Raw genomic sequence first — 243,793 nt, forward strand, 5'->3', positions numbered from 1 at the left:
CATGCGCTGTAGTTGAGTTTGACTGGCAAGCAAGAACCAGGTAAATCTAACCCACCTGTAGGTAAAAGACAAGTAGGAAACAGAGTAAGTTTGTAGAGTAAATTTAACCCTGTACAGTCAGCAGCCCAGAGTCAGCCAATAAAATAGAGGAGAGGATTCAAAATTTCTAATTTTATGATTACAAGGTAAAATTTAAAAAAAAGATAGTTGAAAATCGGTGCAGCATGTCCTACCCCATGCCATGCGGCCCAGCTTCAGCTAGGAGCTGGACAGGCTGGTTTACAAAAAGGTAGCCTCAGAAAACTGCAGCTTCAGGACAATTAAAAATAAGCAGGTTAAATATGCTTCTTTTCTGTTTCACAAATTTTTGCTTTTTTTGTCAAAAATCTGCTGTTTGTAGGCATGTAAATTTGTGTCCAAGGTGGATTAATATCAGTTCCTTTGATTCTCAAATCTGTTTTCAATACTGTGCCTCTGCAGTAAAGTTTAAAGTCAGAGATTGTGTTGCATTCAAAAGTTCCTTGATTGTTCAGGATTTTAGGATTGTTTAGGCTAAATTGAGTTTATGTTTTCTTTATAAAGTTGAGGATTGTTCTTTCAAAGTCTGTGAAGAATTTTGCTATAATTTTAATGGGCATTTACATTAAATCTGTAGACTGATTTCAGTAAGATTTGTCATTTTTGCTATGTTGTTTCTATCTTCTCAACAAAATAGGAGATCTTTCTGTTTTCTGATGTCTTCATTTTCTTCAAAGATTTAAAGTTCTTGTCATAAAGGTTTTCCCACTTGTTTGGTTAAAGTTATTCCAAACTATTTTATGGTATTTATGGCTATTGTAAAGGATGATGTCTCTCATTTATCATATGTGTAGAAGAGGTGCATTTTGAGTTGTTTTCAGATTATGTCTGACAAAATAACTCTGCTGTGAACATAGTTGAGCACATGTCCTTATGGTATAGTTGAGCATCTTTTTTTGTATAGGCCCAAAACTGGTATTGCTGAGTTTTAAGGTAGATTGTTGCGTAATTTTCAGGAAAAATCACCATACTAGAATAGAAAGTGGCTGTGCCAGTTTGTACTTCCACCAACATTGGAGGAAAACAACATCAGTCTACAATTTTTTTTTAAAAAAAGGTCTTTATACAGCCAAAGTTGGATTTGAAGTCACTATGTAGCTAGGTTTACCTCCAACTCTTTATCTACCTGCCTCAGCTTTCCAAGTACTGTGTTTCAGGCATGCACTACAACACCCAAGCTTAAAATGTAATCTTAATAATACAGCTCTAAATACCCAACATACAAAAAAATATGATGAAGGAAATTAACAATTTTTGAATTTAGGTAAAAACACAGAAGTGTGTTTTTGATTCTTCCAACTTTTTCATATGAATGAAAAAGTTTCACACATGTATTTTTGTAAAAGGTTTTGATTTTGCTATTTTTGTTAATGTTTTATGGGTAGTCCAAAAGAAAAGACCACTCAGACAGAGTTTTATAGGCAACTGAAAGTCTTTATTCCAGTTAGCTGGGACTACACTCAGGTATTTGGAAACCAAGTGTACTCCAAAGCATTTAAAGCAAGGAGCTGTTAAAAGCAAAAGCCACGTTCTTTTATATTGCTCAGCAGCTCAGGGGGAAGCTTTTGCTAAAACAGGCATTTTATTTTATTTATTTATTTTTTATTGAGAAAAAAAAATTTCCGCCTCCTCCCAGCCTCCCACTCCTCCCCCCTCCCCCCACTCCTCTCCCCGTCCCCCCACTCCTCTCCTCCTCCCTCTCAAGTCTGAAGAACAGTCAGGGTTCCCTACCCTGTGGAAAGTCCAAAGTCCCCCCCCACACACCTCCATCCTGGTCTAGGAAGGTGAACATCCAAACTGGCTAGGCTCCCACAAAGCCAGAACATGAAGTAGGATCAAAACCCCATGCCATTGTCCTTGGCTTCTCAGCAGCCCTCATTGTCCACCATATTCAGAGAGTCCGGTTTTATCCCATGCTTTTTCAGTCACAGTCCAGCTGGCCTTGGTGAGCTCCCAATAGATCAGCCCCACTGTCTCCGTGGGTGGGTGCACCCCTCTTGGTCCTGACTTCGTTGCTCATGTTCTCCCTCCTTCTGCTCCTCATTGGGACTTTGGGAGCTCAGTCCAATGCTCCAGTGTGGGTCTCTGTCTCTATCTCCATCCATCGCCAGATGAAGGTTCTATGGTGATATGCAAAATATTCATCAGTATGGCTATAGGATAGGATCATTTCAGGTTCCCTATCCTCAGCTGCCCCAGGAAGTAACTGGGGACCTCGCCTTGGGCACCTGGAAGCCCCTCTAGGTCCAAGTCTCTTCCCAACCCTAAGATGGCTCCCTTAATTAAGATATGTGCTTCCCTGCTCCCCTATCCAACCTTCCTTTATCCCAATCATCCCGTTGCTCCAAGTTCTCCCCATCCTACCCTTCTCACTTTTCTCTCCCCATCTCCCCTTACCCCCTCCCACCCCACCCTTAAGATCCCGATTTTTTGCCTGGCAATCTTGTCTACTTCCCCTACACAGGAGGATAGCTATATGTTTTTCTTTGGGTTCACCTTCTTATTTAGCTTCTTTAGGATATCAAATTATAGACTCACCGACCTTTATTTATGGCTAGAAACCAATTATGAGTGAGTACATCCCATGTTCATCTTTTTGGGTCTGGGTTACCTCACTCAGGATAGTGTTTTCTATTTCCATCCATTTGCATGCAAAATTCGAGAAGTCATTGTTTTTTACCGCAGCGTAGTACTCTAATGTGTAGATATTCCACACTTTCTTCATCCATTCTTCCATTGAAGGACATCTAGGTTGTTTCCAGGTTCTGGCTATTACAAATAATGCTGCTATGAACATAGTTGAACAAATGCCCTTGTCATATGATCGGGCATCTCTTGGGTATATTCCCAAGAGTGGTATTGCTGGGTCCAGGGGTAGGTTGATCCCGAATTTCCTGAGAAACCGAAACACTGCTTTCCAAAGTGGTTGCACAAGTTTGCATTCCCACCAGCAATGGATGAAGGAACCCCTTCCTCCACAACCTCTCCAGCAGAGGCTATCATTGGTGTTTTTGATTTTAGCCAATCTGACGGGTGTAAGATGATATCTCAAAGTTGTTTTGATTTGCATTTCCCTGATCGCTAAGGAGGTTGAGCATGACCTTAAGTGTCTTTTGGCCATTTGAACTTCTTCTGTTGAGAATTCTCTGTTCAGATCAGTGCCCCATTTTTTAATTGGGTTAATTAGCATTTTAAAGTCTAGTTTCTTGAGTTCTTTATATATTTTGGAGATCAGACCTTTGTCTTAAAACAGGCATTTTAACAGAAGCCAACAGAAGCAGTTAGTGGAGGGGAGGTTGACACATGCAGGCAGTTTAACAGCGCCAAGATAAATTAATTGGGGAATCTTGAGCTACAGTTCCTAGAATAGAGATGGGAAGTTCCACAAAATTCTCAATCAGAAGTCAAATTTTCAGCGAGAATATGAGATGGAGGGACCTCTACACTGTCCTGCCCTGTCACAAATATATAGTTTAACTTAATGTCTGGACATGGAACATAAATGTAGGGTTTTAGCCTTTGAATTTTTTAACTCCTTTAAAATCATGCTTCTTCATCAACAGCTGTATTTTTACTTAAGGAATGAATTCTCAATGAAAATCCCTTCATATACCTTTTCATCCATGAGATTTTATACAGAATGAAGTTATTTAAAATTTAATAGTGGATAAATGCATGAGGCTTTACTAAACAGAATTACAATTACCTTGTAATATCAGTTACAGTAATTCCAACAAAACACTGTAAAAGCTAATTTACAGAATATGAGCATGAACCAGATACTTTCAAGGATTTTATATCTTTTATAACCCTGATTCCACAACTTTGGCTGGAACTGGGCTCACCATTAACAAATTAGGCAGAAACAAAGTAAACACTGGGCCTACTATCACAGGAGCGATGGGATATAAATGGTGACAATGGAGGTGCCTTAAATAACCCTAGTTATAACTATTTTTCCTAAATTGGCTGAGTAATGTTTGGTGAATTAAGTTTATAAAATGAGACAAGAGTAAATCAAGAACATGATGGTTAACATAGACATTCTCAACGGAGTTATCGTCTCTGAAGAACAGAGATTCCATGTTCTCATTCTCTAAGGGTTTCTCCTCATCAAGAACAAATGAATACTCTGATGTTAACCAAAGCTTAGGGCAGATTCAAATTCTTCCCACATTCTTTTCAGTCACAGTCTTGCCAATATGAATTCTCTAATGTTTAGTAAAATTTCCATTTAAAGGCTGGTTAACCTTCCTTAGATGCAGGAGACTCCTGATGATGATGAATTTTCTGATATTGTGTAAGCTCATTGTTTATAATAAAGTTTTCCCCATATTCTTTACATTTACAGGGTTTCAGACCTGTACGGACTCTCTGATGAGGTTGAAGAGCTGAGCTAATTCTATAAATGTTCCCACATTCCTTGCATTCAAAGGGTTTCACATCAGCATGGATTCTTTTATGTTGAAGAAGGCCTGCACTTGAGTTCTTTCCACATTCGTAAGAGTTTTATGCCAGTATGAATTCTCCACTGTGTAGTAAAAGCTGAACTAAATCTAAATATTTCCATCATATGTTATATTTATAGGGTTTCTCATCACTATAAATTCCCAAATTTCTTAAATTCATGGAGTTTTTATCATAATGATCTCTCTAATATACAGCTATCTTAGAATTACTGAAGGCCTTCACATTTCTTAAATCATAAGGCTTCTTAATAATATGAATTTTAGCATGTCAAACCAAGCTTGATTTTCACTAAAGGGCTTCCCACTTTAACATTGGTAAAGTTTCCCACCAGTGTGAATTCTCTGATGTACTTTAAGGTCTCCACCACGAGTAAAGAACTCCCCCACACTGTGTACATTCACAAGGATTCTTGCCAGTATGAATTCTAAAATGTCCAAGAAATTGGTAATGATACTGAAAGGCTCCCCAGATTCCTAACATTGTAAGGTCTTTTCACCAGTATGGATTCTCTCATGAATTCTAAGAGCTGTACCACGAACAAAGCCCTTTCCACATTCCTTGCACTGAAAAGGTTTTACATCAGTATGAATTCTCTGATGTTGTGTAAGTTGGTACTGAAGTCTGAAGGCTGACCCACACTGTTCGCATGCAAATGATTTCTCTCCAGTATGAATACTCTGGTGCCGAGTGAGCTGTGCCAGAACAGTGAAGGCTTCCCACACTCCTTACACTGAAAGGGTCTCTCACCAGAGTGAATTTTCTGATGTTGCATGAGGTTTGAGCGACGGTTAAAGGCTTTCCCACACTCTTTACATTCATATGGCTTCACACCAGCATGAATAATTCTATGTTCAACAAGGCTGGAGACTCGCTTGAAGGACTTCCCACATTCCTCACATTCAAAAGGTGTTTGAACTGTATGAATGGTTTCGTGGCAATTAAGCTGGCTGAAAAAATGAAAAGTCTTTCCACATTCTTTACACTCAAAAGGTCTCTCACCACTATGAAAACTCTGATGTCGAATGAGATGTATATTAAGTCTAAAGACTTTCCCACATTCCTTACACTCAAATGGTTTCTTTCCGGTGTGAATACTCTGATGTTCAGTAAAATTTGAACGTCGACGGAAGTGTTTCCCACATTCCTTGCACTGATAGGGTCTCTCATTAGTATGAATCTTCTGATGCTCACTAAGTTGGTTCTTACGTCTGAAGGCTGACCCACACAGCTTGCACTTAAAAGGTTTCTCATCAGTGTGAGTTTTCTGATGCTCAGAGAGATATACCTGAAGCCTAAAAGCCTTCCCACAGACATTACACTCAAAGGGTTTCTCACCAGTATGAATACTCTGGTGTCGAACAAGATAATAACCACTAATAAATACCTTCCCACACTGCTGACATTCAAGTGATTTCTCTCCAGTATGAATACTCTGGTGCTGAGTGAGCTGTGTCAGAACAGTGAAGGTCTTTCCACATTCCTTACATTCATAGACTTTTTCTCTGTTGTGAGTAAAAGTCTGACAGGTGTAATTAGGCAGTTTTTCCTTGTTACTAATCTTTTGCTCAGCATCTCCTTCTTGATAACTCTGTAGTCCCTTGAATGTACTACAGTTGGGATCATTACTAAAACTGGAACCCTGGATGTCAAAAGATTTTCTTAATTGCTTTGTGCTTTGTTTGGGTAAATTCATATTTTCTGGAGATATATTTTCAGCTTCATAACTTGACTCTAAATCTGAAAGAAAAAAAGAAAAATACTTTATTTTCCTGTAACACATACATGCACACAAACATGCATACGCGTGCACATGCACACACACACACACACACACACACACACACACACACACACACACACACAAGCCATTAAAAGAATGGCCAGACTCTAAAATATTTTCTGATAAGCTCAACAGACACTGGGAGAGCAACAATAATGAAAGTTCACATAAGACAATACTCTTTATAGTAGAACAGGTTGGAAATGGGAAGGCATGTTTGCTTAAAGAGATTATAACTAACTATAGTGATATAATTTTATGTGGTTCTTTATATAGAACTGGAAATTCACACCCTAGTTTATTACTATTACTATATATAGTATATATGCTATCTAGAAAAAAACAACTGAGGGAAGTACAACAATGTTCCTGCCCAGCTGTGGATTCCATGAATAAATAGCTGTAGTGCACGCCTTTCTGATGTCTGCTTTAAACCCCACCTTACCACTCCTTGCATATAGTATGCTGTTTGGCTCTAAGGCTGCTGTCCTTCTGCTAGCAGTAGGAATAAATTAATTTAGTTTAAATTTTAATTCAATCTATATCTTTAGTCTTTCCCAGTGGATTCAAATGCCATAACAAACCAAATCATGAAAAAAAAACTATACCACATAAATACGTAATATATGTCATGGTTTAAAAAACTGGTTTGGGTTTTATTTTGTTTGTTTCTTTTTTGAGATGGGTGCTGTGAGCAAAAGCATTATACAATTATACAGTAAAAGTACAGCTGACAGATCACTAAACAAACTCATGGGAGTGTATTCCAAAAAGAAACTCAAGTCACAGAGCCTCAGGTTTTAAAAATGCTGCAAGTTCCCCAGCAGGCCCGGAGAGCAGCTAGTCCCAGGCAGAGATGGCTGCTGGACCCCAGAGCAGTTGCTGGTCTCGGCAAGGCGAGCGGCTGGGCAGGCTGGACCTGCCATGCGGGTGGGTGTGAGCAGGCGGCAGGTAAGAAGGAAGGCACATGGGCACATACATCGTACAGAATAGAATTGGATATTTATTACTTGGAGGAGAGAGGAAAGTGTGAGGGAAGAAGGAGAAGAGAAGAAGAGGAGACAGAGAAGGGCCCAAGAGAGAGATGCCCGCACCAAGAGGGGACAGACAGAATCTAAGATGACGGGAGGGGAGGGCAGGGGTCACCGGGAGTGGCCGTGGCTTGCCTCTTAAAGAGATGAAAACCATAACGTCAGGAACACCTGTCTTTTGAATAGTTGCTGTCAATTCTGTAGAAATCTAGTGAGGCCATGGCTTTTCCCCTTCCATAACATCCCAGCAGTGTATAAATCACTCTTTAAATATGACTTTTACTGTATTAGTAATTGGGTGATCTTGCCCCACACTGTAGGGCCCTGTTGTGAGAGCACTCGCTAGGTAACTCCTTTGTTCTCACAGTCAGGTCTACATAAAGCTGATCCCCCACAATTAAAAATTTGACAGGACATTGGACAAGGAAGAGACCCCTGCTATGGACTACATGGAAACTTCAAAGGGACAGACATTGAGCAGGGGAGATAGCATGTCTACCCTTACTGATTAACAGGGCTGGGTGGCCCTAAAATCTCCAACAGCCATCTCAGGAGAGTGTACCCTGCTGGCCTTTGCTCTAGCCTAACAAGTTATTAATATTCTGTACTTACCTTCATCTCAGTATCACTGACACAAAGCCTTAGCCTAGAAAATTAACTGTCTGAGCCTTTACCCACAGAAATACAGAAAAAAAGCTTACATCACTAAACCAGCCCCAGAGAAAGGAATTCCTTCTCATCTGGGTACCAGAAGATACCACAATCCCATAGCACCCTGTTGCTTAGGGGGAGGGGGCAGCAGTGCCATCATCTTTCCTCCTGTGGTTTTATGCTGGTTGCCATGGCTGCCATGGCTACCACAAAAATGCTGTTTTCCCAGCTGCCAGGGAAAGAAGCAGAAGTGCTCAGAAAGTGCAACAGCACTGCTGCATTTTCCTCTACAATTATAGATCACAAGCTTCTAGCTGATCTAGTCACCCTAAGAAATGTAGTTCACACACACACACACACACCCTTTGTCTTCTCAGAATTCTGTACTGATTTAATCCTCCCAGTATCTACAGGGGAGCTTCACACTCATGTCCTTTCTGTGACAATAGTAAGACAACTGGTGCCTATTTTCTCCATCTTGCTCGCCCTTCGGAATGAATGCTTGGTATCATTGTTATTTATTAGAGAATTGTTAACTATGTCTGTATGACTACATAAACTGGAAACCTTGTAGGATGGGAAAGAACAAAAAAGAGGAACATCAAAAGAGAATAACAGGAAACATGAAGGGGAACATCAAGAGAGCATTTGGAGAGAGCACTGAAGAGCGCATAGGAAGAATAAATAGAACCTGATAAAAAGACTTATGTGAGTTAATTTTTTACCCTCAGAGCAGTTTAGTTTTCATCTTATGGCGTACCAATGTGGGGCTGACCAGATCTACTTAAAAGCCTGAGAAAGCTTGGGAACTTATTCTAGAATAAAAAAAGAATAGAGTTAAACATGGCTTCTTAATAGCAGCATTTTTTTTGGGTTTTTCGAGACAGGGTTTCTCTGTGGCTTTGGAGCCTGTCCTGGAACTAGCTCTGTAGACAAGGCTGGTCTCAAACTCACAGAGATCCACCTGCCTCTGCCTCCTGAGTGCTGGGATTAAAGGCGTGCGCCACCAGCAGCATTTTCTTGAATGGGCTCAGCTTGTTAACTCTCATTTAAGAGAGACTTCCTGATTCAGTGTTAGCTGCAAAACCTTTGCAGCCCTTTTAAGAGGCTCTGCCACAAAACACTTAAATGATGTTTATGAATAGCCTACAGCATGCTTTTTGGTGGCGTCATGGACTGTGAACTGCCACAGAGTTGTGGCAATAAAAACAGCTCCAGCTGGTACCTCTGCCACGAGGATGGAATCTCAGAAAGCTAAAGAATGGGCTGAATCCAGCCGTCAAAACCATGGCTTTAATCCTAGCCATATTGCTTAGCAAATTAAAGACTCATATGATCAGAAAAAGAGAGATCCAAAGATGATGAAAACCTCTAAATGGTTTACAATGTGTTAAAAATATATGCAGGCTTTGGAGAGAAAAGAAAAAGGTTAAAGTCCTTAAAATAAAAAAGAAAGAAAGTAGTTGGGTGTGGTGGCTCACAATTTTAATCCCAACACTTGGGAGGCAGAGGTAGATAGATCTCTGTGAGTTCAAGGTGTGGTGGTATACACCTTTACTCCCAGCACTTGGGAGGCAGAGGCAGGCAGATCTCTGTGGATTCAAGAACAACCTGGTCTACAGAGTGAATTCCAGGATAGCCAAACATACAGAGGAACCCTGTCTCGAAAAGCCAAAAATTAAAAGTAAATAGAAAAGAAATAGAGTTTAAAATAAAAGCATATAAAAATGGAAAATACACAGAGTGTCTGGATACTGTACACTATTGTTTTGTCTTTGAATTTCCTGACTGCTGAGGAAGGAAAAACAGCTGCTACAAGACATTTGATTATAAATGCTGCTGGATTAATCCAAGAAAGGTATTTTGAAAATACCTTGACTTCACAATTGAAGTCAAAAGGTATGTTACTTTGGAGAAGAGATTTTGCTTTTGTTTCCACAGGAAATTATTCATAGAATCTCATAGAGAAGCTATGGATTCATCCTAAGTTAAGAAAAATCATGTTTGATCAAGGAAGACCACCTGAGAAATCTCCAGTAGGAACAGATGGCCCAGATGTCTTGAGTTCTACATCCAGAACAGATTCAAGACTGCTGCCTGAGATGATCAAGCCTCACAGGATACTCCAGTCATGACTTGATCATAATTCTAAATTTTCTTTAGGTCCTCATAAGATTATCAGTGCCCCCAACCAGCAGGAAGTAGCCTGGAAAACTATGCCCACATTCCAAATAAATGGACTATTGATATTTTCATTTGTTTAGAAAGTTGATTACAAGTTGTTATGGATAATGGTCAAGAGAAAAGCTAAACAAAGGATATTAGATTCAGAGTTCTTGTTTTTTTTTAAATGGGGGAGTGCTGTGGGACAATGGTTTGTTCCCTGTCAGTTGTATTTTAATAAAATGTTGATTGGCCAGTAGCCAGGCAGAAAGTATAGGCGGGACAACCAGGCAGGAAGCACAGAGTGTGCAAAGAGAACAGGAGAATTCTTGGAAAAGGAAAGCTCATTCTGTAGTTGTGACCCAGCCACAGAAGAAGCAAGATGTGACTGCCTTGCTGAATAAGGTACTGAGCCGTGTGGCCAACATAGACATGAATAATGGGCTAATATAAGTTATAAGAAATAGTTAAAAGAAGTCTGAGCTACTAGGCCAGTCAGTTTATAACTAATATAGACCTCTGTTGATTTCTTTGGGACTTAACAACTGCAGGAACCGAGCAGGAGAGAAACCTCAGACAACTACCTTCTATAGCGGTCCTTCTGAATCCTAAGAGGTTTAAGGGGGATTGGTGCCTCAACATAAATCTCAATGGACAGGGTTTCTCGGTAGCTCTGGCTGTCCTGGAACTTGTTCTGGAGACCAAGCTTGTATAGCTACTATGAAAATCCATGTGCTGGTTCCTCAGGAAGATGAGAAACAATCTACCTCAAGATCCAGCTATACCACTCTTAAGCATATACCCAAAAGACAGTTCATCCTACCAGAGGCACTAGATCAACCATGTTCATTGTTGGCTCTATTCATAATAGCCAGAAATTGGAAACAACCTAGATATCCATCAATAGAAGAATGAATAATGAAAACGTGGTACATTTATACAATGGATTATTACTCAGCTCATAAAAAATTAAATCATGAAACTTGCAGATAAAAGGATGGCACTATAAAAATATTATCCTGAGTGAGGTATCCAAGACCCAGAAAGACAAATATGATATGTATTCACTTATATGTAGATATTAGTGGTTAAATCAATGATACCCAAGCTACAAGTTACAGAACTACAGGTGTTAGGTATAGAGTAAAATACTGAAGAAACATATAGATCTCATTACAAAAAGGAATCAGAATAGATAATCACAGATTATCTATTCAGAAGGTGGCCTACAATGGAAAGATCAAGTGAAGAATCCAGGGAAAGGGAGAAAATACAGGGAAAGGGAGAAAATACAGGGAAAGTCAGCTAAAATCAAGAGCCATTTGAGGATGTAGCATGGAAATTTAATACAACAGAATCTTTTTCCTTAAATATATACATATATGAAGATGATATAACTGAAATTCCGAAGAATGGGGGAAGAGAGACCCACCTGGCCATCTCAACACCATTGTTTGATTACATTTAATCAAGTTGTTGGCCAAAGGTGCACCATGGAAACCTTCAAACAACCCAAGCCACTGCCCAGACTGTAGATTCTTCTCCACAAAAAGACAGCAAGGCCCACAGCTAAAGACAACACTTACTCAATTCACTGAAGTCAAACTGGTGCCTACATAGAGCCTTCACCCTCTTTTCTCGTGTCTTTGGTTCAGTGTTGTCGAATAATCTCTTTGTGAAAGCTGAACATGCAGTAGCTAGGCAGGGCAGAGAGGATGATGAGGAGACACCAAGAAACATGAGGGAATGCAGAGCAAGCAGGATGGGCACTACAGAGATAAGAAATAAAGACATGAGGCAGAAAGTAAATTCAGAGAAATAGGCTCATTTAAGTTGTAAGAGCTGGTTAAAACAAGCATAAGCTACTGGTTGAGCTTTCAAAATTAATAAGAAGTCTCTGTGTGGTTATTTGGGAGCTGGCAGGCGGGAAAGAGGAAAACACTACAAATTATGTCAAACATACAAACATAGACCCTGAAAAAGCAAAAAAAAAAAGTCTGGACAAAGCCAGATGTAGCTTCCTAGTCCTACAGTCTCTCAGGTAGGCTAGTTCTCAGTGATGTACAGAAGCATATCTACCAATCACTGCCTGGAGGCTGGAGTCAGCCACCAGTGCCATGTGCTGCACAGCATGCAATCAGAGAATGCTAGAGGGGCTCAGTAAAGATAATCCAAATGGAAAAAAGACTCTAAACAGGTTATAGTGTGTGTTTTAAAAAAATGTCCACAGCATAAAAAGAAAAAGGGTATGGACAGTCATAGAAAAAAATTGTTTATAAATAAGATAAAGTATAAAGGAGAAAATAATATAAAAAGAACAAGCCATGTAGAGATGGGAAATACACAAGGGGTCTGGATCATATATGGTGTTATATTGATTTTAAATTGTTTGATTACTGATGAGAAAATGATAGTTGCTCAGAGGCATTGAATTATAAAAACCACTAAATTAAACCAATCTATATATTTTTAAAATGTCTTTACTTCAAAATGGAAGTCAAAAATATGTTACATTGGGGAAGAGGTTATGCCTTTGTTTATACAGAAAATGAAATGCTGTGGATTCTTTCTTGATAGAGATCAGATTTGATCAGGGGAGACTCCCTGACAATTCCGGATACAGACATAAAAAAAAAAAAAACTAGAAAAACTACAAGACAGGTGACATATACTTCACCTACTCAAAAAACAAAAATCATCTTTGGCTGGTTTGTGTACAACACATAACCCATACTTGTGTTAATGCTTCAAGGCTGCTGGTTGAGACTATTTAAGCCAGAACTTGACCATCATCCTAATTTTCTCAGAGTCCCCTAGAAATACCAATGCCATCAGACAACAAGAAGCAACCTAGAGAATGCATAAGTACAATGGATGGGTTTTGGCCAATTGGTGGGTTATGAATACTTGTCATTGTTTGGGGGGGTTGGTTACAAGCCGTTATTGGTAATGGTCAGGGAAAAAAAGTTGAACAAAGAAAATTAGATTCAGGGAACTTGTTCTGAAAAGAAAAGGGGAGATAAAAAATTACAAGAGACAATGCAAGCTGGTATAGCCCCTTTAGATGTCAGTGTGATGATTTCTCAGAAAATTAGGAAACAACCTTCCTCAAGACCCAGTAATACACTTTTGGGTATATATTCAAAGGATGCTGAATTGTGTCACAAGGACATGTGCTAAACTATGTTCAGAGCACCATTATTTATCATATCCAGAAACTAGAAACAACCTAAATGCCCCTCGACTAAAGAATGGATAAAGAAAATGTGGTACATTTATACAATGGAGTACTACGCAGCAGAAAAAATAATGACATCTTGAAATTTGCAGACAAATGGATGGAGTAGAAAACATTATTTTGAGTGAGGTAACCCATATACAGAAAGACAATTGTCACATGTACTCACTCATAAGTGATTTTTAAACATAAAGCAAAGGAAACCAGCCCATAAATCACAATCCCAGAGAACCTAGACAATAATGAGGACCCTAAGAGAGACATACATAGATATAATCTACATGGGAAGTAGAAAAAGACAAGGTCTCCTGAGTAAACTGGGAGCATGGGAACCTTGGGAGAGGGTTGAAGGGAAGAAAAAGAGGCAGGGAGTGGAGTAGAAAAAAAAGTAGAGCTCAATAAAAACAATAATAATAATTTAAAAATTACAAGAGAAAATAACAGATAATTGGATCTACTTTAAACTAAAGCAACTATTAGTCTCTAACATTTTACTTTGGTATGGATTTCTGTATACTGCTACAAATATAAGGTTATTTTTGTTATACTATATAAATGTTTCTACTCTTGCTTAAGATATTTTGTATATTTGATAAAAATTTAAGGTTATTTTTGTTATGCTTTATATATGCTTCTATTCTTATTTAAGGTATTATAACTGTGTGCTCAATTAAAAATGTAAAGTTTTAGTCCTTGAGCTAACTTAGGGTAATAAACACAGGTTAATAGTCAACTATAATTATCAAACTTTTAGTCATGTTAGGTATGCTTTCAACATCATACAGAGATATGGTTTAGATAGGTGACTTTAAAATATTTCAAAGATCTACAGAATATGGCATTTAAAATGTTTTAATAACATATAATGTTTCTTGACAGTGAGAAATGTTTGTTCCTTGTAGTACCAATCTACTTCATGAAAGGATTATGGGCATAGAAGAACTTCCAAATGGAGTTTGCTTTCTTTGTACCAAAAGCTAGATATTTGAGCAAGAAACTGCCCTTGCTTCAACTGCTGACAACATCCTATTCAAATTGAACAAGCAAGAAACAAAAGTGCAACTGCCAAACTTTGCCAAGATAGAGTAGGAGAGTCTTTCAAAATTCCTGCTTCACAGAAAAGTCTATCAGATATTTTAGGCCCAATGTACAGAGGAACCTGGGTGAAAGTCCAGACAGACAGCTGTTTCTGTCATTTCTTATTGTTTTGGAAGTTGCTTGTTCTACACTTCCTGTTTACTCAGGTAATATATCCTTCCCAGGTCTTTAATGGTGTTGTAGACTAGACAGCTATAGTTAAAGTTTTCATGCTTCATGACAGAAAGTAAATTAGTACAAAACTCTGGATTCATCAAAGAAGAATAGTAAATTAAGTATTTTCTCTGAATTTGCTGACTACAATTGACAAATACTTTGAATGTAATTCTTACTTGATAATTATTCTTGTTATATATACTTTCATTTTGTTGAAGTTAATATCTTTCCATTCTGTTTAGACAAAACCTGATACCTGTTCTTATTGTATATCATTTTACTATACTATGATAGAGTTAAAAACCTTAACTTTTTAGACAAAAAAGGGGGAAATGTTAAATAATCTTTTTGTACACTGTGAATATTTGTCACTCAGATGGGTTTAATAAAAAGCCAAACTGTCAGCTTTTTATTTTATCTACATATAGACAGATTACATAAAGGTAAAATAAAAAGCTAGGAGAGATTTTTTAGAACAGAGAGGACACTGAGAAGAAAATGGAGATGCCAAGAGAAGTAAGGAGATGCAGAGCAAGCAAGATGGGCACTAAAGAGATGAGGGGATAAAGACATGAGGCAGAAAGTAAATTAATAGAAATGGGTTAAGATCAGTTATAACAACTAGTTAGAAATAAGCCTAAGCTATCAGTCAAGCTTTCATAAATAATAAATCTCCATGTAGTTATTTGGGAGCTGGCACAGGACAGAGAAAGACTTGCTACAGTATAGGAAGATGTTCTGCACACTAATAGACTAAGAACAGCAGGACATGGTGGAGCATGCCGTTGGTCCCAGCAGTTGGAGGCAGAGGTAGGTGGATCTTTAAGTTTGAGGCCAGTCTGGTCTACAAAGTGAGTTCCAGGACAGCCAGGGCTACACAAAAAAATCCTGTCTCAAAAAAAGTGAGAGAAACAAAATCAAATCAGACACAAGCCTCTGGAATGACAATAATGTCCTGCCTGAAACATATGCTAGGGCCATGGTGACACAAAGCTTGTGGGAGTAACCAACCAATATATGATTTGATTTAAGGGTCATTCCATGAGATAGAACCCATTCCCAACACTGGGTGACTGATCAAAACCTGAGACTAAACAGCCAAGGGATCTAGAATAAAATCAAATACTACTGTTCTAAACACACACACACACACAAAAAGCAATAAAATACCTTCTAATGGCATTCTGCTACATTTATAGATCAGTGCCTTGCTCAGACATCATAAGAGGAACTTCCTTCTGCAGCAACTAAGAACAAAAACAGAGAACCACAGCCAAATACTATGTACAGAATGAAAGACCTTGGGATACTCAGCCCTAAAAGGGATGTTTCCATCAAATCTCTCCCTTCACATTCAAAGAACCCTGTGAAAGAGGAGGTGGAAAGAAACAATGTAAAATCAGAGGGATGGAAGACACCAAGAAAATAAGACCCTCTGTGTCAAAATGATCAATGTTCTTTTGATCTCACAGAGACTGAGGCAGCATGCACAAGGCCTGCACCACCCAGCCTGCACCAGGTCCTGTACATAAACTGAATATGGCCTCCCATTTAGTGTGCACATGGGATTCATGAGTGTGTAAACAATGGGGTCTCTATTTCTTGTGCCTTCTCTTGGGCTCTTTTCCTCTGGTTTTGTTGTTGTTGTTGTTAGAGTCTAATATGTCAGTTTTTGTTTTAACGTATTGTACTGTATTATATTGTCCCTTAGAAGCATGTTTGTTCTCTAAGGACAAAGAGTAAGGGAGTAGATCCAGAGGGAAGGGGATGAAGGGAGAAACAGGGAGGATCAGAGGGAAGACAATCAATAATAAGGATATATTATATAGGGAAAATTATTCTCAATAAAAGAGGACAAAAATAAGACTAAGGAAACCTAATAATAAATAAACTCAAGAAGTTTGACACGGAAATGTCCAGAAAACTAAAATCAAACAAAAATGTCAATAATCAAAATGGGAAAAACCATAAAGAAAAGTGTACTTCCAGTAGTCCTCCTGAGATAATAATTTTCTTAGGATGATAGTAACAGGTTGTTTACATTACCGAGGACTAATGGAAGGTTGTTAGTGGATAATATCCTGCCAGCAGATACAAGAAATCCTTAGAATATTAGTGACTTATGTTCAAACAGTCCAACAAAAAGTTTTAAACATGTAGTTGTAGACATAAACACAGCACACAAAGACAAATATTACCAATTAGTATACTTAGGTAATATTTTAAAGCTGTTCTAATGGAGGTGATTGCTGCTGTAATTTGGTTGGGTTTATTATTTTTTGTTTTTAATGATTCACTTATTTTCATTTTACATGTTTCTGAGAATGTCTCCATGTATGTATGTATGTGTACCATTTGCTTGCCTGGTCCCCAAGGAAGCCAAAAGAGAACCTCAGATCCTTTGAAATGGACCTATAGGTAGTTGAAAGCCTCCACATGGGTTAGAGAAACGATGTGGGTATTAGAAAAGAAACCTGCGTCCCCTGTTGTTGTCTGTGGTTCCTGTCCTGCCCAGTTCCCGCAGTTGTTAAGTCCCAAAGAAATCACACAGAGTTCAACATTAGTTATAAAACTGATTGGCCCATTAGCTCAGGCTTCTTATTAACTCTTATAATGTATATTAGCCGATTATACTTGTCTATGTTAGCCACATAGCTCAGTACCTTTTTCAGTGAAGCAGTCTCATCTCGCTTCTTCTGTGGCTGGGCCAGGACTGTGTGGACCAAGCTTTCCTCTTCCCAGAATTCTCCTGTTCTCATTGACCCGCCTCTACTCCCTGTCTGGTTGTCCCACCTATACTTCCTGCCTGGCTTCTGACCAATCAGCGTTTATTTAAAATATAATTGACAGAATACAGGCCACTGTCCCACACCACTCTGTAACATCAGCAAGTGCTCTAAATGACTATACCATCTCTCCAGTCCCTCTATGTTTTGAGATGGTCTCATGTCACCTAGGCTGCCCTCAAACTCAGTATGTAACAGAGGACAACCTTAAAGTTCTGATCTTCTGGCTTCCACCTCCAAAACCCTGGAATTACAGATATGTGCCCTGTACTAATCAGGGTTCTCTAGAGGAACAGAACTGCTCATTCTACATTTACAGAATTTATGCAAGTGGATGATGGACTGACACCCAGCTAGTCAAACAATGGGTGTCTAATAGCAGAAAGCAGCTGTTCACTCCACAATGCATGTCTCCACTGATGTGCAGTCCATGCTAGGAGCCTGAAGAAGTAGGCTCTCATGCCAATGAAGGAAAGGACTTGCCAGCAGAGTGAGGGGAAGCAGACAAGAATTTCCTTCTTCCACATCCATTTTACAGGATGGCACCAAAAGGCATGGCCCAGATTTAAGGTGGGTCTTACCTCCTCAAAAGATCTGGATTAAAGGTGGGTCTTCCTACTTCAAATGACTTAACTAAGAAAAATCTCTCACAGGTGTACCCAGATGTTTGGATTTTGGTTAGTTCCAGATGTAGTCAAGTTGACAACCAAAAAGAGACATCACAGCCCCCATGCCAAGCTATGTAGAAGGCTGTGTTGTGTGTGTGCTCACATGTTTCACTGGCTTGTTCATCTACTCTTTTGGAATCGGGGTCTCTCTTTTACTTGGAGCTTGCCAAGTAAACTAGGCTAAATGTTAGCAAGACAAGGGATCTGTCTTTTCCACATCTTCAGTGCAATAATAAAAACCATAGGCTACAACCATCATACCTTGTTTAGAGAGACTATGAAGACCTGCAATTAACATACTTAGTATTCCTCACTATGTTACTGCATTTACATGTGTTCAAATTGTGTTATCATTGGATCAGTGGCTAAGAACACTGACTGCTCTTTTGGAGGACCTGGGTTTGATAGCAGTTATAGTATTGACCTGTAACTCCAGTCCCAGGCGATCTGACACTCCTTTACGGCCTCTTTGGGTACCTGTAGACAGACAGACAGACACACACACACACACACACAAATAGATTTAAAATGATAGAAAAAGGTAACTGCTCCAGTACGAGGGAAGAGGGGAGAACAACTTAGACTCATGAACTAGCAGCCCCTGTGGCAGCTTTAGCTATGACCTTGACTTCCTTCCCAGGTCTCAGGCACATTCTTCCACAGGCCCTGGCGCTCTGAAGGGAGTGGTCAACCCCGGGTCAGGTGTGGGGACCTCTCCGACCACACGCTGAAATGGCAATGCTGCAGCCCTGCCTTCCTCTTACTCACCTGGGCTGGGCCTGTCTGCTTCTTCCTTCACAGCCATCCAGGGCTCTCTCTCCTGCTCCAATAAGGTGATCAGATCGGGTTTGGAAATGGAACTTCCCACTTAAAAGAAAGGAAAAATGACACATGTGGAAACTTTTCTTTGTTTGAGAGTTGGTCTCTAATTATCCCACGATGTCCTGGAACTTCCTTAATCAGCCCACCTTTACCTCCCAAATGCTGGGATTATGGGTGTGTGCCAACACAAGCTACCTGTAAAGATTTTTAAAAATACAGGTGTATTTATTATACAGTATTAAAATACAGTATTTATTATAAAATAATACATACAGAAGCCGGGCGGTGGTGGCACACACCTTTAAGCCCAGCACTCAGGAGGCAGAGGCAGGCGGATCGCTGTGAGTTCGAGGCCAGCCTGGTCTACAAGAGCTAGTTCCAGGACAGGAACCAAAAACTACGGAGAAACCCTGTCTCGAAAAATCCAAAAGAAAAAAAAATACATACAGGCTGACATGGTGGATCATCCTGTAAGCTCAGTAGGTAGAAGAAAGAACCAGGCCAGTCTGTGCTATATAACAAGACCCATCTTCCAAAAACAGATTTAACAGTCTGTGCTATATAACAAGACCCATCTTCCAAAAACAGATTTAACAGTCTGTGCTATATAACAAGACCCATCTTACAAAAACAGATTAAAAAATGATTAAAGAATCCAAATAATGCCGAGAAAAGACTTAAAATAAGAAAAAGAAGCAACCTCAGTGAGAAACCAACTGTTTCAGAAAAGAGTTTATATAAATGCAGATCAGGGATTGCCACTTAAGAGGAAAGTATAATTTAGTGTGTGGGGAGATCATGAAATCTTAGGCTGCACTGTTGATAGAGATGTAAACCCCATCTCTACAGCTCAGTAATAATGCAATTTATTAGGCAAGTCCCACCAGATTCTATGCTCAATGTTTCCATCTAAAAACTGGGCATAGTGGCACACATTATAATCACAACACCTGGGAAGATGAGAAGTTCAAGTGTAAACAGAGCCTTTGGTCCCGCCCAGTCCCTCAGCTGATTTTAAAATAACCACTCAGACACTTATTTATAAATGTTTAGCCGACGGCTCAGACTTATTATTAGCTAGCACTTACATATAAATTAACCCATATTTCTTATCTATGCTTTATCACATGCTTTGTGGCTTGTTACCTTTTTTTTTTACATGTATTGCTTCCTCGGGGGCTGACTGGCATCTCCCTCAACTCTGTCAATCTTTCTCCCTGTATTCCTGCTTGGATTTCCTGCCTCACTATATCCTGCCTTGACACAGGCCAAAACACCTTTATTTATCAACCAATGAGAGCAACACATATTCTCAGCATGTAAAAAGTCCCACAGCATTTCCCCTTTTCTGTCTAATGAAAAAGGGAGATTTTTAACTTTAACATAGTAATATTACATATAACAAAATAGTTATCAAGCGAGAATTATAGTTAGGATGTTTACTCTATTTACATTTGGCAAAATTAAAGAAAATACTCCATCATCTAGTCTATCTTTATGAATCTAGTTTCGTATCTAATTTATCTTTTATTGTAACTAAGGAAAACTATAATTATAATTATCTACTCTTCAACTCCATCAAAGACCCCAGAAGGATATAATACTACCTGAGTAAACAGGAGTGCATTTGCAAACAACTTCCAAAACGCTAGAAATGATGAAGGCATCTGGCTACCTGGACAGTCACTGAAATTTCTTCTGTAATATTGGAGCATCCATCCTCAGCCTACAGGCCTAGAGTATCTGGCAGACTTTTTCAGTGAAGCAGGAAATTTGAAGGACACTCCCACCTCTATTGGCAAAGCTTGTCAGTCACTTTTCTCTGGGTCCTGAAGAATGTCTGGCAGTTTCTTCTGTGAAACAGGAACCTGAAGGACCATCCTGCCTTGTTTTGGCAATGATCAGCTGTCATTTTCCCCTGGGTTCTGCATGTCCAGTTTATGCAGAGTACTGTCAAGCAGTCCAGGTAAAAGCAGTTTCTTGCTCAAAAGGCTAGCCTTGCCACACTGAAGGCAAATTCCATAATGAGTTTCTTCAATGCCCATCACACTCTTTGAAGTAATTGGTGCTGCCAGGAGCAGACATGTCTCACTGTCGAGAAAAGATCCTAAAACATTTTAAATGCCATATTCTGTAGATCTTTGAAGTGCTCAAGGATTACATACATAATTGAAATATATTTTTGTACACCTAAAAAAAACTAACTAATATGACTTTAAGTTTGACTATTATAGATGACTATTAATCTGTAATTTTCCATTTTACATTTTAAAAATCAGCTGCATGAACATAATACCTTAAACAAGAGTAGAAATACAAATAGAGTATAACAAAACTGATCTTAAATTTATAGCAATAAACTAAAATCCATACCAATGTAAAGTATTTTGAGAGTAACAGTTGCTCTTTGGACTAAAGTAGATTCAATGATCACCCCTTTTTTGTCATAATAATTTGCCCATTTACCCATCACTTCTATATCAATCAAGACCAGGTTTAGTTTTATAGCGAGTCCAAAGCTCCCTGGGCTACATGAGACATAGCTGCAAAGAAACAAATTTATAATAATAATAAATGACAAATAATAATTTAGATTGAGTTGATAATATCTATTAGATAGAGTTGATCATGATATTAAGTATTATAGTCAAATATTTTTAACACTGTCTGACCTATACTAACATAGGATCACTAACGTTTTAATCTTTATTTGTTTATTTATTTATTTATGTTGTATGTTAGGGATGGAACAGCTACATCCCTAGCCATGAAAAGTGTTGGCATTATTGTGATATAAGTTGCCTTCTTTCGATTTACACCTCATTCTTACAGATATGATTAATGAAAAGGACAAATTCATAGCCTGAAACTTCTACAACAAAGCAAGTAAAGTAAGTATTCCTTGATGGAAATAGAATGGTTGCACTTCCGTTTTAAATTGACTCTACGGATTCATCATTAAGTAAATTCATAAAGTTTCTTATATTTAGCTCTCTATATATGCATGTACAGTGTATGTTTTTATGAGGGTGTGTGCACAAGTGTGTGTAGGCATACACGCGTGTATGTGTCTATGTAGGCCAGAGAGTAGTGTGATGTATCATCTATATTACTCCCCACTTTGTTTTTTGAGACAGAGTCTCTCTCTGAGCCAGAGCTCATTGAGAGGATCTCCAAGGTATAAACAAAAAGCAGGTACCTCATGAGCTCCTGTTTTCAACCAAAGAGATTCCACATTATTCCTTTGAGAAAAAGGAGGAATTCAGCCACCTCTTTAAAATTCTATTGAAATAAATTTATTTTATTTTATGCAAATGTGAGTGTATGTATGAGCACCACATAAGTGCATGGTGCCCATGAAGGACAAAAGAGGGCATCAGATACCCTGACCTGGAGTTAGAGCTGGTTTAGAGCTACCTTATCCTGGTGGGAATAAACTCAGGCCCTCTGCAAGAGCAACCAGTTTGCTTAACGGTCAAGCTATCTCTCTAGTTCCTAATTATATTTTTTGATTTATTTACTTCTTTATTTAATTTTGTTTCTTTGTTTTGTTTGAAATAGGGCCTCACCCTGTCGATTAGGCTAGCCCAGAAATCAGGATGTATTTGAGGGTCACCTTGAACTCACAACCATCTTCCTCTCTCAGCCTTCTGAGTGAAGGAATGACAGGAATGGGGCCATCAAGCACAGCTTCAGCTACTACAGGAAAGATACTCTGTCTACTCATTCAGAGGGAGGAAAGACAACAATGTAGAGGACACCCCCCCCATTCATGGGGACAGAGCCTTACCCACTGTGGGGAGGTTTCTGTAGGTCTCCAACATCACGTCCCTGTATAAGACCCTCTGAGCAGCATCCAGGTAGGCCCACTCCTCCTGAGAGAAGACAACAGCCACATCCCTAAATGTCACTGACCCCTGAAACCACAAACACAAGTAGAGTCAAACTGGGGAAGCGTTCAAGATGGAAAAAGAGAAGGGAAAGGACTCAAGGGTGGGAGGAGCCACATGGAGATACTCAAGGCACCTGACTGCACGAGCTCCCCCAGAAAAGGAGGAGTGTGGCCTACACATCCAATAGAGGTGCGCTTCCATTCTATCCCCCTACACATCCAATAGAGGTGCGCTTCCATTCCATCCCCCCTACACATCCAATAGAGGTGCGCTTCCATTCCATCCCCCCTACACATCCAATAGAGGTGCGCTTCCATTCCATCCCCCTACACATCCAATAGAGGTGCGCTTCCATTCCATCCCCCCTACACATCCAATAGAGGTGCGCTTCCATTCCATCCCCCTACACATCCAATAGAGGTGTGCGTCCATTCCATCCCCCATACACATCCAATAGAGGTGCGCTTCCATTCCATCCCCCCTACACATCCAATAGAGGTGCGCTTCCATTCCATCCCCCCTACACATCCAATAGAGGTGCGCTTCCATTCCATCCCCCCTACACATCCAATAGAGGTGCGCTTCCATTCCATCCCCCCTACACATCCAATAGAGGTGCGCTTCCATTCCATCTGCCCTACACATCCAATAGAGGTGCGCTTCCATTCCATCCCCCCTACACATCCAATAGAGGTGCGCTTCCATTCCATCCCCCTACACATCCAATAGAGGTGCGCTTCCATTCCATCCCCCCTACACATCCAATAGAGGTGCGCTTCCATTCCATCCCCCTACACATCCAATAGAGGTGCGCTTCCATTCCATCCCCCTACACATCCAATAGAGGTGCGCTTCCATTCCATCCCCCCTACACATCCAATAGAGGTGCGCTTCCATTCCATCCCCCTACACATCCAAAAGAGGTGCGCTTCCATTCCATCCCCCCTACACATCCAATAGAGGTGCGCGTCCATTCCATCCCCCCTACACATCCAATAGAGGTGCGCTTCCATTCCATCCCCCTACACACCCAATAGAGGTGAGCTTCCATTCCATCCCCCTACACATCCAATAGAGGTGCGCTTCCATTCCATCCCCCGACACATCCAATAGAGGTGCGCTTCCATTCCATCCGCAGCCTTCCAGTTACAGCACAAAAGAGAACTGTCACCAGGCTCAGTGTAAAACACCTAAGAACCAGTGTGAGTCCCTGGGTTTGTTGTGGCATCAGGAGATAGCATAAAGACTTTCTGTTACAAGAATGATTTTTATAAATTATGTCAGAGTCCATAAACTACATAAGAGTCCATATTACTGGCATATTAGGTTTAAGGGGTTTTTCCCTTAATCAAAAGCCAATATTCTACCAAGATAGTGCAGATGTCTCAGGTCTTCCTGAATGCTAGAGACTACAGTCCCCTCCCAATCACAGCCTGGATGACCTTCCTCTCATCCCTGAACTCTCTCTTAAAGTCCCTCAAGCAGGTCACCTCGTCACACACATGCACCGAGGCCATTCACTCTCAAACCCTGTGTCATCAGCCTGAAAACACCAAAGATGTCAATCAGGATCCCCAGTGCAGTCAAAGGAGACCATCACCTCAACGGTCTGAAACCCCAAAGACCCTGGTTCCCTGTGGGACTGTGGCCCCTCTGCAACCACAGCCCTCCCTGACCACAGGCAGGAGAGGGCAGTGCAGGAATGCACTCAGAGAAAACTGCAGAAGCAGCCGGAAACAGGCCAGACAGGAAGTGCTCTGACCTTCCAACCCTCAGTGTAACGGGGCGGACAGGGCTGGAGGATTTCGGGTCCTTGGGAAGCTTCACAAGAGAAAGACAGCAAAGAGTCATCTAACCTGGAAGCCGCCTGTGTAGAGAGAGAATGTCAACTTACACAGACCACGTCCTGAGACCCAGAGCTGGCCATTCTTCTTCAGGATCCTCCCTGGGGACAGAAAGAAAGCCTTTCACTGGACTGTCACTTGATGTCCACACTGACTATGACACCATGATTTCCTTCTCAAGCATCCCCACTCACACTCCTGCCCCACGGCTCATGGCCTCCCACAGGCCATAAGCCGGGCGGTGGTGGCGCACGCCTTTAATCCCAGCACTCGGGAGGCAGGGGCAGGCGGATCTCTGTGAGTTCGAGACCAGCCTGGTCTACAGAGCTACTTCCAGGACAGGCTCCAAAGCCACAGAGAAACCCCGTCTCGAAAAATCAAAAAAAAAAAAAAAACATAAATAAAGTGCAGGAAGTCCTGCCGGATGTGGTAGCATGACTATACATGGCCAGCACTGGGGAGGCAGAAGCAAGAGGCTTGCTCACATTCCAGGCCAGCCTGGCCCAATGGGTTCCACACTAGCCTCTGCAATCAGTGGCGCTGGTCAGATTCAATGTTAATATGCAGTAGACTGACACCAGACCTTCAGTCACACCACATGCAATGTCAACTCAAACCAGATTAAAATTTAAAGACAAAACTGACCCTACTAGGGAAAACAAAACAGACGAAAGCCTCCATGGCACCAGACGTAGTAGGTATTACTGTAAAAACACAAGTAACAAAAGCAATATGGACAAATGGGATTTACATTTGACTGAAAACTTCACACAGCAGAGGAAACCATCAACAGAGTAGAGGGATAATTTAGATAATGGGAAAGAATACTTGCAAATTACACACCTGACATGGAGTTAACAACTAAACTCTGACACAGTGCCTTCAGAAGGAATGCAGATAATTCAGCTACAAGGACACACACTAGTTAAGAAACAAGCAAACACACAAATAGACATTTCCCCACACGGAACATAAAAACGGCCTACTGGAGGGACATGAAAAATAAGCATCAGAGAGACAGATGTTAAAATCACAGAGAGTGGCCTCCTCGTGCCTGGTAAGAGTGTCAGTTACCAGAGGGCAGGAGGGAGAGCCCAGTATTTTTAGAGTACTTTATGCTCAGGCAGAGGACCCAGGTTTGATTTCCAGTACCCACATGGTGGCTCATAAGCATCCCTAACTCCAATTTCAGGGATCTACGCTGTCTTCTGGCTGCCTCAGGCACCAGTCATGCATACAGTACACATATATTTAAAACAAACAAAAGTATAAAAACATGTAGTAATGCTGGGCGGTGGTGGTGCATGCCTTTAATCCCAGCACTCGGGAGGCAGAGGCAGGAAAATCTTTGTGAGTTCGAGGCCAGCCTGGTCTACAAAAGCTAGTTCCAGGACAGGCACCAAAAACTACAGAGAAACCCTGTCTTGAAAATAAAAAAAAAAAAACAACGAAGTAAGTAAATCTTTTTAAAAACAGTGTCCACTATCAAAAAGCAAACATCGTGTAGAAAACATGGAGGAACAAGAACATTACTGGAGGAGATGTAAATTAATACAGTCATTGTTTTCAAGCAATTACAAAGAGGACTGTCACGTGATCCATCATTACAATGACTGAGTAGAGACACAGAGAAAAACTCAGCATCTGCAAGGGACGTTTACATCCCCAAACTTATTCCAGCATTCTTTACCTGGCTGTGATATGAGACCACACACACACTAAATAAATGGAGAAAACAAATCTAGAATGAGGTTCACAGGCACAGTGGAATGCTATACAACTATTTACTACAATATGGTGAGCAAGGAGGAAAACGAGAGGAATGAGCTAAAGACAAAAAGAAAATGCTGGGGCTGGAGAGAAGGCTCAGCGGCTGAGAGCTGGGATGGCTTTTCCAGAGGTCAGGAGTTCAGTTCCCAGACAGCTCCCGATGCCTGTAACTCCAGTGCCGAAGATCATCTACCTATGGTTCTGTACTCAAAACCGCCCACACATAATTTTAAATAAAATAATCCTTACACCAAAAGACAAACATCTCACTCATGCAGAACCTGAAACCATTATCTCACAGGACCAGGTACGATGGTGGGTAACGGGGTGTGAGCGGCTGAGGCTGGATGTGCCACACCGTGGTTGAGAGTGGGAGATGCCGACCCGTAAGGCAGTCGGGAAGACGCTGACCAAGAACTACACAATTTCAGCGACACAACACAAGTTCCAGATACCTCATGCAACACCGTGACTATGACAAGGGGTTTTGAAAAACTCGGAGAGCAGACGTTCAGTGTGCTCACTACAAAAATATGACAGGCAGATTTAGTCATCCCCAAGGACACGAAGACTCCAAATGACCACGCTGGACACAATACGAGAAATTTCATCTAAAAAAAAAAACTGTTCTACGTTAGTTCATTTTCTTTACCTTGTTATTGGTTTTGAGACCGGGTTTACTGTGTAGCCCAGCTAGGCTAGAACTGACTGTACAGCTAAAATGACCATGAAATACAGACATTCACCTGCTTTTGCCTCTCAAGTACTCATTTTAAGTGTACACCATAAAGCTTACCTTTTATTAGCCATTTTCATAAAAATACAGTCAGTAATCCCATTATTTCTAACACGCCCTCGTACTGCAGAAAACTGAAGAGAATGAACTCAAATGACCACAGAGAACGACAACTAAACACATTGGGTCCTTACTCTGCGGCTGGCACTGGCCCAACAGGCTTTACAGCTGTCATTCGGAGCCACATGACAAGCCTAGGGACCCAGAGAAAGGGAGAACCAAGACTCTGAGATACCACAGAGCCGCATCCCCACGTTCAACCACAGCACTGCACATCTGGACCTGGCCAATGCTATCCATTTTCATACACAGACATCCTAAAATTACTACTTTAAAAAAAAATCCTTTCAAAGATGCCAAATTAAGCAGAAATCGCTTATCACCTCCATTGTGTCCCTGATTTGAAAAGAAAGCCTTTAAAGATCAAAGGACACAGGACGTGTGATACCATTCGAGCAGTAATTGAGTGACTATATCTGGATTTCAAAGCCCTAACGCTAACCTCTGGAGCTGACCTCCTTTCTACAACATCTTGGGGGAAGGGAGTGATTGTAGAGAGATGTCAAGGGTCTCCGAAACGATCATGTGACTATTGAGTGGAAAGGGAGGGGACAATGTAAGGGGCACAATGGTGGAGGCATCAATTTACATATTCTTACTTCACTTACTGACAATTCTATATTCTAAAACTAAAACCTCGTTTCTCAAAAAGAAAGAGAGCGCAGACTCATTCTTGAATCTTAGTTGTGTGGCAATAAAGCACGCATTCTTCTCCAAGCCTTCGGAGGCGTCTCTGGCCTCAAATGCGCGCCCGCGCTCAAGTCTGGACCTCAGGGGCAGCTCCCATTCAGACTCCGTCCCTGACCTCTCATCACCGCAGCCTGGTCCTCTGCTTCAGCCGCTGTGGCCGTGAGAGAAAGCAGGAGCAGAACCGACTGGCAGAGTGACAGGGACAATCGGAGAGCTCGAGGTGTGTAAACACGCACACACGCACGCACCAGAGTACACACGTACACACACCACCATCCCTACACACTCACACACATCACCATTCACCAACCCCGCACCACCGTCCACACCCACACCGAGACCACAGGCTCCGCCTTACTCAGTGAAGAATTACATCACAGATTTCTGCCACCTACCAGAAAGCTCTAACAAGACAGAGGAAGTTAATATTTTACTTCCGGCGCACTGGTCCCTGGGAAATAGAGTCCCGGTGACCAAAAATTCACGTCTAGCGCTGTATAGTTCAGAGAAATCCCAGCACGCAACTTGAGCAGCCCATCTGGGGACTGCACCCACTTGTTTGTCGGAGTTCCCACGGGGTGCGCCGAAAAGAAAAAGCTCTCTGGCGTGTTAGTACACGCCTTGAATCCCAGCCCTGGGCGGGGGTGGGGAGGTGGAGGGGGTGGGGAGGTGGGGGGACAGCAGAAGCAGGCGGATGTCTGGGACTTCGAGACCAGCCTGGTCTACAGAGTGAGTTCCAAGACAGCTAAGACTACTCAGAGAAACTTTGACTCGAAAAACCAAAAAGAAAGAAAAGAAAAAGTTACTTCTGGGTTCTGCGTGTTACTTATTTTCTCTCCTATGTAGTGTACAGAGGAGCCTAAGTTTGTTTGTTTGAAAGCTCTATTATGTTACAGCATCTGCCTTCATGTATACCTACACACCAGAATAGGGCACCAGATCTCATTACAGATGGTTGTGAGCCACCATGTGGTTGCTGGGAATTGATCTCGGTACTTCCAGACGAGTTGCCAGGGCTCTTAACCTCTGAGCCATCTCTCCAGCCCGAGCCTAAGTTTTAAAGCGCAGACTTGGAATAAAATCAGATCAAGACATAACTGGTTTGATTATGCTTTCCTGAGACCCACTCCACGAGGGAGTCCACCTCCCTGTGCTATGGTAGGGACTATGATGACTTTGAAAACACTGAACTAAAGAATTGGTTGGTTTGGGGTTTTTTGTTCGTTAGGTTGGTTGGTTTGGTTTTTTGTTTGGTTTTGTTTGGTGTGGTTTGGTTTTTTTAAGACAGAATTAATTTGTGTAACACTGGCTGTCCTGGGACTCACTCTGTAGACCAAGCTGCCCTCAAACTCAAAGATCCAACTTCCTTTGCCTTGGCCAACTGACAGTGAATTGGTTGGTTTTAAATGTGCAGAGGAAGGCCAGGTTACATCAGAGATTTCAGAGAGCCAGATGTCCCGAACCCTTCTAAGGTTTGGTGTTCCTGTTGTCTATATAAGAAAATGTGGCTGGGGGCCACATTGATAGGTATCCACAGAACTGTGTTCACTGGACTGTCATGTACCCCATGTTGAAGGATGGCTGCCTAGCACATGAATGTACCCTAAACAAACAAACATCGTTCATTATCTTTGTTGTAACATACTAGTGGACTTTCAAAATGACTCTTGCCGTTTCTTATATTTACACAAAGCTTTTTTTCATTCCAAAATGTGATTGTAGGGTAAAAAGGACCAGTGATGGAGACAACGCAGAAAAGCACCAGGGCATTGTCGAATTGCACAGCATTTCAGCTATGGATGCTGTCAGAATCACAATGGAGACAGTGAAACATTAATGGAACCAAGGGTGTCTTGAAGGGAGGGCTTTCATCCTCACACAACAAAAATGGTTCCTAGACGCCTTTGAAGTCCATAGTGGTACTCAAGGCCCACATGACCTTACACACGAAAGATGTTTCTGTAAGTACATCTGTTGGTTCCGTTTCTCTAACTACAGGATGATGTCATTTTGTCATTGCTTCTTGTAGCCAAGGATGTTCCAAAACCACTTCTCTTTCCTACATGTCACCTTTACAAACCCTTGCTTCCCTGACCTCCCTGAATTATCAGGTGCTCTATTGTACATATTCCATATTGCAGTCCTCTGATCGCTCCCAAATTGTTTTAAGACATAGACTCTCAGGCGGCGGTGGTGGCGCACGCCTTTGATCCCAGCACTCGGGAGGCAGAGGCAGGCAGATCTCTGTGAGTTTGAGGTCAGCCTGGTCTACAAGAGCTAGTTCCAGGACAGGAACCAAAAGCTACAGAGAAACCCTGTCTCAAAAAAAAAAAGACATATACTCTCTTGGTTTTTAATAAAGTTGACACGCCTCACTTGGTCTCATGTTTATGCAACACTCTTCCCAATGACAAGAGAATTCTTACATGCGGGGAATGTTTATTGACATAGCTATGCTCTGAGCCATAAAACAAGTCTCCATAAATCAAAAGGAATTGAAGTCATACACAACATGTTGCTTGACAAATGGAATTATTAATGAAGGATGGACGGCTATATAATAATGAATTAATTTTCTTCTTAGGAAAAAATAGCTGAAAAAAGGACTGAAAGTAGAAAATGTTTGGTTTTGCTCTTGCTTCTAGGGTTCAGTCCAACACAATGAAAGGGACTCATGCTGGGGAGAGGTGCAGCTGATGCTCACACTGTCTGCAGCAGCAGGGACCCATGCTAGGGAGAGGTGCAGCTGATGCTCACACTGTCTGCAGCAGCAGGGACCCATGCTGGGGAGAGGTGCAGCTGATGCTCACACTGTCTGCAGCAGCAGGGACCCATGCTGGGGAGAGGTGCAGCTGATGCTCACACTGTCTGCAGTAGCAGGGACCCATGCTGGGGAGAGGTGCAGCTGATGCTCACACTGTCTGCAGCAGCAGGGACCCATGCTGGGGAGAGGTGCAGCTGATGCTCACACTGTCTGCAGCAGCAGGGACCCATGCTGGGGAGAGGTGCAGCTGATGCTCACACTGTCTGCAGCAGCAGGGACCCATGCTGGGGAGAGGTGCAGCTGATGGTCACACTGTCTGCAGCAGCAGGGACCCATGCTGGGGAGAGGTGCAGCTGATGCTCACACTGTCTGCAGCAGCAGGCAGAGTGGCATGCTCATTTTCAGACAGCTTTTGCTCTTTTTTTCATTGTTTACTTTTTGGGGGATTTTGTTGGTTGGTTTTTTTTGTTTTTGATCTTTGAGGCATGGTTTCTTTATGTAGCCCTGACTGTTCTGGAACTCCTTTTGTAGACCAGTCTGGCCTCAAACTCACAGAAATCCACCTGCCTCTGCCTCCCAAGTGTGGAGATTAAAGGTACGTGCTACCACACCAAGCTAGCTTTCTTCTTTTTATGTAGTCTAGGATCCTGCTGTCAAGGTGTGCCTTGTCTCCACATCTCAATTAACCTTCCATAGATAATTCCTTAGATACAAGTCCACAGGCTAATTTATCTCAATGATCCCTCAAAGTCATGGCTAGAGAGAGGCTCATCTTCTAGGTGTATCTGGAGCCTCCAAAGTTGACAATATCACAAATGCATTATCTAAGTGTTTTAATAGGGTTTCTATTGCTGTGAAGAGATACCATGACCATGGAAACTCTTATAAAGAAAAACATTTAATTGAGGTGTCTTACATTTTCAGAGGTTTAGTCCATTATTGTCATGGCAGGAAGCATGGCAGTGTGCAGGCAGACATGGAGCTGGAGAAGGAGCTGAGAGTTCTCCATCTGGATCAGCTGGCAGCAGGAGAAACTGTGTGCTATATTGGGCATAGACTGAGCATAAGAGACCTCAAAGTCCACGCCCACAGTGACACACTTCCTCCAACAAAGCCACACCTTGTAATAGTGCCCCTCCTTATAAGAGCCATTTTTTTCAAACCACTACATTAAGATACTAGAAATTTGAAAGTGTATGACTACTAAAATAACTAAAATTATATAATGTTTGAATCATCCCTTTGTGGGATATCATTATCTGTTATACTCCAAAGCGTAAAAATAAGATGTGTGAATATTGTCAGACCAAAATAAAGTCACTTATGTCAGACGCTGGGCAGCTGGAACCTATACTATGAAGGGAGATAGTAGTCCTGTGTCGAGCAATCCCTCCATTCCCCTCCACCTTCCTGATGGATCCCCACTTCACATCCTCTCTTCTGGGTCCATTCTGTGTGATAGAGGTACCCCTCTCCACAATGAAGCTTGATTTTCATTCTTCTGTGTAGATCTTATATGGTTTTTTTGTTGTTGTTGTTGTTTGTTTGGGTTGGGTTGCTTTGGTTTGTTGTTTGTTTTGTTTTTGAGGCAAGATTTCTCTGTGAGGCCCTGGCTATCCTGGATCCTGCTCAGTAGACCAGGTTGTTCTGTATTTCAGAAATCTGCTCCCTCTGTTTCTCAAATGCTAGGATCAAAGTCGTGCACCACAATCTGGCTGTATCTTATGTTTTAAATAATGTCAGACATCAAGCTAATGAATGTAAAGTATGCCTGCTATAATTAATGAGCCAGAATGGCTTCCTTTCCTTACCATCAGTGCTGAGCTCTCTGTAAATCCCATGAAGTTCTGAGTGGCCTCTGAGAATAGCATTTACTGAGTGAATGCTGTTTATCCTCCCTTTCATTTTCCATGTGTATGTATGTACTGTGTATGTTTACATGTTGGAGAGTGGTGTGCACGTAGTGTAATAGTCTGTCCTGTCCCTTTAAGAGACAAGCCCTGACCCCCTGACCACCACCACCACCACCACCACCACCACCACCACCACCATCCCTGTCTACCACCAAAACAGGCAAATCTTCCTTCTGCTTGCAGTCTGAGCTCCTTCCTTTCCCATCTGTCTCCCAAAGAGGTGGCTGCTGCTGTGGCTCCTCTCCTCTCCCCCGCTCCCGTTTCTTTCCTCATCCCCCTTCTCCCTCCCTCTGCCATTCCCTTCCATAACCCACTAAATAAATATTCAACCTCAGTCTGCATGGCATGCCTATCTGTCTGTGTCTGTCTCTCACCCGCCACGGCTGCTCATGGGACTAGCTGCCCCGCTGAGGTCTCTCACCCGCCACACCTGCCTGGGATCTACTGCCCCTCATGGTCCATGGGTGACTTGGCGAATGGCGCTGTTTTATTTTTACCATAATATGCAGATGTGCACAAGCAAAGAATGCTCACACACAAAAAAAATGCCAAAATATCACAAAATAAAGCAAAAAGCTCACAAACGCCATTGAATTCACTGCGTTTTGGCCAGGCCTGCCCTGAGGTGTGGTTGAGATAGCCAGAGAGACTCCATTGGAGAAAAGCCATCTTTCCTTTGGCAGCAGGTATCAATTACAGACAGTTCATTAGTTAGTTCATATCCCTTCTCCATATTGAGACTTCTCTTGCTTGAGCCTGTACAGGCCCTGTGCATGCTGCATGGACTCTGTGAGTTCATCTGTGCATCTGTCCTGCTGTGTCTGGAAGGCAGTTTCTTTGTCACACATCCCTTCTGGCTCCTACAGTCTTCCTGCCTCCTTTCCTGCATAGATCACTGAATCTCGAGGGTTTCCTGTGTTTTGTTTATTTTGCTTTGCTTTCCCAGCCTAGTCTGAAAGTCATTTTGTATAATCCAGGTTTGCCTTTAATATCTGGAAATTCTCCTGCCTCAGCCTCTCAGCTTCTGGAATTACAGGCAAAAGCTACCACGCCTAGCTTCAAACCTTAAAATAAAGAAGTCTTTGAATTGTAGACATCTAGAACTTTTCTTTTAGACAACAGCAGAGTCAGGTTCATCAACACAAGTCCCTCCCACTTGAAGGGTCCGTGTCCTGTGCCCTAACCCAGTAGGGAGTACAGGACAACTTTCCTTCAGACACTTCTGGCAGCATTTGGGACAGACTCTGAACACTCAGTTACTTGGACAGTTAAGATGCTGAGAAAAAGTTGTCAGGAGACTTTTCTGGCAGACCTTGTCACTGAGGGCAGAAACCACACAATGACCACAGGTCCAGAGTGAGACAAAGTTGAGAAGTCATACCTATTGTAATGATTTGCCCTGTCCCTTTAAGAGATAATCCCGCCCATTTTCCCCCACTCCCACCCACTGAGGCAAGCAGATCTTCCTTCTGCTTCCAGCCTGAAAGTCTTTCCTTTATGTCTCTCTCCCAAAGAGGCAGCTTCTGCTTCTCCCTTCTCCCCACTTCTCCCCTTCCTTCCTCCTCTCTATTTCTCTGTTTCTCTTTCTTTGCTTCTCTCTCTGCTCTTCTTCCTTCTTACCTTCCCTCTTTTCCGTTTCCCCTCCATAACCCACTAAATAAATACCCACTTTCTCTACATGGTGTGCCTAATAGGTCTTTGTCTCTCACCCGCTGTGCGGCTCCCTGCCTGGGACCCAGCTGCCTTCATGGCCCACCATGGTCTTGTGCCCACTGCCACCACTCAGAGACCTGTGGCTTTTTTTTTTTTACCATAACCTTGATGCTTGTGACTTGGCCAGGCTCTTTCCACATTCCCTCTGGCCTGTGGGTGGGCCAGCTGAGGACACATGAAACCCTGGGCTCCAGAACCAGGTTTCTTTACACTAGCTCTGTGCTCTTTCTGCCTGAACCTCTATGCTCACCAGCAGCTTCGGTGGTGAGTTTTCCCCTTCCAGTCAGCCAAGCACAGCCTTCACAGCTATGGTTGAGCCCTTCACTGACGTTCGTCTCTCGTTGCTTTTCATAGCTAAAAACATGACCGGACACCCATGGCTGGGCCTCCCACTGCACACATGGTACGGTGCATTCAATTTGGGGCCCGGGATCCCTTGGATTTTTCTTTCTCCTTTCTTTTTCTTTCCTCTTGGACCACTCATAAGTGGTCTCCGCCTTGAGAGACCACTTGGAGCGGCCTCCAGCCTCTCTGGCTTTGCAGTCACCCAGACCAAAGCCAGTCAGGTTTTAATACCTGGCCTGTAGAGAGAAGACACTCTTCTATAGGACCTGCTGTGTTTGTTCACTGTCTTCACAGGTTTTCATGTTTTCAGCTATGGTATAAACCCTCAAACTATCAGCCACCCACTGTGAATGCTCTGCCAGTGTCCTGCTGGCTCTGCTTTCCTTCAAACTGTCCCTGCCACCAGTACCGCTGATACCACAGGACCAACAAGATTAGTTGGATCCACGAGGCAGCAGTTTTGAATTCCAGCCTTTGTTCCCCACCGTGGCTTGTGGTGGCTTGGCAACAGGGCAGATCATACCTCTAGATCTTTTATTATGTTTAAAACTCCTGTGGCTCAAAAATGTGTCTTCTCCATAAAACACGTGACCACTGCCATTTTGACTGAGATCAGGTGACCTTACCACCATCTAAACTGAGGTCAGGTGACTACACTGCCAACTTAACTAAGAGCCAGGTCAGGTGACCAAGTCTTGCCATCTTTACTGAGGTATACCCTGCCTGATCCCCCAGCATACTTATATTTTGTCTCTAAATTCCTCTTCCTGACTCTGTTACATGTGTGTGTTGTGCAGTGGCATGCCTTTGGTAGTGCCCACCAAGAGCATCCACTTCACCTAATTCCTGTTTTCTATGTATGTGTGCATACATGTAACTTAAATTCACCTATATTTACTGTTAAATGTTATAATTGTGTGTCCATTATTTCTCATTCCAAACTAACAAAGAAATAAGTTTCATGTTTTAAATTGGTATGTACTTTTAAGTCTCTTACAAAAATATAATATAAAAATATATTAAGCTGTTCTCTACTATTGTCAATTCTGCTGTTAACCTTCTACTGAAAGCAGTTTTTTCTTCTTTCTGTCTTTTTCTGAGTGTAAATCTTACTTGTTAAGTTAAAAGCCAGTACAGTCAAGCTCGGACCCAGCTCTCCAGGCAGATTCAATACTGTAGTTGTACCTGATAAAAAGCCCTCAACTGCTCAGAGGGCTTTGTAGTAGTAATTTAAGGATCCACCTTAACAGGTCAGATACACCCTTCTTAATTGCCTGGTCCTAAAATTTTTCTTTCCTAAACTTAACTTTGTCCTCTGTTCTGCCAATACCTTAAACAGGTGTGAGAGATGCTAGACATTTCTATACCACAAACACCAGACAGGAGTAAAGAGACCAGCTACCCCAGGATGTGACCCCCCCAAGATGGTACCCACAAATAAACAGGAAGCTTATTTCAGAACCTGCTGCCCCAATTCCTTTAACCTGTTGCACCCAATCTTCCACTTTTTTATTATAAAAAAAAAGAGATGGGAATGTAATGGCCTGTCCTGTCCCCACCCCGGTCACTGAGGCAAACAGATCTTCCTTCTGCTTCCAGCCTGCAAGTCTTTCCTTTCTCTCTCCTGAAGAGGCGACTTCTGCCTCTCTCCTTTCTCCCCACTTCTCTCCTTCTACCCTCCTCTCTATCTCACTGTTTTTCTTTCTCTCTCTGCTCTTCTCCCTTTCCCTCCTTTCCACTCCATAACCCACTGAATAAATACCCACTTTCTCTGCATGACATGCCTAATAGGTCTCTGTCTCTCACCCGCCACACAACTCCCTGCCTGGGACCCCGCTGCCTTTGTGGTTCACCATGGCCTCATGCCCACTGCCCATTGCTGCCACTTGAGGACCTGCGGCATTTTATTTTTACCATAACAACTAAAACTGAGGGCTCATCATTCCCTCCAGTGATGAGACTGGTAAACCCCAGGCCCGGCTTCCTGGAACAGAGGTGAGTTGTGTTCATAAATGTGTGGAGATGCTTGCAACCCTGTGGAGGCCCCAAAAGGCCTATTTCCACATTGATCAAAGGTGGGAGAGTTGGGACTTGTTTCTAGTTCCTTCAAGGTTATTGTGCTTCTACCTCAGACAAAGGTCCCACCTAGTTGTAAATTAGAGAGTTCTGCTCTCTCAACGTGATTGTCAACAGGTGTGACTAATTGCCAGACCTTGTGCTCCAGGAATAGAGAAGTAGATCTGTTCCTACCTCAAACAAAAGTCTAAGGATCCAACTAAGTTTCAGGGCCCATTATGGAGATAATTTGGGATTCCACCCAGGGAGTGGTTTTGCCTACAGAGTGTTTTGGTTGTAAAAAAAAAAGTACAGTGACAATTCTATTTCATATGATTCAGATGCTGGAGGTAGGCAGTTACCAGTCTGTGTGGATGTGATGGGTGTGTCCATCCTCACTCAGACTGGAATAGAGATCTTGCGAACTCTTCCCCCACCCCTCCCGTCATGTGTACTCTTTTCTTAGAAGACATGGTATTGTAGCTTAAAAGAAAATGACCCCCATAGGTTCATAGGGAGTGGCACTATTAGGAGGTGTGGCCTTGCTGTAGTGGGTGTGGCTTTGTTGGAGGAAGTTTGTCACTGTAGGTGGACTTTGAAGTCTCAGATGCTCAAGCCAGACCAGTGGCTCATGCATGGTCTCTTCCTGTTGCCTAGGGATAGGATGTAGAATCCCCAGTTCCTTTACCAGAACCATATCTGCCTGCATGCCTCTGTGCTTCCTACTGTGATGATCATGGACTATACCTCTGAACTGTAAGCCAGCCCCAATTAAATGTTTTCCTTTATATGAGTCGCCATGGTCATGGTGTCTCTTCCCAGCAATACAAACTCAACTAAGATACATGGAAAGAGGGAATGGGAACAAATAATCAACCATCTTGTGTTGGTCTCTGGCCGAGAGCCTGGAGATCTGAACAATGTCTTTGACCCCAACTAATCCTGATATGCTACACATGGATGCTTGACCTACTTTAAATGCATGAGATAAATTTTTACTGCTTGGAGCAATGGAATTTTTCTATTTTAATTCTTGAAATTTGCTGTTGCACATAATGGTCACCAGGTGGCAACAGGAGTCCAAGGATAAGCAAAGAGAAAGTGGTCCATTGCCCCTCAGTTGTTTGCAAATCCATCTCCATACCATTACAAATATCACCAAGAAAACAAAAGGAAGGGGGAGAGAAATAGGAGGAGGTGGTCAAGGTCCCCAACCCCTAGCCAGAGAGAAGAAAGGAAGTGCGGGATAGGGGATGATCAAGATTTTGTTTTTCCTACAACTAGGCAACTTTGTTATGAGGTTTACCTTTAAGTTCAATAAACAAATCATGGGGGGGGGGAATGAAGAAAATTAAAAGGCAACAAACAAGGTAGCTCTGCCAGATATTAAAAAGCAATGTAAATGGGGCAGGGAGGTGGCTCAGCAGATAAAGGACTTGTAGCCAAGCCTGACAGCCTAAGCTTCATCCCTGGCACCCACTTGGGGTGAGAGGGGAGAAGAAAGCACAATCCAGGAAGTTGTCCCCTGATCTCCAGACATGGATGAGGCACATGGACGCACACATGGAGACACACACACAGGCAGACATACCTGATTCTAAAAAGAGGAGCCAGACATGGTGGTCCACACCCACCCGAAATCTCAGCTTTCAGGAGAACAAGGCAAGAGAATCAGAAGTTTCAGGCCAATCTGGGATAAGTAGAGTCTATCTCCAAAAACTTTCACATAATAATAACAATAGTAATAACAAATTTCAAGTAAAAATATAAGGAACTATGAAGAAACCTATTAAGTGAGCATAATACATGAGAATTCACACATAAAAATATGGAAACATTTTGTGTGAGTACATACTTATGCATAATGGAAGCAGCACAGTTTAGCTGGGTATAGAAGAACTTACATTCCCAGCATCCCAGAGCTGGAAAGATGGAAGAAGGAAGCCCAGGAGTTCAAGGCCAGCTTGAGCTACAGGGTGGAACTTGTCTCAAAAAGAAAAAAAAATGATAGGAAGAAAGAAAAGTAGGGCTGGGGAGATGTCTCTGCATTTAAGAGTGGACACTGCTTTTACAGAGGATTCAAATGGGTTCCTAGCACTCAACTGAATGGCTCACAACTGCTTGACATTTCACCTCATGGAAATCTAATGTTATCTTCTGGAACCTGTGAGTACCTGAACTCATGTAAACACACACACACACACACACACACACACACACACACACACCATAATTAAGAAATAAAACTAAAGATTTCCTAATTGAGGGAGGCAGTTGTGGTGGTGTGGTGTACACCTTTAATCCTAGGCAGAGCTCTGTGAGTTCAAGTCAGTCTACTCCACTGAAAGGGTTCCAGGCCAGCCAGGGGTCCATAATGAGACCCTGCCTCAAAAGAAAAAATGGGGAAGGTGCTGGGAGATCACTGCTCAATCAGTGCTCCTGAGTTCAATCCTCAGCAGCCACATGGTGGCTCACAATGGGATTTGATACCCTCTTCTGTCATGCATGCATATATGCAAATAGAGCGCTCCTATACATAAATAACTAAATCTTAAATAAGAAAAAAACAGAGAAGGAAGGAGAGAAGGTAAAGAAGAGTCCAGAAAAATCCCAATATTGGATGACACTGCTGGCAAAGCTGGGGAAGGGGCTCTGCATCCCTTCCTCCCTGCCTCCAGAGTGAACGAAACTTCTGTCTGAGGGGAGGGCTGCCGATCAGCATGATTTACTCCTGGCGTGCTGTGCATGTGTGTTGAAATGTCACACTGTGGTTGGAGGTGCTCTCAGCAGTGGAGCACAAGACTAGAATCCCCCAGTGAAGACTATGGGTGTGTCTCAATGATAGAGTCCTTGCCTAGAATCCCCCAGTGAGGGGCTGGGGACATGGCTCAGTGATCGAGCTCCTGCCTAGAATCCCCCAGTGAGGGGCTGGGGTGTGGCTCAGTGGTAGAGCCCCTGCCTAGAATCCTCCAGTGAGGGGCTGGGGGGTGTTTCATTAGTAGAACACCTGCCTAGAATCCTCCAGGAAGGGGCTTGGGGCATGACATAAGCAAGGGCCTGGGTACCATCCTCTGCAAAAATAAATAGGAGGAGAGGGTCTGAAGGATACTGAGGGAAGTCAGTCCCTAGTTAGTTTTTGTGAGGAGAATTGAGGCTGGGTGAGCTAACAGAGAGAACGTCTGGGTGGCATACAAATTCTATTTTTGATTTGTTCATGGTTCTAAGTGGTTCACCCTAAAATAACACAATTTGGTTTGTTGCGAATTCCAAGAATTCCTATTTTAAGAACTTCCTGGGTTTGTTTTAAGAAAGACTTGGCTTTTTATAATATATTTTAAATTTTATTTTATGTGCATTGGTGCTTTTTCTGTATGTATGTCTGTGTGAGGATGGCAGATCCCCTGAAACTGGAGTTAGAGATGGTTGTGAGCAGCCATGTGGGTTCTGGGAACTGGACCCGGGGCCCCAGAAGAGCAGCCAGTGCTCTTAACTGCTGAGCCATCACTCCAGCTCCTTGTTTGTTTCTGGGTTTTTCTAGACAGGGTTTCTCTTTGTAGCTTTGTAACCTGTCCTGGAACTTGCTCTGTAGAACAGGCTGGCCTCAAACTCATAGAGACCCACCTGCCTCTGCCTCCCTAGTGCAGGGATTAAAGATATATGCCATCATCACCCAGCTTTTAACTTTTTCCTTTAAAGGAGGAAAAGTTTTGTTCCTTGGGTCAGGCTCTCATACGCCAGTGCAGGCTAATCTGGAACTCACTATGTAGTACAGGCTGGCCTCTAACTTGCAGCAAATCTCCTGCCTCAGCCTGGCAAATGCTGGGATTACAGGTGTGAGCCACCATGCCTGCCTGAAGAAGTTCACTATTTGAAAACAGTTTCTAATAGATTAGAAGCAAGGAGCAAGGGTGTGTTGCTAGGAAACACTCTTCACCGTCAAGCCATCCCTCCAGCCTGCAGTGTAGGTTGAATGAAGCCATGCTTACTCTTTGTGAGCTTCTGACATTCCACCCATTTCCCAAAAATGGCATGATTTCTTTTTTTCTTTGTGCCTGAATAAAATGCAATGATGTAGATAGAGCGCATCTTCCTTGTCCACTCCTCCTATGACAGGCATGCCAGCTGGCTCCATCATTTGGCTTTCATAGTGCTGTGTTATATGGACCTGCTGTGGAATAATCCTCCTGTACACAGTAAAGATTTGTCACTCGAATTGGTTTTTTTAAAAAAAAAAATGATGATTGGACAGTAGCCAGGCAGGAAGTATAGGCAGGGTGATCAAACTAAGGATGATGGGAAGGAGAAGGGTGGAGTGAGAGGGTCCAGCAAATGCAGAATTGCAAGATAAGAATGCTGTACTGAGAAACAGTAACAAGCAAGCCACTGGCTAAGCATTGGTAAGAACTATGGGCTGATTTAAGTGTAAGAGTAAACAAGTAACAAGCCCGAGCTATTGGCAAAACATTTCTAATTCATATCCAGTCTCTGCATGGTTATTCGGGAACTGGCAGGCAGGAGGGAAATGTCCAATTACATGTACGACTCTCAACCCTGCTGGAAGTGCAATAGAGTATATGCTGGGTCTAATTTCAGGGTTTTTTTGTTGTTGTTGATGATGTTGTTAAGACTTTCCCTGTTCTGCACATCCTAAAAAACAGCATTTGTTGTTTTCTCTTCCTTCCTTCATTTTTTTTTAAGAAAGGGTCTCTCTATGTACCCTGGCTGTCTTGAAACCTGCTGTGTAGACCACACTGGCTCAGACTCACCAAGATCCACCTGCCTCTGCAGACATGTATCACGATGCCCAGCTTCTTTATACAGTTGTGTGTGTGCTATGCATGTGTGTATGTGTTGTGTGTGTGTAAGTATGCATGTGTGTGGAGGCATGTGTGCATATATGTTGTGTATGTATGTAAGTGCATAGGGGGGTGAGTGTGCACATGTTTGCATGTGGAGGCCCCAGACTGATGTCAGCAATCGTTATGGATCCCAACCAGTTTTACACTTCACCCATTTTGTCTCTCAAAATCAAACCCAAACCTGACAAACCTGACTCTTCAAAACACCTAATAACTAATGTTGTTCTGCAGCTTGGTGTGGGCCTCCCCTGTCTCCACCTTCAGAGGCTGGAATTACTGGTCACACACACACACACACACACACACACACACACACACACACACACACACACACACTTACATGGGTAAGCAAACTCCAGTTCTCATACTTGCCCAACAAGCATTTAACTGCTGGGCCATCCATAGCGCCTCTCTCTCTCCCTCTCCCTCTCTGCTTCTCTCTCTCCCTCCCTCCTCTCTCCATTTAATCTCCATCTTCTCTGCCCCACCTCTCTTTTGGCAAGGTCTCATGTATCCCAGACAAGCATCAAGCTGACTATGTAGCCAAGGATGACTTTGAACTTCTGATCCTCTTGCCGCCACTCCAGGGAGTGCTCAGACACCCATGCCTGCTGGGAAAAGGTACTTTCATGCCAGAGAACACCCCTCTCCCTTCTGCCCTCCCTGACTCCCGCTGTTCTCGCCCCTTCTTGTCCCTCAATGTTAACCCATCCTGCAGAGGTGTCTCGGACAGTCTGGAGCCTCAGCAGGTCACTGCCAATCGTCAGACTCATTCTCCAGTGGCTTTGTACCTGAGCATTTTCCCTGCATGAACAAAGCCATCCCTGGCACCCGCAAACCAAAGGCAAACAACCCTCAGAGAGGACACTGCAAAGAGAAAGACAGAATCCTCAGGCGAGATGCAGTCGAGGCCTGGGCTTCTTAAGTCCCTGTCAGATTAGGCTGTGAACTGGGAATGATGTGGACAGAGCTGGAAAGACTCCCCACAGTCCCTGAGTCAATCATGGCTCCAGGTTAAATTAGTGCCTGAAATTACAGCCGCAGAGGCTGTGTTCTTCTGCCCCCTCCGCTCCACGGCAGTGGCACAGCCTGGGTGGCAACCCGAGCAGCAAGGCATTCTCTCATGGTGCTGAAGTCCACAGTCAGGGGGTCCTCAGGTTTGATTGCCCCTCTAGCTTCTATCCTAAGGTTTCACATGGCTTCATCACCATTTCCTTGGACAGCGTCTCTCCCCTTATAGTCAGGTCTCTGGTATGTCTCAGCTTTTATTTCTTTTTTCAATGATGCTAGGTCGAACCCAGAGTCTAGGCAAGCCTTGACTATGTAGTGAGTTAAAGGTCAGCCTAGGCTACTTAGTAAGACTATCTCAAAATAAAAATGTTAAAATAGGCTGTGGCTGTAACTCGGGGATAGAGCACACGACTATAGCACAAACCCTGACTGCTCTCAATAACAAAAACCAGGAGCCAGATACGGGGCAAATGCTGGAAGATCAGAGAGACAAAGGAGCAAGCCACCGCCACCTCTTACCTCACCAGCTCCTCGGCCTTAAAGGGGCTGAGCTCCTGTTTCCGCCCTGCCTTACCACTTCTTCTTTCCACCCAGCTATATCATTTCCTGTTTCCTCCTCCCAAGTGCTGGGATTAAAGGTGTGTGCCACCACTGTCTGGCCTCTGTGGTTAACTAGTGGCTTAGCTCTGCCTTCTGGACTTAAGGCAAGCTTTGTTTGTTAGAGCACAAACAAAATGTCACCACACACGACCTTGCACAAGGCCCTTACTTTAATCCTTAGTACCACAAAAAGCAGTCAGAAGTGAAATCAGTTGCTTTTGGTCTACTCATTTTGAAAGCAAACATGCTACTAAACCTTCAGGGGATGTAGTCAAATGTTACACAGGCACACGAATTTATATTAACACTTACATCAATATATTCATATATATATATATATATATATATATCTTGGCGTCATGGGGCATACCTTTACTCCCAGCACTGGAAGGCAGAGTCAGGCCAATCTCTGAGTTTGAGACCAACTTATTCTACAGAGAAAGTTCCAGGACAGAGAAACTCAATCTCAAATAAATAAAAAAAGAAAAAGTTTTTGTAAGTGTGTGTGGTATGTGCAGATACTGTGTGTGTGTGTGCATGTGTGTATGCACACCAAGCACAGATGAATGTATGAATATATAAAAACTGCTATGTGTTTGGGGGGGTTGTTTTCATTTTGGTTTTTGAGACAGGGTTTTTCTGTGTAGTCCTGCCTATTCTAGAACTCACTCTGTAGACCAGGCTGGTCTCAAACTCACAGAGATCCTCCTGCCTCTGCCTCCTGACTTCTGAGATTAAAGGAATGTACCTCCACTACTAGGCTGAGAACTGCAAATTTTAAACAACGAAATCTTAAAACTGCCAATCAATAAATGAGCCACTGGGGCCAGTGAGATGGCTCAGCGGTTAAGAGCACTGACTGCTCTTCCAGAGGTCCTGAGTTCAATTCCCAGCACCTACACAGAAGAACACCACCATCTGTAGTGGGGTCTGATGCCCTCTTTTGGAATAAGGGTGCACATGCAGATAGAGCACTCATATACACAAAATAAATAAATCTTTAAAAAATAAAAATAAAATAAATGGGCCACTGAATTGAATAGACAATTCTCAAATGGAGAAACAAGAAAGATATTGTTCTTAAATGTTCAACATCCTTGGCCATGTGAAAAATGTAAATGTAAACACATCGAGATCCAAACAGTTATCACAAAGAACAGCAATGAAAGTCAGTGCTGGTGAGGCTGTGGAGAAAGAGCCCTGTGCCATTCCTACAGGGAACAAAAAGTGTCATAGCCTGATTCTCTGTAAACGAATAAAGATTAGGTTCTAGAAACTAAAAATAAACTATCCCGATTAAATATTCATTAAGGCTGGGTCTTATTTTGTATGTTTTTCTTGCTGTTGCAATGTTGGGGGAGAGCACAGACATTCTCAAACAGCCCATGCTGCTCATACTCACTGTGGAGTTGAGGGATTTGAACCTGGGTGTTTGTGGTTCTAAACATGTGTCAGCATAAAAAAGATAGAGACAGGATCTGGGGAGCCACCTCAGTGGGTATCATGTTGGCTGCACATGTGTGGGGACCTGAAATCAGACCCTTAGAGCCCATATTAGAAAAAAAAATCTGTGAATTGATTGGTAGCTTTCCCAAAACTAGAGAAGCAAAGACAGCAGATGTCTGGAGCTTAATGACCAGCCAGTCTATTCAAATCAGTGAGCTCCAGAGTCACCGAGAAATCCTGCATCAAAAAATAAGGAGAGTGAGCTTGGTGGTGGTGGTGCACACCTTTAGTCCCAGCACTTGGGAGGCAGAGGCAGGTGGATCTCTAAGTTCAAGGCCAGCCTGGTCTACAGAGTGAGTTCCAGGACAGGACAGCCAGGGCTTTACAGAGAAACCTTGCCTAGATAGACAGACAGACAGACAGACAGACAGACAGACAGACAGACAGATAGATAGATAGATGTGACTGAGGATTAGCCTGGTTTGTGGATCGTCTTCTTCTTCCACCTCTTCTTCCTCCACCTTCGCCTTATTCTTATTTTGAGACAGGGTCTGGTTATATAGCCTCACTGAATTGGAACTTACTATGTATACCAGGCTGGCCTCAAACTCATACAGAACTTCCTGCCTCTGTCTCCCAAGTGCTAGGACAAAAGGTGTGTGCCGGACCTGGCTGAATTTCTGATCGTCTTGTCTCCACCTCCCAAGTATTGGAATTACAGGCATGTGCTACCATGCCCAATTTGAGCAATGGTTTTTATTTCTAGTCTCTCACTGCAGCAACGTGAGCCAGAGTGCCAGAAACCTGGGCTCAAAGTGACACGCTATGAATTGTAGCATGAAAATATGGTGGAAACCATTAGCTTCAATGACACCGACCTGAAGAAAACTGAGATCCAGGAGTACATTGCAAACCAAAGTGATCACTGGGAAAGGAGAGAAGCTTGCTAAAGCCCTAGATTAAGATTACCTACTCCATTCCTGTCATCTCCAAGATCCCTTCTGCAAGTTAAGACAGAAGATTCAAGCCACACTGTGAGCTTGTACACTGACGCCACTGACCTGAGGGCTTCTACACGGGGTCCACTGACCTGAGGGCTTCTACACGGGGTCCCCCAAATGGGCTGCCAAATTTTTACCATTTTGCTTGGGATATTTTAGAAAATTAATTAGTCTAATTAACTAAAATAAAAGCCTCGTGGTGTTACGGGAGGTCCTCCCACTCCTCCAGCCTATCGCCGCTGAGATACCAGCCCCTTGGGGCGTGGTCTCTCTCCCTTTAAAAAAGCGGCCACTTCCCTCTCCTCGCTCTCTTCACTTCCTGCTCCGCCGGTGACTTGACTTCCTTCCTGGTTACGCAGAGGGCTGACAGTGATCTGTAAGTTTTTTCCCCTTTAAATAAATATCACCCTATTAATCATAATCCCAAGTTGGTGTGGCATTGTTTGTGACTTACGCCTTCATTTGGCGCCCAACGTTTGGTTTTAGAACCTCTCCCGGCTCGCAGCCGCGAGTTCGGCTTGGCGGCCGGAAGTTCGGCTTGGCGGCCGCAAGTTCGGCTTGGCGGGCGCTTGTTCGGCTTGGCGGGAGCCCTTGCTTCCTCAGCTGCTGCCTGTGGATTTAAACTCCACAGGCCCGCGTAGTCTCTGCCCGCGTGATTTGCTCTTTTCTGAGTCGTTTTCAAATCTCCCTTGCAAGCACAGCTCTTAAGTGGCGCGAACCAGAGCACGCGGTTGCTGAAAGCTGCAACCCCTCAGGGTGACTCTGTCACGTGGAGGCATAAGTAGCTTCCAGATTGCTCTTCTCTACCCCTGGATTCTAGGTTTCTGGTTCCATCTCTGGAATTGATTTAATTACATTTACTTTGTTGAGCAACTTACATTTTCCAGTTTTTAACAAATACTAGGCGGACTCTGAAACAGGACCGTGTTTTCGTCGAGACTTGGCAACAGCGCCACCTGCTGGATAACAGGTAATATGGCAGTTCTCGTTTCCAACGCGAATTTTACTGTTCTGGTTACCAATACAATGGGTTATATCATGCAAGGTTTATATCACTATGGGGATAACTTAATTTACTGGTTACTAGGTTTCAGTATTCTTTTGAATATTCTATCATTTAGGAAGATCATGGCACTCCTAAGAACCATACAATCTTTACTAGAAACTCATGCAGGTCAGGAGATTCAGGATTCAAAAGAGACAATAATAAAGACAATAATAAGAAGACTTGAAATGATTGAAGAAATGATTGGAGCTGGTGAACAGAGTAATAAGGCACAAGGACAGGATACAATGCCAACACCAGCTATTAGAACTGGCTTACCAAAGGTTTTAGCAGCATACCCTATACTTAATTCTGACAAAGCGTCAACTTCTAAAGGCTCAAAGGGAGTCAGAGAAGCTAGATGGACGCCAATAGCAATGAATGATCTAAAAGAAATTAAGCAAGCTATTGTTAATTTTGGCTTGCACTCTGCATACGTAAAGGAAATGATAAGGACTTGGGCTTCTAATGCTAGAGCTACCCCCCATGATTTCCATCAGTTAGTGTCTGCAGTTTTAGATAATGGACCTTCCTTGATGTTTGGAATTTATTTTAGAGAAGAATCCAAACATATGGAACAGCAAGGAAGAGCAAAAGGTATTGAGGTTTCCCAAGATCAAATTCTTGGTGCAGGAGAATATGCTGATCCACAGGTCCAAGCTCTTTATGATGATGAAGTACTGTGTCTATGTCACCAAGCAGCTTTAAATGCTTGGAATAGGATACAAGATCCAGCAAAAAGGGTTGAATCATATACCAGAATTAGGCAGGGACAGAGAGAACCCTTTATTGACTTTTTGCAAAGATTAATTAAGGCTCTGGACATAGGGGTAACAGACCCAGAAGCTAGACGAATACTTCTTGAATCTCTAGCTTTTGAGAATGCAAACATAGAATGCAAAAAGATAATTGGGCCTTTAAAGTCTAGATCAGCACCTATGGATGAATGGATTCAGCATACGATGAATGTTGAGACGTTTAGCTATAACGATGAATCTTGGGTAGGAGAAGCGATTTCCACAGCAATGAGGAGACATCAAACTGCCAGGTGTTTTAATTGTGGTAAATTAGGACATCTGAAAAGGGATTGCAGGCACAGAATTTCTAGGAATATTATCTCCTCTGGGAATGACAAAGATAGGAGACCTAGGCCTTCAGGTATATGTAGGAGATGCGGTAAAGGCCGACATTGGTCCAATGAATGCAGGTCAACAACAGACAAACAAGGCAACCCGATACCGTCGGGAAACTCCTTGAGGGGCCTCTCGCAGGCCCCCAAGCCAACAGTGGCCCAGTCATTCCCAGTCACAGTGGAGAACGTGCCTCACCAAGAAAATTAAAAGCTCCAATTTCTGCTGTAAAAAGTAATACTGGTCTAAATGATGAAATCCATGTGGAGGATGAGTCAAAAAACCCAGTTGGACAGAGTAAACGTATATTTTGGCAGACTTCTATTAATGATCAAAGACCAAAGCTAAGAGTCTGTATAAATGGCACTTTTATTGAAGGCTTATTAGACACAGGTGCGGATGTAAGTATCATTACCCCAGAATCTTGGCATCCGAATTGGCCTCTTCAAGAGGTAGATGTTCAGTTCCTGGGAATTGGAACCCTATCTCGTGTAAAACAAAGCACAAGATGGGTTGAATGCATAGGGCCCGAAGGGCAAATAGGAAGACTAAGGCCATATATAGCCAATATTGCCATAAATTTATGGGGCCGTGACCTGCTACAGCAATGGAATACCCAGATTAACATTCCTGTAGTTCCAGGAACTCATAATTCTGGGAAGTATATGATGAGGTATTATGGGAAAAGGTCACTAGCCATTCAGGCTGTACAAGAACATACAGCAAATACCAAACCTTTAGAGGTACCAACAGCCCTACCTTTAAAATGGCTAACTGAGAAGCCAATATGGATCAAACAGTGGCCTCTAGCTGAAGATAAACTACAGGCATTGGAACAGCTGGTGCAGGAGCAACTAGATGCTCACCACATTGAAGAATCAACCAGCCCTTGGAATTCTCCTGTGTTTGTTGTAAAAAAGAAATCTGGTAAATGGAGAATGGTGACAGATCTAAGAGCTGTCAACAAAGTAATTCAACCTATGGGCTCACTACAATCTGGAATTCCTTTGCCTTCTCTGTTACCAAAAGGATGGCCTCTTATAGTTATTGATTTGAAAGATTGTTTTTTCACTATACCGTTACAAGAAAAGGATAGAGAAAAATTTGCCTTCACAGTGCCTACTTATAATAATTCTCAGCCCAATAGGAGATATCAATGGACTGTCCTCCCACAGGGTATGCTCAATAGTCCTACACTGTGCCAATATTTTGTAAGTAAGCCATTGGAAATAATTCGTAAACAATTCCCCAAGTCCATTATTTATCATTACATGGATGACATCTTGTTATCTGATCCAAATAAAGATACTTTAGAAAGGATGTTTGAAGAAGTAAAGAAAGTCTTGCCTAGGTGGGGATTACAAATTGCCCCTGAAAAGATTCAAAGAGGAAATTCTATTAATTACCTAGGTTACAGAATAGGGTTAGAGAAAATTAAAACGCAAAAGGCACAAATTAGGAGAGACCGGTTAAAGACTCTTAATGACTTCCAAAGATTGTTAGGAGACATTTCCAGTCTACGACCAGCTGTTGGGATAACACCTGATCTAATAGTTCATTTAAACAAAACCTTAGATGGTGATAAAGATTTGAATAGTCCAAGAGAACTGACAGCTGAAGCAGAAAAGGAACTGACAATGATTGAGGAAAAATTACAGGAGGCACATGTGGATAGGGTGAACCCAAATCTTAGCTGCATCCTAGTCATATTGCCTTCCAGAATTTCTCCTACAGGGATTCTAATGCAGAGGGAAGATATTATTTTAGAGTGGATATTTATACCTAATAAACCAAGTAAAAAATTAAAAACTTATGTGGAAAAAGTCTCTGAATTAATTATAAAAGGTAAGCTGAGACTTCGTCAACTAGCAGGTATAGACCCAGCAGAAATTATAGTGCCTTTTACTACTGAAGAAATAAAAAAGTTATGGGAAGACAATGAACCGTGGCAAAGAGCTTGTGCTAATTTTTTGGGAGAAATTAATAGCAACTATCCCAAAAGTGGTAGACTTAACCTCATAAAAAGAACTTCTTGGATTCTTCCTAGAATTGTACGTGATGCTCCAATAACTGGAGCCCGTACGTTCTATACTGATGCAAATAAATCAGGGAAAGCAGGTTACAAGTCAGATGAATTGAGTAAGGTGGAACAAAGCCCTTATAATTCTGTCCAGAAGGCAGAATTATATGCCATTCTTATGGTGCTAAGGGATTTTAAAGAACCTCTTAATATAGTTACAGATTCACAATATGCAGAAAGAGTTATCTTGCATATTGAAACCGCTGAATTTATACCAGATGACACAGAGTTGACTTCATTGTTTATCCAGGTACAAGACATAATCAGGAACAGGCTTTGTCCGATGTACATAACACACATCCGGTCCCATACAGGTCTGCCTGGTCCTCTAGCCCAAGGCAACGCTGAGATTGATCAATTATTGATTGGAAGTGTGTTGCAGGCCTCAGAATTTCATAAGAAGCATCATGTCAATAGTAAAGGCCTAAAGAAAGAATTTTCCATTACTTGGCAACAAGCTAAGGACATTATAAAGAGATGTCCTACTTGTTCTTTCTATAATCAAACACCGTTGCCTGCAGGGAGTAACCCAAAGGGCACTAAGAGAAATGAAATCTGGCAGATGGATGTGTTCCACTTTATAGAATTTGGTAAATTAAAATATGTACACCACACCATAGACACGTATTCAGGTTTTCAATGGGCTACTGCCCTGAGCTCAGAAAAGGCTGATTCAGTAATCACACATTTATTGGAAGTTATGGCCATCATGGGTATACCTGCGCAAATAAAGACAGATAATGGTCCAGCATATGTATCTAAGAAAATGAAACGCTTTTTTGATTATTATAATATAAAACATATTACAGGTATACCAAATAATCCTACAGGTCAGGCAGTTATAGAAAGATCAAATCGTACTATAAAGGATATGCTGAACAAACAGAAAGGGACCGAAAATACCCCCAGAAATAGATTACATAATGCTTTATTAACCTTGAATTTTCTTAACGCTAATGAGAAAGGAACGACAGCAGCAGAGAGACATTGGATAATGGAAAAGTCTGCTGAACTAAATCAACCGATTTATTTCAAAGATGTGCTGACCTCTCAATGGAAGCCAGGAGATGTGCTACGTTGGGGAAGGGGTTTTGCTCTTGTTTCCACAGGAGAAGAAAAATTGTGGATACCATCAAAATTAATAAAGTTTCGATTTGAAGAGGAAAAACCTCTTGGAAAGGAGAAATGACAACTTATCTACAATGATGATATTCATACAGATGGTAAGAAAAACATATAGAATGGGGGCAGGGTTCTGTTCTTATCTCCACAGGAAAACACTCATCTTTGAAAAATTCAAGGGACCCTGGATGTTTGGATACTGACAGATGGAAAAGTACCTGCCCGATAGGAAATATCAAGAAAACTGAATGGGTTGTGTAAGTAATATTAAACCATATTTCTAAATTTATAAAGCTGGTTTTGAAGTTGGACTCTGGCTCAGTCCCTCTCCAATTCCAAGCCTGTTAGTAAGAGAAAAACCCAGAGTTTCTGGAGTTTCTGTCTCATGTCAAGAGCCATGATGTGGGACAGAAAGAAATATGAGTTTAGAAAACATCTTTGCTTTTCTTCATATCTATCATACTTTTCATTGAATATATCTATCATGTCTTTCATTGAATATATATATATATATGTCTATATGATTAATGCTTAAGTTTTTCATAATGAACAATGAGTTTTTCCTGAAGTGACATTTGAAGTTTCCAGGAAGAAGATGGGGCCCCATAACAACAACTCCACCTGGTTATGACGTCATGATACTGATAGCGCTACTACAAGACCTGCTTCGGGTACCAGCTGCACAAGACAGTTCCAACTTGGTTAGCTGAAATGGTGCACATCTTATACAACATTTTGGCCAGACCTGCACAAAATACTCAGAGACTATTGGCAATTTTAAAAGACATTGATCTTGAAATTTAACCATCATTTTACTTTCACAGGATCCCCCAGAAAGAACGTCGCCCCTATGACAGCTGGAAGTAATTTTAGAGTAAAGTTTGCCCTTGGGTTTAGGGACATCATTTAGGGGTTGATTATAATTAGTACACGATTGAGGGTTGGGGGAGGAATTTTATAAGCTCAGGGATCATTTTGAAAAAAAAAAAAGAGGGATGATGGGATAATAGATTTGTAATTGTGAGTTACTGTTGTTAGACAAATATATTGATATAGATTCTTGTATATTGATACAAAGTTAAATTGTATTGACTATTGTATGCATTCATGTTTCTACCTCTGTTTAAAACATTTTTTATGTATTGACATATATTGTATTGATATATATATATTGTATATATTTACCATATTGCAGTGTACATTTCTACCTCTGATTAAGATACTTATATAATGTTTGTGTATTGATATATATTTACCTACTGCAATGTATATTTGTACATTGTTTATATTTGGAGGTCATTGTCCTCATTTGTTTCACAGTCGTTTATTGTCTTAGTCTTTAAGTTAGATAGATATTGAGAATTATATAGACTAATAGTCATCTAAGTTTGTCATTTATAATTAGACTAATCAGGTTCTTTAGATATATAGAGATTATACTCAATATAGATAGATAATCTTCAACTTCTTCAAAGAGCTGTAGAAAATGGCCTTTAATCTAACTCAGAGTTTTGTGGTAGTGAGACACAATTGCTCCTGGCAACACCACTCTATTCCCGAGAGAATGTTGAGCACCAAAGACACTCCACCTGGAGCATTTCTTTTTGGCAGAACTGGCCTTGGGGCAAAGAAATGCCCATACCTCAACCACTGACAAAGATACAGAGCATGCATCAATGGATAAAACAGGGCTGTCTTATCCTGCCAAGACAGGGTAAGATAGTTTTGAAAGTTGCTTGCCTTTGAAAATGGTGTGTCAGTTATGTTAGGCCTTAGCCAAAGTTGGTTGCTTCAACGCTGCTAATGTGACTTTGGGTGATTGCCTAGGTAGCTAGTTGTCTCTGTGATTTGTTGCATGTTTTGGAAGTTGTTTTACTGAACTTCCTAATTAACCAGGTAACATTATTTCCCTTCTCAGATCTTTGATGGGGTTGAAGACTATATAAATGTAGTTACTTTCTCTCATGACTTGGCCAAGTTATTTATTATACAAGACCTAAGCTAGTTAGAATAGGATATTTGTACTTATTGTATATAATTTCATAGTAGGTTTAGAACTCTCTTATTTAAACAAAAGGGGGAGGTGTTACGGGAGGTCCTCCCACTCCTCCAGCCTATCGCCGCTGAGATACCAGCCCCTTGGGGCGTGGTCTCTCTCCCTTTAAAAAAGCGGCCACTTCCCTCTCCTCGCTCTCTTCACTTCCTGCTCCGCCGGTGACTTGACTTCCTTCCTGGTTACGCAGAGGGCTGACAGTGATCTGTAAGTTTTTTCCCCTTTAAATAAATATCACCCTATTAATCATAATCCCAAGTTGGTGTGGCATTGTTTGTGACTTACGCCTTCATCGTGGTAAAAGAATATTTTTCTTTCTCACTTTTTTGTTTTGTTTTGGCTTTGTTTTCAAGACAGGGTTTCTCAGTGTAGCCTGGCTGCCATGGAACTAGCTCTATAGACCATGCTGGCCTTGAACTCACAGAGATCTGCCTGTGTAGCAAGAGTTCCTGCAGAGCTCTCCAGCTGGTTTAATTAAACCTGATTTCGATCTACCTAGATAAGTATAGAAATCTTATCTAGCTGGGCAGTGGCTGCGTTTATCTTTAATCCCAGAACTCGGGAGGCAGGGATCTCTGTGAGTTCGAGGCCAGCCTGGTCTACAGGGTGAGTTCCAGGACAGCCAGGGCTACACAGAGAAACCCTGCCTCAAAAAAAAAACCGAGAGAAAGAGAGAGAGAGAGGAAAAAGGAGGAGGAGGAGGAAGAGGAGGAGGAGAAAGAGGAGGAGAAAGAGGAGAGGAAGAGGGAGGGAGGGAGGGACAGAGGGAAGGAGGGAGGGAGGGAGGGAGGAAGGAAGGAAGGAAGGAAGGAAGGAAGGAAGGAAGGAAGGAAGGAAGGAAGGAAGGTAGGTCTTATCTGAGAGTTTCCTAAAAGTTCCTATGCAAAACTTGGTCATGGGTGGACTCAGGAAACTAAGATGACTGGGAATTGCTTTGGCATTTGTCTCTTTGGGGAGCTTCAGAGAAGAGATTTTGGTATGCGGAAATTAACTTGCTAAAGGTGTAAACTGTGTAACATAAAAGAGCCTCCTGCAATGCTATGAGAATCAGTCAGTTCACCAGAGACTGACTCCCCTGTGGCTGTACGAAGGCTAAAGTTCACCCTAGAGTGATCCAGTGATCCGCATAGATCCAACACCTGACTCAACATGCCTGCCTCTGCCTCCCTAGTGCTGGGATCAAAGGTGTGCCCCAACACTAATTGGCTATATTTTCTTTAAAATAAGAGCCAGGCATGGTGGTGTGTACCTGTAATTCTACCACCTGAGAGCTGAAGGCAGAAAGATCAGTAGGAGTTCAAGGTTACACAGTGAATTCAAGGTCAACCTGGACTAGGTGAGACCCTGTCTCATGAACTCTTCCAAAAACATAAAGAAAGAAAAGGCAAAAAGTAAAGGTATCTCAGTTAATATGAAATCTGAGATACAATATTTTTCAGGGAAACTACGAGTATTCTTTATTTTTTGATTTTTTATGAACATCGGTGGTTTGTGTGCATGTATGTCCTTGTAGGGTGTCAGGTCCCCTGAAACTGAGGTTGTTACAGACAGCTATGTGCTTTCATTGTAGGAGTGCTGGGAATTGAACCCGGGTCCTCTGGAGGAGCCACCAGTGCTCTTAACTGCCGAGCCATCTCTCTAGTCCTGGGAACCACAAATTAGAACAACTTGTTCCAGAAGAAAGTAATATATCTGGATAAATTGATAGCCACAAAAGGAGTTGAATTTGTAGGCAAAGACATACCAAATAGGCATGAAGCCCAACAGGGCTACACAGAAAATTAAACCATGGGCCAATTCCATATTAAAAGATATGTAGGGGGCTAGAGAGAAGGGTCAGAGCACTTGCTGCTCTTGTAAAGGACCTAGGTCTAACTCTCAGCAACGAACAACCATCTGTAACTCCAGTTCCAGGAGATCTGACATCTCTTCTGGCCTCCATGGACACCACGCACACATGTGAAACACACACAAGAAAAACACTCATACACATAAAAATAAAACATATGCAAAACACTACTGAATAAACTATCATGACATCAAACCCAGAGATGATGGAAAGGGGGCTGGTGCAGTCTCAACAAGCCATAAAACCCAGAAATAATAGGTTAAAAAGAACTTAACAAAATTTAGATACTGCTGGTCTTATGTTAACTTGACACTAGAGTTGCTAGACTAGCTAGATTTATCTCTATGGAGGGAACCTCAAATGAGAAAATGCCTCCATAAGATCCAACTGTAAGCAGGGTGGTGGTGGCTCATGCCTTTAATCCCAGTACTCAGGAAGTATTATACCAGGTACTTGTCCCCAAATGAATTCATGGAGCCCAGATTCCAATGTAAAGCACAAGAGTGTATTTAATATTCAAACCTGAGTTTGGACCACAACTCCAACACGCCAACGCAGTGGGTGAAGGACATAGGGCCCCAGCCCAGGGAAGGGGACAACTTTGAAATGCCATAATCAGGGGAGTTCACATACTGTCATCTTGGGATTGGGTGAGGAGTACATAGGCTAAGGTAGTTTCTGAAACAATCGGTCAGTTTTGGGTGAGAAAACCCTAACAAAGAGCCATTAATAACTGACAAGGTCTCTTCAAGGATGGGACGCCTCCTCGGAACATCTAGACCTCGTTACGTTTTGTGGCCCTGCTCTCTAGCTCCTTAATGGGCTATTTTCAGGGTATCCATTCAAATTCCACTATCGCAGCACGTTTCTGGAGCTAAGATCACGCCTCCCTCATTATGTGGCTTAAGATGAAGCCCCTTCTTTAAAATGGAGTTTGCAAACTCAGGACCTGTCTCCATGGCTCCGCATTGGCTCCTGTTTCCATGGCTCCGCATTGGCTCCTGTCTCCATGGCTCTGTATCAGCTCCTGCCTCCAGTTTCCTGCCCTGTTTGAGTCCCTGCCCTGGCTTCCTTCAATGACTGACTACAGTATGGAAGAGTAAACCAAATAAACCCTTTTCTCCCCAATTTGTTTTGGTCATGGTGTTTCACTGCAACAATAGAAACCCAAACTAAGACAATCTTAACTAAAGAACCCTTGGCAAATTAGGGATAGAGCAGTGCACTGTTTGCAACCTGTAGGTCACAACCCCTTTGGCAAATCTCTATCTCTAAAAAATATTTACATAACATATCATAAAGCAGCAAAATTACAGTTATGGAGTAGCAACAAAAATAATTTTATGGTTGGGGGGGGTCACCACGCATGGAAACTGTATTAAATCCCACAGCTGAGGATTCACTGAAATAGAGCATAATAAACAAATGAAGTCTGGGATGGAGTTCAACGGGAGAGCCCCTGCCTAGAATCCCCCAGTGAGGGGCTGGGGTGTGGCTCAGCAGTAGAACCCCTGCCTAGAATCCCCCAATGAGGGGCTGGGGTGTGGCTCAGTGGTAGAGCTCCTGTCTAGAATCCCCCAGTGAGGAACTGGGGACGTGGCTCAGTGGTAGAACCCCTGCCTAGAATCCCCCAGTGAGGGTCTGGGGTGTAGCTCAGTGGTAGAGCCCCTGCCTAGAATCCCCCAGTGAGGGGCTGGGGGCGTGGATCTGCAATAAAACACTTGTCTAGAACCCACCAGCAAGGGATTGATAGTTGGCTCAGTGATAGAGTCAAAGATTTCTATAAAAATTGACAAATTTCACCCCTATCCACCCCATCCCCATGAAAGGATCCACTAAGACCTAAAACCACGCAAAGTTCCTTTGCTCCCTCAAAGCTAGGCCCCTGCTTGGAGACAGCCTGTTCCCACCACTCACTCGTTTCATTGACTTTGAATCACCCCATGGGGTTATTCAACAGACTAACAGTGAACGGTGAACCCGAGCATGTTGGTGACTGTGCAATTTTCACTAAGAAGTTAATATCTTAAAGCATCGTATAGTTAAAGGGCCAGTCTTAGTAACAAAAGATTTGTAACTGGGCATGGGAACCAAGCCTTCAATTCCTGCACTCAGAAAACAGAAACAGGGAGATCTCTTGAAGCCAGCCTGGCCTACACAACAATTTCCTGGACAGCCAGGGCTACAGAGAGACCCTGTCTCCAAAAAAAAAAAAAATCTGTGTGTGTGTATGCACACACATGGACACAAGTGTGTATGTGTGTGCATGTGTGTGTGAGTGTACGTATATGTGCACGTGCACATGCGTGCATGCGTTTGTGTATTCAATGTCAACCAAGATGCACACGTGGAGGTAAAAGGACAAGCTGTAGGAGTCATTTCTATCCTCCCAGCACGTGGGCTCTGGGCTCAGACTCTGGCTTGACCATCTCAACAGCTAACAAGCATTCAGGGTTTCTCTGTGTAACAAACAGCTCTGACTGTCCTGGAACTCACTTTGTAGACCGGGCTGGCCTTAAACTCAGAGAGATCCACCTGCCTCTGCCTCCTGAGTGCTGGGACTAAAAGTGTGCGCCGCCACCACCCAGTTATGTTTATGGTTCTTGACCAAGCCACTGACCTGCCACGCCACTCAGTTTGTGAGTTCTATACGAGGAAAGGTGGCATTTTAAAAACACGGTGCTAAGGGAAAGTTAGAAAAATATACAGGCAGGTAAAGAAAGCAAAAATGGGCTTCCTGCCAGGGTTGCGTCCTTTCTTGTGAGAAAGGCTTAAAGGAAATGGCCGGCTCAGTGTCAAATACCTAGGCGAGATAAAATGGGAGGACCCAGTGGTTTTATAAAATGCCTTGGGCCGGGCAATGGTGGCGCACACCTTTAATTTGAACCTGAATTTGGGTTCCCAGCACCCAAGTGGGAGTGATTCACAACTGCCTGGGACTGGGTCTAGTAGATCCGATGCCCTTTTTGGGCACAGACATGTACACACACACACACACACTTTAAAAATAAAATCAGAGGCCCGTTTGGTTTGCTGGGGGGTTTTGTTTGTTTTTTAAACTACGTTTGATTCTTGTCTTGCCATTCATAATTTAGCAATCTTGAACAAGTCACTTCATTTCTCTGGGTCACCTGGTAAACGAGGCTCTTCGTGGAAATTTAGTGACATCATTTGAGTAAAACCTTTGGCCCAACCCTCCAAACCCCCCATATAATGGCACAAACCCCTATTATAGGAGGCGGGAGTGTGGACAAGTTTTGACTGTAGAGGCAGGAGATCCAAGAGCTAGCAAGGCAAGCAGAAGTGGCTGTGAAATCTCCGGGACAGTATACTTCGCCGGCCAGCCTAACCTTGCCCACAGAGGTACCAGACAAGCCTGGCGCCCTAACTTGCTCCTCAAGCTCCCCGAAGCCTGTAATTTCCTGCAGCGTAATGTTTCAACATCGGACTACATTTCCCAGTATGCATTTCCAGTTAGGGCCTCAAGAGACTATCCCGAGAATCTTGACCGAACCGCTTTAGGAATTCCGGGCCGTAATCTCATTCATTCAGCTCCTGTGTTTCTTTTGGTTAAACGTGCCAGTTAACGTCAACACCAAACTGAGCCGGGTTCCGCAGGGTCTTTGGGAAGCGATGGTGCCTTCTCCCCGGTAGCAGTTAGGGTCTAAGACCGCGGGGTTGTGTGGCCTACGACGAACGCAAAACCTCGCAGTCTGGAACTACATCTCCCAGGAGGCATTGCGTCGGCGGCCGCGACACGTCACTGGACACCGCCAAGAGCCCCCGGGGGTGTGTGGGGAGGGGGAGAGGGACCTTGGGGGCCGACCGGGAGCCGGCTGAGGAAGATGGGGGCCACCCGTCCGTTCCTCGCGTGAGGAGGCCGAGGGGCGCGCCACCCCATCCCGGGGCGGCCGCCCCCGGGGTGCCGCCATCCCCGCCCGGCCCTGCGGTCGTGGCTGGGGATGCAGAGCCGGGGGCCGCCGGTGGAGCTGCGCGGGGTGAGAGGCGCGGGGAGGGGCGGCCGTTTGCTGCCCTCGGCCTCGGCCTCCGCCGGCGGGCCCCGCTCAACCCGGCCCTCCTTGCGCCCTGACATCTGTGGTGACAGGTGAACCTGTCGCCTCTCTGCACAGCCGAATCCGAGGGGACGGACCTGTCCTTTGAAAAACGGTTTTGGGTTTTTATTTCAGTTCTTATCCCCCACTCCCGGTTCCAGCGGAGGTCCTTCCCCAGCCATGGTCCCCAGGAGCCCCCGGGAGTCTGCAGGGATTGCCTCCCACCCCGGCCTCTCCGCCCCGCGCTCAGCATCCCGCGGGCAGCCTGCGTGAAGCGGCCTCCCGCAGCCCCCGGCCCCTCCCCCATGGAGGAGGACGAGGGGGCGGCGGCCAGAGAGTGGGGCGCGACCCCCGCGGGGCCGGTGTGGACCGCAGTCTTCGACTACGAGGCAGTGGGCGACGAGGAGCTGACCCTGCGGAGAGGCGACCGCGTCCAGGTGCTTTCCCAGGACTGTGCAGTGTCTGGAGATGAGGGCTGGTGGACAGGGCAGCTGCCTAGCGGCCGTGTGGGCGTCTTCCCCAGCAACTACGTGGCCCCCGCCGCACCTGCCGCACCCACAGGCCTCCAGCTGCCCCAAGAGATCCCCTTCCACGAGCTGCAGCTGGAGGAGATCATCGGTGTGGGGGGCTTTGGCAAGGTCTATCGTGCCCTGTGGCGCGGCGAGGAAGTAGCGGTCAAGGCCGCCCGGCTGGACCCTGAGCGGGACCCGGCAGTGACAGCGGAGCAGGTGCGCCAGGAGGCCCGGCTCTTTGGAGCCCTTCAGCACCCCAACATCATTGCCCTGAGGGGCGCCTGCCTCAGCCCCCCAAACCTCTGCCTAGTGATGGAGTATGCTCGGGGAGGTGCATTGAGCAGGGTGCTGGCAGGTCGCCGGGTGCCTCCTCATGTGCTGGTCAACTGGGCTGTGCAGGTGGCTCGGGGCATGAACTATCTACACAATGATGCCCCTGTGCCCATCATTCACCGGGACCTCAAGTCCATCAACAGTAAGTGCTATCCTCTCTCTCAAAACTCTTCGGCTGAACCTTGTGAGGCCAAACCCAGGTGGTTGGAAACGACAAGGGACACCAGATGGCACAGTGCATGGGGCGAGTAGGGGCGGCAATAGACTGTCAGGGCCAGGTGAGGGAGGCTTTGTCCCTATTAAGAAGAAAAAGGAGGCTTTGAAGGGTTGAAAAAATAGACAGTCTTTCAGGCTATAGTTGCAGTGGGCCAGTGGCTGTGTATCTGTGAACTATGACAATCCCCGTGTTTGCTGCCACTTGCAGAGCCTGTCCTCATGATACCCACCACCTGATCATGGCACCAGAGTCTACCAGGCAGAAATAAACAGAATCTAGCTTAGTTGGAGCCAGGGTTTTGCAAGCCTGTCTCTACTAACATTTGTGATCTTTTCATTGGTGGGAGGAGTGTCCTGTGCGTTTTAGGTTGTTTGGTGGCATCTTTGGCCTCTCCCCACAAGAGGTCATTAGTACCCTTTACACCTGCTCCCAACTCTCAAAACCAACAGTGTCCTTGTGTCCCCTGGAGATGGGGATGGAGTGGGGCAAGTCACCTCACCTGAACACCACTGTTGAAATGCTGCTGCTTCTCCAAAGCAAACCACAACAGCAAATGGGATGGGAAGAGTGTGGCTGATATAAAAGCTGCCCTGACAATCAACGGAATCTACAAAACTGATTGGTTGGTTGAATCAACAGTGGGCCAAATAGACAAGGGTCCCTAGAAATCATATTGAGACCAGAAAGCATCTCAAGGCATCAGCAAATATTAATAGAGTCACTAGTAAGTTAGGCCCTCTTCAAGCACCAAGACATCATGGTTTCTTTCCCAGATAGTTCTCATAGATGACACAGTACTTTCATTCATTCTAGATCATTCTGGTGTGCTGGGTGCTAGATACTCCTCCCTAGCGCTCCTGTCCTTGCTGAGCCTCATTTCATGCCCCTTCATTTTTATTTTTTAAATCGATGGCCTCCTTATTGTATTTGGTATTTACAAGGCCAGATCTTGTGCAGGAGGATTGTACGGCAAACAAGGGCAATGTGTTCCCTGCCCTCCAGTGGGTCATACTTAAGCCAGGAGTATGGGGATCCCCCCTTTGCCTTCAGTGCTCACCCTTTGGCAATTCCTTTTTGCCTGTTGGCTTATATTTTCATATTTGTTTGAATCCACTCAGCTGTTTTTGTAAGCTTGTTGCCATGTCACCAGCTACAGCCTTAAGCCCCTAGGAGAGAGGACTGAGTGGTCCTCATCTTCTGTGCCTGGCATTCATACATTACACAGAGAGAGTGACCATGCACCCATGACCTTCTCTGGCCTGTGCCTAGTCTGGGAGACTCAGCAAAATAGATGCAGGTGGTCCCTTCCTGCATGGATGCCCACATTCTAGTGCTTCTAAAATGCTGGGGGAGTGGCAGCAGGGCCTCTGGTATGCTCTTGTTACAAGCTGTGGATCCTTGACCCTTCTTCACCAAGAGGATCCATGGTACACCTCTAATACAACCTGGACAAAGTGGCTGGGCTCCCAAGACCAGGGCTTCTTCTAGAACAGTAAAGGACATGGGCTCCTGCAACAGTGTCCCTATAGTCTTTCCCAAGAAGTTCCTCATCTGATGTCATTTGTCCATTGCTTCAATAATTCATTCATTTGTTTGAATTGCTTTATTTATCATGGGGGTGGGTGTACCCATCACCGTGCACGTGTGGAGGAGAGCACAGCTTGCAGGAGTCACTTCTTCCACCATGAGGGCTCTGGGGATGGAACTCAGGTCATCAATCTTGGTGGCAACTACCTTTACTGGCTCAGCCATCTTGATGGCCTGTTTGTTTTAGTTCTGGTGTTTGGTTTGGTTTTTGAGATGGGGTATTGCTACGTAGCCTAGGCTGGCTTTGAACTTGCAAACCCGCTACATCCACCTCCCAAGTACTGGAGTTATAGGTGTGTACTACCAAGCCCAACTTAGTTTAGGTATTCTTAATCATCTACTGTGTTTTATCCTTGGCTCTAGGATTATAGAAGAGACCAGGGACAGCTGGGTATAGTGGCACATGCCTGTAATCCCAGCATTAGAAGATTGAGGCAAGGGCTGGAGAGATGGCTCAGAGGGCAAGAGCACTGGCTGTTCTTCTAGAGGTCCCGAGTTCAACTCCCAGCAACCATATGATGGCTCACAACCTCCTTGCCAGCAGTACATTGTATGCTTAATAAATAAATCAAAAAAAAAAAAAGATTGAGGTAAGAGGATTGCCGTAAGTTTGAGACCAGTCTGAGCTACATAATGAGAAGTAACCAGCATAATGGCTAGCCAGGCAAAGGCACTTGCCAATCCTGGCAACTTGAGTTTAATCCCTAGGAACATGGATGGAACAACCTATACACACAAAATAGATGGAGAAAGGTATTTTTTAATAAAGGAAAAGAAGAGCCAAGCATGATATTGTAAGACTTTAATCCCAGTACTTGGGAGACAGAGGCAGGCAGATCTCTGTTAGTTCAAGGCCAGCCTGGTCTACAGAGTGAGTTCCAGGACAGCCAGGACTACCTAATAGCACTGTCTCAGATTAAAAAAAAAAAAAAAGAAGAGGAAGAAAATCCTGCCCCTTCCCAAAGTGAGACTTTTATTCTACTAAACAAGAATAGCTGATTGATTGATTGATTATCAATCCACCTATAGATATGGGGATGATAGAGACACACACATATATGTACAGGGCCCATAGGTAGAAGAAGGATAGGAAGCGAGAGAGGAAAAAAGATGATAGATACCAGGTTTTCAGAAAGTAACAGCAGCTCCCAGGGAATTGCGACAAATTCAGAGTAAGACGGTGATCTTTCGAATTGATGGTCGGGAAAGACAAACCTGGGGCGGGGATGACTGAGCGAAAAGAACTCATGTTTACAAAGAAAGATCAGGAAAGCAGGGCAAATGGGAGGTGAGAAGAGTGTGCCTCAGTGGAGAAATAGTAAAACTGGCAGAGCCAGGGACTGGGCTAGAACCCCGGTGCTTGGGAGGCTGCAGCATGCAGACTGCTGCAGATCTGAGGCCAGGCTGGGCTGTAGTGAGACCTCTCACAACAGCAAAACCCAAGCTAGAGGCTGCAGAGGCAGCTCATGGTTAAGTTTAAAACAGAGGCTTCTCTTGCAGAAGACCTGGTTCCATGGCTTCAGTTCCCAGCACCCACATGGTGCCTCACATCTGTGACTCCAGACCCAGGGGCTCTACACTCTCTTGGGGGCTCTTTGAGCACCAGGCATGCACATGTTGGACCTATACACATGTATGCAAGTGTATACATTAAGAGTTTTTTAAAAATACATCAAGCTGAGGCCGTAGCATGGTCTTAAAGTGCTTGTCTCGTGCACGAGGCCTTGGGTTTAACACCCATGACTCACACAGGCACAAACACGAAAAGCATAAGCTGCCTCAGCATTGAGGCATGGGGCACGAATGGCAAAGCTAGTTCAAGTCTTTGTTGTGTTGTCTGGAGAGTCTATGCTGTTGGTCAAGTAACTTCTCTAAGATTTGGTTCCCTTGGCAGTAAAAATGAGCTATGAGGGGCTGGAGGGATGACTCAGAATTTAAGAGCAGTGACTGTTCTTGCGGAGGACCCAGGTTCAATTCCCAGCACCCACTTTGTGGCTCACAAGTGTCTGTAACTCAGCCGGGCGGTGGTGGTGCATGCCTTTAATCCCAGCACTTGGGAGGCAGAGGCAGGCTGATCTCTATGAGTTCAAGGCCAGCCTAGTCTACAAGAGCTAGTTCCAGGACAGGCTCCAAAGCTACAGAGAAACCCTGTCTCGAAAAACCAAAAAAAAAAAAGTGTCTGTAACTCTAGTTCCAGGGTACCCAACACCCTCATACAGACAAAACACCAATGCACATTTAAAAAAAAAAGAGTTATGAGTCTATTCTTAGAAAGGATTTAGTCTCAGTGTAGACACTAGCCACAGCTATCATGACTGTTAGATGACCCACTGCCTCCAGTCAGCTAGAACTATTCTGTATGCTTGGTTGTATCAGTCAGTCTTGATCACAGTGATGCTGCATAACAAACCACACCCAAAATTTAAGTGTGTAAAAGCAGCTGCTTGTTACTGTCCGTGTTCTTATAGCTAGACAGGGAGCAAACTGATTTAGCGGGCCTTGGGTAGAAGGATTCTACTCATAAGTGTTTCCCATCTCCTTTGGACCAGCGGGGTACTTAAAGCATGTTATCATGGTAGTGGCAGAAGTTCTAGAGGCCAAGATTGTACCAGAGGTCTCTTGCAGGCTATGCCTGGATCTGGTCTGTTGTGTTCATTTCATTCTGTTGGTATTTTGAAACAAAGTCTTGCTATATAGTCCAGATTTGCCTCTAACATATTATCCTCATGCCTCAGGCTCCCAAGTTCTGGGATTATAGGCATGTGCCACCATGCCCAATTGTGTCTGCCTTTTCCTTTAAAAGTGTGGGGGGGGGGGGGTGAGAGAAATGGGGGGAGGAGAGAAAGAGAATATGTGTATGTATGCGTGCAGATAGTGCACACTCTTAATGGCTGAGCTATCTCCACCCCCCTCCGCTTTCTCTTGGCTAGCATAAGTAGTATGAATATCCTAGAGTTAAAGCATAAGCATAGGGCCATACCGTCAGCCTGGTTACTGAAGAAAGTAGACACATGACTGTATGAGAAGGTAGCACTCACTGGCTGCAGGAGGCCGCCCGCGGGAAGCCTGGGGGTTAGAAGCGATGAGGCACTTCTGGTGTCCATGGCAGGAAAGAACTGTGCCAAGTGGGGACCCATAAGCTATTGAAGGGAAAAAGGAAGACAGGACTGGGACACCTGCAGCCTGGCAGGTCTTGGTGACTCACCCTTCTTCCACCCGCAGTTCTTATCCTGGAGGCCATTGAGAACCATAACCTCGCTGATACGGTGCTCAAGATCACAGACTTCGGCCTTGCCCGAGAATGGCACAAGACGACCAAAATGAGTGCCGCAGGGACCTACGCCTGGATGGCTCCCGAGGTTATCCGCCTCTCCCTCTTCTCCAAAAGCAGCGATGTCTGGAGGTGCTGAGAGGCTGGCAGGTGTCCTCAGGGAGGGGGAGGAAGAACTGGTGGGGGACATCTGTGGGAGACCAGTGGCCAAGCACTTAAGTATTCCTGTGGCTGAGGCAGGTTCTGAGGAAGGATTTGAATCTGAATAAAAGATTTCAGAAGCCGGGCGGTGGTGGTGTACACCTTTAATGCCAGCACTTGGGAGGCAGGGGCAGGTGGATCTCAGTGAGTTCTAGGCCAACTTGGTCTACAAAAGTGAGTTCCGGGCCAGCCAGGACTATTACACAGAGAAACCCTGCCTCAAAAAAACAAGAAACAAAAGCAAACAAACAAGATTTCAGAAGAAATAGACGTTATCACTAAAGGGCTCCTTAAACACCATCCACCACACAGCTCTTGAATTGGGTAGTTGAGGCCCTGGTGCAGCCATTCATCCTTCTAGCTACACCGCTGTCTGGGGATACAACAGCCAGCAAACAAAAAGAACCCCACCTGGTAGCATAGGTCTATTATCTCATCTACTCAGGAGGCTGAGGCAGGAGTGCAAGTTCAATGCCTGCTTGGGCAAACCTAGTGAGAGCTTGTTTCAAAATCAAAATAAAAAGAGGTTAGTGGATGTAGTTCAATAGTAGAGCACAAGCTGGAATCCTCTAGTGATGGGCTGAGAGCAAGACTCAGTGATAGCTCTCCTAAAATTCACAATGAAAGGCTAAAAGCGTGGCTCAGTGGTAGAGCCCCTGCCTAGAATCCCCCAGTGAGGGGCTGGGGTGTGGCTCAGTGGTAGAGCCCCTGCCTAGAATCCCCCAGTGAGGGCTGGGGTGTGGCTCAGTGAGAACATACTTGCATAGCTTGCTGCAATGCCTTGAGTTCAATTCTCAGTAACACAACCCTCATGGTTAGTAACAAGAAATTAAGAGAATTGTAAAATGGGGGGCACTAAGGAGACAGTTCAGTCAGTAATAATGTTCTCCATACAAGCGTGACAGCCTCAGTTTAACCCCCAGCACCCACCCACATAAAAGCTGGTAATCCCAGCAACATTGAGGAGACAGACAGGGATCCCTATGGCTTGCAGTCTAACCTAATCCACCAGCTTCAGGTCTCAGTGAGAGACCCTGTCTCAAAAAACAAAACCATGGTGGTGCACGCCTTTAATTCCAGCACTCGGGAGGCAGAGGCAGGCAGATCTCTGTGAGTTCGAGACCAGCCTGGTCTACAGAGTGAGTTCCAGGACAGCCAGGGCTACAAAGAGAGACTCTGTTTCAAAAACAGCAAAACAAAAAAACCCAGGGGGGTAGGTAGCTCCTGAGAATGACAGCTGAGATTTACCCAGCCTCCATATGCACACACATTTGCATACACACCCATACATGAGCAGGCACACACTCAACACAAAACCAACGTTAAAGAATTGCTATATCTAGTGATGCACACTGTTAATCCTAGCATCGGGCTACAGAGGCAGGTGGGTGGATCTCTGTAAGTTTAGACCAGCCTGGTGTACACAGAGCCTGTTCCAGGCCAACCAGGGATACATAGACCTTGCCTTTTGGGAGAAAAAAAAAAGGACTAGAAAAATTGTGAAATCATTGTAAAGGTCAGGAAAGTATTTGTGTGTGAAGATGCAGGGGTGAACCAGGAGGTCAGGAAAGTATCTGTGTGTGAAGATGCAGGGGTGAACCAGGAGGTCAGGAAAGTTTGTGTGTGAAGATGCAGGGGTGAACCAAGAGGTCAGGAAAGTATCTGTGTGTGAAGATGCAGGGGTGAACCAGGAGGTGCCTCTTTGTCTCAGGACCGCTGTGGTGAACTGAGTTCTAAAGGGCAAGGAGCAGGTGCTGAGCTGAGAGTGTTCCAGAATGTGGAACTGCAGCAGAGTAGGAAGGGCTGAGGAGGAACCTGTGGCTGAGGGACACCCTGGGTCCTGCTCTTCGGTGCAATGAACACCAGCCACTGTGACAGATATGAATACATGGTCTCATTGGAGTCACATCCTGGTGTCTCCAATGACTGTCAGTCACTAGTCAGGTTGCAAGTTGTTCAAACCACAGTGTAATGTTTTGGAGCAGAGCCAGGTCGGACAGGAGTTCCCACTGGCTTTCTGGCACAGCCGCTGTTTGGCAAAGGTGTAGCCACCTTTGTATGTGTGGCTGAATCTTTGGGATGCCCTGGTGATAAGGTGCCCCAGCCTCACAGGCTCTTTCTGGCTGTGTTCCTGAATAAGGTGGTAGTGTCACAGGTCAGGACACCAGGTGCTCTTGTGTCCCAGCCACCAGGTATCAGTAGCACTCCTCGGTCCAAGTAGCAATCAAAACCTACCCTGTCGGCTTCCACACGGGGATGGTGGGCATCGTGGTCCAGAATGGCTGCTTGAGCTCCAGACTTTGTACCCACATTCCAGCCAGAAAGGAGATGGAAAGGGGGTGCCCTTTGCCATTGAGGATGGCAAGATGAGATCCTGTCAGTGCCTTCTGCCTTGAAGCTTTATTGTAAGATGACTAAGCCTGCCTAGCACAGTGGGGTGAATCTGGAATCGTCCTACCTTGTGTTGACAGGTAAGGGTCAAGGAAGGCTTTCTTGCAGAGGGGGCAACATCAGCAGAGACTTGAAGGACAAAGTTAAAATGCAGAAAGGGAAGAGTGTTCTTGACAAAAGGGACAGCATATACAATGGTCAGAGGTTTGGAAGAGCCTGGCTCTTTAGAGACAACACTACAAGGGTCAACAAAGGTCAGTGCGTTCGATGTGTGCTTCCTAGCATGGTGGCATACATCTGTAATTACAGTCCTCATGAGGCAGAAGACTTGAAGTTCAGGGTCATCATGGACATACAGTGAGCGCCAGGTTGGCCTTGGCTATGGTGAGACTAAGTTGCATTGGAGGCAGAGGAAGAGGAGGCTGCAGCTGCTGCTGCTGCAGCAGATGCTGGGCTGTGCCTGAGTGCTCGCCTAGTATGCATGAGGTCCTAGATTGAATCCTCAGCAGTTTTTAAGATCTGATTTTAGCCTCTACAAGATTGCTCAGTGGGTAGATGTTTGCCACCAAGGTTGACAGCCTGAATTAGATCCCTGGGACCCACATGGTGGGAGAGAACCAACTCCCACAAGTTGTGCTCTGACCTCCATATGTGAACCGTGCCCCCCCCGTCCACAATAAAGCAGGTTTTAAAGAGAAATAAATGATGACTTCATTAAAATGTGGCTCTGGTACAGTATTGGTCCCTTTAATCCCAGCGTTTGGGAGGTGGAGGCAAGTGGATCTCTGAGTTTGAGGCCAGGCTGGTTGACATAGTGAGTTCCAGGCCAGCTAGAACTAGAGGGACTCTATAAAAATAAATAAATTAAAATAGGCAGGATTTCCCAGTTGGCTTCGGGGTTCCAGTCTAGTTTTGAGTAGGGGCCAGAAAGTGGTCAGAAAACGTTGGGAGACGGCCCTGTCTGCCTTGTGAAGAGTAAACCTGTGGAGGTCAGTTATGCTCTTGTAGCCTCGCCAGCTAGGCTGGAAGTAGGAGTAAGGGAGGGCTGGAGTACAGGTGAAGACTGGGGTGGGCTGCGGCATCACCCTCCCTCTCCCTGCCTGCAGCTTCGGGGTGCTGCTCTGGGAGCTGCTGACCGGGGAGGTCCCCTACCGAGAAATCGACGCCTTGGCCGTGGCTTACGGTGTGGCTATGAACAAGCTGACGCTACCCATCCCCTCCACGTGCCCCGAGCCCTTTGCCCGCCTACTGGAGGGTGAGCCAGGGCCCTGTGGAGAGGGTAGGCTCAGCTTTGGGGACAGGGTCCCATGGGCCACACCTCTCCCCTTTATACCATCCTTGCATTCCAGTGGGCCCAAGAATGGGGGAGAAGGCTCTGGAACCCAGGGGGTCCTATGGATGTCATCCCCATCATTGCTTCCATGGCTCCCAGACCCATGTGAGCACCTGAGGGCATGGGACACTGGGGTTCCTGTCTGACCCTGGATCCCTCCGAGGGACCTGGGGTTCTCCCCATTGTCTCCCATGGCATGTTAACAGGAACTTAGCTAAGTCTTGCCTTGCCCTGAGCGTGGATGCTGACCCTCACCCTACTTCCTTCCCACCCCAGAATGCTGGGACCCAGACCCTCATGGGCGACCGGATTTTGGCAGCATCCTGAAGCAGCTGGAGGTCATCGAACAGTCAGCCCTGTTCCAGATGCCACTGGAGTCCTTCCACTCGCTTCAGGAAGACTGGAAGCTGGAGATTCAGCACATGTTCGATGACCTTCGGACCAAGGAGAAGGTGAAGGCAGGAGACAAGGGTGGGGTGCAGCAGGATCCCGGCTCTGATGCCTCGGGCAGCTCAGAATCCAGGCTCCCTGAAACCCCTCACCCCTTTTGGGTCCATGCAGGGTGTTTTGCATGTTAAGACAGTTTCCTGTTGGACTAATAAGAAAAAGGCCGCCTGTACTGAAGTACTTGCAGGTGATTCGGCATGCTGTCTGGGATTGGCTTTAAGTATGATAGCAAACATTAAAAGGGGGTGAAAGAAAGGAACAGACTTGGCAGGTGTAGGTGACCGTTGAAGTGAGATAATGGGTAATAGATGTGCTGTTCTCTGTTTTGGGCCTATTTGAAGTTTTCCTCTGTTTGCTTTTGTGGATGCTTGTTTACTGAAGGATAGTTTACTTAACAAACCAGAGAGCTGTGAAGGCGGCAGTGGTATAGCTGGGCTGTAGAGCACTTGCCTGGCATGCTCAAAGCCCTGGATTCCGGCACAGCACGGTATAAAGCAGGCATGGTGATGCTTGCTGCCCTCCCCCGTTTGGCTCTAACTCAGCGTCCTGCCCTGCCTCTCACCTTAGCTAATTAAGTATGAACTGGAGTGTGAACCCCAGCCTGGTGCCCACAAGACCCAACTGCCCTGGGACCACGGGCGGGCGGCCCCAGAAGCTTAGACCCGCCCTCCTCCCTCCAGGAGTTGCGTAGCAGAGAAGAGGAGTTACTGAGAGCCGCTCAGGAGCAGCGGTTTCAGGAAGAGCAGCTGCGGAGACGCGAGCAGGAGCTGGCAGAGCGAGAGATGGACATCGTAGAACGCGAGCTGCATCTGCTCATGAGCCAACTGAGCCAGGAGAAGCCCAGGGTCCGCAAACGCAAGGGCAACTTCAAGCGCAGCCGCTTGCTCAAGCTGCGGGAAGGCAGCAGCCACATCAGCCTGCCCTCCGGTACCACCCGGTCCCCTGAGCGCCCCTCAGAACCTTCTGGGGGCTATGTCTCCATAGAGGGCTGCTTGATTTGTTTGAACAATTATCTGAGCCAGGGTATCATACATGCTAGGCAAGTTTGTTTTTCCATCGAGCTAACCCCTCAGTACCTTAAAGTTTTTTCTGTTGTAAATGTATCATACCCCAAAAAGCCTGGTGTGGAGGCTCATACTTGTCATCCCAGCATCTATCCTGAGACTGAGGCAGGAGAAGCACTAAAAGCTGAAGGCTAGACTGGGCCATCCTGGTTAAGGGCTGAGATTCTCAAAAGGAAAACAAAGTCTTAATTCCCTACCTGGCACACGTGACTGAGGTTAAAAGTCACAGCATGGCCGGTAACATACCAGCCAGTGGAGATACAGCCACGGGCATAACATTCAGCAGCCACATTGAAAAGCTGAAAAGAAGCCAGGCATGGTGGAGGCAGGATTAGGAGTTCAAGATTGTCTTCCCGGTATAACAAATTCAAAATCAATTTAGGCTGCATATGATCCTGTCTCAAATCACAATACAAAGAAACTATGGGACAGTCACTATTTTATTCAGCCCAGTATAGCTATATAAGCTTTATCAAAAACAAAAAACAAACAAACAAACAAAACAAGATGTTGCTTTCTTGTTTTCACACTGAATCATTGAGATCCAGTGTGTTTTATATTTATAGCACGTCTTGATCTAGGTGTTAAGTTTCCAGGTCAGGCATGATGGGGCCTACCTATAATACTAACACTGGGAGGCAGAGGCAAATGATCAATTTGAAGCCAGCCTGGGATAGAGAGAGAGTTCAGGGCCAGTCTGAGCTACATAGCAAGACCATATCCAGAAATAAAACAGGTGCTGGGCCAGCGGCTCAGAGAGGGGTTAGGGGTGTGGCTCAGTGGTAGAGCACTTGCACTAACAGGTGCAGAGCCCGGGGTTACATCCCCAGCACTACCACCGCCCCCCACAAATGATCTGGGAGCCTGGGCAGGTAGCTCAATGGTTAGGTACTTGCCTGGCATGCAGAGGGCATGGGCTTGCAAATATTCCCAACACTGCAAATATTTGTATATATTTAAATTTATACTAATATTTTATAAATGTTACAAGTTGATGAAGGTAGACTCGCCTGCACAGTTTGTTTCCAGCATGCTCCAGTGCCTCCAGCAACCAAATATACTATCTTTCTTAAACTTAGTCACAAGTAGATATTAAATTCCACTCCCTCGGGTGCCCCAAATGCTCCGTGCTCACATAGTATTTAACTGCTGCCTTGGCGGACTCTCAGGTCTGGATCCTTAGTTTAGTTATATTTGGAGCCTCCCTAGGTTTATTCATTCAGGGAGAGCCTAAGAATCTCCATTTCAAGAGAATTCCAGCTGCTCTGGGTGCTGATGAGTCTGGGACTTTTGAGAGCCTGTGCCACATGCCCCCTGCTGTCAGTTCCTGTTCCTGCAGAGGATGCCATGCACTTAGGAACGCCTCTTTCTTCTTTCAGGATTTGAACATAAGATCACCGTCCAGGCTTCTCCTACCCTAGACAAGAGGAAAGGATCCGATGGGGCCAGCCCTCCTGCCAGCCCCAGCATCATTCCCCGCTTGAGGGCCATCCGCTGTGAGTATACACAAGGCCGGCACAGTGCGTCAGAAAACCCTCTGAGTATATGGCTGGCTTGCCTGGTACTCATCGGGGCAGCAGCTAACACATACATCACTAAACAGCATCCTTTCCAGGAACAGAGTAGACGATAAGACATTGGTGCTGGGAGTTATGTACAAGCTCAGGGGGAGAGCCTGCACTTAGCATATCATGAAATCTTGTTTGCTGTCCCAGCACCAAAAACAGAGAGGGAGAATGTATTAGGGTTCCCCAGAGAGACTCCATCAGTAGACTATAGTTAAGAGGGTTGGATCAGAGTTATAGACCATGGCGCATGCATCTATCCTGCAAGCTGGAGGGACAGGAAACAGGCTGCTCTACACCACACCCACATCCAAAGTCTAGGGACTCAGAGAGGGCAGCTCAAGGTCAAGTTCCAGAAGCAGGACCTCCCTCTGCCTCTTTGTTCTGTTTGGGCCTGGAGTAGACAGATGGGAGGAGGTAGATCGTCTACCCTGTCCGCTCAAATGCTCATTTTCCCCAGAACCACTTCAGCACACCTAGAAATGGGAGGTGGGCAGCATTCTGGGCATCCTCAGCCCAGGAAAGGGGAGGCCACAGAAAGACTGGTGCTGCCCAGTGGGAGGTGCCTAGAGTGGAGGAACCGGTGTGCCCCATGGGAGGGAATGGTGGCCCTGCAGGAGGGGCAGCAGAGGTAAGGCTAAGAATCAGAGTGGCATGGTCCAGCCTCAAGGTCAGCTTGGCAGAGCAAGCAGGGGAAGCAATGTTCTGTGGAGAGGGGGATGCAGAGCCAGAACATACAGCCCTGGAGACACAGAGAATCTGATTTTTAAAACTGTATTTTTTTTTAAAGATTGTATTATTTATTTTTTATTTCTTGGGTATGGGTGTTTTGCCTGCTTCTGTGAATACGCACCATGTGCATCAGTTCCTGCAGAAGCCAGAAGAGGGAGTCAGATCCCCCAGAACTGGAGTTACAGGCGGCTTTAAGCTGTCATGTAGGTGCTAACACACAGACCAAGATCCTCTGAGAGAGCAGCCAGTGTTCTTAACCCCTGAGCCATCTCTCCAGCTCCTGATTTTTTAAAAATGTTTAGCAGTGCTCAAGGCCTCATGTGTGTAAAGCATGTGTTCTTCAACTAAGTTTAGCCCTTGCCGTTGTTGTTGGTGTATGTGTGTGTGCGTGTGCGCACATGTGTGTGTGCTTGTGTGTGCACGCATGTGTGCATGTGTGTACGCATATGTGTGTGTGCGTGCATGTGTGTACATGTGTGTGCATGTGTATGTGCGCGTGTGTGCATGTGTGTAAATTTGTGAATGTATAGGTATGCCTGTGTCCAATTATGCATAGGCATAAGATGGGAAATGGAGGATTTACCTTAAAAGTTGGCTTGAGGTTAAAGTTGTTCCTAAAACCAATTCATACTAGGTCAGCCCAGATACTTGGGAGTACATTTAAATGGGAACCACACAGATCTGATTGTTAGCAGGGGTGGAGAAATCTATGTTATTTGAAGAGGGGAAGCCTGGCATTAGGTTGGGGGTCTGGGTTAGGAGCATTGTTTGGAGGGGGTGTGTGCATATTCCTATAGGCGCAGGGGTGAGGCTGCCAAGTGCATCAGTACAGGGGGAGTGTGCAGAACCCAGGCAGTGTAATCCCAAACTACTGAACTTGTCCCTTTGTTTGCCTGACTCGGGGTCTCATGTAGCCCAGCCTGGCCTGGAGCTTACTGTGTAACTAAGGATGACCTTGAACTCCTGATCCTTCCACCTCCACCTCTTTGGTTCTGGATTGTAGGCACATCACCATGCTCAGTTTACACAGTGCGGGGGGCAAACACTGCAAACTGAGCTTCATCCTCAGCCTTTTGTTGTTGTAAGGGTCTCGCTCTGTCTTCCAGGAGCGTCTGTAACTCGTGCTTATTACAGCTGTTTGTTTATGTGTGTGCAGGTGGGTGAAGATCAGAGGACGATCTCTGGCGGGGGTCAGGTCTCTTTCCACCAGAGAGCCACACACTAGGAGATAGTAGAACCAGGGTGAATTCAGGAGCATGGAGGAAAGAGCCGCAGTCCCCAGAGCTCAGGGCTGTGCCGGCTAGAATGAAGCTGAAGCCTTGAAAGGGGAGTGAGGACACAGGCTCAGGAGTTGGGGGGAGTGTCTTAAGAAGAATCCAATTGCTGTGTTGGGCTTGAGGGGCCCCAATAGCAGTGGAACATTAGGGAAAGATTTACCGCAGGAGTAGCCATCAGAAAGGTCCCTAGGGTGGCCGGGGTCTCCTTCATGACTCACTTAAGACTCCTCTCCACCCAGTGACTCCCATGGACTGTGGCAGGAGCAGTGGCAGTGGAACATGGAGCCGAAGTGGGCCACCAAAGAAGGAAGAACTGGTTGGGGGCAAGAAGAAGGGCAGGACATGGGGCCCCAGTTCCACTCTGCAGAAGGAGCGGGCCGGAGGAGAGGAGAGGTACGGGTGTTCAGCTGCCTGCCTGCCCCTGTGCCTGCCTAACCCATGCCCTGACGCCATCTCCCTGTGCCCCTGCAGGCTCAAGGCCCTGGGGGAAGGAAGCAAGCAGTGGTCCTCAAGCGCCCCAAACTTGGGCAAATCCCCCAAGCACACCCCCATGGCCCCAGGCTTTGCGAGCCTCAATGAGATGGGTAAGAGAGTGTGGGTGCTCCGGGGAGTGGAGGGGACAAGAGAAATTGTGGCCGAGGGAACAGCCATCAGGCCTAGGCAGACATACCCAGAAGAAGAAACAGCAGCTCCTGGCCTGGGGGTTGGCGCTCATTTTCGGAAGCAAGGCTTTAGGGAGAGAGATTTGTGGGTGACATCCAGTGGCATCTGTAGGGTGGGTATCTTGCTTTTGGAGGTCATTGGGGGAAGTCCTTGCCACCAGGTCTGGGGGAAGGTGAGGAAAGGTGGGATCAGCCGAGTGATGGACCTCTCCGGTTGCAGAAGAGTTTGCGGAGGCAGATGAAGGCAACAGCGTGCCCCCTTCCCCCTACTCCACCCCGTCCTACCTCAAGGTGCCTCTGCCCGCCGAGCCCTCTCCTTGCGCGCAGGCGCCATGGGAGCCGCTGGCTGTGACCCCCTCCCGGCCAGGACACGGAGCCCGTAGGCGCTGTGACCTGGCGCTGCTGGATTGCGCCACGCTGCTGGGCGCCGTAGGCCTGGGCGCCGATGTGGTCGAGGCACGTGCTGGGGACGGCGAGGAGCAGCGGCGCTGGCTGGACGGCCTCTTCTTCCCACGTCCTGGCCGCTTTCCTCGGGGTCTAAGCCCGACTGGGCGCCCCGGGAGTCGCCGCGATGACACAGCTCCCGGCCTGGGCCTGGCGCCCTCGGCCACCCTGGTGTCACTGTCCTCTGTGTCCGATTGCAACTCTACGCGCTCCTTGCTGAGGTCCGACAGCGACGAGGCTGCGCCCGCCGTACCCTCCCCGCCGCCCTCTCCCCTGGTGTCCTCACCCAGCACCAATCCCCTTGTGGACGTGGAGCTGGAAAGCTTCAAGAAGGATCCCCGCCAGTCGCTCACGCCCACCCACGTCACCGCTGCACACGCAGTGAGCCGGGGACACAGGCGGACCCCATCGGATGGGGCGCTGAGGCAACGAGAACCTCTGGAGCTCACTAACCAGGGTGAGTGAGGCCTGTACAAGCCACCCGTCACAGGCCACTGCCCTTTCTCCTTTGGAGCACGGGGGGGGGGGGGGGGGGGAAGAAGCCTCTGCGCCCCCTACCCTCATTGCTGGAGGCACGGTGGGGCTCGGGATGCCTGAGACGGGACCAATTGGAGGTGACAGTATAATGCCTGCAAGGGCGGGCGGGTGAGTTGATGGCGACTGGAAGCAGGGGTAGCTACCGGCACGATCTTGTCTACGTATTTTCGCCAAAATGACGGCAGGTCAGGACCTGCGGCAGCCTCTGTTTTATAGCCGCTGTGGTCAGATTTGAATCTCTCTGCCCCAGCAAGGTGCTGATCTCTCTTCAGAGATGACCACGTGAGCTGGTGGCACTCTCCTGGGAAGCCAGCACTCAGGTCATCCTGGTCTACATACAGAGTTTGAGATCAGCCTTGGCTACGTGAGACCCTGTTCCCAAAGAGGGGAAAACTGGGCTGGGGCTGTAGCTCCTTTGGTTGAGTGATTGCCTAACACGCAGGATTTGATTCCCACCACCACAGAAAACTGTTGTTTGCACAAACACTGGACGAGGCAGAAGGTTGGGGAGGCATTTACGGTCATTCTCTGCTACACAGAATTCCAGGCTACCCTGTCGCCAAGACCTAAAAAGACCATCTTCCAGATGAATGAGCCATTGGAAGCTGTGGGGCCTATTCATGTGGGGCTCCTAATGGCTGTGGTCTTACTAGGAAACAGGCAGAGCAAGACTGAGAATTTTCAAGAGAAGCCAGGAACACCACTTTCCGAGGAGGGTTGTTGGCTTAGAAATGGCACCCTTTACCCCAACCCCTCACCCATGTGACCCTCTTTCCCTAGGTCCTCGAGACCCCCTTGACTTCCCTCGACTACCCGACCCTCAGGCCTTGTTCCCCAACCGTCGCCGACCCCTGGAGTTCCCTGGCCGTCCCACCACCCTCACCTTTGCCCCAAGACCCCGGCCAGCTGCCAGCCGCCCCCGTCTGGACCCCTGGAAACTGGTCTCCTTTGGCCGGACACTCAGCATCTCGCCTCCCAGCAGGCCAGACACTCCAGAGAGCCCTGGGCCCCCCAGTGTGCAGCCCACACTGCTGGACATGGACATGGAGGGCCAGAGCCAGGACAACACAGTGCCCTTGTGTGGGGCCTACGGCTCTCACTGAGACCTGCCTGCCACCACCCGCCTGGGCAGCCATGAATGTAGTGCCCCAGGCCCCGCCACAGCCCACCATGCCCCAAGGTGGGGGAGGCCCTGGGCAGGACACTCACTCTATTTATTGGGGAAGGGGGGAGGGGAGGACACTTAATTTATTCCTTTGTACCCCAGGGGGTGGAGCTCTGAGCCCAACCTGCTGTGGGGAGAGGGTGGGCAGGGATACTCAGGGACAGGACATTGTGGGGGATTTGGCACAAAACACAGCATTAAAGGTAACCCCTGCCCCCTACCAAGCTTGGCTGTGTATGCTTCCCCAGCCTGGGCCCTAATGCTGAGTTACCCCACAATGGGAAACCCTTACACCCCACACTTCGTCCTGGGCCTCTTGATTTCTGAGGAAGTGAGACCCAAGTGTGGATCTCCTGTTTCATTCCCACAATAACACAACACAAAGAACACACCAGTGGCAGGCGCTTTACCAGTAAACACACGAGCCAGGGAAGACACCAGTGGCAGGCGCTTTACCAGTAAACACACGAGCCAGGGGGAGTTGCCTGGTGAGGTTAGAGGGAATAAGGTAGAGGCTGCCCTTTGCCCTCAGCCCAGGACATCCCGAACTGGGCCTCCAGTCCCGCTCTCGCTGTCTTCCCGCTGGAGGCTGCAACGGTTCATCTTCAGCTGAGTCAGCTGGATGTAGCGGAGAACATTGGTGTCTGCAGGAGAGGAACGTAAACGTTATCTTGGTGTCCTGAGACAGGGCAATGTCCTCATGACCTCAGCTCACAGCCAGTGGCTCCACCCCCAGCACCTGGGCTGTCAGCAGCCACTGGGGACATTTCACGCCTCAGTCTCACACGTGCCGCACTGAGCAGGAGAGGCTCCTGTCACACCTCCACCCATCCCCCAGTGACAACTGTTCTCAGCAAACCCCTTGACAGGAGCGCTAATCCTGCCTCTGATCCCACAGCCCTGCACCCAGCACCTGCTGTGTCCCCTCTGTCCTCCTCCTCAGCTTGTGGCATGCCTACACATATGTGGACAAACAATACCCTGAGTGATCTCTGCAAGGGCAGAGGACAAGTGTTCTGAGCACAGGCGTGGAGGGCAGAAGGTCGCCGAGGAGCTGGCAGACTGGGAGGGAGTAGGGGGATATGGGTGTGGGGCGGGAAGTGTTCAAGACAGTCCTAGGTAAGCAGTCAGGGACACGGGGTCGATGGGTTGGGGATTTAGTTGCTTTGCGTGATTGAGGGGTTGGGGAGATGGCAGAGGAACAGGGTGAGGAAGCCTTTGGTGAAGGTGGATGGTCTTGACCAAGAGCTGGCCACAGCACTTCCCTGAAGTAGTTCCGACCTGCCCTGGCCCTCCTGCCTGGGCTTCCTTTGCTCCAACCCCTTGCGCAGCTCCACCCAGCCCTGCCACTCACCTGTGGGCTCCCGGCTTCGAGCTTCCTGCAGGTAGCGCAGCGCACGCGCATAGTCACCCAGGTGGTAGAAGGCGATACCGGCGCGATAGGTGGCCTTGAAGTTGCCCTGCTGTTTCTCCAATACCTTGAGACAGTACTCGCGCACACGCTCATAGTTCACCAGCTCCGACTGCAGGAGGCAAGCTGCGGGGGTGCGGAGACCCCTGAACCCCCTAGGACTCACATGACCTCAAGTAACCTGGCCTCGTCTGCTTGGCTAAGGGATTGCTCTGGCCACCAGGGGACGCCAATCTACAATCTCGTTAGTAGAGAATCGATCTGCGCCGCCGCTAGAGGGCACAGGGCAGACATCTAAGGCAGTTAGCTGGAGGTCTCCCAAACAATTGCAGAAGTGAGGGACTAAGAACCAAATAGCCATGAAGGAAGGGTAAGCCTTTCTAACCTTGGCTCACGCGCGGCATATCGGGGAGATTAAGTCAGGGAAGTGAACTTTGAACCAAGTCCAAAGCCTGCTTCCTCCATCCTAGAACCCTTCCTTGTTCATCTACTCCCACCTCCTGTTCTCAGTAAGTTCTGAAATCTCCCCGTCAGACCACAACCCTGATTCCTTCAGCCTCCAGCCACCACCCTCAGGCCCTAAGGCCTCCTGATTGCCCCTTACCACCCACCCGTCTCAGCCATGTCCTCTGCTCCCCCCTGCTCCGCCCCGACGGCCCCATACCGGTGAGGGAGTCATAACATTCAACCTCTGTGTTCTCCACCAGGCGCCGCTGCTCCTCGCTGAGGCGGGCCGGCCCCGGGCTGGCTGCGGGTCCGGGGGAGGGGGCGGGCAGGCCGCCAGGGCGGGCCCCCTGAGCTGCCTTCAGCTGCAGCAGTGCCCGGTGGTACTTGCCAATGGCTTCTCGGAACTTCTTTTCTCGGTAGCAGCGCTGACCCTCCGCCTTGAACGCCACGGCGGCCCGCAGGCTGCTGTCGAGTGCCGCAGCCAGGCCCCCAGACGGCTCTGGGGCAGGACCCGGGCGAGCTGAGCCATGGCGAGGCGCTGAGCCTGGGCCCGGGGGGGAAAGGGCGGGAGGCGGGCGCGGTGGAGGCTCCGGGGCAGCGCTGAGCATCAGCACCGGGGACAGCGCGCCGCGCTGCATTGTGGGAAACTCCTTCAGCCGCCGCTGCAGCTACCGCATCGCCCCCCGCGGGGCCGGTCCCCACCCTTTCTCCGCCCCCGCATCTCTGGCTGCCGTCTCCGGCTGCCCCCTATGGGTCTACCGAAGCCCCTCCAGACTCCCCCTCGCTCACCATAAAATCAGCCCGGTGTCTGGTTTTCTGGTGCCTCCCCCTTGTCCCCACAGTCCTTAACCTCCCCACCAGCCTGCATGCTCTCCCCGAGATTTCCAGAACAGGCTGAGCAGGCTGACATCAGTCACCAGTCATTTGACATGTTGGATAAGAACACAGGATAGGAAGTCAAGTTGCCCAGATTCAAATCCCTACTGGTTTCTCACTACTGTACGAGTTGGACAGTTCCCTCAAATTACCCGTAGTCTTGTAGTGCGGAATAACAGTACACACCCTGGAACCAATTCTTTATTTATGTAACAAACAAACAGCCATTACTCTGTTTCTGTTCTGGGGGCTGCGGACCATGATAAAGCAGAAGTCGAGAGGGATGGCACCTGCCTATAATCACGCTCAAACATCTGAGACAGGAGGGTGGACAGTTTGAGGTTAACCTGGGCTAGAGAGAATTCCAGACCAGCCATGGGCTACAAAGAAAAGGGAGGTGATAAAAAAAGAAGGGGAGAGAAGGAGGGAGAGAAGGAGGAAGAAGAATTATTTAGGTATGTCCCCATCTCCTAGGACCGCAGTCTAGTAGGGAGACAGACCAATGACAGCTCAAAGTGAGTGAGCCTGGAAGGCACAGAGGGTCATGGCTAAGACGGAGAAGCCAGAGGAGAGCTTTGCCCTGGGGTGAAGTGGGACTGGGGACTTTTTGGAGGAAGGGCAACCCCAACCAGAGCAATTTGTCCCTTGCCTTCATTCCCTTCCAGAAAAGCCAGTGAGAAGCTGTCACGTCCCCACTGACAGCCCAGAAGCACCAGTACAGTAGGGACAGTTATGGAAACATGACTGGGTGGTGGCGGTGCACACCTGTAACTCCAGCACCCAGGAATCAGCAGCAGGCAGAACCCTGTGATTCCAAGGCCAGCCTGGTCTACAGAGTGGGTTCCAGGCCAGCCAGAGCTACACGGAGAGACTGACTAAGAAAAGGCAAAGAAGAAAGGAGCGAAAGAAAGCCTTCAGTTATGGCCCTCAAAAAGAGTCCAGCGCAGGAAAGCCGGAACCATGAAAGTCTGAGCCCACGTGAGTACCAACCCTGGAACCAACTCCTGAAAATGGTCACCTGATTTCTCCATACATGCTGTAGTACATGTGTATGCGCATATGTGTGTGTGCACGCACACACACAAATAAAAATGTAAATTTAAAATAATTGCATTAGATTATTACTATGGGTTTCTTTCCCAAGATACTCATACACAGCCAACACCTCCCCCCAAAGCCAAGCTCACCACTTGCTGAGGGTGACCTGGCATTTCAGACCCCTCTGTCTCTACTTTCCTAGTGTCGGCATTGCGGATAGATCCCCATGTCTGGAGTTTGAGCAATGTTGGAGACTGGATCCAAGGCTTCATGTATGGCAGACAAACACTCCATCAACTAAGCTACATCCCAGCCCTCAAACAGGAAAGACTTTCACAAACTGATGACCTTTGCGGGCCTTCATATGTGGTGTATTGGGTTTCTCTAATCAATTAGAAATACTAAATTAGGAGCATTCAAGGGGCAGAGGTAGGCAGATCTCCGAGTTCAAGGCTGTCCTGGTCTACAGTGTGTAGTCCAGGACGGCAGGACTACACAGAGAAACCCTGCTTGAAAAAAAAAAAGAAAGAAAAGAAAAAATATTTAATTAGGAGCTCAAGAGAAGGCTGCAGGGTTAAGAGCTTTGCTGAGTTTGCAGATAGCTTGGGTGCAGTTCCTAGCACTACACGGCGGCTCACAGCCACATGTAACATCAGTTCCAGGGATCCAGCACCCTCTTCTGGTCTCCAAGAGCACCTGTGTTTGCGTGGTGCACACAAACCCACTCAAACACACAAAAAGAAAATAAATCTTTTTTTTTTTTGTATTTTTTGTATTTTTGAGACAGGGTTTCTCTGTGTAACAGTCCTGGCTGTCCCGGAACTCACTTTGTAGGCCAGGCTGGCCTCAAACTCACTCACTGAGATCCACCTGCCTCTGCCTCCCAGTGCTGGGATTAAAAGCATGCACTACCACTGCCTGGCCAAATAAATCTTTTAAAACATCATATTGAATTAAGCTGGGCGTGGTGGGCATGGTGGCACACACCTTTAATCCCAGCCCTAGGGAGGCAGAGGCAGGCGGATTCCTGTGAATTCAAGGCCAACCTGGTCTGCGGAGTGAGCTTCAGGATAGTCAAGCCACACAGAGAAACCCTGTCCTGAATAACAAAAACAAACAAACAAACTCAAGCCCAAACCCAGCATAGTGAATGAGGCACCCATGAGGCTAAGGCAAGAACTGGGAGTGTGTGGCCATCGGGGCCACTTAGCAAAACCCTGTATCACATAAGGTGCATATAGAGATACATACATGTGTATTCGTTGACAGCATATCAAGAGCTGTTTCTGGAATCCTAGATCTTCTGTTAGTTGAACAAAGTCTGTAAAGTTAGCCACCATGTCGAGGCAGTGGTCTTAGGAATAGGGCGGGCCCAGTTTACCCGCCTTTCCGTCCTTAGCAGTTTCTTCCCACCTCTAAAAGGATCCTAGTTTTTTGCTGTTTTGTGTGTGTGTTTTGTTTTTCCTGAAGAGCAGCCCTGGGGAAGCCAGACAGCGCCCCCTGGCGAAAAAGTTTAGAATTTGCCTCTTCCTTTCCATAAAAGATTTTCAGAGATTATCCAATCAGAGAAATAAAAGGGCAGGATACAACCAATCAAAATTGAGTGAGGGGCTGAGATTCAACCAATGTGGATGGAGTGCTCTCCAAATTAAAAAAAAAACTTTTTATTGAGGAAACAAAAACAACAACAAACAAAAAACCAAACAAGACACTTTGGGGTTTCGTTTTTGTTTTTGTAGGGCTGGGGGATTCTGGGCAGGGGCTCTACCAATGAGCCACACCCCAGCCCCTCACTGGGGGATTCTAGGCAGGGGCTCTACCAATGAGCCATACCCCAGCCCCTCACTGGGGGATTCTAGGCAGGGGCTCTACCACTGAGCCATACCCCAGCCCTCACTGGGGGATTCTAAGGAAGAACATCCTGAGGCTAGGTTGAGAATCCCCAAGAATGCACCCTCAGAGAAAGACAGATGGATCCCTAAAGCTAGAGAGACAAGATACCTCATTTTCACCCACTCAGAAAAATAAACAAGTGTGGTCGCTATTATTTTCTCTTATTTTCATAGATGGTAAGGTTGGTAATCAGGGAGGTAGGATCCGCGAGGGCACAAGACACTATTACCCTCACCAAGACATCCTCTGTAACGCGCTGGGCCAGGCCTGGAGCCCACCGGATTGAGCACGTGGTTCGCCACCTCAGAGCCACAGCTGGCCGATGATCTGGTTTCCCTCAAGCAGCCTCAGACTCCAACGGGGACATCTCCAGGAAGTGGCATGGAGAATCACCTAAGGGGAGGTGTGGGAGACACTATACAAGGCCTCTACAGGCTACTAAGTTCATTGGTGTGGGCCACGCCCCTACCCTTGAGCACCTAGGAGCAGCCAGTGGCTTACTGCAGAGCAGTGAGTCTAGATGGTACCGACAGAAATCCAAGATGCTGTGGTTCTCTGCATGCAGAAGCTCCACCCGAGGGGAGGAGCCCGCACTCAGCAGACAGAGGGAGGACTGTGTTTACAAGGGAAAGGTGTTGGGGAAGCCTTGGACATCCTGCTCTGGAGTGTGTGAGATGGATGGATGTGGTCCAGTTTCCAGACTTCAATTTCCTGGTCTGTAAAATGGGACCGTTGGCTTAAATCTGCAAGCTGTGGATAAAACCTGCTTCAGTGTTCAAATGACCAGGTTTAGCACAATTGATTTACTGGCTCTTCATTTAAATGCTTTGCCTAGATTTTGTTTAGGTTTTGTTTTTTGAGACAGGGTTTCACTGTGTAACTTTGGTGTCTGTCCTGGACCTAGCTCTTGTAGACCAAGCTGGCCTCGAACTCACAGAGATCCACCTGCCTCTGCCTCCTGAGTGCTGGGATTAAAGGCATGCACCACCACCACCTGGCACTTTGCCTATTTTTGTAGTATTTATTTTGTGTGTGTGGGTGCTCTGAGTGTGTATCTGTGTACTGCATGTGTGCCTGGTGCCCATGGAGGCCACAAAAGAATATTGGATCCTCTTGAAATGGAATTACAGACAGTTGTTACTGTCTGTACTGGGAATAGAACTCAGGTCCTCTGGAAGAGTTTCTTTTAACCAATAAACTACTTCTCTCCAGCCAGGACACTCCCCTTTTAAAAGACAGGTCTTCATGTAACCCAGGCTGGTCTCGAAATCCCAGTCCTCCTACCTCAGCCTCTCAAGTGCTGAGATTCCAAGAGTGACAACAGCTGGCGTCTACCTTCATTCTTTATCCACAGACCGGAGATGGTGTCTGCCGCACCAGGCAGTTCTGTCGAGGCACCGAGTAAGACAGCAGTCCACTGTACCTACGGTGGACCGCTTGAGTTCTGTCTGCAGACGCAGGGCAGATGCCAGCCCTGCTCTGTGCCTCTTCTGTTAAAGAGACACATTAGTCCCTGCCGCATACAGACTTCTTGTGGGGGCTATAACATGCTCGGCATAGTGCCTGAAGCAAACCCTGGAAGGACCTCAGCCAACACACGGGCCACGACCAGCAGCTGCAGGTGATGAATGCACACTCAGCCAGAGCACAGGTAACACTCCAGCTAAATGTGTCCCCCTCCTGGGGGTGGCACAGGTCACCACCAGCGTCCCTGGCAGGGACCCAGGCCCAGCCTCCTCCTTCCCCATACATACATGTACCTGAACCAGTCAGTTCACTAATGCTCCCAAGACACCTTGCAAGGCAGGGTCCTTCCAGACAGTGTGTGGTACTTCTTAGAGACGAGCAAGGAGATCTTCAATTGGCACACCTGTGCCTCAGTTTCTCTTCTGAACTCCAGCCTCCCCCAGCAAGTTGACATAGCTCAAGTGCCCAGATAGCCCCCAACTGCAGTCTATTCTGAGTCTCACCTAGATTTAGAACCCCGGCCTTTTTGCTGCATTGTTTCCCTAATTCTCTTTCCAGTGTGGAGACACCATGGCCACCTGACCTCCTAGCATCTATCTCCCTCTGGGTTTTCAGCAACCAAGCCTGGGTTTGTCACCCTCCGAGTTCTTCAAGGGTTCTATCAAAGGCAGATCCAACCAGGAAACTTCTCACTTAAAACCTCAAGATTCCCCCCCAATCCTCCCAGCTGCCTGCCTTTTCTTTTGTCCAAATCCGTTATAATCTGCCCCTATTCTCCTTCCTCCACTCCTTCCCTTTCTCTTCCATCCTTTGCCTGCTTTTGAGTTCAGAGGCCAACTTAAAGACCCCCCACACACTTTCTTTTATTCCGCATGGGTTCTGGGATTCAATTCAGCTGTCCGGCTTTAGGGCAAGTGCCTTTACAGGATGTCACCTCGCTGGCCCCACGTGGGTTTTTTGCAGGCAGAAGCTCTGTGAGTTCAAGGCCAGCCTGGTCTACAAAGGGAGTTCCAGGACAGCCAGGGCTGTTATGCAGAGAAACCTTGTCTTAAGAAAAGGAAGGAAGGAAGGAAGGAAGGAAGGAAGGAAGGAAGGAAGGAAGGAAGGAGGGAAGGAAACCATATGGTTATTTGGGAGCTGGCTGGTGGGATGGAAAAGTGCTGGGGGCACAGAACATCAGCCTCAACTCTACCAGTGAGGGCCTGGAATGTGACTTAGCCTCGGAGTGCTCGCCAGGCATGCATGCTTTGGGGTCCCAGGCCTGGCTGCACTGAATGATGATGACGATGTCAGATGAGCAATTGTGGAGCACTAATGCAAGGATCTATGAAATACTAGAGGAAGGATCGCCAACACCCAGGACCGTGAGAAACGCCATTCTGAGTCATGGCTACTGTACTGGTAAATGGATGAACTGAAAGAGAAATGGCGTAGGCTGATAATCCCAGCAATTACTACACAGTGAGTTCAAAACTAGCTTGAATTACATGATACCCTGTCTTTAAAAAAATCAAAATAGGGAGGGAGAGAAGGGGGAGCTGGTTCTGGGCTCATCTGACCCTTGCCTTGCTCACAATGATTTCAGTGAAGATGTCACCTTCCAGGCCCAACCTAGTTAGCACCTCTTCCAGCCCTGGTGGAGCACTCAGGCCCAGGGAGCTTTTGCCAGTGTCCTGGGGAGGTAATGGTGCCAGCACACTACGAGGCTCTAGGTCAAAGGAGACAGAAGAATCCTGAAAAGTAGAGGCTTGGAGGTTAGTGTTTGGAACGAGGTCCCAGGTGGGCCTTGGCTCTCACCAGGATCCTGCCAGTGAAGTTAGGAGCTCACTTCCAGTGGGAGCGGGGGCTTCGAATGCTCCAGAGTGCAAGGTTTTCCAGAACAGGTGCGTCATTGAGGTGACTGCTAGCAGGCCGTCTCCACCTCTTCCAAAGCCTGCCTTTCCTCCGTCTAATATGGGTTGTTTCCAGCGCAGCGTGCGCAGACTGTTCCTGAAGGTAAGACTGTAAGCTCCAGAGGGGACTCACGTGCACTGCCGTGTGTGTGTGTGTGTGTGTGTGTGAGAGAGAGAGAGAGAGAGAGAGAGAGAGTTCAGGGGACTCACGTGCACTGCCGTGTGTGTGTGTGTGTGTGTGTGTTAGTTTAGGGGACTCACGTGCACTGCCGTGTGTGTGTGTGTGTGTGTGTGAGAGAGAGAGAGAGACAGAGAGAGAGAGACAGAGAGAGAGAGAGAGAGAGAGAGAGTGAGTTCAGGGGGCTCACATGAACTGCCTTGTATGTATGTGTGTGTTGAGGGGACTCACGTGCACTGCCGTGTGTGTGTGTGTGTGTGTGAGTTAGTTTAGGGGACTCACGTGCACTGCCGTGTGTGTGTGTGTGTGTGAGAGAGAGAGAGAGAGAGAGAGAGAGAGAGAGAGAGAGAGAGAGAGTGAGTGTGTTAGTTAGGGGGCTCACATGAACTGCCTTGTATGTATGTTATGTATGTGTGTGTTGAGGGGACTCACGTGCACTGCCTTGTGTGTATGTGTGTGTTGAGGGGACTCACATGCACTGCCTTGTGTGTATGATGTGTGTGTTGAGGGGACTCACATGCACTGCCTTGTGTGTATGATGTGTGTGTTGAGGGGACTCACATGCACTGCCTTGTGTGTATGTGTGTGTTGAGGGGACTCACATGAACTGCCTTGTATGTATGTTATGTATGTGTGTGTTGAGGGGACTCACGTGCACTGCCTTGTGTGTATGTGTGTGTTGAGGGGACTCACATGCACTGCCTTGTGTGTATGATGTGTGTGTTGAGGGGACTCGCGTGCACCGCCCTGTACGTGCTTGCGTGTTGTGGACAAGTCAGCAATCATCCTGCTGCAGCTGCTTGCCTTTCCTGCCCTGACAGTTTGTTTCTGACATCAGCCCAGGATTGGGGGAGGGGGTGCTGTGTACACCAGGTCACAGTCTGTTTAAGAATCTCAGGGCTTGCTGGAGGGGCAGGTCGTCTTCCTTGAGGTTAAGGCCCAGGACACCCGAGAGTTAACGTTCCTCTACTACACACTTGGGGCTCATCTTCTCTAGTCCCACTGGGCCCACACTTTCCCCCGCCCCCACCCCCACCTGCGACACGGACTTCTATCTACCCCAAGGCTTCTGCACAAGCTGCCTCCCCTTCCTTTGGAGATCAACCCCCCCCCCCAAAAAAAAATAAACTGTTGGTTTTTGTTTGTTTGATGGCTTTTGAGAAAAGATCTCATGCAGCTCAGGCCGACTTTGAACTCCATTATATAGGCAAGGATGGACTTAAATCCCTGAGATCATGCCAGGCTTCTAAACCTCTTCTAAGGAGCCCAGGACAGTGGTCACCGGCTCAGACACTAAGAGTGTTTGCTGCTCTTTCTGAGGCCCTGAGTTAGGCTCCCAGCACCTGGCCCACCAGCTCTGGGGACCTGCCACTCTCTTCAGGCCTCTGAAGACAGCCCCTTGCCTCAGACACATAAATGTAAAAAAAGAATCTTTTTAAGAAGACACTGACTCCCTTATCTCCATGGAAACCACCATCCTACCCCAATTCTCTGCACTTACTCTCTTCTAAGCGCTTTATTTTCTGTACAGTGGCTCACCAGGCATGGGGACACACACCTTTATTTTCTGTACAGTGGCTCACCAGGCATGGGGACACACACCTTTGATCCCAGCACTTGGGAGGCACAGGTGGGTCTCTGAATTTGAGGCCAGCTTGATCTATACAGTGAATTCCAGGACAGCCAGAGCTGTGTATAGGCCCTGCCTCAACAACAAAAGACGCTTTAACCCGGCACTCAGGAGGCAAGGCAGCCCTATGACTATGAGGTCAACCTGGTCTACAGAGTAAATTCCAAGTCAGGCAGAGATATACAGTCAGATCCTGTCTCAAAACATAACAAAAACAAACAACAGGTAATACAGAACTCAGTATTTTTTTCTTTTTATGTGCATTGGTGTTTTACCTACATGTATGACTGTGTGAGGGTGTTAGATCTTGGAGTCACAGTTGTGAGCTGCCATGTGGGTGCTGGGAATTGAACCCAGGTCTCCAGGAAGAGCAGCAAGTTCTCTTAACCACTGAGCCATTTCTCTAGCACCCCTCCCCCCTTTTCTTGTTTGTTTTTTCAAGACAGGATTTTTCTGTGTTGCCCAGGCTGACCCGGAACTCATTCTGGAGACCAGGTTGGACTCGAACTCCCTCCCGAGTGCTAGGATTAAAGCCATGCACCACTACTGCCTGGCTGTAAGGTTTTCATGAGCACTGGTGAGTGCATGTACTTACTGCACACCATGTGTGGACTTGGTGCCTGCAAAGGTCAGCAGGCAGCAACCCATCTCCTGGAACTGGTGTACAGATGGTTGTGAGCTGCCAGGTGAGTGCTGGGATCAAACCCAGGTTCTTTGGAGGAGCAGGCATCTCACCGGTTGAGCTATATCACTCCATCCCCAGAGTATGTTTGGAAGATTTCTATGTGTGTGTGCCTACATGTTTATGTGTGTTTGTATGACTCTCACCTGTGAAGGTACCAGCAAAGGGAAGATGAGGGCATTGGATCCCCTAGAACTGGAATAGGCAGCTGTTGAGTACTGAAAACCAAACCTGGGCCCTTTGCAGGAGCAGTACCACTTAACTGCCAAGCCCTCTCTCCAGGCCAGAGAGTACTTTGTTGTTTTCTGAAGCAGTTTCTCTGTGTCACAGCCCTGACCTTGAACTCACCGAGATGCTCCTGCCTCAGCCTCCCTCCCTCGTGCTGGGATTAAAGGCGCGCACCACTGCCACCACCACAAACCCCAGCTCCTAGACTACTTTTTAAAGGTAAGAGCTGACTTGTGGCAAAGATTTGATAAAGATCTGTGGAGAGGAACAATGTATCCATAGTAACTTTCCTATTTTGGTGGTAAGAGAATGTTCTTGTCTCCCAAAGTGGACGTGTGCTGAACAGAACTGAAGAAGAAATGAACTGGCCAAGTGCTGAAGAATGTAGAACACGGTGCTTTGTCTCATTTTGCAAGGCTGGGAACTGAACTCAGACCCTTGCCCATCCTGGACAAGCCAGGAGCCACACCCCACCTACATGCAGGTTTTACTTCTGGACTTATAGGAAGCTGTATGCTATGCAATCCCACCTTCCTGGGATTAACCTCTGGAGTGGCACACATGCCAATCAGCACAGATCTGCTATTAGCTAAACTGGCTGGACTCACCCTTCTCCGACGTGGTGGCTCTTCTTGGCTGCCAACTTGACTATGTCTGGGATTAATTAAAACTGAAGCAGCTTGGTACTACCATGTGGGATTTTCTTTTTTGCTTTTTTTTGTATGTGCCTGCATTTTTTTGCAAGACAGAACTTTTGTTGTTTTTTTCAAGACAGGGGTTCTGTGTTTAACCCTGGGTGTCCTGAACTTGCTCTGTAGACCATACTGGCCTCAAACTCACAGAGATCCGCCTGCCTCTGCCTCCTGAGTGCTGGGATAAAATACATGCACCACCACTGCTTGGCAAGACAGGATTTCTGTGTAGTCCTGGCTGTCCTAGACTGCTCTCTGTAGACTAGGCCGGCCTCAAAACCTCGAACTCACAGAGATGTGCCTGCCTCTTCCTCTGGAGTGTTGGGATTAAACGCATGTGCAACCACCACCCTCACTTATTTTTGGACAGGTTTCTTACTGAACCTCCAACTTGCTGCTTTAGCTGCAATGTCTGGCCAGCAAGCCCCAAAGAACTTGTCTCCATCCCCTCAGTGCTGGGGTCACAAGCCCAGGCCACCGCTGCACCTCCACTTTAAATGACTTTTATTTATGTGTATGTCCCAGGGTAGTGTCCAGAGGCATCAGATCCCTGGGAGGTAGAGTGACAACAGTTGTGAGCTGCACAGCATGGTTCTGGAAACCCAGTTCCTGTCTTCCGCAAGAGTTCTTAGCCACTGAGCCCCGCCTGGGGTTGAATACATCTTCATGCTTGCAGGGCAAGCACTTTACCAACTGGGCCCCTGCGCTGTGGGTTATTTCAAGCAGGTCCAAGAGATGCTCTCAGCTCATCTTATTCCTACTGCCCCAGTCTTGGAATCATGTTCCCTTCACTCCAACCCCATTGCTGAGGTCTGAGAAGTCTCATTACAGAGTCCAGGCTGGCCTTAACCTTGTAATCCCTCCTGCCCCCAGTTATAGGCATGACCCTCCACTCCTGGCCAGAACCACTTTTGAAAGTTTTCCTTCAGATCTGAAACCATTTAAACAAATGAATCACTATACTTTCTGGATGCTAACTTAAATCTTAAACTCACAGGATGTAGGCCATATACCAAAGTACAAACACAGATCCTTATTTTTATGTTTTTATTATAGCACTGATGATAGCAGCAAGGAGAAGAAGAAAGCAGAAACCTAAGTTCTTGGTAATGGCAGGCACATGCCTATGCAACCTTATGAAGCAACCGGGGGTATGGGCTGCTGTATCCCGATTCCTGAGAATGCATTAGTGCAGCTCCAAGTCTCATTTCCCCAGGACCCAGAGGCTGAGGACATCTGCAATACCCTGAAGGGAAGGAGGAGGGACATACCCCAGGCATGGACTCAGCTGGGAGGAAGGAGGGATGAGCAGAGGCAGGGCAAGCGTTCATGGTGCGATCACTGGAGACCCTAGGCCTGTGGGGCCTCATTTCTTCCTGATGTTCATGAACACACGCTGGGGGAGAACCAAACCCTGGGGAATGTCTAAGGCGGCTCCAATGAAACGGAGAGTGTTTATTAACTCTTTCCCCCAATCTCTGCAGCACAGGCACATACATGTAAGAATGTGTGTTCTATGGGGACAGTTGGCTCTGGGTCCCTCACGTGGAGCTGCTCAAAAGCCTGAGGTAGACAGGAATGCATCCCACTGGGAGATGAGTCACACAATGTGACAGAAGAAACTGTTCCATCTGTAACTGAGGGGCTGGAAAACGGGAATAAAAGGTGGTTTTCTTTTTCCTATGCTAGAGAGGGAACCTAGGGACTTCCAAATGCTAGACTCAAGCTCTAACAGCCCAGCTACCCATATTAGAACCACTAGAATGCACTCCTCTACTTATTAAGATGGGCCCACATCCACTACACGTCTCTCTGCAGCTGGGACAAACATTCGAACTGGCCTTGGCTTTCCCACTGCCCTTTCAAGCTCTCAGATTTCCATTCCTGCCATGCTCCTGCCTCTACTAAAACCTGGAATAAATTCGTCTGCACCAGACTCTGTGTGGCCTAATACCTGTGTATGGGAGAGGGAGATGCCCCACGGAGTCCCAGATTCAGTATGGGGATTTCGATAAAGGGTGTTTAGTGGAGCTGCTAGGTGACCACAGGTGCTGTCAGGACAGATTTCATGATGGCATTTGGGGACATTAAGGTTTCCTGGTTTCACAGAGAAATGTTCTAGGGCTTGGAGGTCCCTCCTACCTACCACACTGCACACAGGTGTCCTGTTTGTAGACACCAGCTGCCCCAAATCTGGCAGCTTCTAAGGACCTGAACCCATCCCTACCCAGTCCAAACCACCCTTCCCTCAATAGTCCACTACCCCCTGCAGCTAGACCTGCCCACCCACTTCCCCAGCTCCACAGTTCCATGGGCCTCAGAACCAGACAGGAAGGGGACGGTTGGTGCCAGGTTCACTGGTAGCACAGCACAGGAGTAGGGATTGGTTGGCTAAGGAAACGTGGACTGGGCCCTGGTCTGAAATGAGTGTCTTTATTGCTTGTACCGTACAAATATGAGGAGTAAGGAAAGGCCAGTAGGGATGGGAGAGAACTGTCAGATAAACATACACACATAAAAAGGAAAAAACAGACGACCCCCATACCATCCCTGCCCACCCCCACCCTACTGCCTTTTTATAACCACCTAGTCTGGGGGGGGTGGGAAAGTAAAACCAGGAAAACTCAATTCCAAACACCCAGAGATATTGGGGATGGGAAAACATGGCCAGAGCAGCAGGTGGACCCCTTGCACCTGCTGTACCCCATGGGATCAAATGCTCAGGCCGGGGTTGAGGCCTGAACCCACTCACACATGTGCTGCATACAGCTGTGGGCACCTGCATCCCAGGAAACTGAGATGCTCACTGCTAGAGCAGGGCGCACACTGGCACCCACGGCACTGACACAGACTCACTCGCACATTCAATTTAAGGCTCCAGAACAGGGGCCCTGGAGATGAGAAGGCCCCCATCCCAATGTGTACCAGAGATACCTGTCCCCATCTCTGTCCCCTCTCAGACCTCAGTCAAGTCCAAGGGGCCCAATACTGTCTCGGTGTAAGACGTGTAACAGCCAAGGTTGGCTTCCCTCTGCCCCAGGCAGAAAATGAGCCATCCAAAGGGGATAGCGCCCAGTGGGAGGCAAGGCTGGCTAGAAGGAAGGCCTGGTAAGGCACGGAGCTGTAGGCAGGAGGGCTGGCCCCCAAATGTTCCTCCTGCTCTATCCAGAATCAAGAGAGCAACTTGGGAGAAAGAGGCAGGTTCAGGAGGCAGCTCCTGGTCCTGGTTCCCCCCACCAAGACCCAAGGACTTGGCTCCATTTTCCATGGAGCCAAACCCAGATCCCTCGGCTTCCAAAGGCCTCTGCCTGTCCCTGGGCATTATTGCTTTTCTGCCCCAGGTGAGGTGGCAGCGGATAGACTACCCAGACGACAGCATAGAAGGAATCTGGGGTGCTGGGTGGGGCAGGTTTCATCCAGATGTGGCCTCTGATGACTTGCCCCCAAACCCAGGTGGCCCCATGGCTCCCCACTTCACCCTTCTGGAGGCTGTGGTGATACAACTTCTCTCCATCCTCCCAACAGCCCACCGTTGGGCAGGTCCCCAGCACTCATCTGGAAACAGAGCGAGACTGGAAGAAAGGGCTGCCAGGACCGCCAAGGCTGGGCAAGAACTGAAGTAGAAACTGGGTATGGAAGTGAGGGGAACAGGGAAGGGAACACAAACCAAAAGGCAAAAGAAAGTTTTCTTTAAAAAGCCACCCAGGCAGTGGATGGCGGCCATGCTTGTGTCCTGTGGCGGCAGAGGGCTGCTCACTCTCGGATGCTGGCCGAGTAGGAGAACTGGGGGAAGTGTGTCCGCTGGTCCAGTTCCAGCGAGCCCAGGCTGTCATCTGTGGGGTTGGGTGGAGATGCCGTGGAGATGAGGGGACAGCAGGCGTGCCCACCCCCACCCCACTGGGAAAGTGCCACAGAGAGAGGCGCTGGGATGACAGAAGCCTGAGCCAGCAGTGGCCCACAGCAGTAGCACTGAAGGAAAGCAGCTTGCTTCTAGAGAGAGGACTTAGCCTCCTCCCCAGGCTGGGTCTTCTGAATGTCCTCTCCCCTCCTCAGCCCTCCCCATCACCAGGGTCTAGCTCAGACTTGTCGCTGGCCTGTCCCCACCCACACTCACCTGCAGTTATGGGACTGTCAATAGCCCTGGCAGAGAGAACCCTTACACAGGTTCCAATGCCACAGGTCTCCACTTTCCCAGGTGACCCCAGAAGCTCCTACTTTAACCCTAGGTCCCCTCTGCCCACCTACAACCTGTCCTTTCATTCCAAGGTTCTCTCATGATTGATAGCCACAGGCCACTTCTGCCCGGAACGCATCTTGGCTGCCACACTGCCAGGCCAAGTTTCTCCTCAGCCTTCCTGGTTCTGGGAACCCAGGGAAGCTGAGAGCTCAGAGCTGTCCCAGGACTGAGTGCCCAGCCTTGGGCTGGCTTCCAATCAAGAACACAGTCAGCAGAGTGCTCTAGCCCAAACCCCAGAATATACTGTAGGCATAGTTCCTGACGACCCTTACAGCAACAGCAGACCTTGCAAGCAGATCTTAAAGGAGACTGGCCAGACCCAATAAAGGCAGCCAATCAAGGTCCCCCTGGCAAGCAGGACCCAGGGCAGACCCCATCTCTCAGCTACCCAAGGGCAATGGGTCTCGGAAACTCACAGCGGTCCGGGGGTGTGATTGTGATGGACTGGGCGGTGAACTCATCATCGAAGTACCTTGTGTCTACTTCAGAAGTGACCTGAGGTTTAAACGGTGGCAGGAGCTGTGGAGAGGAAGCTGGGTCAGCAATGACAGGTCACCTGTGAGCAGGTGAGAGCCCTGGGGCAGGCGAGATTGCTCACCTTTCTCTGTACCACATCCTGCCAGTTGATGCTGAGGAAGAACCTGTGCTCCATGACCTCCTTCGCATCACTGGGCCCTCCGCCGAGCCTGGGCAGAGACAAACGTCACCAACATGGCAGGTTCTGGGAGCTAGGCTCAAACACAGGCAGATATGATCCAGAGTGCAGGGCCCCTGTGTAGCCTCTGATGATGCTGTCTTACACAAACCACCTTTCAGACAGGACCTAAGCTTGGAGAACTCATGCTTGGGCCAGAGGCAGGGAGAAGGCAATCTGGGCCTCATCTCTACCCAGGAAGAGGTGACAGGGTGGCAGGGCAGGCTTAGAAGGCAGACAACACACACACTGGCTCAACCATATATGGTCCCACGACCTTAGGCTGCCCAAAAGAAGGTTGTATTCCTGTGCCCCCATACAAGAGGCAGGGAAGTGCAGGCAGGCTGTGGAAATGCCTACTGTGGGGCCACTGGGGTTGTTCAGGAGACCACACACAGTCAGACCACACCTCTGCTTAGGGTCCTTCTTCAGCAGTCCAGCCAACAGGGACTTGGCCTCTGGCCCAAGTGTTCGTGGGAAGCGGATCTCCTCCATGAGGATGAGCTCAAAGAGGCGCTCATGATCCTGGTTGTAGAAGGGTAGGCGGCCACACATCATCTCGTACATGACCACGCCCAGCCCCCACCAATCCACCGCACGCCCGTAGTCATTGTCCTCCAGCACCTGGAGGAGCAATAAGAGGCTAGGCAGGGGAAGCTAGAGCGTCTCCACCCTCAAAGCTCCCTCCGCCCTTGGCCTGCATGCTCCCATGCCCCCACGCCCAGACACCTCAGGCGCCAGGTACTCCGGGGTACCACAGAAGGTTTTCATGGTGGCCCCATCACTGATGCCCTCTTTGCACAAGCCAAAGTCAGTGATCTTGATGTGGCCATCTTTGTCCAGCATGAGGTTTTCCAGCTGTTTAAAAAAAGTCAATCTATGAGGGGTAGATCCTCCCAGGGTTTCCCTCTAGAGCAGCACTTCTCAACCAGTGAGTCAAAACCCCTTTGCACAGGGGTCATCGAAGACCATCATAAAACAGATATTTATATCACGATTTATACCCACAGCAAAATTATACTTGTTAAGTAGCAACCAAAATAATATTATGGTTGGGGTCACTACATGAGGAACTGTATAAAAGGGTCACAGTATTAGGAAGGCTGAGAACCATGGTTTGAGAGATGGTGGTTTGGGATGGCAAGTTATCATACCAGAGGTTCCTGGAGGACAAGACAGCCATATAGCAATGCACTGTGGTTTCAGTTTCTTTTCTTTTAGGAGCATGGTCTCCTGTGTAGCCCTGGCTGACCGGGAACTCTGTTAGGATTAAGGTATCTGCCACCCACCATGCCTGGCCTGGTCTTAGTTTCTTAAGGTTCAATGTGAGGGGTACTATGTTCTTAGAAGGTCATTTTCAGGGTCATTCTATAGCTCAAGCTAGTTGGCTCTTTTTCTTTTTCTCCTCCTCCTCCTCCTTCTTTTTTTTTTTTTTTGGTTTTTTTTTTTTTTTTTTTTTGGTTTTTCAAGACAGGGTTTCTCTGTGTAACAACCCTGGCTGTCCTGGAACTAACTCTAGTAGATCTGGGTCTCACAGAGATCCGCCTATCTCTGCCTCCTGAGTGCTGGGATTAAAGGTGTGTGCCACCACTGTCCGGCCCTCAAACTAGCTTTTAATTCAAAGCAATCCCCCGCCTCAGCCTGAGTATTAAAATTACAAGCATGAGCCCAGATCACTGTTTTTAGTTATAAAGCACACACTATACAGAGCACACAGCATCCATGACACCTCTACAAGTCAGGCTCCAGCAGAACCATGGGAGCCCATTATGAAGCACTCTGCCGTTACTTGGTCTTCTCTGAGCTGTATGCTGTGCTGGCCTGTGCGCTGCACACCCCGCAGACACTACACCACCAAGCTTCATCCCAAGTCCAGCTGAGAAGGGTCCATGTTATCTGCTCCGGCCCCTCCCTCAATGTTGGCCCATGGGATGCAGCCATATTTGCTGTGTGGCTTGCTCTACTACCTAAAGTTTCCCCTGGAAAATGCCACAGCATGTGGTGCCCACTTTCTGGTAGCAGGTGCTGTGGGCAGCATGGAGTGTGCTCTAAGTGTGTGCACACCTTCCCCAGTGAAGACATGTCCCGGCATGGAGTGTGCTCTAAGTGTGTGCACACCTTCCCCAGTGAAGACATGTCCCGGCATGGAGTGTGCTCTAAGTGTGTGCACACCTTCCCCAGTGGTGTGCACAAGGCAAGCAGATGGCTGGCAAGTAGTTCTGGTGTCACCGCCAAGTTACGCTCTGGATGCTGCCAACCCACAACCCCATCAGCAGCCTGCGGTGCTCACAGGTCTTCACCATAGAACGGGCCAGCCTGGACCTTCTGTGCACCCCCACCCCCACCCGACACTTGTCCCAGGCCATTGTCTACTGACCTTGATGTCACGGTACACCACATCTCTCGAATGCAAGTACTCAAGAGCTGACACGATCTCCGCACCATAAAATCGGGCCCGATCCTCTGTGAAGACTCGCTCCCGAGAGAGATGGAAGAACAGCTGCAGGAGGAGGCGAGGCCTCAGCACTGGCTCCCTAAGTCCTGGCCCCCCAAGCCCCATGGCGTGCCCCAGATAAGACAGGCTTCAGCAAGAAGGACCAAGGAAAGAACAGTGCGTGAAGAAAATTTGAGACAAGGATGAAGGATACAGACCAGCAAGGTGAAGCTCACCCACAGCCTCAGCACAGGGAGGCTGAAGCAGCTAAGTAGAAATTCAAGGCCAGCCTTGGCTACAGGGTGAGTTTGAGCCTAGCCTGGGTTACACAAGATTCTATTTGAATGAATGAGTGAGTGAGTGAGTGAGTGAGTGAGTGAGTGAAGAATGAGACTGGTGTGGATCTGTATTTAGGAGGCAGAAAGCGGAGAATCAAGAATTCAAGGTCAGCCTTAGCTACAGAATGCGATTGAGTTTGAAATCAGCCTGGGTTATCTGAATGAGATTTTGCCAATAAATAAGCAAATGAACACATTAATTAGCAGCCAGACCGGTAAGTGCCAATGCAAGGGTAGGCAGGTAGAGACAGTATGAGGGGACAAGTGATGGAGGGGTGACAAAAGTGATGACGGGGGCAACCAGCCAACCAGTGACTGATCTGCTGAGCAAGGCAACTGGGGCAGTCAGTAGGAGCCTCGTCTATCTAGGGCACCACTGAGACTGAGTGGTGCATGGGCGACAGACACAGGCACAGAGGCATGGTAGAGACTCAGGACTCGGGGCTAGGGCCTGGAGCCTATGTGCTTTCTCAGGTGTCCCCAAGAAAATCTTTCCTTGCACTGGCAGTGCACCCCACAGCTCCTGCACCTGGCTTTGAATCCCGCCCAGCAGCATGGCAGCAATGTGAACTTGAGTGAGTCACCCAGTAACCCGCCCCAAGCCTGTCCACCTCGGAAGTGCATCTTGTACCACCTGCTTCAGGGAGAACAGGGTAGAACATGCTAAAGTCAATAACCCGCCCCCCACCCCCGATAGAACGTGCTACCAGTCAATAACCCCCCCCTCTCTGGGTAGAACGTGCTACCACTCAATAACCCCCCCCCCCTGGGTAGAACGTGCTACCAGTCAATAAACCTCTCTCTCTCTCTCACACATACACACACACACACGCACACACACACACGCATACGCCCGCGTGCACCCCATCTCACCCAGGTCTTCTTTGCTTCCCTCACCACCACCAAAAAGTGGCCAGATGGCAGAGCTCACCTCACCCCCGTTGGCATACTCCATCACGAAGCACAGGCGGTCATGGGTCTGGAAGGCATACTTCAGGGCCTGTGAAGGGAACCAGAATGCTGGGACAGAAGGAAAGCTCCGCCAGCTGGAGAGCAGGAACCCGAACTGGCACACTATGCCCTGCTTGGGTCACAGGGGTTCAAATGCCAGGCATGTTCATGGGAGAAAAATATGGTCTGACTCTCCAGAGCTGTCTCACTGGCGCCCTCCTTGCTGAGTAGTGAGACACACACAAGCTGTGCTCCCTAGCACATGAACCCCTGAGTGACACTGGACTGGGCGCTGACTCTAAAGGCAAGACAGGCTGTCAGTGCACAGCTGTCCTCATACTGTATGTATCCTAAGAAGCCCTCCAGAGGATTCCTCACCAACCCTCGCCAATCCCTCTGCTCACAAAAACCATAAACTACGTGGTTCTGTCTTCCATATTGAGGTATCTGATAAAATCTCATGTGAACAAGCACCGTGCCTTCCTAGGGCAGCATGCTTAACTTAGTCCCCTAAACTGACAGGGACGTCACAGAGACCTTGGCCCACAGCAGGAGTCAACAGGCACACCATGACAGCATGTTTCTGTCATGCTGGTACCTTAAAACCAAAACCAAAACCAAAACCAAAAGGCAACCTTCCCACTTTGGCCAGCTGGGTTGGGCGCCCCTCAGTCCCAAAGATGGCTGCCATGCAACTCTCCCCCAGGGGCCTGGTGTTCAAGCAGCCTGGGAGGCCAGTGATGCTTAGCCCGGCCCACCTGGCCTACACCGAAACGGGGCTTACAGTGGCGAGGCTTTAGTTCTTTCCTAGAACTCTGCCCGAGGGTTGGCAGGGAGGGAACTCACAGTAAGAAAGGGATGCCTGGTGTTCTGCAGGACCCGGCTCTCAGTGACCGTGTGGGCAACTTCATCCTGTGAACAGACAGTGCAACTGAGTGGCAGGGACACATGCCAACCTGCAGCCACCACGGAGCAACATCCAGGTGAAACTATGCCCACCGGGGAAATCAGAGTGGCAGGGGCAGAACACGACTTCTCAGGCCCTGGCCAAACGGCAGCCCAGATAAGGGTGGTCTCAGAGCAACAGTGAACAGCTGCTAAGACTCTACAATGGAGAGATGTGGCTAGCACCACCCGAGCCCGGGCCAGCCACTAGCATTCCACTGTAGCCCAAATCATCAAGGACCCAAGGGACCATGTGCTGGAGACTCGGTTCCCACCTACTGCACTCTTGGGAAGTGGAAGGCTATGAGGACATAGAGCCTAATGAGAGGAAACTAGGTCACTACAGGTATGTGTGTGTCTTGAACGTGCTATTGGGAACCCAGACCTCCTTCCCAGGCCCTCTGCCATGTGCTCCTATAATGATGGATAATGTCTCCACAGGCCTAAAGCTGCAGAATACTGCAGTCGGGAACTGAACGGTGTGAACAACCAGAACCTCTCCTCCTCACACACTGCCCACCTCAGCCTGCCAGTGAGGCAGCACTGACACGTAGCCTGCAGGTGGCGACAGCAGACAGTATGCAATCTTGTCTCCACTTCCCAGGTGGGACAGCACCTTTAGAGAAGGACTGGCTCTAGGTCTAAGCAGTACTTCTCAGGGTGAGGCCCGGCACCCGCAGCATCCACCTCCCAGGGAACTTGCAGAAACACAAACTCTCTGGGTCCACCTTGTCAGAAACTCAGGGTGGTCACATGGGAGGTGGGAAGGACATTGCCTCACAAACTGAAGTTTGGTGTTTGCCCAAGGGCAGGACTGTAGGAGAGCTTCTTGACGCCTCCTTTTACTACCTCAACAACCTGGACAAGGGCTTACACCCGGGAGACTGGGTATCAGATCACTTCTAATTATCACAAGTGGGGAGGCTGCTGGTACCCTCTGCGTGCACAGCTGGGGATGCTAACCCTCCTATAACGAACATAACAGCCCCACTCTGAAGAAGGATGAGGCCCAGAATACAGTGTTGAAGCTGACAAGCCCTGCCCTGGATCAATTTTACCAAGAATCTGTAAGTAGTTTTGTTTCTTCTTGCAGAGGATCCAAATTCAATTCCCAAACACCCATGTTAGTTAATGGCCTGCAACCCCAACTCCAGGAGACCTGACACAATATTCAGGCTTTCACAGGCAACTGCGCTCATGTGCACTCTCCCCAAAAATGCATACAAGTAATCTTTTAAAAAATTTTTTAAAATATACACAGGTGAAATGATATGGCTAGAATATACCTTAAAATACTCAATACTCTAGACTCAGAAAAAAAAAGAAAGAAAGAAAAAAAGAGCTGAGGGGCTGCAAAGATGGCTCAGTGGTTAAAAATGTTTGCTTCCAGAGGACCCAGGTTCAATTCCTGGCACCTACGTGGCTGCTCACAACTTAACTCTGGTTCCAGGAAATCTAATGCCTTCTTTTTGCCTCCTTGGGCATTGCACATATGGTGTGCAGACACACATGCAGGCAGAACAACAACACAATTAAAAAACAAAAACAAAAAAAAGAGGAAGGAAGGAAGGAAGGAAGGAAGGAAGGAAGGAAGGAAGGAAGGAAGGAAAGAAAGAAAACAGCCTATAGAGGACAGGCTGCCCTGCACTTATAGACGGCAATAGAGAAGCAGAGCTGTGAAGAACACAGGCTTGTCTCAATGGGAGGGAATGGATGTGTTAGTCTGCTAATCTGGAAAGTCAGGCCTCTCCCGAGCATGGTTCTCAGTCAATGTAATCCATTCACTGTTACAAAGGGGGCTGTGTACCCAGGAGCAGTAAAGCACTACTAAGCTTATCACAAACCCTTCCTTCCACTGGCACTGGTGGTCACTCCGGAGGCAGGGACAGGCGCGTCCTTAAATGCAAGGCGAGACTGCCTGGTCTACTGAGTGAGTTCTAGGACAGCCAGGGCTACACAGGGACCCTGTGTCAAACAAAACAAAACAAAACAAAGAAAATGAAAATCCCTCCTCCCTAGAACCTTATCCTGAGCACTGCTTCTCAAGCCACTCTTGTGGGCAAGGACAAAGGTGCTCTGCAGAAGGCGCATACTAGAAAAGGAGTTTTGATGTAGCCACCTCTTCAGTTTTGCTGTGTTAACTGTCACAAGGATACCCTTTCTCAAAGTTGCACTGTGTTTAAATTTGTCAAAAATAAACCAGGGTCATACTCCCCAAGTCTGAGCCAGCCAGGCTAACTAAGTTGTGCTGAATCAGGTTTCCTTCTCCCTGCTGGCCGCAGCACTTGCAGGGATCCCCACAGAAAGCAAGAGCAGAGTCAATGAAACCAGGCTCAATACTGGTAACGGTTAACAATGACAACCACACAGACAGTCTAATTGTGTTTATTTTTCCTTACAAGTCTCACCCAAGCATGGTGACTCATGCCTTTAACTTGAGCCCTTGAGAGGCAGAGGCAGATCTCTGAGTTTGAAGTCAGCCTGGTCTAGGAGAGTTCCAGGACAGCCAAGTGTATGTGAATTTGGAATCTTCTATTATAAAAACTGTAAATAAGGTTAAAAAACAACAAGAGGGGCTAGAGAGATGGCTCAGAGGTTAAGAGCACTGGCTGCTCTTCCAGAGGTCCTGAGTTCAATTCCCAGCAACCACATGGTGGCTCACAACCACCTGTAATGAGGTCTGGTGCCCTCTCCTGGTGTGTGGGTATACATGTAGGCAGCACACAGTATACACAATAAATAAATCTTCAAAACAAACAAAACCAAGAGAACTGTTTTGGCTGGGATCAAATCCAGGAACTTGCACTAGTCGAGCAAGTTCCTGCCTGCTGAGCTCTCTCCCTATCATACTTCCTAACAGCACCTGCTGAGTGCAGCTCAGGTCTTCTGGGGCTCAGGCTTTTCTCCTCAGACAGTGATCCCATGAGCTTGGGACAGAATGTGTGGGAAAAAATAAGGACACAGCATCAGATGGCAGGGGCAAATGTCCCAACCCTGAAAGAACTACCAAGTATGGTCCAGCACCAGACAGTAGCTCCTGAGGACACTGGGGTATGGTTCAGTGGCACAGAGCTTGCAGGGGTAACTAGAATACCCCGGGCTCTATTCTCAGCATTCTTCCTCACTCCTAAAAAGGATGGCTCCTGTCATCTAAGATACTCATTCTGGAATGGGGCCTTGCTTATGTCTGTCACATGCCCCACTGCTGAGCCCTTCCCATCCATTACAGGCCACTGTTATGAACCAAGTACTAGGGCCTAGCAGAAGCAGCTGGATGGGCAGAGATCAGTTTTCCTGAAAACAGGAGGCTGCATGGTAAGAAAGTTTCCTCTGCCTTTTAGTCCCAATAAAAGCTAGCCCGAGATTACCTAATGTTAACCATTCAGCTTTCCCTCTGTGTTCTGTTTCCTTGCTGCTGTTGCCGTCTGAACTGTTCTGTCCTGACCTGGAAGGAGCACTCTTTACAGAACTGAGGCTGCCCTACTTCACAAACCACAACTAAAGCCATCAGGTCTAACCTAAAGTTACTACAGTGCTAGTTTTGGACACTCCTGCTGAAGTCTCCCCCACCCCCGGCCTCAGTGGCCCACCTTGGCAATGATGACTTCCTTCCTCAGGATCTTCATGGCATAATAGCGGCCAGTGGCCTTCTCCCGCACTAGGATGACTTTGCCAAAGGTGCCTTTACCAAGAAGTTTGAGATAATCGAAGTCGTTCATGGTCTGTGGGTAGGGAGAACACACAGCCTTTGGTGTTTGGCATTTGGCCCATGTGATGACAATTTAACAAGGAAGAGGACACTCAAAAGACACTATGGCTCAAGGGCTTCATGGGGGACTGGGGAGAGGAAGTAGATGGCAACTCTTGTGTGCTGGAGCTGCAGGCAGGCCTAGGCTTTCCCAGCATGAGCCTTCAACCTCCCCAACAGATTCAGAGCAGTTTGCCCTGGCACTGTCTCTCACCCCATGAGCACAGAGCTGTCCCGAAACAACATCCATAACCAGAAGTCACCCTACACAAGGAAGTCATAAAGACCCTTGCTGCCCCCCTGTATATTGTGTGGAAACCCAGGAAAGCAGGTTTGCTGCAGCCCCAGCCCCTAGCCACCTGCCACCAACACTTACCACTTTGGCCCGTGCCTTGTTGACAGCCACCTCCATCATCTCAGCCGTGGAAGAGTCACTGGGGGAGCCACACCTGTACTCCATGGCATCCTCACCTGGGACCCGCTGCTTCAGACTGTTGGCGACCATCTGGATAGCCCGCATCCACTCTTCCCTGTATGAGACACAACACAAGTCCTGAGAATTCCTCCATGCCCAGCCACAGCCCACTGCCCACAAATGGCAAGCCCATGGCCAAGTCCCTTCCAGCACTTGCTGAGATCCAAGGCTGGCAAAACTGAGTCATACAGGCTCAGGCTGCAGAGAGTGCAGCAGAGACATAAGACAGAGCTGCCATCTTCTGAGGTGCACTGCAGGGAGGAACCTTGAAGTCAGGGAATGTGGAGATGATCAAAGGAAGGATAACACTTTGTGTGAGGCCCTTGAGACTAAGAAGTCACACTGAGCCTTGGGAGAGACAACCAGCGCTCTCTTGAACTACTTCAGAGCAAGTGAGAAGCTCAGGCTTCCAAACTACTAGTGTTTTGTGCAAAGAAAGCAGAAAGAAAAGGAAACCTCAAGAGCCAGAGCAGCCACAGATCTTATGAAGCAAGAGCTGGCCAGCGGGACCCCAAGGTGCCCAGCCAGTCAGGCACAAGGAAGAAAAACTGTTGGAACGGAGGTCAGTCCCAGTAGAGGGGCTGACTGGAGGACATAAGCTGGTGCTGGCACTCCTGAGCTAGAACGTGTCTTATCTTTGCAAAGCACTCTGTCTGTGAGGTGGTGCAAATGACCAGAGGTTGCACACAGACATATGGCTGCAAAACACTCGGTTGTCCACAGCCTTCATTTTTGACCTAGCAACACAGCAACTGTAGGGGCCTGAACCTCTGTGTAGTTTGCTTGTGTCTACAAAAGGGCCTGAGAATGGTGGGAAACAGCAGCATGTCTTTCCGAAGGTAGCATTTAGGAACAACGGAGCAAGGCATCAGTGCCTTCGGACTGTTGGGGGCACAGAAAAGGCTTGAGTGTGATGTGATGACACACTCCGCAGCTCAAAGGCTGACACAAGTCTACACAGACTTGGGATGACTTAAAACACTTAAAGGAAGAAGGAAACAGTGCACAGCAGTCTGGAGGTCTGTGCTCAGAGTCAGACATGCTCTCCTCACATGGGGCTCAGAAGGCACAAACATTCCTGTGCAACAGTTGAGGGTGGGGGGTGACTCAGGAGTCCTGGTTGTCCCCAGGAAGGGGAATTAGAAAGCAAGGGATCAGAGAAGCCTCTAACAAATGCAGAACACCTACTCCCCTCCCCACATCACAAAAGAGAAAACTCAGACTCAGGGAATGTGGTTCAGGGGCAGAGTACTTGTCCATGTCTTGGCTCCTTCCTAGTACAAACAACAAAACCAGACCCCCCCCCCCAAAAAAAAAACCCTCAGCAAGAGGGCTCCAAGCCTGATCACTGGACTCTCAGATGACCTGTGGCCTTCCCCAGGGCCAGCGGGCAAAGGAGCTCCTGCTCAGCTCCAGCCCTGCTGAAGCAAGCAGAAACAAAGCTGAGAGGTTCCTGTTACCATCTGGAGGGATCTGCCTTCCCAACTGGCCTTTTACCTGTGAGGTTACGCTCTGTGAGAGATGTGTGGACTGCACACCATGCTCTGTGGGACCGGTGCACGGACAATGCTGGCACACTGTTCCTCCCTACCTAAGAGACTGGAGGCCCCCAAACCCCACAAGGCAGGAACTGACATCTGCTCTTTTTTTGAGAAGGTGTCTTGCTATGAAGCCTAGAACTTTTTGTTTGTTTGTTTGTTCTTTTAAGACAAGGTTTCTCTACATAGCCCTGGCTGTCCTGAAACTTGCTCTTTAGATCAGGCTGGCCTCAAACTCACAGGGATCTGCCTGCCTCTGCCTCCCAAATGCCAGTATTAAAGATGTGCACTACTAACACCCGACTGGGCCTAGACCTTTTAAGTATGTGACCTGAGCCCTTCCAGTACTGAGATAGACATGCACCACCATGCACAACTGTTTCCCATTTTCAATGGAGCATGCTTCTAGCAACTTCTAGAAATTGGGTACTTGGTAGGTATAAAAGATCCAGGTGGCCACAAGTTCCCATTGCCCTAGAACCTTTATACAGTGGGGTCAGAGCGCACAGTGAGGCCAGTGCGCACAGTGAGGTCACAGTGAGGCCAGCGTGCACGGTGAGGTCACCGCACACGGTGAGGTCACCGCACACAGTGAGGCAGTGCACACAGCCAGGCCAGTGTGCACCCAGGCAGGTAGTACTAGTCTCTTCCCTCTGAGTTGATCCTCCAATCAGCATTTCTCAATCGGTTTTAACCTGTGTCCCCCTTGGACAAGTCACAGTCTAAAACCCAATCTCTATATCAATATTCTTGTTTTCTGAAACAGAGAGTGGGCGGGTGGGAGGGGCGATGACACGTGCCGCGATCTGCTTTAGATGACCACAGTTGTTCCCTTACATGTTTTAAAATGCTGACTTTGACACTGGCAAGATGGTTCACAGGGTCAAGGCTCCTGCCATCAAGCTGACCACCTGACCTCAAACCAGGACTCACACAGTAGGAAAGAAGAGACCTATAAGCTGTCCTCTGATATCCATACACATGATATGGTGTGTATGTGTAAATGGGATTGGTTGGTTTTTCCAGACAGGGTTGCTTTGGAACATGTCCTTCAAATTTACTGTGTAGAACAAGTTGGCCTCGAACTCACAGATATCTGTCTACCTCTGCCTCCTGAGTGTTGGGATTAAAAGCGTGTGCCACCACTGCCCAGCTTCATAAAAAGGATTTTTAAGATTGTAGGTCTGTGTCAGGCAGTGGGCCATGCCTTTAATCCCAGCACTTGATCTCTGTGAGTTCAGGACCTGGTGGTCTACAGTGCTAACTCCAGGACAACCAAGGCTTCACATGGTGAAGCCCTGTCTCAGAAAATCAAAACAAACAAATAAAAATGCTATGTATGGGGTTTTTTTGTTTTGTTTTGTTTTAATACAGATTTCTCTGTGTAGTCCTGGTTGTCCTGAAACTCACTCTGTAGTCTAGGCTGGTCTCAAACTCAGAGATCTGCCTGTCTCTGCCTTCTGAGTGCTTGGATTAAAGGCGTGAGCTACTACGCCTGGCTTTTTAAACACTATAACACTATTTAGTATTATGATGGTGGACTGGAAATCATGGACCTAAGAGGTATGGTTTGTTTGTTTGTTTGTTTCTTTCTTTCTTTCTTTCTTTCTTTCTTTCTTTCTTTCTTTCTTTCTTTCTTTCTTTTTTTTTAAGACAAGGTTTCTCTGTAGCCTTAGAGCCTGTCCTGGAACTAGCTCTTGTAGACCAGGATGGCCTTGAACTCACAGAGATCCCCCTGCCTCTGTCTCCCAAGTGCTGGGATTAAAGGCGTGCGCCACCCCCACCTCTCATAGTCTTTCATACACACAGATCTGAGACTCCAGACTGCAGACTAAGATACACAGTACGGTCACTGCCTTTGTTGACAGGAAGAGAGCACAACTCAAGGGGCTGCTCCTTGTGAGACTGCAAATACAGAGTGCGGAGCTGCACCAGCAGGGACAAGGCTCTACTGTCCATGTTCAGCCCTTCCAGCTCACCACACTCCGCCTGCAGACAGCGCTGCTGAGCTGGCAGCTCCAGGTCAGAAGGTTCTAGCCTCCTGGAAGGTGTGAAGACGCAGGGCGGGGCCTGAGCTAGACCATCCATCTGGCAGGAGCACAAGAGCATTTCCCAGGAGGCAGGTTGTGCTAACAGGCTCTCCCACCTCCTGACCAGCCACCAATTGGTTCCAACTGGGCCAAAGTTGCCAGGTTGCAGCACTCAGAATTCTAGAGAAAAAGTGAGGGCCTTAGTCCAGGACACTCCTCAAGGGTTTGCAACATGGTGTCTGGGGCAGAGGGAGCTTCCACCCAAAGTTGGCACTCCAGTGCCTTCCCTTTCCCCAAAGAAGCTGAAGAAACCAAGGCCTTCCCACTCAAAAGACAGCACTCGAAAAATAGTAGCCGTCAATAGCAGTTCCACAGCCACAAGTCATGCCTGGCCGGTGGGTGTCACGCAGTCACTCCTCCCTGTGCCAGGGACCCGAGTTCTACCCAGAGAGAAGCTGATGACAGCCCAGGCCTCAATCCCTAGCTGGGGTCCAGGGAGATGAAAAAGGATAACGACACCATTCGCAGAGTACTGGAGTAAAGCAAAGGACACTTCCCCTGGGTTCTAGAGCCAGGGAAGAACATCTGAGAAGCTATGCTTACTTAAGTATCACTGGCCAGACCCCAGGCCAGTACACTGCACTGGCTGGGAAGCTAGGAGCCAGGCCTGGGACTCATCCTGCTGCTTACTAGCTATGTGGCCCTCAATATCTCACCTCCTCCAGACACCTATCTCCTCCCACCGTGACTGAGAACAGACTCCACTCTGCAGTGTTGGAGCAAAAGCACCACAGACGAGTCAGACACAAGTGACTGGCCGCACTCCAATCTAATTTGATTTGCCGTATCAGCAGACAGGGCTGTAGCTGTCAACCCTACTGAAGCCATGACTTCTGGTTTATAGGATAAACAGAGGCACAAGGAGAACAGAGGAGGAAGAGCTATTCAGAACACAAGGTGGTCCACAAAGCATCTAGCTTGTCTTGTCAAGAATATCAATGTCTCGAGGGGGAAAAAAGAAATACAAGAACTAGATTAGAGTAAGCCAAAGACACGGTATGCACCCAGAGAAAATCCAGGTTAAAAACAACACTATCAGGTCTGAGCAGATGGTTTGGCAGGTGAAATACTTACTCTGTAAGCATAAGACCCTGAGGGAAGAGCCCTAGCACTGTCTGTAACCCAGGCCAAGAGAAGAGACAGGAGGAGTCTAGGGCTCGCTGGCCGGCCAGTCTAGAAGAATCAGCAAGCTCCAGGTTCAGTGAGAGATCTTGCTTTAGAAAGTAAAGTGGAGGGGGCTGGAGAGATGGCTCAATGGTAAGAGCATTGCCTGCTCTTCCAAAGGTCCTGAGTTCAATTCCCAGCAACCACATGGTGGCTCACAACCATCTGTAATGAGGTCTGGTGCCCTCTTCTGGCCTTCAGGCATACACACAGACAGAACATTGTATACATAATTAATAAATAAATAAATAAATAAAGGAATGAATGAAAGAAAGAAAGTAAAGTGGAGAACAACAGAGGTGGGCACTCTACACCAGAGTGTATACTTACATGCATGCCTGCGTGCCCTGGAACACACACTAAAAAAACTCAAGCATGCACAGATATGCAGAGGGTCAGCACATACAAGTTAAGTATCTGTAGAAGTTTGAATGTAATTGGACCCATAAGCTCAGAGGGAGTGGCACTATTGGCAGTGTGGCCATGCTGAAGAGTGTCACTGTGGGTGTAGGCTTTGAAGTCTCTTTGGCTTAAGCTTCACTCAGTGACATAGACCATTTCCTGTTGCCTGCAAGATATAGGACTCTCAGTCTATCTCCTGTTGCCTTCTGATCAAGATGCAGCCAGCACCGTGTCTGCTTGCATGCCGCCACCTGATGCATTCCCCACCCTGATGACAATGGAATGAACCTCTGAACTGTAAGCAAGCCATCTCAATTAAATGTTTTATTAAATGTTTTCCTTATCAGAGTTGCCATGTTCATGGTGTCTCTTCATAGCAATAGAAACCCTAACTAAGGCAATATCCTTATCAAAAATGGTTGGGACCAGAATGCATCTATCTTGGAGTTCCTTGAATTCTGGATTCACGTAGATGGTACTGTCTGGTCAAGCCTCCCCTACTGCAGAAACAGCCACTGTCCTCTCTGTGTAAAGGAGCCCATTAGCCTCCAATCAGCCTGGGTGACTTAATCTTATTCTACATGTGGGGAGAATAAGGAACACAGAGGTTGTTCCAAAATCTGGCACATCTGAGCATCATGAGGACACAGAGTTCTAACTTCTGGAGCCCTCTGGATTTCAGATTAGGGGTGCTCATCCTACACTCCTCCAGTATAACAGTGGCATCCTGGATATGTGAGAGAAGCACTCAGCATAGGGCTGAGTGAAGAGTAAATCACCAATAAGTATGAGCAGAAATTCAAGACCTGGCCTTAAATAATACAAAAGGGCAGGGAGGCAGCTCAGCAGGTGAAGGCACTTGCCTTTAGATCTGATGACCTGGGTTCAATCCATGGAACCTGCACGGCGGAAAAAGAGAGCCAGCTCCCGCAGGATAACCCTGCCTTCCACAAGCACACGTATTCATTCTCAGCCTCAGGGCTTCCCTCCACAGTGCTCACTCTCCTAAACCCTGCTATGTCAGCAACGCGCGCTTTCTCTCTCTGCCCCCCACCCATGGTCACCCCTCTGCTCTAGACTCTTCTAGATGCCTCTGGCTAGTCTCTCTCTAATACCTACAATAAAAACCTTCCCTTTTTATAGGTGGCGCACTCCTTTAATCCAAACACTCAGGAGGCAGGGGCAGGTGGATCTCTATAAGTAATTTAACCTGTTCTGCATAGTGAGACCCTGTCTCAAAAAGAAAAAAAAAAGAATAAGAACAAATGGAAACTGGCAAAATTGGCAGAATGGCTGTTAGGGCCCAGCTAGAAGGTGACAGGGAAACACCCCGAAGCCCAGAGTGGGAGTCAGAGCATCTAGGCAGCATCTACCCAGCAGTGGTTCCTGCCTTCCCAGGAAACCTGCAGTCCCCACATGCACACTCAGGACAGCCAGCAAGCTTGGGCCTGTATGAACAAGACAGTGAGGACAGCATCGGCCTTCTCTACAGTGGAGGAACCGCCCTCTTGCTCTGCCTCTGGTTCTGCCTCCCTTTGGAACCAAGAGCTTGGTCTCCAGGGCAGGGCCAATCCAGAAGCCTTCTCTCCATCAGCAGAGGGTGCTAAGGAAATAAAGAATAAGAAGCCAACCTTCATCTTGGTCTTAAAGCAAGCCCTTATCTTAGCATAGGACTCTCGGCTATTGAGGACAAGTTGTCTTGTAAAAAGAAATAAGATCTCACTGGCCAGTGGCTGATGCCCTCTCCCAGGCCTCAGCCACTGGGTGCCAGGTACTGCTGCCCCAGGCTTCCTGTTTATCATCCTCTGAATCTCTTAACAACCCTGTGACAAACCCCAGCTTACTAAGCGCCTGCCAAGCCCTGCAGGGATCTCCACTCAGGGCCAAAGAGGGCTGCCAGCTTTGGGGCCTCTACTCCCCCCCCCCCTCCCAACAGCAGTCTCTGATTCTCTGCTGACACAGAACTCCTTAAGGTCCCCGGGACACAAGAGCTGTTTCACTGAGCCGAGGGCCCACACCTTTAATCCAAGCACTTGAGAGACAGAGGCAGGCAGATCTCTGTGAGTTCGAGGCCAATCTGGTCTACAAGAGCTAATTCCAGAACAGGCCTCAAAGCTACAGAGAAACCCTATCTCAAAAAACTTAAAAAAAAAAAAAAAATGTTGTTTCCCCTCTGCATACTCTGGTCAGTCCACTTCCCTGGGCTGTTCTCTTCCTATCCCCAGAGTCACACTTATGCCCATCCTTCAAAACTCACCAACACCAATCAACTAGCATCTGTTAGCCTAGGTCTGCTTTTGCTAACAGTCCATATTTGGTCCCCAGTTTTCAACTGAGTAACACTTCAGCTGGTCTGAGTTGATAATTCTGCTCCCTGTGGTGAGGCAAGTATATTTTTAACTCAGGGAGATATGCAACAATAATTACGGTATAGATTGTGGTAGCATCGTGATATTGTGTTGTGCAGGCTCTAGAACGGCACTGTCCAAGAGGGCAACTATTAGCTACACCCACAGCTACTAAAATCAATTGGGAGTCAATGAAGTCACCAGTTTTGCTGGCACACACCTGTAATCCAAACAGTTGGGAGGCGGAGGCAAAGGCAGGAGGATCAAAAGTTAATGACTAGTCTTAGTTACACATCAATCAAGGCCATTCTGAACTACACAAGCTCCCTTTTAAAAATGAATGAATGAGCGAATGAATAAATAAGGTAAAGCCAACATTCTATTTCTCCAGTGCTACACCAGAAATGCTCAATCAGCACCAACAGCTGAGCTCTCTTTCACCCTGGGATGTACATGGAACAAGCGGTATAGGGTAGCCTGCTTCAGAGTTCCCACAGGTACAGCAGAAGCTCACCCCATGAACCAGCAAGAGGAGTGCTTCTCAAAGCAAAGTCTAGAGGAAGGCCATTTACCACACTAGGAGAGCTGTCTACCACACAAATATAAATGAAAACAGCAGCCCAGCTCAGCCAGGGGAGAGAGATAAACTACTGAACAGATAGTTCAGAAAAAGAAACTCCGCAAGGACAAATGCATCCACAAAGAAAACCTAATCGTGCTTAGACAGCTAAGAATCTATACATTTGACACACGAGGTTACAGGGACATTTTTAGACATTGCCTGACACCATGTGTGGCTGCTACAAGAGAAATAAAGAGCATGGTGCAAGCCAAGAGTCACCTGTGCAGTTAGAGAGGCTGCCGAGACAGAGCACTCGGCAAAAGCAGTAAGTTCACAGTGCTGTACTACGCCTTCGAGGCACAGAGTGCCAGAGTCTCTACTTGCTCTTCAAGGGCACAAAGAAACTGCAAGCTGCAGAGGTTGGGGAGCACACAGATGAGGTAGCCATTGTAAGTCAGACTGGCCTGGATCTCATTCTGTAGCCTAGAGGAGGCCTAGAACTGAATTTCTCCTGCCTCAGTCTGCCAAGCACTGAGATTATGAGCATACACCATCGCACTTGGCTCATTTTTTTTTTTAAGACAAGTGGACCTTGAACTTCCTATGTAGCCCCGGGTGAACCTCTTGTCTCATCTCCTCAGTGGTAGGGTTATAAGGATGGGACACCATGCCGAGTTTATGTGGTACGGGAGGATTGAAGCCAAAGCCTCGTACATTCTAGGCTAGACTCTACAAACTGAGCTACATCTCTAGCGCCTGACACTGGACTTTGTACTGACGTTTGGACCAGTGCCTTAAATGAGAGTGCTTATGTGCAGTGCAGCTGGCAAATCTCTAGGCTATGAACAGGGAAGAACTCCAGTTCCTCCCAGGACTGATATGTTCTCAGTCTGAAGATGTGGAGTGGGATCTTTAGATCAAGTATCCAGTTCTTCTCAGCTCCAGTTGGGAAGACCACAAGTCAGACAGGTTCCAGGTAAAGAATTCTTTCAAAGTATCCCAAAGGATTCTGTCCACCAAACCTCTTGCTGTCACAGCAGGTCTGTCCATTCTCAGAGGACAGCCACAAGAGGTGCAGACTCACCTCTCGTCTGGAGAGTCTACATGAAAGGTCCTCTCGATGACCGTAGTCCACTGCAGGCAGCGTATGACAAAGGTGTTGGGTCGTGGCCTCTCAGTCTTCATCAGCTGGCATTCTGGAGGGTACAGGCAGGAAAGAGTGAGAGATGGTCCTGCTGCCTAAAGACCACATTCTCCAAGCCATCTTCTGTGTGCCAACCCCCATACCAGATGATGCCAGGGACTGAGACAGTCTAGTCCTGACCATGTCCTCTAAGGCAAGGATGTCACAGTCTTCACTTGTTCTTCAAGGGCACAAGAAATTGAGCTGCACAAAGTTCTGCATAGATGAGGCAGAGGTGAGACTTTCCCCAAGCACCTCCCTTACAGTTTCTTTCTTTCTTCTTTCCACTGCATTGCTATAGTTCCAAGGATAAAACTCGGCCCAATGCACACCAGGCATAGGCTCCATCACTGAGCAAGTGTTCTAGCCTCCTTTATTCTTATAAAACAGGGTTTTACACTGAGTTATTCAGGCTGGCCTTGAACATACTCTGTTGTCCAGACAAAAACTGAGGTCCACCATGTTTTGAAGGCCAAACCACCAGCAACAACTCAGAAGTCACAGTCAGATAGGAAAAGACACAGAAGGTGTCTAACCCAATCTGGGCCTTAGGGAGGGCATTCCTGAGGCTAGAACATCTCTGAGCTGAGCCCAGAAGGCAAGGGGGACAAGTAAGTAAGACAGAGAGTAGTGCACAGCAGGCCACAGAAGACAGAAGCCTCAAGTCTGGAGAGGTGGATTAAGCTGGGCAGGACTATGGAAAAAGTGAGGCAGGTTCCTCTTGCTAAAGGCCAGAGACAGCAACAGAGAGTTAACGGGGAGAATGAGCTAGGACAGAGTAGAGCAGGGCTGGGGAAAGAAGGGAATTGCGCTACAGGGCAGGGAGGGGCATCCAGAGCCAGCCTGAGATCTAGAGCAAAACAGATGAGATGGGGATGCAGACAGGGAGAAAGAGAAGGTGGTGGGAGGAAGAACAGGAAAGTCAGCCTGGGATAGAATGAGGATTGAGTTCTAGAGACCACCCCCGAAAAAATTCTCAAGAAACTGCTGGAGATGGGCTGGCAGCTCAAGTGAGAAGCTGGCACTACTAAAAGACGTGCCAGGAACATGGGCACAGGAAGAGGGCGTCAGAAAAAGGCTTTCTGCAGAAGGGGTGGGTGCTAGGCTGGGTTCCGGAATCCACAGGAGGGAGAGCTGGAGGGATAGGCAGAAGCTGCAGTGAGGCCCTCAAGGAGGAGGGAATCTGGGGTAACGGAGACAGGGTAATCGGTGAAACACTCTCAGCTCTTATGACAAGGACATGGTGTTAGGTCCATAGTGAAGGAAGGAGACAGGCGCACAATGGGGATCTTGAGCTTGTCAAGCTGGTCAAGCAAGAAAACACTAGGTTAGCTGGGCAGTGTATGCCTTTAAATTCCAACACTAGGGACGCAGAGGCAGGCGGATCTCTGTTAGTCTGAGGCCAGGCTGGTCTACAGAGTGAGTTATAGGACAGCCAGGGCTGTTACAGAGATACCCTGTCTCAATAAACCAAAAAAAAAAAAGTACTACATCCAGTTAAGTATAATAAATAGTACTTGATAATAACTATTACTGGTTTAGGGAAGCACATATTGCTTCAAGATGGGGACGTGCTCTTAGGATTATGTCCACAGGTAGTTTCATTGATGTTAGAAAAAGCCACATCAAAACAACAAAGTGTGCTTACCCGGATGTACACAGGACAGCAAATATGCATCCTAGCTATGGACACGCACAGCATGCAACTGTACTGAATATTGTGGATGTAGTAACACAGTGGCAGTTCTCTGAAAACATCTATTCAGAGAGGAGGTACTGTAAAAATACTATATATAATTGTTTTCAAAGTTCATATCTGCATAGGAACTGAGCTTGCAGGGTCCCCAGAAAGTTGTTTTGGGTGAGGCAGTGGATGTAGCTGGTGACTGCTGTCACCTTTCTGGATATTGCATATTTAGGCTACATTATATTTATATTAAAAAAATTCCTTGCCGGGCAGTGGTTATACACGTCTTTAATCCCAGCACTGGGGAGGCAGAGGCAGGCGGATCTCAGAGTTACGGGCCAGTCTGTTCTACAGAGTGAGTTCCAAGACAGCCAGGACTACACACAGAAACCCTGTTTTGAAAAACACAAAACTCCAGGTTAGGTGCCACAGGGGGAACTGAGGACATACGGTGAGCCTTAGAGCAGCTCATTGGGACACTGGCACTTACTGGCTGAGGGGGCAAAGAGGAGGGACAACACAGAGCCCGAAGGGTGGGCTGTGCAGAAACTTCATGACTTCTCACTGTCCCCAGAAGGGAAAAGGCCCAATGACAAGGGCAACAGCAGAAAAGGGTAGAAGTCAGATCTGAGGATGAACAGGCCTAAGACAGGTTCTGGCTCAAGCAAAACTGTTCAATGTGTCTCCAACATCTGCCAGCAAAGCTGTGAACTGTGTGGAACTCCAACTTCCTTGCCCTGAAACGTACCTGCTACAGAGAAATTGTTCAGGGGGGGTAAGGTCTGGTCAGGGGTCTCAGGTCTCTCCTTATACCCAATGAAAGAGCCATCACTCTTCAGAAGGAAGTACCGGGGTCTCCAAGTCTTGATGTATTCACCTGAAACGAGGCAGGAGGAGAAAAGGTCAGGGCAAGGTTAAGCAGTGTCCCAGCAGGCAGGCAGCCCAGGATGACAGTGACTCATGGGGGCACCACACTGGGAGGAAGGTAGATGAGTCTCTCCCAGGGGAGCCTTGGAGGTGGCACCTGCTGACGCAGGCTGGGGCACTGGTCTGGGCCCAAGTGATCCACAGGTCATGTCAGGCAGGAAGGCGCCTGCAACAGTGTCCCAGGGCGCCACTGCCTTAGCACATATGGCAGTGGCAAGCTATCCTTGCCAGAAAAGACTGTCCTAAGGGATGTCCGCTCTCTAAACGCTCAAGCCCCATAGGCTGATATTTATCAACACAGCCATACAGGAGATAAGATGTCAAACCACTGTCCCACCCTCCAAGTACCCTTGATCTTTTCAAGTCCCCTGCTTATGGGCACACACATATGCATAGCCAACACTCCCCAAGAACTCACTCCTTAAAAGATTTCTGAAGGCTCCAAAGCTACAGAGAAACCCTGTCTGGAAAAATCAAATAAATAAATTTCTGAAAGCTGGGCAGTGGTAGCGTACACTTTTAAACCCAGTATTTGGGAGGCAGAGGCAGGAGGATGGCTGCGGTGTATTGGTTGCTAGCCAAAACCCAGCAAGGTCCAGGTTCTGTAAGAGATCCCATCCCGAAGAAGTACGATGGTGAGTGACAGAGCAGAGGACACCCAAAGACCTCTCTGCACACCTGCACATATATTCACTACACACACAAAACAGAAATAGGGCCAGCAAGATGGCTTGGTGGGTGCTGAGCACACAGTAAAGAGAACCAACTCTCACAGTTGTTCTCTGACCTACACACACCCCAGGGCACACATTTTGTGGGTTTTTTTAACTTTAGGTTTCTAATTTTTAAAATATTTTTACTTAATGTGTGGAAGTTTTGCCTGTAGGGATGTGTCTGCACCATGTGCATGCCTGGTGCTGCAGAGGTCAGAAGGTGCTGGATCTCTTGGAACTGGAGCTGCACATGGGTGTGGACCACCATGCAGGTGCTGGGAATCCAATCTGGGTCCTCTACAAAAGCAGACAGTGCTCTCAACAAGACAGCCATCTCCCCAGACCAATAGTTTTTAAAAGTGGAAACAATCCAAATGCCCAGCACAGGATCCATATGATGGGCTACTACTTGGTCAGAAAAAGAGATGATAGCTGGGCGGTGGTGGCGCACGCCTTTAATCCCAGCACTTGGGAGGCAGAGGCAGGCGGATCTCTGTGAGTTCGAGACCAGCCTGGTCTACAAGAGCTAGTTCCAAAACCAGAGAAACCCTGTCTCGAAAAAACCAAAAAAAAGAAAAAGAGATGATAGACTGCTGCTCCATCCTACAGAGCAGCTGCACCGTCACTTTTGCCTAAGGCAAAGAAGAGAATCAGTCACAAAGGACCACAAATTGAGGGCCATTCTGACTTTGTAAAAGTGCAAGCATTCTGTAGAAAGTGTATTTCCCATTTTGAATATCAGCCTTTTCCCAAGCTGGCAGTATACAGCAGGACGGACTGACTGTCTCTCTCTCTCTCTCTCTCTCTCTCTCTCTCTCTCTCTCTCTCTCTCTCTCTCTCTCTCTCTCTCTCTCTCTCTCTCTCGTGGGACTCTCGGTCAGCCCTGCAATCAAGAATACACAACCAGAACTCAGTCATTCTGCTGTGGCTACACAATGATGCTCAGGGAAGCTAGGCGTGTCGTGTGTTTGCAGTGTGATGGCTCTAACGTATGGCACATTTCCCCAAGGTCAGGAAAATCTATATATGTGCCCACTTACATAAAATGTCCACAACAGCTAACCCTGTGGAGACAAAAAGTGGATTAAAGGTTGCCTGGGTCTGGAGATGGGAATATTAGAAGCAGTGTGAGAAAGGTTCTTTTTAGGGTAGTGAAAACTGTCTAAAACTGAAAGCCAGGTGTGATAACTCACACTTGCAATTCCAGAACTTAGAAGGCTGAGGCAGGAAGATTTCAGAAAGTTCCAGGGCTATCCTGAGCTACACAGTGAACTCTAGGGCAGCGTGGTCTAGAATGAGCCAGTGTCTTAAACCAAAACAAACCAAACAGTCTAAAACTGACTGTAACACTGGCTGTTCTGAGAAGGCAGAGGCAGGACAGCCTCGGGAACCTAAAGCCTGCCTGCACAACTCAGGGACAGCTTGTTTCAGAAGAAAGAGGAAAACTATACACTGTGACCAAGTAAATATCAGTCAGAGTCTCCATCTTCCAGCCATTAGCTGGGACACGAAGGAAAGGGAAAGATGACAGCCACTAATATTGTTCTTCAGGCCTTTCAGGATGCAGAGTTGCTCCCTTGGCCACATATATGGGAATGTACAAGAAGAGAGACAGTGTAGACATCAAAGGGATGGAAGTGCTCAAAAAGGAACACCCCATAAAAGTTACCATGGCAAAACTGGAAGAGTCCACAATGTCACCCAGCGTGCTGTTGGCACTGCTACAAACAAGCAAGCTCTGGGCTGCCAGGAGGATGAATGCGCGTAGTGAGTATATGATGCACTCCAAGAGCCACAGCTTCCTGAACTGGCTGCGGGAAAATGATCACAGAAAGAAGGAAGCCAAAAAGAAAGGCTCCCAGGTTCAGTGGCCACGCCAGCCTACTCCCCCCGGAGATGACTAATGGAAAGGAGCCCAAGTTGATGAACTCCCTATGAATTCAGTGTATTAGACATAACAATAAAAGGAAAATAACTCTAGACTCTACGGAAATAAATCAGTGTAGTAAACATTCGACAGAATGCAGCATCTTCACTGGAGCGCTCAGCATGCTGGGAAGGAAACGGAGGATGCCCTCGCACACGAAGGGCACAGGGAAAGCCTGTGCTGCCGTCACTGTCATACAGCAGAGACTGGACAGGTCCCCGAGGTCAGGAACAAAATCGGGATGCCTCTTTTCTCCACTGCTACACAAACCCACTACTCGGTCATGACGGCCTGATGCTCCATTCTACAGAGTAGCTGAGCCACCACTGGGTCTAAGGCGGGAAGTCGGTCAATCACCTTTTCTGACCAAGAAAGTAAGAGGTATCCCATTGAAAGGGGTGTAGTAAAACTACATTTGTTTGCAGGAAACAAGATCCTCATAGTGAAAAGTCACAGAAGAATCCACAAAAGCTGGGATCTAGCTCAGCTAGTGTATGTACACGCGCATGTGTGTATATATTAACTAATTAATTTTAATGTATATTTTATTTAAAAATATATTATGTATTATACATTATACAATATATTTTAATATATTAACTAATCAATCAATTTTTTACATACCAATCCCAGTTCCCCCTCCCTCCTCTCCTCTCCTCCCACTTCTCCCTCCCGATCACCCCCATCCACTCCTCAGACAGGTTAAGACCTCCCCTGGGAAGTCAACTAAGTCTTTCTCAGTCATCTTATTGAGGCAGGACCATCTGTTTTAAGAGGGCTGGAGAGGTGACTCAGCAATTAAGATCACTAATTGATCACTGAACCTGGGAGCCTTTCTTTTTGGCTTCCTTCTTTCTGTGATCATTTTCCCGCAGCCAGTTCAGGAGGCTGTGGCTCTTGGAGTGCATCATATACTCACTACACGCATTCATCCTCCTGGCAGCCCAGAGCTTGCTTGTTTGTAGCAGTGCCAACAGCACGCTGGGTGAGATCAATATATATATGATATATATGAATACATATATACATACATTTTTTTGTTTGACTGGGATGGGTTTTTGCTTGTTTGTTTTTCAAACAGGTTTCTCTGTGTAGCTTTGGAGCCTGTCCTGAAAATCACTCGCTCACTCTGTAGACCAGGCTGGTCTCAAACTCACAGAGATTCACCTGCCTCTGCCTCCTGAGTACTGGGATTAAAGGCACACACCACCATCGTCCAGCTATACGTATATTTTTTTAAAGAGGGCTAGAGAGATGCTTCAGCAATTAAGATCACTGGTTGCTCTTCCAGAGAACCCAAGTTGGATTCCCACCACCCACACAGCATCTTACAATTGTGTGAAATTCCAGTTCCAGGGGATTTGTGGGCACTACATACACACGGCACACAGACATGTGTGCAGACAAAATACACATAAAATGTGAATTTAATTTTTTTTCTTTTTGATTTTCTGAGACAGAGTTTCTCTATGTAGCCTTGGCTGTCCAGGAACTCACTTTATAGACCAGGTTAGCATCAAACTCAGAGATGTGCCGGCCTCTGCCTCCCAATTGCTGAGATTAAAGACATGTGCCCAATGCCTAGCTGAATAAAAATATTCTTCAAAAACGAAAAATTAAAAATTCTGTACTGGTCAATTTTCTGTAAGTGTGATACAAACTGGGGTCACCTGGGACGATGGAACCTCAGCTGAGGAAATGCTTCTCTCAAGCTTACAGGTCATATTCTTAACAGCTAATGTGTGTGTGGGGGGGGTCCATCCCACTGCCACCACTGAGCAGGGTCAGGCTGAGCAAGCCATGGGAAGCAGCTAGAAAGCAGCATTACTCCACGGTCTCCACTTTAGTTCCTGCCCTGACTTCCTTTCACAACAGACTACAACTATAAGCTGAAATAAATCCTTTCCTTCCTAAATTGCTCATTTGTGGCCCTTATCACAGCAATAGAAAGTAAACTAAGGGCTGGACACATGACTCCATGGTTAGGAGCACTGCTGCTCTTCCAAAGGACCAGAGTTCAGTTCCCAGCACCCACATCGGGTGGTGCACATCTGTCTATAACTCCAGGTCTCGAGGAGGCCAATGCCTGCAAGGGGACCTGCACACATGTTTATACCACCCACACATAACTAAAACAATAAATCCTAAAAACAAACAAACAAAAAGCAAGCAAGCAAACTAAGGCAAATTCCAGTAAGTGGAGCTATGGAGACGGCTCACCAGGAAAAGTGCTTGTCACACAACCATGGGGACTACTACGCAAGCATCTCCAGCACGCACTGAAAAAGCCAGGCATGGCAGGGTAGGCTTGTAATTCCTGTAACCTGTGGGCAGACACAGAAGAATCCTACAGCTTGCTGCCAAGCCAACCACCTGGCCTAATTTTATTTATGAGTATTTAAAATACTCAGTATCCAAAATATATAAACAACTTTTGTAATTCAATAAGAGAACAATGAGCCTGCGTTTTAAAGAGGTCAAGGACCTGGAAAGCTACTGCACCAAAGACAGGGTGGCAGAAGTAGGCGGAGCTCTGTGAGTTCAAGGTCAGCCTGGTCTACTGAGTGAGTTCCAGGACAGCCAGGGCTACACTGAGAAAACCTGTCTTGAGAAAAAAAAAAAATAGCCCAAGCATATCAGTAATCCCCATATGTTGGGCACTGAGAAAATGCAAACTAAAACTATGATAAAACAAACAAAAGAACTAGGTGTAGCAGCATTTATTACACTTAAGAGGCAAAGGCAGGAGAATCAGGAATTCAAAGTTATTCTGGGCTAAATAACACTGTGTCAAAAAAAAAAAAAAAGACAAACTTTGTTCAGAGTGATACCAACTTACACTTGCCAAAAGAAAGAAATAACTCAGTGTATAGTTAAAGGATAGGTTTAAAGAACATCCTGTATCCATACACTTATTTGTCTATAAAAAGGAATAAGGGGCTGGAGAGATGGCTCAGTGGTTAAAAAGTGCTTCCCACTCTTGCAGAGGACCTAGGTAGGGTTCCTAGCACCCACATTGGTCAGCTCAGTTTCCTGTAACTGCAGCTCTACAGGATCTGATAGCCTCTTCTGGCCTCCATGGTTACTACAGACACACGCATGCATACACACAGAAAAATATACATTAAAAAATTATCTTAAGAAAAAAAGGAACGAAGCATTGACACAGGTCTAACACAGATAACCACTATGCCAAGGAGAAGCCAGGTCACAAAGGCCACAGTGTGTGATCCTAGCGCTGTCGAGTGTCTGGAGCAGACAGTCCATATGGCTGGGAAGCACTGCTGCTGGCAGGTGCGCAAGAAGAGGTGGAGACCCAACTGCTCAGTGGGCTCAAGGCTTTCCTGTGGGTGATGACGTATTTGGGAACTTTAAAATAGTGGCCACCTAATACCACAAATGTATAAAGGTCACTCAATTATACAAGTTAGAAAGGTTTATTTCATATTATGGCAATTTCACCTCAACTGAAAAAAGAAGAATGTTAGAAAAACTCAAACTGGGGATGCAGTTTAGAGAACTTGCATATACAAGGCCCTGGGCTGGGATCTGCAACATGCATTCTTTAAAAAAACAAACAACAACAACAACAACAAAATATCCTACAAAAGTAGCAGCTCCAGCTCAGGTGGGACATGGTGCTGGACTGTCTTGCTGCTTCTTTATCTGGACGCTGGCATAGGTGATTAATGACCCAGGTCCTAATCTATCTGTGATGTTTCATACTTTAGCAACAAAAAGCCTACAGAGAAAGGAAAAAACACAAAACAAAACCAAAAACCATATCACAATCTAATCCTCACAGTCAAATGAGGAAACTGAGTCAGAGAGGCTCACTTTTTGGCAAGAATCATAGGACTGAGCTGGGTGGTGGTGGCGCATGCCTTTAATCCCAGCACTCGGGAGGCAGAGGCAGGCAGATCTCTGTGAGTTCGAGGCCAGCCTGGTCTACAAGAGCGAGTTCCAAGACAGGCTCCAAAGCTACAGAAACTCCGTCTTGAGGGGGGAAAAAGGAAAAAAAAAAAAAGAATCACAGGATGACTGGCTCTCTGGGACAGTTGGCACTGAAATCCAGAGCTCGCCCTGACCACTATGCTGTCTGCCTCCACACCAGTAGGGGAGACAGTATGCTTTCCTAAGGGTGGTGGTGATGGCTAAAGCCAAGCCACAAATAGGATCTGGTGGCAGTCATACCATCCAGTCAGTCATACCCCAGACCCTGCTGAGTAAGTAAGAGGCAGCATACACTGTAGGCCAGGCCTTGAGCCCAGTCAAGTTTAGCATTAGAGGGCCAGGGTCTGTCCCACTTAGCTCTACTGCCTTGTGTCAAGGCTTCAAGCAATCACTTTTGCTGCTAGTCTGCTCTGAAAGAGTATCCATGAAAACTCATTAACACAGGCTTGCCTGGGGCAGAGCCTGAGACCAGGCAGACTGGGAGTAAATCAGTACAATGTCTATTTTAACCAGCAGGAGTGGGAATGGGTTAGCATAGATGCCCAGATATCAGGAGGCAGCAGAGCCCTCTTTCTGCCAGCTACTACTCAGATGGGCAAGGAGTACACCTTTGTGCATATGTACTGTGTATTCAAGGCAGGTGGGCCAGACAAAAGACAAGGACAGGCCAGCAGCCAATTCAACTCAGCCCATCTCAGTGTGGTACACACAAACACAGACATGAAGCCCTAAAAGGAGCCAGAGTCAAGAATCACTTTGTCAGCTAAGTCTAGGCTAGAGATCCCCGCCCCTGCACTCAATGGTTCCCTAGCCACCTCCCCACTTCCTAAAACCTTAATCCAGTGAGCCTAGGGAAACTCCCGCCAAGGGACAGGAGTCCAGCAGACTGACACAGCCGAGCAGAGTTGCCATTAGATGCAATCCCAATCATTCATTCTGCAGCTGTTTGCTGGACACCTACTAGATTTCAAACATTTCTTGAGGCAATCAAGACAGCATAGTAAACACAGCACATGAAAATCCTGCCTAAAGGAAGTTGACATCAAACGGCTGAATTGTTAATTCATCACACAGACACAGACCAAGCGCATACCTGTCATCCCAGTTCTAGGGAGGCTGATGCAGGATTACTACAAAGCTAAAAACTGCTTAGGATACCAAAAAATCAAAAACAGACCCAAGACGGGCAGTGCAGCTCACCCACTGTCACATCAAAAGGAAGTGGCAGGGCCAGGATCAGAACCTGTCAGGTGTCAATGTTCAGATGGCTCCTTTTGACAGTCTCAAAGTCAAGGCTCAGTCTATGGGGCTGGAGTGCCCTGAGTGCCACCTGCTGTAGGGGAGCAGGAAATGGGGTTTCCTCTGCTGTTCTGCTGGCCCTAAGGAGCAGCCCATTCCATGTGACTGCTGGTGTCTGTGGCCAGAGATGGCAGGACAGGTTCTCATCAGTCATCTGTTATTCAAATGTGCCTGTCTCGCTCCCCTCAGGATGCCCTGATTGTCCTGTTCCCCACATGTCGCTGCCTGTGAACTACGGGACGCCCTTGCTCCTCCTCAAGCCCCAGATGCAGCATGGCTCTCCACTGTAAGCCTCAGACCCACCTTCCTCTCGTTGCGTGATTTATTCACAACAAAGGCCGCCAGTGGATACAAAGGTTGGCCTAGGCACCTCACCTGCCCCAGGATGTCACATATCACCACGAGGATGGGATCCCCGACTGTCTCTAAGATCTAGAACAGCTCCTGGCACACAGGAGCCACTCCATGAGTTAAGCACTGAGTGAATGGAAGTGTCTGTGAACCAGCTTCTTCCGGCCTGGCACCCTTCCTGCCCAGGAGAAGGTCCCTGAAGGCCAGCGGTGACAAAGCCAACTCTCAGCACATGTTGCTTCCTTATCTAACTCCTAGTGTCACAAGGCATCTGGTGAAGGCACAGGGGACCCTGGGCTCTCAAGGTCTAGTCTCCTCTCTATTCATGACCTCACCAGGGCCTCAGCTTCCTGTCCTCACAGAGGACTGTGGCTGGTGAGGCTGCCCAGCTTCCATCTCACCTGCTCCAGCTAGTGTTCTAGAAACACCAGGCAAATGCAGGTCTCTGAGACTTTGTCCATTCTGCTCCTCTCATGGAACACATTTTCCAGGCAATTTTTGTGGCTCTGGTACCAGGCACCTCCTCCTCCAGGCTCTGTTCACTGTCACCTCCTCAGAGTACCTCCCTGCAGACTGTCTCTTCCCAGCCCTTGACCTCTCATTCACATGGCCCTTCTTACCACCTGACACTGCGTCTATTTACTGTATTTCCACTCCCAGAACCTTACAATCAATGACTATTTGATAAACACCGACTCGATATGGCTTAGCTGTGTTATCTGAGTTTTACGTGACTACTCCTTCTAAGCCTCAGTTTCTTCACCTGTAAGAGGAAGGGATGAATAAGATTGCTGACAAAGATACCGAGCCTAAAACCTTCTCTGGACTCATTCAGGATGGCCAGCTAGGGCCACAGAGTAATGGTTCCTTGAGCTGGAGATGCTAGAGGAGAGCAGGATGCAAGAGGGAGACACACAATCTGGTGAGCAAAAGTGAATCCTTACCACGTTTGTGGAGCCAGCCTTCTTTGATGACCGAAACCTCATTCATGGTGGCAGCATTAACACGCTGTCACCTACCTTGGGACAGCTCAGGGCAGCAGGACATGCAGGAGGCACCTCGGGTACAGTACAGTCTACGAGAGACAAGAGAGGATTGTGAGGGTGAGGGCCCCATCCTGGACGCTGAGGCCCTTCGGCTCTGTAGCTGGCTAGGCAGCGGGTATAGCCAGGGAGCCAGGAAGAGCTCTTCCCTTGGGGCCCGATCCTGAGGGAGAAACATGGGATCACAAAAGAGCTGAACGTGCACAGGCTCTGCATCAGAGTTCTTCCCTAGGCCGGGCGGTGGCGGCACACGCCTTTAATCCCAGCACCTGGCTGGCCGAGGCAGGTGGATCTCTGAGTTCAAGGCCAGCCTGGTCAACAGAGTGAGTTCCAGGATGGTTCCAGAGTTATACAGAGAAACTGTCTCAAAACAAAACAAAAAAACACAAAAACCAAACTCTTCCCTTCACACCTAAGGCTGGACAGGAAGAGAGCGAGGTAGCTGCAGCCCCACCCCCTGCCTCACCCCAACGCCCCAGTGCTGAGGTAACCGAGAATGAATCAGACAGCCCTGGGCACCTTGGGTGTGCTCAAAGCCACCAGCATCTATCTGCCTGCCCCCAAGACAGACAGACTCATGCACGCACTCATTTCTTTAGAAATCAACCTGCCACCTTAAGCAAACTAAGAACAGCTTCCCCCAAGTACAGGGAGGTTCTGTACCATCCCCAGCTTTCTTTTCCTTCATGTTCCCACCACAAGAATGAGGAAAATGAATGAAGTCACAGAAGCTCTGGCACCTGAGGGAACCTACTGCACACACACCTGTCTGAAGCCTAGAGGCCAGTCCTGGGGTTTGACCAAAGGCCTGGTTCCTTTTCCAAGACCTCTGCATCTGTCTTCAGGGGCTACCAGCCAACAGACTAACGGACGCCGAAGCTGCTGCAGAGTCTCAGGTTCCCTGAGCAGAGGGAGGAGGACAAATGTGGGCAGCCACCAGCTGGGCTCTTACCTGGAAGCCTGGGCCTGGACTGGGGCCATGGAGCCCAAAGTGCCTTATGTCTGCCTCTCCCAACCCAGGGTTATTTGCGGACAGCAGGTCAGGAGCTACAGAGGCCCCTGGAGAAGTGGCAGCTGGCTCTAGGGACACCATGGGCATCAGCTTTCTCTCGTGCCCCATGGGAGCTGGTGGGCTGGACACAGAACTGCCTGGCATGTGACAGTGGCAGGCTGCCCAGGCCCTGGGTAGAAGGAGGGAGGTAAGTGGGAGGGACCGAAGGGAAGGCAAGGTGGCCAAAGACGGGGAGGACAGGCGGGTGTGAGATCACAAGCTGGACTCCAAGATACAAAGTCAATGAAGGAGTGTGGGGCCGAAACAGCAACAGGGGTGTCCTCCACAAGCCGACCCAAACACACAGGAGTACAGGGCTCTCAGCCATAAACAGTCCATCAATGTCAACCTCCCCACTTCCCCTTAATGCTGGCTGGCAGAATCCTAGTCCACATCCTCCTGGAGTCTTACTTCCCTGCCCCAACTCGGAAGCCAAAGGGACCCTCAAAAGTGAGTCGGTCTTAAGCCAAGCATGGTGGCAATCCTTTAGTCCCAGCACTTGGGAGGCAGCTGCAGGCGGATCTCTGGGAGCTGGAGGCCAGCCTGGTCTACAGAGTGAGTTCCAGGACAGCCAAGACTCTGTCTTTCCTTAGCTCAGAATCCTCCATGACTCCCCATGTCCTTGGCAAAAATGCCCAAGTCCTCACTGTGGCTCTCGAGGCTGACTTGCCTTACAGTCCCACGTCAGCAGCTGTCTGCTCAGCCTGGGGCCCTGCAGCCTTGTCTCCTCCCTACTCAGCCCTCTCCCATGTTCCCCTGCCTCACTCTCATCCCTCCATTTACACCTGACCTTGTCCTTCCTCCACGTCCAAACCCTTCACAGCTCCCCAGTGTGTTTAGAAAACAGAACAAAGTCCTCCCTACACCAAAGGAGCCACGTGAGTGGTTCCTGAACCAAGAAAGCAAGGGCACACCATCACGACAGGGACTGCTCAGGTATTCTAGCCTTCCTGCTTACACCTTCTGGATAGTCTCCCTCCTTGGGGCCTCAGTGAAACAGTACACCCTCGGATCTCAATCTGCAAAGTTGCATTGAGTGCAGTTATATACCCTTGGGGCAACTCCCCCCACACCCGTCAATACTACTAAAGTGGGCCAGCCCAGCACTGACATTGCCATGCAATGAATGAGCTGATTCTCACCAACAGGCCAAGCTGCAGAAACACCAGTCTTCTGGGAGTGTGTCCTAGGCTCCAGACCCTGGAAACCATCACATAGACACAATGATGGGCCTCACAAAACTCAACATTCTGAAGAGGAAAAACACACACATATCCCGCAGAACAATGTCACAGGGAGAGGGGTGCTGAGGAGAAAAATCAGGAGGAAATGGTAGGGAATGGGGCTGGCTAGTTGTAGTATAGGGTGCACATGAGCAAAGCCTCAAGTATTCAAGGCAATGCAGAGAACAGCACATGGAAAGACCCTCAGGCAGGGTCAGAAAGATGGGAAAGCTTTACGGCAGGAGCAGTGCAGGGAACATCAGAGAGCAGCTCAGGGCCTAGGGTTGAGGGCCCAAAACCAGAAAACCAAACTGTCCCCAGCTACGGGTCAGCCCTAGTGGGCTGGGATAGAGAACTAAGCCCAAAGCAATGTGAGACCCAGTAAAACAGAACCAAAGCACCCAGTGTGAGCAGAGGGCTGGCTGACAGACAGGCCTCCCACAGCTGCTGTTGCTCAGAGCTGCAGGAAGGCAGTCAGGTGTGGTCAAGAATGGTCAGGATTTCAGAGTCTGAGAGCCACGGCCAACCTGGTAGCCTTAGGCAGGGCACTGGAGCTCCCAACACCCTATCAGAGGGGCTGTAACATGCCCAAGTGAGGACAGAGGCTCAACGAAGAGAAGCCATTTACCTTGGGGTCTCCCAGTTGAGTGGCAGGGGCCCTGGCCACAGCTCCACACGCCAGAGCCACTTTTTACAGTTTCATTTCAGCAACTAAGAAGTCAGCAGCAGCTCAGGCAGGCAAGAGCAGGGGGAGGAATTGGAAGATCCCCTGCGTCCTCCCTGGCTCCAGCCGGCCTCCCACTAAGGGTGGCGCCTCAGCTGAGGTGTCTGTGACGCAGTCCTGGCGGTGATGAAATTCCAGGCAGCACAGCCAAGGGGATGGCCTGCTCGCTGAGGAGCTGCAGGCTGAGGACACTCTCAGAAGGGCCGGGAACATGCCTGTGGAACTCGTGGAGACCTGCCCTGACTACCCTTCTGCATCACACACCAGCAGGGAGTCCTTGTATGGCTCCATCACCCATAGCTGCTGCTTCCCAGAATGCCCACATTTGCGTGTGCTGAGGGCTGGGGCTGCAGCGGGTGACTAACCACGAGCCACCTGGGAGGCCAGATGACAAGAACAAGGATCCCTCACAGGAAAGGATGCCTAAGCAAAAGACACAGATCTCAATAGTTATGAGGAGATACAGCGATAAGAGTAATACCACCTCAAAAACTCACAATGCCAAGTGTAGCCTACTGTAGGAGTACAAAATGGTGAGGCCATATCAAAACGATCAGTAACAATTAAACTTAATAATATATGGCTAACCTAGTGGTTTCCCAGAAAGCACCCCTACTGTAGTATTTTGCAGATGGTCCTTTGAGCACATGGACATTTTCTGTATCATCAACTTTTACCAAAATGATCTTGTAGCCGGGCGGTGGTGGCGCATGCCTTTAATCCCAGCACTTGGGAGGCAGAGGCAGGCGGATCTCTGTGAGTTCGAGACCAGCCTGGTCTACAAGAGCTAGTTCCAAAACCAGAGAAACCCTGTCTCGAAAAACCAAAAAAAAAAAAAAAAATTAAAAAAAAATGATCTTGTAACAGTGGACCAGCTGACAGCAGACTGCAGTTACTGAGAAATAGGTTCCCCTGGTCCTGAATTCTCACAAGCAAATACTGCCTGTCAACGACAGGTATTGTCTTTGGATTTGCTTTCTGAGCAGTTCCTCTAAGAGGCAAGGCCTGGATCAGTGGTAGGTGATAGGCTTTGGGACAAAAATGGAACGGGGCTTTCACTGCCACTGCCTCAGCAGGACTCTGCTTCCAACTAATAAATAGCACTGGTTAGTGCAGATCCTGTGGTTCTGCTTCTCAGAGCCCATCTGTGAGTCTAGCAGGGAAACCGGCCCCAGAGGGAGTAAGAAGCCACAGCCAGCTGCAAAGGGAATTGAGCTGTTTCTAGGCTTTGCTCTCTATGTTCACCTCATGGATTTTTTTTTTCCTTCCAGAAATGGGGATTTAACCCAGGGTCTTGTACATTCTAGGCAAACACTCGACCAATGGGCCATACCTCCGAAACCTCTTTCTGACTCTTAAAGGCATAATCTCAAATTACCCACACTGGCCTAAAACTTATTCTATAGCCCAAAAGAATTTGAATTTGCAATCCACTTGGCTCTGCCTTTTGAGTTCTGGGATTACAGGTCTGTGGAATTACAGCAAATCCAGATTTTAATCAAGCACCTGCCATAGCAAAGCTGTGGGGAGCCAATGACAACTAGGACAGGTGGAGTCTCTACTTTCCCACGCTGAGGTAAGGGTCTAGAACTTCTCAAAGGGGCGTGAACAGAGCCTAGCGTGTGCCTGTGGCTTCCCTTCCCTTAAGGAACAGCTGTTGTCAAGAAGCCAAGAACCACCGGAATGGAGGGCCTAAAGGAGCCGGTGCAGTCCTCACAGGAGGGCTAGGCTGTGGGTGGAAGGGCTCTGGCTTCAGTGATTACGTGTCTCAGAGTGGTGGAGACAGGTAGACAGAGTGCTGGGATCTATGTAGGTCTCACACCCTGCTAAGCCTCAGGCTCCCCAGCGAGGACAAGGTGGACCCTATTCTGCTCCTCTGTGCATGAACTGCCAGTTCGGGTCCTTGGTGTCATGTATTAATTACCTCTCATATCTGAACCCAGAGCTGAGTATTTGGCTTCTAAGGGGACCTCTGTGTGAATACCATTGAGGATATACTTGAGCTAGACAGATGGAAATACAATGTCTTAAAGACAAGTTGGTATGTGCACATTCATGTGTGTGGTTGTGGGCAGGCATACATGCATACTGTATGTAAATGTCAGAGGACAATCTTGAGTACAATCTTCAGGCACTGTCTACCTTTCTCTTGAGACAGTTTCTCATTGGTCCAGAGTTCACTGAGCACAGTGAGCCCCAAGGATCTGCCTGTCTCTAGCATCCAACTCTGGGTTTTTCACAGGTCTGGGGATTGGGTTCAGGCCCCACTATTATACTAACTGAACCACATGTCTAGCTCTCAAAGACAACTTAAAAGAATGTCGCTGAGTGTTTGATATATAAGATTAGTCTATGGTACCTATGTACTCTGCAACATTTTGTTGTGTGTTTGAAAGTGGGTCTTATACCATAGCCCAGGCTGAACTCCAACTCACTGTGTAGTAGTCAGACTGGCCCCAAACCTTGGGGTAGTTCTGCCTTAGCCTTCCAGATGCTGGGATTACAGGTGTGTGTCTGTGACCGTGCTTGACTCTAAAACAGAATAAATCTCACCGGTTGTAGCCAGATCCCCTTGGGAACCATCTCTAATCACCTCCCTGCTGCCCAGAGCTGACCATACATGTGACCTCACTGCTACGGCCAAGCTACAGCAGAGCTGGGAATGAAACCTGGGTCCTAGGTTTGGGGTCCCCCTTACCATGTTCCTAGAGGGGAAGCTGAAGCAAGCACTTTCTGGGGACATGGAAAACTCCTGCTTTGAGAGAGCCAGGCTGGGCTCTTCCACTCCATCTCAACTCCCAAACTGGAGTTCTTCTATATGGCAATTTTCTGTGATAGAGTGCAGAGAAAGTCACTTTCCCAAATGCAGTAAAAGCACAAAGGTAAAGCAGGACCGCGGGCTCACAAGGGAGCACTACAGGCTCACATGTGTCCTCTCACTCTGGTCCTCCTCAGTGCAGCCACTCCCGCCTTCACAGTCCTTCCCTGACCTCACTGCAGTTGCACAGGAGAGAGGGGTCCCTAACCAGCAAGCGGAGCCAGCCTGCCTCGCCAGTTACTTCGTGTTTGGTTTCTTTTTCTGGGTCTCCTGTACTTTGTCTCCTGTGTTTTAGCACTGTGGCCCTTTGTATTTGGACATTTTCCCTAGTTTGTCTATTCACCCTCTTGTGGGTGGGTACCACAAGGGTACTAATTTCTTGGTTAAGACAGTTTAGTAGGTGAAGGCACTTATACCAAGCTAGACAACCTGGGTTCTGTTCCCAGGACCCACATGGTAGAGAAACCCAACTCCCACAAGGTGTCTTTTGAATTCCACGTGCACAGCACGGGACATGCATGCACGCACACACACATACCACAATAACAACAAAAACAACAACAACCCAGAAATACTGTGCCAAAGCTAGGTTTGGTGACACAGGCTTATAATCCCAGATACACATGACGCTGAAGCCAGAGGATCACAAGCGCAGGTTCTCCTGTCCTACAGGGAGTTCAAGGCCTGTCCTGGACTTAGTGAGACCCAGTCTCAAAATAACAGCTACCAGGAGGGTTAAGGGCAATGGCTCAGTGGTAGCATGCTTGCCCAGCATACGGCACAAGAAAGAAAGGAAGAGGGAGAGAAAGACTGCTATGCAGTGTTTTTGTGTATTTTTAAGACTAGCCTGGACATCTTAATTTAATGAAGGCCTTTTAGAAAAGTAGATGTAGGCTCAGTACAGAGCTCCTGTCCTGAGCTTCAGAGCCTCAAAGGCAGGTGCTTAAGTGTCACACGCACAGAAAAAGGAGTCAGAAGAACGGCGCCCACACTTCCAGGTGTGGGACTCAGTAGGCCTCAGGATGCAAACTCAACACTTCCCAAAGCGGCAGCTGCAGGGGTCAGCTGTTACTATTATTCCCGCTGGTGGGCGGAGACACTGGGTATTTCTGACCGTGGAAATTTTTACCTACTCCACCTCCTTGGTGAGATGGTGGCATTTAAAAGACTTAACTTTCTTCTTCGCCACACATCCCTCACCCACCCCATCTGTCTCCTGAAGTAGGTAGGATTGAAGGCAGGATGAAGGTGTGGGCAGCTGCCAGAGACTGGGACAAGAATAAGCCCAGAACAGATTTCCTCATCTTTTCCACCACCTCCCCCAACACACACACACCTTCCCCTCACTGCACCCCCAGAAATCATGTCAAGCATTCTGGTCTGCCTAGCCATGATCCCCAAACAAACCAAGAACACCAGCTGCACTCAGTGGGCTTCTCCAAGCACAGCCGACAGTACACGGGGCCACTTCCAGGCACACATGGAACACACCAGGTCCCTACAGAGGCTGTGAAGACCACCTGCCTCAGCCCACCCTCTGAACTGCAGCCTCACAGACCAACTTCTCTGGGTCTCTTGAAGCATCTGCTCTCACCCAGGCCTTTGCACATGCTCTTTCCTCTAGCCAGGATGCTGTTCGCCATACTCTCTCAGCCCAATCCTCCATTCTTCATGGAAACTTGCCCTGAATGCCTCCTACCAGGACGAGGGCACTGACAGGCATAGCTCAGCCTGCCTCTCCCTCACAAAATGCAACTCTAGTAGCCTCTGGCAATATCGCCTCCTCTGCTGGCCCAGGAGCTGCATGAGGCAGGGACAGATGTTGGGACCATTTGGAGTCCTGGCCTCCAGCTGCTCTTCCCTGCTAGAGATCTTTACTTTCCTCTGATTTGAGTTACTAAAGGCTGTGTCAGAGTTGTTTACCAGCTCTGCTTCACGAGCACGTGTTGCCTTGCCTTGAGGATCAGAGGATAAGGCTTTCACCTGTTGGCCCACTTGACTGTGGGTATATAAGACTCCATGGTGCTATTGAATAGAGGGGCTTCTTACCAGTGACTAGAGGTCCATGTCTCTGTGAGTCTTTGCGTTTCAACCTCCAGCCCCTTGCCCAAATCTCGGAAGCTCACAAACTGTATGGTAGCGCATAGAGCGCAGATAGGCGGTGTGCGCGGCAGACAGAGCCTGCCCAGGTCCCCACTGTTTCCAACTCTAAGCCCTACTCATCACAGAGCCAACACTAGAACTTTATCCCAGGAGGGATAGCAACTGGAACCACAGATTTTGTGTTCTAGACCCCTAAGGAAAGGTAAAACCAAATACTCAACATTCACCAGATCCCTAAATAAGGTGTCCGCTGTGCCAACACTGGCACCCAGGATGCATCTCTGACCAGAACCCCTGCTATGGGAGGAGAGAGCAAAATAAGTAAGAAAAATTATACAGCATATTCCAAGTGTCCAGTATCAAGGAGAAAGGCAGTGTAAAGAAGACCAAAGAGAGGACACAGGAAGACCCATGGAAATGGTAGCATCTGAGCAAAAATGTGAACCAGGCAAGCCACATGGAAAGCTGGGAGAAAAGCATTCCTTGCAGGACCTGAGGCTCTGAGCTGAGAAAAAACAAAAACAAAACCACTGAGCCAGGCCTGGCATCTCTGAAGGCTTTGGTTCTCCCTGGGAAAGAGATGGAGACCTGTGGGCCTGAAACAGGCATGGTGAAGGGCTGCGCATGGTCCATTCTGCCTCGAGTGCAGCAGCACCGGTACTCAGTCAAACAGGCTGTACCACAGCCTTCCTTTCCACAGGCCCATAGGAACCACAGCTGATAGAAAAGAAGTAAAGAGGGGCTGGAGAGATGGCTCAGTGGTTAAGAGCATTGCCTGCTCTTCCAAAGGGCCTGAGTTCAATTCCTGGCAACCACATAGTGGCTCACAACCATCTGTCATGAGGTCTGGTGCCCTCTTCTGGCCTGTAGACATACACACGGACAGAATATTATATGCATAATAATAAATATTTTTTTTTAGAAAAAAAGTAGTAAAGATGGGAAGTATTTAGAGTACCCAATAGCTAAGATACATGCAATTGAAGGAACCAGACTGCTGCCATCAGACCCGTAAGCCTGCAACTGTCTGTCTTTGCTCCCAAGAGACAGAGCCATGACCCTTCTCACATTGCTCCCTCCCATGCCCAGGCCAGTGCTCATCATCTCTGACATCCTGCAGACCTCAGCTGTCTCAAACACACATATGCATGCTGTGCACACACACTCACTCACAGCAGGCTACAACCATCTGTCACTCCAGTTCCAAGTGATCTCACCCTTTTTCTGGCCTCCAAAAGCACTAGGCACATATATAGTACACAGACATATATACAGGCAAAACACTCACATACATAAAACTTTAACACCAGCACGGGGGTGGGAGGAGGTAGACACAAGAGACTTCCCGGAGCTCACCGACCAGCCTACATGAAACAGGCTCCGGGTTCTGCGAGAAATCTTGTCTGAAGGCAATAAAGCAGCAAATTACAGAAGACCCGACATGGGCACACTCACCCAAAAAACTCAAGTGACTACACCACACACAACCAAAATAAGCCAAACATGCTACATATGGTTGGGTGCCTCAGTGTCTCATCTACTAACTGGAATCAAGAGCCCTTCCCATGCCCCAGGATGCTATGCATGCTGGAATCAGGAGCCCTTCCCATGCCCCAGGATGCTATGCATGGGCACAGTGCTAATACACAGGGCACACACAGGAACTCAGTGTATCGGCATCATAGTTCATCAGGCCCTATGCTCCCAAAACTTCCAAAACTCTGAGCCCACTCCTTCAGTCCAAAAGCACAGGCTACCCACCCCAGAGGCCTTCTAAGTTCTCAGATGCCACGAACCACAGCAGCCAGCAGCTCAGTCAGTCAAGCACCTTCTCAGCAAGCTGTGCTTTCTTATACATCAGCTTCCTGAAAGCTCCCAGGATTGTGCAGGAACATTTCCACATTTAGTTGAACAAACTGCGCCTCAGAGAACAAACCCAGGTGCAACCTTAAAATACTAAATGGGGGGCTCTCTATTAGCCACCCCAAGTCCAATCACTAGCAGGAAATGAGGAGCCCAAGGATAGGTCCGGGCCGAGAGCAGCAGTGGCAGCAGCCCCACCACATCCAGGAAGGGAATTGAGGTGGCAAATGGAGAACGGCTTGGATTTCTGACCTCACCCTCAGAAACATCTGTAGCTGAGCTTCCCGGCCAGGGCAGCTGGGCTCCAGGAGCCTGCCGAAGGGACCTCTGACACGGAGCCTTTCCTTGCACCGCCCACCCAGAGCCCAGGCCCTGCTGTGGGTGCTGAGCTGGCAGTGGGTCCTGCCCCAAAGGAGCAGGCTGAGATCCCACCCTGCAGTCCTCCCTCCCTCTTGGTCCTGCTCCTTGGCTGTCTCCCCCAGCTGGGCCTCTCATTGCTTGGCTGGCTGTCCAGAGCGTCTGCCACGGAACCACCCTACCATGCAGCCCGGAGGCCTGGTGGCGGAGGGCCTTCTGCACAGAGTTCCAGGAAGCTAAAGAGGCCCACAGAAGGGTGGTCTTAGGTTCTCCAGAGGCCTGACTGAGATTGACCACAGAAGACGCTTCTTCCCATCCCTAATCGCTGGGGTCTGCATAGATTCCCCAAGAGGTTCCACTCCGTTCTCTCCAGATCAAGCCTTGGAAAGCACAGCAGGGCTGCTGCTGCTACAGCACCAAGCCGTAGGAATGAGGCTCATGAGCCAGACTAGAAGACACCCTCATAGGGCCACTAAGCACCTTTATGCTGAGGGGATCCTGGAGCCAAACCATACAAACACAGCACCTGATTCTCTTCCACTTGAGGACCTAACACAGGTACAAGGACTTTCAGGACCATTAAGAGACAGCCAGAGCCAATTCCTTCCATCCTTAAGGTTTTCACCCAGGGCCTGTCGTGACTCCATCATGATACTCTAGGCTGAGGCCACAAGTCAATCTTATTAAGGAAGGCCCCCTTGCCCACCTAATTTAGACCAAATAGTATCACACTTTCCCTGGCCTCCATTTATCTTGCGCTCATAACACCAACCCTAAGCTGCTATGCTGCTATGCCGTCAGCCGTCCCTGTTTTTACTATAGAAGGTGAGGCCCAAGACCTGTTCCTTCCAACTTTGGGGGCAAGTGGAGAAGCAGTGGGCAGACTATGACAAGGACCCTTTCTGTTGATGTGACAGTCATTCATACTGTTACTTAGCAACAGAAGCTGGCTAGGCTAGTTAGAGATGCTTAGAAAAGTCAGCCCATTGAGTCCCCACCTCAATCCCTAAATGTAACAGCCATGACCCTGGGGAACATCGTGTGAAACCACAGGAAAGGGAGGCAACCAGCGGGTCTCCACTGAAGCAGTTGTGAGGCAGCTATTCTCTCAAGGGGGAAGTGGGAGGCCTGTGAAACAGTACCCAGCCCCAGGCAGAAGCTTGAAAACCTCCAAGGCCAAAGTCACCACCAACTAAGTAAATCCTCATAGACTCCAAATTCCTTCCCAGGCTGAGGAAGCAGCGCTCACCCACTCATGCAGGCCTCTAGGCCTCTTTCCCTGTGGTGCGTTCCTAACCTCACCAAGCTCATCCTCCTACCACACCTCCACCCCGTGGTCTCCCTGCTGCGCCCAGACTGTTGGCCTCTCACCCACAGGCTTGTCCCACCTTACCTAGATCAGAGCCCATCCCTGCTACTACATCTAAAGAAGTTCCAGATGGCTCCCATCACCTCATCCACATTGACCACCTAGCAGCTACTCCACTCCCGCTTACCCTGTCAGTCTCCTTCACAAAGGTCTGTTTTGTAGATGGAAACTTTCAATGTAGCCCCGGCTAGCCTGGAACCTACTATGTAGATCAGGCTGTCCTAGAACTTAGAAAACCATCAGCCTCTGCCTCCTGTGCAGCACCACATCCGACAGAATAGGGACTCTGCAGTACCCCAGTATCTCCACCTATGCAAAACCCTGCCCGCTCCCACCCTTCCCACCATACCAGGGCTGTGGTAGGGAATCAGTAAAAGCACACAAAGGTAAGCACCCAACCTGGAACTCTGGAAAGGATCCAGAATCTGTGCCATGGAAGGCAGTAACTACATGAGCAGAGGCAAGGGGCCGTACTTCTTAGCTTACTTGACTATATGCCAGTGCATCTCAGCATCTGGGAGCGAGGCTAACGTCTGCCCTACCTTCCCGATACCCTCTGACAAGCTTCTACAAACTGGCTAGGGCCCTGAGTCCTAGCAGCAGTAACATCAAGTATAATTTGTTAGGCCACCTGGCCATCACTCTGTCTACACAGAAAAGCTAGCAGTATCCTCCCTGGCTCATGTAAGGAGAGGCGTCGAGAAGGCTGAAGCACCCACTCAAAGCCACACAACCAGCACCTGTGCTCAGAAGTACACCACAGCCTTTTTGAAAACTGGATTTATTACTGTGTATGTATGTGTGCACAATTGGGGGGGCATGTTGTGACGTGCTTGTGAAGGACAGATAGCAACTCTGTGGAGCTGGTTCTCACCTTGCACCTTTATGCAGGCTCTGAGGATTAAACTCAGATTGCAAGGCCTGCACAGAAAGCGCCCTTACCCACTGAGCCATCTTGCCAGCCTAACACAATTCTTTACAGAAGTTGGGAACCAGGACACTGAATGTCTGGGTGGAGACTGGACAGAGCTGAATCTCTAGACACCTGATGGAATCAGAAGTAGGGGATAAATGAGGCAGGAGCCTCAGTTCCCTGACAGGTTCTGAGTGTGCACAGAGACTACCATGGTTGGCACTACGGGAGAAGTTTTCTATCAATTAACCCTGCCTCCTTACAGGAACTGGAGGCGGGTGCTTTTTGGAGCCCACTGCATGAGGTGAACACGGTAGCCCCTTCACACAGCCAGAAGAGATCCTCCTCTTGCGTCTAATGTAGCAGGAGGGTCCACAGCAGCCGTCACCACCTCCCTTCAGGGCTCTCCTGCCAGCTCCTACTGTCCCAGCACATATGTACCCAGGGTTAAAAGAAGCCTAACTCAGCGCTGTCCCCAGGTTCCTCCAGCAAGTCCAGAAATGCTGACCATTCAGAGCACCCCAGCTAGGGGAGAAAGCAGCTTCCCAGGAGAAGAGCCAAGAGGGCAGAGACCCACTCCAGCGTGGGACCTCTTGAGCAAATAGGATATAGTATGAGAGCCCAAGTAATCCGTGTCTATCTGAATCCCAGCCTGGCCTCCAAGGGCTCTGAGAAGACCTGGAAGCAAGCACCTCCTCCTTCAGGCCTCAATTTCTGACTTTGGGGGGAAAAAAAAAACCAAAACACTATATAAAACCACAAGACCAAGGCTGGGCACAGTGGGTAGTCACAAACAAAGGCCACCATAGCTCAGTGCCTCAGTTGCCTTCCCTGCAACAAAGACACAACATTCCTAACTCACTCTTAGGTCTCTATAGACACAACTGTAGGTATGTTTTGAGACTTAATCGTGTGCAAAAGGCCTATCACATAGCTAGCATGATGGGAATACTCAAGAACACATGCTACTTACTATCTAGAAATGGTGGGCCCCTATGACAACAGGGTCTGCTACTCTAGGATACCAGCATCCCGCTGAACGCCCTGAGTGAAGGTCAGCCATCAATTTCATGCTCATTACTTTTATTGCTCCTGTTAACTACCAGGCAAAGCTTCTAATGCTACCAGGAGAGGGACCAGATAAGCACATCTCTAGTAGAGAAAAACCCTAGAGAGTAGCCGCAGCCTCTCTGGAAACCAGGACACATGGGAGCCAGTCAGCATAGACACCGATGCTAGAGAGCAATGGCTTCTGTCTGCTCCCTGGATCATACCAGCAGCCTGGCCAGCTAGGTCAATCAGGGACTGCAGCCCATCCTCCAGGAAATCTAGACCTAAGGCAAAGGTTACAGGGCAAGCCAAGGTCACAGGCTGACCTGAGGAACAGGGACACTGACCACACACTTCTGGGGTTCCCTGCATAGGGAACACAATGAAAACCTAGATCTGTGGTGAACCTAACAACACCAAGCAACATAAAGTGGCCTTCCTCCCTAGGAGAGACCAAGTTGGGTGAAGTGCTCTCCCCTCAAAGTCCCCTCGGGCCCCTGCAGAAAGGAACAGCTGGGAAAACAAAGCTCACCAGACCAACTGTTATCACTCAACTAGTAGGAGCGTAAACAGGACCTGAGGTTGAGCTGGTAACAGGGAGGCACGAGCAGCCACGTGGCCAGTGATGGAGAAACTTTTGTGGTCTGGGCTGATATAGGCCCCTTAACATCCATGCCCTAAACAGCAGGCAGTACCTGAACTCTAAACTGCTTCTCTGAACCCTGTATTCTTTCAGCAGAGGTCTGTCACCAGAACCCAAAAGGTCTTCAAATGAGAGAAATAGGGTTCCCAAATTCTGAGAATCAAGTCGTCCCCCTTGCTATGTAGAAGAGCTGTCCCTCAAAACACACCTTCCTCCCAAAAGGTGACAAGCAGGTCCAGAGATACAGCTCCTTAAATCCAAGCCCGACAGCCCCTCCCTTTCCTAATAGGGAGCCAGACTAGAGATCAGAAAACTTCAGTGACTTCTAAAACACATCTCCACCCCCGGAAGGAAAGAATTTGCCAAGGATGTCCCACACACCTTAAAGAGAAATAATCTGGGAGGGGTTCTGGCGTGGAAAGCGGGCAGCCCAGTGATAAAGGGCACCCAAGTTACGATCCCGTTCTCCTCAAGTCATTAAGAAGTCCAATAAAGCCTGAGCTGTGTGTAAACGCCCACCCCCTGCACATTACAGGAAGCAGAATGCACTCATCGCCCACTCGGCATCACACCCACAAAAGTACGCCTCCTAACACTCATTCAGGCCTCCCCGCACCCAGTGATATAATCATTCCGACCCTGCTCTCCTCTCGATACTAAAGGCGGCTCTAGCCTGCCTACGTGGTACTACCCTGACGGCCCCATCGAGGCCACCCCTGTTAAGACTCCTCTCCAGAAGCTCCCATCCCTCTAAGTGCACTACAGGAACGGCTCCCAAACCACCCCAGCGGCACAACCCTCTACACTTGACATGGGGTGCCGCCTCAAAGCTGGACGGCCGGCGCGGTACAGCGGGAGCTGTCTCCCCCGACAGCCCCGGCCCGCGCACACGGAGCGAGCTCCCCCCGCCGCCGCAGTGGTACGGACCGCCGCCCACACCCCCGTCCCTCCGGGCCGATCCCTGAGCCCCGGAGCAGCCGCCCCCACTCAGTTCCGGAAGGGGGGGGGGAGCCTCCAGGTCCGTGGTCCCCGCCCGGCGGGCACCGGTGGTACGGCCCAGCGCGGCCCCGCGGGGGGCCAGGACGCGACCATCGCGGAGGGGAGGGCACTTGGGGACACGCGCTGGCGCACTCACCTGTCACCGGCGGCCGCTCAGCCTCTCCGGCGGGGCTCTACCCCCGCCCATCGCCACGCTGTGCTCGCTCCCGCTCCTAATATTAGCTGGCGGCAGCAACGGCGGCAGTGGCGGCGGCGACGCCTTCTCAGAGTCAGGCCCAACGGCTCGCGCGGCACGGCCCCCCCCGCCCCCTCCCCCTGCCCCCGCTCACCACCCCCTCCCACCCGCTGGCCGGAAATACCGCCTTTTCCAGCCACAAACAGGAACTGACGTAAGAAGACCGAAGGCCTGGCCTCAGAAAACATCAGACCGCAAGCGCAGGGACGAGGAGGAGGCGGGCTCACAGCAGCGCGCCTGCGTACGTCTTAAGCAACGCCCGTCGGGGGGTTTTAGTGTTTTCTTTTTGAGTCTCGTTCAGGAGGCGGAGGGAGAGGGTTACGCACGCGCAGTAGTAGTCTGCCAACGCTGGCTTTTCCCCGAAGGCCCAAAGTGATTATTTCCCGGCAGTCCAAGGGCCTTATTTACATACGCTTTGATCTCGTTTTTCTCTTCTTTTGCGTTCCTCTAGACCTGCGAGCGGTTCTCAACCTGTGGGTCACAAGGGTTGCCTAAGACACCGAAAACACATCTGTTTACACTACGATTCATAACAGTAGCAAAGTTACAGGTATGAAGTAGTAACGAAAATAGTTTTATGGTGGGGGGGGGTGTTTCACCACAACATGAGGATCTGTGTTAAAGGGCAGCAGCATTAGAAAAACTGAGAACTACTGTCCTAGACTATTTTAATTAATTAAGTAATTAATTTATTTGGCTTTTTTGAGACATAGTTTCTCTGAATAGCCCTGGAAGTCTCTTTGTAGATCATGCTGGCCTCAAACTCAGAGATCCACCTGCCTTTGCCGCTGAGTGCTGAGCCACCACACCAGGCTAGTTTGTAGGCGTTCTTAAAGAGGCACAGAACTGGAGTTGGTTGAATTCAAAGCAAGTCTCTTATTGCATCCATGCGGATGCAGCAAGTGCCCTGTCTCAACAAAACAAAAACAACAACAACAAAAACGTGCTCAAACTTTGAATCACATAGCCGACCCCACATTAGAATATCCTCTGAGCAGACTATCTTCTACACTCACACGTCAATATTCACATCTACAAAACAAACTATCTTGGACTCTGGTGGAAACAGTTCTTACTGAACATGATATATATCCAAATAAATGTGATATTTATAACTTCTCCTATGGAATCACTCGAGCCGTGTAGGATGTAATAAAAATCACCCAGAGGAGAATGGAAGGGCAAAGGTTGAAAGCTTGTAATGCAGCTCTGCAAAGGCTGAGGCAGGAGGATCAAGAATTCCAAGCCAGCTTGGGATTCATAGTCCCTACCTCAGAATTTCAAGGTTTCATTATTAGGCACGGGACTGATGATGTACACGAGGGCAAACGCTACAGGAAGCCAGAGAAGGCATCAGTTACCCTGGAGCTAGAGTTTCTGGCGGTCCTAATCAGCCCTATGTGAGAGCTGGGAGCTGGACTCTGGTCCTGGCAAGAGCACTAGACATCATCATCATCACAGGTGGCTTAGCACTCCCTGCAACAGACTTAGTTGACTTCTCAGGGGAGGCCTTACCCTGAGGAGCAGATGGGCAAGAGGCGGGGAGAAGGCGGGAGGAGAAGAGGGAGGAACTTGGAATTGTAAAAAAAAAAAAAAAAATTAAAATAATTAACCTAGCATTAATAAAGAAAACAGAGAGAAAAAAAGACTGAGAGAGAGAGAGAGAGAGATCCCTGCTCTTCCAGGGGACTGAAGTTCGGTTCCCAGCTCCCATATACCATTTTGTTTATTAGTTTTTGGGGGAGGAGCCATGTAGCCATGGCAGGCCCGGATTCACTATGTAGCCATGGCAGGCCCGGATTCACTATGTAGCCATGGCAGGCCCGGATTCACTATGTAGCCATGGCAGGCCCGGATTCACTATGTAGCCATGGCAGGCCCAAATTCACTATGTAGCCATGGCAGGCCCGGATTCACTATGTAGCCCAAGCTGTCCTCGAGCTCATGGAAGTCCTCCTGCTCCAGCTTTTCCAAGCACTGGGATTCCAGGCAGGTGCCACTATACCCAGGGGGACAACACTTCCATCACCCAAATTTTTTTTTTATCAGAAAGCAAATGGTGGGCTCAGCAAGTAAAGGTACCTGTTGCCAAGCCTGATGACCTGGATTCCATCCCTGGACCAATATGGTGGAAGAAGGGAATTGACTCCCTCAAATTGTTCTTTGACCACACACTCTAAAAAAGCACTTGGGAGACAGAGGCAGGCAGATCTCTCTGAGTTCAAGACCAGCCTGGTTTACATAGTGAATTCCAGTCAAGTCAGGGCTATATAACAAGACCCTGTCATCATTAAGAGCACTTGTTCTTGTAAAGGATTCTGCTTCTGTCTCCAGCACCCACATATCAAATTACAACTCTTTTCAGATCTTTGTGAGCACCAGGCATGCACGTGCTACCCACACAGACAAACTACACAGAAGTAAAATTAAGAGACTCCAGATAGTGCTGATTTTTTTTTTTTGAGACAGAGTTTCTCTGTGGTCCTGGCTGTCCTGGAACTCACTCTGTGGACCAGGTTGGCCTTGAACTCACAGAAATCTGCTTGCTTCTGCTTCCTGAGTGCTGGGATTAAAGGTGTGTGCCATCTGTCCTCTAACTTCTGATGGTTCTACCCCAGAATCTCAAGTTCTGTACCACTATACCCAGTTAAAAAAAAAAACAAAAAACCTAGCTGGGCAGTGGAGCACACACCTTATTCTCAGCACTCCTGACGCAGAGGCAGGCGCATGTCTATAAGTTCAAAGTCAGCCTGGCCTACAGAGTGACTTCCAAGACAGTCTCCAAAGCTACACAGAGAAACCCTGTCTCGAAAAATCAAAAAATAGGCTGGGCGGTGGTGGCGCACGCCTTTAATCCCAGCACTTGGGAAGCAGAGGCAGCCTGGTCTACAAGAGCTAGTTCTAGGACAGGCTCCAAAACCACAGAGAAACCCTGTCTCGAAAAATAAAAAAAATAAAAAAAAAAGAAAAATCAAAAAATAAATAAATTTTTTAAAACCCCAAAAACTATATAAAGAGTGTCAGGAAAGCCAGCACTAAATAGTGAAACCCTCTCTCCCAGTATATATGTATATTCATGTTGAGAGCATGTTGCAAATCCCACCCCTCCCCCTAAAAAGAATTACTTACCCAATAAGGAGATGTATTAGTAATATTTAAGCTCTTGCCACAAGATGGCACCATATAAACTGGTCATCACTACAACTGGCTGGCTTAGAACCTTTTCTATGGAAATGTGAGGTATATCTGTGCTATTATTCTGAACACTTGCTGTATAAAAGAAGAAAGAAAGAAAGAAAGAAAGAAAGAAAGAAAGAAAGAAAGAAAGGAAAAAGAAAAGAAAAGAAAAAGAATGCCCTTATATGCCATCGAAATGATGTATATGTCTCATACACACACAGACCTCCCCCAGCCTCTGGTCTAGCTCAGTAGGTACCGTGCCTGATCTTTGTGAGCACCAGGCATGCATGTGAGCACCAGACAAACTACTCACACACAGAAGTAAAAGTAAGAGAGAGAGTCTGGAGAATGCATAAGGACTCAGGTTCTCACCTCAGTACCGCATAAACTGGGCATGGTGGCCAAGTCCATAATCTCAACACTTAGGAGAAGGCAAGAGGATCAAAAGTTGGAGAACACCATAGACTAAGGGAGACCTGTCTCAGACAAAACTAAAACACTTCTAAAGGTGATTTTAAAAAAAAAAAAGAGAGAGAGAGAAAGCCGAGCAGTGGTGGCACACGCCTTTAATCCCAGCACTCGGGAGGCAGAGGCAGGCGGATCTCTGTGAGTTCGAGGCCAGCCTGGTCTACAAGAGCTAGTTCCGGGACAGGCTCCAAAGCTACAGAGAAACCCTGTCTCAAAAAAAACAAAGAACAAAAAACAAAAAAAAAAAACCCCTCAGGGCTGGAGAGATGGCTTAGAGGTTAAGAGCACAGGCTGCTCTTCCAGAGGTCCTGAGTTCAATTCCCAGCAACCACATAGTGGCTCACAACCATCTGTAATGAGATCTGGTGCCCTCCATGCCAGAACACTGTATGTTTAATAAATAAATCTTTTAAAAAAAACCCTCAGAAAACTGCTACAGCGGGGTCAACTATCATGTCCAATTGGACTACACAGATGGAACATGGTGCTGGCTAGAACCAGGCAAGCTGTGTGTGCCGATACACCTAGAACCCCAGAATTTGGAAAGTAGAGCAAAAGGGTCAGAGTTCAAGGTCAACTGTGCCTGCACAGCAAGTTCTGAGGCCTGTCCTCTGCCCCACCTGAAACTCTACTGAAGAAGAGAAAGAGGCGACCGTGACGTCAACCAAGAGTAAACTCTGGGCTTTGAAACTTGGTTCACTGATACATTGTTAACAGTTAGCAATCTGCCTGTTTAAGAGGTTAGAAAACAACATGAGAAAACTGGGCATGTGAGACAAGGTAATCTGAAACTCGGACACCACTCAGCAGCAGAGGCCAGCCTACATCTTACATGAGACCCCATTTCAAAAATACCAAAACAAACTAGGGGTTAAGGGAGATGGTTTGGGACTTAAGAGTATTTGCTGCTCTTGCAGACGACCCAGGTTTGCTTTCCAGCACCCACACGGCAGCTCACAACCATCTGCAACTCCAGTACAGGGGGTAAGATGCCCTATGGCCTCCATGGGCACCCATACATACATTTAATAAACAATAAATCTCTAAAAATGAAAATTTTACAGGCAGTTGGTAGCACATACCTTTAATCCCAGCACTTGGGAGGCAGAAGCAGGTGTTTCGATCTCTGTGAGTTCGAGCCAGCCTGGTCTAAAGAGCCAGTTCCAGGACAGCCAGAATGACACAGACTTGTAGAATATTTGTATACTATGTGAATATGTATTTGTGTAATAAAAAGCTGAAGAGCCAATAGCTAGGCAGGAGGTATAGGTGGGATTTCTGGAGAGAGGAAGAAGCAAGGAGCATGGGAGACTCCAGAAGACATGGAAACAGGAGGTGCAAGGTGGAAGAGAGGTAACGCCATGTGATAGAATGAAAATTAATAAAAAAATGGACTAAGTTATAAGAGCTAGTTAGAAACAAACCTAGGTTACAGGCTGAGCTTTCTTCTTTTTTTTTTTAAAAAAAAAAAAGATTTATTTATTAGTGATGTATAGTGTTCTGTCTGCATGTATCCCTGTCCACCAGAAGAGGGCACCAGATCTCATTACAGATGGTTGTGAGCCACCATGTGGTTGCGGGGGAATTGAACTCAGTACCTCTGGAAGAACAGCTAGTGCTGAGGAGGGAGGACTGGAGAGGGAGAGGGAGGGGGAGAGAGAGCACCCTGCACTGACACACACACTTAGTGCCTGCTACACAAGCACCCTACTACACACACACACACACACACACACAGTGCCTGCTACACAAGCACCCTACACTGACACACACACACACATACACACACACACATACACACACACACTAGTGCCTTGTGCTTGCTACACAAGCACCCTGCACTGACATACACAAGCTCTTGCTCTAGCAATGTCTAGCAATTCCCACCAGGTAAGAAAATAAAACTCAGGAGGTTCCTGAAACCAATAAAATTCACAAGGCCCCTTCCAGGGATAGATAAACAAGTTAAATCTGCTGAAAAGAGACAGCAGCTGAGATGCCTGATTGGACAGGGGATTCCAAAACGTGGGCTTCAAGTGAATCATTGCCTATGCTGTGTTTTCAGTGACACAGGTGTCTTTGGGTCACCCCTGCTCCTGTAAGAAAACCCCCAAACTCCTTGGTTCCCTGATTTGGATTAGGGCAGATTCATACTTTGGTCTCTCTCTGGGACCCTGTCCAGGGTGAACAGACATTCCTATCTCCCGGGAAAAATGACATAACACTAGTTCATTCTTGTTTATTTTGTATTTGAAACAGTCTCACACTATAGCCCAGGCTGGTCTCAGACTCGTAGCAATCCATCTGTGTCTGCTTCTTAAGTGCTGGACTATGCGCATGATATATCACACCCAGTTGGGTTGTTTTTTGACAAGGTCTCTTCAGGTTGTCCACGTTCAAGTTGAAAAAAAAGGTTGATACTCGGGGAAAGCATGGGTGTGAACCCTTTTACTGATGACTGTGACCCGTAAGCCCATCAGCCTTTGACATTCAAATTTAACAGATCCTCTGACAGGCTACCTCTGGGAAGGAGGAGGCCATTGCCTGGCACTCAGTAGCTCCAGACGTGACAGAGTGAACACTGAAAACTAGATGGTGGCACCCCAGAACTAAGTAAACAAGAACAACAGAATAAGCCATGCCTGGAGGTAAACTCTTACAGCCACAGCCTCGGAGAAGCTGAAGGAAGATGCTGGAAAGTTTAAGGTCAGCCTGAGCAACTCAGTAAAAGCTTGTCTCAAAATAAAAGACTCTTGCGAATCCATACCCACACTGGCCATATGCCATTGTCTTCCCAAGGGCCTGTCTCTTTGCCCTAATGCCCCCGCTGGCCTCTCACACCCTACTGTAGGTTGTCTTCGTTTTGTCAGACAGTCGCACTCGCTGTGTAGGGTAGTCTCTACACTCGTGACTCTCCTGCAGCCGTGCACTCAACTGCCTGAAAACCTTTTGTTCTGCACGAATATGGAAGGCCAAATGTGCAAGTGTGAATGTATGTAGGTGCTGGAGGCCAACGCCGGCCGGTTCTCAGGAACCATCCAAGTTGGTTTTATTTGTGTGTGTGTGCGTTTGTGTTTATGTGCTGGGATTTGAACTCAGGCCCTTGTGCTTAGTTGCAAGTACACCTCCAACTAACTCAGCTATTCCTGCAAGAGCAAAAGCCTTTCTTTCTTTTTTCTTAGAGTGAAGTGCAGAAAAAGGAACAAAGTAGTAGCTGGGCAGTGGTGGTGCACACCCTTAATCCCAGCACATGGGAGACAGAGACGCAAATATCTGTAAATTCAAGGCCAGCCTGGTCTATAAAGCAAGTTTCAGGATAGCCAGGGCTGTTACACAGAAACCCTAATTTGAACTGAACCTCCCCCCCAAGAAAGAAAAAAGGAACAAAGTGATGAAGTGACCCACACACACACCCCAAGCCCATCTTCCAGATCCTGAAATGAGGGTAAAGTTTAAAGTGGAGAAGGCAAGAGCTATGAAAACCAGTCGGGCTGAAGTGTGGTCCTGCACACCTGACCCACAATCGTCAGAGCTGATGCTGTAAGGTACTCTGATAAGTTGTAAATCTCTTTCAGGACACGAGGCACACAGTTTCCTTAATAAACTCCAACATTGCTTGAAAAAAAAAATTAATGCTGGGCATAATGCTCTGTAATTGCAGCATTCAGGAGGTAGAGGCCTGCTTCAGCTGCATAGTGAGTGAAGGCCAGGGTGGGCAACAGAGGGCGGGAGAGGGAGGGGAGAAGGGAGAGGAAGAGAGGAAGGAAAGGAGGACTAAATAGAAGTAAAAGTGGGCCAGAGAGCAGTAGCAGCAGGGGCTCCTGTCATCAGGAAGGCCAGAGACAAGGCCTACAAGGCTTGGGGATTAAAGGAAGGGCTGGAGCCTGGGAAGCTGCTATAGAGTTTGAGCCTAACGAGCATCCCAGCTCCAGGTGCTAAGCCTGACTTGGGAGTCCCCTATTGCCAGGAGAAGGAAGAACCCAGAGTAGTCAGGGTTGCCCTGGGGATGGCACTGAGCTCCAAAAGCAACCAAATCTTGAATTGGGGAGGTGAAGAAACCGAGAAGCCAAGAATTACAGGATGAAGTGGACAAACATGAGGACATAGCCTTCCTGACACACAGCTGGCTCAGTGACCAGATCTATGCATGATGGAGGCTGAGACCAGGTGATCCGTGTCAGCAATGTGACGGGCCTGACAGCAGAGAAGCTGGGCTCTCACGTTCATGGCTGTGCTTCAGTCAGCGGTGTTACCGTACTCTGCCAAATTTAACACCATGCCAAAAGATTTACACAAATAGTTTTTGAGGACTTTCCTGGTTTGACATGAGTTCCTGTTTAGAGGAAGGCAAATCAAAGTAAGCCCTAGCCAAACCAATAGATGAGCATTTCCCTTGAGCTGGGACCACAAACCACAACGGTTCCTCATCTCTGTGCCACAGTGGCTTTAGCAGCAAGTCCAGGGCTGTTCCTGTAGAGGCCAGGTTAGCATGATATCACAGTATTCCCTGACTGAAGAATGTATGGTTGCCTAGCATGTATGAAGCCCTGGGCTCAAACCCCAGTACCACAAGGGGGGAAAAAAGACTCGATGAAATTTTGTTTTTGTTTTTTGTTTTGTTTTTCGAGACAGGGTTTCTCTCTGGCTTTGGAGCCTGTCCTGGAACTAGCTCTGTAGACCAGGCTGGTCTCGAACTCCCAGAGATCCGCCTGCCTCTGCCTCCTGAGCGCTGGGATTAAAGGCGTGTGCCACCACCACCTGGCCGACTCGATGAAATTTTAAGCCAGGAACAGTGGTACATACACTATAATCCCAGCATTTGGGAGATGGATTCAGGAGGAACGGTGGCTTTTTTTGGTTGTGAACCTGGTTACACCTGTAATTAACTAAAAACCAAGAGGCTAGGTACACCTGTGGAGGATTTTGGGGTTTTTTTGTTTTGTTTTGTTTTTTTGAGACAGGGTTTCTCTGAGTAGCTCTTTCCTAGAACTCACAGAGATCCACCTGTCTCTGCCTCCTGAGTGCTGAGACTAAAGGCATGCACCTCTACCCAGCTGAGGGCTTTTTTTTTCCTTAATTAAAACATTTATGATGGTGGATACCTTTAATCTCAGCACTTGGGAGGCAGAGGCAGATGGATCTCTGTGAGTTCAAGGCCAACCTGGTCTACAGCGTGAGCTCCATGACAGCCAGGGCTACATAAAGAAACCCTGTCTTGGGGGGGGGAATTATTTTAAGTGGAAAGACCAATTTTTAATCCTGATCTTTTGAAGTGGAAAAATCCACCGTTAATCTGGGCCACGCCTTCTGCTGATACTCTCTGTAAAGGACAAGAAGATGGAAGCTTGCTCTTTGCCTGCTTACTGTCCCTCTTCTGGCAAGTCCATTCCTTCACTGCCATTAGAACCAACTTCTTTGGAATTCTGGTGTATACTGAGGACCTGCTGAGACATGCAGCTGTTTTCATGAACCTGTTGGTAGCCATTGTTGGGGACTTGCTAGCCTTCCTAATAAATCAATCTCTCTCTCTCTCTCTCTCTCTCTCTCTCTCTCTCTCTCTCATACACACACACACACACACACACACACACACACACACACACACTCTATTAGTTTTGAATCATGACACAGTAACTTTGAGACCAACTGGGTTTCAGAAAACCCTACCTTAAAAACAGAAAGAGGGGCCAGGCAGTTGTGGAGCACACCTTTCAGGCAGATCTTGGCCAGCCTGCTCTACAGAGGGAGTTCCAGAACAGCCAGGACTACACAAAGGAATCCTATCTTGAAAAAATCAGGAAACCAGAAAGAGGGAATAGAGATGGCTCAGTGGGTAAGAGTATTTTTTGCAGAGGATCCAGCACCCACATCAGGTGGCTCACAACTGCTTGTAACTGTAGCTCCAAGGGACCTGATACCCTCTTTTGTCATCTGCAGACAATATATTCATGTACTAAGCAATCCATACATAAATACACACATGTATACATAATTTAAAAATAAAATCTTGTTTAAAGAAAAGAACTGGTAAGGTGAAAACACTTGCCACCACACTCGACCAGCTCGGTGTAACCACTTGACACCTCCCCCCCAGACACGTGGTGGTGGGACAACAAAAATAACAAAGAAAACCTACAACCTCCAAATGGAAAACACTTAATGAGAAGGGGTGGCTCCTGCCTAGAATCCCAGCACAGTCTTTGTCCTAGGAGGTGGAGGGCAGAGGAGGCTCAGTCTCAAGGTCAGCCTCCCCCCACCACCCAGGACGGCGTGGTGAAACCGAGTCTGCCTGTGTGACACACCCCACTTAAATGCCAGCACAATGACGTCCAGCTAATATGTGAGGGAGTCAGGAAAGTGGAGGGCAGGAGACGTGCCCAGAAGGCTGCGTGACAGGGTCTGTGAGATGACTGTTTAATTTTTATTTCTTATTTTGTTTTGGGAGGTTACAAGGGTGGAGGGCAGGTATGCAAGGACTAGGAAATGAGTGGGATTGGGGTGCATGATATGAAATTCCCAAAGACTCAATAAAAAACCATGTTAAAAAAGTATGTGCTAGAAAATTTAAATAAAAAAGGATTTGTTGTTTTATTTGTTTTTTGTATGTGACAAGGTTTCTCTGTGTGACAGTACCAGCTGTCTTGGAACTAGCTCTTGTAGACCAGAGTGGCCCCAAACTTACAGAAATCCGCCTGCCTCTGTCTCCCGGGTGCTGGGATTAAAAGTGTGCGCTACCACCTCCTGGACATAAAGAAGGATTTAAGAGGAGATGTTTAGAAACTGACAGCTGGTACACTTGCTAGCGTTGTTAGCGTGTGCAAGACACTAGATTTGATCCCCAGCATTAGAAGAAAAATAAACAGCAAAGTTCCCTCTGGAGCCCACACCTGGTTCAAGCTAGATGGAGGACCCAGAGGCTGGACAGCCCAGAGATCCAGGACAGAACCAAACATGACTGGGAAAAAAGTCAATTAAATGATCCCTAATGATATTCTGCTATATTAATAGACTGGTGCCTACCCAATAGTCATCAGAGAGGCTTCCTCTAGCAGCTGATGGGAGCAGGTGCAGAGACCCACCGCCAAACACTAGGCAGGGGAACCCCAAAGTAGGGGAGGAAGGATTGTAGGAGCCAGAGGGGTTGGGTTGAGGACACCATGAGAACACAGTCCACAGAATCAACTAAGCAGGGTTTGTAAGGGCTCACAGAGCCTGAAGCAACAATCACAGACCCTGTAATAGGTCTGAACTGGGTCCTCTGCATATGTTATGGCTGTGTAGCTTGGTGTTCTTGTGGGACTTCCAACAGTGGGAATAGGGGGTTGTCTCTGTTGCCTATGACTGGGACCCTTTCCCTCCTACTGGATTGCCTTGTCCAGCCTTGAGAGGGTCTGTCTTATTGTGATTTGTTATACCATGTTTGGAGCAATATCCCTGGAAGGCCTATCCTTGTTTTTGAAGGAAAAGAGAGGAGTGGACCTAGGGGAGAAGAGAAGTGAGTTGGGCGAACTGGGAAGAGTGGAAGGAGGGGAAACTTTAGTTTGTATATAATGTATGAGAGAAAACTATATTTTTCTTTTTGGTTTTTCGAGATAGGGCTTCACTTTGTAGTCCTGGCTGTCCTGGAAATATTGCTCTGTATATCAGGCTGGTCTTGAACTCACAGAGATCCGCCCCCTGCCTCTGCCTCAAGCCTCAGTCTCCCGGAAGCTGGAATTATACACATACCCAATCTACCAGGTGCCTCTACACAGTGAATTAGAACTGTTCCCCACCCCGTTCTTCCCATTCGTTCTCCATCGCTGCCACTAGCAGCCATGCAGTTCTCATGGCCAGCCATCTTCCTGGTCATTGCCCCACCTCAAGGCCTTTGCCTTTGTCTGTCTTTCTAACAGAACGTTCTTCTGAAGTTTGAAAAATTACCTCTTCTTATCCCCAGTTCACCCAATGGTGTCACATCAAAATCTTCTGACTATACAACGACAGTGGTACTGGCCAAGCCTCATCCCTCGGCCCTGTGTCTTTGCGCAGCACCACCTCAGGACAGCTGAGAGGCTGTTAGTAGTTGGCCCATGCCTGTAAATTGCTTCAGTCCAGAGGTAGAGGCAAGGGAATCCTGAGTTTGAAGTCAACCTGTGCTACACAGTAATACACTGTCTCAAAAAGAAAGCAGAGAGAAAAAGGCCAACAAGAGTATCAATGTAAAGCCTGGGCCTAGTCTCCTGCACCACACACAACCCTGGAATGGCAGCATAGGCCTCGCTGTCACAAGTCTCAAGGTAGAGAGTAGAAAATTAGAAACTCAAAGTAGGGGTAGAACACATGGCTTAGTGGTTAAGAGCATTTGTTGCTATTACAGGGACTTAAGTTTGGTTGCCAGAGACCACATAGGGGCTCACAACTCCAGATCCAGGGGACCCAAAATCTTCTTCCAGTCTCCATGGGAATCATCAGGCACTCATGTGCCTGATACACACACGGAGGCAACAAATCTATATACACAAAATAATTATGTTTTTAAAAGAGAGACATTCCAAGTCTTCTTCAACTATATATCAAGTTTGGGCCATCTTGAGTTTCAAAGAAAAAAGAAAGAAAAAGGAAAGAAATCCGGCTGGGTATGAGGGCAAAAGCCTTTAATCCCAGCACTTGCAGACAGGCAGGTCTCTTGAGAATTTGAGGCCAACCTGATCTACATAGCAAGTTCCAGGTAAGCCAGGGCTATATAATGAGATCCTATCTCAAATAAAACCAAGCCACCCACAGGCAGTGTGGCAGAACAGGTGAAATTGATGGAGAAGCCAGTGACAGACCACTCCGCTTGGATGGGAGGAGATGGCTTTCCGGTGTTGTCACCACTATGCCCTTCACCTGCCCCACCCCAGGGTGTTGGCTGTGTTGGTGAGGTGTGAAGAACAGACCTGTGACTCCCACTGAAGGAGGGGGAAGGACAGTTTAGAAGTCACAAAAATATATTAAAACAGCCGTCACCTTCCCCCAGCACCCCTCCCCTCCCCAGTGTCTGCTGCCCACCACCCACCAAGGAAAAAGATGGCCAGGGCAGGGAAACGGAGGTGCCCCAGCTGCAGGCCAGGATGGGGGGCCTCCCTCCAGCCTGTGAATGGAAGGCAGCTAACAGTCTTTACAGGTTCGACGCCACCGTCGACGAGGGGGCCGCTGGGAGGTCAGAGGTGCAGGAGGGTCAGGCAGGATGCAGCGGACGGTCGGGCCTTGCCACAGGGACAGAAAACAGAAGAGAAATGAAAAAAGTGAAGAGAAGAGAGACACTACAGCAGGGGGAAGGGGGAGGAAGGGAAGCCACAGGGTAGGGCAAAGGGGGTGCCTCCAGGTGACACCTCTGGTGGGGCAGCCAAGACAGGAAGACATAAGGCAGCAGAAGCTGCTGGTGGGGGTGGGCTGCATGGAAGGGGCAGGGCACTTGGCTTTGGGGAGAGGTAGAAAAGGAGAATCTGCCAAGGCCACGGCTAGTGCACAGAGGACGGGAGGGGGACGGGGACGGGGGGGGACACGACGACACAGAAAGGGAGGGTCCCAGAGCAGGCAAGGTCAGGCCACAGGAACATCCAAAACCAGGGGAAATGCCTGTGTACCCAAGTGCTTGGAACCAGCATGAATGCTGGAAAGAGCCAGGCTTTGTGTCATCTAGAGCTGGGAAGAGCAGGAAGGCTGGAAGGGACGGAAGCAGGAACCTGCCTGCCATTGCATGCTGCACCCCACCCTGCGTGCCAGCTAGAAGGTCCTTCGGCCCAGTCTTTTGAACACGCTCACAGCGCCTGCATGGTCCATCTGGGCACCAAGGCTCTCAATAGAGCTGCTCCCCCGGGGCCCTACCAGTGTCCTCTTAATGGCGAACTTGACCTCAGCTGAGGACTTACTCTTGGTGCTTGTAACCTGGCTGTCCTGGGCCTCAGCCACAACAGCAGTCTTGCCCAGTCTCTGAAGGACACTGACTTTGGGCAGGGACTCCGGCTTCTTCTCTGGTCCAGGACGAGAGGGAAGCGCCAGGCGCCGCAGTCTTGGAGCTGTTGTGGTTGCAGAGCTTGTAGCTTTGGCTTTGACAGTCAGTGCTGGCTGGGGACTGGCCTTGGTGGGGCCCCGTCCTAGCTTCTTTAGGACCCCAGCATACTGCAGGACAGAGCTGCTGCTGTCATTGTCACTGTCCCAGGCCAAATCCTCATCCATCTCCGGGGTGGCCCCTAAGCGGCTGAAAACTCCTGTGGGCTGTAGAGTGAGAGGAGAGGCAGTGGGCCACTTAGTCACTCGGCAGGCTGCCTACGCTATGCTGGCCTCTAAGAAGTCGGCGTGCAGGGCAGTGCCATCCTATGTGAGGGTGAGCGTCATGAGGGGACCAGAAGCTAGGAAGCCCAGGGAAGGTTCCTTAGGAAAGAGCACAGGCCACTGGAGCTCTGAAAGCTGAATGGCAGGGACTCAGTAAAGACAGAGAGAAACAGGAGGGCCCTGCCAAGGGCAGGGTGAGCACTCAAACATTCTCCAGCCATTTTAGCTGTTAACTGTGTCATGCCTCAGATAGAATTCAGGGCCTTAGACATAGCTGGGACATTCTCTACCACTGAACCACACCCCAGCCCCTTACAGGGTCATTTACTTAGCAGACACTGTACCTTGGCCTAGGGTGAACAGTGTTGAGGATACTGTGCTGGTCAGGACAACCCTGGCCAGCCCCTCCTGGAGTCATAGTGCAGTGGAGTAGGCAGCATCAGAAATAACTCCACTGATTCTACAAGTTCAACAGTCAGTCATGTGCTATGAAGGACAGCATGTCTTCATGAATTTTCTTTTTCTTTACTTTTTGTGACAGGGGTTACTACATAGCCCACAGTCTCAAACTTGAGATTCCCCTGCCTGAGTGCTGGGATGATGGATGTGGGCTGTCACTGCCAGCATTTGAAGGGGAGTAGCATGCTGCAAGTCAGGCACAATCAGGTCTTCTCAGAGATGCCAGGAATTGCAGGCTCTTCAAGATGAGCAAGCAGAGCAAAAAGTATACACTTGGTTCCTAAGGCAGAAGTGACAATCACACTTTCTGAGCACTCACTAAAACCTCAAATGGTTGGACCAGTTCTATGGGCCTGTGTTACCATCACCATCATGGTAAGATTCAGGGAGGTAGTTCTCCCATGGTGAGCATGAGACTCAGTGAAAGCCACAGCATCCACTCTGATACCTAAGGAGCGTTTGCCATGTCCTGTGTCCCAGCCCCTGCTGACACCCACAGCCGCCCTGTGAACTGACACTATAGATTTAGGAACTGAGGTACAAATGGCCATACACCCAGTGAGTGTGAGCTCTAGGGTATTCTCCTAACCACACACGATTCCCAGAGCCTAGGGAACTGCTGGTTACAGCAATAAGAATAGGCTTTGTTCAGTGTTGTAGGCAGTTAAAAAAACAAAAACAGCCAGGCGGTAGTTGTGCACACCTTTAATCCCAGCACTAGAGGAGCAGAGGCAGGCGGATCTCTGTGAGTTGGAGAACAACCTGGTCTACAAGAACTAGTTCCAGGACAGGCACCAAAGCTACAGAGAAACCCTGTCTTGAGAGAAAAACAAACAAAAAACCCTTGGAAGTACAAGTGCTAGTCTGTGATCTCAGTACTCATGAAGCTGAAGGAGAATGATCATGAGTTCTAGCCCAGCCTAGGCTACAGGAGAGACTAACAGAAAACATCCAGTCCTAAAGAAGCCAGGTGTGGCAGCACATGCCTGTCATTTGAACTCTTGGGAAGCAGAGGCAGGAGTTCAAAGTCATTCTTGGCTACACAGTGTCAGAGCACCCTGAGCTATATGAGACTCATAAAAAAGTTAAACTCCCTCTTCGTATGGCAGCATGGCTGTAACTGTGAGGACAAGGCTGCGAGGGCTAATGGCGGAAGTGTGGGACCTTATCTACCCAGGCAGGCCGAGGTGGCAGAATGGACAGATGAGGTCAGCTGACTTGGAATGCATTCAGCTGACTGGATGCAGATGGCAGGCATGCTGAGTTGGAAGCTCAGATAGAAGTAGCTACAGTAGAAGATCCTGAGACTAGCTGGGACCTGGGGGTAGAAGAAAGAAATCTAGCAGCCAAATGGACTGGGGCTGGCCTACAGATCAGCGGAGGAAAGACAGGGCACACAGGAAGTCCACCACAGCCAAAGAGAAAACGTGGGTTCAAACGTGGGAAGAGAATGCAGACACCTGGGACACTGACAGAACCGACACTGGGTCACGTGAGTCATCCCAGCACACCAGACTCACCTTAGTCCCTGTCGTAGTGTCTACTCTGGTCTCAGCACCAAGGCGATCGAACACGGATGTTCTATGGAGACCTGGGAGAAAAGTGGCACCATGAGGCAGTACCTGCCTAGTGGTTCCATGGGACCATGTCTAGGCTGCCCACAGAGCAGACGCCAAGGTGGGAAGACCTAGCAGGGACAGACTATGCTTGGCTCAGGCTCTGCAACTACACTGGAGGCTCAGGTTGACCTTCACACAAACTCACAAGTGTCAAATCTGGGGAAGATCAATGAACTGGCTAACTTGACCCAAGCCACAGTCATCAAAGACTAGGGAACTTTGATTATGAAAATGTCCCCGTAAGATGGGCTGTAGCTAGCCTGAAGGGCATTTTCTTAGTGATTGATCAGGTCTACAAGAGAAGGCTGAGCAAGTCATGGGAAGCAAGACAGTAAGCAGCACCCCTCCATGGCCTCTGCATCAGTTCCCGCTTCCAGGTTCCTGTCCTGCTTGAGTTCCTGTCCTGACTTCCTCCAGTGATGTGGAAATGTAAGCCAAATAAAACCTTTCCTCCTCAACCTGTTTTTTTTTCTTTTTTTTTCTCCCGAATTCTAAAACCCCAACCTGTTTCTGATCATGGTGCTTCGTCATAGCAATAATAACCCTAACTAAAACAATCAATGAAGATTGATACCTGAAATCACTATGCCTCTGTCTAAGCTGATGTGGAAGGAAGTGTTTCTTTGAGAATGGGTCTTATGGAGCCTAAGCTAACATTGAACTATGTAACTGAGGCTGGCCCTGAACTCCTGATTCTCCTACCTATACCTCCAAAAGCTAGAATTATAGCTAGGTGCCACCACACCCAGCTTTTGGGTAAAGAGTTCTTAACCTCCACTTGTTCCTTGTATGCTGGCAATTGTGGGCAACTGGCAGAACGTGATGAATGGTGTTGAGGTCCTCTATTAAATAAAACCTACATCTCAGCGGCACAGCGGTGGCACACGCTATTAATCCCAGTACTCTGGAGGCAGAGATGGGTGGGCACTCTGTGTTCAAAGCCACAAGCTTGGTCTACACACAGTCAGAGCTACACTAAGAAATCTTATCTCAAAATAAATAAATAAATTGATAAATAAATAATCCCTACATTCCACCAACACAGTGTTCCTGAGTCATAGCCCAAAATACTATGGAAACAAATAATCATTTAAAAAGAATAAACCACCAGCTTAGGTGGTGGTGGCACACGCCTTTAATCCCAGCACTCAGGAGGCAGAGGCAGGTGAATATCTGAGTTTGAGGCCAGTCTGGTCAACAGAGCTAATTCCAGAATAACCAGGGCTACACAAAGAAACCCTATCTGGAAAAAACACAAAATAAATGACTAAGTAAATATAAATAAAGTGAAGGAAACGGAACAGAGCCTCTCTAGGGGCATAGTTGCAGTGACACAGGCAGACCCATACATCCTACTCTAGAGAGAGACAACACCATGGGTATGGGACCCAGGAAGAGGACATGTACCATCTGGAATTCTTCCAGGAGATGAGCTCTTGCTTTGCCTCACAGTGCTGGTGTCCACTACGGGCCTACCCTTAGCCAGGTATGGTCACTTGCTTCCCGGGCCAGCCATAACTGTCTTTTTGTCCCTGCCTTCCAGGGACAAGACATGAGGAGTCCAGCTTCACGAACGGCAGGATGACAGCAGAGTCTCTTCCTCTGTGGTCACTGTCCCCTTAGCCAAAGGCCCTGTTACCTGCTCCCCTCTGAGCCCCACCTACTGGGAAGACCATCACCAGGCAACAAGCTAAGAGAGCCCCATCTGCAGCCCACACAGCCTGTACCTTTCGCTGCCTGCTGCTGCTCCAGGATCTTGCGTGTACGGGGGGTGGTCCCCTTGGGCATGTGGATGATGTACTTTCCCTCCATCTCGGCTGTCACCCGCCGTCTCTTGGTAGGAACAACCAGGCTCTCCTCCTCCCTGAGGGCCAGAGCTGGTGAGGAGACACGGGGTTAGCTCCTTCAGGGATAGATGTTCTGGAGGGTGTGGGGGGAACCTAGCTATAGACAAGACAATCTGTAGCCCAGGCTGGCCTCCACTGACAATCCCGCTGCTTTAGCCCTGGAGGGGCTTTAGCCATGCATGATAATGCCCAGCTGCAGACCAGTGTCTTTCATCTCCTTGTGAGACAGGATGGTTCATGTGCACAGCTGCCCCCATCACCAGACTGAGTCACCGAGGACATTAGTCATCTGGTGTGGCTAAACCACAGATGTGCCTGGGATTTGCAAGTGGCAGTGGCTTCCCAGACGCTGTAGACTAAAGGACCCACTGGGATGGGGATCCTCAGACCCCACGGTGCTGCCTTCAGAGCTGTGTGCTTGTGCCTTCTGCCGATTCGTTTTGTGCTTTCACTTTTCAACAAGCACAAGGTCCATACTTACTGTTTAGGGATTATGTAGAATTAATTATACTTTGAAATCTATGTGTTGGGGCTGGAGAGATGGTTGAGTGGTTAAAGAATATTTGCTGGTCTTCCAAAGGACCTAGGATTAATTCCCAGCACCCACACGGCAGCTCACAACCATCTGTAACTACAGTTCCAGGGGACCAGATGCCCTCTGTGGCTTCTGTTGGCACTAGGCATTCATGTGAGGCACAGACACACTGCAGACAAAACATCCATACCAAATAAAACAAGGAAAGAATCATAATGTGTGTGTGCACACATGTGGCGCTCTCTCCCTTTACTGTGTTGGTCCCAGGGATTGAACTGTGTCACCAACCCGAAGTTATACTTCTTTTCTGTTGCAAAGCCAGGGTTTCACAATGTAGCCCACACTGGTCTGGGACTTGTAATCCTCCTGCCTCAGTTTCTCCACTCCAGCATGTTCTAACACACTTTATACTTCAAATACAAAAAGGAATTCCTTTCACAGTGTCAGGAGGGGGATGTGCCACCACTGTCTCAGCATTGTATTAACTACTTTTAACTTTCTGTTTTTCCTTTTTGGTCAGTTGTAACTCTAGCCTGGAACTCTATATAGAACAAACCAAACCTGAATTTGAAATGATCCCTGCCTCTGCTTTCTGAATGCTTGACTTAGAGGTGTATGCCACCATATCTAGATTTTCACATTTACTTTTTGTTTGTTTGTTTCTCAAAACAGGATCTCCCTGTGTAGCCCTGGCCATCCTAGAACTCGCTCTGCAGACGTGGCTGGCCTCGAACTTACAGATCCATCTGCCTCTGACTCCAGAGTGCTGGGATTAAAGGCGTGCACCACTACTACCTGGCCCTTACTTACTTTTATTTACAGATTATTTGTGGTGCTGGGGATTGAATCCAGGGTTTTGTGTATGCTAGGCAAGTACTCTACCACTTAGCTACAGTCTAGTCCCAGAATCTTTTTTCTTTTTATGAGACAAAAACTTGAGCTTGTAGCCTAGCCTGGATGCAAACTCACAGCAATCCTCTTGCCTCCACCCTCCCAAATGTTGGTATTATAGGTGTGAGCCACTACAACCAGCAACTAATTTTACCTTCTAGTTGAAGGTGCTTACACACACACACACACACACACACACACACACACACACACACGGCAAAGGCAAAGCCAGCACAGTGGCAACAGATAGCGCGTGATGAGAACTACTGGGCAGCTGAAAAGTGAAGTCCTTTCCCTGGGCCTCAGTTTCCACAGGTGCCTTATGACACTAGGAATGGGAATGGGTGCAACAAAGGGCCAAGAACACGGCAGAGAGCAGCAAAATTCGAGAGGCCAAAGGCTGAGTCCCATTACCAGCTTGAAGCCCTGGACAGAGGGTAGTCAGAAAAACTCAAGCAGAAGCACGCTGCAGGTTGAAGGTCACAGGCAAGAGCTGGAAGACAGCAGGCAAGAAGAAGTGATGAGGGCTGGGGCGTGGCTTGCCTAGCGTGCACAGAAGCCCTGGGTTCGATGCCCTAGCACTGCATAAAAAGGTGTGGTGATCCATGCTTGAGGTTTGAATATTCACATGGGAGGCGGGAGGAACAGGAGTTCAAAGTCCTCCTGGCTATATAACAATTTCAAGGCCAGCCTCAGTTACTAAGAAGTGGAAAAGCCAGGTCTCTAGTCTATCTTGGAAAGCTTCTCACTTTCCTTGAAATCAAGACATCACCACTACCCTCTAGAAACAGTAACAGGGAGCTAGAGATATGGCTCAGTGCATCAGATCAAGGACTGCTTTTGCAGAGGGCCCAAGTTCAGATCCCAGCAACCACATCAGACAGTTCATAATGGCCTATAACTTCAGCTTCAGGAAAACCACTCTCTAGCTTCCATGGATACCTGTACACACAAGCACACAACCACAGACATACACATAATTTAAAAAATAAATCTTTAAGTTAAAACAAACAGAGGTCTCCTTGTGGAGCAGTGGGAGCAGGGCTGTCCCCAACACTGGCTAGCTTCTGGGAACCCATTCCTCACACTGGGTTGCCTTGCCCAGCCTTAATACAAGGGGAGGAGCTTGGTCTTACAGCAACTCGATATGCCACTCTTTGTTGACACCCACGGGAGGCCTGCCCCTTTCTGAACAGAAACAGAGGAGGGAATAGGGGGAGGAGATGTAATGTAAATAAATACATTCAATTAAAAAAAAGAGAGAGAAAAACAACTTGATCAAGTTCACAGAGGTCAATGACCCTTGGGTGGTCTCTGAAACTGTCTCTCTCTCTCACTGTCTCTCTCTTTCTCTCTCATGCACACCTGCTCACCCATATCCCCCTGCAATTCTGCCCAAGAGCCCTCACCGGCAGCCTTGGCACTCTTCGCTGCCATCTTGTTGGACACGGTGACGGAGATCTTGGAGCTGCTGGTGTCCGAGCGCCTTGGCGGAGTGTGGGGTGGAGAGTCATGGTTCAGGCTGTTGGTGATCATTCGAGAAGCAGCTGTGGGAGGAAAGAAGTGAGTCCAGTCGTGATGTGGGTACCCTGGAGAGGGGGCTAGAAAATGGAGGTGAGAATTCTGGAAGAACAGTCTAGGAGTGAGTTCTCAACCCAACAGCGTTGGAGCCTGGCTGCCAAGGGAAAGCACTAGATTGAATCAGGAAGAAGCAGCGGCAGTCACCTCGTGACTGCTCCATCCTCATGATGTAAAGGATGCACAGGAACCTGGAAGGTATCTTCGGTATCTTCATATTCCCAGGCACCAGCTTATCATGTCTACTCCTCAGAGAAAACTCCTCTAACATCCTACACCAACAGGACCACCTTTAGCTTCTGCTACCTGACCTATGGCATGCTTTGTTCCACAGTTCTCAGTTTATTTTTAAGTGCATTGATGTTTTACCTGTATGTATGTATGTCTTTGAGAGGGTGTCAGATCTTGCAGTACAGATTGTTGTAAGCTGCCATGTGGGTGCTGGAAATTGAACCTAGGTCCTCTGGTCTTAACCATTGAGCCATCTCTCCATCCCCCCAGTCCTTATCACTTGACAGGATTTTTCTTTCTTTTTTTTTTTTAAAGATTTTATTTATTATGTATACAACATTCTGCCTCCATGTATGCCTGAATGCCAGAAGAGGGCACCAGATCTCATTACAGATGGTTGTGAGTCACCATGTGGTTGCTGGGAATTGAACTCAGGACCTCTAGAAGAGCAGCCAGGGCTCTTAACCACTGAGCCATCTCTCCAGCCCCTTGACAGGATTTTTTCTTTATAAAGACTTGTCTCAGCCAAGTGGTGGTGGATCCCAGGTGGATCTCTGTGAGTTCAAGGCCAGCCTGGTCTACAAAGTGAGTTCTAGAACAGGCTCAAAGCTACAGAGAGGGCTGGAGAGATAGCTCAGAGGTTTAGAGCACTGACTGTTCATCAAGAGTTCCTGCCGGGGGATGGTGGTGCATGCCTTTAATCCCAGCACTTGGGAGGCAGAGGCAGGCGGATCTCTGTGAGTTCGAGACCAGCCTGGTCTACAGAGCTAGTTCCAGGACAGGCTCCAAAGCCACAGAGAAACCCTGTCTCGAAAAAAAACAAACAAACAAAAAGAGTTCCTGCCTTCCCCTCCCAAGTGTTGGGATTATGCACGAGCCATCATGTACAGCTTTGGTTTCATTTTTGTGTTACTTGAGATTATAAAAGGCATTTAGGCCAGGCATGATGGAACACGCCTTTAATCCCAGAATTTGGGAGGCAGAGGTAGGTAAATTCAGGGTTAACTTGGCCTACATGCAGTCCAAGCCAGTCAGGGCTGCATCTATATAGTGAGTCCTTGTCTTAGAAGGAAGGGAGGAAGGGATAGATGGAGGGAGGGAAAGAGGGATGGAGGGGGAGGAGAGAAGGGAGGGAGGGAGAGGGAGAAGAAAAAAATGCACCCAGAAAATGTTATGGGCAGACCCTTTAAAGATTGGCAAAACTCATCTATACTCCTGGTGGCCAGGAAGGTGGTTGCCCTAGGAGAGCCATGCTTGTCTCTGCTTGGGATGCTGGCTATCGGCTATCTTATACTGAATGCTATTCAGGAGCTTTTAATGAGTTAGTGCCGAAGCTAGAACACAGGGCCTCAAAAGCTAAGCAGACACTCTAGAGCTGAGTTACACCCCAGCCAGCAAAGCCATTATGACCAAACCTTTTCTGTATATGTGATGTGGGCTTATTAGAGATATGAAGTCTCATTTCTACATCCTCCCTACACCAACACCTTTGGGTGTGCCCTGCCACTGACTCTACCTGCAGCCTTGTGACTCTGCTTTGTCCAATGGTACAAGATCAGTGTCACAACAGCGGAGACTCCCTAGGTCTTAGTGCTGGGGCCTGCCTTCTGAGGCTGTTTTTAGGAACACGCCTAGGCTAGCTTGCTGCATGATGGAAGGTGCCAAGTCACCTCTGTTACTCCAGCTGACATCAAGCCAGTAATGAGATGTGTAGATGAAGCCATCCCTCAACCTAGATGTCAGACCTGCAGAGACCTGAGCTGGATCCGAGCACAATGGCCAGCAAACTCATAAACAGAGAAGTAAATGTCTATGACTACATACACCCGACCAACTGCCTGTGAGCATCCTGGAACTCTCCTGCCTCCACCTCCCATCTCACCTGGGATTACAGATGTGCACCACAGCAGCCATCTTTACTTGAGAGCTGAGGATATATATATATATCTCCCAGGACGAGTGCATACGCGCGCGCGCGCGCACACACACACACACACACACACACACACACACACACACATTGTTTTATCTTGAAACAGAATCTCATTGTGCAGCCCTGCCTGGCCTAGACCTCTCTACATAGATCAAGAGAGCCTAAAACTCAGAGATCTGCCTCCACGTGCTGGGATTAAACTCCTCAAAATCAAGAGATCCACCTGTTTCTGTCTCCTGAGTTCTGGGATTAAGTGTACAGCTTCTTGATAATTTCTATTGGGGGGAAGCCGGGGCTCAAGCCCTACAGAACAGATGTGGAAGTCAGAGGACAAGTTTTGTCAGTTCTTTCCTTTTGATTTTCACAGGTTCTAAACAACTCAGGTTGCCAGGTTTGCACAGCAAGAACCTTTTGCAAGCCCCACCCCCACCTTTTTTTTTCTTTTCTGAGATAGGATCTCATGTATCCTTGGCTGGCTTCAAACTCATTACTTTGAATTTCTTTTTTACTTTTAAATTTTATTTTTTATTTAGGTGTGTGTAAGAGAGAAAGAGAGCCATGTTCATACAGGTTTCTTTGGAGGCCTGAAGAGGGTGTCAGATCCCTGGTGCTGGAGTTACAGGCATTTGTGAACTACTTGATATGGGTGCTAGGAATTGAACTCAAGTCCTCTGGAAGAGCATTAAGTGTTCTTAATTACGGAGTCATCTCCCCAACCCCCTACTTTAAATGATAAACCTCTTGCTACCACTTTTGAGTGCTGAGATTAGAGGCGTGTACCACAGTGCCTGGGTTGTTTGGAGCTGGGGATGAGCCCAAGGTCTCATGTATGCTAGGTGAGCACTGTGCCAGGTGAGTTCTAGCCCAGCGCTGTCTGTCTGTCTGTCTGTCGCCCAGGTCTTCAGTCTGTGTGCACTCATCTGCTCACTGCGATTCCCTACAACCCCTGCACCAACACACCTGGCACTCCCGTAGCTGTTCACAGATTTGCACCAGCACATGTTCCCAGCCTGCGTCCAACAGACCCTGTGGCCTTCTGGTGTCAGCTCCCCTAAGTGTCTTTCCACGGTCTACTTACTGCTAGGAATGTAAAAACTGGTCAGTCTCTTTTTTGTTTTTGCTTGGGGACTGCATAGCTTTAAATGACACCCAGCACACTGTAAGGCCACGATGTGCTTCATGGGAACATATGTGGCTCACAAGCTTTGTTCTGGAATGAGTCACGGTGGTGCTGGCTGTGAGCTCAGCAAATGACTCAATGGATTATAGTAAACAAGGTGTCCTGAAAAAGGAGCATGGGGGCCACTGAGACGGCTCAGTGAATAAAGGCAGTAACATGGGTAAAGGTCCTGATGCCTAGAACCCACATGGTGGGAGAGGAGAACAACTAATTGTCCGTTAGCCACCACTTCTGTCATGGCACACAAATACTCCCCAGACATGCAAACACTGAATAAATAAATGTAAATAATAAACACATTTTTATAAGCATGGTTAATTAGCATTTTTGTCAACTTCATACAAACTAGAAGCACCAGGGAAGAGGTAAAAATGTCTCCATCGAACTGGCCTATAGACAAGCTTGTGGGGACAGTTTCTTGATTGATAACTGGTGTGGGAAAGCCTACCTCACTATAGGCAGTGCCATTCCTGGCATGTGGTTGGTCCTGGAATGTGTAAACTTGATAGTGGAACAATGTCTATTAATTAATCCCAGTACTCAGAAGGCTGAGACAAACAGATCTCTATGAGTTCAAGACCAACCAGGCTACACAGTGAGACACTATTTCAAGAAAGAAAAAAGAAAAGAGAAGATAGCTGCATGCAGCCTGGAGAGCAGTCGAGGAGCACCGATTCCTCTGTGGCCTCTGCCTGCAGGTCTTGGTCAGGACATGTAAGTTGCACAAACTCTTTCCTCCCCAAGTTGCTTCTAGTCACACTTTATTACCTGGTGGGGAAAGTGAAGGTGCTTGCCTAGAATCCCAGCACTTGGGAGGCAGAGGCAGGTGAATCTCTAAGTTCAAGGCCAGCCTGGTCTACACAGTAAGTTCTGAAAAACAAACAAACAAGCCCAACAACAACAAACACCAAGCAAATTAGGACAAAGGAATATATAAGGTGGGGAATATGGACTGGGAATATATAAGGTAGGGAATATGGACTGGGAATATATAAGGTGGGGAATATGGACTGGGAATATATAAGGTAGGGAATATGGACTGGGAATATATAAGGTGGGGAATATGGACTGGGAATATATAAGGTAGGGAATATGGACTGGGAATATATAAGGTAGGGAATATGGACTGAGAATATATAAGGTAGGGAATATGGACTGGGAATATATAAGGTGGGGAATATGGACTGAGAATATATAAGGTGGGGAATATGGACTGGGAATATATAAGGTAGGGAATATGGACTGGGAATATATAAGGTAGGGAATATGGACTGGGAATATATAAGGTGGGGAATATGGACTGGGAATATATAAGGTGGGGAATATGGACTGAGAATATATAAGGTAGGGAATATGGACTGGGAATATATAAGGTAGGGAATATGGACTGAGAATATATAAGGTAGGGAATATGGACTGGGAATATATAAGGTGGGGAATATGGACTGGGAATATATAAGGTAGGGAATATGGACTGGGAATATATAAGGTGGGGAATATGGACTGGGAATATATAAGGTGGGGAATATGGACTGAGAATATATAAGGTAGGGAATATGGACTGGGAATATATAAGGTAGGGAATATGGACTGAGAATATATAAGGTAGGGAATATGGACTGGGAATATATAAGGTGGGGAATATGGACTGGGAATATATAAGGTGGGGAATATGGACTGAGAATATATAAGGTAGGGAATATGGACTGGGAGGGAATATATAAGGTAGGGAATATGGACTGGGAATATATAAGGTAGGGAATATGGACTGGGAATATATAAGGTAGGGAATATGGACTGGGAATATATAAGGTAGGGAATATGGACTGGGAATATATAAGGTAGGGAATATGGACTGGGAATATATAAGGTGGGGAATATGGACTGGGAATATATAAGGTAGGGAATATGGACTGGGAATATATAAGGTAGGGAATATGGACTGGGAATATATAAGGTGGGGAATATGGACTGGGAATATATAAGGTGGGGAATATGGATTGAGAATATATAAGGTAGGGAATATGGACTGGGAATATATAAGGTAGGGAATATGGACTGGGAATATATAAGGTGGGGAATATGGACTGGGAATATATAAGGTAGGGAATATGGACAGAGAATATATAAGGTGGGGAATATGGACAGAGGTGTAGCTGAGTGGAAGGAACAGCAGCATGCACGATCGATCAGTCTGACAAGCTTGCACAGGCTCTAGACTGCACACCCAGAACTACCAAAAGAAATACATCTGTTGTGATGATCTCAGAAGCAAGAGGCTAAGGCAGGACAGTGTCAGCTATATAAACCTTTGGTTTTTTAAAAAGGAAAGGGCTTGGGGGCCAGAAAATAGTCAGAAAGATGACTTCAAAGGAATAGGTGCTTATAGCCAAGCCTGATGACCCAAGTTTGAGCATCAAGATCTACATGGTAGAAGGAGAGAACTAACACCCACAATATGTCCTCTAAACTTTCTCAGACACTTTGTCTTGTGAGCGCTCTCTCTCTCTCTCTCTCTCTCTCTCTCTCTCTCTCTCTCTCTCTCTCTCTCTCTCACTTAAATAGTCACTCCCTGCCTAGCTTGTTTGGTCCCTTACAGGGGGCATCAATGGCTTTGCTTCTACCTCTGTATGTACAGGAAGAGACTGAACAGACGCAACTCACCGCTAGCGGCGCCGCGGCGAAGCTCACCCTGGAGGGGGCTGGGGCTGCAGGGCACTGATTCAGTAGCAGCTTTGCACATGTCCTGGAAATGAGAGGTAGCAGGTTAGCCCAGAACAGGGGACCTAGAGAACCAAGCAGCACCCAGAGGGTCAGAACACAACCGGTGTAGACCTTAAAAGCTGTTCTGCCAGGCGGGCGGTGGTGGTGCACACCTTTAATCCCAGCACTCGGAGGGCAGAGGCAGGTGGATCCCTGTGAATTTTAGGCCAGTCTGGGCTATAGAGCTAGTGCCAGGAGAGCCAAGGCCACACAAAGAAACCATGTCTTAAAAAAATAATTAAAAAATAAAAAAAGCTGTTCTGTCTGTTCTGCTCTGGTGTTCTTGAATCCATTTTTAGTTTTAAGCGTGTGTGTATATGGTGTACATGAGTACAGGTGTTTGCAGAGGCCACGGGTATGGGATCCCCGGAAGTGCAGTTATAAGCAGTTGTGAGCTTGCTAACATTAGTGCTAAGAACTGAACTTGGGTTCTCTGGAAGAGCAGCGAGCAATCTTAACCTCTGAGCCATCTCTCCAACTCTACACTATGCTCCGGGCAAAAAGAAAGTACCCTGTGCTGTGGGATGTTTATTTAACTAGACAAAGATGTGTCATTTGTTTATGCTGTACTTGCATAACTATGAAGATGTGTTGCTGTTTTACTTTGCTTGCCTAAGGTATCTGACTAACCTAATAAAAAGCTAAATGGCCAAAAGGTAGGCAGCAGAGTGATAGGCAAGGCTAGTGGACAGAGAGAATAAGGAGGGGGAGAAATCTAGGTGTGAGAGCAGAGAAGAGAGAACAAGGGAGAAAGAGAGAGAGATGCCCGGGGCCAGCCAGGGAGGCAGCTACCAGCCAGATGTGAAGTAGGACGTACAGAATGAAAAACAGGTAAAAAGCCCTGAGGCAAACACAGATTTAGAAAAACAGTTAAGTTGTAAGAGCTGGTGGGACAAGCACAAGATAAGGCTGAGCACTCATAACTAGTAAGTCTCCATGTCATGATTCAGGAGGTGGTTGGTGGCAGAAAAGAAAGCCAGCTACAACCCTGGGGTGGCTAGATAGCCCAGCAGGTAAAGACACTTGATGTCATCACATGACTTAAGTTAATCCTTGGGACTCAAATGATGGAGAGAACCCACTCCAGCGTTGTCTTCTGACTACCAAACATATATGCCCACACATCCATCACACGCACATCTATTCAATATATATATATTTTAATTCTCAATCTAAAAAAATACAATGTCTTGCTCGCTGCCTCTCCGACTGAGTTGATGCCTCTTGCTTGAGGAGGTCCTCTTTGCAGGGCCCAGGATGAGGCATGGTTGGAGGCCTGTCTCTACAAGTTCCTGTGAGGGGCAAGGCACCTGGCAGCCATATCAGCAAGCTCTGGGTTTGACTGAGAGACCTTGCCTCACTGAATAAAGTGGAAAAGTGATTGAGGATAATTCCCTTTATCAACCTCAGGCCTCCACATGCACAAATACACATATGAACATCCACAATCCATATGTGCCCATGTGTATATACCACACACGTGAAAAATGGAAAAAGAAACACAAAATTAATTTTGCCTCACTGCATATGAAAGACAGAGAAAACAAAGCTCAGCGAAGTCAGGCAACATGCCCGATGTCACACAGCAAAGAGCTGAACCTACCTCTGAACACTGCACCTTCCTTTGCCGCCAGGCCTCCTACCGGGCCCCACAACAGCCGCCTCCAGCCTTACACTTTCCCCAGGAAGTAAGAGGCACAGAAGAGCACCTACCTGGCGGTGTACCACCTTGGCATGCTTGAGGATGGCAATGATGTCACCCACTACAGTCACCCCCAGCTCGTTCATGATTTCCTTATTGAGATCTAGCAGCATGCTCTTCTGGATCCTACAGGGGAGGACAGTGATGAGGCCCCGCCCAGCAAGCTCCTACCTCCTCCTACCCAGTTTCCCGGTCCCAGCAGTCTCCTCACCGATTATCCACAAACATCACAGCATAGTTCACAGCAGGTCCTGGGGGAATGCCAGCTTCCTTGAAGAACTGGATCCACTCAGAAGTGGCTGTGGGTCAGACAGGACAGTCATTCGTAGCAGACTGCAGTAGCAGTGGTTCCCAGAGACTGAGCTGATGCCAGCCTCACACTGTGGGCGCTCAACTCTCAGTAGAATGAGAACCCCTGACCGCCTGTGAGTCAACAGGCAGTGACTCCCCAAGCTGGGACCTGAGAAGCTGGGAACATGCCAGGACATGATGCTCCCGAGTTCCCAATCCTTTTCCATCTTGTTCTCCTATCCTCCACCCTATCCTGGTGCCCTATCCCACTCATCTGGCCTGATAGCTCTCATCCCCTGCCCAATGAGGAGCCCAAGTCCTGGAGTCAGTCTATGGCCTTAGCAGGGAGCAACCAAGCCTGAGGGAGAGACTCACATTCACGTGTTATCAGGAAGCTTGACTGGTTCAATCCTGGTTCCCCACCCCGACGTGTGGGGGCCACCACACGCAGTTTAGGTGGGGCTGGGGGTGGAGCCCAGGGCTTTGTGCAAGTGAGACAAGCATTGTGCTAACCAAGCTAAATCCCCGCTGCATCCCTTGAATCCTCTTTTTTATTTTAATTTCTTCAAAGACAGGGTCTCAGTTGGTATGGTGGCTCACACCTTAGGAGACAGAGGCCAATAGGGCTCTCCCTGTGAGTTCAAGACCAGCCTGGTCTACACATCAAATTCCAAGACAGCCAAGGCTATATAGTGAGACCTTGTCTCAAAAAAATGACAGGGTCTCAGGCTTGCTTTGACCTCACCAGGTAGCAAAGAATGACTTTGAACTCCTGATCCTCGTGCCTTCCTGTGCTGGATCACAAGTGTGCACCACCCACAAAGGCCCGACAGAGCCTGATGTCCAAGGAGCTGCAGAATCTCTACATCAGGCTCACACAACCGTGCTGTGTATTACAGAGAAAAGGCAAACATGTGACCAATTGAGCTGTCATAAACCAGTGGCCATTAAGAAATACTTGGGCCACTGGGTGGTGGTGGTTCATGCCTTTAATCCCAGTATTCAGGAGGCAGAGGCAGGTGGATCTCTGAAAGTTCGAGGCCAGCCATGTGTACAGAGCAAGTTCCAGGAAAGCTAGGGCTGTTACAGAGAAATCCTGACTTGAAAAACCAAAAAAGAAAAGAAATATTTGGGCCACAGGTGGTAGTGCGAGCCTTTAATCCCAGAACTCAGGAAGCTGAAGTGGTGGGTTTGAGACAACTCTGGGATGCACCGTGAATGATCAAAAGAAATTTGTCTCCAAAAAAAAAAAAAAATGTAGCCCCTACCCAGAAATGTTACATTGTGTAACAGTGTATCTTAGACTCCGGCAGGAAGAGGTTACCTAGTAACTTCAAGAGAAATTGTCAAGAATATACACTGCAGACGTCTATCCCAGAACAAAACAATTTCCTTTACTGTATGCCTATCTTCAGTGCTGAGGATGGGACAGGCCTTATGAATGGCAGTTTAAGGGCTCTATTCTAACTCTGAAAGCCCCTCCTCCTGCCCTCAGTAAACCATAACACTGAGTTATACCCCAAGTCTCTCACAGGGAATCCTAGGCAAGTGCTTTACCACTTAGCTACACCTAAAGCCCTAAGCAATATCCCTTGACAGTGGCATCCGTCAACATCGTGTGAAATACTACACAGCATTAAAAAGGAAGACACTAGTTCTGCTTAGCCCCACAGATGCTCTCAGTTACACATCATTATATACTGCATGGTTTTGTTTATGTAGACTCAAAGCCTGGGCCCTGCTAAATGTTTGTCTTTTAGTTGCTTTTAATTCCATACAAATGTATTTTATAAATTTTCCTTTTTTCTTTTTCTTTTTTCCCCTGAGACAAGGTTCTCTGTGTAGCCCTGATGGAACTCTCTCTGTAGACCAGGCAGGCCTCAAACTCAACGATCCAACCGTCTCGGCCTCCTGAGTGCTGGGATTAAAGGAATGAGCCACCATTGCCCGGCTATGGATTTTCGTACATGTGCAAGAGATCTCAACATTTTCCTAAGTCACCATGTGATCTCTGTGCCTTGACAATCCCAACAGACAACCTAAAAAAGAGCGGGGGATCTGGGTGTGCTGGCACACAGCTATAACCCAGCACTCAGGAGCTTAAGGCAGGAAGACTGAAAGTGGCCTGGGACACATATGGAGACTATGTCTTCCCCTACCAAAAAAACTAAGAGCAAGAGAAGGAGCAAGTAAGCTAACCAGGCTGGTGGTAGTGCCTATGAGCCCAGCACTGGAGGAAAAGGCAGAAAGGAAAAGAGGTCAAGGTCACCCTTGGCTCCAGGAGTAGTGGGTTAGCCTGAGCCTGTATCTCAGGAAAGAGAGAAGAGAGATAATCTGGGGCTGTCTCGCAGCAAGCACAAATAACATCTGTTGAGGAATGCACTCAAGATTCTACATACGGTAATCTCTTCAAACCAGGTGGCAGGATTACCATCTCTAACTCACAGGTAGAAAAACTGAGGCTCTAGCAGGCCAGGTGGAGCATGGACCAGAGGGTCTTACGAAGTTCTCCAGGCCAAACTCCTAACGCAGCAGGCCCAACTCAGGAAGAACACAGCCAGGCTCCAGCCCCGCCCCCACCTCAGGAGAGCACAGCTGTTCCTGCCTGTTTCCAACCTTCCTGCTTCATCTTTCTATACCCAGACCATACCCCCAGAAAGGAGGGCACAAGGGCCCTGCAGGGAAACCAGACTCACCCATAGTCACTGAGACCATCGTCTCCCTGGCCTTGACTCTGCTTCCTGGAGCCTGGAAGATAGAAGGAGAGGTCCCATTTGTCGACCCACAGAGAGTTTGAGGCTCCCGGTGCTGCCGGCCTGCCTGCCAGAGGAGCATTCCTGGACTAGGGGCTCACGACCCAAGAATAGCCTGAAGCAGCTGGCAGGATGTCAGCCTGGGACAGAGCTGCCATAGCAGCTATCGGCTCTGCCTGGGGAGGAGCTCAAAGATGGTGTCCTAGCTAGGCTTTCCATTGCTGTAATAAACACTAGGACAAAAAGCAACCTGGAGAGGAAAAGGTTTATTTCATCTTACAGCTTGTAGTCCATCTTAGAGGGAAGTCAGGGCACAAACTCAAGGAAGGAACCTGGAGGCAGGAACTGATGCAGAGGCCACAGAGTGGTGCTGCTTACTGGCTTGCTCCCATGGCTTGCTCAGTCAAGTTTTCTTGTAAGCCCACAACCACCTGCCCAGGGATGGCACCACCCACACACCACCATGGCTGGGCCGTCCCACATCAATCATCAATGAAAAAAATGCACCACACACTTGCCTACAAGCTAATTTTATGCAGGCATTTTCTCAATTGAGATTCCTCCTCCCAGATGACCCTGGCAGGTTGACATAAAGGTACCAGCACAGAAGGCCAATGTCCAAGCTTCCATTCCTCATACCATGACAGGTCCAGCTGGAATAGTGGCCCCAAATCCAAGCATATGGACCCACTCACAGCTCAAAGGAAACTCCCTAAGTCAGCCACAGGAAACTGAGGCAGGGAGATGGCCCAGGCTACAAACAAGACCTTTTCTATTTGTTTGTTTGGATGTTGACAGTTCTAGCTGTGCTAGAACTCAGTCTGTAGAACAGGCTGGACTTGAACTCAGAGATCCCGTCTCTGCCCACCCCACATTGCTGGGACTAAATAAGTATGCCACCATATCCAGTGTGAGGCTCTTTCTCAAACATAAGACAGAAACTAGGCAGGGTAGAGTGTCTGAAATCCCAGCATTCAGAAGACTTGAGACAGGAGGCTAATGAGTTCGAGGCCAGCCTAGGATACATAAGACTCTGCATCAAACATAAAACAAAAGATTTAGTTGGTATGTAGCTCAGTGACAAAATTTTGGCCTAGCGTATACAAGGCTGGGTCTGGTCCTCAGCAAAATAAATAAATAAATAAACAAACAGGTTTCCCAAGAACCTTCAATGTGGAAGATACTTCACCATCCCGAGGAGGACAAAACCATGGAGCCCAATTGGGGGCAGAGAAGCAGGGGACAGACAGCAAACCAAACAGCTAGAAAGGCAGTGGCTGTGGAGAAAGCATGGATGGCCGGGGAAGGGCGGGAGCCATTCCAAGAGGCTGATCTGCCAAGACTGAGATGTCACGTAGAGACCTGGGGGAGGTCAGTGAGTGTGTGGTTCTTTAAGAGGAAGAGTGTTCCAGAAAAGGGGACAATGAGTCTAGTGCCCTAAGCCAGAAGCTCCTCCAGTGTGCTTAAGAGCCAGACTGGAAGGGGGTACCAGACCCCAAGAGGCTCCAAAGGAATGGAAAACCAGTTTTCACTGAGATGATCAATTGTTTAAAGGAGGTTGAAGAGCTTTGGAGGCCAGCCCAAGCTACATAGCATGTTCAAGGCTAGCCTGGGTTGTATAGCAAGACCCAGTCTCGATAAGTAGGTGGGGCTACAGGGGTAATTCATTGGGTGAGTACTTGCCTAGCACAAATGAGCTCTGGGCTCAATCACCAGCACCATACACACCAGGTTCACACACCTGCAGTCCCAGCACTTGGGATCAGAAGTTCAAGGCTAGCCTTCCTATACAGCAAGTTCTGGATCTGACACCAAGAACAGTTCAAGAAACATCTCTGAGAAAGTCAGGACACGTCACATACCAAGCACCAAGTAGCCACCAGGTCAGAGCACCACAAAGATGCCTTCCAACAGCCTCACAGGGGAAGACTATTATTAGTTCTGTTCTCGTCAATTAAAACCACAACTGACTCAGCAAGGAACAGTCACTTGCCAAGTGTCATATGTACTCTGACCTTTCTGAGATTCCGAAGCGAGTTCTCTCTGATTCCGAAGCCCATGGAGCAGGTCCTCGCGAGTGTTTACTCTGTGCCAGGAACTGGGAATATGCACATCTCAGTGGTTCTGCATGGTGAGCCTGGGAGGAAGAAAAATGAGCAAAAAGAGGAAATAAAGTTAAAGACAGAGAGCATGGTAAGCCCAAGAAAACACAGCAGGTTCGCCACAGAACCAGGACTGAACTCAGGTCAGGCCATTGACTGGAGACCGAGGGACTGCTACACAGCAGGCATAACCAACCTTTCCTTGGAAAGCCTCACTTAATCCTAAACCAGAATTCCCTAGGGCAGTGAAGTCGCTGTCAACTCAGTTTCAGCTCCCTAACACCATTTTGCCTATTTTAGTTTGGTGAAACTGGGTCTCCTGAATTAGTCAAACTGGTCATGAATTCATCATCTTTCTGCCTCTATCTTCCAGGCACAGAGCTTCTTCTCCCTACTATCTTAAAAATCCATTTCCAGGGGCCAGGGAGGTGGCTCAGGGGTTAACACAGCTCCTTGCTTTGGTTTGGTTCCCAGTACTCACACAGCAGGCCACAGCCACCTGTAACTTCAGTCCCAGGGGATCCGACAGCATGGGCTCCCAGCACATCAGGCATGCGTATGGTGCAAATATGCACAGGCCGGTAAATACACATATGCAGAAAAATAAATGAATCCTCTTTTTAAAAAGTTCATCTCCCCAGCTGGGAAGGTGGCTCAGTTAGTCTTGTGCATGAGATTTGAGTTCAAATCCCCACCACCTACTTCTTATAAAGCCAAGCATGGAGGAGGGGAAAACAGGAGGATCCCTGGAGCTCAGTGGCCAGCCTGTCTGCCCAAATGCATGAGCTGCACATTGAATGAGAGACCCTGACTCAAACGTAAGGTAAAGAAGGACTGGGTTGGCATCCACAGGCATGTACACACACACGCACACCTGCACATGAGCATACACAGAAATGAGCATGGGCCCACACACAGATTAATATTTTACAAGTTCATCTCTTTCTGAATAGTGAAAATTGACAAAATTAACATGTTTAAAACTCAAGGAATTACCATTTACAAGAGTCCAGATGCTTTTATGTCCTTAGGAGACTTGAATCAAGAGCATGGTATTGGAGGCTGAGGTAGAAGCTCCAAGAATTTGAGGACAGCCAAGGCTAAATACCAAGGCCCAGTCTCAAAGAAACCAAGAGGAGTGGAGAAGTAAAGAGAGGGGGCGGGGAGCTTAAACCGAGGTCTGGTTTTGCTATACTTTTCTGGGACTCACCTCTCAAAGCCATCTAAACGATGGTATTGCTACCCATCACACCAGCAGGCAGCTGTAATCCCAAAACTCGGAAACTGAGGCTGAAATTTTGAGTTCCAGGCCAGGTGTGCTACACAAAGAGACCCTACCTCAAAAAGTCCAGGGCTGGGAAACTGTTCAATGGCGGAGCACGTGCCTAGCAAACACTTAAAAAAAAGATAAGATAACCTGCTCAAGGGGGCCTGCCTGCCTCCAACTCAGACCACAGGAGTCCCATCCCACGCAATGGAGAGCACTGGCTCTCAAAGGCTGTCCTAATCGCCACACAAATCCCGCAGTCTTTAAAGACAAAGGCCACCAGGTCAAGTTTTCCTCTGACCTAACACACACATCCACACAATAAAACCTATCTTTTTAGAAATTTTAAGCCCAGTGGTGGTGGCGCACGCCTTTAATCCCAGCACTTGGAAAGCAGAGGCAGGCAGATCGCTGAGTTTGAGGCCAACCTGGTCTACAGAGCAAGTTCCAGGACAGTCTCCAAAGCTACACAGAGAAACCATCTTAAAAAAAAAAAATTAATTAATTAAAAAATTAAAAAGGTGTTAGGGGGATAGAATGTGCAAACTCAAAGTTCCTACAACTATGTATGGCACATAGTAAGTATATTAAGTTAAATCTTAACTAAACTAGTGAGTTGTGGACCTAACCCAATGTTAGTTGCATACAGGTGTGAGATGGGCACCAAGTATGACTATTTAGCCAGCCGGACATTGTGGATCACACCTTTAATCCCAGCACTTGGGAGGTAGAGGCAGAGGCAGAGACAGGTGGATCTCTGTGAACTGGAAGCTAGCTTGGTCTACTGAGTTACAATACAGCCAGAGCTACATAGAAAAACCCGGTCTCATAAATAAATAAATAATGATCAGGGCTGCATAGAAAAACTCGGCCTCATAAATAAAGAAAGAAATCATCAGGGCTGCATAGAAAAACTCGGTCTCTGGGCTGGAGAGATGGCTCAGTGGTTAAGAGCACTGCCTGCTCTTCCAAAGGTCCTGAGTTCAATTCCCAGCAACCACATGGTGGCTCACAACCATCTGTAATGAGGTCTGGTGCCCTCTTCTGTCATGCAGGGATACATACATAATAAATTAATAAATCTTAAAAAAAAGAAAAAGAGCCGGGCGATGGTGGCGCACGCCTTTAATCCCAGCACTCGGGAGGCAGAGGCAGGCGGATCTTTGTGAGTTCGAGACCAGCCTGGTTTACAGAGCTAGTTCCAGGACAGGCTCCAAAGACACAGAGAAACCCTGTCTCGAAAAAACCAAAAAAAAAGAAAAAGAAAAAGAAAAACTCAGTCTCATAAATAAATAAATCGTCCAGTTTTCAAATATCTTTCATTTACTGCCCACACTGAAGAGATTGGTCTATTACTATTGTATTTTAAGTTAAGTTTTCCTTCTCCTGGCAAGCAATGTTAATTTCCCAAGTAGGATAACGATGTAAATTTCCCCTTTTAAATTGAGGAACATGCATCTGTTAGTACTTTAAATCTCTACTTCAATACTCGGCAAATATCAGGGTGTCGATCTTCCCGGCTGTTTCCTTGCTTTCTCTGGACTTCTCTTGAATTTTGTTGGGACTCCCAGCTACTACAATCCCAATCTACTGAGCTCTTGGTTTGCCAAAGACATTCATCAAAACCTGCACGATGAACCTACGAAGCCGAGACTATCATTGTGCAGAGAAAACTAGGGTTCCGAGAGGTAAAGACACAGTCCTAGTGCTGCACAGGGAGCTGAGATTCGAACCCTGCTAGCCCGGCCATCTCCCGCGCAGGTACCCATCATCAGTTCTAACAAGGATGGAAGAGCAACGACGGGAGCTCTGGGAGCAGTCGTGGCGTGCACGAGCTGACGTTCCATTAAAAGGGTATTACAGTTTGCTTCGGGCCCCATTGTACAGAAGAGGAAACTGAGACTCGGAAAAAGAAATCACTTATCTGGTCGTACAGTGTGGTCCGCACTGGGACTCCAGACCATTGATCACTCTGCATCTCCATCCCCAGCCTCCTCCAACCCAGTCCCGCCACCCAGGCCCGCACCTCACCTGGCCCCGCGGGCCCGCACCCCCGAGAGCCGCCTGCCCGCCCTCCGGGTCGCGCCAACCGTCAGCCACTCCTCCCACCGCCTGGGCCGCCCGCCCCGGAAGTCCTGTCCTTGATACCGGATCTGACTGGCCCGCCCACCTGGCCGCTCTAGCCCTCGTAGCCGCCAACCAGCGAGAGAGCGCGTCGATCGCTGTTGTCACGTGAGGGCAGGCTGTCTCCCGGGCTCCTCCTCCTCACCAACTAGGGCCAATCAGAAACGCTCAGGTCGGCCTCTGCCCCGCCCGCAGCCTAGCCAAGTGCGCCTGTGCATAGTTGGGCAAGAAGGCGGGGCTGGGTTCTGGAGTAGAAGCCGTGGAGTGCAGGTACTGTGCGAACTGGGGTCGTGACACTTCTGCCGCTGTCCCTATGTCACCCTCTCGTCTGTAATGCATCTCTCTTCTGTCGTCCTTAGGTGCCCCTATTCGTTCTCTTAAGTCGGACCCCACTTAAATCGTCACCACCGCCCCCAGTTCTGTCGCCAGAACATTCCTTACATCGCCTCCCCTTTAAAAAATATTTTATTTTTGTTTTTAATTATTTGTGTATCACAGATACACAACTGCAGTAGCCCGAGGAGATGAGAAGATGTCAGATTCCAGGCATTTGCAATTACAAATGGTTGTGAGCCACCGAATCCGGATACTGACTTCCTAACTCAGGCCCTCTGGAAGAGCAACAAGTGCTTTTAGCTGCTGAGTCATCTCCAGCACATCACCTTTTTACTCGTTTTTATTCTCCTTAAGCCCTGGCTAGCCCTAAATGTACAGTTTTCTCTATTTATGTGACAGGATCTCATTGTAACCCAAACTGATCTCAAATTCATCTGCATCTCAGACTGGCCTTGAATGTTTGATCCCTGTGTTCAGCCTCCTGAGTGCAGGGATTTCAGGCATGCTGAGCCAATCTCTTTCTAGCATCGTCTTAGTCACCCACTCATCTCTCTTGTCATTTCTCCTTCATAAAACCCTCATTCACCCTAAATCTCTTCATATCGGTTATTCCCATCTTTCCTGGCCCCGTCTCCCCTTAGATGACACGCACGCTGCCCTAGTGTCTCCATCTCTCCCCTGACAGTTGGCCTCTGTATCTCCTGACTCCAGCACTCCCCACAAGTAGCCACCCAGCTTTCTTCCTCCATGAGTACATGTTGTACAGATTTTTGTAGTGTGGTATTAAAGCCTAGTGTATGCCAGGGTCCCAACTTTACCCCTAAACCCGTGCATAACCCTGACCACCAAATCATGCCTCAACAATCCCTACTTTCTCATCTGCGGAATGCACACCGTGACCACACAAGCAGTGAGTCTGCAAACTAAGTGCTTAGGAGGTGTGAAGGGTGGCTCACGAGGTGGGGATGAGGGCATCATTTAAGGCCCTGGGGCTACAGGAAGTGGCTGGGACTTTGTTCTAGGGACTTGAGGGAGCCACAGAGCTTTTGAGCAGAAGTACAAATTATTTCAGATGGGTAGGGCATTGGAAGGTTGACGAAGAGTGGGGACCTAGGGAGGTGGCTGGAGTGAGGAGGAGCCTGGTGGATAAGGCCAGGTCAAAGTAGGACCAGATCCTCAGGGGCCCAAGTAGACACACCGGATCTGGGACAAGTCCCAGGACTGAATAAGTGGTGACCCTTAGGCTAAGAATTGAAGACCCTGAAAACTAGGTAGAAGATGGTAGCGGTGGTGCAGCCTTTAATCCCAGCATGGGAAGCAGAGGCTGGCGGGTATCAGAGTATAGGCTACCCTGGTCTACAGAGTTGCAGGACAGCCAGGGCTACACATAGAAACACTGTCAGAAAGAAAGAAAGAAAGGAAGGAAGGAAGGAAGGAAGGAAGAAAGAAAGAAAGAAAGAAAGAAAGAAAGAAAGAAAGAAAGAAAGAAAGGAGGAAGAAAGGAAGGTAGCGAGAGAAGGAAGGGAAAGAAAAGGCCCTGAACTCCCAATCCTCCTACTTCTACCTCCAGAGTGCTAGAGTGGCAGCCATAAGCGATGACAACAAACTAAAATACGTTTCCCCCTCTGTTTTTTGAGGAAGGATCTCATATGGCCCAGGTTAGCCCCATACTCCTTCAACTCCTGATTCCCCTGCCTCTGCCTCCTAACTGCTGCGATTACAAGCGCATGCCACCTCAATCAACAGTGTCCTTGACACAGGAACCTGGACACCTTTTAAGTCCAGGAAGAAACATCCCAGGTTCAAGACCACCCTTGGTTACATAGTGAGATCCTGTCCCAAATGAAAAAGAAAAGACAAAAAGGAGCAGATTTGGAAGAGCTAGTGAGACAGCCTGGAGACATAGCAGGAGGGAGGTCTGTGGGAACACGGGCTGTGAAACTTGCTGCGTTGGAGTTCGGGGACCTAGAGACCCGGTGACAAGAATGCAGACTCAGGAACTGGAGCTGCAGTAGTGGGTAGTGGTCCACAGAGTGCACACGGGTCCCTATAGGACATGGTGAGAGGCTTTGTACCTGAGGGCGCTGGGGAGCCATAGAAAGGTGCTTAGCAGGAGTGGGACAGCTTACAGTTTTGGGTTCTAGTTCAGAGACACTTACTGTCCATGATGCTGTTCTAGAGCTATATAATTTGTTCTTCAGACCAAGCACACACACAATAAATAGACAAACAAACAAGATGTGAGGCTCACGGAAATCAGCTGCCTTCCACAGGTTTCCTAGTTTTGAGGCCAGAGCTTAGGGCTTGCCCATTTAATATTCATACATCCCCAGATATAAGATGATGCCAGCTTTGTAAGGCAGGCCAGCTGTGCTCAGAAAAGCCGAGACTGAAGCCACTCAGTGAGAAAGTGGCAAGGATGGTATCTGAACTCTGAACTCTCCCATCCAAGGCATTGCTGATGGCAAGAGATGCAGAGCAAGTCTCCTGCTGCTGCTCTCATCAGATGGTGACTATCCTGGGAGCTGAGACCCAGCATCTATCTTAAAAGCCCAGCTGGGGCTGAAGAGATGGTTCAGCCCTTCAGAGCACTGACTGCTCTTCCAGAGACCACGGTTCAGTTCTCAGCATCCAAATGGCCCCTCACAACCATCTGTAACTCCAGTTCCAAGGAATCTGATGGCCTCTTCTGGCCTCCTTGAGCACTAGGCACATATATGGTACACAGACACATATGCAGGCAAACACCATACATATAAAATAAATAAATAATTTAAAAAAAAAGCCCGGCCAGTTTTGCTTCCTCTTTGTCTGCAGACTGTGGTGAGATGCTTGAACACAGACAGGACCAAGGCCAAGGAATGAGGGGCTATTCTGTGGACAGGAAGAAGGTACATTTCCACGCTGAGGTGCACCCCATATATATATAAAAGGAAACTGAGGGGCTGGAGAGATGGTTCAGAGGTTAGGAGGTTAAGAGCACTTCCAGAGGTCCTGAGTTCAATTCCCAGCAACCATATGGTGGCTCACAAGCATCTGTAATGAGATCTGGCTCCCTCTTCTGGTGTTCAGGTATACATACAGGCAGAACACTGTATACATAATAAATAATTAAACTTGAAAAAAAGGAAACTGAGTAGAAGGATCAGCTGGGTCGATTGTACTGGGGCCATGGGAACACCTGCATTAAGGTGGCATGGCCATGAAGGAATGCCAGCCTAGCTTCTGGCTGCCCTGAGTACCTCAGCCATACTCTTTATGACCCCCTCCCCCAGTGTGGGTCTGACTCTTGCTCCGAGGCCACTGGTCTCTGGAGGCTAGAGGTGGGGAGAAGGGACACCACAGCGAGGAACTGAGTCAAATTACACCTCATAGTTTTTATAGAAATTGTGAGCATTTGGGCTGGCAGAATGGCTCCGTGAATACTTTTGTGAGTGTGCTTGACGGCCTGAGTTCAACCTGCTGGTCAGACTGGTGAGAAGAGAACTGACTCTTGCCAAGTGCCCTCTAACCTCCACATGAGTGTCATGACACACAGAATAAGTGTAATAAAAAATAATTTTTAAAGAAATTAAAAATAGGCCAGCAGTGTTGACCACACCTTTAATCCCAGCATTGGGGAAGCAGAGCTAATTCCAGGACAGCTTGTACGCTTACACAGAGAAACCCTGTCTCGAAAAACCAAAAAAAAAAAAAAAAAAAGGAAAGAGAAAAGAAAGAGAAATTAAAAATAGTATTTAAAATAATTTAACAATTTATTGTTTCATACAGGGTCTGTATAACCCATGCTGGGCTCAGATTTCAACAGTTCTCTGCCTCAAACTAGAGACTGCTAGAATGCCAGGTGGATGCCACCATGTCCTGCTAAATTAATTTTTTAAAAGGTTTATTTATGCCAGGTGGTGGTGGTGAACGCCTTTAATCTCAGAATTCAGGAGGCAAGTGCAGGGGGATCTCTGTGAGTTCCAGGACAGTCTGGTCTACGTGTGTGTGTGTGTGTGTGTGTGTGTGTGTGTGTGTGTGTGTGTGTGTGTCATGACCGTGAAAGGGCATTGCATGCATTGCATTCCCTGGAGCTGGAGTTACAGGCGGCGTGAGCTGCTCCTGTGGTCCTCTGCAAGAGCAGTGTTTGTTCTTAACCACCCCTTTTATTTTATTTTTCCTGGAGCTCAGGCCAGCGTCCTGGTGAGTTCCTGCTTTCACCTCCCAAGTGCTGCTGGGATGACTGACTTGTGCCTTCATGCCCCATTCCAGCCTTGTATTCTTCAATGAAACCTTTCTCATCAAAGCCTCCAGAAGTAATGAATTCAAGCCTTCCTTTCTCCTCCCTGCCCCGACCCAAGGCTGCTATCTTCTGTGTCTTTGGGCTCTTCCCCTCAGCCTCAGACAACCTTGGCACTTGTCCTTGCTTGCTGGTTTTTGGATCCTAGTTTTTCTTTTTCTTTTCTTTTTTTTTTTTTTTTGAGAGATCTCACACGAGATCTGTACAGCAGCCTAGTGGTGGTGGCGCACGCCTTTAACCCCAGCACTTAGAGAGGCAGAGGCAGGTGAATCTCTTTGAGTTCGAGGCCAGCCTAGGCTACAGAGTGAGTTTCAGGATAGCCAGAGCTACACAGAGAAACCCTGTCTCAATAAAACAGAGAGAGAGAGAGAGAGAGAGAGAGAGAGAGAGAGAGAGAGAGAGAGAGAGAGAGAGAGAGAGAGAGCGAGCTGCCTGCCTCTGCCTCCAGAGTGATGGGTTTAAAGGTGTGCCCTACCTTGCCCAGCTTGTTTCTCTTTCCTGAGACTGTGTCTCACTCTGCAGCCCAGGCTGCCTAGACTTCATAGATATCCTCCTGCCTCAGTCTTCCTGGTTATGCAGGAAATGGGGTTATAAGACCAGGACTTGGGAGACTCAGGAAGGATTGCTAAAAGATCAGTCTAGGTTATACAATGAGTTACAAACTAGCCTGATCCATAGTATGAGACTTTGTAAAACCACTCACCACCCACCCAAAAAAGTTAATTAATAATAAGAAAGTCGGCGGGGGATGCAGCCCCTTGGTAGAGCATTTACAGTGCCCTGGGCTGTGTGTGTATGTGTAACACGCATACACAAACCAAGAGGGCCATCCTTTGGAGGCAACCACAGGCTATTCGTGCACCTCAATAGCAATGCAGGCTGGTCTCTGTCACTTCCCGTGCGTTTTGGGGCTGGCTAGTGGAGAGAAGTGAGAAGGGACCACTTTTTATAAATCCGATTTGCATCAGCCTGGGCTCAAAAGACCTAACTAAATAAACAGCATTAAAAGAACGTTTTTTGTCTTTTTTTTTTTAAAAAAAAATCTGGCTTGGATAGAATGTGGGCTCCAGAAACTTCGGAGTTTTTTTTATTTTACTCTCTAAAAATATCAGTTGACTTAAAAGAAATACCGTCGTCTCAACAGACTACCAGAAAATCCACCACCGCTGTGGCCACCAGCGACCGGTTTCCCATGCCACTGCGTGTGCTGTCTTCTGCTGAGCTTGCCCCTCTCTTTCAGTTACATTATTCAACCTTGATCTCCCCATTTCATCTTATGAGTGTCTTCAAGATTAATCTTACTTTTTTTTCACTAGGTGGCCTTGGTACAAAAATTCACATTCGTAGATCAGAAAAAGGATGAGAATTCCTTTTTCTCCAACTTTCGGTCTCTCTCGGGGTATGGTGGGACTGGGGTGGCGCGTGACGAAGCCCACACTCCCCAACCCCACATACACGCCTCACCAGGTTGCTGGAGACTACCCTCTTCCCCTCGGTAGAGGAACTGTTGCGCGCACTGCGCAGACTCCCCGCTGCAGTGGGCGTGGTTAGCGGAGGCCCCGCCTCCTCTTTCCTCCCGCCCCTACTCAGCTGCTTCAGCAGAAGCTGGGGCCCCACCGAGGTAGCAGCCGCCGGCGGAGTAAGACCGGGGTCGTATTAGGGAGGGCCTGGGTGCGGGAGTGTGGGGACCGGGAGGCCAGGATGGCCCTGGGCTGTGAGCCTCAGGTGTCTGGTCAGGTAGGTCTACCTGGGACTAGGCGGACGCTCCACCTGGAACATTCCGTGAGTCATCCCAAGGCTGAGAAGAACCAGGCACAGAGATTCGGGGCTCCACAGGCCCCCAGCTAGGAATGTATTTTTGGAATAATCTAGATTCGAGCTCAGCAGGGAACAAAAAGGGTTGCCGATGGGGAACAACGTGGGTGCTAATGGCAGACAAGCTGAAGGCTTTGAAAGGTGGCAGGATGACGGCACTGGAGTGATAAAAAAAAAAAAAAGGAAAGCATATTCATTGGTCCTTCAGGGATTTCAACATCCCTGCTGACCAGCGACCAGCTTCCTCCTTATGGGGTGACGGGCATAGGGCCAAGGGCCCCCGTGATCTTCGGAGAAAGGGTTTTGGTGGATCTCATTCATAAGCTCAAGGACATCCACTTTTCTGCGATACCCCTGAAAGCCCAGACCGCCCCACACAGTGCCTGCTTTTTGTTTTCCCCAGCCTCCAGTCTCCGACACACCCACCTTGCCGCCTCGGCTCTGCAGTCCCCCAGCTGCCAGGCAATATGAAGCCTAAACTGATGTACCAGGAGGTAGGAGGATGGGATGCCTAGCGGGGAGGGCTGGCTGTTTTGAAGGGTAGGAGACCCACCAAACCATCATGTTACTCCCACTCCCCCATTGTCCCTTCCTAATCCCACAGCTGAAGGTCCCTGTGGAGGAGCCTGCAGGAGAACTGCCCTTGAATGAAATCGAGGCATGGAAGGCAACAGAGAAGGTAGGAACAAGCTGCTTCCCTTGAACTTTCTCCGACTGTTGTGGTGACCAGCCTTGTGTAGGCTGTCAACTCCCTTCCTCTCCCCCACAGAAAGCCCGCTGGGTCCTGCTGGTCCTTATCCTGGCGGTGGTGGGCTTTGGCGCCCTGATGACTCAGCTGTTTCTATGGGAATATGGGGATTTGCATCTATTTGGACCCAACCAGCGCCCAGCCCCCTGCTATGACCCCTGCGAGTAAGTGGAAGAAGAGCTGGATGGTGGATGGGAGGGTCCTGCCAGCCCAGAGGCACTTAAGGCTGCAAGAATACCACGCGCTTTGGTGTACCCAGTGCTGTGATGAGGGGGTTGTGTGTGCCCACATCCATGCCCACTCCCCCCCCCTTGCTGTTTCCATGGCAGCCACAGCGTCATCATCCTTTATACAGGTCTGTGAACACGTGGGCACAGCATCCCTCATCTACATCTACACACACACACCACACATCCCTCCCACACCTCTAGACACACCAGTGCACACACATACCAGACTTTCATCCACATCTGGGAACCAGCAGAGCCTTTCTGTCCCAACCTGTCATCTCTGGCCCTCTGTGACTGACAGATGTCCTCCATACCTTTAGAGCCGTGCTGGTGGAGAGCATTCCTGAGGGTCTGGAGTTCCCCAACGCCACCACGAGCAACCCGTCCACTAGCCAGGCCTGGTTGGGCCTCCTTGCCGGTGCTCATAGCAGTCTGGACATCGCGTCCTTCTACTGGACCCTCACCAACAATGACACCCACACTCAAGAGCCCTCTGCCCAGCAGGTACACACAAGCCTCGCTTACCTCTACCCCTTCCCCACCACGTCCCAAACTGGCTGTGGGAATAGTGATAATGAAGGGGGAGGGACTTCCTGCCACCCTGGAGACAGGTGGGAGTGTCCTACAGGCTAACTGGACACAGGTGTTTAGTATTAGCTGACGTCAGACAGGCTTCTGAAGGAAGGGTGGTGTTTTGGAGTCCTGATTATCTGGAGGCCTCTGAATGTCAAGAGCAACTTTGGTTATGATGAATTGGGCTTGAAGATGTCACCCTGAATCCATCACACAAAGAAGGAACAAGTCCAGCCCAAGTCCAGCTGCCACCTTCCTTGCTGTGTGTGACCTTAGGCAGTTCCCCTCTCCTCCCAGGCTTCCCTCACCTTATCTGAAAATTGCAAACAGCACTGGTGCGGCACGCTGCTCCACTGCTGGGTTCCTGTGAGGACATGGTGGGCTTAATCTGTGCACATTTAGTCCAAAGCCTGGAACAGACTCAGCTCTTTCTGAGTGTTTACTGTTAAGATATGATTGTTATAGCAAGGCTGTGGTGGCACACGCCTTTAATCCCAGCACTCGGGAAGCAGAAAGGCAAGCAGATTTCTGGGAGTTCAAGCCAACCTGGTGTACCGAGTGAGTGAGTTTCAGAAGAGCCTGGGCTACACAGAGAAACCCTGTCTCCAGGATGTGTGTGCGGGGGAGATGTGATTGTTAAGCCTGGCATGAGGGTGCTCATCTGGAATCCCAACATTCTGGAAGCTGGTCCTTGTGGTGCACCCTGATAGTTCCAGCTACTTGGAGGCTGAGGCAGGAGAATCGCAAGTTTAAGTCCTGCTGCAGCTTCAAATCAAGTTTATGATCAGTCCGAGCAACTTAAGGAGATTCTGTGTTCAAGTGAAGTAGAAAAGTGAGGCCCTGGGAAGATGGCTCAGCAGGTAAAACTGCTTACCACACAGACCTGACAACCTGAGTTCAGTCCCAGGAACCCACAGCCAAAGGAAATAGCTGACTCCTGAAAGTTGTTCTCTGACATCCACATGTGTGTATACATACATGCATACATACATACACACTCACATATACACAATAATAAAATCTTTACAAAAAGGAGAGTGTTAGCCCAGGCAGTGGTGGTGCAGACCTTTAATCCCAGCACTCAGGAGGCAGAGGCAGGTGGATCTCTGTGAGTTTGAGGTCAGCCTGGTCTACAGAGTGGATTCCAGGACAGCCAGGGATACACAGAGAAACATGTCTTGAAAAAAAAACCAAAAAGGGACTGTGTATGTAACTCTGGAGTAGAACACTTGCCTGTCAGGCGCAAGGCTCTGCGTCAGCACCACACACACAAAGAAAGATGAAGGGTTTTGGTGTCATAACCTGTGAATCCTCTAAGGTTGAAGTGAAGTTTGTTCGTTCTTACGGGGGAACCTGTGAGGCTGGTATTGGAGCACTGGCTGGCCCAGCCCCTCAGTAGCCGTCTCCCAGCCCCTCAGTAGCTGTCTCCCACAGGGTGAAGAGGTTCTCCAGCAGCTCCAGGCTCTGGCACCTCGAGGTGTGAAGGTTCGCATCGCTGTGAGCAAACCCAACGGACCTCTGGCTGACCTGCAATCCCTGCTCCAGAGTGGTGAGCTGGCAACACAAGGGTGGCGGGCCTGGGGCTGCCCATGCTGGCCCCTGACTGCTGCCCCTGCTGTCGGTCACAGGTGCCCAAGTCCGCATGGTGGACATGCAGAAGCTGACCCATGGTGTCCTGCACACCAAGTTCTGGGTGGTGGATCAGACCCACTTTTACCTGGGCAGTGCTAACATGGACTGGCGCTCTCTAACCCAGGTCTGTGTGTACCCTGCCCACCTTCATTGCCTCCTCCTGAACTTCCCTATACATTCTGTGGTTCAGCCCTCTGAAGCTTATTCCTACAGCAGCTTAGGGCTCCCTCTGAGTCCTGCTGGCAACTGCCAGGACACAGCACTAGAGGTCCTATCCACTTACCTGGCCTTCATTGTACATTCCTTGTGTGTATTTGAAGCCCATCTCTGACCTGGAGGGCTCTGGGAACGTGGGGGTAACAGGTAGGTTTCCTGGATGTGCAATTCAGTGTGGAGCCTGGCTTATCACCAGGCAGCTACAACTCAGAGAGTCAGGGCCAGGATGGGAAAGAAACAAAGGCCGGGTGAGGTGGTGGTACAAGCCATGTCAGGGTGGGATGGGGGTACAGGCAGAGGGTCATGGGTGGGGTGGGGGTAAAGGCAAAGATCAGGCACAAAAATGGGGACCTAGGAGGAGGGTCGAGGGTGGGATGGGGGTACAGGCAAAGGATCCAGCATGGGATGGAGATACAGACAGAGGGTCTGGGCAGGTTAAGGGTATAGGCAGGTAGACGGTCAAATGAGGTGGGATCGAGGGAAAGCACAGGCAGGAGCTCGGAGATGAGGTCGGAAGGTGTCATAGGCAGGGTGGTCAAGGATAGAATGGGGAAGTTGAGGCAAAGAGAAGATCGAGGGTAGAATGAGAAGACACAGGCAGAGCTCAGAGCTGGAATGGGGTAACACAGCAGGCTGACGGTAGCAGTCTAAAGCAAACATCTGACCCAACCTGGGGTCTTTGGGAAGGGTCCCCAAAAGAGGAGATAGCTAAATCTGCCCAAAGCATCAGCAGGGACCAGCACAAGAGGGACTGACTCAGAACAGACATGACTCTAATTCACTCCAGTGAATACTTCCCTTGACTCCTCGTCTCAACAGCTATGCAGGGACATGCTAAAGACATAGCATTCCCATGTGCTTGTCTTCCTTCCCAATGGGGCCTGTTGAGAACCCAGGAGAATGCCTGGCACAGTCTGGGCCAACACCTGAGGCTGAGCTGGAGCTGGCTGGCATAGGGCAGAAGCAACAGGCTTCTCAAGAAACAAGTAGCTCACCGGACTTAGTGCTGCAGGCCCGCACCTGCCTATTGAGTGTAAGGCCCTAATTTCAGCACCTAGTGTCCCAATAAAATAAAAGCCATGCAACTTTGCAATGACTGAATGTTTCAAAACAGAAGTCAAGTTTGTGGCTATACTTTTAAGTTCTTGGGTGTTAGCACTTCAGAGTAGAGGTGCAGGGAAAGATTGGGTGACCGAGTTGACTGAGGCAGCAGGTAGAACATGACAGCCATCATCAGTGAGTCCCCAGGCTCAGCACTGCTCTCCCACAGGTCAAGGAACTGGGCGTGGTCATGTACAACTGCAGCTGCCTCGCTCGAGACCTGACCAAGATTTTTGAGGCCTACTGGTTTCTAGGGCAGCCTGGTAGCTCCATCCCTTCTACCTGGCCACGGCCCTTTGACACCCGCTACAATCAAGAGACACCAATGGAGATCTGCCTCAATGGCACCCCAGCTCTGGCCTACCTGGCGGTAAGTTGGGGGAAGTGAGTCTTCATATGCTCCTGGCCACACTTCATCACTCCCTGCGGCCTCCATCGAGGCCTATCTGGGGATTGTTAAGAAGGGAGGACTGGACTTCGCCTTGGGCTATTTCTCAAGCTCCCTCATCACTGGATTCCTCTGGGAAACAGATATCCTGGCATTCCCAACCTCTGTGTGAAGGACACATGGTCCAGATACCCCTTGATGATGTCTGAACCAGCCACGGTAGCTCTTTCTAGCTACTGATTTATTTAGTTTATGAGTCAGGGTCTCATGCAGCCCACGCTGGCCTTGAGTTATGTACCTATGGATGATCTTGAACAACTTTGCTGGGGGTTTTGGGTTTTGGTTTTGTTTTGAAGACACATCCTCACAATGTAGCCCTCACTGGCCTGGAACTCATAGAAATCATGTCTTTGCCAGCTGAGAGCTGAACTTGAAAGCATGGGCCATCGTGCCCAATCTTTTTTTTTTTTCTAAAATTTGTTTTATTGACCAAGTGTGGTGGTATATACTTTAATCCCAGCACTCAGGAGGCAGAGGCAGGAAAATCTATGTAGGTTCCAGACCAGCCTGGTCTACCTATTGACTAGGCCAGCCGGGGATGCATGATGAATCCTGTTTCAGGTAGAGAATGGGGAAGACACCTGCTGTTGACCTCTTACCTCCATACAAGCATGTGTATATAAATACACGTGCTTGTGTCTTGTGCATTCATACAGGCACGCACACACACAGAGCACATGGTATACATCATTATTGTCTTTTTTTTCCAAGACAGGGTTTCTCTGTGTAACCCTAAATGTCCTGGAACTCATTTTGTAGACCATGCTGGCCTCGAACTTACAGAGCTCCATTTACCCCTGCCTCCCTCTGCCTCCCAAGTGTTGTGATTAAAGGCGTGTGCCACAACCAGCCAGCTGTTCTTTTTCAAAAATTCTTCATTGAGTGTGTGTGTATGTATAGGCGTGTACACATGAATGAGGGTGCCCATGGAGGCCAGAGGCACTGGCTTCCCCTGAAGCTGAAGCTACAGGGTCTGTAAACTGTCCCACGTGGGTGCTGGAAGCTAAACCCCAATCCTCCGTGAGAACAGGACACACACTCTTAACCACTGAGCCAGCCCTTCTTTATTTATATATTTATTTCTTGAGGCAAGGTCAGGCAACCCTGGAACTTTCTGAACTTCTGACACTCCTGCTTCTAATTCCCAAGTGCCAGCAACCGCCAGAGTGCTCACCTCTTTTTCCTCTGGAACAGGTCTGTGTAGCCCAAGCTTACACCCATCCCTTGATCCTCCTGCCTCAGCCTCCTGAGTGATGGACTGTAGGCGAATTTGCCACCACCTGCACTGACTCTTTCAGGGGCAGTTACTGAGCGTAATAGACAAAACTACTGACTTCAGCTGTTGCTATGTTTTTCAGCTGAGGAAAGCAATTTGGGGCTTCCTGTATTATCCCTTGAGTAAGTCATCAAGCCCAAAGTCATGGTCATGAATCATGGATATAGGGAAACAAGATCTTGGGTGCCCTTTGTAACCATTGTTTTCCAAAGCGATGAACACTTCCTTCTTCCATGGCCACTTCTACTTTTACACTGTGGTTTCCTCGGGACCCAAGCAAAGGACCTGTTGTGACCCCTGACACATGAGGAGTTGCCTGAAGGTATCACTAAAACCCTGTCTTTAGCCAGGTGAAGTGGCACCTGCCTGTAATTCTAGCACCAGGGAGAGTGGGGGCAGGAGGATCAAGAGTTCCAAGTTATGCTGGCTACATAGGAAATTGCAGACCAATTAGACTACATAAGATCCTATCTCCAATAAAACCAACCAACCAAAACAACGACAAAATCATAAGGAGCTAGGGGAATGGCTCAGTGGGTAAAGCACTGGCTGTAGAAATATGAGAGCCTGAGTTCAAATCCCCAGAACTCACATAAGCCTGGCATAGTCATGCGCATCTGTATTCCCAGCTCCCCTGGAGATACGGTGGCAAAGAGACCCTGTGTCAAACCAAACGGGAGGCAAGAACCAACACGGGAGGGTGTCCTCTGACCTCCACACACACCAAAATGAGAGAGAGAGAGAGAGAGAGAGAGAGAGAGAGAGAGAGAGAGAGAGAGAGAGAGAGAAGGATTTGCATTCAAGCAAGTCCCCAAGTAACAAAGTGACATTATTGCTGCTGGATTAGGACCCACCCAGCAGTATGAATTCTGGAACCAAGCACTTCCATCTTGGCTGTACTAATTTCGCTTGTGACTTTAGGCAAGTAGCTTGCCCTTTGCGCCTGTTCCTCCCCTGCAAACGAGATGGTCGTTATCTTTCCCTTCATGGAGGCTGTGTTAGTGAGCTCCATAGCACCTGGACACACACTCTTATTGTGAATTGTCCGGACTTGGGGGTCCACTGTGATCCTGCCCCTAATAGGACACATGTATTGACTGTCCCCTCACTCCCAGAGTGCACCCCCACCGTTATGTCCGAGTGGCCGCACCCCAGACCTGAAGGCTCTGCTCAACGTGGTGGACAACGCCCGGAGCTTCATCTACATTGCAGTCATGAACTACCTGCCCACCATGGAGTTCTCCCATCCACGCAGGTACTCCGGGTGGGGGCGAGGCTCAGGATGGGGAGCCCCTGTGACAGGAGGGCTGAGGGGGCTCTGGGAGCAAGCAGGAGACCCAGGCAGGATAGGCAGATACAAGGGAAATATGGACGCGAGGGTTGTGGCTTAGTGACAGAGCTCCTGTTTAACATGCTAGAGGCCCCAAGGAGGGGTGGGGCAGGGAGTGATTGGGTGTGAGGTCAGAAGATAAGAAAGCTTGGAAGAAGGCTGAGTGGTAAAGCGCTTGCCAAGCAAGAGTGAGGACCCATTTGGATCCCCAGCACCACCGCAGATGAAGGTAGGCATGATAGCATTCATCTTTTACCCTGGCGTGGGGACAGAAACAGATGATCCCAAAGCTCACTGGAAGGCCACCCTAGCTGAATTGGTGTGTTCCACATTCAGCAGGAGACCTTGTCTGGAGAGGTCGCATAGCAGTTAAGAATCTTGCTGCTCAGTTCAGTCCCAGCACCTACATTGTTCCTAACTCCCATGTCAGGTGGCTCACACTGCCTGTAATTCCAGTGAGTACACACACACAATTACACACACACACCACACACTCTTACCTCACATGCACGTGCACACACACTCTTTCTCTTCCCCCTCTCTCTCTTACACACACACACTCTTCCTCATACACACGTACACACTCTCTCACACACACATACACACGTACACACTCTTACGCATACACATGTACATGTGTGCACAACTCTCTCCCCCCACGCACACACACATTCTCTCCCCCTCACACACACACACACACACACATACATACACACACATTCACAACACTCTCTTTCTCCCTCACACATGTACACGTGTGTTCACATACATTCTCTCCCACACATACAAGCACACACACTCTCTCGCTCCCCCTCAAACTCACACACACACTCACACACACACACACACACACACATATACACATACACGTTCAGGAGATGAGAGGAGTTTGGGCGTGACAGCACATGTCTGTTAATCCCATCCTTTGAAAGAAAGGCTGAGGTGGGAGGATGGAGACAAGCCTTGGCTACAGAGTGAAACTGTGTCAAAACGAAAGATGGGAGGCTGGGTTTTAGGGTACCCAAATGGTAGCCAGGAACAAGAGGAGAGGAATATGAGAATGTAGGAAAATGGGAGGATGGGTTGGTTTGGGGGTACCCAAATGGTAGCCAGGAACAAGAGGAGAGGAATATGAGAATGTAGGAAAAATGGGAGGATGGGTTTTGGGGTACCCAAATGGTAGCCAGGAACAAGAGGAGAGGAATATGAGAATGTAGGAAAAATGGGAGGATGGGTTTTGGGGTACCCAAATGGTAGCCAGGAACAAGAGGAGAGGAATATGAGAATGTCAAAAGAGGGCTTGGGAGCCCCAAAGCTGAAGGTAAAGTCTAGGGCTAAAACCGCCTCCTCTAGGGTGGCACACATACATACGTGAAGACCAGGCACGGGTACACATAAAATCAAAATAAATGCACCTGTTGGGGCTGGAGAGATGCTCAGCAGTGAGAGCACCTGCTGCTCTTTCAGAGAACGTGAGTTTGGTCCCCAGCACCATGTCAAGTGGCTCATGATCGTCTGTAACTCCAGCCCCAGGCGGTCTGATGCCTTTGTCTTATACGGGAACTGCTACTCACATGCTCACATCTACACGCTGACACAGCTACACATAGTTAATATTAAATTCTTTAAAAAATAAATACGTCTTTTTTCAAATTAAAAAGAAGAAGCCAGGGAGTGGTGGTGGTGCACACCTTTAATCCCAGCACTCAGGAGACACAGGCAGGTGGATCTCTGTTTGAGGCCAGCCAGGGCTACACAGAGAAACCCTGCCTGCAAAAACAAAGCCAAACAAATTACAAAGAAAAACCTGCCTCTTCCTCCTGCTGACTCCAGGTTCTGGCCGGCCATTGATGACGGGCTGCGACGGGCTGCCTATGAGAGAGGCGTCAAAGTGCGCTTGCTCATCAGCTGCTGGGGGCACTCTGAGCCATCCATGCGGTCCTTCCTGCTCTCCCTGGCTGCTCTTCGTGACAACCACACTCACTCTGACATCCAGGTGGTAAGAACCTAGCCCAGACCACCCCTTTTCCACTGTGCCCGGTCCTGGGGACACAGCCCATGTGAACCACAAGTGTCACGATAAGGATGGCCCAGACTGTACAGCCGTGAGGGGGAGACTATGAGTCATGGCTGGCTAGGGTAGAGTGCAGAGGTCCATTGCTGAGGTGGGGAGTCACGTGGAGGGGGCAGGGGTGGGTGAGACTGACACAGAAAGTACCTGCTGTATACTCATGTTCAAGAAAGACTTTCTGAGGGCCTGTGGCTGTGGGCCAAACTCTGGGACCTCATAAACCAGGGGTGAGCCCACATTTACGATCCTAACACCTAGGAGGCAGAGGCAAGAGAATCAGAAGTTCAGGGTTATCTTTGGCTATACGGTGAATTAGGGCCAGCCTGGTCTAAAAGAACCAGGGACAGAGAAGGAGGAAGGATGACAGTCTGTGGACTGGAGAGGTGGCTCTCTGGTTAAGAACACCTGCTGCTCTACCCAAGGACCAAATTTTGGCTCCCGGCACCCCATAGCTGGCAGCTCACAACAACCTATAACTCCAGTTCCAGGGAATCCTATATCCTCCTGGCCCCTGTGGGCACCAGCACACATGCACGCGTACACACACACACACTCACTTGTGCACAAATTTAAAAATCTTTAGAGTAAAACAGAAGGGAGAGAGATAGGCAAGACAGACTTTCTCTAGAAAAAGGGACATCAGCAACAAGGCTTCAGGATGGAACAAGAGTCACTGTAGATCCATATCCCCACCCCCACCCCGCCTCAGCCTGTGTTTATGGGGACCAGCTGCACTGGGCCCTATTTTGGTCCAAGGATCCCACCACACCCTGGGAAGCAGCCAAGTGCCTTTCAGAAATGCCACTTGCATGGCTCCCCTGCCATCCCAGAGCTGCCCACAGCTCCCCAACTTGCACCTCAAGCTTGCTGTCCTCCCCTCCCCTGCAGAAACTGTTTGTTGTCCCCGCGGATGAAGCCCAGGCTCGAATCCCCTACGCCCGTGTCAACCACAACAAGTACATGGTGACTGAACGTGCGACATACATTGGTGAGTGCCCCAGCACCGCGGGCATAGCCAAAGAAGGGAGGGACTGGGCACTAGGTCCCTGCCAGCCCATCAGACCCTCACTGTACCCCTTTTCCCCAGGGACCTCCAACTGGTCTGGGAGCTACTTCACAGAGACAGCAGGCACCTCCCTGCTGGTGACACAGAATGGGCATGGTGGCTTGCGCAGCCAGCTGGAGGCTGTTTTCCTGAGAGACTGGGAATCCCCATACAGCCATGATCTTGACACCTCAGCTGACAGCGTGGGCAATGCCTGTCGCCTGCTTTGAGGCCTGGCCCAAAGGATAGGCCAAAGCCTTCCAGGACCCCTTGGACTCAACCTTGGGTCCCGGCTTTTGTCCCCAAGCCCTTGCTTCTGTCTGTCCCATCGTGGCTCCACAGTCTCCCCATCACTACCTCCACCTCCGCTGGCCTGACACTCTGGCCCCTATGGACCTAGCAGAGCTAAGGGAGATTCAGACCCCAAAGTAGTGGGGGTGCATGCTGGGCCTGGATCTTTGGCCTACCCCCGCAAAGGGGCCAAGATTATACTAACTAAATAATTGTCTGTACGGCCTGTGCTTAACTGAGTGGCGTGAGACGGGGTGTTGGTTAGGGGACAGGTGGCATGGGTTTCTGATGGGGCCATCTCAGCATGCAATGCACACAGCTGGCGTGGGCTGGGCATGCGGTGTGTGTCCACACTAGCAGGCATGGGCTGAGCATGCGTATAACCAGCATGTGTTGTACTGAGCATGCTCCAGAGCTACTGCTAAATCCCAGGGTGTATTGGGGGGGAGGGGGGATGACAGACAGACCAGCAGATCTGAACACCAGAGCATGTGGCAGCTCTGAATTTATTCCCGTCAGTGTGTTTACACGTAGCATGTCCTGAGCGTGAGTAAGCGAGCATGCCAAGCCCATCGCAAACACAGAGGACCAGTCAATGGTACGTGCAAACTCAGATGGACATGTGTCCAACAGAGAGCATTCTGAGGGTAGGCTCCCAAGGGGCCAAGCCCTTGCTCGTTTTATTTTATTTTGTTTTGTTTTTGAGACAAGGTCTCACTTTAAGCCCAGACTGGTCTTGACATTGTCATTGTGATTCTCTTCCTGCCTCAGTCTCCTGAGTGCTTGGAATTACAAACCTACTCCACCATGCCAAGTTTAATTTAGTTTATTTAGGGAGCAGATTCCTGTGCACAATCCAATGCCATAGTAGCTGGGCCTCTGGCCTCAGCCGGTAGCCAGCCAGTCACAGCCTGAGAGGCAGACCGTGGCCATATGGGTAGTGCAGGTTCACTCAGTGGTAACAGGCAGGAGCAGGGTTTGGAACAGTTTTTTATTGAAATACACGAGGCAAGCGGGTCCAGGCACGGTCATGGCCAATGGGGTGCAGTCCTCTTCCTGACTCTGTGGCCTCAGGGTCTCGGGCCAGACCTGACGGCCCCCAACATTAGAGTGGGATACAGGCATGTTGCCAGGGACAAGGAAATAGGAACATTCTGGATAGCTATTTTCTGTAAGAATAATCTGTGGGATCAAAGGATGGCTCTAAAGAGCCATTTCAGAGCAAGAGGGGATGCCAGCCCAGCTAGCTCAAACCCCCAAAAATGATAGGGGTGGGGTCCCCATCAATGGTGCCCTCCAACATGCTGCAGAAAGCTGGTGGTCCTGGGTGGCCCATGTGCGTGGGGATGGCGGGCTGGGAGCCCTTGAGCTCGAGACCCCCGGATGCCCTCTAGGGTCCATTCTGGCTCATTCAGCCACTCTCCAGTACAGCTGCTGGGATCGAAGATCAGCTCAGGGCCTGGCCGCTGTGGGGGAAGAGAGAGGAGCATCAACAAGAAGGATGGGTACCTGTTGATGTGTGTACCTACCTACTAGAAGGGGTAAGCAGGCAGAAAGGCCCTCACTCCTTGCACAGGCTTTCCCACACTGAAGTCAGGGATTAGGGATAGGAACCAGAACAGACCAGGCTTGTACTAGGCAAAAACTCTGCCTCTGGGCCACACCCTCAGCCTATCTTGAGGAATTCGAAGCAAATGCTCCAGTGTTGTTATATCCCAGTTCCTTGCTTTGGATTGTAGGTCAGCATTCTACCTGCCCCCGAAGGAGAGTCCCCAGTCCCTCGCTGGTGGATACTAGGCCAGGCAAGGAGTCTACTGCAAAACTAAAGCTCCAGCCCTTTTGGGCAAGAAGGAGGTGTTAGTGTTTAGAGATAGGGTATTGTTATGGAGCCCAAACTAAACTTGACCTTGAGGTGACCCCCAGTTTCAACTTCCTGGGATGGTAGGTGCCACACCAGCCAGAGCCTTGCCCATTTCTTAACAGGCCCATCACTAGGTGCCTCTTTTCTTTCCCAGCCTTAATTAGAGTCAGTGTAAGCCTTGGGCTGTCCTGAGGGTGCTAGTGTGACCTGATCCTTGTCGCCTTGTGTCATTGTTTACTGAACCTTGGGGCCTGGGTGTGCGGTCATAGATGCCACAGTGGTGGGAAGCATGGCCCTATTACCTGTGCACTGTCATAGATTAAGCTCTGGGAAGACCAAGACCCAGCCTGGGTGCCAGTCTGTGCACCCTGCTCACCTCAGTATCCATGGTCCTGTCTTTGATGCTGGGCCCATCTCCTTCCCGTTGTGGGATGACAGATGGTTCTGTGGAGGCCCCGCGGCCTTCTCCTTCCTCCCAGCCACTGCCCCGACAGGGCCCAGACTCCTCTGGTGAGGCTTGGCTTAACCGGATAAGGTTACTGAAATTGGAGTCAGATTTGGAGCCCGCCGGGGGCTTGCGGGCCTTGTGGCGGCCTGTCAAGCGGCTGCCGTAGAAGGCCAGGATAGGCTCCGGGCCTGAATCAGGGACTCGATGGCCAGTATTGGCTACTTTGAGTGGGGCCAGCATGTCAGAGACCATGTCGGCCCGTGTGTCGCTCCACAGCCCTCGTCTAGCCTCCTGCAGACTCAGGTCATCAAGCTGGTCGATGGCCCTCTGCACTCCTGGGGCCTTCTCCTCCATGAAGAAGGACCCACTGCCTGCCACACCACCCAGGCCTGCAGTGTCCTCCTCCTCGGCAAGGCGGTAGTAGGGAGGCCCCTCCTCCACACCGGTTATGATAGGCGGGGGTGGCTTGCCATCCACCTGCAGGGACAGACGACAGCCACGAAGCGACAGCTGATAGTAGCGGGTGGCCTCGTGAGCACTCCGCAGCTGCTGCATGGACACGAAGGGGTGGCGCAGGGCTGCGCTGGGACTGATGCGTTCGTGAGACTCCCATGTTAGCATGCGTTTGATCAGCTCCACCATGCTCTTGAGGTCTGCGTGCTCTGCCAGTGCCTCCCGGTCTGGGAAACTCAGACGACTTACAGCCCCGCCACCGTTCACCGTCTCAATCTGGTCCAAGGATTTGAGCATGTACTTGCGGCGCTCCAGTGGACGTACCTGACGGGGCGTGGGGGAGACCGGGTAGAGATGTGTCTAGACTCGGGGCTCCAGAAATCACCTGCTGTGGGAGCCAAGTGGGGTGCCCCTGACTTGTGCCCGTATGACTGGAAGCTCTCTTGCTGCTGTGCTGCCCAGTCTGGCCCCTCACACCAATCCCTAGCTCTCCTGCATAGGGAGGACGTGCGATTCTGTTCTTTGTCCCTCCTGTCACCTAACTCAGGCTCCACACTTCACCTACACTTTCAGTCTAACCTTCAGATCTGCTGGCCCACCAGATGTGTTGACCCACCAGATGTGCTGGCCCACCAGATGTGTTGGCCCACCAGCTCTGACAACCAGCTCCCAGACTTCTAGTCCTCCCCCAAGGTCTAATCTAGATTGTTCTTAATATTGCAGTCTCCCACCCACCCCAGTACAGATTGTCTTCACCCTGCCTGCTCCTCCCATACCTTGGTCTCAGCTAGGTAGTCGGCAGAGGACTTCAGCTGCCAGGGGTTTGTGGCATCGGGGTGGGGGTTCCGCTTGAAGAAGTGGTGAGCCTTCCGGGCAGCGTGCAGCAGGTGGGGCTTGGGTAAGCCCTGCGTCTCACAGATGTAGCGCACCTGGTCATACTCATTGTTGCCCGGGTAGAGAGGCCAGCCCAGGTGTAACTCGGCCATGACGCAGCCCAGAGACCACACGTCCACCTTCTCACAGAAGGGCAACCCCAGCAGGATCTCTGGGGCCCTGTAGAAGCGGGACTGGATGTATGGCTCCTTCACATAGCGCACCTCACTGAATATGCTGGCTGAGCCGAAGTCGATCACCTGTGAAGGGCAGAGGGTATGGGACACGGGGTAGGTGGGCGGGTGGAGTGGTGAGGGTGACCAGACTGGGCCCCTCCTGGGACTCATCTCTTTCTCCTGTCTAGCTCTGTGCCTTGAGACTTCCTTCCTTACGAATGTCCCTCTCTCTGTCATCTAGCTGTTGTTTCTGGGTTTCTGTTAGGTCTGTCTCTGAGTCTCTTGAACTTGTGCCAGAGTAGTTGGGTACCACCCGCCTCCCGCGTGCGCCTGCAGTGCAGCGCCAGGAGCACAGTCCCCTGCCCATTGTTGGTTAGTGCTGAGACAGGGTCTCAGGTATCCCAGGCTAGCTTCACATTGGTTGTGTAGCAAGGATGACCTTGAGGCTGGGATTATAGGTGTGTGCAACCAAGCCCAGCTCCCAGTTATAATTTTAATATTTCATCTACTCTAAATTTCACTTGTATGTGGGGTTGTGGGGGGGGGTACGTGCATATGCGGGTGGGTGTCGTCGCTCATGGGTACCCGTGTAGGGGAGAGAGGTTGATGGTAGGTATCGTCTACCACTCTACCTTGTTTTTGGAGACAGGGTCTCTCACTGAACCTGAAATTCACCATTTTGGTAAGATTGCCAGATCCCTGAGCTCTTTTGATCCTCTTGTCTTCCCTTATAGCCCCTCAGCCCTGATATTATAAACCCAAGCCCAGATCTAATGGTGCTGGGGAATATGAATTTAGGATCTGCTTGTGTGCAGCAAGCTCTTAACCCACTGGGACTGGAGGCGTGGCTCGGTGGCTAAGAGTTCCTGCTGCTCTTGCAGATCCCAACACCCACATGGCAGCTCACACCTGTCTGTAACCTGAAAAGCCATGATACATGCACAGGCACTCACACACAAACTAAATTAGCCAGGCAGTGGTGGCGGACACCTTTAATCCCGGCACTTGGGAGGCAGAGGAAAGTGAATCTCTGCGAGTTCAAGACCAGCCTGGTCTGCAAAGCGCTTTCCAGGACAGTGAGGGCTGCACAGAGAAACCTGTCTGAAAAAACAAATAAAATAATTAAAAAGTGAAATAAAATTCCAGTCCCATGAGAACAAGAGCTTTGTATTTCATTCAAGGCTATGTCTCTAGAGGTCTAAACAGTGCCTGGCACATCATAGGGCTCAGGAAAAAGTGAATGAGAAACACAAGTGGCTGTCTCAGACCAATCAGGATTTTTCTTTTGTTGTTGTTATTTGTTTTTCAAGACAGGGGTTCTCTGTGAAACAGTCCTGGCTGTCCTGGAATTGAACCTGGGACCTCTGGAAGAGCAGTCAGTGCTCTCAACCACTGAACCATCTTTCCAGCCCTCTATTCCTTCTTTTATTTCCATGTCTGTTTTCCATGGTACTGGAGATTGAACTCAGGACTTCATGTATATAGGTAAATAGTCTACTACTGAGCTAGGCTCCTGGCCTTTTAAGAGTTTTTCTTTTGCTGGGAAGTTCAATGCCTTTAATCCTAGCATTCAGGAGGCAGAGGCAGGCGGATCTCTGTGAGTTCGAGGCCAGCCTAGCCTACAAAGTGAGTTCCAGGTCAGTCTCCAAAGCTATTGAGAAACCCTGTCTTAAAAAAAAACAAAAATATAGATATAATATAAAAAAGGCTTATTTTTAAGATTTATTTATTCATGTATTTTGTGTGTGTATGAGTGCTATATCTTCATGCACACCGGAAGAAGGAATCTGATCCCATTATTGATGGTTACTGGGAATCAAGCTCAGGTCCTCTGGAAGAGCAGTCAAGTGCTCTTAACCAGTGAACATCTCTCCAGCTCCCTGTGAGAGTTTTTTGTTTTGTTGTTTTGTTTTGTTTTCTTTTTTTTTTTTTTGTTTGGAGCCTGTTCTGGAACTCATGCCATACACCAGGCTGGCCTTGAACTAACAGAGATCAGTCTGCCTCTGCCTCCTGAATGCTGGGATTAAGGGCATGTGCCACTACCACTCAGGGTAAGAGTTTTATTCTAATTGTGTGCATGTGTGCATGCACGCCCTTGAGAACATGCCTGCACATGAGTACTGGAGTTCAGCTGAGACCAGAAGAATCAGAAGCTCCCGAAGCTGGAGTTACTGGCTGTAGGCCGTCCAGTGTGGTGCTGGAAGCCTGACATGGGTCCTCTGCGACAGCAGTCTGGGCATTTAACCTCTGAGCCTCTCTTTAGCTAGCTCCTGGACCTTTTAAAACCTTCTTTAGTTAGTTCATTAACTAATTAAAAAACCTAAATTAGTGTTTAGGGTTTTTTGTTTTGTTTTGTTGTTTTGAGACAGGGTATCCCGGCTGTCCTGGAACTCTGTAGACCAGGCTGACCTCAGACTCAGAGATCTCCCTCCTCCCTGCCTCCTGAGTCCTGGGATTAAAGGCTTGCTTGGCATAGTGTTTGATCTTTTGAGATAGGGTTTCCTGTATCCCATATCCATTGTGGAGTCCAGGGTGACTTTGCACTCCTGATCCTCCAGCCTCCACATGTGTCAAGTACTGAGATTACATGTGTGTACTGGCACCCTAGGCCTTTGCTGTTTATATTGAGGCTGCTTTTAGTTTCTGAGGCAGGCCTTGAATTCAGGAAAATCCTGCCTCAGGCAGCCTGCCCCCCCCACCCCAATTGCCTCTTCACAGATAATCGCTCATCTCTGAGTGTCTCTGTCTTCATTTCTGTGTTGTGGACAGGGAAGGAACCACCCTGAAAGCCAAGTCCTCTATGATCTTCACCATCCAACACTATCAAAACCCGGAAGGCCCTCAGCTTGCCACGGGCAGCAAGCAGGAGCCTTCGTCTGTCCCCCTTGCCACCAGGTGGCGCTCTGCTGGTTACACTGAATCCCTGAGACTAGCGCAGTGGATGGAGGCCGTGGCTTCCTGCTCTGCTTTGCAGTCCACCACCCTCAGCTTCCCTGCCCCCAAGGCTGATCATGAAATAGATATTAGTCGGGACACAGAATCCCCGAGAGCTTGAGTGACACTGGGCGGTAAGTCCTAGTTTGTGGGATCTCTTTATTCTGAAAACACTATAGGGGTGACAGTGACCACCCCCAGACACTGTGAGCCCTACTATATCTACAGTGATCTCTCCTTAGCTCACTGTGCTTCCACCCCTCAGGGCAAAAGCAGCCATCTCTTCCTGTCTCTAACATTCAGTGGAGTGCTAGGAGAGGCCAAGGGCACAATGTAGGCAGCTTTGGTCCAGCCCTGCCCTTGGGTACTGCCTGCCCAGTCATAACCAGAGCCTTGGATGACAAAGACACAGGTGGAGGTGGCACAGAGGGTGTCTGTGTAGGTTGACAAGCCATAAACAGAGGCTCTGCAGGAGAAGTTGAACCTGTGGCGGAGGAGACAGCTCAGGTGCCCACCCAGGGGCAAGAACAGAGACCAGAACCACCTAGCTTACAGATGCCTAGGCCAGCAGGTCCTGGTTGAATCCTATCTTTCTCCCCAACAAGTGTAGAGTGGCCTTGAACTTGCCACACAGCCAAAGGCAACCTTGAACTTTTAATTCTGCAGTGGTAGAAGTCTAGGTATCTGCCCCTATGCCCAGCTCTCCCTCACACATTCTTCCTTTAGACTTAATTCATTCAGGGGGAATGCAAATGCAGTTGTGTGTGTGTGTGTAGAGGTCAGAGGGTAACTTTCGCAAGTCAGTTTTCTGCTCCCACCACCATATGGGTTGGGGATTGAACTCATGTCCTCAGGCTTGGCAGCAAGCACCTTTACTGGCTGAGCCATCCTGCTTGCCCTTCTTTTTCTAAATTGTGAGTGTGTGTGTACATATTGGTGTGCATATGCACACATGTGTCAGAAGTTAGCCTTCCTCTAGCACTCTCTACCTTATAATTTGAGACAAGATCACTCACTGAACATGGAACTTGCTGATTGGCTAGACGGGCGGGCCAACGAGTTCCAGGAATCCTCCTGTCTCACCTCCCCAGCACTGATATTACAGGTGAGCTGCCACACTTGGATTCTTGTATGGGTGCTAGGGACCTGAAATGAGGTTCTCCTGCTTGTTCAACAGGCATGTTACCATCTGACTATCTCCGAAACCTCCTCCATTCACACTGCGAACCCCACCAGTGAATTCTGTTGTCGCTAGCTCCACATCTGCCCCAGTCCACACACATCCCAGCTATATCTCATTGTCTGCGACTCCTACTTGGATCACCCCATCTGCCTTCTCGATCCTACTTCCTCTCAAAAACTGAACACCTAAGTCAAGGCAGGCCCTTCTACTCTGAATTCATTTGTGAATACATCATGTTGGTGTGTGCCTTTGACCCCTTTGCTTGGTAGGCAGAGGCAGGAGGATCTTCCATGAGTTTGAAGCATGCCTGGTCTACATAGCAGGTTCAGGGCCAGCCAGGGATACATTGTGAGACTTTGTATCAAAAAAATACAAAGTAACCCCTATGGTGGTAGTGTAGGCCTTTAATCCCAGTGCTTTAGTGGCAGAGGCAGAGGGACCTCTGTGAGTTCAAGGCCAGCCTGGTCTCCAAAGTGAGTTCCAGGACAGTCATGGCTGTTACACAGAGAAACCCTGTCTCAAAAAAACCAAAATCAAACAAACAAACAAACAAGAAAAACAAACCAGTTTTGCCTGTGCCTTTGAGGCCTTGCACAACGCCACCCCTGCCTCATTGATCTTTCCTCCCTCTTTGCCCCTGTCATTCTACTTCAATGCTAGAGAACTCCCCTGCGTTGCTAGAACCCTTAACCACCACATGCTCCTACCTTCGGGCCTTTCTGTTGGCTGTCCCTTCTCCCATGGCTCTCTCTGAGCCTCAAGACTCGTTCAGGTGCCCCTCCCTGACCGCCTCTTGTAATTTTCAGCCTCCACCACATCCCACTCCTGAGCAATACCCTACATCCTCTCCCTCCCGCTTCCACCTCTTCTCACTCCCCTGACACTTGTTATTCCTTACCAAGTACTGTCTCCCCCACTAGAATGTCAGCCCTGACCTGAGCCATGGGAGGGAAGCTGGACGGATTAGGGTTGGGAGACTTCAGGGCCTGTAAGGGAAGCATGGAGGACCTTGGAAATGAGATGGAGAAGCCAGGCATGGTGGTGAATGCCTGTAGTCCAAATACTTGGGAAGGGGGACCCACTCAAATTCCAGACCAGCCTGGACTACATGAGACCTTGTCTCCAAAAACCAACTAACCGAGCTGGCTGTGGTGACAAACACCAGTAATCCTAGCACTTGGGTAGTGGAGGCAGGTAGGTGATGAATTCAAGACATCCTCAGCTACACAGCGAGTTCAAGGCTAGCCTATACCACGAGACCCTGTCTCAAAAACAACAACCACACTAAAGAATTGGGATGGGGTATGGAAGACTGCCAGACAGCAGCAAGGAGAGGCAGTTTGGAAATCAGGGACACCTCAGAGTCACACCATGGAACTGACCGGGGAGACTCACATGCTGGCAGAACATCCCCAGTGTTGGTCAAAGCTGTTTCCCAGGCAACCTCACTCACCTTTACCCTGAAGGGGCAGCGGGTCTGGTCCACCAACATGATGTTTTCAGGCTTGAGGTCAGCATGGATGATGGCCAGCTCCTTGAGGCGAGCCAGCGCTCTCAGGACCTGCAGGGTGACAGTGCGAATGTGCCGGGCAGGAAGGGGTGCGAAGTTGTTCTCTTTCTGGAACTCAAAAAGGTTTTGCTCCAGTAGCTCGAAGACCAGGTAGAACTTGAGGGCATCGTGGAAGAACTCGAGAAAGCGGATGACGTGGGCCTCGTCGGGGTCCAGGCCTCGGACACATCGGAGCAGCTTCAGCTCGTTCTTGATGATACGACTTCGGTAGGCATCGTTCTTCAGGATCTTGATGGCCACCATTTCACCTGTACTCCTGCGCCAGCCCTTGGCCACCTCTCCGAAGGTGCCCTTGCCCAGTACCTCGATGATGTCGTAACAGTCAGTTTCTGACTGGATGGTGGCCATGGTGCCCTCGCTGCCAGTCACTCCTCCACCCTTACTCCTGAGCCACTGGCTTGGCTTCCTAGACCTCCCACCCTGATGATGGCCCTTCAGTCCTCTCAGCGGGGGAAAGATAACCACACTCGTGTCTCTCCCTATGGGGTCAGCCCCTGCCTCCCTGGCACCCCTTGGCCCCCTTGGCCACACTGTGAGTCTACTAGGGGCTGCACCCCTCCCCCAAAGCCCTCCTGGCTTGGGATGAGGGGGCTCAGGCCCCTCTGAATGGGTTCCAGCGTTGCTGAGTGGCTTTGATTCTGTTGTTAGAGACCTGAGTCCTAGGCTAGAATGCGGGGTGGGGTGCCAGGCTGGGCCCCTCCCCCACCCACTGACGGAACCCTGGAGAAGCCGATGGGGTAGACTCAGGGATTTTATTCATTGACCTTGGATGTTCAGAAATAGGGACGCGCCTACAGTCTCGTGAGAGTGTAGAAAGATTTTCCAAGTTAGAGGGAGTGTGTGTGTGTGTATGTGTGCATGCGTGTGCGTGTGTGTGTGCGTGTGTGCATGCGTGTGTGTGCGTGTGTGCATGTGTGTGTGTGTAAGGCATACCTACAGTCACGTGAGAGTGTAGAAAGATTTTCCAAGTTAGAGGGAGTGTGTGCGTGTGTATGTGCGTGCGTGTGCGTGTGTGTGTGCATGTGTGTGCGTGTAAAGCATAGAGAGGGTGTATGGATAGGGTAAGATCCAGATTGTAAAGACACTGAATGCAGGCTAAAAAGTTTGAATGGGGCACTGGGGAGCCACGGAAGACTTTAAGCAAGGGAATGAATGCTCAGACCTGAGTCTTCACCCAGCAAGGTGCTGTGTGAGAATGCTTGCAGTAGATACAGTGGCTGCACCTGAAGCAACTGCTGTCCCAACCTGCAATTGCAACTCTGCAGCTACCAGCAGCAGTTCAGCCACATGGGCAGGGGCAGCTAGGTGGGAATTCTGTTCCCTCAGGCACCAACTCTATCGAGGCCACTAAAGGAAACTTTATCTAAATTGCTATAGAACTCAAGATTCAAAGGTTGAGGTGAAATCCTGCTAGCTCAGAGAGGCTGAAGAGCAAGTAGCTAACCTTCTCTCCCTGCTCACATTTCCAGAAAAAGTGTGTCCTTCCCTTCTGCTCAGCCCCACTAAAGAGCCTCCGTACACTTCCTCCTCCCTACCTCTTCCTGTCATTTAACTGCTGACTCAACCTCCTGAAATGCAACACGTCTTTGCATCACCAACAAAAGCAGCAGAAACAAATGTGGCGTACCTTTTACACAGCGAAAATAATATTCCACAACAAAGGGTGAACTGCAGGAAAGGAGTCCACAGACCCCAGCAAGGAGGCTGAGGAAGTCCAGGTAGATTCAGCTGGTGAAGGGCCCAGGAGCTGATGGAGTGAGGCCCTAGATAGGGCAGAAGGGCAGGCTGTGAGACTGAAAGGGTCAGGGGAGGGAAGAAACAGTCTAGGACAGGTTGCGGGTAGTCTGTGAGAAGGTGACATGGGAGAAGGTGAGGTGGACAAGGGACATTTGTTGGGGTAGACACTGAGGTCAGATTAGAGAAACTGACATCAAACCCAGGGCAGACAAAACAACTCCGTTTCTCTGTCTCTAATTTTCTTTTCCATACATTTTCTACTCAATATATGTTCTTGTTTTGAGACAAGGTTTTACTACATAACCCTGGCTGGCCTAGAACACACAGACATCCACCTACCTCTGCCTCCCAAATACTGGCTACACCACCACACCTGGCTGTTGTGGGATATTAGTTTAAGATGTGTTACATTCGTTCATGCTGCAGAATATTTGTTTAATGATGCAAAGATGGGTTGCATTCTTTTTATTTTATTTTATTTTATTTTCGAGACAGGGTTTCTCCCTAGCTTTTTGGTTCCTGTCCTGGAACTAGCTCTTGTAGACCAGGCTGGCCTTGAACTCACAGAGATCCGCCTGCCTCTGCTTCCTGAGTGCTGGGATTAAAGGCGTGCGCCACCACCACCTGGCTTGTTGCATTCTTTTATGCTGCATTTGTTTAACTCTGTGAAGCTATGTTACTTTACCTGTCCAAAACACCTGATTGGTCTAATAAAGAGCTGAATGGCCAATAGCTAGGCAGGAGAAAGGATAGGTAGGATGGCAGGCAGAGAGAAGAACAGAGAAGAGGGAGGAGCAAGAAAAGGGGAAGGAGAGAGAATGTCAGGGGCCAGCCAACCAGCTATACAATCAGCCATGGAAGTAAAACGTAAGGAAAGGTATATAGAAGAGAGAAAGGTAAAAGCCCAGAGGCAAAAGTAGATGGAATATTTTAAGAAAGGCTGGCTAGACACAAGCCAAACTGAGGCCAGAAATTTATAAATAAGCATAAGTCTCCATGTATTTATTTTGGAGCTGGGTGGTGAATTCCCAAAGTATAAAAAAAAAAACCCTACACCTAGATATCTCTACTTTCTTCTCTTTTTAGATTTATTTATTGATGTGGGATAATGCTCTTGTATACTATAAAGATTTGTCACTCATATTGGTTTAATAAAATGCTGATTGACCAGTAGCCAGGAAGGACATTCAGGCAAGGAAATCAAACTAGGAGAATTCTGGTAAGAAGAAAGATGAAGACATAGTTACCAGACAGACAGACACAGAGGAAGCAAGAGAGAATTCCTTACTGAGAAAAGGTACCAAGCCGTGTGGTTAAACATAGATAAGAATTATGAGTTAATTTAAGTTGTAAGAGCTAGTTAGTAATAAGCCTGAGCAATAGCCCAAACAGTTATAATTAATATAAATTTCTGTGTGTTATTTGGGACTGAACAGCTGCGGGACCAGGTGAGACAGGAACTTCCATCTACAATTTATTGTATTATTTTATATGTATGGGTGTTCATGCATGTATGTATGTGTGCCATGTGCATACCCAGTACCCTCAAAAGTCAGAAGAGAACTTCATATCTCCCAGTACTAGAGTTACAGATGGTTATAAGTCACCATGTGGATGCTGGTGTCAAACCTGGGTCCTCTACCAGAGCAACAAGTGTTTTTTGTCTGTTTGTTTTTGTTTTTGTCTTTCTGAGACAGGGTTTCTCTTCATAGCCCTGGCTGTCCTAGAACTCACTCTGTAGACCCTGCTGGCCTCGAACTCAGAGATGAGCCTACCTCTGCCTCCCGAGTGCTGGGATTAAAGCCATTTGCTACCACCACCCAGTCCAGCAAGTGTTCTTAACTGAATGCTGAGCCATCTCTACATGCCTGACTGTTTTTTGCTTTGTTGTTTGTTGTTTTGAGACAGAATCTCATGCAGACTAACCTTGGATTCACTGTTGCTGAGGCTGGTCTCAAGCCTGATCTCCCTGCCTCCACCTCCCAACAGTTGGAGTTGAATAAATGCTACTATGCCTGGATCAGAGTTGTTTTTTTTGTTTGTTTTTGCAACATGGTTTCTCTATGTAGACTTGACTGCCCTGGAACACACTCTGTAGACCAGGCTTGCCTTGAACTTGGACATCCACCGGGCTCTGCCTCCCAAGTACTGGGATTAAAGGTACTTGTGACCACCACTGTACTTCAAGAAGTTTTAAAAATACCTAAAATTTCTGGGCTTGGTAAATGGGGCAGTAATCCTAGAATTTAGGAGATTGAGACAAGACACTCAAAAGTTTGTGACCAGCCAGGGCTACATAGAAAGTTTGAGGCCAGCCTAGGGTTACATAAGAACCTATGTCAGAAAAAAAAAGTTTTGTTTTTTTTTAAGAACTCATATTAAGTCAGTTGAGGGCTAGAGACTCTCAGAGACAAGACAGGAGCTGCCACACACACACACACACACACACACACCTCCGATATATATGGTGTGGGAATCATCACGGGAAACTACAATAGCTGTCTTCCCGAGAAATTCAGGGATGTCTGGGTTTGTCAACTCTGGGTGCATGTCTGAGTTCAAGGCCACCCAGGTCTATAGAGCTCCAGGATAACCAGGAACTATGCGGAGAAACCCTGTCTCGAAAAACCAAAAGAAGAAGAGCAGAAAGAGGCAATTTAGGGAACTTGTGGAGTGGACTGAGGAGGTGGAGCCCCAAGGGCTCAGAGAGCAGGAGAGAAGGGAGTCAGCAGAGAGATGATTCATCTGTAAGAAGTTTGACATTTTGGTAAGAAGCCAGGAGAAGGGAGAGAGAGGAAAAAGCACTCAGGGGAAACTGAGGAAAGATTGCTGGTGTTGAGTGTGGTGGTGCATGCCTTCAATCCCAGCACTTGCAAGACAGAGGCAGGCAGATCTCTGTGAGTTCGAGGCCAGCCTGGTCTTCAGAGTGAGTTTCAGAACAGCCAGAGAGACACAGTGAGACCCTGCCTCAAAGGAAGGAAGGAAGAGAGGAAAGGAAGGAAGGAAGGAAGGAAGGAAGGAAGGAAGGAAGGAAGGAAAGGGAGGGGAGGGGAGGGGAGGGGAGGAAAGGGAAGGAGAAAAAAGATTGCTGGTTCTAAAAACCCAAATGCTGGGGGGAGTCCACCACAGGTGAAGATGATTCCTGTCAAGTATAGTGGGGACAAAGGGCTTCTTGCATGAGGAGCCAGTTGGGAAATAAGGCTGAAGTAAGCGAGAGCCCCTTGCTCTCATTTTTTATACTGGAAATGTTTATATGTGTGTGGGGGGTGTCTGTATGTCTGTCTGAGTGCACACACACACGCACACACACACACACACACGCACGAGAGGCAGGTAGGGCAGAATTGAGTTCTGTAGAAAGGACTTGGGGTTGGACTAGGATTGTACGTCACAGAGAGGCCTAGATCCCTGCCGGTGAGTGTAAGGTGAGGGAAAGGGTAGCCCCCGGTCCCCAGGAGCTGAGCAGTGTTCGGCATTCTGGACCCTGGGACCTGATCCTAAGAGTGAGGCTCTGAAGCCTTGATTCCAACACAGGAACCAGGAGACGCCTCCTTGGGTGAGGTCCTAAGTGTACAGAGCAGTCAAACCAGACAGACAGGAAAAGGAGGGTGGCGTCTGGCAGAGTGGCCTTGGTGCCACAGTCTGTGCTCCAACTCTTCTCAGAAGGCTGAGGCAGGAGGAGTGAAAACAACGGAAGGGAGATCCGAGCCAGCTTGGGAAACAGTGAAATTCAAAATTAAAAGTTAAGGGGTTGGATGTAGCTCGCTTGGTGGAGTATTTGTCCAGCATGGATGAGGCCCTGAGCTGAATTCCCAGCACCACATGAATTTCCACCAGGCATGGTGGCATAGACCTCCAATCCCAGCTCTTGGGAGATGGAGGCAGGCAGCAGACTCATCCTTGACTACATAGTTTGAGACTAGTCTGGTATATGAGGCTTTGCTTCAAAAAAAAATGACCAAGTCAAAGGGGTGGGGGGGGAGATGTTCAGTAGTTAGGGAACATTGGTTGCTCTTCCAGGGGACCTGGGTTCAATTTCTAGCACCCACGTGGTGGCTCACAAATCTCTGGAGTTTCTGGCCTCCATAGGCACCAGGCATATGATATACCAGGAAAACCCTCTTACAGATAAAATACTAAAAGTGCTTTTTTTTTGTTTTTCGAGACAGGGTTTCTCTGTAGCTTTGGAGACTGTCCTGGAACTAGCTCTTGTAGACCAGGCTGGCCTCGAACTCACAGAGATCCGCCTGCCTCTACCTCCCAAGTGCCGGGATTAAACTAAAAGTGCTTTTTTGGGGCTGGAGAGATGGCTCAGAGGTTAAGAGCACTGACTACTCTTCCAGAGGTCCTGAGTTCAATTCCCAGCAACCACATGGTAGCTCACAGCCATCTAGAATGAGATCTGGTGCCCTCTTCTGGCATGCTGTATACATAATAAATAAATCTAAATAAATAAATAAACATTATATTGAAAAAAAAAGTGCTTTTTTAAAAGCTGGAGCTGTAGTTCTGGGGTAGAATACTTGGCTAGCATACACGAAAGCCCTGAAGGTCAATCCCCAAGCCACCAAAAGTAAAATAAAGTCCTGTTTATGAAAAGGGAAAGATGGACAAAAGTTCACTTGCTGAGGGCAGTGGGTCCCCCAGGACCGTTCAACTAACATTGCATAAACGGGGGGGGGGGCACAAATAAGGAGACACACGCACACTCTTGAGCACACACAGGAACCAGGACACATGGCAACTTTTGAATTATTTTATTCACATAGCTTGGCTTAATATACAGGCACTTCTGCTAATGAGGTGTCCCGGGCCTCTGGCTCCTGCCTGAGTCAGTTGCCCATCTCCGAGTCTTCTGAGGATTAGTGCTAGTAATGTCACACACAAAATGGGGAGTTGGGGTGGGGGATGGGAAGGCAAGAGGGGAATCCGCCTCTGTCCAGGGCTTCAGATGGCAGCAGCCTGGGTTCCCTCAACCCTTGTGGAGCCCGGAGGAGCTGCTGTTTCTGAAAACCCCACACTGGGCAGTCGGACCCTGAATCCACCTTCTTCCCGGTCCCTACTCCCACTCCGGGCCTTGGGGCTTAGGGACACCCTGGGAAAGCGGAATTTGGGTGACTTCTCCCCAACTGGGGACTTGGAAGTTGTTTCACCCTCTTGTCCCTTAGAGACTTTGGAAGGGGAAGCCAAGCCTACACGAGGCAATCGGACCCTGACCCGACCCCGGCGACCAGAAGCTCCTTCCCCACTGCCCTCTTCCTCCTCCTCAGGGCTTGGAGAGCCTTCTCCAGAGACCGCCTCACTTTGGCTGAAGCCCACTCTGGGCAGCCTGAGCTTTGGACTCTTGGCCTTTTCTCCGCCTTCCACTCCTTCCTTAGCCCTCACCAGACCAAACAGGGGCAGCCGAACCTTGAGTTTGTGTCCAGCATCCCCATCGCCCTCAACCACTTGGTACTCAGCATGACTACTGACTGGGGAAGTGAGTTCCACATCAGGAAGCTGGAAGGTGCGCTGCGCCCCGGGGTCCTTGTGCTCAGTACCCTCTCCTTTGCCTCCCGCACCCAGGGTGGGCAGCTTCAGCTTCAAGCCACCCTCACTCTTGGCTGCGTCACCAGCCTGGGCTTCATGGCTCAGCCCGACATCCAGCTCTAGCTGGGGCACTGTGACTGTGGGCATCTTGAAGATGCCCTCACCTACTAAGAGATCACCCTCTGCCACCTGGGTTCCAGGCAGATCCAGCATCACCTGGGGCACCTGGACCCTAGAGCCTGCTGTGCCCTCTGCAGATGAAGCTGCAATTTCAGTTCCTGCCTCGCGAAAGCTGGTCAGTTCTACCTGGGGCAGTGAGATGCCCAGGGTGGGCACCCTTAGCACTCCCTCTTGGCCCTCTGCCACTGCCTGCCCAGTGGTGGACACCTTCGGACCTGATGGCTTCACTCCACTGGCGGCAGCTTCTACCTCCTGAGTTCCTGGTGTGACCAGTTCTACCTCAGGAATCTTAAGCTGTCCAGCTATGGCCTCCAGTTTTTCGCTAGGGCTAACACGTCCATCCTCAACTTCTACTTCCTTCCCTCGGGACAGTCCAAAAGAGGGCATCTTAAGCTTTGGCATCCTCACCTTCCCATCCCAGCCCCAGCCTTTTCCCTCAGGCTCAGCTTCCCCTGCCACTAGTACTTCAGCTTCTGAGTCCCGGCCCTTCACCCCAAACTTGGGCAGTGCAAACCTGGGCCCCTTGGGCTTGCTCTCAACCCCTGCTACCTCCGCTTTGCCTGAGGGCAGATGAGCATCCAGGCTGAGCTGTGGGATGGACAGGTCCAGGGCAGGCAGCATCCCTGCTTCCCCAGCTCCCTTCGCTTCAGCTTCGGTCCCAGTTCGAGCTTTGGGGAGTGAAATGGCAAACTTGGAGACCTTCAGCTTGGTGGCTCGTCCAGGCCCCTCCACCTCAGCCTTGACCGCTTTGGGTCCCGAAAGTCCAAATTTGGTCAGTGAGAACTTGGAAGTGGGTTTGACTTTCAATTCTACCATCTCTAGCTGCTCTTTCTCAACTTCAGCCGTTGGCAACTGTGGAGTTACAATCTCCACAGAGGGCACCCGGAAGCCCACTTCTCCAACACCTGCTGCCACCCTGGGGCCCTCTGGCTTCTCCACTTTGGCCAAGGGGGCTTCTTGGACTTGTCCTTGCAGGCCCAGGGCCCCAGGCAAGTCAAGCTCCACAGAAGGCAGAGAGAGGGAGGGGACACTAACGCGAGTCACCTCACTGCCCACCTCTGGCTGCAGACAGGGAAGTGTCATGAGTTTACCTGGAACCTCAATACCTGCCTCACTGGGCTTGCCCACCTTCCCTAACTTGGGCAAGGTCACCTTCGGCAACTTGAAACTAAATTCAGTCCCTTCTGCCTGCTCCACTCCTACGGCTTTTCTCTGCACCTCAGAAGCTGTGGACAACTTCATCTCTGGCACCTTAGGAAGATGCACCTCTGGGACTTGTGGCACTTGAATTTCAGGCAGTCGCATGTCTGATACTTTAGGAAGCTGCAGCTCTGGGAGGTGGACGTCGGGCACTGCCATCTCGGGCACTTTGGGCAGTTTTATTTCTGGAAGCTTCATTTCAGGAAGTTTCACGTCAGGCACTTTGATCTCTGACACTTTGGGCAGCTGAACTTCCGGGAGCCGAACATCGGGCACAGCCACCTCGGGCATCTTAGGGAGCTTCATCTCTGACACTTTGGGCAGCTGAACTTCCGGGAGCCGAACGTCGGGCACGGCCATCTCAGGCATCTTAGGGAGCTTCATCTCTGACACTTTGGGCAGCTGAACCTCCGGGAGCCGAACATCGGGCACGGCCACCTCGGGCATCTTAGGGAGCTTCATCTCTGACACTTTGGGCAGCTGAACTTCTGGGAGCCGAACATCGGGCACGGCCACCTCGGGCATCTTAGGGAGCTTCATCTCCGACACTTTGGGCAGCTGAACTTCTGGGAGCCGAACATCGGGCACGGCCATCTCGGGCATCTTAGGGAGCTTCATCTCCGATACTTTGGGCAGCTGAACCTCCGGAAGTCGTACATCGGGCACGGCCATCTCGGGCACCTTCGGGAGTTTCATCTCTGGGAGTTTCATTTCTGGAACTTTTGGGAGCTGTACATCTGGGAGATGTACGTCAGGTACAGCCATCTCAGGCACCTTCGGGAGCTTCATCTCAGGGACTTTGGGCAGCTGCACTTCCGGAAGGTGAACATCAGGTACGGCCATCTCAGGGATCTTTGGAAGTTTCACCTCTGACATTTTTGGCAGTTGTACCTCGGGGAGTCGCACATCTGGAATGACTGCCTCAGGCACTTTCGGGAGTTTGACATCAGGAACCTTAGGGAGCTTCACTTCCGGCCCTTTGGGGGCCTTGACATCAGGCCCAGCTGCGCCAATGCCAAAAGAGGGCATCTTGAGGGTAGGGAGCTTCAGCTTGCTCTCAGTGCCAGCTTCAGGACCAGAGGGCCGGGGCTCCAGGAGAGAAAGCCCAAAGGTGGGCATTCGAAGTCTGGGACCCTTCGCTTTGGCCTCAGGGCTGCCCTTGACCACCTTGACTTCAGTAGCTTCCTTCCCTCGAACCCCAAAGCGGGGGAAACTGAGGCGGGGCATCTTCAGGGCCACCTCAGGTACCTCTCCTGGGGCCTCCACCTCTGTACCTGGCAAAGCCAGGTCCACCCCCACAGAAGGTGCTGCCACATCCAGGGTGGGGACTTTTATCACTGCAGCCCCTTCCTGGGTGTCCAGACATGGAAGTGTGGGAAGAGAGGGGAGGGTGGGGAGCTCCACTTGTGGGACCTGGATTCCTATGGCTGGGGTCTCCACAGCTGGTGCAGCTGGGGCTCCGAGCCCAAGGGTCGGCAGATGGAGGGCAAAGCCACTGGCTGCCTCTGTTGATGGGGTCCCCTTGGGAGCTGACACCTGAGGGACACCCACCTCAGCACTTGGCAGCCGAGGCCCAACTAGCTCTAGCTGAGGGGCTGTGAACCCAGCTCCTGTGGCTACCTCAGCCTCTGCCTTGGCCTTCCTTGGGGGAGGAGCAGCAGCAGCCATTCGTGCTACCTGGGCCTCTTCGGCCACTTCTCGGACACGTAGCCGAGGCAGCTGGAGACGTCGACGGGCAGGGGCAGCTGGGACAGGCCCCTTGGCAGCCTCGGCTTTGAGACCCCGACGCAGTCGGGAGAACTTGGGAAGGGAGAACTCGACGTCAACAGGGGCCAAATCTGCAGGGGTCCCCAGGGCCCCTGGCACCATCTTCTTCTTCTTCACAGGGGACAGATGCTGGATGTTCTGAGGAGAGAGGAGAGAGGCAGGAGAGAGGAGGCTGTGGGACAGTGGGAGGCTGGGAGTGGACAGAAAAATAAAACCCCACCTAGTATTATACCAGGCTGGGGATGTCTTGAGGATACATTGCCTGTCTGTCACTTCACCCCAGGAAGGCAATGACAGTCATTTAGAAACTCACTGTGAATAGACAGGGGTGGTAGCAACAGGGACCCAAAAATTTAAGGCCTTTCCAACGTTTTCATTGTAGAGATGAGGAGACTGGTACCCAGAGAGGAAAAGAAACTCGGGTTGCTCAGTAACCCATCTGCCCTTAGGCTAGAATCTGGCCTTCTAGGAGGCCTCTGTGGCCCCTAATGAGCCTGGTTCCCTTGATGGGGATGGGCGAGAGCCACCTTCTGATTGGCGCATCCTCCTTCCAGGGGGCTGAGTTTAGGAGCAGTGAACAAGGGGCAAGGGGTGAATTAGTGTTGGGTTAGTGACAAGACAAAGGAATAAACTGGGCTACGATAGCAGGGAGTAGGGTTTATGGCGCAGAGACCGGGTCGCTGGGGCTGCCCTGGGCCGGGACCGGGCTAAGCACGCGTACCAGCTTGGCCACTTTGGCCCGCGGGCCCTTCATCTCGTAGCCAGACACCGTCCCGGGCCGCAGCACCAGGTCCCCCGTGGGCACCGTGCGCTTCAGGCAGAAGGAGACCTTGTAAGGCTCGGCGCATTGCAGCAGGCGAAGCGCGTCCTCGTACTTGAAGTTCTCAAAGAACACGCGGGCACTCAACAGCTGGTCCCCTGCAAGGTTGGAAGAGGTGGGCGGGAAATGAGTTCCCCTGGCTCCACCCACACCGGGACACGCCCACTTCCTAGGAGTCAGCCAAGTGAGGCCCAGGCCCAGATTTTGACCCTGCTTATTTATGCCTCTGGCTTGAGAGAGAAAATATCAGAGGAACGAAGCTGGTTCCTTTGGCTTTGGCTCTGCTCCTTTACAAATTGAACCCATCAGGCCACTTATGGTGGACTGGATAGAGTAACATCCATCGAAACCATGAGCGCCCGCAGGAGTTTCGTGTAGTTCAGTTTACTATAATAGCGAAGGATGATCTAAAGCCCCTGATCCTTCGGTCTCCACCTCAAGTGCTAAGATTACAGCCCTTTGCTACCACTCCTGGCTATGGGTTATAAAGGTGATAGCCTATATAGCAGTTCCTTGCGGTCTGTGGACGGATTCTCCCCCATATTCTTGAACGCATAAAAACACACTGTTGGGACTGGAGATGTAGCTCTGCGATAGCGCAAGCTTGCCTAGCATGAAGGATGTCCTGGGTTCAGTCTCCAATACCACACATACATACAAAAACCACACTGGCAGACGTTCTTCGTCTAGCCTCTTCTCTCTGCTTCCCAGGGTCTGGGATTAAAGAAGTGTGTTACCACCCTTGCTTGCTCTCTCGGCTTTTAATGTATGGTCCTGTGTATGTATGAGTTGGGCCAAAATTATCTCAGGACCTGTACCTCGAGGCCTGGCTCGAATTTGAAGGACAGTCTCAAACCTACCAAGTGAGGATGAGACAGCAAAATCTAGGTAGACTCCCCTCCAGCCAGAGGGAGGGTTTGGCTGTCTCTCATTGGCTGGAGTACCCCTGTGTCATATGATGTCACTTAACCTATATAAGCTGATGCTCACAGTAATATTTTTTTTTGTTTTGTTTTTCGAGACAGGGTTTCTCTGTGGTTTTGGAGCCTGTCCTGGAACTAGCTCTTGTAGTTCACAGTAATAAACTGAGTTCCTGCTTTGACTTGACTCCCTGTTGCGTCTGATTGTCCTGCATGTGGGACTGAGGAATGGGCAGTTAGCACACTCACCTTTCCCTGGGGAATAAGGCTAAGGAGGCCTGGCATGTATGCCTTGTTTACGTGGTGCTCTTTGAGGTAACAGGAGGGCATCATATACCCTATAGCCAGAGTTACAAGTAGCGATGAGCCATGTGATAGGGGTGCTGGGAACTGAACTAGGGTCCCCAGGAAGTTCTGCAAGCGCTCTTTTTTCTTCTTCTTTTTTTTAGGTTTTTCAGAACAGAGTTTCTCTGTAGCTTTGGAGTCTGTCCTGGAACTAGCTCTTGTAGACCAGGCTGGCCTCAAATTTACAGAGATCCACCTGCTGGGATTAAAGGTGTGCACCACCACCACCCGGCTTTTTTTTTTCTTTTCCTTTATCTTTTCTTTTTTCTTTTTAATTTTTTCATTTTTATTTATTTATTTTTTATTTTATTTTTTTGTTTTTGTTTTTTCGAGACAGGGTTTCTCTGTGGCTTTGGAACCTGTCCTGGAACTAGCTCTGTAGACCAGGCTGGTCTCGAACTCACAGAGATCCGCCTGCCTCTGCCTCCCGAGTGCTGGGATTAAAGGCGTGTGCCACCATCGCCCAGCTTGTTTTGTTTTTTGAGACAGGGTTTTGCTGTAGTTTTGGAGCCTGTCCTGTACCACCACCACTCAGCTTCCATCTTACTTCTTTACCTTTGGGGAACACAGATCAGATTCAAACACTGTGTGTACCTGTGCTCACATACACGCACACGCTTCAGCAAGCACTCTTTTTTTAATATTTATTTATCCTTTTATTTATTATGTATACAGCATTCTGCCTCCATGTATGCCCACATGTCAGAAGAGAGCGACAGATCTCATTACAGATGGTTGTGAGCCACCATGTGGTTGCTGGGAATTGAACTCAGGACCTCTGGAAGAGCAGCCAGTGCTCTTAACCACTGAGCCATCTCTCCAGCCCTTCAGCAAGCACTCTTAACCACACACAGAACTATTTCTCCAGCCCCGTAACACTTGTTATTGTGTGTGTTTTAATATTTATCGTGTGTGTGTGTGTGTTCACGTGCATGTGCATGCTGCTTCCCACAGAGGCCAGGAGAGCGCTTCGGACCTTCTGGAACTGGAGTTAAGGAGGTTGTAAGCTGTCCAGTGAGGGTGCTGGGAAACTGCTGGCTGCAGCGTCTTAACCACTGATCTATCTTTCCAGCCTTTGTTTTTTGCTTTTGATTATTTGAATCTGGGCTCTCCTTGTATAGCTCAGGCTGGTCTTGGTCTCTCACTATGAATCCATGGCTGGCCTCGAACTATTAATCCTCTGGTCTCAGCCTCCTAAGTATTAGGACTATAGTGTCCCAATTGGGAAATTTTGTGAAATTTAGCAGAATTAGGCTTCAAACTGGGCAGTCGTGATGCATGCCTTTAATTTCAGCACTTGGGAGGCAGGTACAGGTGGGTCTTTGTGAGTCTGAGTCCAGCCTGGTCCACAGAGTGAGTTCCAGGACAGCCAGGGCTACACAGAGAAACCCTGTCTCAAAAAAACAAAACAAAACAAAACAAAAAAACAAAACAAAAACCAACAACAACAACAAAAAACCCAGCCAGATGATGCCCATCTTTAATCCCAGCATTTCGGAGGCAGAGACAGGCAGATCTCTGAATTTGAGGCTAGCCTGGTCTACAAAGTGAGTTTAGGACAGGTTCCAAAGCTACAGAGAAACCCTGTCTTGAAAAAACACTTAAAAAAAAAGTCTGGCCGGGCGATGGTGGCGCACGCCTTTAATCCCAGCACTTGGGAGGCAGAGGTAGGCGGATCTCTGTGAGTTCGAGACCAGCCTGGTCTACAAGAGCTAGTTCCAGGACAGGCTCCAAAGCCACAGAGAAACCCTATCCCGAAAAAAAACCAAAAAAAAAAAAGTCTGCTTCTTCTAACATCCAAGTTTATGTTTCCCTCCTTTATGCTCTCATCTGCACCCCAATCTCTGCAGTTCCCTGTTTCTTTGGAACACTATTCACCCCAGATAACTAATCCGTGAATGTGCAAGTCTCAAAAACAGGTATAGTATTTGCATTAAAGCTATACACATCCTCCCTGTATTTTAAACCATCTCTAGGTGTCAGGTGTGGAGGTGTACACCTTTAATCCCAGCCCTCTGGCGGCAGAGGCAGGTGGATCTCTGAGTCTAAGATCAACCTGGTCTATAGAACTACTTCCAGGGCAGCAAAGGCCACATGGAGAAACCCTGTCTCCGAAGAAAAAGGAAAAAAAGAAGCAGGGTAACCAATGTTCTCACTTAAATGCTGAGCCATCTCTTCAGCCTCCACTTTTTGTTTTTAATGGTGCTGGAGACAGAACCAGGGCCTACGGCATAATTGGACTAATGTTCTACCACTGAGCCACATCCCCAGGCTCTAACTTGCTGACTCTGGGCAAGCCTTCTATCACTGAGCCACAGCCCTAGTCCTCTTTCCAGTTTTTTTTTTAATTTATTTTTTTATTTTTCGAGACAGGGTTTCTCTGTAGCTTTTTTGGTTCCTGTCCTGGAACTAGCTCTTGTAGACGAGGCTGGCCTCGAACTCACAGAGATCCGCCTGCCTCTGCCTCCCAAGTGCTGGGATTAAAGGCGTGTGCCACCACCACCCGGCCCTCTTTCCAGTTTTTGAAACAGGATGTTACTAAGTTGCCTAGGCAGGACTTTAAATTTCCATTCTCCTGCCTCCTAAATAGTTATTTATTTTTTGAAACAAAGTCTCCCTAGGTGGTCCAGCCTCCTGCCCCAGGTTTCCAGGGGCTTCTGGGATGACAGGCTAGTACTAGGCCCAGCTCCAGTTATCAGCAGGCTACTCCCTGTTCAGGTAAAAACTCCTGGGAGTACTAGAGATGAAACCTAGGGCCTCATCCATGCTGGCCAAGTGTTGTACCACTGAGCTACAGCCTCACCTCAGAGTGAGTGGTCCCTGGGAATATCCTGGAAGCCTCCCTCTCCACCGTACCCCACACCTAGATCCAGAATATCCAGAATCCAAACCCTTCTTTTCAGCAACCCCACCTGCAGCCTGAGCATCCATCATCTCTTAGCAGCTCATCCAAGAACCGCTCCTGTTGTTGATCTTGCTCCTGATGCTGCCTCAGACAGACTACAAATGAAGCAGCTCAACATGCTGTATCCCTGCTTCTCTGCATACGTCACAGAATAAAAGTCTTAGTCCGTATGAGCCCTTCAAAATTGCCCTTCCCGGGCTGGAGAGATAGCTCAGTGGTTAAGAGCACCACCTGCTCTTCCAAAGGTCCTGAGTTCAATTCCCAGCAACCACATGGTAGCTCACAACCATCTATAATGAGATCTGGTGCCCTCTTCTGGCCTGCAGGCAGAGTACTGAGAATACTGTATACATAATAAGTAAACACATCTTAAAAAAAAAAAACAACAAAATTGCCCTTCCCCTGACCTCCTTACTAGTGTCTCCCCCCCTATATTGTAAATGCCTTAGGTGCAGCAACCTTGCTTTGTTTTGTTCACCATTGTAGCCAAAGCAATAAGATGCTTTGTAAAGAACTATTATGGAGGGGCTGGAGAGATGGCTCAGTGGTTAAGAGCATTGCCTGCTCTTCCAAAGGTCTAGAGTTCAAGTCCCAGCAACCACATGGTGGCTCATAACCATCTGTAGTGAGGTCTGGTGCCCTCTTCTGGCCTTCAGGCATACAGACAGAACATTGTATACATAATAAATAAATATTTTAAAAAATGAATTATTATGGAGTGGGGATTACTTAATTGGTAGAAAGCTTGCCTAAAGCTGGGCAGTGGTGGCGCACGTCTTTAATTCCAGCACTCGGGAGGGCAGGCAGATCTTTGCAAGTTCAAGGCCAGCCTGGTCTACAAGAGCTAGCTCCAGGACAGGCTCCAAAGTTACAGAGAAACCTGTCTCAGAAAAAAAAAAAAGCTTGCCTAGAATCCACCACCAAGAAGTTGGGAGCACGGTGCAGTCACAGAGCACTCGTCTAGCAAGTCCAAAGGCCCTGGGCTCCATCCCCAGTATGACAAAAATAACACATTTTGGTAAAAAAAAATTAATTAAAAAAAGAATAATTGTTACATGCAATACATAAGTCAAATCAGCTCCATCCATATTTCTTAACATGTCTTTCATTTAATTATTTAATTAAGCTCTTCTCTTCACCTCAAGTTAACTCCACCCCTTTCTCCTGTCCCAATAACACATTAATTAGCACTTACATAGTGTTTACTGTGGGACACTTCGCTGTGTGCTGTTTTCAAAACCTGACTCATTTGAGCTACATAATAACCTCATGAGATCAGTGCTAATTATTCCCATTTAAAGATGAAAATATGGAAACACAAAAATATCACGAGGGTTCTGGGAGTCCAACACAGACAATGAACTGGTCTTAAATAATCACGGTGCCAGCAGGGCATGATCACTCAGGCTTGTCATTCAAGCTACCCGAAGGCTGAGGCAGAAGGATCAAAAGTTCAAGACCAATGGCTAGCAAGAAGGCTCAGTGGTTAAGGGTGCTCTCCGGTGGTGGTGGCTCACCCCTTTAATCCCAGCATTCGGGAGGCAGAGGCAGGCGTATCTCTGTGAGTTCGAGGCCAGCCTGGTCTACAAAGCGAGTTCCAGGGCTACCAGAGCTGTTACACAGAGAAACCCTGTCTCGAAAAACCAAAGAAGAAAAAACCATAAACAATGTAAGAGTGTGCTCTCTGCCCTTCCAGAGGATCCATATTTGTCCTGGCACCCACTTGGCGGCTCACAGGGAATCCCGTGCCCTCTTCTGGCCTCCGGAGGTACAGCAGGCACAAGGCACACAGACGTACTTGGAGGCAAAACACCCACACAAATAAGTTTCAAGTTCTTTTTTTTTTTTTTTTTTTTTTTTTTTTTGATTTTTCGAGACAGGGTTTCTCCGTAGCTTTTGGTTCCTGTCCTGGAACTAGCTCTTGTAGACCAGGCTGGCCTCGAACTCACAGAGATCCGCCTGCCTCTGCCTCCCGAGTGCTGGGATTAAAGGCGTGCGCCACCACCGCCCGGCAAGTTTCAAGTTCAAGGCCAGCCAGAGTTATACAGGAAATTCAAGGACAGCGTGGCAACTTAGAAAGACTCTCAAAAATTTAAAAGGGGATTGGAAAGCGGGGCATGGTGGTGCATGCCTGTAATCCTAGCTCTTTGGGAGATGGCGTCAAGTCATCCAAAGCTGTACAGCGAGTTCAATGCAAACCTGGGTTCCATGAAGCCCTGACTCAATTTCCCGAGCCCCCCAAACAGTGAATGAGATGTAATTCAATGGTAGAGCGCTTGCCTGTCATGGTCGAGTAGGACCTAGATTCAGGAAAAGAACAAGGAAAGCCTCACCCCAACTTCTTAACCCCTCCTCCTGGCAAACAGGCCCACTTTCAGTTACATCCCCGCCAGGACTCTAGGCAGATACCTAACCACACCCACGCATGTCAGCCCCGTCCCCACTGTGCCACCAGGCTCCGCCCCACTCCCATCACGCCCTAACCCAGGCCCCCCACCCGAAGCAGATTCCCAACCCCGCCTCCGCAGATCAGCCCCGCCCCGCCTCCTCCAGGCCACGCCCCCAACCCAAGGGCGATTCTTAACTCCTTCCCCGAAGACCCGCTGCGTCTCTCCACGTCCAGGCCACGCCCACCTTCCTGCAAGCTGAGGCTCCTGGCTGCCGGTGAATCCTCGCGCAGCTCGCGGACGAAAATTCCTTCTTTGCCGCCGCCCGCTACGTTGATGCCGCTGACCCCCGTCTGCGCCTCGGTCTCCACGATAATTTCCACCAACTCGGCTCGTCTCAGCTCCTGTGGTGGGCGGCGAGGGGTCGCAATGACGCTCCAGGACGGCAACTCGCCCAGAGCTTGCCATGGTTTTCCTTCTCTTGCTCTACCCTCCCGCTCGCTCTCCGGGGGATCGGGGTCCGGAGGAGCAAGGGTCGGGTCTGGAAGAGGAGGGGGTGCGTGGACAGAGCCAGATCATGGAGTGGGGCCGCTTGGAGTGCCTAAGAGGCATCTTTGAGAGGCTTATTCATCTACTTTCTTATCTTCCTTCCTTCCTTCTTTTCCTTTTTTCATTTTGAGAGGGGATGAGTCCCGACCTGCCTTGAACTTGTTATGCAGACCAGGCTGGCCTTGAACTCACAGAGATCCACTTTCGAGTGCTGGGATTAAAGATGTGTACCACCATGCCCGACCTTTTAAAAGATGTGTGTGTGTGTGAGCACATGTGCAATGTGCATATGCACATGGGTGCCAATGGCGGCCAGAGGAAGGTTTGGGGTCCTCTGTAGCTGAAGCCACAAGCAGTTAGTTGTGACAGTCCAACGTGGAAACTGGAAACTGAGCTTAGGTCCGCCCACCTGTCCCCTCATGTATTTATTGTTTGTTTGTGGCAGGGTCTCATGAGCTTCTGGCTGGCCTGAAACACTACATATATCAAGCTGGTCTTTAAGTCACAGTGATCTGCCTGCCTCTGTCTCAGGCTGATGACAAGCGTGCCCACCAAGCTCACCCCTGCCCTTACTGAAAGGGATTCCTTAGGCCTAGGCTGAGGCAAGGCAGTCCAACCATAATCACCCAAATCCTGGGATTAAAGGCATAAAACAAAATGCCAACTCCAGGGATCCATATTCTTATTCTAAAGACCAGGCGGGGCTTTAATAACTTTATAACTATCCTAGGGAATTAACCCAGTGGTAGAGGCCTTTCCTAGCGTGCACAAGGTTCTGGGTTCCATTCCCAATACAAAACTAACCAAACAAACCAAAACACATATAAAAATATTCCACTTGAGTGTAATTATTCCTATAGAACAAGGGCATGCAGGATGGAAGAATGGGGCCTTGACCCCGGTGGGTTTGAATATGTGTGAGAATGCTGTTGTGGATTTTCTAACTCCCCCGGGAGAGGGAATCCAGTGAAGGGGTGTGTGGGTAATGAATGGCGACCGCAGCAGAAGTGGCATTCGTGGCATTTACCAGCCCTTGTTCCGAAACACACTACAGGGTTCACATCTGCTTCCCAGTAGAGGAAGCGAGAGATCTGATTCTGTCTAGGAAACCACTTTGCTGTGTGCATCTGGGGCAGCCCTGTGCACGTCCTGAGCCTATTGCTATCCTGAAATGTTGAGTAATACAGGGAAGTATCGGCCTGTGAACAAGTGAGGATGAAACGGGGCAGGTGCAAGGCATTGAGACCAGCCAGGACCCGTGCCCATCCCAGAGCCTGGAGAGGGAAAAACAGGACTAGACTAGATGCCCCGCTGCAGTGGCCTCAAGGGACTAGGGCAGGGCAATGTGGAACCTAAGAGTTGGAGTGGGGCTGGGTGGTGGTGGCACATGCGTTTAATCGAGCAGAGGCAGGCAGATCTCTGAGTTCGAGGCCAGACTGATCTTCAGATTGAGTTCTAAGACAGCCAGGGCTACACAGAGAAATTCTGTCTTGGAAAACCAAAAAAAAAAAAAAAAAAGTCATTGGAGTGGGCTTCTGGGAGCAGCATAGTCCTTCGGCTCCTCTTTGGGAAGGATCTCATTGCATCCCCCCATATTTTGGGGGAGGTCACAGGAAGGCAGTAAAGCCTAGAAAGTTAAAGTAGTCTTCCCAATGGCACACAGCACATTAAACAGTCAAGCCTTGTCCTTAGGTATTCCACCCCAGGGAATAAGCAGTAGCCCCCTTGCCTGTCCCCCTCAGCCTGCATGGGGCTCCTTTACAAGTAGAGCCACCCCACCCAGTACCCAGTAGAAGAGGTTAAAGCTGCCAACATAACTGAAAAGCAATGACAGTCAGAGGGCGTTCCCTTAGTGCCAGACTGTACAGAAGGCCAAAAAGTCAATCCTCAAAATCCTCATTGCCCCATCTCACCAATGAGGGAGCTGGTTCTCAAAGAGGTTAGGTCACCCGCCTAGGACTGCACAGCCAAAGCAGTGTAGGATTAGACTCGCCCCTTTGGGTCCAAGCCCTCTACCCTGACCCTACCCTCACCTCTTCTTTCTAGATTTTGTTTTTTTGTTTGGGTTTTTTGTTTGTTTGTTTTTGTCGAGACAGGGTTTCTCTTTAGCTTTGGAACCTATCCAGGAGCTCACTCTATAGACCAGGATGGCCTCGAACTCACAGAGATCCACCTGACATAGGGGGCGTATTTTGACTCAAGCCCCTACTCTGTAGTGCAGACTCTAACTCATAGTAGTCCTCCTTGACTACTGGGATGGTACACTGGGATCGTAAGCATGAACCTGCGGATGAAAGATTTCTGTTCAGTTTTTTTGTTTTGTTTTTTCAGAACAGAGTCTCACAGCTCTGACTGTCCTAAAACTCAATATGAATAGCAGGGTGGCCTTGAAATTATAGAGATCCACCAGCCTCTGCCTCTCAAGTGCTGGGATTAGAGGCCTGTGCCATCACGCCCAGCTATTTTCTAATTTAATTTTAAAATATTTGGGGTGAGGGAGCAAAACAAAAACAAAAAAACACCAAACAAACAAACAAATAAAAATTTATGTTCACTGGTGTTTTTCCAGATGTATGTCTGTGTACCACACTGCCTGGTGTCAGTGAAGGTCACAGGAGTGTGTCATCTTCCTGGGACAGGAGTTACAGATGGTTGTGAGCCCCGTGTGGGTGCTGGAAATTGGAACCAATCCTCTGGAAAAGCAGTCAGTGCTCTTAGCCAGTGAACCATCTCTCCAGTCACGGGGTTTCTTTTGTTTACATCCATTTACTTCTGTATGTGTGTGTATATAGCGGTTAAGGGAATCAATTGTAGGAACTGGGCCTTTCCTTCTACTGTGGAGCTTCCAGAGATGGAACTCAGGTCAGCAGGCTCGGCAGCAAGCACTGTACCCACTGAGACATCTGGCTGGCCCCTCTGCTGAGTTTCATCATCATCATTAATGCCAAGGATTGAACCCAGGGCTTCGTGCCTGGGTTCTACCCCACCCCTGAGTGACACATTTTTTTACTTTTTTGAGACAGAGTCTTACTAAGTTGACTAGGCTGACCTTGAACTTGAGTCATCCCATTTCATCCTTCCAAGTGTTAGAACGAATGACAGGCCTGTGCCTCCAAGCCTGGCACTCACTATTCACTCAGCTCGTCACGATCCACAGAATCAGCCGCTGTCTCAGCTCAGTAGCCCAGGCTGACCTTGAACTTGGAAGCTAAAATGGCAGGCATTAAAGCAACCACACCTACCTGGATGCCCAACACTGTGCTGAGCATTTTACAGGTGTTCATTTCCCCCTAACATTTACACGTTCCAGCTTAGAGATGGGGACACTGACGCCCAGAGGAGCGCCCTTGCCACCCTGGCCTGTGAACACTCACCTCAGCGCTGCGGCTCCTAGCCTCCATAGCTCGGCAGTCAGTCGCCTGGGCCTCAGGCTCCTGTTTCCTCTCCTCCTTCTGCTGTAGGACCAACTTCAGCTCCTCATGGAGCAGCTGCCGCTGAGCCTGGGGGTACAAGATGGAGCCTTGAGGCACGGGGGGGGGGAATTGTGGGGTAGTGGTGAGGCTTGCTAGGGAAGTCAAAGCAAGAGTGGTATCAGGCGGACAAAGAGTAGGGCCCCTCACCGCTTCCTGGGTGCTGGCCTTTTCTCCTGATGCTCGGAGCCCCACTTGAGGTGACACACAACTGTGAGCAGGGACTTCACACTTCCTTTGAGGTCTTGCTGCCTGCCAAGGAGGGACAAAGGGCCATGGGGCACCAGACAGACCCAAGGAAGACAGAGAAGGAAGAGTGTGTGGTACCAGCCAGTACTCACCTGAGGGTCACCTCCAGCTCCCTGGGCCTCCTGGGTCTGGGTCTCTAGGAAGAACAACATACACAGTAGTATTATTTCCTAGGCCCCAGTGGCTTCCTGAGAGCTGACCCTGTGCCCGTTCTGGCAATTCTTTGTCCACAAGTGCCATATAGTTAGTTCTAGGCCAGCTGGGGTACACAGCGAGTCCCTGTCTCAAAAGCCTGAATACAGAGCCAGGCCAGGCAGCCCAAACTTGAAATCCCACCGCATCTGATTTATTCCCTGATATGGAATCAAAACCAGAGCCCTGGGATTCAAGAGTGGCGGGATTAAAGGTACACACCACCACCTCCTGGCTTGCTTAGCGCTTTCAGACAGTGTCTTCAGTAAATGTTAGCCTCGAATTCGAATTCTCTACGTAGCTGAAGATGACCTTGAACTCCCGATCTTCCATTTTAGCCTCCCAAATACTGGGTCACAAGCGTATGACACTGGTTTTAGTTTACCAGACACCTGCTTTACTTCTTTTTTTTTTTTTCTGAAGCTGAGGACCGAACCCAGGGCCTTGCGCTTGCTAGGCAAGTGCTCTACCACTGAGCTAAATCTCCAACCCCCCTGCCTTACTTCTGAAAATAGGTCCTCTCAGAGAGGCAAGGGAACTGGTACCCATGTGGGACACACAAGCCAAGAAGGCATAGAGCCGTCAGCCTCCAGTCTGGCTCTTCTGGGGACACGGAGGAGGGGACTGTTCCTGAGCTTGGCCCCCACCTGGCATGCCAGCCCGCCAACCCCTGCCACACGGGAAAAGGTCAGGCACATGCGGCACATTCCCTTACACAATGGCCCATCTGCTGTGCCAGTCACATTCTGCCCCTGCCCACCCACCCACCCACCCACCCACCCACCGACGGCCACACAATGGCCCTTCATAGCTCACCACTGGGGCAGAGGAGCTCAGACGGTAGAGCACTTGCTTAGCCTGCACAAAGGCCCTGGGTTCCACTTCCCAGCACTACACAAACCAGGTTTGGTGGTTCATAAGTGTAATCCCAACCCTTGGCAAATAGAGAGAGGCAGGAAGATCAGACGTTCAAGGCCATCATTAAGCTTCATAGGCCAGCTGTGTGAAACTGGGTATCAAAACAGCAAACTTAGCTTACAATTGGTTAGGCCGGACAAACCTAAAACACACACATGCGCGCGTACACACACACACACACACACACACACACACACACACACACACACTGTAACTGCTCCGCTGGCTGCCCCCCACAGTGTCTCAGAACTCTGTGTCTAAGCCCAGGCTTCCTTTTGAGCCCTCAGCTCCAGCCTGTAACCTGAACACCTTCCCTAATGACGGCTTCCCTGTGAACCAGACCCTGGGCAGGCAACAACCTGGAATTCACCCTGAATATACTAGCTGCAAAGGCAGAGATCAAGACTCAGAGAGAAGTTACCTGTTTAGGGTCACATGACTAGGATAAGGTGGGGTAAAGACCTGTGCCTTTGACCTCTACTCGAGTCGCAATTTGTGACAGACAGCAAGGCCCAAGCTGCAGAGCTGCAGGGGCAAGAACTGAGGTGAGCCAGAGGGGTCAAAGTGAACAAACTTCAGAGGGACCTTGTTCGTGCCAGGCCTGGCCTATGCAGCCTCATGGACCCTATTTACCGGCAGTAAAGGAAAGTGGGAGACAATGTCAGTCTGGGAGTGGCCGAAGACTCCTGTAATCAAATAGGATTATGGGTTAGAAGGCAGCCTGGGCTACATGAGACCGTGCCTCAAAAATACTAAAACATCAGATGTGGGAGGCAGGAAGATTTATAGTTTATGGCCAGTCAGGGATACATAATGAGTTCTGGACCAGCCTGGGCTACAGCATGTGACCCTGTCTCAAAAAAAAAAAGAAAGAAAGAAAGAAAGAAAGAAAGAAAGAAAGAAAGAAAGAAAGAAAGAAAGAAAAGAAAAGAAAGGAAAAGAAAGAAAGAGAAAAAGAAAATCCAATACAAATGAGAGTCAATAAGGTCGGTGTAGAGGCAGATACCAAAGAGCGTGTTGTAGGCCACATTCTCCTTGCTCTGGGCCTAGGCAGTGAGGCTACACCTAGATCCTGACACAGGAAGTCTAGGCAGAGCAGGGGCAGCACAGTGCCCTCCCTCTTCATCTGTGCCCGGAACAGCTGCCCAGCCCAAGTTATATTTAGGCCACTGAGCCCTTCCTGAGCCATGTGCCCAGCTCCTGGGCAGGGGTGCAGGCAGCTTCCGTGGGAAATGCACCCTCCACAGGCACGCTTTGTTCTCAGCCCTGCCCAGCCCCCTAGGTAAGGAAGCTGGGGACATGCTTCCTGGGAGTCCTGGTTTGTGTCACAGGAAGAGGCAATGGAGTCCTCCTGGTGACTGTGGCCAGGCAGAACTTTCTGGATGTCAACAGTTCATTTCTTGAGGCAACACCCTAACATGTGCCTGAAATTCTTCCAAACATTACAAGGACCCTACGTCTTAAGCATTTACTACTATGTACTAATGTATAGAAATATAATAATGTCTTAGTCAGGCAGGTGGCGCACATCTTTAATCTCAGTGTTTGGGAGGTAGAAGCAGGCAGATTTCTGGGTTCAAGGCCAGCCTGGTCTACAGAGTGAGTTCTAGGACAGCCAGGGCTACATAGAGAAACCCTGTCTAGAAAAACAAAACTATATGTATTCTATATATATAATTTATTTTGATTTGTCATATATATGTATGTGTGTGTATATATATATATATATATATATATATATATATATATATATTTGTTTGTTTTTGGTTTTTCGAGACAGGGTTTCTCTGTGTAACCCTGGCTGTCCTGGAACTAGCTCTGTAGACCAGGCTGGCCTCGAACTCACAGAGATCTACCTGCCTCTGCCTGCCAAGTGCTGGAATTAAAGGAGTGTGCCACCATCGCCCAGCTTCATATATATATATATAATATATATATATAATATATATATATGTATGTATGTATATGTGTGTGTGTGTGTGTGTATAAATAAAATGCTGGGTATTGAACTCAGGGCCCCATGGTTGCTGGCCAAGCATTCTACTATTGAGCTACCTCTGAGCCCTCTACTTTTCTTTGTTTTTTTTGGGGGGGGGGTGGACAACACACAGGATCTCACATACCCAGGCTAGCCTCTGGTTCCCTAAGTAACCAAGGATGAGCTCGAACTTTTGATCCTTCTTCTCAGACCTCCCTGGTTCTGGGATTACAGTCTCAACCACACCAGGTTTTGTGGGATGCTAGAGCTCGAGCCCTTGGCTTGTTGTATGCTAGTCCAGGCTGGCTTCATACTCCCTACGTAGCTGAGGATAACCTTGAACTCAACCACTCCACCAACTGATCTATGTTTTCCAACGTATTCCAGCCTTCTTTGTCCCTTTCATTCTGAGGCAGGGTCACACTAAGTTGCCCAGGCTGTCCTTGAAGTATGACAGACCCACACCACCAGGCTTAGATCTATTTGTTCATTTTAGATGCCATTCAAACCCTTAATGTGGTTAGGAGGCAAATATTTGGCTCTCTTCTCCCAGGAGCTGCTGTCTACCCCATGTGTGATTCTGTCCACTCGGAGCTTCGACTTCCCCAAGCCACCTGTGATCGGCTACCGTCAACAGTGGAAGCTAGGCCTGGTGCAGCTCATCCTGGCCCCTGGACACTGTCTAAGGCCATAGAATGAGGCTGGGAGGAGGTGCCTAGGCAGTGTAGCCTGTGGTCCTACCTGCAATCCCAGCACTGGGAAACTAAGGTTGGGGGATTGTGAGTTCAAAGTCAGCCAGTCTTTCTTCAACGCACACACACACACACACACACACACACACACACACACACACACCCCACACACAAATATACACCACACAGTGGGCTCGAGACTTTGAGCCAGCGGATATGTATATGGTATATTACCTTGTCTATTGTAAGTGCTCAGTTAATATAAACTAGTTTCTGGCAACAACCGGGAGTGCAGAGGGAGGAGGCTATACATCTGTTTCTCTGATTCAGTTATGTTTGTATATTTGAGACAGCATCTCCTGTAGTCCAGGCTGGCTTCACACTCCCTACGTAGCTGAGGATGACCTTGAACTTCTGGTCCTCCTGCCTCTTTCCACCTCTACGAGCTGGGATTACAGGTATAAACTACTACACCTGCCTTCCATACCCAGACTTTGTACCACAGTGGCCCCTAAGTTCCTCCCACCCAAAGGGGAACTTTAAATTGAGGCACCAACTTCAGCTTGAGCCCAGCCTCCCACCAATGGGATTTTGCTACTGTCCACCATCCACCTTCAAAGAACAAGAACCTTTTTCCCAGAAATTCACAGACTCCTCCATCTGAGCAAGGGGGCCTCTATCTGCCCATCTTACAGATGGCAAAGTGGAGACAAAGGTTGAAGTCTCTCACCTGAAGCTGGCCAGCAGGTGTAGTTGTGCACACCCAGAACTCATGAGATTAAAATAAGAGGGTTGCTGGAAGTCCAAGGCCGGCCTGAGTTACATAGCAAGATCCTGAGATCGCGTCCCCAAAACCAAGGAAGGAAGGGCTAGAGAGGTAGAGACTAGCTGGCAGAACCTTGCCTAGCGTGTGCCCCTGCAATCCATCTCCAGCACCACGCACACTCACATGGTGGCACATGCCTGTGGTCCCAGCACTTAGGAGCTGCAAACAGGAGGCCCAGAAGTTCAAACGTACACTCAGCTATATAAATTGGAGGCCAGCCTGAGCTACATAAGCTCAAAGAGCACTCCACCACCCCATAGAAGAAGTTAGGATTTGAACCCAGAACCTGGTTCCAAAGCCCATGAATTTAACTCTTCTGTGACTCTCCCTTCCCAGCCCCCAGCCCCCACCCCCCACGGCTGTGTTCCTAGGGCTCCCGAGCCTGGCTAGCTGACCATTTCTTACCGTTGAGCCTCCAGACACCTGCAGAGCTCCTGGTCCGACTGGTCAACCCCAGCCTTGGGCTGGAAGGGAAAAGGAATGGGAAGGGGGAGGAAGGGAGGGGCCTTGGCCATTGGCTGCCTTGCTGTTATGTCACCAAAGGGTGGGTGGTGGGGAAACAAACATCCCCTTCTCTGAACTATATCCATCTGCAAGGGGTGGGGATATGAAAACACCAATCTCTCCTTTGCCAGAGCCCAGACCTCCACCCCAGTTCTGGTTCAAGAATTTGCATACCACCCCCACTAGAAGACTCAGTACCCCACTCGAACCATCTCAGGCCCCAGGCCCCAGGCCTAGCCCTCATAATCCCTGAAACTCTCAAGACAACTTCCTAAATCCCTGATAATGTGGCTTCCAACCACAGCTCAGGCACTCTGGCTACTTCAGCAAACACAGGGCATCGCTGGGCCTCAATGTCTTCTTTGAAATCGGGGTAATAAGAATGCTTGCCTTGTCATGGAGTCAAATGGGTTTTAAGACCTAAACTGGGGACCAGTGAGATGGCTCAGCAGATGGAGGCCCTGACTATTAACACCAAGGACCTGAATTCAGTTCCTGGGATCACCTAATGGGAAGCAAGAACCAAGACAGGCAAATTGTCCCCTGACTGCCACACACACAAAGGTAATTCTTACGACACATGCACACACAAATAAATTTAGTTGAAAAAAAATTAGGGCCTAGAGAGATGGCTCAGTGGATAAGAGCACTGGCTGTTCTTCCAGAGGACCCAGGTTCAATTCCCAGAAAACACATAACGGCACATAACTGTAACTCCAGTTCCAGGGAATCTGACAGCCTCTCACAGAATATACACAGGCAAAACACCAGTGTACATTAACTAAATAATAAATCTTTTAAAAAGATTAAAAGCTAAGGAAAAGACTGGAGAGAGGGCTCAGCAGTTCAGATTAACTGCTGTTTTTCCAGAGGACTCAAGTGTGGTTCCCATCCCCACCTCGGCTGGCTTACACCTGCTAGTTACTTCAGGTCCAGTGTATCCAACACCTCTGGTCTCGTCAGCCATCTATCTGCACTCTCGTATCCATGTGTAGACCTCTTACACAGAATTAAACAAATGCTTAAAAATAGCCAGGCAGTGGGGGTGCTCCCCTTTAATCCCAGCACTCAGGAGGCAGAGGCAAGCGGATCTCTGTGAGTTCAAAGCCAGCCTGATCTATAGAGTGAGTTCTAGGTCAGCCAGAGCTACATAGTGACCCTAAAACATTCTCAAAAGTAAATAAATAAATGGCAAGAAGGATAAATAACTTTTGTTGTTGTTGTTGCTTTTCGAGGGAAGCCTTGGCTACGTACTGAGTTTGCGGCCAGGCTCATGAGAGAATGTCTCACAAATCGCAAATAGCAACAGCAACAACCGTGAGAGGACTAGATAGGCCTCACTTGGGGAGGAAGGTGGGGGGCTTTGAACCTGTTACCATATGCTGGGCCTAGTAGAACTCCGGGTTATTATTTAATGAAATCACTGCTTAGGGTGACACTTGCTATACCCCAAGTTGTATGCCGGGCCCAGTGCTTTCTTTGCCTCTGCCTCGGGGTGGGCCATGGTGTTCAGTTTGTAGCTACCAAGAAGGAGACGATGGAGCTGACCTCAGCTCAGACCTCTGGCCCTCCACTCACAGGTAAGACTAGAAGAGGGACAGTAACGTTCACAAGATCACACAACAACAACAACTGTATCACACACTTAAAGCCAGTTCTGCCCAGCTCTCAAATCAATACCTCAAAGCCTTACCCCCACTCCACTGACCCCTGGCCCAGCCCCCAGCCTGCCCTGACTCACCATACCCTGGGGCACGGCAGAGGAAACACAGGTACCCCCACATGCCTCTGTCACCCACAAGGTCGCTGTCTCAGATGCGCTCAGCTCTCTGAGCTAAGGCCTAGAGCTGGGGCCAGGCTGAGGCTGGGGGATTACCCCTAAAGCTATAGTCAGCAGCTTCTGCCCCATTGTCCATCCAGGTCCCAGGGCTGCACCCTGGCCCCTCACACTGACTTGGGCGATCTCTCTGTGGACCCTCCTGTCACCCCATATGGAGGGTTCTGGGCCTATGCTGAGGGTATGGGGCCAGAAACAGGGTGTCAGGATCCTAGCATGCTGGGGCCACCCCCTTCCTCTGTGAAATGCCCCCTGCCCACTCGGAGCCACCAGGGGAGGCTGGAATGTGCTGAGCTCTGGGAAATGCCTCCAGCTCTGGCAGGCACCAAGCAACAGGGTGTGGCCAGAATCTAGCCAGGCACCATCCTCGAAACTAGGGGGGTGGCTGCTGATGAGCGTAAGACCCTCACCCAATGGTACCCTCTCTTTTATGTAGTCATAGAAACACCCAGACATCCATTTGTTCATTTATTCATGCCAGAAGCGTTCACAGTGGCAGATGTGGCAGCCTATACGTACAATCCCAGCACGTAGGAAGTTCAAGATCACCCTGAGCTATAATCTGAGTTTGAGGCCAGCCTGGTCTACACAGAGAGAGTTCCAGGACAGGCTCCAAAAGCTACAAAAAAAAAAAAACCCTGTCTCAGGAAAACAAAAACAAACAAACAAACAAAACCCCTTCAGTCAGCTGTCATTTTTGTTGTTGGTTTGTTTTTTGAGATAGGGTCTCTATTAGCTTAGGCTTTCCTACTATTTACTATATAGCCCAGGCTAGCCTCAAGACCACAGCAGTCCTCCTGCTTCCGCCTCCAATATGGAAATTTGGACTAGTCATGAGCCACCACCTCCAGGTTTCTAACCTGCTTCTGAGTGAGGGGTTTGCTCTGCAGCCCAGGCTGGCTTTGACCTTGTGACCCTTCTGTCTCAGCCTCCTGGGAGTCCGGGGATTACTGTGCTTGTAGCTTGTGTCCATCTTTCCTACATGGTCTTACTCCCTTTCCTGGCTTGCTGTGACTTATGAATGATGTCTCTCTGTGTCTGTCCTTACTCTGTGTGTATTTCCTCTTTCTTGTCTTTCCACCTCCGTCTCTGTGTCTTCCTCTCTCTCTGTTTTGTTTTCTCTAACCCAAGAGGTGTGGTCATGGGAAGCTGAGTTTATGGGGGTGGCACCAGCCCAAGCCACCTCCGTAAACACAGGACATCCTGTGGGACGGAAGGGGATGTAGAGAGGTAGATGTGGCCCTCCCGGGACCACCCTCTCCTGACCCAGGGACACTAATGTCTCCCTCACTCCACACATCAGGTCCTTCCCTCCTCTCTAACTCTTTGGGGTCCAGTCCCAGGGACCCAATGCTTTTACCTTGGTGTTCACAGCCTCTTACACACATAGTGTCCCTCCGTGGGCTTGTCACCAACCCTTTGTCACTTTTCTCTCCCTATGGCTGTTCCATTCCTCCCTAGTGCCCAGCTTTTCCTGGTATTTTCACAGTAAAGTTGCTGCTTAGGCCTGTGTGCCCTGGCCCCTGCCTCCCTCTCGTCTGAGTCTCATCATTGAATTTACAGCTTTTCTTTCTCATTTTAGCCAAACTCAGTGGCTTGGAGACCCCTGAAAACATAAGGTCCATCATTTCTCAGCCCTTAGAAATGTTGTTCCCTTCTTCTCTCTAGAGCAACAACCCTCTAACTATTCCAACTTTCAGAGAACTGGTTGACTCAAAAAAGTTAGGTCACTCAGCCCCAGTGTGGTGAAGTTGGGGTTTAAACCCAGGTAGAAGTCAGGTCTTTGTGATCCAGGCCTGTAATCCCAACCAGTTAAGACCTAGGGGCAGGATGATCAAAAGTTCAAGGGCAGCCTAGACTACAAACCAAAAGGTGAAGCCAGGGTGTGGTGGCACACACCTTTAATCTCAGCACTCAGGGGGCGGAGACTGGCCGATCCCTGAGTTAGAAGTCATCCTGCTTTACCTAGTGAGTTCCAGAATAGCCGGGGCTATAGAGAGACCCTGTCTCAAAAAGGGGGGGGGGGGCATGAGAGGCTGGGAGTTTGACTCAGTGGTAAAGTGCTTATGTAGCACGCATGGAGCCTAGGTTAATCCCCACCACCACAACAAACAAACAAGCAGATAAACAGGCCCAAGTGTCCCAACTTCTGAGCACCTCTTTTATTCCCCTGTACTTCGCTTGACGCTTGTCCCTTCGACAGTTTCTGTGAGCATCATTACATTTTCCCTAGTGACCGATGCTCCTCGTCCCCAGTGCCTCTTAGAGCTGTGCGTGCTGTGCCTCTGCTGCATTTTTTTTAAGGGACAGGTCCCAGACACTGTGCATTTCCATCTCTGCAGATGAAGGTCAAGTGCCTGGAGGAAAGGGCTCGAGGTCTGTACCGTCCTGCTGGAGCCTTAAAGATGCATTTGTATCCTAGGTCCTGTCCCCTTCTCCTCACAGCTGACCTCGGGATACTTCTGTAGACTCTCGGGTCCAGCTGATGCTCAGTTTCTACTCAGAAGGACACGCCTCCCCAGCCAGCAGATTCCAGGGCCCACTGCATTCCAAGCAAAGTGCCAGCCTTGAGTGACCGGCACTGTGACTACTTTTCACACAGCCATTGTGTATTCAGGCTGACACCCCCAGGGCAGCTCCCTTCCACAGGCATTCGCCAACACAAACTGTCCACAACCACCTTATCCTCTCTCCTTCTTAACTTCCGTAGTTATGAACACCTACAGTGTACACAGCCCTGTGTGAAAGTTCATTTGAGCCTGGAGGCTGAGGAAGGGGCTTGATGGGGGGTTCAAAGTCTGTGTAGATTGTATTATGAACACCCTGTCTCAAAAAGACAGCCAGGCACATGCTTTTAAACTCAACACTTAGGAGCTGTTGGATTCCTGTGAGTTCAAGATCATCCTGGTATACGTAGCCGTAGGGAGTTTCAGGACAGTCAGGACTACTCAAGAAATAAATATAAACAAATAAATAAATAAACAAACAGGCCGGCCTAGGCTACACGGTAGGTTTAAGTGGGCCAGGCTGCTGGCACACACAGTGAAAACCTATCTTAGAAACCACAGTTGCACGTTCCTGAAACCCCAGCTTCTAAGAAGGGAAGAACAGAACCGAAGGACTAGGAGTTCAAGGCCAGCCTTCGTGATAGAGTGAGCTAGAGGCCGTCTAGACTCCTTGAGCGTCGTCTAAAAAAAGAGCGGGAGACCCACACCAGACTGATCACTGTTACATCGTAGCTCTCCAAACTAGGCACAAGGGGGAGCAACAGAGCTCAGCCTCAGCGCCGAAGGCTCGGCCAGGGGCCGTCGATGTCCTATGGTATAGGCATGGAGTCTCCAGGGTTTGGGTTCGGGAGTTTAGAGGATCCTTAATAAGGCAGCAGCTCCCTGCAGCCGTGTCCACCCGCTGCTCTTGGTGGCCCGCCTCAGTCACTTCCAGAAATGGGCACAGCTTCCTCCGCTCCTCCAGGAAGCCAAGCTCCGCCCGCCCCTTCCCGGCCCCTGGGGCTGCTTGCAGCTCCCGCCTCTCCAGCTCCACCCCGGCCTCCGTCTTGAAGCTTCCGGCCCCTGAGGAGGCAGGAGTGGCCCTCTGGTGTCACTGTCCCCGGATCCAGGACCCATTCCTGCCCTTTGGGTGGCAGTCCAGTCCCCGGCTCCTCCCTCCCTGCCCTCCCCACCATCCTTCCGCTCCCCGGGCCCTGCCCTGCCCTGCCCCCACGGCCGCCAGGAAGGACGCAGCCCGGGTCCCGTGCCAGGGCTGTGAGTGTGCGGCCCCTCCCAGCCCGGCCAGGAATGCAGCTGGACCGCGGGGGCGGCCGCAGACACAAGGCTCCGTCCAGGCCCAGTGCTATGCTCAAGCAGGCAGGTGGCCCCGGCTTGCCCGGCCCAGGCTTGCTGCTAGAAGGAAAGCCAGCTGCCTGCGCCTGAAGGTCCTGCCTGCTCTCCACTAAGCTTAGTGGCTTTATTTTGGGAGACCTCCTGAAAGTTCCTGCCCTTTGCGCAAAGATTCTTCATGCCGGAGGTGCATTTTATTCCACTGTAACTGTGGGGATGTCACGGGATTATGAGTTTGATGTTATTTCATACTTGATCGGTACAGATGCAAAGAAGGACACAGACTTGATGTTTCCCCAAAGCTGGTTTTAATTTCAAAAAATTATGAGGTCTCTTTCCACACTGGAGATAATGGGATGGGATAGCCCAGACTATGATCCCAGGGGATCAATCCAACCCGCGGCCTGGCCCAAACACATTGCAGTCACCAGGTCCTGTCACTCCACCACTGGGGGCTTATTTCCGACTCCCTCACTGGCCAAGACTAGTGGATGAATGTGAAGTTGCCCAGGGCTCAGGACTGTCTCTCCAAAGTGACCCTGGCCCTCCCATGCAAAGGAAAGCCACCCGTGTCATGCCAAGGTGGATTGGTCTAACCAACAGGCTCAACTCAGATGCCAGCCAACCATCTCTGGGTCTAGCAGTCAGCGCCCAGGCCCCGGAGGCCTTTCTAGTGCCTGTGTACCCACTAGTACGTCCATGAGGTAGTCCAGTTCAGCCTCGTCCAACTCTGGAGTTTCCTCCTTGGCTGGACCGTTCTCAGGGCCAGGTTTGAGACCCTCAGAGGCTGGTAACCAAAGTTCACTATCATACATGGAGGTATCAATGTCCTCAAATAAACCCTCCAGTCCATCGTCCAGCAGACAGCCAGTGGCTGGCCCTAACAGGTCCAAGGCACCCAGGTTGGGTGGGACACCCCCAATGGAGCGGCCTGGGGGCCCCTCATCTGCTTGGGGGTGGGGAACTTGGTTCAGGTCCTCAATGTGGTTGAGATCTTCCAGGAGGCTGGCCATGGAGGCTGAGAGGCCAGCGTCCGAGCTAGCCAGAAGGCTGTCTGCCACAGAGGGGGCTGTGGGTGGCATGGGCACAGGTGCCAGGGGAGCTGTAGGTTCCATGGATGCCTGGATTCGCCGCAGTGTGTTCACGACCAGCACCAGGTGCCGGAGGTCTGGCTCACTCTGGCGCAGGCTATGATGAAGCTTGAGCACAGAGAGGTCGAAGAGAGAGCTGGAGGCCACGGCAGGAGGGGTCTGTGCCACTGCTGGGTGGCTTTGGTCCAACCACCATGAGTCCACCGAGAGGGCTTCCTCCTTCTCCTCCTCCTCCCGCTTGCGCTTTAGACCCTTGCTCAGCATCGTCTGCAGGGAGGAAGGAGCCATTCGGTTATGGAAAGCCAATATTCAGCTCATACCCATCTCTGACCACTACTGTCAGTCAGTGAGAGCTTGACAAGTCAACTACCCTCCCGGTCTAGGTTTTCTAAGCAAATTCTTATTTTTTCTTCTTTCTTTTCTTTCGTTCTGGTTTATTTACTTTTTGGTTTTTTTAGAGCCTGTCCTGGAACTAGCTCTTGTAGACCAGGCTGGCCTCGAACTCACAGAGATCCGCCTGCCTCTGCCTCCCGAGTGCTGGGATTAAAGATGTGCGCCAGCAAATTCTTATTTTTAACAGAACAGGGTCTCATGTAACTCAGTTGGCCTCAAACTTGCTATATAGCCAACTTAGGATCTTCCCTTCCCCACCTCGCCAGTGCTAGGATTACAGGCATGCCACCATACTTATTATTCTGGATGCTGGGGATGGAACTCAGGGCTTCCTGCCTATAGAGCAAACATTCTACCAGTTGAGCCCCCTCAGTGAACTTCTAAGATATGGATAGCATTTACATTATAGGTTTCTAAACAGATTAGAAGAACAAAACGCCCTTGCAACATAGTCATTAGTACTTTCAAATTTTACTTTTATTTTAAATTTTGTGTTTGTGTGTGTGCACAAGAGTAGAGATGCCAAAGATGCCAGCTGTTGGAGTCCCTGGAGCTGGAGTTACAGCAATTACAAGCCATAGATATGGATGCTGGGAACCTAACTTGGCTACTCTATAGGAATAGCAAGCTCTTAACCTTTATAATTAGTATTTATTTGTAAATATTTTTTGGTTTTGCTCTTTTTGATCTTTTTGAGACAGGGTTACTCTATGAAACAGTTCTGGCTGTCTTGGAACTTGCTCTGTAGACCAGGCTGGCCTCAGACTCAAGAGATCTGCCTGTCTCTGCCTCCTGCGTGTTGAGACTAAAGACATGCACCAACGCACCCAGCTCGTTTTGCTCTTTTGATACAGGGCCTCATCTGTAGTCCAGGTTGGTTGGCTATTCCAGGCAATCCTCCTGCCCCAATCTCCCAAGAGTTAGGATTACAGGTATGTGCCACCTCTTGATTGCAAATGCAGCCTTCTTCCATAGTTCAATCATATAATATCGGCTTTGCATCAAACTCTAAATAGTCAAACACAGGAAATGTACAGATAGTGGTAGGAAGATGCCATCCTGGTGGTAATCAGGGCAGTTTTGTAAAGATGATATAGGAGCCAGCCCTGATGTATGCAGTGTAGGCTATGGAGAACCAGGACTAGGCATTCCCGGAAAGGCCAATGGAAGACCGAGACAGGCAAAACACAGACAGACAGACAGACAGACAGACAGACAGACACACACACACACAGAGGTAGGAGTCCCGGTGGGGGTGGGGAGCAGGCAGAAGGAAGCGCGGGCAAAAAAGTAGGAGGCTTGGATTTTCAGAGTGACAGGACAGAGTCATGGAGGGAGGACCTAGGCAGGGGGATGCGCGATGTTAGCTGTTGCCTGGGGGAGGATTGGAGGTGGGGCGGCGTCACGGGTAAAGGTTTGGAGATAGAAGTGGGCCTGAACTGCCGCCTTCGGAGGCTGCTGCACTCGCCGGGATGCTGACGGTTTGAGTTTAGAGCCTAAGCTGTTAATAGTCACGCCAGGAAGTGGCGGATCCTGAACTTATTGGAGAGGGAGAGTCGAAGGGCCGCGGGAGTCAGTCATTGACAGAAGTTTTGAAAATCGATACTTTCTTCATGGTGAGAAGCCTAGAGTTTGGGAGCTCTAGTCTAATCTACTGGGGTCACCAAGGTTGTAGGGGCTCAGTCCTGGGGGCGCTGCCTAGACCTGGCATAACACTAAAAATCGAGTCTTTGCCCTTTTCGCTGAAGACCCGGGAGCAAGTAACCACAGGAATTCAGCCCCCACCCCGACTCCGCCCCCGAGTCCAGGCGCCCCCTAGCGGTACCCCGGCTTGGGTTCCCCCGGGGACTCCGGACCCTCAGACCCGGGATCCTCTCCACTCCTCAGCGTCTCTCCTATGCTTCCCCTGCCCTTGCGAGCCGCGACCCCCGCGGGCCGCTCAGCGCTCAGGGTCTCCCCTCGCTTCCGGAAGGCAGCGGAGGCGGCTCCTCCCGGAGCGGCGGCGGCGGGGGCGGGTGAGTCACGCAGCCGGAGCCAGAGAGCCGGCGCCTCCGCCCCCTTCTCGGGCTCCAGCGTGATTCACCCAGCCCGGCCCGGACGGGCGTCACGTACAGGCCCCGGGCGCCTCGATCCCGGACAGCCCCGGCGAGCATCTCTCTAACCGGGGGCTCGAACACGCTAAAGAACCCGGTCGCCGGTACCCCCGTCTCTCCCCACCAGGCCCCTTCATTTACATACCCAGATCACTCGCGACCAATCAGAACGAAGAGGGAGCCACACGCAGCCAATCAGGAAGCGGCAGCCGCAGCATCGTTTGCTCGCTCTGCTCCGGCAACCGACACCTGGGACGGTAGACGCAGTTCTGACTCCGGCGCACGACTCCAGACACTCCACAATCCCTAGATCCCGCCCACTCGCGTGGCGGCCCCGCCTTCCTGCTCAGCGACCGGCTCTCGTTGGGGACGGTGGGCGGAGCCTGAACGGGGCCGTTCCAAAAGGAGGGGGAGGCTGTCTTTAAGGCGCATGCCCGGGAGTACTCCCTGAGTAAAGGGTTTGACAGTGTAGCTATTTTACCTCTGTGGAGGTGACAGGTAGGGGCTTTATACGTTTTAAGGTTCAGGCCGGTCACTTCATGTGTGATCTTGGAAAAATAGATGGGAGAAGAACACATTCGTTAAATCGACTTTCCTTCCTCTTGAGAGTTACAAAATTGAATGTTGTCTCCGTAAGAGCACTAAACCAGAATCAGCTACGGTGGGACAGCTGGACTCCGCTATAATTAAAGAGGGGAATAAGGTGGGGACGGAATGACATAAGGGTCACATCCTGGACATCAGTTCCGGAGTAGCTGTGTGACTTTGGGCAACAGTTTAAAACCCTCAAAATCTGTTTCCTGCGGGGTGTGGTTGCACACCCATAATCCCAGCACGGGAAGACTGAATGGAAGCAGGGGCATTGCTTTAGGTTTGAGGTCAGACTGGTCTACATAGTGAGTTCCAGGCCAGCCTGGACTTCAGAGTGAGACCCTATCTCAAAAAAGAAAAGGCAACGTTTTTTGTTGGTTTGTTTTTTGAGACAGTTTCACTAAATTGCCCAAGTTAGGCTGGAAAACAGCCATCATCCTTCCTCAGCCTCTCAAGTAACTGGAATTACGGGCTTCTACCTCCAGCTCCCAGATCCAGTTAGTAGTCTGCTTGTTGGTTTCTTGTAAGGTTTTTTGTTTTGTTTTGTGCTTTTTTTGGTCTTTGAGACAGGGTTTGTCTGAGTTCCTGGAACTCGCTCTGCAGGCCAGGCTGGCCTCCAGCTCACAGAGATTCACCTGTCTCTGCCTCGTAGTGATGGAACTACAGGCCTGAACTCCACAGCTGGCCTCTAGCCACTGCCTGGGGATGCCGGGCAGTGTTGGCACATGTTCTTTTGGCTTTCTTTCTTTCTCTCTTCTTTTCTTTCTTTTTTAATCTTTTTGTTTGTTTCTTGAGACAAAGTTTCTCTGTTTACCAGCCCTAACTGTCCTGGAACTAGCTCTGTAGACCAGGCTGGCCTCGAACTCACAGATATCCGCCTGCCTCTCCTCCCAAATGCTAGGATTAAAGGCATGCACACCACCACTTGGCTGCCATGTCTTTACTCCCAGCATTTCGGAGGTAGGGCTGTTACACAGAGAAACTCTGTCTCTGAATATAAACGAATGAATGAATAACGATGCCTGGGGAGGCGCCGTTCAGTTAAAAAGTGCTTACTTAGCAGTCCATAGTGTCAAACACCTGTGTTTGATTACAGCCCTGAAGAAGGAAAAAAGTGTGATGATTTGAGTAGAATGTTTAGGGGTGGGAAGAGCTCATTGGTTAAAAGCACTTGCTCAGGGCTGGAGAGATAACTCAGAGGTTAAGAGCACTGACAGCTCTTCTTTCTGAGGGATTGGATTCAATTCCCAGTACCCACATGTCAGCGCACAACTGTCTGTATCTCCAGTTCCAGGGGATCTGACACCCTTATACAGACATACATGCAAGCAAAACACCCGTATACATAAAATAAAACTTAAAAAAAACTATTCTGTAATCAATAAAGATTCAAGCATTTCCTTTTAGTGGAAAGAACCAAACTGGGTGTGGTGGCATGCACCTTTAAGCCCAGATCTCAAGGCCAGCCTGGTCCACCATCTTCAGGAGAGCCAAGTTACACAGAGAAACCCTGTCTCAAAAAGACTGCCCCCCAACAGAGAGAGTGTCTGTGTGAGAGAGAAAGAAAGAGAATAGAGCCTAGAGTGATGGCTTCGTGGTGAAGAGCACAAGTTGCTCTTGCAAAGGACCCAGGTTCAGTTCCCAGCACCCACAGGGTGGTGCACAGCTGTCTTTCACTCCAGTTCCAGGGGATCTGGGACCCTTTTTCGCTTGCCTAGGCACCAGGTACACATATGATGCACAGACATATATTCAGTCAAAACATGAAACAAAAATAAATCTTTTTTTAAAAAAGAATAATGCCAAGCAGGGTTACACAGAGAAACCCTTACACAGAGAAACCCTGTCAAGAAGAAGAAGAAGAAGAAGAAGAAGAAGAAGAAGAAGAAGAAGAAGAAGAAGAAGAAGAAGAAGAAGAGAAAAACACCAGAGAACACGAGAGAAAAAGAGAGAGAGAGAGAGAGAGAGAGAGAGAGAGAGAGAGAGAGAGAGAAGTTGCTGGCTGACTTCTGGGTTAAGGTCAAAGAGAATAATGTCCTAACTGGAATTAGAATTCTATATGGTGGACCACACAACTCTCTCTACGTAGTCTATTTTTATAGCCTGGCCAAAAGGCTCAGAAAGAGGTGGGCATGGTGACACCCCACATGCAGAACAAAGACGCAAGGGTATCAGGAGTTCAAGATCAGCTTGTGCTTTGTGGCACAGAAGTGTCAAACAGTGCAGCCTAGAGCCTGCTAATGGCTCAAGCGGCTCACCTCACAGCTCAGGGGAGTTGTGTTTGGTTTTTCGTTTGTTTGTTTTCCTACACCAATTGAGTATCTGCTATGGACGGCCTGTATACAAGCATAACAACCCTGACGTAGTTTTTTATTATTTCCTGGGTCAGGGGAGAGGGCAAAGACAAAAAGGAAACTTTGCCAGGTGACTATCATAATCCTACTACCTAGGAAACTGAGGCAGAAAGGTTGACTATCATAATCCCACTACCCAGGAAACTGAGGCAGAAGGATGCACAATTTAAAATGAGCCCTGGGATAAACTATTGTCTCAAAAACAAAACAAACAAACAAAAATAAGACAGGGCAGGCAAATGTAGGTAAAGGTGCTTGATGCCAAACACTACTTCCTAAATTTGATCTCCAGAACCCACATGGAGGAAGAAGAGAACTGACTTCAAGTTCTCCTCTGACTTCCACACAAATGTGGTGTGTATGTACACACACACAAACACACACACACACACAGATAAATGTAAAAAATAAAATCAAATAGTGCTAGAGAGATGGCTCAGCCATTAAAGGTTAGGCTCATAACCAAAACACACACACAAACACACACACACACACACACACACAGATAAATGTAAAAAATAAAATCAAATAGTGCTAGAGAGATGGCTCAGCCATTAAAGGTTAGGCTCATAACCAAAACACACACACACACACACACACACACACACACACACACACACACACACACACACAAGGAACAGAATAAAATCAGGTGTGATAACACACTCCAGCGATTCTAGCACTGTGGAGATTGGAGGGTTCAAGGCCAGCTTCAGGCTACAGAGTGATTTCAAGTTCTCCAGGGCCCAAATAA

General features: G+C 48.5%; 9 protein-coding genes and 1 long non-coding RNA gene across 21 annotated transcripts; 3 read left to right on the forward strand and 7 right to left on the reverse strand.

Annotated features, from left to right (window-relative positions):
- Positions 1-4,847: 4,847 nt before the first annotated feature.
- On the reverse strand, positions 4,848-27,432 carry LOC142858247 (uncharacterized). Its single transcript, XM_075987433.1, is given in 6 exon segments — positions 4,848-5,260; positions 5,263-6,285; positions 18,888-18,986; positions 22,732-22,858; positions 24,729-24,779; positions 27,245-27,432. Coding segments are annotated over 5 exon segments (1,521 nt in total). The 5' UTR covers positions 24,762-24,779; positions 27,245-27,432; the 3' UTR covers positions 4,848-5,021.
- Positions 27,433-58,760: 31,328 nt separating this feature from the next.
- Map3k10 (mitogen-activated protein kinase kinase kinase 10) lies at positions 58,761-76,990 on the forward strand. The gene is made up of 10 exons (XM_075987443.1): positions 58,761-60,019; positions 64,904-65,084; positions 68,651-68,799; positions 69,154-69,329; positions 70,005-70,251; positions 71,768-71,884; positions 74,202-74,355; positions 74,434-74,546; positions 74,845-75,525; positions 76,386-76,990. The coding sequence occupies exons 1-10, from the start codon at positions 59,338-59,340 to the stop codon at positions 76,706-76,708; spliced, it is 2,823 nt and encodes a 940-aa protein (XP_075843558.1). The 5' UTR covers positions 58,761-59,337; the 3' UTR covers positions 76,709-76,990.
- A 213-nt stretch (positions 76,991-77,203) lies between these two features.
- Ttc9b (tetratricopeptide repeat domain 9B) lies at positions 77,204-79,497 on the reverse strand. The gene is made up of 3 exons (XM_075987452.1): positions 78,846-79,497; positions 78,125-78,307; positions 77,204-77,414 (listed from the first exon to the last, which is right to left on the reverse strand). The coding sequence occupies exons 1-3, from the start codon at positions 79,264-79,266 to the stop codon at positions 77,299-77,301; spliced, it is 720 nt and encodes a 239-aa protein (XP_075843567.1). The 5' UTR covers positions 79,267-79,497; the 3' UTR covers positions 77,204-77,298.
- Positions 79,498-91,616: 12,119 nt separating this feature from the next.
- Positions 91,617-139,823, reverse strand: Akt2 (AKT serine/threonine kinase 2). 6 transcript variants are annotated; one of them, XM_075987476.1, is made up of 15 exons: positions 127,117-127,244; positions 126,408-126,465; positions 124,116-124,246; positions 114,749-114,877; positions 112,215-112,326; positions 102,928-103,081; positions 102,394-102,525; positions 98,705-98,770; positions 97,839-97,907; positions 96,513-96,635; positions 94,865-94,993; positions 94,545-94,759; positions 94,040-94,127; positions 93,858-93,960; positions 91,617-93,037 (listed from the first exon to the last, which is right to left on the reverse strand). In XM_075987476.1, the coding sequence occupies exons 3-15, from the start codon at positions 124,159-124,161 to the stop codon at positions 92,958-92,960; spliced, it is 1,446 nt and encodes a 481-aa protein (XP_075843591.1). In that variant the 5' UTR covers positions 124,162-124,246; positions 126,408-126,465; positions 127,117-127,244; the 3' UTR covers positions 91,617-92,957. The 6 variants fall into 6 exon arrangements, with proteins under 6 accessions (XP_075843591.1, XP_075843606.1, XP_075843575.1 ...); XM_075987491.1 differs by lacking the exons at positions 126,408-126,465; positions 127,117-127,244 and adding an exon at positions 139,717-139,823; XM_075987460.1 differs by lacking the exons at positions 126,408-126,465; positions 127,117-127,244 and adding an exon at positions 139,464-139,639.
- Positions 139,692-145,953, forward strand: LOC142858353 (uncharacterized). The gene is made up of 3 exons (XR_012912010.1): positions 139,692-139,803; positions 140,014-140,112; positions 145,726-145,953. It is a non-coding gene; the product is annotated as an uncharacterized LOC142858353 (long non-coding RNA).
- An 810-nt stretch (positions 145,954-146,763) lies between these two features.
- Positions 146,764-176,784, reverse strand: C1H19orf47 (chromosome 1 C19orf47 homolog). 5 transcript variants are annotated; one of them, XM_075987529.1, is made up of 11 exons: positions 176,692-176,784; positions 173,307-173,428; positions 171,235-171,286; positions 168,459-168,546; positions 168,259-168,373; positions 166,447-166,528; positions 160,270-160,407; positions 157,315-157,464; positions 155,489-155,559; positions 153,107-153,452; positions 146,764-152,440 (listed from the first exon to the last, which is right to left on the reverse strand). In XM_075987529.1, the coding sequence occupies exons 2-11, from the start codon at positions 173,349-173,351 to the stop codon at positions 152,343-152,345; spliced, it is 1,185 nt and encodes a 394-aa protein (XP_075843644.1). In that variant the 5' UTR covers positions 173,352-173,428; positions 176,692-176,784; the 3' UTR covers positions 146,764-152,342. The 5 variants fall into 5 exon arrangements, with proteins under 5 accessions (XP_075843644.1, XP_075843637.1, XP_075843623.1 ...); XM_075987508.1 differs by lacking the exon at positions 146,764-152,440 and having other exon boundaries at positions 152,447-153,452; XM_075987514.1 differs by lacking the exons at positions 146,764-152,440; positions 176,692-176,784 and adding an exon at positions 174,390-174,505 and having other exon boundaries at positions 152,447-153,452.
- Positions 176,785-177,015: 231 nt separating this feature from the next.
- On the forward strand, positions 177,016-194,988 carry Pld3 (phospholipase D family member 3). 3 transcript variants are annotated; one of them, XM_075987553.1, is made up of 12 exons: positions 177,016-177,054; positions 183,621-183,711; positions 183,822-183,896; positions 183,987-184,129; positions 184,516-184,699; positions 186,203-186,317; positions 186,397-186,524; positions 187,887-188,087; positions 190,557-190,696; positions 192,605-192,770; positions 193,731-193,830; positions 193,930-194,988. In XM_075987553.1, exons 2-12 carry the CDS (start codon positions 183,685-183,687, stop codon positions 194,115-194,117), a joined length of 1,467 nt encoding a protein of 488 aa, XP_075843668.1. In that variant the 5' UTR covers positions 177,016-177,054; positions 183,621-183,684; the 3' UTR covers positions 194,118-194,988. The 3 variants fall into 3 exon arrangements, with proteins under 3 accessions (XP_075843668.1, XP_075843661.1, XP_075843675.1); XM_075987546.1 differs by lacking the exon at positions 177,016-177,054 and adding an exon at positions 182,903-183,041; XM_075987560.1 differs by lacking the exon at positions 177,016-177,054 and adding an exon at positions 183,005-183,023.
- A 335-nt stretch (positions 194,989-195,323) lies between these two features.
- Positions 195,324-204,024, reverse strand: Hipk4 (homeodomain interacting protein kinase 4). Its single transcript, XM_075987570.1, has 4 exons — positions 203,560-204,024; positions 197,717-198,073; positions 196,416-197,264; positions 195,324-195,644 (listed from the first exon to the last, which is right to left on the reverse strand). Exons 1-4 carry the CDS (start codon positions 204,022-204,024, stop codon positions 195,462-195,464), a joined length of 1,854 nt encoding a protein of 617 aa, XP_075843685.1. The 3' UTR covers positions 195,324-195,461.
- Positions 204,025-210,264: 6,240 nt separating this feature from the next.
- On the reverse strand, positions 210,265-230,772 carry Prx (periaxin). Its single transcript, XM_075987580.1, has 7 exons — positions 230,746-230,772; positions 225,827-225,870; positions 225,636-225,737; positions 225,390-225,515; positions 221,714-221,870; positions 214,811-215,007; positions 210,265-214,227 (listed from the first exon to the last, which is right to left on the reverse strand). The coding sequence occupies exons 4-7, from the start codon at positions 225,414-225,416 to the stop codon at positions 210,361-210,363; spliced, it is 4,248 nt and encodes a 1,415-aa protein (XP_075843695.1). The 5' UTR covers positions 225,417-225,515; positions 225,636-225,737; positions 225,827-225,870; positions 230,746-230,772; the 3' UTR covers positions 210,265-210,360.
- A 6,030-nt stretch (positions 230,773-236,802) lies between these two features.
- On the reverse strand, positions 236,803-240,362 carry Sertad1 (SERTA domain containing 1). Its single transcript, XM_075987587.1, has 2 exons — positions 240,240-240,362; positions 236,803-237,875 (listed from the first exon to the last, which is right to left on the reverse strand). Exon 2 carries the CDS (start codon positions 237,870-237,872, stop codon positions 237,162-237,164), a length of 711 nt encoding a protein of 236 aa, XP_075843702.1. The 5' UTR covers positions 237,873-237,875; positions 240,240-240,362; the 3' UTR covers positions 236,803-237,161.
- Positions 240,363-243,793: the final 3,431 nt, after the last annotated feature.

The sequence above is a fragment of the Microtus pennsylvanicus genome, chromosome 1 (genome assembly GCF_037038515.1).
Source record: "Microtus pennsylvanicus isolate mMicPen1 chromosome 1, mMicPen1.hap1, whole genome shotgun sequence".
NCBI lineage: Eukaryota > Metazoa > Chordata > Mammalia > Rodentia > Cricetidae > Microtus > Microtus pennsylvanicus.

Excerpts from the sequence above, each read along its gene's own strand:
- Map3k10 (XM_075987443.1), top strand. The coding sequence starts at position 59,338 with ATGGAGGAGGACGAGGGGGCGGCGGCCAGAGAGTGGGGCGCGACCCCC. Across the intron at positions 69,330-70,004 it reads ACCTTCGGACCAAGGAGAAG|GAGTTGCGTAGCAGAGAAGA; the intron begins GTGAAGGCAGGA and ends TCCTCCCTCCAG. Across the intron at positions 74,547-74,844 it reads TGCGAGCCTCAATGAGATGG|AAGAGTTTGCGGAGGCAGAT; the intron begins GTAAGAGAGTGT and ends CTCCGGTTGCAG.
- Ttc9b (XM_075987452.1), bottom strand. The coding sequence starts at position 79,266 with ATGCAGCGCGGCGCGCTGTCCCCGGTGCTGATGCTCAGCGCTGCCCCG. Across the intron at positions 78,308-78,845 it reads ATGTTATGACTCCCTCACCG|CTTGCCTCCTGCAGTCGGAG; the intron begins GTATGGGGCCGT and ends GCACCCCCGCAG. Across the intron at positions 77,415-78,124 it reads TCGAAGCCGGGAGCCCACAG|ACACCAATGTTCTCCGCTAC; the intron begins GTGAGTGGCAGG and ends CCTCTCCTGCAG.
- Akt2 (XM_075987491.1), bottom strand. The coding sequence starts at position 124,161 with ATGAATGAGGTTTCGGTCATCAAAGAAGGCTGGCTCCACAAACGTG. Across the intron at positions 94,760-94,864 it reads CGGAGTACCTGGCGCCTGAG|GTGCTGGAGGACAATGACTA; the intron begins GTGTCTGGGCGT and ends TTGCTCCTCCAG. Across the intron at positions 93,038-93,857 it reads AATCACACCCCCGGACCGCT|ATGACAGCCTGGGCTCGCTG; the intron begins GTGAGTTTCCGA and ends CCAACCCCACAG.
- C1H19orf47 (XM_075987501.1), bottom strand. The coding sequence starts at position 171,373 with ATGCTCCTCTGGCAGGCAGGCCGGCAGCACCGGGAGCCTCAAACTCTC. Across the intron at positions 168,374-168,458 it reads GTGATGTTTGTGGATAATCG|GATCCAGAAGAGCATGCTGC; the intron begins GTGAGGAGACTG and ends CCTCCCCTGTAG. Across the intron at positions 166,529-168,258 it reads CCAAGGTGGTACACCGCCAG|GACATGTGCAAAGCTGCTAC; the intron begins GTAGGTGCTCTT and ends TCTCATTTCCAG.
- Pld3 (XM_075987553.1), top strand. The coding sequence starts at position 183,685 with ATGAAGCCTAAACTGATGTACCAGGAG. Across the intron at positions 186,525-187,886 it reads ACTGGCGCTCTCTAACCCAG|GTCAAGGAACTGGGCGTGGT; the intron begins GTCTGTGTGTAC and ends GCTCTCCCACAG. Across the intron at positions 193,831-193,929 it reads TGAACGTGCGACATACATTG|GGACCTCCAACTGGTCTGGG; the intron begins GTGAGTGCCCCA and ends CCTTTTCCCCAG.
- Hipk4 (XM_075987570.1), bottom strand. The coding sequence starts at position 204,024 with ATGGCCACCATCCAGTCAGAAACTGACTGTTACGACATCATCGAGGTA. Across the intron at positions 197,265-197,716 it reads ACTACCTAGCTGAGACCAAG|GTACGTCCACTGGAGCGCCG; the intron begins GTATGGGAGGAG and ends ACGCCCCGTCAG. Across the intron at positions 195,645-196,415 it reads ACAGGACCATGGATACTGAG|CGGCCAGGCCCTGAGCTGAT; the intron begins GTGAGCAGGGTG and ends CTTCCCCCACAG.
- Prx (XM_075987580.1), bottom strand. The coding sequence starts at position 225,416 with ATGGAGGCTAGGAGCCGCAGCGCTGAG. Across the intron at positions 221,871-225,389 it reads CTAGGAGCCGCAGCGCTGAG|GAGCTGAGACGAGCCGAGTT; the intron begins GTGAGTGTTCAC and ends CGCCCACCACAG. Across the intron at positions 215,008-221,713 it reads GAGCCTCAGCTTGCAGGAAG|GGGACCAGCTGTTGAGTGCC; the intron begins GTGGGCGTGGCC and ends CCAACCTTGCAG.
- Sertad1 (XM_075987587.1), bottom strand. The coding sequence starts at position 237,872 with ATGCTGAGCAAGGGTCTAAAGCGCAAGCGGGAGGAGGAGGAGAAGGAG.